Source organism: Gouania willdenowi, chromosome 1 (genome assembly GCF_900634775.1).
Source record: "Gouania willdenowi chromosome 1, fGouWil2.1, whole genome shotgun sequence".
Classification (NCBI taxonomy): domain Eukaryota; kingdom Metazoa; phylum Chordata; class Actinopteri; order Blenniiformes; family Gobiesocidae; genus Gouania; species Gouania willdenowi.
Window position 1 is genome coordinate 24,457,480 of NC_041044.1, and position 274,760 is coordinate 24,732,239.

The 274,760-nt window shown below is 38.2% G+C and overlaps 13 protein-coding genes across 20 annotated transcripts; 4 read left to right on the plus strand and 9 right to left on the minus strand.

Annotated features, from left to right (window-relative positions):
• Nucleotides 1-2,142: 2,142 nt before the first annotated feature.
• LOC114469434 (myosin-9-like) lies at nucleotides 2,143-24,186 on the minus strand. Its single transcript, XM_028456952.1, has 43 exons — nucleotides 24,024-24,186; nucleotides 20,034-20,221; nucleotides 19,715-19,855; nucleotides 19,450-19,606; nucleotides 19,094-19,121; nucleotides 18,725-18,818; nucleotides 18,412-18,432; nucleotides 17,621-17,713; nucleotides 16,743-16,806; nucleotides 16,398-16,496; nucleotides 16,016-16,159; nucleotides 15,625-15,720; nucleotides 15,460-15,536; nucleotides 15,146-15,340; nucleotides 14,258-14,431; nucleotides 13,883-14,056; nucleotides 13,202-13,316; nucleotides 12,913-13,103; nucleotides 12,491-12,612; nucleotides 12,194-12,263; nucleotides 11,956-12,116; nucleotides 11,740-11,848; nucleotides 11,329-11,460; nucleotides 9,924-10,130; nucleotides 9,702-9,839; nucleotides 9,473-9,596; nucleotides 9,234-9,405; nucleotides 8,757-8,969; nucleotides 8,433-8,577; nucleotides 8,145-8,351; nucleotides 7,974-8,078; nucleotides 7,526-7,678; nucleotides 7,139-7,387; nucleotides 6,672-6,884; nucleotides 6,377-6,589; nucleotides 6,139-6,300; nucleotides 5,374-5,502; nucleotides 4,805-4,893; nucleotides 4,589-4,712; nucleotides 4,225-4,433; nucleotides 3,921-4,029; nucleotides 3,662-3,834; nucleotides 2,143-2,974 (listed from the first exon to the last, which is right to left on the minus strand). Exons 2-43 carry the CDS (start codon nucleotides 20,214-20,216, stop codon nucleotides 2,863-2,865), a joined length of 5,886 nt encoding a protein of 1,961 aa, XP_028312753.1. The 5' UTR covers nucleotides 20,217-20,221; nucleotides 24,024-24,186; the 3' UTR covers nucleotides 2,143-2,862.
• Nucleotides 24,187-34,047: 9,861 nt separating this feature from the next.
• map2k7 (mitogen-activated protein kinase kinase 7) lies at nucleotides 34,048-56,317 on the minus strand. Of its 2 annotated transcripts, XM_028456106.1 has the most exons (13): nucleotides 56,083-56,317; nucleotides 50,649-50,696; nucleotides 47,514-47,658; nucleotides 46,997-47,063; nucleotides 44,794-44,907; nucleotides 44,116-44,235; nucleotides 43,906-44,013; nucleotides 43,644-43,823; nucleotides 41,774-41,854; nucleotides 40,843-40,985; nucleotides 40,549-40,594; nucleotides 40,050-40,185; nucleotides 34,048-36,987 (listed from the first exon to the last, which is right to left on the minus strand). In XM_028456106.1, the coding sequence occupies exons 1-13, from the start codon at nucleotides 56,225-56,227 to the stop codon at nucleotides 36,926-36,928; spliced, it is 1,395 nt and encodes a 464-aa protein (XP_028311907.1). In that variant the 5' UTR covers nucleotides 56,228-56,317; the 3' UTR covers nucleotides 34,048-36,925. The 2 variants fall into 2 exon arrangements, with proteins under 2 accessions (XP_028311907.1, XP_028311980.1); XM_028456179.1 differs by lacking the exon at nucleotides 50,649-50,696.
• A 1,527-nt stretch (nucleotides 56,318-57,844) lies between these two features.
• Nucleotides 57,845-100,896, minus strand: pkn1a (protein kinase N1a). Of its 3 annotated transcripts, none has more exons than XM_028455981.1 (23): nucleotides 100,121-100,896; nucleotides 80,271-80,465; nucleotides 78,205-78,310; nucleotides 77,938-78,086; nucleotides 75,201-75,321; nucleotides 70,205-70,350; nucleotides 68,727-68,940; nucleotides 66,996-67,190; nucleotides 66,463-66,572; nucleotides 66,220-66,363; nucleotides 65,488-65,563; nucleotides 65,132-65,267; nucleotides 64,767-64,893; nucleotides 64,323-64,402; nucleotides 63,093-63,168; nucleotides 62,443-62,534; nucleotides 62,133-62,309; nucleotides 61,898-61,960; nucleotides 61,646-61,722; nucleotides 61,329-61,471; nucleotides 60,320-60,427; nucleotides 60,091-60,171; nucleotides 57,845-59,186 (listed from the first exon to the last, which is right to left on the minus strand). In XM_028455981.1, exons 1-23 carry the CDS (start codon nucleotides 100,139-100,141, stop codon nucleotides 58,983-58,985), a joined length of 2,841 nt encoding a protein of 946 aa, XP_028311782.1. In that variant the 5' UTR covers nucleotides 100,142-100,896; the 3' UTR covers nucleotides 57,845-58,982. The 3 variants fall into 3 exon arrangements, with proteins under 3 accessions (XP_028311782.1, XP_028311704.1, XP_028311624.1); XM_028455903.1 differs by lacking the exon at nucleotides 100,121-100,896 and adding an exon at nucleotides 81,042-81,211 and having other exon boundaries at nucleotides 63,093-63,165; XM_028455823.1 differs by lacking the exon at nucleotides 100,121-100,896 and adding an exon at nucleotides 81,042-81,210.
• A 3,081-nt stretch (nucleotides 100,897-103,977) lies between these two features.
• On the plus strand, nucleotides 103,978-115,701 carry c1h19orf67 (chromosome 1 C19orf67 homolog). The gene is made up of 8 exons (XM_028456530.1): nucleotides 103,978-104,019; nucleotides 104,217-104,407; nucleotides 104,558-104,732; nucleotides 105,787-105,931; nucleotides 108,796-108,896; nucleotides 111,328-111,531; nucleotides 113,906-114,058; nucleotides 115,539-115,701. The coding sequence occupies exons 2-8, from the start codon at nucleotides 104,221-104,223 to the stop codon at nucleotides 115,699-115,701; spliced, it is 1,128 nt and encodes a 375-aa protein (XP_028312331.1). The 5' UTR covers nucleotides 103,978-104,019; nucleotides 104,217-104,220.
• Nucleotides 115,702-118,676: 2,975 nt separating this feature from the next.
• On the minus strand, nucleotides 118,677-150,045 carry prr36a (proline rich 36a). The gene is made up of 6 exons (XM_028455003.1): nucleotides 149,834-150,045; nucleotides 132,046-132,677; nucleotides 131,839-131,935; nucleotides 124,486-124,712; nucleotides 121,985-124,333; nucleotides 118,677-120,533 (listed from the first exon to the last, which is right to left on the minus strand). Exons 2-6 carry the CDS (start codon nucleotides 132,587-132,589, stop codon nucleotides 119,470-119,472), a joined length of 4,281 nt encoding a protein of 1,426 aa, XP_028310804.1. The 5' UTR covers nucleotides 132,590-132,677; nucleotides 149,834-150,045; the 3' UTR covers nucleotides 118,677-119,469.
• A 10,314-nt stretch (nucleotides 150,046-160,359) lies between these two features.
• On the minus strand, nucleotides 160,360-163,373 carry LOC114469555 (enkurin-like). Its single transcript, XM_028457161.1, has 5 exons — nucleotides 163,245-163,373; nucleotides 161,515-161,660; nucleotides 161,099-161,427; nucleotides 160,852-160,989; nucleotides 160,360-160,723 (listed from the first exon to the last, which is right to left on the minus strand). Exons 1-5 carry the CDS (start codon nucleotides 163,259-163,261, stop codon nucleotides 160,553-160,555), a joined length of 801 nt encoding a protein of 266 aa, XP_028312962.1. The 5' UTR covers nucleotides 163,262-163,373; the 3' UTR covers nucleotides 160,360-160,552.
• Nucleotides 163,374-165,407: 2,034 nt separating this feature from the next.
• Nucleotides 165,408-186,777, minus strand: mcoln1a (mucolipin TRP cation channel 1a). Its single transcript, XM_028457763.1, is given in 16 exon segments — nucleotides 165,408-166,908; nucleotides 167,707-167,837; nucleotides 167,988-168,194; nucleotides 172,264-172,386; nucleotides 172,497-172,598; nucleotides 172,683-172,832; nucleotides 173,623-173,729; nucleotides 173,945-174,044; nucleotides 174,259-174,355; nucleotides 174,908-174,989; nucleotides 176,811-176,903; nucleotides 176,906-176,954; nucleotides 176,956-176,967; nucleotides 177,613-177,780; nucleotides 179,418-179,695; nucleotides 186,595-186,777. Coding segments are annotated over 16 exon segments (1,767 nt in total). The 5' UTR covers nucleotides 186,626-186,777; the 3' UTR covers nucleotides 165,408-166,871.
• A 2,198-nt stretch (nucleotides 186,778-188,975) lies between these two features.
• On the minus strand, nucleotides 188,976-194,234 carry trappc5 (trafficking protein particle complex subunit 5). The gene is made up of 3 exons (XM_028451898.1): nucleotides 194,158-194,234; nucleotides 193,770-194,041; nucleotides 188,976-189,721 (listed from the first exon to the last, which is right to left on the minus strand). The coding sequence occupies exons 2-3, from the start codon at nucleotides 194,037-194,039 to the stop codon at nucleotides 189,425-189,427; spliced, it is 567 nt and encodes a 188-aa protein (XP_028307699.1). The 5' UTR covers nucleotides 194,040-194,041; nucleotides 194,158-194,234; the 3' UTR covers nucleotides 188,976-189,424.
• Nucleotides 194,235-196,774: 2,540 nt separating this feature from the next.
• piwil1 (piwi-like RNA-mediated gene silencing 1) lies at nucleotides 196,775-219,946 on the plus strand. The gene is made up of 21 exons (XM_028445904.1): nucleotides 196,775-196,884; nucleotides 197,181-197,264; nucleotides 198,927-199,008; nucleotides 204,029-204,154; nucleotides 204,251-204,465; nucleotides 204,681-204,802; nucleotides 204,949-205,029; nucleotides 205,128-205,325; nucleotides 205,407-205,515; nucleotides 208,103-208,229; nucleotides 209,692-209,809; nucleotides 212,403-212,517; nucleotides 212,600-212,787; nucleotides 213,145-213,217; nucleotides 214,971-215,168; nucleotides 216,219-216,322; nucleotides 216,440-216,510; nucleotides 217,214-217,367; nucleotides 217,624-217,749; nucleotides 217,842-217,989; nucleotides 219,374-219,946. Exons 2-21 carry the CDS (start codon nucleotides 197,196-197,198, stop codon nucleotides 219,488-219,490), a joined length of 2,541 nt encoding a protein of 846 aa, XP_028301705.1. The 5' UTR covers nucleotides 196,775-196,884; nucleotides 197,181-197,195; the 3' UTR covers nucleotides 219,491-219,946.
• A 1,527-nt stretch (nucleotides 219,947-221,473) lies between these two features.
• Nucleotides 221,474-224,700, plus strand: LOC114456197 (N-acetylmuramoyl-L-alanine amidase-like). Its single transcript, XM_028437855.1, has 4 exons — nucleotides 221,474-221,540; nucleotides 222,009-222,857; nucleotides 223,548-223,758; nucleotides 224,400-224,700. Exons 1-4 carry the CDS (start codon nucleotides 221,474-221,476, stop codon nucleotides 224,698-224,700), a joined length of 1,428 nt encoding a protein of 475 aa, XP_028293656.1.
• Nucleotides 224,701-227,041: 2,341 nt separating this feature from the next.
• LOC114469273 (lysozyme g-like) lies at nucleotides 227,042-230,535 on the plus strand. Its single transcript, XM_028456603.1, has 5 exons — nucleotides 227,042-227,201; nucleotides 227,424-227,501; nucleotides 228,459-228,655; nucleotides 229,959-230,109; nucleotides 230,176-230,535. Exons 1-5 carry the CDS (start codon nucleotides 227,198-227,200, stop codon nucleotides 230,310-230,312), a joined length of 567 nt encoding a protein of 188 aa, XP_028312404.1. The 5' UTR covers nucleotides 227,042-227,197; the 3' UTR covers nucleotides 230,313-230,535.
• Nucleotides 230,536-231,084: 549 nt separating this feature from the next.
• LOC114463407 (zinc finger protein Gfi-1-like) lies at nucleotides 231,085-238,938 on the minus strand. 2 transcript variants are annotated; one of them, XM_028446955.1, is made up of 6 exons: nucleotides 238,699-238,938; nucleotides 234,900-235,099; nucleotides 234,530-234,636; nucleotides 231,909-232,034; nucleotides 231,669-231,834; nucleotides 231,085-231,591 (listed from the first exon to the last, which is right to left on the minus strand). In XM_028446955.1, the coding sequence occupies exons 2-6, from the start codon at nucleotides 235,093-235,095 to the stop codon at nucleotides 231,437-231,439; spliced, it is 750 nt and encodes a 249-aa protein (XP_028302756.1). In that variant the 5' UTR covers nucleotides 235,096-235,099; nucleotides 238,699-238,938; the 3' UTR covers nucleotides 231,085-231,436. The 2 variants fall into 2 exon arrangements, with proteins under 2 accessions (XP_028302756.1, XP_028302765.1); XM_028446964.1 differs by lacking the exon at nucleotides 231,909-232,034.
• Nucleotides 238,939-241,103: 2,165 nt separating this feature from the next.
• On the minus strand, nucleotides 241,104-273,830 carry evi5l (ecotropic viral integration site 5 like). 4 transcript variants are annotated; one of them, XM_028446928.1, is made up of 20 exons: nucleotides 269,469-269,639; nucleotides 266,936-267,124; nucleotides 264,637-265,017; nucleotides 263,248-263,437; nucleotides 261,334-261,558; nucleotides 259,845-259,919; nucleotides 259,541-259,666; nucleotides 259,237-259,380; nucleotides 259,051-259,140; nucleotides 257,961-258,058; nucleotides 257,722-257,782; nucleotides 257,576-257,629; nucleotides 257,056-257,088; nucleotides 256,133-256,273; nucleotides 255,498-255,614; nucleotides 254,717-254,857; nucleotides 254,458-254,631; nucleotides 253,348-253,494; nucleotides 252,081-252,272; nucleotides 241,104-245,521 (listed from the first exon to the last, which is right to left on the minus strand). In XM_028446928.1, exons 3-20 carry the CDS (start codon nucleotides 264,870-264,872, stop codon nucleotides 245,204-245,206), a joined length of 2,562 nt encoding a protein of 853 aa, XP_028302729.1. In that variant the 5' UTR covers nucleotides 264,873-265,017; nucleotides 266,936-267,124; nucleotides 269,469-269,639; the 3' UTR covers nucleotides 241,104-245,203. The 4 variants fall into 4 exon arrangements, with proteins under 4 accessions (XP_028302729.1, XP_028302737.1, XP_028302721.1 ...); XM_028446936.1 differs by lacking the exons at nucleotides 266,936-267,124; nucleotides 269,469-269,639 and adding an exon at nucleotides 273,481-273,830 and having other exon boundaries at nucleotides 259,237-259,374; XM_028446920.1 differs by lacking the exons at nucleotides 266,936-267,124; nucleotides 269,469-269,639 and adding an exon at nucleotides 273,481-273,830.
• Nucleotides 273,831-274,760: the final 930 nt, after the last annotated feature.

The window sequence follows — 274,760 nt, forward strand, 5'->3', positions numbered from 1 at the left end:
TCCCGTGATGATTATATCTGTATATTTCTATCCTAACATGTTCAAATAAGGCAAATATCCAATTCTGGATTAATTTAAGGTGTACAGCTCTACTTCAGAGGAATCTAATCCTAAACCTACAGAATTATTTTAATCCTCTCGTCATTACACTCGACTTCAATCACGGAACTCTGCAAGTCTTAAAACGAATGCTCCTGGTGCCTCTAGGTATTCTTTTTATGTGCATAGACTGATTATAGAGGACGAGGGGAGTCAAATTATGAATACAATTCTAGAACCAATACTTGCTTTAAGGAGAAATCACTTGGGTTATCTTGAGTGTTTTTATTTTGTCTTTTTTTTAATGCCTTAACTATGTCACTCTTTTGAGGGTGTCCTGGATTTTGTTCCAGATCTGTAGTTTGAACATAATTATGGGTGGAACTGCCTCAACTAGATTTGCATTTCCTAAAGAGAATGAAAAAAGGAAATCACCTATAATAAGTGTTTTATTATATGTTTTATAATTCTTACTATTATTGTATTAGTAATAAACACTAAAAAATATGGTAAAATTACTATTGCTTGAATGATCTTTTGTTTTTGTCTCGTGTATTTGGATTGTGTGCTGGAGTTTTCGTGGGAAAGTAATAATTTATTAACCTTGCCAACTCAAGTTAAATGGAGGGCTACACATCAATCTAGCTCTTGCCAGGTTAATAATTTATCTGTAAAAATAAAATGTAAGCTTGCTTACGTTTATGTCACTTAACGCAGCAGCAGAAAGTGGTAGATGGGCTAATGAAACTCTGCAAACGCAATGAAAATATTCAAAATGTCATTAAAATGCATGGGGGAAAAAAAGGATAGCAAGAATTGAAAAGAAATACATGAGCAAATACAGAAGAATAAAGGGCACAGAAATGGATACATTATCTGAAAAAACAGGACAGCAGTGCATAGAAAGATAATGGTGAGTTAGATGGACCATGTAAAGCCAAATAGATGAGCAAAGCCAAAGAAAAGCATTATGATGAGTAAAGGAGTCATCAACTTGAGGCTGAGAAAGAAGACGTGCAAATAGATGGAAGAGAAGGACAAAGTCTATTAAAAGGTGAAAAGGAGTTTCCAATTGGACATCAAGAATCTGAGTGAGGAATTCAAGCGATACAAGTCAACAGCTGCCAACCAACAGCCTGCCCAGGAATTAGACAAACTGTATTAAGAACCTGGAGTCTAATTTTCAGAGGACTGTCATTTATGAGGAGGGACTGAAGTGCATAGTTAGGTTAAGGTGTGTTTGAGGAAGGAGCAGCACACAGATCTGGATTGTCTTGGGTTTTCTTTAGGAATGCTGGAATTTTCCTCAATCCAACTAAAACTAGACTATAACTGAAATAGTCCTGATGACTAAATTTTGACTAAAACTAAATTTAATTTTAGTCAAGACTATGACAAACTAAATCAAAATTAGTACCATCACTTTCAAATCAACATTGAAATTTTTGTCACCTCTTGCTTTGGTTAGTTTAACTTATTTAAATTCACACTGTTGGTGACAAAGGAAGGAACCACATTTTACAATACAGCAAAATAACATTAATGTGACTTAAGTTGGTAAATATAAATAAGCGTTGCAGGGTAGCTAAAGCTTTTGTAATATAAATGGATGCATGATAATGAGCGCATTTTCATTATATTGAAATTGATGCAATACTATTTGAATGCATTCATTTTCAGTGCCATGAGATCACGGTTGTATTCGGTGCTTTAGTAAAACATTCTTAAATTAGTTAATTTTAATATTAGTCATTTATCAAGATTTAAATTAAAACATTATATATGGTTCACACAAAGATTTCGGGTTGAAATATATGTACTTCTGATACCAACCTCATGAGGGCACTATAATCCAGTCGCAACCAGAGTTGAGCTGCCACTTAAAACGTTGTTGTTGGCAGTTAAATGAAGTTTTGTTTTAATGCTTTACTTGATTTAAAAAACTAAAAAAAAAAAAACTAGGTAAAGACAAATTACTTCAAAAGCCAGACAGGCAAGTTCCTTGACAAATCTCTACAACTGACATAAATATGGTAAAAATAGAAAAATGTAGACAACTGGAGAAGATTGACGAACTAAAGCAGTAGTGATTTATACAAAAAGTGCTTTTAACATGTCTTTATTGAGTAATGCTTTTTATAAAATACAGAAATCCTGGAGATGACACTGTTGACAATGACGAGTAGTTCTTTAATAGAGAAGAAATATTCTAAAAAAGGGTGGATTTATTGAGATTAATGTGATTAGCAGACCATTTATAATGTGCTGCACAGAAAAACACTGAGCAATTACCGTACATGACCCACCACCCACACAGTGTGAAATAAGTGATACTTAACCCTTAATGAATATACATTCATACCAATACTTTGACCCCATGGTGAAGTATGTCATCTAGAAAAAGAACAGGAAAATACAAAGTGCACATTTTGGATATGTTGGCATTGTGAATATTCAGCTGAGGTAATGAGAGTGAGCGAAAACATTTATACAACTTTACACCAACACCAGAAAAGGGTGAAAACTGTTTAACTGCAATAAAATGTTGAGATGAAAAAATGCTGCATGCAAAAATTGTGTGAAATTACGGTTTTGTTTCTGGCATAAGTGCACAGCGTCAAAACAAAGCATCTGATACAAGATGTAATCATGTAGAAAAATAGACCAAGACAACACTGCTCCTTGTATGTGTGATTTGGCCTGAATAGAGACATGCTGCAGGAAAGCAAAGATCAAAATACAAGTAATTGACCTTTCGCATGGCTAAAGCACTAAATGTTTACATGTTGATCATCTAAAATAATTGCCCCTCTGCTCTTCCTTTCACTCAGCTGCAGGCTCCGGCTCTGTGTCAACCGACACATCAGCGTCATCCTCACTCTCAAGGCCGCTGCGGTTTAGGCTGCGTTTGAAGGTATAAGGCATGTTTCCAGTCCTGAAACAAAAAGGTGTTTCAGCCGAAGAAAAGTTCAGAGGATTCCCACATTTGGTTCCTTTTATGCTGATTGTGTGCACAAAGAATATCCACAGGGTTGGGGTAAATTAAAATTTTCAGTTACAATTAGTTTTTCCAATTACAATTATTTATCTTCAGAAAGTTAATCACAATTAAGTTTTCAATTACTGAGCCTGAAATATGACAACATTCCTAAATCAGCTGTAAAATACACTAAAAACACATATCGTATTTATTTCCTAAATATTGTTTACCTTGTTAAGGCTTCCTAATCCATTAAAATATAGGTTTTATTATTTGTGGTATGGACATCTGAGCCTTCTTGTGTCAGTATACCCAAAGATTTATTTATTTATTTATTTTTATTTTTTAATGGTAAAATGTGGGAAATCTTGATTAAAACATTTGAATAATGTTAACTATACATGTGTAGAACTATACATAGAACTGTAACATGGTTCAACAGTTTTTAGAGAATTTTCATGGCAATTACAAAGTCAATGTTCTAAACTCAATTACGACAGCAACAGATTTTTAAAATGACAATTATAATTACGCCATAATTGCAACAAATTATGAATTACAATTATAATTGACCCCAACCCTGGTTATTCAACTGCCTCATACACCAACACATTACACTGGTGATTCAAATGAGTGTTCTACCTGAGCCTGCTCTTCAGTGTGCTGACTTCACGGTTCATGGCGTCTGCAGACTCGCTAGCATCATCCAGCTCCCTCTGCAGCTTCCTGCGGTAGGCATTGGCTCTAGTCAGCTCCTCCTCAGTCTCCTCCAGCTGACGCTTCAGCTGACGCATCCGGCTATTGGTTTTGTCCGCCTGCAGAGATGTTTAAACATGAGAACACATGGCCAAGCATCACTGTAGGGCTCAGTAATGAATGAAACCCAAGTGCAAAGGTGCACCTGATCCTTGTACTGCTCAGTGTTTCTTCTCTCATCTTCAACTTGAAGCATCACTTCTTTCAGCTTCTTCTCGGTACGTCTGGCCAGCCTGGAGGCCTGCTGACGTTCCCTGAAACCATGAACAATAGAAATAATGGAATCATAAATGTATCATTTTCTGAAAATGAAAAGAAATGATACATGTTTAGGCAAGGTTTGTAAAACTACTAGAAAAATCACAATGAGCCACACAAAATCTAAAAAGGCTTAGGATAACGTTTCACATGTCCATTCACATCTAATGAAAAGTATTCAATCAGCTCACTTGGACTCAATGTCAAGCTGCTCCTCCAGCTGAGCGATCTTAGCCTCCAGGGTGGTGATGGCGGACTTGCATTTTGACTTGATGGTTCCCTCAAGCTCCATCTGTTTTAACTTCAGCTCCTTGTTCTGGCGTTCTAGTTGTGAACGAGTTCCATCAAGTTGCTGTGAGTTGTTGCGCTCTATGGATAGCTCTGAGGCCAGCTGCTCAGTCTAATGCCACACAAAACAACTTAGTTCATGGCTGAATGAAATGAATCAGTTTGTTTTTTTTTCCTGATCAACTTGGTAAAGCTTGACTAAACTAGCTTCTTTTTTTAAAAGAGGAAACATCTCCAAGAAAACTAAATAGCTATTGTTTCCCTTACCTGTAGTGTGGTCCTCTTCAAACGATCATTAACCATCTCAGTGTTGAGCTGCTCCTCTTCCAGCTCCTCCTCCAGTTGGGTGATACGAGCCTCCAGCCTCCTCTTCTCATCTGTCAGCTGAGTGCTGCAAACAAGGCGACACGAGGGAGAACAGAGTACAGACACTTAGCAAAAATTATTGTAGCGAAGAAAATTCTGTGTGCTTTGGTTTTTTACTTCTTGACGTTGCTGCTGTTGAGCTCATCCTGCAATTCGTCCCTCTCGGTCTGAACTTGTCTCTTGAGTCTCTCTGCACTGGCCAAATCCTAAGGTGGGGGTGAAATGATTAGGCTTTTTCCAAAAAGGCTGATTAGTTTTAAAGATTAGGCCATGTACAATGCATTCTCCTCGTGCATTGTAGAACATTTCAGGGGATTTTAAAGTTACGTTACAGCTTCAAATTCTACAATTAAGACATTATTCAGAGCATACGTGTAATAAAAAATACTCAGCACATGACTTACCACAGACCTGTGATTGAGCAAATATAACTAATGTCAATATTTACCATTTATTTTAAGCTATTAGTTTCATGTTTATTCAATAGGCTACATTTGCTCACTTCCAATAGAAGAGTGTTCAAACAGAGGTTAAGACCATGCAGCTTGTTTTAAATGTTATTGAAGATATTCTCTAGACGATGGATTCCTTGAAAATAACTGCTGACCACGTTGGTTGGTTGGTGTTTTTACAGTTTTCCTTCACCTCCTAACTATTAGCCATGCTGGTGGACGTTTCTCTGTTACCTCCTGGTGGTGTAGGATATCAGCTTCCAAAGCTTTGAGCTTCCTCTCCGTCTCTTTGGCTCCATTAACTGCTTCATCTCTGGACAGACGGAGCTCATCCAGCTCTCTCATTTGCTCCTTCATCTGGGCCTACAGCACAAACATGCATACATCAGTGCTGGAGTTAGGACACCCAATTTCCTCCATGCTCGGTACTGATTTAGGGTATCAGTTTAATACTGCACCAATATACGCGTGCTCATTTAAGTTCACCGATACCCATTGCATCCAACGGCTTTGAATGGTGGCATTGGCCGTGAGGGGTCAGTTCTGTAGTCAAAAAATTATTATTTTTTTTTTAAATTTAATATATATAATAAAATCAGTCTTCAAATTTATTGCATGTTTCTCTATAGTTTTTTGTGTTTGTGGTGCAAGTATCAGTAGCCAGAATTGGCAAGTACACACCCAAGTAATGCTATTGTATCGGTTTGGAAAAAAGTACCATAACAAACTAAAGGATTAAAAACCATTTGTGGCACTAAAGAGTGTTGTGCATTCTGTAACATTATAGTTCCAACAGTTAAAGCATGTCACTTACTACCAATTCATTTTCACTGATAGAATGTTTACAAATTGTGTAAATGACGTCCCATTACAGCCTCTTCAGCTTCATTATTCTTCTTTCATATCCAATAATGTGCTCACAAGTATTAGTGCTAAAAATTTGTTATGACAAACTTTTCAGGTGAAGAATAGAATAGTGTAAAGAGTCATGCATTTCACCTGAAGTTTCTTCAGCTGTTTTAGAGCCTCATCCCGCCCCTTGTTAGCTGCATCGATTTGAGCTTCGAGCTCTCCCAGGTCCATCTCCAGTTTCTTCTTGGAGGAAAGGGCTCCACTGCGTTGTCTGCGTTCTTCCTCCAGCTCGACCTCCATCTCACGCACCTGATTGGAGTGAAATGTCACCCATTTAGCTTTGCGGAGAAAAAAATAATGCTTTTTTTAAGAAGTGATCCCATACCTGCTTGACAAGTTGTTTTCTCCTCTCCTCTCCCTGCTCGTCTCTGGCCTGTAGGTCTCGGTCAAACTGGGCCTTCATGGCCTGCATGTTGACTTCCAGACGCAGTTTGGCATCCTCGGTGGCCTGTAGCTCATCTTCCAGCTCTTCCAGCTGAACTCTCATCTCTTCTAGCTGTTGATCCATAGCACGTTTTGACCTCTCCAGCTCATGAACCTGCAGATCGGGATTTACAGAGTGAATCCTGTGCTGAGCGATCATCTGTGCCGATCAAGCCCTTTAAAAGTGGTTTTCTCACGCTTTTGCCAACATCGTCCTTTGAGGACACCAAGTCCTCCATTTCAGCTTTCAGCATTTTGTTGGTTCGGTCCAACTCGTCCTTCAGGTCTATCATGGTCTCCAGTTCACGAGCCAGTGTGAGAGCTCTAGTGTCCTTCTCCCTGGCATCAGCCTCAGCTTTGTCACGCTCCTCAGCGTACTGAGTGGAGATGCTTTTCTCCTCTGCAAGCATCTGATAAGAAAGGAATCTAGTTTTACATTTTTCATTAACAAAACAAGACATTAGAATAAAAGGTTTACAATCTAACCCTCCTAAAAATGTCAGTACAAGTTGAAATTCAATAAAAATAAAACAGTTTGAAATATGTATTTTTGCTTCAGCTGTAATCAGTTCCAATTTAATTTGCTTTGGAACAAATATATCACATGACAAATTAAACATTCTTCAGCCAAATAACTCAGAATGTATCCATACAGTCCACCAACCTGATCAAACTTCTTCTGTTTTCTCTCCAGGTTTGAGACGATCTGTCTCAGGTGGTCCTGATCTACCAACATATCATCCAGCTCCTGCTGCAGGCGAGTCTTTGTCTTGTCCAGTTTGTCGTAGGCTGACGCCTTCTCCTCCAACTGCTGAGTGAAGTTGTCCAATTCCCTCTGGAGTTTTTTGCGGCTTTCCTCTGTCTCTTCCCGTGATAAGCACTCCTGGTCCACCATCTTCTTCTGCTCTGCTAGCTGGAGAGTGGAAGGTGAAGTTGCGGGAACAACATGTTACACAAATTATAGGGGGGGGGGGGGTCATATGTAAAGTGCTTGAAGAGTTAAATTGCAATTTTCACAGCAAGTTATGTAAAGAAGTGGTAAGCAACTGACCTGCATCTGCAGGGTGGAAAACTGCTTCTCCACATTCCTCTTGCCCTCTTCCTCGTCCTCCAGCATCTCCCGCAGGTTGTTCTGCTCGTCCTCCAACTGCCTCAGACGGCTGGACAGTGCTAGCTTCTGACGTGTCTCCTCTTGGAGCAGCTCCTGTAATTACAAATACATTTCGTGTTCAGGAAAGATGCATTACTAAACACAACTTTCAAATGAGAGAATATCACCAAATATAATATTAAACCTGTATAGAAAATTTCCAGACAATTTAATGGCTTTTAACCCTTTGATCAAAGATTAAATAAACTTATCAGTGGTTTTAGAAATCAAAGGTATGCTTTATGATTTAAATCTATAATGCGTAAAAAAGAAAGAATAGAAAATCAAACACTTTTTATGAAAGGGTAATGGAGAAAAGTAGTTGGATGTGTTGATCAAGTATCGTTACCTGTATATCCTGAAGCTGAGACTCAGCAGAAGAAAGGTCTTTGCTGGATTTGATGTTTTTTCCTTCTGCTTCACTCAGGAGGCTGTTGGCATTTTCTAACTCTTTCTATAAACAAGAGAAAGACCAACATTAACAGATTATAAACAACGGTCTTTGTGTCTTACTTCATACCTGCATCTTTGTGGTTTTCCCATCAAGTTCCTGTCTCTGTCGCTCACTTTCTTCAAGTTTAATCAACAGCTCTTGAAGCTGGGATTCAGCCTTCTTACGCCGGTGCTCAGAGTCAGACTTGCCTTTGGTCAGAGTATCCAGCTCAATCTGCAGCTCACTCAGCTGGCTCTCCAGAGCCTGCTTGGTTTTCTCCACTGACGCTTTATTCTGCAGGAATGATACAAGACAAAACATTCATATATATTTTTATTGTTCCCTTTAATATTGAAGATTCCTTCATTTCTTTACCCTTTTAGCCAGTTCTAGTTGTTCATTCATCTCATCAAAGGCCTGCTTGTGTTTTTGCTTCATGTCATCCACCTGCTCCTCATGAAAAATTGCCTCATCTTCAAGTGCCTTCTTTAGGTGTGCCACCTCAGTCTCACGCTTGGACCTGTATGGAGAAATAGTCTTATATCCATTGCGATGTCAGAAATCTTTAAATTGTCCCTTGCCTCGTGCGTGAGACAGTAGAGTTCCCTTTGGTACACTAGGGCTAATGTAGTCCCTTAAGTAACTGCAAGCAGCTGCTGTGGTCATTGTTGAACCCCAGTCTCCACAGACTGCTGTTACCTGAGCTCCTGCTGTGCTGCAGTTGAATCCAAAGTATCTTCCAACTCAGTCTTTAGGGCCTCTAGCTCCTCACCCAGATCCCTGCGATGTTTTTCAGCCTTGGAGCGAGCTTGCCTTTCAAGCTCCAAGTCCTCCTGAAGTTCAGAGATCTGAGCTTCCAGCTCCCGAATCTTCTTCTGGGCTGTGTTCTTAGCTGAGGACTCTTCCTCAATCCTGAAGTCAATGACCAAAGATGAAACCACAAGTTACTGTGAGAAGTTTATGGAGCAGTCCAGCACTTAAAGTAAAGTAAAACCTTTAGTATCGTGTAATAGTGGTCTAACTTTGTTCATGGAGAACCACAATCCCACATCCTTAGCTACACATCACATTTAGGTGTGGGTGAAGCAGAGCTAGCGCCAAACAAGCATGACCGTAGATTTGGAATTTGAGTAGGAAATATGGGGGTAAGATATTGAGCGCCATCCTTCCTCTAACCTGGCCAATGCAGCGAGGAGTTCCTCCTCCTTCTTGGCCAACTGTGCTCTTAATTCAGCGATCTGAGCCTGCAGGTCTGCTATCTGGTCATTCAGATCAGTTGAGTCACCATCAAGTTTACGGCGGATCTTCTCCAACTCCTGACGCAGTTTCTCCTCTTTTCTCAGGCGCTCTGGACACAAAGCATCCTGATTAGTAACTTCATAATGGATCATACAGACTTAGCAGGAGACAATTACCCTCCAAATCAGTTATCATGGCTTCATGTTTGTTCTTGAGTTTCTGCAAGCTTTTAGACTTCTCTTCCTCCTCAGTCAGGTTGGTGGTGAACTCGGAGATCCTCTCCTCCAGTTGTTTTTTCTCCTGAAGAGTTGTAAAAATATGATTTGGTTCAGTTTTATTAACTTCTCTGGGATACAGAACGTTCTCTCCTCTCAATAACGCCTTGTAAATAAAATGTCTTGAAACCTTGTTAAGCTTGGTGTTATGGTCGTCAAGCACCATAACATCCTCCTCTAGTTTCTTCAGCTTTGAGTCTGTGGTGACCTTCTCCATCTGAAGCTTTTGTCTGGCTGCCTCTTCTTCATCTAGCTGCTGCTCAAGCTCCTGCATTAAAACAAACAATTTAGAATAGTAACAGTCAGCAGTCAAACTGTTGATACTACGTGCTGTAATGGAGACTCAACTGACATTGATGTTCAGCTGCATCTTTTTTCTTTCCGTTAGCATCTGAGTGACACGGTCCTCCTCTTCTTCTAGGCGAGACTCCATGTCATGCAGGATCTCCTCCAGCTCCTGCTTTCTGGCTGCAATACGGGATCGCATCTCTTCAGCCTCAGCACACAGCTCTGCCTCGGCCTGGAGCTGCTCCTGAAGGGCCAACTTCTCAGAGGCCAGCTATTAGAAAGAAGCAAGTACTTTCAGGTTGATTTACAAAACTCAACTTATAAATTAGCTTTGCAATCTAGCTTAAGAGAGTATCCATTTTAAATTATGGTAGCAAGACTGACTTTAATAATCTGTTTAGCTGTGACTGACAATACAATGTTAATAACTTCAAATGTCCATTTAGAGGCCAGGCAGCATAAGATGCCAGAGCCTATTGTCTTATTCCAAGGAAATCATACTTCCCATGCACAAAATATAGTCACATTTTGCAAAAATCACAATAAAACAGGTGCTAAAGGTTTGTAACTGTCACCAAAATACAGCCTCAACACTGATGAAACTTATTGCAAAATCTTAAGTCCATTACTCAGGTTTTATAAGTTTTGGGGAAAATTTTACTCATTTAACACCAAACATGCACATCTTCAGACGTCATACACAAACTATTCACAGATTTTTGATTTATTAACTTTAGCCTGCAGTGCAAAATGTTTTACTGTAGATAGTATTGTAAACATACTTGCTAAATCAATTTTAAACATTTTTTCTCAAAAACACAGTACGTACTGTATTCTTTTTTCCATCTTGTCACACACTATTACCTGAGCCAAGGGCGACCGTGGCTCAGTTGGTTAAGGGGTCGCCTTCTGATTGAGAGGTTGTAGGTTCCAATCCTAAGGCTATACCTGTGTGTTCGAAGTGTCCATGAGTCAAACACTGAACTCTTAATTAAGTTGTTCCAAATGGTTGACTATAGCACCTTGCATGGGAGCTCAGTCTCATTGATGTGAGAATGAGTTGGTATTGTAAAGTGGTTTGGAACTACTGTACATAGCATTATTGAAATCAAATCTATTTACTCAGAATTTTAGTTTTTGCTTAAAATTTCCTGGCCTCAACCACAGTAGCTTTAATTAACATATTTCCCATTATAAAACAGTGCCTAAAAGCAGTGTTATGTTTAGGTAAAAAAAAAAAAAGAAAAAAAAAAGGAATGCCACAGTCATACACAGCAGTTTTGCTGCTGCTTCAATTTCATTTTAATGGAGATGAATTCAGTGCTAAAAAAAAAACTAGCTGAGGAAGAACTTTTTTGAAACCAGAAAGATTTTCACAGTTCTGAGCTTAAAACTGTTGGCCATTTTACAACGTAAAAAACTGTGTGGCTCAAAGCCAAGGTGGGGGTCTAGCTCCTCCTGTGTCGTACCTGCTGCTGCTTGGACTCGTACTCCTTTAGCTGCTGCTCAGTGTGAAGCTGTCTCTCCTTCACCTTAACTAGTTCTTCTTCCTTTGCCAGCATTTCCTCCTCCTGACGGGACACCTGCAACAACGGCTTCACCTTTGGAAGGAAAAACAAAACAAAATAATCTCACAGTTGAACTAACAAGGTCTAAGTTTCTTAGGTAATCTCTTAAATTTGTTAAGTCATTGAGTTTAGGAAAGAAAATTAAAAAAAATCCACAAATGGCGAAGAAACTTGGAGACCTCTTCGAAAAGAGAAAACATTTGTGTCCAAGTTCAGAGAAATATTTTGTTGTAAATTTTCATTTTCCAGCTAGACGGTATTAGGTTGAGCCCAGTAAGTGAAGTGGCTCCATCACAAAATCTCAGGAGTTACCTTTGTGAAAAGCCTCCACCATTGCCAGTTCCTGAGTTTGAGGTAAGCTGCACAGTTTCTCTGGATGACTTTCATTGCGGTCAGCTGCTGTTGTCTCTTGGCAAATGCTCTGATGTAGGAAATCAAACATCCTTGATTTTACTGAAGGATGGTCTCTGAGAGAAAACCACTTACATCTGAGGTCAGACTCAATATTGTGTAACCAATTGTTCATACTTGCGAGCAACGTATCCTCTGCACCATGCCTGGAAGCTGATGATCACATCAGTGATCTTCATGTCCCGTTCCTCCTCCAGGTGTGCCAGGACTCCAGCTCGGAAAAACACTTTACTTTGACCAATGCGATACAGGTTTGGATCCAGCTCCAGGGCGTTGATCTGGCACAGAACATGGTTTTAGAAAAGACTCCAGAACTAGTTTAATGAGTCCAACACCTTAACCTGAGTGTTCTCACCATGAGCACACAGGCCTGTTTTCCATCCATGAATCCCTTGGGAATTGCATTTGGAGTGAGGATTTCATATCTGATAAAGAGAAACGGAAATAGATCACTGGGAAACTGTCGATAAAAACATGCAGTAGGAGTAAACTTATTCGATTTGCACATATTTTACTGTGTGTTTCATTTCAGTCACTCATTGATGGGTATGTAAAGTAACAAATCTTAGTTTAGTGATGCCAGAGGAGAGGGAGTGTGACCACATTTACTCTTCAGGTAAAAATATTAAGTTAGAAATATCAAATCGGTCACCTCTGTCTGAACTCCTGGAAGACGATACGGTTGGGAAAACCTTGTCTGCAGATGCGAATTCCCTCCAACACTCCATTACATCTGAGCTGGTCCAAAACCAGGTGAGACTCTAGTTTACCAGCCTGGGGGAGGGAAACTAATTTAAAATATATATAATTTACCAAACCTTTGGGCAAGTTAGATACTCCTTTTGAAGGCAAATAGACCTAAGACACATGCCATGTATTGAATATGGCCTCATTGCTTCCTTCCAGACTGCACTATACTCATTACTCACAATCAATTTGATACATTTAGCTAATAACAGATTTCTGCCGGTTACCAGAAAAAACAAGTGCATAACAATGTTTCTTCAACATTTGTAATATAAAAGCTCACCAGGTTCAAATTTATCTACAGTAGAGGAATTGTCTGTATTGTACCTTTTTCTCGTGGTTGGGAATGATGCAGCGCACAAAGTTAGGGTTTGTGTTCCTAAGCGTGGCCATGAGGTTTCCCAGCTGCTCCTTGTACAGCTGTCCAACAGTGCGGAACATTCCTTTACGGGTTTTGAATGCACCGTGCATCGAGTCAGACATTCCTGCAACTTTGTCCAGGCCAACAATACGGTCCACTGCAGAGACATAACATTAACATTTCTCTATATCCAAATCAATTATCAGTTCACTAGTAACTAAACGTAATGCCTGCAAGTGTGTTTTCAGCACTTACTGTCCCTCCAAAGGTCAGCAGTGAACTTGTCAGTGGACTGATTGAGCAGAGAAGCCACACACTCATTCAGAGGATCCATATTCTTCAACAACCATTCATCAGCCTTGTAGTCCACCTGCAGAAAACGGGAAACTTAAATTGGGTTGCAGTCCTTATAGGTCCATCGCTTTAGAACAATTCTACTCAGCGGCTTTAGTTTAACTATCCTAAAGGTCATCCTATCTTGAATAAAATGAAAATCTGGTGCATTTGTAAAGGCTCTTCACCCACAGAAGAAACCCAAATGACCATGTGTTGCTCCAGATTCATTTTGTGCTTAATTTTCCATGCTGTGAGCAAAGGATGAAGTACATTCATCATTCTTTTATTAAACATTTAGGTTAATTGGTTGTGTTCACATGACATTACTGGCCCATTTAGTTGGCAAAAGGCGCTTTCAAAATGTTTTATCCTATGACTTTTTTTTGTCTCTCTTAATGCCGGAACAACACGCGGCTGGTGTTCCGGGACCTGATGATTTACAAATTAAGCACTGGTATACACACAGGTATATAGAGTATGTATTTTATATATTGCACTATTATTTGTTGCTTTCTTCTGTGTGTTATTGTTTGTCTAAAATGTTGCAATACTAGACTTTCTCTCTTGGGGATCGAAGTACATCTTTCTATCAGCTCTGACCTTGCCAGCATAGTGCATGATGCAGAAGTCTGCTTCATCCTTGAAGCTCTTAGGTTTCTGGAACTTGGGATGAGTTCCCTGCTCCTGAACCACTTTCTCTACAAAGCTCTTGTCCGTAGCTTTGGGGAACCAGCACTCTTCATCCAACAGAGCCAGGACTCCCGGAGGCCCCGCCTGTAAGTAAGCAAACAAGCCGTCAGCATGTGTCAGTTTGAGGCAGTCACGAGTTTGAGGCTTTATCTACACCATTCAACTTGTTCTGCAGCTTCTTCATGTTAAGAAAACAAGCCGTAACTTTTGCAAAAACACAAACAAGACAAATCAAATGCAGGATCACTGAATGAGGCCTGAATGGCAGAAACAAGGACATCTTACAGGCTTTTCAATGAGGTCGATGCAGGGCTGCAGGTCAAGGCCAAAATCAATGAAGCTCCACTCGATGCCTTCCCTCTGGTACTCTTCCTGCTCCAGGATGAACATGGTGTGGTTGAAGAGCTGCTGCAGCTTTTCGTTGGTGTAGTTTATGCACAGCTGCTCAAATGAGTTCAGCTAAGGAAGAAAAATTACATTTTTGATTATTCCAAAAATGATGTCCACTGACAAATCCTACAAAAACCAACCTACTCAAGCCTTTTAAACTGTAAAAGTGGTGCCATCTGTTCCATTTGCAACTGAAAGAGGTCACAAAGCTCTTTAAAGGAATAAATGAAATGAATAAAAAAATATCTGAGCAGAAAGACCAAGTCTATACATGGTGGCTGACATGACAAATGTATAAAAAACTTGAGTTTGAGTAGATTGTAGCAGTTCTTTGCTTGGTTTTACCAGGTAAGACTAAAACTAGGTAACCTGGTTTTATCAAATAAGAGGGCTGTTTTTTTGTAAAACAAGTGGAAAATTTGCCATGTCAATTCATTTCATTTGATGTGTATTTAAATATTTCTCTGCCAACACTGCAAATGAAATATTTTTGCAGAATAGTTATTACAAAAAGCATGCAAGCAGGCTAAGCTGATACTACAGTCAAAAGGAAAACAGTAGCAAACTTGATAAGAGCCACAAGAGTTGCTTGGGCAAATCCCATGGCCTTTAGCTTTAAAAGCTTAATGTTGTTTGTTACCAGTCCAAAATTTATCTGTAGCATCTCCTAATAATGTTAACTTCAACACCATTTATTGGCAAGATTCTCTTACCTACAGAGGAACCATTAGTTCACTATACATTTCATTCTATATTTCATGGTTTTAAAGCTAAATGCCTCACCTCAAAGATTTCAAAACCAGCTATGTCCAAGATGCCAATGAAGGAGGCGCCTTGTCTCTTTGTCTTGTCCAAAGCTTTATTTATTCTCATGACAAGCCAGCGAAACATCCTTTCGTAAGATGCTTTGGCCAAAGCCTCAACAGCAAACTCGGCCTGCTCCTGCGTCTGTGCCTTCTGGACATAGTCTCTGCCGACCTGTAAAACACACCAAGCAACAATGAAAAACTGCTCGTTTCCACAAAGAATCAAAAAATAAGGTGCGTGGAGGACTTCATCATTAATCCCGAACAATGCTACATGCATGATATGCACACCTTGATTCTTGGAGAGAGGATGGCTCGTGTGAAGTCGGTCACATTGACACTCAGCAGGTGACAGACTTTCTGAGCAGCTAAAGGTCAATATGAAAAGGTTGATAAATGCCATGAAGGAGGCACAAACAGTATAAGATGAGAAACATGTGATGGTGCACTGCTTACCAGTGTTGTCAGGCATGGAAGCCTGGTCAGAGTGTCGCTCCTTCTTGAAAGTCATGTTTCCCAACTGCAGCACTGCAGACACTACTTTCAATAAACCTGGGAAAGAGACATATACCATTACTGTATAGCAAACATTTATTCACACCAACACTACTTTAGAAAAAGTTAAGAAAAAAAAAGTCACATTTATGTTTAGTTCCCCTTTAAAATGATTGCACATCTGTATTAAACACTAGAAAAGTACAATTCCTTAATGTGAATTAATACCTATGTACATTTAGTTTTAAGATGGATAGATTCAAAGTAAACACCACTGAGTTTATTAGAAAGTTATCCTTAAAAAATGACAAACAATAACTAAACATTAATAAACCACTGAAATGTTAATTACCAATCCTCTCCTCATCTGGGATGCTCATGATCTTGAAGGCCTCCACAGTTTCAGTAAACATGTCTTTATCCTGCTGCCCAGGGATCGTCACATTTCCATTAGAGAGGAAACGGTATTTGCTATAATCCTCCAGACACAACTCAGCTGCAAAGGAAGGAGAAATTACATCATTTTCCAAATGCTTATTCTGTAAATAGTTTAATCAACAAATATAAAAACATGGCAGTAATGTGAGAAGTTTGCAATAAGACTATAGGCCAAGATAAAGAGTTGATTAGTCTTCAAACTGAAAGTATTGTGATCAACAAGCACGCTATCACACACTGCTTTCATTTAGAAGCTATTAGTGTCGTCTTAGTGTCGAGTTGGTTTGAGTGCTCACTCCGCAGCTTGTCTCCTGCTCCAGTCAGCATGTAGTAGAAAATGTGGAAACTCCTCTCCTCTTTGGCTTGTCTGACAGCTCGAGATTTCTCCAACAGATCTGGTATATTCTCATTAAAGATTTATTTATTTTTATTTTTTTTTTTAAATTGTCTTGATTAATGCATTTTACTTAACTAATATGATCTTGTGCATTAGAATAGAAAGCATACTTGTCCAAGAGGCCCTCTAAGGTCAGAAAATGCAGAAAAGCATTTCTTTAGCTTGTGTTCACTCAGGGACTGGATAGGAGGAGAGAACAATTCTCCATCTTAAAGTGTAAAGCTTATCATTTTGAAAAGGATACAAGTTTCGATGTTTGCTCCAACAATGTACCCATTCACATCAAAGTTGATCCTTATGAATTTTCCCTGGTGGAAAAAAAAAAAAAGGAAATAAACAAGCTGCATATAATCATAAAGACATGGTTCCTATCCTCTTTTTCTAAAAAAAAAAAAAAATAAATAAAAAAAAATCAGGGATATGACCTGAACAGAGGTTGGCTGCACCCCTGCATGTCCCAAATACCTCCCTGCTTCAAAAAAAAATCAAGCTGAAACTAGCAGCTCGTAACTTTTTCTGCAGGGAGACATAATCACATGTTATTGTGTTGGGGGATATTTAAAACATGCAAGTCTACAGCACAGATAGTTATCAACCATAGATCTAAACAATATGTTACAGAGCAAGACCAAACTAGTACAAGAGCATAGATTCATACTTTGCAACAAATTAAGCATAATCAATGCATAAAAGATACACCGATTAGAACAAACGCCTACCATAACTATCAGGGATTAAGGTGTATTTTGTGGCTTTTTATAGTCAACTGAAAAGCTACAGAAGGGCCAGTAAAAGGAAAAAAAAAGCGTAAACAACAAGTAAACTGCAGTTTGTTTTTGTGAACCTCTGAAAATAAACTTTTCCCTCATTCAGCATCTGATTACAGAAAAAAGTTACTAAAAGTAACACACTAAACCTCATTTGTGCCATTCATGTTTATCCAGTACATGGCAGAACTCACAAAGAAGTCATTGTGCATAGGAAGTTAAAGTCCAAAGGATTGTGTGTGAAACACAGGGGCTGTGAATGAATATGGGGATATCAGTGTAAAAGCCATCTACTGCTGACCTGCAGCTTTTACAATAAAAATTAAAAGAAAAAAGCTGCACCAAGATTTCTTACAAATCTTGATGAATTGTCGTTCTTGACAGTTTTTGCATTGCCAAAGGCCTCGAGGATGGGGTTTGCTTGTAGCAGCTGTTTCTCCAGCTCCCCCTGATAGAGAGAGGGAAAAGTGTCAAACGAGCATTTTAATGTAACAATAAGACGTTTCAAACAGGTGAAGCGAGATATCATGCACTTCTTCCCAGCGGCATAATTATTTATCCCATAATGGTTAGATCAGGCTTTTGTCGTCCAAAGGACAACCTCAGGAACTGTTACCACAGACACACTGATCATCAATCTTGACACATTCCACTGTACATTCCCGCAGAATTGCAAGCCCGCTCAAGCACAGCGGCAAAGCCGTCCCAGTTCATGCAGGCACATACAAGAGCAGGAAACCACAAGCAGGTTAGCCAATGAGCCCCTAAGGGAAAGGAGCAGTGCAATGTAACACATCCACAGCACTATGTAGACTACAATCTACAAACAGCTGTTGTGTGGAGTGAGATACTGTCACCTGATGCAGCCAAAAACAGTCATTGACTACCGTAAGTAAAAACTATAATAGGTAGAAGCATGTCTAACATCTTAAAGTATATGGGTGAACATAAAGTGATAAATGCCTCTAAATGAATTGATGAAACCCTTCTAAATAAACTCATACAATAATGCATTGTCACCCACTAATGTACATCAGTTACTTTAAAATGCTTATGGATGGTTGTGTACAAGTTTCCTACAATGCTCCGATAGACCAACATTTTATGTTAGTTAGGTATGAATAATACAGTCAGAGACACACTCACATGTGACAACACGACACTGCCCTGTGAGGAGAGGTGAAGGAAACAAATCAGTAAACAAACAGTGAAAACCTGGTGTCACTGATTAAAGACAGGATTCATGTTGTAACTTGTACAATAGCTTACATTTAATAAACACACAAACCCACACTGAGCTAAAAATTTCAAGTAAAGACTGGAGTGAGACACGTCAAGGCTTGAGACAGAACGCTCAGTGGACGCTACACCATGTACAGTAACATTACAGAAGAGTTCCTTAAACTGTAATAAGACAGAGTTTAATAGTCTGTTGATACGTTTCTCACAGTTTACTAACCTGGTCTTTCTTGGACTTGAAGGATGAGGCGACATGTGCAAGGTACTGAATGACTTTCTTTGTATTTTCAGTTTTTCCTGCTCCAGACTCTCCACTGCACACAGACCAGGAGAAGATTCAGAAACACTTTAAATGTTCTTACACAGTATGAGCAGCAAGGCTGCAATCCTTCTTTGTAAATGCCAACATTTTACTTCTTGAAATTATAATTACAGACTTTGACTTTTAATGTGAAGTGCAACAGTAGTATTTTTGCATTCAGCAACTCCTACATCAAATGCTTTCCAACGCCTGAAACAAGTGCAAACAGTTTCCGGGCCTTTTAATAAGACCAATCAAAAGGGAAAAAACAAAAACATGGAGACGTACGTGCAAAGGATAGACTGGTCCTCACGATCTGAGAAATAAAAGAAACAAAGTTCAGTAACATGCAGACAATGATATGAAACGTGAACAAACAAATAGCCTTCTCTAATGTACATTATAAGCTTTTACAGGCCCTGAAAACTCATGTGCAAGTGTTTGTGTGCTCAGAAAAACTAAACAGTACAGTCCTAGTTTTTGGGGAACAATTTCCTTCATATTTGAGATCTGTGCTCAAACAGCTGAATATAATGAATGTTTATCCTGCTTTGAAGAAGACACGCCTTAGTCAGGTGAGTGTGGAGCAGGAGCATGCAGCACCACCATTGTTGAATTATCTACAATCTTTTTTTTTACCGTACCCTGCATCATGCTCCTGTATGCCGTGTCGGTGATGGCGTAGATATGAGGGGGCATCTCATGTCTCTTCTTGCCCTTGTACATGTTGACGATCTCCTCAGTGTAGATAGGCAGGTATTTGTACGGGTTGATCACCACACAGAAAAGGCCAGAGTACGTCTGTGTGAGACATGAGCACACAAACAATAAGTTATCTATGAAATGAAAGTGAATATGGTCACTTAGCATGAGGACAAAATTAACAACAACATGGTCAGATAGACTCACATAGATGAGCCCAGAGTAGTATCTCTCCTTGAGGTTGTGGAGCACTGAAGCCTCGTTCAGGCAGGTGAGCTCAGCCATGTCCTCCACCTTATTGAATTTGGGTGGATTCATCTTCTGAATGTCATCCTTATTCACCTTCACCTGAAGGTTACAGACAATGGGCATACCAAGGTGGTTTACACATGCTTTAAAATATTTGTTTATGAAGTCAACAATAAACCAATCCCTGCAACTTTAAAACTACACTTTAGTAGTAAACTAAGCATTTAAAAAGAAAAGAATAAATGATTGAAACAGTAAATGTCTGACTGACTCTTACCTTTTTTCCAGAGTCCGTCAGTTCCACCACACACTCCTCTCCCTGCTCCTCCTTGATGGAGCCGGCCTCAAAGCCCATCTTCTCACTGGGAATCCATACCAGCTTCTTGGTAGCCCAGTCAGCCTGAGCCAGAGGGTTGTTTGAGCTGCGGTCCCCATACAGGAACTTGTCTGCATCAGTCATGGTTGCTTTGGGACAAAAATGACAACGGTATTAGGAGAGTATTTAAATGTTGAGTTTTAAACTGGATTATCAAACCTCCATCCAACATGTGGCTGTATCATTACAATCAGGCTCCCAACACACCTGAACCTAATAAATCTAATATCAGCTGTGAAGAAGTCTGAGCTTCTAATGATCAGGTGTGTTGAAACAAAGGGACAAACACGTGGTTTGATTCAGCATAGAATTAAACCACACGAGACTGGGCCTAAGCATTATCATCCAGCATATTATTGCCTCGACATCACAATATTAACACTTTTCAAAAGCAAACTTCTTGATGCAGATGCTTGTGCAGTAAAGCTTTGGCGGCCAGAATTCTAGGCCCAGCCATCATTTATTCAAAAGGTACAAATACACGTTTTTCTGAATAGAGTCTGGTGACTTGCAAATACCGACAATGCAACCAGCATTTTTGATGGTTCAAGTCTACCCTCAAATGCTGCATCTACAATAATATTTATCTTCTGATAACCTAAAGAGATTAAAATGTCACATACTTTACATTGAGGTTCAATAAACTAATAAATATTGATTTGAATCTAAGGTGAGGCAAAAGTGCCAAGACCACCATTTTCATTTGAATACATTATAAAAAGGTCTAACGGTCCTTTCTGTATTTTCACCAACATAAGCTTTAAATACAACTAATCACCCAAACATACAGTAAGTTCGGAAAGTTAAACTGCCTTATAAATATTACCCTAAAGACCAAAGTGAATCACTAACTTTTCATCTGAGTTTGATCAAAAACTTCACCTCCTCATCTGCCCATTTAGCCTGGAATCCATCCTCTCCTCGTATTATTCAATGTTTAATACAAGTGATTACAGGACACATGACGTTCTTTCTGTACGGCTGTGTTTTTTTGAACCGGGGAAGTGAGCAGAAACGGTGACATTACTACTACTATACCCACTTTCTTACAAAAAGTAAGGAAGTGGGTGTGGCTTATCACCAGGCTACCCATCTAGGTTTGCTGGCCCACATTCCTTCAACACCAACTCATTAAACAGAATTCCACAAATCCTTCTCATTACATACAGAACTGTCCAATAGAATCCCCCGATTTCCTCCAGATGCAACGTTACAGGGGAGCCGTTACACGCTGCATTGTCCAATTCAGACTAGCTGAAGCCTTGGGTGTTTAAATCTGTCCTGATGTAGATCTGTAGCTACAGAGGTGAAGGAATGTGGGAGCAAGTCTGGGCAGAGGGGTAGAAATGTCATTATCTCATGACCACACCCCAGACTAAACCTAAAAAATAAATGCCTGAAGATAGAAAAAATAAATTTAATTAATCATTCTGTTCTTGACGGCTGCTTCACATACAACGTCTGGACATGCTGGAATTGTGTTGATTGATGAGTCATCACTAATGGCTGTATAAATAAAAACAGAATATAATCTGAATTCAAATTCATATTGATGCATCAAAAGGTTACGTGGGCAGCTAAGTTAGCAGGTTCCCTCCCAAACCATTGTCCATCTAATGATATGACTGATTTAGGAACAATGGTGGCAGTCATCTCTTCTGCCAGATAGGAAGTTGCTGACAGTGCGGACCAAGTCCCCTCTTCACTTCTAATGTCAGCTTAAACACAGAACAATGGAAGCGTTTTTATAGGTTACATCATTGGTAATGGAATCATATAGAATGGGAAATACTGCGTCTACGTTGTTACATGATCACCTGAAACACAAATCAGGGTATGATCCACGCACGAGGAAGCACTTTGTTTTGCAGAGGCTTACGTCATAAAACTAAATCCAATTTAAAAAAAAATAAAAAATTAAAAAAATTTAAAAAAAAAAAAAAAAACACAGAAACCAGCAGAACAGAATCCGTTTCTTAATGCAGTGTTGATTGGTTTATTGGCCGTCAGTCACACCAACAGCACAAACACTGTCTGACATGCAGGTACAGGGACCTGAAGGTGAGTCATGTCATTTGACTGACACCAGTTCACCTTAGAGGGAAGGAAAAGGCTGGCTACAAATATAGAATTCAATAAAAATTAAAGAACTAACTAAAGTATGAAGCACTTTCCCACATTCAAATCACAGCCTTAAGGGCGCAAAACAGGATCTAATAGTGAAAAGTAGATTATTGGGTTATCACAGTGTAGCATTTCCAGTTTAGTGTATAAGCATTAATGGTATCTACTTGTCCTTGGCTTTTAGCAGAGTTTGTTTTAAAACTCAAACAAACCACAAACCCAAATTGATACGTTTAAAAAAAACATGCAAACTCTGCAAAAACTATCCATGAAAATACACAATCCTTACACAACAAAGTCTTTTACAGAATTACGTACATTTTCTCTTTATTTAGCGTTTACTCTTTTCACTTTTAATATTTCTCAAGCGTCTGTGACATAAGTAATTTCACCCTGGGATTAAAAAAAAAAAAAAAAGAAACTTCTGATTTTGAATACAAAACAAATTATTGTCACCATAAAATGTGGTTGATTACAAATCTACAATTTCATTTAGCAGACGCTTTTATCCAAATTGACATACAATGCAAGCAGTTACTGTTAAAGGATTTGCTCGACATCCCACAGTGACGACTCAGGTCGATTAGAATCCACTTCCTTTATGTTCAAGATGATTTATTGTTTAAGAGCATGTCATGTCCAAGCGAGGGATAAAGGGATCAGTGCACAAGGTGTCTCATGTGTTCCTCTTAAGTTCATTATGAGCTCAAGACGATGGAGGACATTTCTCCAGGCAGCTCAGAGGGTTCACCATGAGTGTACAAAACAACTTCAACAGACAGAAATATTGAACCTAACTGGTGACCTTCATGTGCGTGTGTCTTTGCTGTGTGATCCACTGGCATAACTTCCTCAGGAAGTTGCACAAATTCTGCGGCAGCACATTTCAACATTCGATCAGCACCTCTTACGGTTGACACTAAATTCAAAAGCATCGCCAGCCTTAGAAAACTGTTCAAATCCCGTCAGATCAACTTTCAATGTCTGCACAGACATGTCCAATCTTTGTCTCCTGCCTCCTCCGACACATTCCAACGCTCGGCTGCTTCGATCTCAGACAGATGAGGGAGAGACATGAGGTTACGCCAACATGTTTGGATCCTCTGTAGGTTTTAGGGTGGGGCAGGTCCAGATCATAAAAGTGTTTTCAACTGAACAAATACATAAAATGTAAAACAAAAGTTAGAAGAAAACTAATAGCCTACGGGCTTAAAAAAAATCTGCTTGAGTGAGGAGACAACACGGGTCATGTTAATACTGCTTAACAGATAAGATCTGTACAAACCCAAGGCTTTCTGGGTGTACTCAGGTCTATTCTGTAGCCTGGGGCTGAATGTGGCAGCAGGGTGTGTGCGTGCAGCCAGTCCATCAAATCAGGTAAAAAAAAAAAAAAAAAAGAAACCACAATCTCACAAAGAGCACCAGTGAAGGGAGCTGGGTTACAGATCTCAGATAAAGACTTAAAGGTTTGAAGGACAAGCTCGTTTTTCCAGTTTTCTCTGTGTGTGTTACACAGCTGATCAGTTTACATGTTAAACCCTCACAAACTTTATTAACACTGACTTTACGTCAATGTAAAACCTTGATTTCTTTGAGCTCCTCTTTACCTTGATAGAGTCAAACTTTCTACATTATAAAGTTGCTGCTGTGACTCTGGAGGATGAGTTTTAACGCTGACTGACCAGGTGTTCCTAGTTTACAGCCCAACTCTTTAATTAAAGCCTGCACTTTAAAGCTCACCACCAAGTCTTTATATTCACAACACACCTGTTTATCAGCTGCAGGCAGTGTCGGTGAGCTCAGCCTGTCCGGGTTTGCACCAGCAGCTCCTGCCTGGAGACCTTTGAGCCACAAAGCAGAAGCAGTAGAAGAATGAAAGTCGCAGCTCTTCCTCCTGTGCGCTGTCTCCTCAGCTGCCGCTCGCGCGCAATGCACAGCGCGCACCTCAGACACGCCCACCTTTAATTTTCTCAGGTGAGTCTCGGGCCACGCCCCCAATAATGCTGACCCCGTCCCCATTTACTGCTGCATTCAAGTGCATCACGTAAATCCCAGACTTCGACATTGATTGAAGCCAATAGGTGATCCATATGGAAGTGCCAATCTCATTTAAAATCCCACAACAACATTATTTACCATTTATAAACAAAGTACAGCATTATTTTATTTCAATGTAAAATACATATTTAGAAGGCTGAGGAACAGGGGAGTCAAACTCATTTAAATTCATGATCCACCAACATTTTAGATAGATATCAATTAGGTTTGACCAGTAAAACCTTTTCATATTAACTAACAAATAATGACAATTTGACTGTTTTCCCTTTGTTTGTGTGCAAGATTTATTAAATGTATATGAATTTATCCATTTAATTCAATTTAATTTATGTAGAGTATGGAGGTAGATTTGTGTCTTTATTATTTAATAAAACAAATATTTTACTTCAATTAAAAAAATATTTTCAATCAAAGAAAAAAAAAAAGTGTTCAAATGCAAAAACTATTTGAGACCCAAATAATTGCATTTGAACACTTTTTTTTTAATTTTTTTGATTGAATTCGTCTTTTTTGTATTTGGGCCATATTGTGGATAGTACAAAAAAACTAATCAGTCTTAAAGAATCAAGCAGCGGTCCAGCCCACTAGCTTTGATTCTGCTGGAAAATTACACTATGAAATAAAAAGGCCATTGTGGAAAAGGACATTATGAAATAAAAATTGACTTTGTAAATGTTTTCTTATTTTATAAAATCTTGGAAAACAAATAAAAAGTCATTATTTTAAAAACCACGACATTGTTAAAATAATCATTATGACGTAATTATAATAAGATAATAATCATTATTATATATTAAATAATAATAAAACATATTCCATAATAATATTACCTTATTTTACAATTTAATGGCCATATTATATATTTGTCTATTATTGATCAAAATTGTATCTATTTCAAAATGTTGTTTTTATTTATTTAATTCTGACTCTTTTGGGCTTCCATAGTACATTTGTGTCTTCATTATTCAATCAAAAAATAAAACATTTCAATCAAAATAAAATTTCAATCAAAAAAAGTTTGATTTAATACAAAAAAACAAACAAAAACATTTTCAATCAAAGAAAAAAAAGTGTTAAAAATGCAATTATTTGGGTCTGAAAATATTTATTTTTGATTTTAGTAAACATTTTTTTTTTATTGAATGATAAAAACACAGATCTACCTCCATAGCCAAGTAGACTATAATTATTTTGGAAAATCATCTTACTTTTTTGTTTTTTGTTTTTTCCTTTCTGCGACGTGATTGATTGTGAAGTTTCTGAAGTAAAAACAAACAAACAATCTGCATCAACATCCATGGATCCCAGCGGCTCTAAAAAGAAGCACAATATTAAATTTGTGTCTGGTATATTAAATAATGTAGTTTTCACCTTAACGACTAAAGACAAGTTGTCAAGGCCTAGAAACTCATTTACTTTTGTAGACTACATCATTTAAAGGTGACTGAACACACCATACTGTACACACCAAAGATGGAGTTATAAAGGAACAATATGAGTTATCATTCTGATTTATTAATATAACACATTTAGAAATAAAAATACAAAAATAAATAAATAAATGCAGTGCTTTAGTGCAGGCCAGGCACACCAAAGAAAGAGGATTTTCTGTCATCTGCAGTTCAGCTCTAGGCTTTGATTTTGTTCTTACTTTAACTAAAACAATTTGACCCCTAATGTAGTATTTACTTTTATATATAATTAACCAGAATGTGTTTTCTATAATCTGTAAACCCCCAAACTAAACACACACAAAAAAACGTTCAAAATGACAAAATGATGACCAAAAAAATCCAAAAGTCACCTAAAATAATCACAAGATGACTACAAAAAGAAAAGAAAAATATACAAAAAGAAAAGAAAAATATACAAAAAGAAAAGAAAAATATACAAAAAGAAAAGAAAAATATTCAAAAAGAAAAGAAAAATATACAAAAAGAAAAGAAAAATACACAAAAAGAAAAGAAAAATATACAAAAAGAAAAGAAAAATATTCAAAAAGAAAAGAAAAATATACAAAAAGAAAAGAAAAATACACAAAAAGAAAAGAAAAATATACAAAAAGAAAAGAAAAATATACAAAAAACAAACATGAACACAAAATGAAAACAGAAACACACAAAATGATGATCAATCACCCAAAACATCAGAAATACACAATATGAGAAATAATAGCAAAAAAATATATATTTTTGTGGCCCCCACTGTGATAAAAGTTGCCCATTTCTGCTTTAGGCTTTTAATATAAACATGGGAATGATTTGTTGTTTAATAGATAAGATCAACTTTATTAATTAATTAGGGGGAAATTCACATCACAGCAGCGGTACAGGAAACAAACAGTAAAGATAACAGTAATAAATCAATATATAAAAAAATAAAAATACACTATTAACACAAAAAAATAGTATTAATAATACATTTTATTTATAAAGCACTTTACATTTGTAACAACAGTTCTCGCATGAGGTCAAAGGTCAAGAGGGATAAACTTGCCATAGCTGAAGGTGTAAACAGTGAGTCTGACTGAGATTTAGAATATTTTTTGGAACATTGATTCTTTGAAAAAAATATTGCAGAAACGTGGTATCGGTCTCCGAGGTAGAAATGCTGAGTTAGCTGCTAAAGCTAATGCTGCACACGAGCTAAAAATTCAGGTTTTTCCTTCCTTTTCAACAGTGATCAGTCAGTAAACCAGTGGTGTTTCACTTATCATCCTGTCCATCTTATGCAAATTTGTAAACTGAATAAAACTGATAACTGGTTAATAAAATGAATCATGGACCTGGTTAGTGAATGGTGGACCTCGTAAATGTACCTTTTCAAAGTGAGAACTCGTATATGTCCTTTTCACACTGGGAAATCTCACTTGTCCCATCAATAATAATAATAATACATTTGATTTATAAGCACTAAAAACTCAATAAAGGTAAATACATGATGTCCAACATTGTCTGTTAGGAGGTTTTGATTAGTTTCACTATGCAGATGAAACTATAAAACACATTTATTCGATTTTATTTTAAACTAAAATGAACCAAAAAAAGTACTTTTTTTGCATTGTTTTATAGTGACAGCCATCGCACTTCACGGATGCCCCATGGTGGTCCTTGAACCCCAGTTTGAGATGAATACTGTTGTGCTGAAGGAGCAGATTCTGGTCTGAACCTGCAGCAGGACCAGAGGTGTGGCACCTCTGATGGGTGTGAGGATGAACTATGATCCAACATGTATAGAACACATCAATGTAGTTTACAGTGGGATCATGGTTTTAGACTATTAAGCTGAGACACAGCACATGGGATGCACAGTGATATAAACTGTGTTGAAATGAGTTTATTTGTCAGTAAACAAGGTAAGGCCTATCTATGCCTTACCTCCCATCCACCAATGAGCTGTAGCCTGAACTTCCTGCCTTATATGGTCAGAGAGAGCAGAAATACTCAGAGGAAGAGGGGACGCAGAGGAGGCGGGGCTCTTTTGTTCTTGTGGCGTAGGGTTTCTTCTCCAGCCCAGACATTATCCTCAGCTCTGCCGTTGTTTCACATGTGTCACACATCAAAGATGAGCAGATAGACGTGCAAGCAAAAGTTCATGTCACGGCATGAATGAAACCCACACAGCCTGCACTGTGAGGCTTCCAATGACTGCGTTCCACTGCAGCTTGTCAAAGAAACATTCAGCTTTAATTGTTTTAACACACAGAAAATCTGACATTCATGCTCAAAGATAGACAGCAGCCGTTAAAAACATGTTGAACTAGCAAGATTGTGTTCATTTATAGAAAAATAAAAACAAATATGTTTGGTTTTGGGGGTTTAGTTTGAGTTAAATTAGCTCAGGAGTTTTTTATAAGATAGGATGACACAATGTGAGTCCCATAATGGGAAAATATAGGAAGAAAAGTTCACAAAAACTAGGATTAGAGTTTGTTTGTTTTTGTTCATATTTTTCATGAGCTGAACTCAAAGATCTAAAACATTTTCTATTTACACAAAATACCTATTTCTCTCAAATATTGTTCACAAATGTGTCTGAATCTGTGTTAGTGAGCACTTCTTTGTAGAGTTAATCCATCCCACCTCACAGCTGTGGCATATCAAGGTACTGATTAGACAGCATGATTATTGCACAGGTTTCCCTTAGGCTGGCCACAATAAAAGGCCACTCTTGTTCAGTTTAATCACACAGCACAATGTCACAGATGTTGCAACTTCTGAGGGAGCGTGCAGTTAGCATGCTGACAGCAGGAATGTCCACCACAGCTGTTGCCCTCGAATTGAACGTTCATTTCTCCACCATAAGTCGTCTCCAAAGGCGTTTCAGAGAATTTGGCAGTACATCCAACCGGCCTCACAACCGCAGACCACGTGTGTTCACACCAGCCCATGACCTCCACATCCAACCTGTTCACCTCCATGATCGTCTGAGACCAGCCACCCAGACAGCTGCTGCAACAATTTGTTGGCATAACCAAAGAATTTGCACACAAACAGTCAGAAACCGTCTAAGGGAAGCTCATCTGCAGGCTCGTCGTCGTCGTCTCGGGGTCTCGACCTGACTGCAGTTCATCGTTGTAACCGACTCGAGTGGCCAAATGCTCACATTTGATGGTGTTTTCTGACAGTTAACATTGGTATCGGCTTTTCCAGCGATAATGAAAAAACCAATGTGCTGTTGCTTAAGAAAAATAAATACAGCAATTATTCTATAGCTGAAGTTGAAAAATAATTCTTGTTTTTTTCTGCACAGATGTTTATTTATGGAATACATCCAGTGGGACAGCATATTAAAATTAGGCTTTTGTTTTAAATGAGATATATATTATCCATCCATTTTTCGACCCACTTGCGGGGGAGATATATTTAATGTGACCTAAAATCATGATGGTGGGGAAGGGGTCTGTGTATATATTGATTAATATCGTAGGTTGGATATTATATTAAAATTATTGGATCTGTGCCATATTTATTTATCTCACCAGCAGGTGTGTTTTTCATTTGTATATTGCTTGTTATGTTAATGTAAATAGTGTACTGAGTATTATATATTTATTTCTTTCTCCAATATTTTATTTAAGTATGTCATTCCTCATTCTTGCGAGAGCACCGTCATTTTGTTGTATGTGTTGTACAATGACAATAAAGCTTCTATCTATTGGCAAAAAGCTAATATCAAACGTCCCTAATGTTAGGTTACATATAATCAATAAATGGCTTGTGGGAGTGAATAAATGTATGATTGTGATAGTCTGTCTTTATGTGTTGTCTCCACTGTGACAGAACGAACAGGGTATTATTAGTTATTGATAAACACCGGCCACACCCCTTTTAACCTGAATAGAAAGACAGAGATTTAGAAGATCAAAGGACAAACCACATCAGATAATGTAGGAAAGAAACAGTGTGTGTAAGTCTCTTTACTCAGTCCTGTTGGTTCATTTTTACTGCCACAGGGCGGGCACACACACACACACACACACACGCACACACACACACACACACACACACACACACACACACACACACACACACACACACTCAAACAAATCAGCTTCCTGCACCTCACCATCGGAGGGAAATTTATGATAAAACTTGTTGAAAACAATCACACCCTGTTTTTCCCCCTGCACCACACACACAGCTGCTGTCTCTCTTTGGTTGTAGTTGCATAAGTGATGAGATGAAGCAGCAGAATCAAGTTGTGTCATGTCAGACACTGGATGTGTTGGGTTTTACTAAGAGGGAAAGTATGGAGAGAACATGCATGTACTGCACTAAAGCACAATTTCTCCATTAACAAAGGTTTAAACAGTCTTATAGCAGTAAAGGACCATATGATCCGTGGACACTGATCAGCAGAGGGATAGCACTGTATCTATCTATACATCTATACTGAGTATCATGTATCTATTGTAGTTTTGAAAGCCCTACTCTTTGGTAATAGTGATATTGTGAAAGTTGTGTTAGCTTTACAGGATTTTGATTTAAATCTTTCCTCATTTGAGGATTAAGAAATGTAATGTCACAACTCCAACCAATGTTTTGACATTACCTTCAATGACTGATCAGAATAAACCTAAGGTCAACTTCACTCTCACATTGTGTCAGAAAAGTGTTATTTTGAATTTATTTGGCATTATTCAGTTTGGGCAGCATCAGCATGGTGTTATAGTGCTGAACGCTTCTGATTGCTATGGTTTGATGCTCGAGGAGACATTTGAGTTTGCATGTTTCAGATTGATTACAAAGGTAACTGCCCTAATCCAGGAGTCTGTAACCTTCACTCTCAAAGGAACCATTTAACATCATCTCACCTGGATTAAAGTCCTCCTGGAGCCAAAAAAAATACCATCTCAATGAAAACAATACAGTGAATTAAATTCTATACAGTTAAAATGATATTGAATAATGTTTGATTTAATTAGATTTGTATTGATCATGTAAATGGCAACTTAAAAACAGTTTAAAATAAAATAAAATATATTGACATCAAGAAATAAAACAGTGTCTTGCAGTTTACATGAACACAATGTTATATAAAGAAGATTTTTTTAGTTAATGTATTTGAAAGGCTACAAAAAGTAACGTGAAGTTTGATAATGTATGATCAAACATGCTAATTGCTCATTTCTTGCCACACATAAATCATGCATATTTAACCTGCACATTGGTGGTTAAATGAATCTGTTCCCACAAAATTAAAATATCTATTTTCTTCCAAAATAGTGTTTTTGCTGGTTTAGTTATTTACCAGGGATTTAAAACTTAAGGTTAGTCACAGGTGTAAGGAAAGTTGATGGTCTGTAGATGTTGCAGGTGGTGAAGTAGGAAGGTGCTGAGTCATTGATTTATTTTAGTTAACAAATTGTTTTATCTTGATTTTATTTGTCATTAATCATTAATAGCTTCTGTCAAAAAATAACTATTTATTTCAATAGGTTTTTTTAAGCTATACGGAGCCGTTGCTAAAAAAGTCAAAGAGCCACATTAGGGTCCAGAGCCGCAGGTTGCAGACCCCTGCTCTAATCCATCTGAGAATCAAACATAAAAACCACAATGCTCTTTACCCAAATTATAATCTTAGGCAACTTTTTATCTATGTTTAGGACAAGTGCATTATGACAACATGTACGGTGTTAGTCACCGCTGACTAACACAAAAATACAGCGTTGGTCTAGATTAGGGATGTTAATCTCATTTTAGTTCAGGAGCCAAATATGTAGCAGTTTGAGTTTAAAAAGACCACAGATTTTAGGTGGGAAACAGAGTTAATTCAACATTAATGAGCTCTGGTTTGCACTTCTATGTATAGATGATATATAATTGGTAACGTATATCAGTCCCTGCATAATAACTCTTAAATTTCCCTGATTTTGGGAATTTGGAGAAATTTCATTGAATAGTTTCAGGGAAATTTGCCAGATTTTAAATTTCTTTTGAGTTCTTTCAACAATTTGAGTTTAAAAATGGCTGCCATCATGTGATATGAGAACTGGAAAACTGAGTTCTGAGAATGTTGTGGATTTTAATTGAATTTTTGTATTAGGAGGGGCTGAGATATCTACAACTGAATTAGTTGGTCATTTACAAAATGTTTTTTTATATATATAATCTTTACTTTCTAGAGCAGGCCGGATTTGGTCCCTGGGTCTCGAGTTTGACACGTACTCTAGATAATCTAGACCTAGTTTATGGGTGTCCACACGTGGGTCACTTTAAAACCAGTTTAAAATGTAAAGTTCAAAGTTGATTGTAAGCTTTGATCGGCTTCAGCATCCTGTGGACACAAAACAAACAAATTCTTATTTAAACCGCTTTCCATACCTTTCTACTCTTTACACTGTGAGAAGTCAAGCTGCAAGAACCGAGAATTTAAACGATGAAAAAATCCAACAAGACAACGTAACATTTTTTACGAGTTTTTATTTGTTTTTAGGTGTTTTGTTATTGTTTTCTCCAAAAGAATCCTGAGGTATTCACAAAATAATGGCATTTATTCTGTTTGAAATGAGACTGTGGAGGAGAAGACGGGGAGAAATATAGCCAGAAAACTAGGAAAGAAAACAAAATAAAGCTGTGTCGATTAATGCATACGGTTACTCTCACTGTGTCGTACATAAAGGAAGCTGATACATTAAAGTCAGTCCTCCCCGGACCTTCTGCCTGGGAATTGGAGTAGAAGTCTTGCACGCTGGTTCAATAACTATTTCCAAAAGACCGAATAAAAGGTGTATGAAAGCAGGCGAGGTCCTGCTCATTTCTAAATGAAAGACACAAAGTCTGCAATCATAACAGGTATCACTCAAACCTAACATCAACCAATGTCACTGGTGTCATTCAGCACTCAGCTAGAAAATTCAGGAAAGTCTCAAACAACAAAAAACATAATCTGATCCCCGAGCACCACATTTAACGTAGTTTGTGGCTTATCAGACAGTAAACACTAAATAAAAAAAAACAGAAGAACAAGGGGGGGAAAAACCAAATCAAGTCAAAGCAAGAAAACGGTGTTTTACTGTGGTGCTGGTTTCTGTTCAACCAATGAACTCATTAAAGATGATAACTATTAGTGTGACAATTAAATACATACAGACCAAAAGTTGAAACAGCTCCTCTAGCTTGAGTCCTGTTTGCCCTCTATAAAAAGGCAACACACACACACACAAAAATAAAAATACAATAAATAAATATCAGTGAGAACAATACACTGTTGAATTATTTTCCTGTTCTGTGTCACAGATTTACATGATTCATAACTGCTGTGACTTAAGAAATGAACAAAAACACCCGATATTCTCCCTGCTCTGCACAACAGCACTAAAAACAAACCCATCACAAGTGCAACACCAGCCGGAACAGTCTCAGCATAAAAAAATAAAAACAAAATAAAAGCTCTGGTGTTCGACCATCAGCTTAGCAATACAGCATCATAACACCAGAGAGAATAAAAGATATAAAACAGGAAATCAAGTCAAATAAAATCAAAAATAAAAATCTAACAGCCAAGAGAAAATAAAACAGCACACAAAATATGGCCCAAACTGGGGTAACAAAACTAGGTTGATCATATCTGATCAAAGAGATAAACAATACATCAAAAATAATAATAAATTTAAAAAATACTATTAGACTTTGAGCTCAGAGGTCATCTTTAAGTGGCGTTCTGAATGAGATGGAGAGACTGCTCCACCTCATCAGCTAAAGAAAACCTTCTAAAGACATAAACCACCAGTTTCTTTGTTCAATTTGGTGTCAACATTGCCCTGAATTATAATAATATTATTAACGGCAACAAAACCAATGACAGTAAGCATAACAACAACAACCATCATAAAAGAAACATAGTAAAATGACAAAAAAAAACAAAACAAAGGCTAATATTGATAATCGTCAATAGACTTTTGGTAAACAAACTTCACACACTCTCTGCACGCGCACACAGCTAACTAAATAAGATACACAGCACATGGGCGAGGTCTCAACAAACACTGTCAGCTAACAAAGGTACAGCTCCTCCTCTTCGTCAACAACTAGTGAAGTGTCTGAGATGAAAACATATTGCAAAGTCGACAAAGAAATAACGAAAAAGTTGGGGAAAAAAAACAACCTTTTCTTAAATTCATTTAAAAAAAAAAAACAGACTATAATGTGTAAAAATTATAAATAAGGATAAAGTTTTGTGCAGCCCCCCCCCCCCCCCCCCCCCCCAAAAAAAAAAAAAAAAAAAAAAAAATGACCAAAAAACCCAAACAAAAAACATTGTCTTTGAAGAGAAAACATAAAACAAAACAATGGCAGTTAACATGACGGTAACATGCGATTCATATACTTTACAGCATAAATCTCCCCCAAAAGACTACAAACCACAGTCTAAGCCCCTCCCTCCCCAAACCCAATACAATCCTTTAATATTTGTCAGCTCATTCTAAACATGTCTCATGCTTTGATGTTTCTCTGTGGACAGGGGACAAAGTCTCAACGTGTCATTTCCCTGTCCAAAGCACGTGGACATGGTTTGAATGACTGCATAGCGAAAATGATATTTGGTTCATTTACAGATGGAACTGCAAAACACACACACACGCGCATGTTTGCTCTGTGCAAAGGCGCAGGGGTGTGATGAGATTAGGGGTTTCAAATTGCTGATCTTGCAGCTGATGAACTCATATACACATAAAGCCACTGTTAGTTGGGGTCAGCTGCTGCTGTGTACCTTTGTTATTTTGATCTGTGTGTGTGTGTCGACGCTGTATGAAGATGGACAGTGTCGCTCGATCGTCCCCCATTGGCTAGTCTTTGATTATTTCTGTAACCTGCTACCTTTCCGACGTGTAATGTAAACAAAACATAAATAGAAATATCAACAGCAAAGGTTTAGGATTTACGCCGTGGGAACATAAGCACCAGTGACAGGTGGCGTGAACCTACAGAGAGTGAGTTAGGATAATAACCGTTTACTCACCCTATTCCTAGCCCCCTATCATTCCTTTGATCAGATACAGTGTGTGACTTGTCAGGCATCATGAAAATATGATGCATTTTTCAGGATTTCCTGAAGCGATTAGTCGGGAAAACTTTATCCTGGAAGCATCAGATTGGGTGAAAATTGTTGTGTAATCATTTTAAAAGAAGTGCTCATTGCTACGTCTACTAGCATGTCTTCACTATAAGTGGACCAAGTGTCACATCTATTTGGAAAATAAATCGGGAACAAAATATACAGCAAAAGAAAAAAAAAATCTATTTTCTAAGCAAAATAAGTTTTGATATCTGATCCTTAAACTTTTTTTTAACTCTAAAATATTAAGTCATGCATTTGCTCTAATACAGTGGTTCCCAATCTATTTTTGTCCCGTGTACCCCAAATCATGTAAACCCCTTCTTCATATCATAAGTAGGGTCTCCATAATTTCATATGCTTTTTCATGTGGAACAGGGGGCTCACATAAACCCATAAATGTGTCTCAAACATTGGTTTCCTAAGACTTAATCTACAAATTCAAAACAATGTGTTTAGGTTAAAGTGTAAATTATTTTTAAAAAAATATCATGCAACTCATATGTGATTACTTCAATAGTAAATAAATATGGTCTCCTTTGTGAAATGGAGCTACTTATTGTCTCCTATTGTCAGAAGTGTGATAAAATGGCCATGACAGCATAAAATAACCCTGTTTCAATAAATTACAAGAAAATGAAGGACGGTAATTTAATGACCAATAGTACTGTTAGTTTGTGGAGACCTCACTCCCCCCCCCCAAAAAAGCCTAAAAAGGAACTAGGAACATTTCACGATTAGTTTTGAATTATTTGTTAAATCTGTCAGAATGCCCCCTGCAATGTGCTCCTGTAGGGTACACGTACCCCAGTTTACCACTACTCTAATAAACTGTCACATGTATATAGTTTTTTATCACTTCTACAAATGGAGGCAGTGCTTGGTAGTTGTTTTAAGCTTCCCTTTACATCATGAGGGCACTGAGACGTGTTTCCATCTTCATACAAAGTCAGAGGACGATGTGACGAATGAGAAGAGGACGTAAACACCAGACTGACTGGTGTAGTGAGGCACCATCACTCACAGATGTTTTAATGGACACGCATGGATCAGCACATTATTTGGAGGCAGTGTGTGTGTGTGTGCTAGTGAAACACACACACGAGTAATAAAAGAGAACGTAGACAGTAGATAGTGGTTGATCGTCACTGAAACTGCTCCTGTAGTGACGTCAAGCACAACATCCAAGTGTGAGTGTTTTAGTTCTACAGTCTGCCATCAGTGGAGCACACTATGGGCTATGGGTAGCGAGTCATTCCCAGGTCACAAACAGAGCAGCTGAGCTTTAACAGAGCTAATCCAACCACACCACATCACATCTGCTCAGTGGCCTGCATGGTGGACATCAAACTCTGCAGTGGGAATCACTGTGAATGAAAAAAACTTGTCTAACAAACTTAAGTCAAACACAAAAACGATTTTTTTTTTTCCTAATGAAGGAGTTTCAACTGGTTCATAGACTTAACTGACATTTAGCTTATGTTCTAAACTGTTAGCATGACTAACTGAGCAGAAGGATGAGCGTGTTGGTTCAGTATATAACACACCCACACGCTCCAACTAACCCCATATATATATATATATATATATATATATATATATATATATATATATACTGTATATTACAGTAATCAGTTATAATGTTTTTAACAACAGTCGTCACAATAACAACAGTTTGTGTATTCGTTGAGTCGTGGTCACCTTTGGTGTGAACAGTAAAGGTTGTCAAGCTTGCAGGCGAACTGTGGACAGATGGAGGGATGGATAGACAGACAGATGTGACTGACAGCATCTGGACGGACGGACAGACAGCCCCTCTAACTGACAAAGCCGTGAATAGCTGTAGTGTTGCTAGATACAAACAGGAATCCACTCGCATTAGCCGTGGAGATGCATTTGAGCCATTAGTGATTTAAAGAGTTAGTATTTTAGTCAAGCCGAGCTCCTCACCCCTCTGACCTTCTCTCACTTACTTCTGCTCACTACAGACCCGGGCCACGCCCCAGTATTTGGTAACATGTGAAGACATTGCATTATTTCACTTATTTGGCTTAAAAGAAGAAGAAGAAGAAGAAAGTATTTGTCCTTTGGGGAAAAGAAGTGACAGCAGCGTCTAAAGCAAAAAACAAAACAAAAACAAAAGTAGCAGCAGCAATGTAAATAAATAACACAATTTAAACATGATCAACACAACACACTAACAGGTACAGATTGGTATAACACTGTAAAAGCTTTCTACAAGTACAAGCTAGCCTCAGAGCTCAGCTGATGAAGTCACATCTCATTTCCTCTCTTCTTCTTCTTCACACTCCTACTTCCTGTCAACACTCCTACTTCCTATTCCATCTGTCTCTCAGGTTTTTTTTTCACCTGTCAAACTTCCTTTAAACTCTCCAACTTCATGTTCACCTCACTTCCTGTTTCTCCCCCTCTCCTCCTTTTCCACTGGTTTGCTAAACCATCTCAAAAACATCCACGTATCCCGGTTCCTCTCTGATACTTCCTGATTTCTTCTCTCCATTATTTCTCCTCCTCTGTTCTCTGTGTCTAGCAGTGATTTGATTTGTACAACAGAGTGTGGGAGGGTACAGTCTGTAATCCTGGAAGAGGGGAGGCCAATGCTCTCATTAAGTTGAAATATCTTTATTTGTTAATAGTTGACATCCTCAAGTCCGTTTAGACTGAGTTTAGGATAGTGATCTTAACTCCAAAGGTCTCAGGGGCCGCTGATCACACCATCAGGGATCTTACAGGCATTAAAGCATGTTTAGCAGCTTGTGCAGGATTTTCAGGGCCGTAATCAGAAATTCTCAGCCTGTGATATCGCCTCTATCCTGTTATTTCATATCCTTACTTTGTATTTAACTTAAAATAATTTAAGCAGCTCATGTGCAACTATATCTTTATTCTATTAATTTGCAATGTGAAAAGATTTTATCAAATACGTGAAATAACCATTATTATAAACATTATACTGCGACTAATTCCTAAAACCTCAAACATTTTGAAATAAATACATTATGTTTTTCTGACCACTAAATCCAAAGGAATCGTTATACAAAAACTCCTTAAAACCAGTTTTAAAAAAATGGTTTAAAAGACTTGCAGTGTAGTATAAAGCAATATTCTCTGTTAAATGAGGAATACAGTGAGAATCGTTCAAACGTAATAAAACCACTAAAGTTTTTCAGGAGCCAAATTATCACTTTTCATGGTCTGAGGTCACGGTAAGGCATTTTGAACAGTTTACAATAAAAAAAAAAGGAAAGGACTCTATAAAAACACAAATTTATGATATAAGCTATGAGTTATATAACTGTTAAACTTAACGTCCTAATAATTAATTGCTGAAACAAACTAAACTAAAGAAAGTCAATTTGAAACAGCATCTTATTGAAGGACTCTGCAAATATCTACATGTGGAATTGATAGTAATCTCCATATGTCCTTATCAATGTTGTTTAATTACATTTAAATTACAAATTATTATGGATGGATTTGTAAACTCTTTATAGGGGATTAGGATAAAAAGTTAAACTTGGGTGAGTAAACAATTTTTTACATTATACTTTGTCTTCCAGAATATATGTATGAGTTTAATATTTTTATCTTTAAAAGAAACAACAGTTTATGTATTGGTGTTTAAATCGATGTCCCTCATAAATAGTGTTGCACTTCTTGGGGTGTCCCATTGAAAATATTACATTGAACGTTTTTCACCTGTGATGTAGAATTATTATTAAAAATTAAACTGATAGGGAGGCTTTAACTGATTTTATTGACTATATCATAAAAATATGACCAAGAACCTTCAAAGATTATTAATATATATATAGATTTTTTTTTTTAAATCTTACTTTTATTTGGAGTCATGCGACATGATCTTTTAAAAAAATCCTGTTTTTAAAGTGATGAGTGAATCTTGCGGACCCCAGGAATGACTTTTCAAATCTTGAGCGTTTGGCTGATTAAGCCTCCAGGTCAGTGTGTAAACACTGGTCCAAACCTCTCAAACTCCACAAACTAACAACAACCTAAACTGAGCCTTTGGTACACATGTGGAGCACTGCATCACACTAACGAGTGAAAGCAGCTAAAGAGGTGGAAAATGAGACAGAGGTAGGGAAACTGAAAGCAAAATAAAGAAAAATGCTCCACTTTTAACATCTACCTACAACATATTCTCTATCAACTCCTGCTTTCAGTGAGCATTTTTTAAACATGTGTGATTATCAGTGAGCACATAACTCCCCTCTTCTTTCTCTGCATTCACTAAGCTTTCCTACCTCACCTTTTCTCTTCCTTCCTGAACATTCTCCCTCATAAACAACTCCCTCGTTTCTTTGCTACAAAGCAACACTAATTTTTTTGGTGGTTATTTTGATTTTTTTTCTAATGTGTATCTGCTAAATAAAAAGATAGGTGTGCCTACACAATTAGCACATTTGTCAATATGTGTTAGAGCTATAGCGAATGTGAATAACGACTAAAAATTCAATGTTGCAAACACAATCCGCCTCTAAACATCTCCATAGAGAATACACGCCTATGGAAATTCTCACTCACACACATACCTACGCAGCCTGAGGATGTGTGATGATAGAAACACCTGAAGATGAAAACTGCACCACTGAGTCATATGTACTGTGTATGTGCAAAGTGATGTGTGGAGATACTTTGATCCAGTGTGCAAAGACTACTCTGTTAAACAAACCACAGTATGGAGCAAAGCTGAGCGCATTAAGGTCAACCATTACTAATAATGTAGATGCACACGCACACACACACATTAGCATGTGAGGCTGTTACACTCCCTGTGGTGTTACACATTAATGTATAAATGAATGACGTTAAACTACAGTGTGGTGTAATCCCTTCCCTGTGTCTGTCAGTCCAGAATCAACACACTAATATACACAAGTTCTGCTGTCAGCTTCACAACTGTGTGCCAGTCCATCTCTCCGCCCATCAAACCACCCGTCCAATCAAAGTTCTTCACTGAGTCTCCCTCGTCTGCAGGCTCTTCTCCGGTGGACAGGCAGAATGGATGTAGCACTGGGATTAGCAGCTAACCGCTAGACTAAAAGACTGAGTCTCAGCTTTTCAAGGCTAAAGATAGGCTAGTCTAGCGTATGGCTAAGCTAACGCCAGGCTAATCAAGGCTAGGCTACCTACTGAAGAGTGAATGAAGCTGGTGCTGATGGCTGTAACACTGGCTGCTGCGTGGTGACTCAGTGCGATCCATCACAGTCTGAAACCAACCAGCCACGTCCACATCCAGCACCTCGTAACGTCGGATGAAACTGTGCTCCTGTAGGTTCGAGCATAGATGGTGAAAACAGGTTAGCTTTGATTGGTTGTTCTACTTCTGTCGCTCCACACAAGAACAACATAGAAACCTCATCAATCCCAGTAAATACTGAACATTTTAAGTTGCTGTGAAATATGCAAAGAACGAGTGTGACTGAAGTGAAAAAAAAAAAACAGCTGATGACATCCAGATTGTTTGCAAAGATAAGTCTTAAATTTTAAAGCCTTTAAGATCATGTATAAACTATATTAGACTCTTTGTATTGTAAAATAAACTAATACTTATTTACAGTAATGTGGGGCAAAGGGTTTACTGAAGTTAATTCTGAAGCATCTTTATCAATCAATACAAAAAGTGACTTACGAGAAGCTGGTGGTATTTTGGCCTTTTTCTGTGATCCTTTGTGAGGCTGAAAGTAAAACAAACACAGTTAAGCAAAAACATTTTTTATTTGAAAAACTCAAGTTTAAATTAAGTAGCACTGGACTTTCTAAAATACACCAATGATCAAACAGGCTCTCAGAATAACACACTTTTTTCTACGAGAGCAAACAAGCCTCTGAGCATGGAACAAGGGAACTACTTCAGTATGGAACAAATCTTTAGGCGGCTCTGTGAGAACTGCAGCCTATGATTTACAGAGAGACACTAACTCACCAGTCTTTAACGAAGGACTGGAAGTCGAGAGAGAAACCCATGCTGAGGGGCAGGAGAGGAGGATCCTCTTGCAGCACTTTGGTCAAAACCTCAAAGTCTGTCTTACAGTTCTTGTAGGGAAACTGTCCTGTAGCCAGCTCCACCTGCAACGACAGCATCCCACTCAGCATATGACAACAACCATATCTAGGTATTTCTTAAAGAGTAACTAAACCCAAAACCTTTTTTTCTGCTGAATACATATTTATTTGGGTATTAATTAGTGCTGTTGTTTGATCCTAGTCCAACTTCTATCATTTTATTAAAAGTATTTTAATTTTGCCAGCTATTACAATTGAATTTTGCTATTGGCTGGGACAGATTATTGTGACATCGCGCATCATCAACTTTCACTGTTGGTCCCGTCCCTCCTATAAAAGCTGAGAGGAGGGAGGAGGGTTTCCTCCAATCACAGCTCAACAATGCTCTCTCAGCAGCTAAACAGCGAGATCCAATGCTCCATGCTCCGCTGTGGTGATGTCTGTGACTCTGTACTTCTATAAAAAGCAGATTCTGCGCTAATCAGAGGGTTCATCAAGCTATGCGCAAATGTGAAGACACATTGTGCTTGTAGTTCTTGTCGCATGTGCGTCTTCCTGTGTGTGTAAGCGCCGTTCCAGCTCCTGCTCAGCCATGAACTGAGGCTGGAACGCCTGTAATAATGTCTGTAGTGCTGTGTGTGCTGCTCCACATGGGGATTGTGTATGGGATTGAAATAGTTAATCACAAATGTCAGGGCAGCGTTGTGACTGGGCGTGTCTTACTGCTTCAGAAGTAACGCCCATAATCAAGGCAGTATTTGAATTTCCCCCTAGTGGTAGGTCAGGAGAAAGCAGGGGTTTAGTGACACATGAAAGTACACAAAAGCCTTCTGGTCATCTCTGCGTCTTACCAGAGATATGCCGAGACTCCACACGTCTGCTCGTATATCATAGTCAGGTTTGGTGGGATCAGGAGGGTCTATCCTTTCAGGCTGTAAAAACACAAACAACAGAGTCTATAGTGAAAATGATTGTTTCTCTCAGAGTCAGAAATAGTGATGGAACGTTCATGACATTAAAACGAGAGTTAGGAATTTAACTACGGTTCTATGCATCCTAAATGATCGCCAGAGGCGGTGCTTAAAGCACTAAATGTTCCCTTCGCGCATGCACAGTTTGAGTATGCATACCAACAATGTCACCTGTGACCCCTGGGTGACCCAAGAAAGGTTAGTTTCTTAAAGGATCTTCACATGGGCACATGAGGATTCGGAGTGACATAACACTCTGACGGTTCTATTTCATCCCTGCTGACCGCCAGAGGCGGTGGTTAAAGCACTGAACGACTTATACCAGCGTAGTCACAAGGATTCCAAGACACCAACCTTACTGAGAAGCCTCCGAAGAATAAAATTGAAGGACCATGCCCAGTGGATGAAGAGTAGCAACATCCACATTGCAGAATCTGGAGAATGTGCATGGCGCCATACATAAGGCAGCAGCACATATTTCCTCCAGGGGCACTCCCTTAAAAACAGCCCAAGATGTAGACACACTCCTGGTAGAATGACAACACACACCCGATTATATATATATAGGGCAGCTTGACACCTGATACGAATGATGAATAGTATCTATGATCAAGTGAGAAAAGCACTGCTTGGAGAGAGCAGAGCCTTTGTTGGGACCCAAATAAAAAACAAAAAGTTGTGCAGACGTATGAGTTGCTGCAGTGCTTTCAATATAAAATCTCAGAGCCCTGATACATATTGTGCAAGCCTCATAGGCTGATTAGAATGTGAATTGAACAGCACCTTGGGAATAAAAGCGAGTTTCGGCCATAACGTGACACCTGTACCATCTCGTTGCCACTTCAGACATGATGGGCTGACCGATAACGCATGCAACTCACCGACACATTTTGTCAAGATGGAGGTGAGAAAAAACGCAGTTTTACAAGACACCCACTGTGGCTCCACCCTTGCCAGGGGCTCAACGGGAGGCTGACACAAGCCATTCAGCACTAAATGCAGGACCCATGCAGGGGCTCGTGGAGCTCTCTGTGGGTGAAGTCCCCAAGCCCCCTTGAGAAACAACGCCACAAGGTTGTGGCTCCCCACTGTGCCATTGTCAATCCTAGCATGTTGGTCTGATATTGCAGCCACATAGACTTTTAAGGTGGAAGGAGCCCGACACTTATCCAGGAGAGACGGCAGGAACTTCAGAACTGTGGGGACCAAGCAAAGCACCGGGTCCTCCCCATTGCTTTCAAACCACTTTCTCTTTGGGTGAGGGAATGAAATATTACAAATGAATTTGTTTGCTTTAACTCTATTATCTTATCTTTGTCTCTTTAATTTCCTGCAGGGATATAAACTTTCTTTTAATCCACCAGGTAAGGCAGGCATAGATTGTAACTGTATACACAGCGGTATTCTTGGCACCGGAGAAGAAAAAGGAAACAAACCTCGGGTGACACCGGAACTTATTACCTTTCTTGGGTCACCCAGGGGTCACAGCTGACATTGTTGGTATTTATACTAGAACTGCGCATGCGCAAAGGGAAGATTCAGTGCTTTAAGCACCGCCTCTGGCGGTCAGCAGGGATGAAATAGAACTCAATTATGTTGAGGAAACTCCTGCTTAAAATATTTTAAAAGTTTAAAATTGGAGTTATGCATGTAAAAAAAAAATTGCATTGTACTTTATTGGACATTAATCTAATAGCATAAACAAAAACTGAGCAAGTTTGAAAGATAAAAGCTTTTTCGTTGTACTCACAGCCATGTAGGCGGCACAGCCAGCGCTGCGAGTCTTGGCCTTGGAGTCCACGAGGCGTCCACTGATGCCGAAGTCACACAGTTTAATCTGACCTTTGTCATCCAGGAGGATGTTGGAGGGCTTCACGTCCCGGTGGATGACGCCATGCTTCTCTTTCAGGTATAACAAAGCTTTCACTATCTACATCAGAAACACACACACAGTTAAAGTGCTTCAATAGTAGTTATAGTGACTGAAAGCTGCCAGTTGTTACAAGACTTACTGCCACCGTCATCTTCCCAAGAATTCGCTCTGGGATGGGACCCTGGATTCTCTTCTTCAGCTTCTCAGCACACGTTCCCATCAGCTCCATGGCAATGAATACATCCGTCTGTAAAGAAAAACACTTAACTTTTACCAAACAACTTACGGATGATTCATTTACACTTGATATTAACAAAAGAAAAGATAATTGTGTTTTTTTGTCACACACATTGGTCACTATGGCTCCGTAGCACTGGATTATATAGGGGCAGTCGTGACTCTTCAACACAACGTCCAGGTCCATCAGTATCCTCTTGTTTTCATCCTTGTTGCCTGTACGACGCATTTGCTGGTGACACACGTGGAAGAAAAAAGAAAAAACAGACAATGTTGTGAGCGTAAGAACAAAAACAAGTCGTTAAACCTCCCACCGTGAGGTAGCTGACTGAAATTGTTGAATGTTTAACTGGCTACAACAAAGCAATCTCTGAAATTGAAAGACTGCAATTTGTGCTTATTACAGAGAAACTGGTTGCGCACATTCTATAATAATAAAAGGTTAAAAAAAAGAAAACCCAGGATGATGCCGCTGAAGCTAAAGTGAGACTGACGGTGTCTGAAAAACTTCTTTACAAGCAGAAATTGAGCCATTAGCATTAACAGGCTGTGAACAGTGTCATTGTACACATATTCCTCAATTGTAAAAGCAGATTGTGAATGATTTGTTGTTAAGTGGCAAAGATGACAATTTTGGAGTTACATGTGTTCAAATTACTCAACATATTTAGAGTCCTGAGCCACAAGTTATGAACCTCTACTGTACAGGATAAGGGAAATAAGCACAGTGGAGGTCAAACTGCAGTACATATGACATGAACAGACTGTTGTGGGTGCAGTAGGGTCTTACTTTGACAGCGATGACGTGGCCTGTCTTCTTGAATCGTACTTTAAAGACTTGTCCACAAGTTCCACTACCGATCTCGCCTTCACTGATCAGGTCTGTGACCTCTGCTGGATACCGCTGCAGATGCATGATGGGACCCAAAAAGTTCAAAACTGTTTGGATGTGTCATTAACCTTCTCCAACAATAGCCATGTCTGAGACTCATAATCTCCCTGCTTTGTCATTTGTGAGTAAGAAGCAAAGAATCATTAAGCTCATTATGTGCCAACTCTCCGGACTAATGACGAGAGGAAGGTTAAACAAACCAAATTATCTGAAGAGCAGCAATGAGTCACAATTTTCTCAAGCTTCAATCGAGCAGTGCTGTGTAGTAACTGCTCAACGAGGCCAGTCTTTATCCTCTGGACAACACACAAACCAGCCAGTTAAAGTTATCAGTGAAATTAGTAAAGACAAATTGGCCTTTTGGGAGTTTTACTTGAAGCAAAATAAAGAGCCAATTCCACATGACAACTCAGCATTTCACCAAGATCTGAACATACATTTGAAGACAGTGGAGTCCTGATTTTATCCAAAACAAACAAAAAACGATTTCAGGGATTACAATGGGTGATTAAAATGTTTTTTTTTGTCTGGTTAGAATTGACATTTGTGCTGGAGATTGATTTCTGTTAATTGTTGGAAAATGGAGGCATGTCAGGCCAAGGACGCATCAGCAATTGTGAATGTTTCCCAAAAGCATAAATTTCCTAAACCAGCTTTACTATCTTCCTTTCCAACCATACTGACATGTTCACTGTATTTCTATTTTCTATACTATGGTAACCAATACAATTAATTACGGAAGAGGCAAATTAACGATGGCTTAATCTGTATTTCCCTTTCTGTCAATGTTGCTTTTATAAGGGCCAGAGGAAGATGACATATCTACTGTATTAGTGCTGGGAAAGTAAATGGATCAAAAAACAATGTGTCATGTTGTCTTACAGTACTTTGATACCTAGAGTATGAATCTTGGTTCCTTTCTCTAGGTGTGTTTTGACTTTGTTCTTGTACTCCAGTTTTAAGTATGTTAGGGTGCATTTAAACTGCCCTACTTTGTCTGCTTTAAATAAAACAAAATGTTGTTTACTCGATTAGTCTGCTTTACTTAGTAAGGTCTGAACGCATCCTCAAAATCAACAGTGGACTAAAGAGGTAGACATCAGTCCACCTGGAACTAGGGGGTCTTCAATTGAGCCACAGTTTGTGTTAAGTCTGACAAAAATCAAAAACTCAAAAGAACAATATTAGCAAGTGGTTTTCATTTTTGGTTTAGGCCAATCATTGAACAAGAATTCCTTCCTCTTCTTCTTCAGGCTGTTTTCCTTCATAACAAATCATTGATTAGAGCAACACCACCTAGTGGCCTGAATGAGCAGCTGTTGTACATGGCAGTGTGCTGCACTTTTAAAAGGGCAGTGTGAAAACCAACCAAAACCAGGTGTTTCTGCTTCCCTTACCCAGTCTAATCCTTTGACCTATCTAGCAGTGAAAACAAACTTGAGTTCAATGGAGTCTTAAAATGGACCCTGTAATAGATTGGTCAGTGGCCTGCTGTGGGTTTACCCAGCATTAAACCTTCATCTGATGTGCTGATCATTTTTAATGTCAAAACCGCAGAGCAATAGACATGTTAAAGGTAAAACCATAAATAAATGTAATGTGTAACAGACAGCTTTGCAACACAACACTGGTTTGTTTTTATTCATAAAGAATACACCAATCCACAATTATCAACTGCTTTTGTGAAAACTTGTCAAGGTTTCAACACTAATTGTTCACTGATGGCAACTGAATAATAAAAACAGACCAGATGTTTAGTGTCAAATTAAAAAGGCCTGGTTGATTTAGTCTCAGGGATTTCAAAATGGTCAGGACAAATGCAGTAAAACAAAAGCGTTTTAAACAAAGCAAAAGACTTACGTGCGTGTCCATATGTTTGTTTTGAAGAAATAAGATTTTATTTTTCCAATTACAATGGGTATGGTAAATGCACTGATGAAACTAGCTGGTTTCAGTTCCCCCAACAATGTCAATAATCACTACCTTAGTGTATCGCTCAAGCCAACACATACAATATGTGCACACTCAACTTTTCCATTTTTGCAGACATTAAGAGAAAAGCTACTTTCATTTACAATGAGATCTTGAGAGCACATCTTACCTGACCGTCGATTTTTAAATAACCAGTCTGTTTCATGATCTCCTGCAACTTCTGGTCAATCTCTGCACTGTAAGTGAGGAAAAACAACAACACACTGTGTTAAACCAACAGCCCAATATGGCAGAAACTACAGGAAATGGGTTTCAGTGTGAAAACACCAGATAAGCTTCTCCACTCTCCAGCCTGTGGGTCCATTATATTGCAGCATACACTCCATTTTCTGCACCACTAAGCTGTTGTATGAGTAAATAACGTGGCCAATTACTGAGACTTTTTCTCAGTCTGTATTTACACCTTCACACCTCCTCTGTACTCGTGAGTCTGTCCTCTTATGTAGGCTGGTGTAAAATCGGCTTTAAAATCAAACCCCAGTGCACAACTCATCACTGAAAAGCTGATCTCTGAGGATGTTTTCACTTTTGACAAAAAGTGTCTAGAAAAAATATTCTGTAGATAATGTAGTAAATGAGAAATGCCTGCGTGATTATGTCTCGGATGTGTGGTTGAGTCTACGTACTTTTCTAGACTCCGCTGTAGGCCGTATGGAGGCGTGGGCAGGGTGAGCATGTGCCGTGGACGGCTGGGGTAGGGATGGTGCTGAGGCGAGCTCTCTGAAGATGATGACCGGCTTCCTCCATCATTAGCCAGGGGCAGCTGGAGGGCTAGGATGGAGGGAGGGACACGACTCATTAGACACAGATTAAAGAGTCAGAGGTGTTTTTAAGACATGAGAATTGCTACTGAAATATTTATTGATAGTTTGTAGATTATTGTAGTGTTTAAGAACTTGAACTGGCTGAGATCACAAGCGTTCCTCCTTTAAAGCTGAATTTAACCATGACGTTTAAAGAAGAATTGGTATAGAAAAACAGTACAACAAGTATATTTCTGACTAACTCAAATTATTTTCGTCATACTTTATTTTCATGATGTCTTGCCATTTGTTCTTCTATTTGTTGTGCAAATGAGCATTAAAATAGGTCAAATCAGATATAGTAACGGTCTACATGAAGACAGAACATGCAATGATATGTTAATCATGACCCAGCAGCTCTGTAACAACAGAAGAAATGTTTGCAGAGAAATACAAGAAATTTTCAGGAGAACAACTTAAAACGTTGTTAGTATGTGTCATGCAAACCAGCGATGAGACAGAAAGTCAAAGGCTTTGATGACTTCCTGAAGCATGAACGTTGTCATTGAGGGCTTGACTACTGTTATGTTTTAAAGCATTTAAAAGACTATGCAGATGTTACTTGACTATCACTAAAGCTGATGTTATTTCTGTAGTGTGAAGGCAGCTCCTCTGGAAGTGCTGGTGGTTGTTTGGATCCATGAGTCACCTGGAAAGACCTGCAATGGGGGAATCAGTAAGATGGGGAAAGGTGGGGGTTAGTGAGAGAGGACGGAAGACTCGCGCAGCCATTGGCACAGATGGCCCATCTATAGTTGGACAGGTTACAGAAGGATGGATAAAGAGTTAGACAAAGCAAGGAGAAGAAAAAAAAACAAGAGGTATATACACAAATCCTGAGACCTGCAGGTCCTGCTTCACCACGTCCTGCATACACACACACAAACACTGTGCTGCTGCAAAACTGATAGAATTGTCCACGGACACTTAAAACATCAAAGAGCCTGAAGTGGGAGAGACCGACAGAATGTGAAAAATGTGGCTAAAACTGCAGCGCAGAGATGAAACTGGATGTCAGACATACAGTCAGACTCACACAGTAAGGCAGGTTTTCAGTCAGTGCACAAAGAATAAAAAGACAGCGGCCAGTAAGGTCAGAGCATCCTGCAGGATGACCAGTGGGGATGCTGGATTAGAGACCGTGTCAAGGAAACGCCAACCCCAAACATCATGCTGTGCAGAAAAGCCTCATGCACTGAGAATCTCTGACTCCAGTAAAACAAATGTTAATCAGCCGACGTATGTCAACACACACTGTGAACCTCGACACATACCAACACTGCCCTGCCACTGGCACACACACACAGACAGACAGACAGGGGAGACGGGATGGAAAGATAGAGGGACGGTGTGAATTTAGAGGGAGATGGTGTAAGGTGGGATAAAATATCAGCAGAAGACAAATAACCACTGATGCTCTCCTATTAGTGGAGAAAACTTGAGTTTGAAATGATAGGAGTTTAGGTATACTGTATTCGTTGTTTTATGGCGTTATTTTTCTTCTACTTCATGCTGTATAGCCTCCACTGTCCTCAGTATTCTAAGGCTTTATAACCAATGAAATCATTTAAACAGAAAACGTAAATATTATATAATAATCTAAATTAGTAAAAGTATTCAGACTACATATAATCCACAAGATTCATTTTGTTTCTTCACAAAAAAATGTACGAGTCGGTCGGTGGAGTCATGTTTATCTCACAGTGATTGGAGCATTGTGTTTTTGATTCACAGAATACCTTTACACGCTTCTTATTAATTTAACAATATCCAAACAGTCTGTGAATCAAAATTAAGAACAAAAAAACCCTAAAATAAACTGTTTAAAGAGTTTCACCCTTAATGTTAAGGAAACTTGATAGGTCTCGAGTCTGGTTGACCTTTAGCACATTTAATTTTTCATCGGTTGTGATTTTTGTCCAATTCCTTCTGTCAATTTAAAGTCTAACTATTACATAAGGTACTTGTTATGTCAAACAATGCTTAGTACATAATTTAAAGTATTTTTAGTAGCCTTAATGTGTCCCACATCCATTTGTTAAGTTGAATCCATTTGTCAATTTTAGTCCTTAACCAAGCCTGACACATTATCAGCTCTAACATACATTATAAGTAAGATGAAAATGAAGGTACATGTAAGAAACTAAGGGCTCTATTCTCCCATGCATGCAAGTCCAAAAAGCCACGCAGTGGCGCTGTTTTTGGCTGAGCGCTATCCTCTCCCTGTACTTAAGTCAGTCGCTGCGCGCCTTCATCCCAGTTACGCACTGTGGGTGGAGCTGCCTTAAAATGTAGGTGTTCCCATTCAAATCTGGCTTTACGCACATTCTCCGGTGTGCGTAAGTCCTTTTCCTCTTACGCGCTTCTAACCCTGGAATAAGTGCAGCGCCCTGATGAACTGGAACATTATATTACACTAGAAATATAGACATAGTTACATGTGAAGCCACACTGACTTGTGTGTCACGCAGCAGCAGCAGCAGCTGTGATCACTCAGCTGCTGCTGCGCGATTAATTAAAACTCTGACAAACACAGACTTCTGTCCACGTTGGTCTTTGTGATTCAACTATTTTCATACTATGTCCAACGTAAAGTCACAGTTTGATCCAGTACAGAGTGAAACAAGCTGTCATATGTGGATGAGGATGGACGAGAAACTGTTCCCACACATATTTTAATGAGGCTCAGCTCAGGTTGCTTTAAACTATTTATATTTAAAACTGCGTATTATGGAAGGAAATAGCTCTGTTTTACTGCAAACATCACTATGTATTAAAGCAGTTATTTCCTCATATCTCTAGCGCATCTAACTGCTGCTCAGGTTTTCCTCTGACAGAGTTAACCAATATATATCATAATCTTTTCATAATGGAAGATGAAGCATGTGGAGGGTGGGGTTGTTAGGTGGGAGAGAGGTTGGGGAGGGTTCAGTGGCAGAGTGATGGATTGAATGATACCTGCACGCTGGGAAGGAGCTGGAGCAGGACTGAGCTGGATCACGATGACTAGACGGAGGAAAGAATACAGACACACTCGCATTATTGCACCGCTTCACACTCGCACTACATTAAAGCAAAAAATGAACACAAAATTGATTTTACGCTTTCAGAAAACAATTCTTCTTCTTACACTTTGTGAAAAGGCACAAGACCGAGGTCTGCTGGGAAATTACAAAGCTGCCATTATATTTATTTCTTATTACATCCAATTAGAACTACATCAGCTGTGCAGCACACTGCATCTAGACACTAATAATCCTCGGTGCTCTTGCTCCACGCCCATTCAGCCCTAAAGAAATAAAAAGGTCAACTAATTTCTGACAACACTCAGCAGGGCGGATTTTAACAAGCGTTACAGGAGTAAACATTCCTCTGGGACAGAATTCAGCGGCAGATGGGCAAACATCTGGTGCTTTAATGAGAACGGTAAGAAAGAGTCTACACAGTGTAGCAGATACATCCACATGAGGTGCGATTAAAAGGATCATTCTTTGATTAAATTCCTTTTTATTAATAAATCAAATCTGAGACAATACCTGCAACAAAATAGATTAATAACATAATAACAGTATGTAAAAAAAAAACAAAAAGTACATCATAGAGCGAGACCCCGGCCCGGGGGGCCTGTGTTTGTTTAATGAGTCGAAACTTGATTTGGGTTGGCTCAAGAAATGGTCAATCATTTCAGAAAAAAAATTACTTAGTTAATTAATATTCAAGAGAACAGTTATTCTGGAAGACAAGAAAGAACACAGTTCATCATGAGGATAAAATACCTGAATGAAAGAGCTGCAGGGACCTAAAACCTGTGTGTGTGTGTGTGTGTGTGTGTGTGTGTGTATATATATGTATATATAAATAAATGAAGGATCTGTGGTAAAAGTGGAGTATCAGTTTTAGGAGTTCACCACAAGTAACGATTAGAGTTGCAGACTAAAAGTAACTCTTTAATTCAAATTAAATGTTACAAGTGGAACTCAACCAATGCAAAAACACAAAGCTGACAACACCCACTGGGCACCTTCCCTTTCCAGCACTAAAACACTCTGGTGCAGAACCCTGACTGAAGATTACAAGGACCAGTCATGTTGTTCTGAAGTAAGGACATCCTATATCCCCTCTCTGCCATCCTACTTACTTTATCGTTCACAACAACAATGCACATTATTATTGGACAACTTAGTGTAAAGCTTTAAACTTCTCTAAAATATTAAAGCAGTCTCAGAATTTCCATAAAACATGCTCAACCTTCAAACAGAAACAAGCCACAAGCCATGGTGGTTAACAGAAATGACTAGGGGCTTCATGTACAAAAGGTACGTAAGCCCAAAATTGTGTACACATCAAAATCCGGATTTATCAAAACTGGAGTGAGCGTGGAAATGTGCTGATGTCCCGAGGTGGCGTACACACGTTTCTACAGCTATTGATGCTTTAAATTCTAAGGATTTATGAGGCACACGACCCAAATCATATAATACATTCACACGTGAACCTTTTGAGCTGCTGTTAACCTGCATCATTTACACCTTTGTTGTGAGTTAATGTTTATTTTAGAATTGTTTTCTACAATTATTTGAGTCTTGATTAATTGACCCAATGAAAACCTTATTTTCACCCTGAAGTCTAGATTATTAATACCTACTCGTGGTGTGTATTGCTTGGTATCTGGCGATACGATTTGTATCCCGATACATAGGTCACAATACGATACGATATATCCCGATATTGAAGTATAAATCACCTTATACTTATATATCGTATCGTATTGTGACCTGTGTGTGTGTGTGTGTGTATATATATATATATATATATATATATATATATATAAATAAAGGTAAAAAAAGTCGATATGGATGCATTTCAAATCGTTCATCCTTTGCCTTTAACTATGTAAAGTGATTTCATGTCTTTTTTTTAATAGTTCTTAGTTTTAAATAATCAGAAACCTCCACGTAACAAGGAGCCAGATTACACCCTGAGATCTAATTGCGGGAAACTTTGCAATGTTCTGAAAAAATTGGATTTATATGGCACCTTTCATAGACACATTGCATTATTCTTTCACTCCACACACACAGTGATGGTAAGCTACTATTGTAGCCACAGCTGCTCTGGGGTAGACTGACTGAAGCAAGGCTGCCATACTACGCCATCGGCCCAACACTCACTCACACACTACATTCATACTATGCAATGTAGGTGAAATGTCTTTCTTAGCTTCTGAGATCTGACAAGATTAGGCAATGACAGGCTGGTTTGGCCACTTTAACAAGGGGCAAAACTCTCAGAAAGGCAAACTCAGCAAAATCTATCAAGTCACTTCTTAAAACTTTGTTTGACCATAAGTCACGACTGACTGCTTTTTATCTCTTCGTCAGATCGTTTTACACTAAACTTGTAAATCAATCCAAGTGTTTTATAACGATACTTAATAAAGACAACATTTTGTTGTCAGCATTCAGTATTTTAACATCATCCACTTTTTAAGTGTATGGCGTAACAGTTAAAGAAGTGGGCTTGTAATGGGAGGGTCACTGGTTTTAATCCAACCTGGGTCATCACTGTGGGATGTTGAGCAAGTCCCTTAACCCTAACTACTGCCCGTGTTGTACTTCACTTTAGATCAAAACATCTGCTAAAGAAAAAAAAAAACGCTGTATTTAGGGTAGGGCTGGGCGATATATCGAATATACTCGATATATCGCAGCTTGTAGTCTGTGCGGTGTTGAAAATGACCATACCGTTAAACTCGCGGACTTTTTTTTTTTTGAAATGTCATCTTAATGACAACATGCACAAAAGGGCACTATTTGTTTTAAAATATTGTAGTGGCATTATGTACAAAAAGTGCACTTTAATTTTGTGTTTTGAAATGCCATGTGAGTTGCATCCTGCACTAATGTCTTGTTTTGAAACGTCTCTGTGACAATTTTGCACAGAACGTGCACTTTCTGTTGACAATTTTATGTTTGAGCCACTCACTGTTTAATAAATACAGTTATGTCAACTTTGACTTAGTTGTGATATCCCCTTTTTTGCATGAAAGTTTAAAATTGGCATATATTAATGCAGTATGATCAAGAATGTTTTAATGTAGACATATAGAATCATCATACTGGTCTGATTTTGTGCATCAAAGTGTTAATTCAAGGGTAATGCAAAATATCGAGATATATATCGTGTATCGTGACATGGCCTAAAAATATCGCGGTATTTATAAAAGGCCATATCGCCCAGCCCTAATTTAGGGGTGTCCTGATCCGATATTGATATCAGATATCGGTCCGATATCAGCCAGAAAATGAATATCGGATTTTATCTGACTGCATCTAAAATCTTTGATATCATAACTGATATATATATATACAGTATATATATATATATTATTAATTTTATTAAATTGTAAAATACTGTAGATAATATGTTGAAGGTTAAAATGTATGTAACCAAAAGATTAATAATAAATGGGTCAGTTTTTCTCATACCTGCTGTTGCTGACTATTGTTCTCTGTTTGAGTAACATCACTTGATCAAGCCTTTTCGGTCATTCCACACTACAAAATAAGTAATAAAAGTATGTATGATTTGTGCTGTTATCGTATCGGCTTGATATCGGCCACTACACAAGGCTGCATTAATGGTATCGGATCGGAAGTGAAAAAAAGTTGTATCGGGACATCCCTAGGTCTCCTAGATCTCCTTACATACCAAATTAAACCAGTCTATGAATGTGGTGTTGAAGTCCAACTCAGACAGTCTTAAGGTAAAACCCTCACTTAAACATATCCATAGAAACCAACTCCAACATGTCTTTGGATCTTCTTTAGACCCAGGCACGAACAACAACATGTCCAGGACTAGCTCCAACATGCAGCTCACACTCCCGACACACTGCCCTGTTAGAGGCTCACAAATGACCGTAAACACCAACTTAAGGTCAAAATAAACACGTCAAAAAACACATGAACACGCACATAACCCACGGGATGAGTGGCAAATCTCAGGTGTTTAAAATACAAAGTGAAATGTTCACACTGACGCTGGGCCTGACACTAATTTGACTAGTCCGAGTCACTTAGCTGGTTAGCTTAGCATGTTTAACGGAATGGTGTCGCGCTTCAACTGGTGACCAATGAAAGTGGTGACCCACTAAAGAGAAGCCGCTGATGAAAACGAAAGAAAAATGCTCCAACAAACGACCGCAAAAAGCCACTGTAGTCAAAATAAAGTAGAATATTTATTACTTCCCCCCAAAATGAACACAATTTAGTCAAACGTCACGTTATCAAAAAACATCTAAGGCTAGAGTCATAAACAAACAACTGAGAATATATTATGAATTAACACTGCGTTGTGCTGTATTTTCCCACATTACTGAGGATTATTGCGAGACATAAACAAAGTTATGTTTTTCTTTATATTAAACTTGAACTTAATTATGTTAATCTTATTATAAACATGATTCCAGGGGGAAATTGCTTATGATGAAGCCACAGGGAAAAAATAAATAAATAAATAAATAAAATAAAAACGTTAACAAAGACGAAAGAACGTTGAATAAGTGTATAATTAAGTAAAAGACTGTTAAAACTAGGGATCAGATACACACACATTACAGTAGTAGAAAAAAAATAAAGTAGGATAGATAAAACTAATACTACCATACAATGTGTGTATAGTAGTAGATGGGATTGCATTTTTTTTTTTTTTTTTTTTACACTTCACAGGAACTTGGGAGTTTTTCAGATAGTAAAACATTTATGATAAACAACCTTGACAAATAAAAATTGAATTGAATGCTGGAGCAATGGAATTCAGTGTAAATATACATCATACATCAAATACACAAGAATACATGATACACCAAAGAGTGAAAGGTATAGTTAAATTTAGATGCTGTCAATAAATAATAGTATTAATTAAAGTAAAAAGATCTGATAAATCCAATGAACGTATTTTCTTGCTTAAATAAATGCAATATGCTTCTGTGGCGCATTATTTTCCTGTCTTTTCAACGTTCACTGAACAAATCTGCGTCAGAAATCACTACTTAGAGAGAAGACCAATCGAAGTGGAACACCGGTATCAAAACAGGTTTCGGGACCTGGTAGTTTGACATCCAGTAACAGCGTTTCAGGGGTTGAATTTAACCGACTTGTTGAGGCTTTAAGCGCTGTCCACATGATAACACTGTGACCACAAGTGTAAAATACAAAAACTAGCTTTAGTCAGTGTTTGTTTATGTAGCTAGTGTAGTAGCAAGCCGCTAGCCTGCTAGCAGAGCGCTAGCTACAGCGGTGATCCGTCTCTGCCTTCCCCGCCTCTCTGAGCTCACCCTGGGATGTTCTAACCGCTATCGACACCCTTGGCCTTCCCAGGAAACACTCACTTGGCCTCGGACGTGACCGCTGCGGACTCATGTCTATGTTGACGTCGATTCTCCGGCGGGCTTCTTCATTTTCCTGCTTTAGTTTCTCCTCAATTCGCGACAGCCTCTGTTCAAGCGACGACATCTTGAAAAAAATGAGCACCATGTAGCTCACAGCCGAAGCTTTCCACTCCCCTCAGCGCACAACACACGCAGCACGTAACGGGACCACATGTGCTTCACATCTGTCCAGAGGCTAACAAAACACTAAAACAAATGTGTGTGTTCTTCAGTGCAGGTTCAGGTCAGCACCCGCTAAGAGGAGCTTTACTAGCCTGAAGGTCATTGGTTTGTGTTCAGATATTCATACTGATCTACAGCAAAGTCTGATGGTGTTTTAGGACTTCTCTGTGGCTGCAGGTGGATGGAAGACAGTGATGCTGTTTCTGAGAAAAATTCATTTTCAAATTCTCTATGAGCATAGTTTGCATGTTCTCAAGCATGTATAACACCTGTGTCAAACTCAAGGTTTGCGGGCCAAATCTGGCCCCTTGGAACACTGAATACAGCCCACAGCAGAAAGTAAAAAATGACAGAGAAAACATGAATCTTTGGTGGTTCTCAAGCTTTTATTTGGCTCAAATGCCTCCTGAAGGAATTTATTTCTATAGTCTGTATTATTTACGGTCATCTCTCGCCTAGTGTGGGACCAAGACTGACTCGTGTATTTTCATATAATGTTCTGCTCAAGATCATTATCATGATTATCATTTAAACAAAAATAAAAATACATAAAAACCAATATTTCTAATGCTTTCGTTTGTTAATTTTCCACTTTTTCAAGTACCCCCCTGTAGTGCATTGCGTACCCCCACTTGAGAAACACTGGTACATTACCAACTTATTCAGTTGTAATTCATTGGAACTTGACAATATTTCTATATACTATATCCAATGATGGCAGTCATTTTTTTTTATCACTAATTGTTGAAAGGACTCCATTTTTCCAAAAATAATGCAAGCTTCCTCAAAATTTGCCTAAATTTAGAAAAATTTGTCACAAAACCAAGAACATTTTAACTAAATATCCTACAGTGACCAACATCTGTCACTAATTATTGGAATATGAATTATACATTAAAGTGCAAACTAGGGCAAATTAATGTCAACATTGTTTAATCCACCTACAATCTGTGGCCCTCATGAGATTAAACTGCTCTGTATTTGGCCTCTGATCTAAAGTGAGTTTGTCGTAACGCTGTGTGAGTTTCCACCAGACCTTAATGAGGACCAGTTGGTTCAGTTCATGGAGTTTCCAGGTGGTGTCTAGTGTCTCTGTTGTCTCCTGGTGTTTGAAGGTCACTTTATAACATGTTCCCGTGCCGGTCCAAGTTTTTCATCTCTTCAGGATCCGTCTATGGCTATACTTATGGTACGACTTTTCTATAACAACTCATTTTACACCGATCATCATCTTTCCTTTGGATGACCATTAACATCGTTATCATGAGATGATGGTGAACTCATTCTGTGCTCATCGTAGTAGTTAATTGTAGTTTTCCTGGACACTTAAATATTCCAACTTCCGTTAGTCATTTTCAATGGCTGTCATTTTGCATTCTTGTAATTAGTCATGTCTACTTTCATTTCCTATTGTTATTACTTTGATACATTTTGTCTCATTACAAACAGCTGGCGTTCAAAATGATTTATAGCTCCTCTGATTGATTTCTCTCATCCAGAAACCGTAAACCTCCAGCAACAATAATCACACACAAAAAAGTTCACGTCATGTTTTCTTTATAAAATAACTAATCTCATATTGTCACATGGTTTTGTATTGTCGTACACAGTGGGTAAAATCCACACTTTCATACATACAGTTCCTCTTGTACTCGGAGTGTGTTTCACTAACGTTTATTCCTCTGTTGCCCTGGAAAGATATCGTTCATGTAGAAATGTATTGCCAGCGGAAAACCGATTCAAGGCTATGCTCTGTTGTCTGGTATTCACGGTGAAGTGTCTCATGAGCTTTGTTTTACTTAGAGCACTATCCAGGTTTTTACACAAACAAATCCTTTAAAAACAGGCGCAGTGAGTGGATTTTAACCAGTTGGTGGTTTACAATCCTAAAACAGATAAAAGGACTCTCACAGTTTACGGAATATTGCAGACATTCTCTTTACAATAATGAGAGCTTCTAGTCACAGAGATGGTTTAGTCTAACAGTTATTGATATTCAAAATCCAAACAGCTTCATGGTGGACGCCCTGTACGCTTCACAAATCAAAAACTAAAAATAATTTAAAACCTAAAAATCCAACTTTAAAAAACAGAGCAGAGTGTTCAGTTAATTTAATGGGACTAGCTTGTAAAATATAAAAGATAAAGGTTTAAGCGGTTGTCAAGGTCCTCAGCAGTGAGGTCAGACAGTGGTTCTCTCCCCTATATTTAAATAAGTTTACTGAGCGTCATATCAAAGGACGCGAGGAACCATATGAACATGGCAGTATCAGTGTCATCATTCAGAGGGCCAACAACATAAATGAAAACATTATTCTGTGGTAAGGCATTGGTTTAAGAGGCCACACAGTGACTCCAACAGTCAACAGGTCGACGTGGACAGCAGGAAGGATCCTCCTCCCACTGATGCACAGGGTGATGGGAGAGGCGCTTTAAAGGGTAATGTCTGCAAACAGCTGTGTAATGTATTACCTCCAGGACAAGGCCTCTTCTGTATCCTTTGTGATTTAATCTGGACACGAACATGTGCAGATGTTCGTCTGGATAATCAAACAGCACAGACTGTCATTATTTGTTCACAGTGTAAATAACAGCAGGTAGTGTCAGTCCTCTTGGGCTAAAACCTGCCGCAAAGCCTTCAAAAATCCAACGTCCTTCCAGACTTTGGGCTTTACCCGCTAGCAGAGGTCAGAGACGTAGTCGAAGTCCCGGAAGCTTTCCTGGTCTTTGCGGGAAAGCACACGGGGCTCGCGTGGAGGAGTGAGCGTCGGAAGCTCTGTGGTGAACTCTTCGTCAAAGTTGCTGACGTCCTCCTTGCTACCGATGGAGGGGATGAAAGGTGGTGGAACCTTCCTCTGCAGCAGAGCCTCCCAGTCCATGTTCTGCAGAGTGAAGGAGAAAAAGGACTGAGAACCACACTAGTGTTATAGTTCTACTGAGGCCCTCTGCAAGGAATCAGTATCAAAAAGAGAGGTTGCTTTCACAGAACAGCTTCTCCCTGTAAAGCGGAGTACACACAAAAAGAATCAGGCTGTTTTTGCCCCGATTTTCCCCCTTCCCGACCAAGCACGGCAAACGCCAGATTATTTTATGTTTATTAGATTATTCTACACTCGGGTCCTTTCTGTGTGGCGTTTTCTTATTCTTTTGGTTGATTGGAGTCTCTGAGGCTACGTTCACACTGCAAGCCTTAATGCTCAATTCCGATTTTTTTCTCAGATTCGATTTTTTGTCTGTTGACATTACCATTTAAAATGTGACCTGTATGAGATTCCAGTGTGAACGGTGACGTGGAACGGAATGCCGCCTATCGAGAAGCGAGCTGACCGAGAAACACAAAATGCTGTGAAAAAATTGCAATAAAACAAAAAACCTGGTAACAAGTTTTAGAATAAATGGGATCCTGAATTAATTTAAGTCCCTCCCTTCAGACATAGAATGAGTGTATCCTTATTCCCAGGATTACCAAATATAGTAGCAGTTAGCGATGATAAACTACTGCAGCTCCTTTGATGGTCAACTAGAGCTAGCAATAGAAAGAGGTAAATAATTATCTTGCTCTTTAAGACTCTTTTTGGAGCTCTGTGAACTGTGGTATTGCTTAGAGTTGTACAAACAGTCAAAATTACTGTTAAATCCACCGCTTTATGAACAATGATCATATGCAGAGTCTGCTTTTCCTTTGGATGTGCTGATGGGATCCAGTTTTTCACATCATTCAATGTGAACACAGACATGCTCAGGGACTGTTTTAACCCTCCATGCATTGTATAAAGAAACACTTACTCTAAAAAATGGCTGCTTCTTCACTTCCTCTGCATCCTTCTCACCAGAACCCAGTCTTCTCTCAGGGTTCCTCCTCAGCAGCTAAAGACAAACACATCCATATCACAACATTAGGCTAACATTAGGCTAACATGTGATTTCTAAGTGAGTGTGTTAAAGTTCTCAGCACTGTGTGTGACTAAAGGTTTGAACCAGCATTGTGCCATACGCAGTGTGTACGTGTTCTTACTCTTCTCATGATGCCAATCGCCTCAGTGGAGAGGAAGCGTGGGTAGCGCACTTCATCATTGACAATGCTGTCAAACACCTCTTCTTCGTCGTCCCCTGGGAATGGAGACTGCACACGCACACACAAACACACACACACAGAAAGTGAGTAGAAGTGGGACCATTTCAAACGTCTGAAACTGGAAAATTACAATAAACATATTTCATCACATGAACATGACAGACATGAAATACAGCTGGAGATTCACTTAGTGGTTTATACATTCCACATTTCTTGCATTTTTTTTAAAAATTTAATATCAACTATGGTAAAAATAAATAAATAAAATAAAAGGATTTTGAAATGGACAAGTTACGATTTTGTTTCTTTTTTTTTCTTCTTTCTTTTGTGACAGCATAATATTTAAAGAAAACGTTCTTCACTCTTTCTTTGGTCAAATGTAAATTTGGCAAAAAACAACAAGATGTGTTGGTGATTGATCCTCCAGATACACACAGATCCACTTTCAACATGAAATATCAAATTCATTATTTTCTAGTACCTACTGATCCTCATACTTTTCTGATCTAATATCTAGTTTTTTAAAAAATTATTATTATTTTATTTTTTTAATGAAAGATATCTGAAGCTTACAGTTTTACTAGTAAAAGCTTTGAGTTTCTGTAAAAAGGTTTAGGAAAGCCTGGATTTGAATGATACTAAAATAAAATGTTTCAACCAGCTTTGAAGCAGAAGAATCATGAATTCTACCAACATTTACTGCTTTTAATGGAGGGATTTCTTCTTTCTGCTACAGAGCAGGCCCTACATTTCTTAAAAACACCAAAATAAAAATGATCTCAGCTGATAACTAATACAATAAATAGTTATTTTGGTCCAAATGTGTCCCTACTTTCAATAAAAGACAGAAAAAGCCTCTGATGAGTAGCATATCAACCTGTGTTCATACAAAGTCAGACAATTTCTGTGGGTCAATCTGACAGATTTGAGTGTGTAGTTCTGTTCTCACCTCTCCCACTAACATTTCATATATGAGGACCCCCAGGCCCCACCAGTCCACTGCCCGGGTGTAAGAAGTGTCTGTTAGAACCTCTGGGGCCAAAAACTCTGGAGTCCCACAGAAGGTGCTGGTTCGGTCCCCATAGCCCATTCCTGCAGAAGGACACAGAACCAAAAACATGCTCATGTGCAGGATGATACTTGACAGTTTCCTTAGTTTTAACAACATTTATAATCTCATTCAACAATTATCTTGGTTCACACGTCCAAAATCATATTCCAAAAATACATTTTTCTGTCATTAGTACGTAACATTGATGAAGTTACCTTCTTTGCAAAGCCCAAAGTCTGCAATCTTCACATAACCATCTATATCTAGCAGCAAGTTGTCAAGCTTAAGGTCTCTGAAGGAAAGAAAAGATGTGAGTGAGAAACAGTTTTCTGTCCAGGTGATGTTGATTCTAGTTTCCTAGAACATGATCGTTTGAATTAATCTAGTTGCCTCAACTAAGCTATTAAACTGTATTTCTGTATTTTACCCACAGCTCAAACGTGAAGGGAAACCTAAACATCACTCACCTGTACACAATCTTGTGGTCATGAAGAAACTGAAGGCCGAGAACCACACAGGCCGCATAAAACCTGAGGAATGAACAAGATGATAAATACAGCTGACTAAAAAACACAAAACCAAGTCAATATTACATGCATGATAAGGAATTATTAATGATTTATTTTGAAACTTCTAATAGGTTCACATTCATCACTGATGAACTAAATTTAATTGGTGCTGCTAATGTTTCTGGTTACTCACACAGCTCTTGGTTCTGTGAACACATCCGTGTGAATGTGCATCATCAGGTCGCCTCCTGCTGTATACTCCATCACAAAACACACATGTTCAGGTGTCTGGAAGCAGGCGAACAGATTCACCAAGAAGGGATGGTGCGACATGTTCACAGTCTCAAAGATCCGCTTCTCACACATCAGACTGCAGGATAGAGATTAAAGCAGAAGCTGCAGTTAACGCTTAAAGGGTTTGGGCCACAGCTGAGGCGTAAACACAGGAATACTGATCTACTGTCATTGAACTCATTGAATTAGACCCATCAATAAAAACAAACCTTTCCACTTCATCACGAGCAACAATGTCTCCTTTCTTTAGAGCTTTGATAGCGTACATCGTGTTAGTCTTCTTGTACTCCGACAACAACACCTGGAGACCAAAAAATTCATGTTTACTTTAAATCAATAAACTGTATTAGACACCATACTAACTAATCCATTCATAATGACAAAACAGTTAGAAAAAACCCAGTTTACAACTGAAATTACAGTTTTATTTCTTTATTCAGGAAGGACTTCATTTATTTAAAAAAAGGAAAGACAGCAGCACCTGTTTTGTACTTAAGGCTGCTATCTAGTGGACTATTTGATTTGTGGAAGCTGTTCATCAGTCTTTTGAATACATTTTTAAAATAATTATATTTTTATATCTTCTGGCGATTTTGAGAATTGTACCTGATGAATACCTTGAGTTACAATAAATTAAACTGAAATTAACTCTAAAACTAAGCATTTTCAAAATCTGCTCTAAAAACTGACTGAATTTAAAAATTCAAAATGAAATAAGAGCTAAAATTAATGGAAAAATCCAAAACTATTATAACCCTGTCTCCATTATCCCCCTGTGGTCAATGATATTCTTAATTTATTAGATTTTGTTGTCCTTAAAAAACAGTTGGAAAAATAAATCCCTTTTGTGAGTGTGTACCTTTCCAAAGTGGCCCCTACCCAACACAGCAATAAGCCTGAAGTCTTGAAGGGACAGAGGACCAGTTTTCTGTCTGCTGCAAACAAACACAGACCTGGGTATTAAAGAAAGCTGACACCAAAAATACCAAACCTGAATACAGTAGTTTGTTTATAACATGATTGAAGTTGAGCTTGGAAACTTCTTCCAGCTGAACAAGGAAAACACCTTAAAATGAGAAAATATATGCCACGATTGGAACGACCGGATACCTTTAAAGTCCGTGTAAAGCAGAAATAAATTTGTGTTATGAGTTTGTTACACCACAGAAGCATGTGTCATTGACCACTGAGACAAATTTGAAAAATAAAAAAAATTGCCAAGTATATAAAATTAGGTCTGAAAATCATGGTTTGTTTTCGGCTAGGGGCCGAATTGCGCCCGCTGGAGGCCGCAGAGGTTTGGTGCGCTTAAGCAGCAGGGTCGGGTTTATGCTACATGGCTATGATTTCTGAACCGCCCATTAAATCCTGAACACAGAAATTTGAAACACAGTTTGTGAAGCCTAGCTCCACAATTACATTATAAATGGTTGAATGGCTTTTTATATGTTTTAAGGAATACAATTATGACCTATTTAATGTGTTTAGAAGAAAATGGCTGAATTTGTTTTACATGGACTTTAAGCTCATAAAACCAGTTGGAGTCACCAGTAGATGAATGGAGCACTTTCTTGAGTAATCACTGAGTCACAGTTTGTCAGACATGTAGACCTACATAAGCCTATATTTAAAGAGGTTTTTAATCACATCTGCAGCTTCTAAATTCCCCTCTCCTTCCAACAAGGCACTTTTTAGTCACAATGCAACACAAATTATTTGAGTTTTCTACATGTAAGGGAACAAAGTGTTCAGGGAAAGACAAAAAGCACCTAGAAATGTGTTTGAGCTGCATTTGCTGGTGAAAATGACACCTGATGATCACAGGCCAAGTCAGGTTCTTAACGCCGTGGCTGCAGGATTATATCATACATCTCTACTGACTTTATTCTACATCCTGCTAATGTATGTTATACCTTATTACTGGTACTTCCTGATTACAGACCCAACTTCCTGTGATTAAATCACACAGTTGAACTGATTAATAAAGCCTCAATATATTCTATACAATTCTGATCAACTGATAACTTTAACAACAACATCTTGCACTAGATGAATGCAAACGAGCGGGCTTTCTGTGATTCGTGTGTACCTGCCAACAGACGGGGTTCGAACAGGGGTCTCGGGGGTGTTGTCACGGGGAGAGAAAGGCTCAATGACTGGCGGTCGGTCCTTTTGAAGCACATGTAAGGAAAACCACACAAAGGGAAAAAACAGATAAAGACAAGTGAGGCTAGGAGACATAACATGGAAGACAAGACAGATGGTATGAAAGCGATTGAGACCCTTGAGTCAATTGGTTTTAATTCAAGTAATTGTGATTATCTAAAAATGCTGCTTATTTGTGTTGATCATATTTATTTGGAAGAGAAACATATCTTCATAAGGTGTCCACATTTAACTAAATGTGTAGTGATACCAATGTGTGAATGTTCGGATATTGTCTAAATGATTGTGCATCATTGCCTGGTTCTTTTCTCTCTTAGATTGAAGGTGAAGTGTTTTTCTATGGCCATCTAGAATGATATACACACACCTCCCCTATTTCCAAGGATTCCTCTCCCTCTGTCTGCCTCACTGGTGTGTGTGTGTCCGTGTCTCTCTTGTAATCGCCTTTTATTGGAGAGTCGCTGTCCAGACTCAACTTCTCCACTGAGATCTCTCTGAAAAATGCACACAAACGGATACACTGACACAGCAACACGATGATGGTGAAGGACAAACAGGTATAGGAAAACACAGGATTCTTTGCCACAGGAAGCATCTCATGTTTTGATTACACAAAAGGAGAAAATGGTAAAAATGCAGCTATGATTGTCACAAATGCATCATTGGGTGTTGCTGATGTATCATTTGTCTGCGCTGGTTGAGCCTCTTCTTCCTGTGGTGTAAATATCTTACCCAGAGTTGTGAGTCAGGCTGTGTGCATTGGGACTGTAGGTTCCAGAGTTGTTGACAGTAGGGATGGCGTTCCGTAGCAGTCGGACCCACGTTCCAATATCTACATTCATCTGCCGAGCCCGAAGGAATGCCTTACCTGCAAAGACACACATCCAATGAAACTCAAATGTCACGATGAAAAGGGAAGCTATAGATTATTTTTTTAAAAGGCAAAAAAAAAAAAAAAAAAAAAAAACTCATACTGGGGGGAAAAAACCTTCACCACTAGAGGGTGCTGTAGTACTTCTCATCAGTGGGTGTCTTATCTGGCAAGTAAATACAAAGAGAAACAGAAGACCCTTCATTCTCTGCCTCACCTTGCTGTTTAGAAAACACTTTTTTCTGCCTTTGGAGTCGAGGAACTCTCTCAATGACAGGGTTGAAGAAAATCACCTGCAAGAAATAAACCAATCAAACAATAGTGATACTCGGGTTGCATTTGGACTGATGTGAGTGACTTGAAAGCCTGTGAGCAGTGTAATCCAGCACAGGTAAGTAAGGAAAAGTTTATTTATATAACACCTTTCAAGAACAGAACCATCACAAAGTGTTAATACAAGAACAGAGAAAATGCAAAATACAGACAGATTAGACAAAGGCAAGTCTGAGCAGATAGGTCTTCAGCTGCTTTTTAAAAATGTCCACTGAGGGCAGGGCTCTCTGATCTGGGGGAAGACTGTTCCAAGTTCTAGGGGCCACAACCTCAAAGGCACAGTCACCTTTGGTTTTTGACCTTGTGCGAGGGACAACCAGCAGACCCTGGTCAGAGGACCTTATGGACCTGGTGGTACTATAAGGCCTTAGCAGCTCAGTGACATAAGCTGGAGCCTGACCATGCAAGGCTCTAAACACAATAATAAAAACTTTGTACTGGACATGAAAACTGACGGGGAGCCAGAGTAAAGACTAAAGAATAGGTGCAACTGACAGCATGTGGGAGTGAATACCTTTGCATATTTGTAGCACATAAGTGTAATTTATACAGTCACATGTGTCTACTCTTATCCCTTATCTTTACTATTCAGCTAGGTGTGTGTGTGTGTGTGTACCTCTGCCAACAGTAGGCCCTGAGGCTCCAGCTCAAGCTGAACTCTGTGTTTCTGGTTGTCCAGGAACTCCTCCAGTTTAAGGTACTTGAGAGCACACAGGGAGCGGTAGTCCTTCCAATAAACCGCTATCTCCATCTCGCGAGACTACAACACAATTATTAAGATTCTCAGAGGCTTCATACAGAGGAAATACTCGCATTCCTTCTGGTTGGCTGATTTGGTGAGTTCCTAGATAATGCTCACCCTTTCTAGCTCCACGGTGAAGGTCTGGTCCCAGGCCTGCTCTCCAACAGTCTTCCATGGTGTCTGACCCACCACCGTGTTGTCCAGCTTCAGCACGGCGCTCACCTCATCTACACACAAGCACAAGAGGTTAATGCTTTTGCCTGGATGAGCACATGTAGAAACCAACTTCCTACACAATACAGATCAAAGCTAAGTGCTGATTCAGGAGCGCTTATATTCCCCAAAGACCTGGACATGCAAGATCATTACAATGCTGTCTAGGTTTTTCAAGGCAATCAAGCAATTCCGTAAAAATTGCTGATGCCATTTAACTAAAGTGGTATGTAACTCCAGAGGTGTTAAGGTGCAGCTACACTATACTAAGAGTGACACAAGAGAGAATTTGTGAAAGTATCAGAGTTGAATTGTCTGTCAAATTATCTATTGGTCTAAATGTGGTATACATGCAGAAAGACTGGCCTTTGAAGCTTTCAGTCAGAAAACAACAAACAGAAAACAACTAAACGTGGCGAAGTATCCGTAACTCTTACAGGAAAGTTCATCCGTCTTGCTTGGCGTCTTCCCGCTGACGGAGCCGGTGCGTCCATACAGTCCTTTGCTGCCTCTCATGAAGGACCTTGTGTCTCCGGGGCTGTAACAGGGCAGCATGACCGCAGTGCCTTTATTTCGACCTGGGACCACCTCCAGTAAACCAACACAGCCAAGCACCTGCACCTGCAATGTACCTGAGGACGGACACAGGAGGAAGATAAGCACAAACTGTCTGTAAGAGAACATGAGGGCAGACGGGTGTTCAGATCTGTAAATCACAGGAAGGCTGCAGGCCTGGATGGAGTACTTGGAAAAGTACTTAAAGCCTGTGGCTTTGAGCTTGCTCCTGTATTCACAAATACATTAAAGTTGTCTGAGCCTGTTCAGCTGCAGACAAATCATCACTACAGAAGACAGTAAGAACAGCAGAAAAAATCATTGGCTGCTCTTCCATCACTTCAAGATATTGCAAACAACCGATACCACGGGAGAGCAAAAAACAGTCACAGACACTTCTCAACTCGGTCATCACATGTTCACCCTTCTGCCCTCAGGGAGGCGATACAGGACAATCAGATCACACACCACCAGACTCAACAGTTTCTTCCCAAAAGCCATTCACTCACTAAACGAATAAACACACACCATAGACACCAGCATCACTACTTATATAATTAGAAATTAAATACTGTCTCTTTCTGAACTTGTGTGTGTATATTTTATACCATGCACTTTTATACTGATTAACTTTTTGTACCTCACACTTTTATATTGATGAACCTTTTATTCTGACAGACTTTTACCATGCCTCATGTTGTTTTTTATGAAAACTGTGTCTGCATCTTTAAGTGTACTTGAATGTTGTGTGGGGGCATTTGCAATTTCGTTGTACTTTATACAATGACAATAAAAAGAATTCTGATTCTGAAACTAAGAAATGCAAAGTATGTATAACAGTGGGCCTGAATGGCCACTGGGGAATTGTCCAAAGAGTGTACACTGCCTTGCGCCTCAAGCTAATCTCCAGCTCCCATTGACTCTGATTGGATGGATTTATAACCATAGTACACAAATACACAAATAAATCCTTCCCATTACCACAGCCCAGACATGGTCCATTAGCAGCAAGTTCATTTATCCTGTGATTCCAAGGAAAAGTGCAAACCACTAATACAGTGGTTCCAAACCTTTTTTGGATCGTGACCCCATTTCGATATCGCACTTTTCTGACGACCCAGACATTTTTTTTTTGAACTAGTTTTTGATCACGTTATAAATACAGAATTGGTGACAAATTGCGGCAGCTCAGATATTTCTATTCTGCATTTTATTTGAACTTAAAAATAATATAATAAGAATAATTTCATAATAAATAACAATTATTTTAATTGGTAACTTTTTTTTTGTTAACTACTGGGCATTTCAGGTGACCCCAATTTAATTCCAGACGACCCCAAATTGGGTCACAACCCCAAGGTTTAAAAACTTTGCATGAACAGTTCAAACCTCATTAACTACATTTCCACAAAAATGAAAGATCTCAGCTTTTATTTTATTTATAATTTTATCCAAAAAATATTCAACATTGATCTTGGGTCCTACATTAAATAGTCTTAAAAAGAAATCCCTGCAGGTTTTTTTTTTTTTTAGCTCACCTGTCGTCACTGACCCACGTTTCAATTTCCTAATGACTGTGACATACTTGGCCATGTTTGTTTTGTTTAACGCACCTGTAAGAGGCGAGGGCTTGCTGAGGGTGCTGTACTGGTTGTGCAGGTACGGGGCACCGTGACGGGAACTGAAAGCTGGTGAGGAAGCCAGGACCAGCTCCTCTTTGATGATGCTGGCTTTAGGGTGATCCTCGGGCAGCTCCGTCAGACGCTGGTCTAAAGAGTCTCTGAGCAGGTCCAACCTCTGAGACGCCTCGCTCAGACGAGACTGTGCCTGCGTAGCATGGACACAAAGGAAAATTATTTCTACATCAATAACTTACTCTTTAGTGTCAATGACATTTAAATGTATTACAGATGCATAAGATATGCTGATATCCAATGTATGACTGGAATGAAAGCTTACATTATTAAAACCTGAGAACCTGAATTCTTAGAAGTGTTTAAATGACCTGAAGCGATGGGACACAACCTTCTTTTTTCCAGGAAGTCTTATTTGTTGTTTCTGGCTTGTGTCTCTGTACATAGTGTCCTTTTAAAACACTAGTGCAGTGCTTGTAAGAAGTATGTCTTGCTATAGAAAAGTGGGAGGTTAAGTAGCTTTTTCATATTTGGTTTACATGGGAGCTTTAATTCCTCTTTAATTCAGAATAAAAGATAAATCCTCTTTAAACTGACCTTGTAAACACTCAATTCCTAATGCATGTTTCATTCAGAATCACACGCACGCACGCGCACATACGAAAAGTGTAACAAAAAAATGTTTTAAAGGAATGTTACAATAAATCAGATCAGGATTATTGTATTGAACAAGATATAAACTCTTCAGCCTTGTAAGGAGAGAAACATAAATGTGTTAAGTAGCATTCATTTGTATCATGGGTAAAAAAAAATATATATATTTATTTTTAAATTTAACTATTAGACATCGATAATGATTGTGAGATTAGCAATAGTGAAAAGTGACTATGTAACTGACTTGGTAAGTTTTTTTTTCTTCCATGTTTATTATAAAAATGCACTTTATAGCATTTGACTGATGGAAACATCCATTATGGGATCATAATCCCATATCAAATATAAGCCAGGTTTAAAGGCTTAAAATCCATCCTCAAAAAACCAGATAAGACGCGATAGTTTGGATTTGTAAGGGGACTGGGGCTTGTCATGTTGCAGCTGATGCCGTGTATACTCTCAAATGTCATAATAAACGTAGACTGTGCAGTAAAGAAGCTGCTCACTGAAATGTTTTACATCCCAGGAGAATGCTTTGGAAAAGGGCTTTTCATTTTCTGAGTCAATGAGCTGTGATGAAATGTAATCCCATCAAGGCACCTGAGGGTGTGAGGATGCTGTAAAGAAAAACCTTTTATCTCAGCAAGAAGGTTTTTCTTTCAGTTTTGTAACAGAGCTAACCACGCCAAAGACGACTTCAGGCTTAAAGGATTTCAACAGAATAAAAATGATGTTTATGTCAGTAAAGGAAAACAAAAACAAATGTAAACTGCTCTGCATTGAAAGCAAGTGTCTCTCCGAACCTCAGACAGAGCCTTCTTATCCTGAACCTTGCTGGCTCCCAGGAGCCTTAGGACATTTTTGGCCCCTTCAGCGACCGCATGCTCCACCCTGTAGTGATGTCTGAGCTCCTCAATGCGTAGCTCCACCCCGCACAGGTCCTGGTTACCTGCAAGCAGTGATGGAGACAAAGTATTTGGATGTCAGGTTGTTTGGGATGTAGAGCGCATGTTGAAACTCTCTTGTTATGGCAGTGCTGTGTTTCATTGAGCTCCTGAGGGCAGACACTTTGATGCCTTAATGCAGGTTAGGCATTACACAAGAGAGTGAGAGAGAGTCAATATTAGTTGAGCCTGGAGGGACGTGAGCAGCCTGAGTGTATCCCGCAAAGGCAACATCCGCTAAAACTGCAGTTTCTAAAATCTATGTTGTGTAAAAGCACCACGTTTAAAAAAAACATCCTTTAATGTAAGTTTGTAGAGGTAAAGACGACAAACGTAGCACTGGTTACACATAAACGCTAACATATCCATCCCTCACGGGAAAATAAACATAGGGCCTCAAGAGATAAGATGGGAGATGAGCTGATAACGACAAAATAAAATTGAAATTTAGCATTTTACAGTTAAAATCGGATGAGTGAAGAGAGAGAGAGAGCTCAGAGTGACATTTATGACCAATGAGCTGCTTGTGACACAGCTCGAGATGAAAAAAATAGAGAGAAAGAAAAAGAGGCATGAGTGGGAGAGAGGAGCAACATAGACGATTGTATCTCCTAATAAGGAGCTCTGCCTGCAGCTCGGACCCTGTGAGATGACCCAGCCACCGGGTGTGGTGCCTGAAGGCTGTCTGCCTGTATATATCACACACTATCAGAGTTGTGCAGTTAAATTTTTTTTTAAAAAAATACATCAACGGTTATTTTGAGGAAAGTGTGAATTATTAGTTTGAACGAGGCCCACAGGACCAACATTACATCACATTAGAACCGTCATCTCTGTGATGAACAACAGTAACCTCCACTAAATAAGACTGGGTTTTAAATACCAATAAATCAAACGCCCAGGACAATAACTTGTGACAGGATGCTGCCAATTATCAGTCATCTCACACAAACAGTAGGAGCTGCTGTAAAATACAATCTACTGGGAATGAAGACTAGAGCATTTAAATTGGGATTCATGCAAAATAAGCACAGCAAATGCTTGATTAAGTAAATGTGGACAAGGGACACATTACTTGTTTCTTAAAATAAAACCTATGGCAAACTTTAACGCTCAAGTACTGTCCTTTACTTTAAAGTGTGGTACAGCATTGCACCACAGCCTGCAATCTGTACATTTGTTTTTCTTAGGACTGACTTATTACTGCAGGTTTCACAGACAGCAGAGGGAAAAAAAGCTTTTGGACTTGACATTTTTTTCTACAATTACAATTTTTGAAAGGAGTTTGAAGATGAATTATTAGAGGATCAATGATAAGTTAAAAAAAAGTAAAACAAATGTTCTGTGTATACATTTTTTTCTTCAGTTTTTAATTGAGACTTTGTCTATTGAACCAATCAAAAAGGCAAAGAACAAGAGCACTTAGAGAGCAAACCTCTGTCCAAAGACCAAGCCTCCTCTTTGCCATATACTGTATTGGCAGTTATCTGGATCATCATTCACACTTTAAAGAATTGGAAGAATGTTCTATCCCATATTCCATTTATATTTTCATTTTTTTTAAAGTTGCGATGAAATGTGCAATCTGGATCCCATCCAGCTGAAACTCATTGGGGTAATTGATGTACCAACCCAACATTCATTCATTTTCGGACCCGCTTTGTCCTCTTTCAGGGTTGCGAGGGTCAGCCGGTGCCCATCTCCGGCTCACAATGGGAGCAAGGTGACCAACCCGACATAACTGAGTCAAATTTATAAAGACAGCTCAATTACAAATCAATATGAGATTTAAAGATGTTGCCAGAGGGAGAAGGATTTTACGATTATTTAAACTGATTCAGAGTCAGCATATTGATCATATTTTAACGGAATCTTCATGGCTTATGCTCTTTCTTTGGTTAAAAGATGGTTGGTTTTGTCAAAATTTGTTCAGTAGTTTTGGCACAATCCTGTTAAGAGACAAACAAAAAAAATAATTAACCACCACTGAAAACATAGTGGAGGTAATAAATGAAGAACACGATTGGACTGAAATATAATAAAAACCTTTACTCAACTGAGTTGGAAGCTTGTAAGATATAGAAGCTATTGCAAACATAGAATTCATCTTCTGTCAAACTGTCAGCACCTGATGGCCTGTGGGGTAATGAAGTTACCTAATTCTCTGTTGAGATTGAAGGTCCTCCCCAAAAATGGCAGCAGCTCTGCTTTATTCTAATAGACTGTATAAAGAAACCAAGGATAGACTTTCTCCATAGATTTGTGATCAATGTTTTCCTTGACAGCCCATGCATGTTGACCTACTGTATTGTTATTAAAGCTGGGGTATGCAAGTTTTTTTTTTGTTTTATTTGGTAAAAAAATCCATAATCATCTTTATTATATTGTATTGCATATTGTAATCCAAAGTGTTCTGAGTGGACAGTGAATCTCTGCTCCTTCTCCTGGCTCTGTAAATGAGCTTTAGAAATACAGGAGCCTGATGCTGTTTTAAGCATTGCTATTGGATGCTCGAGCTGCTCGTCAAAAGTTGATGCGCGTTCTCGCTCAGAGTAGTGAAAGTCCCATGGCATTATATTCCAGCTGAAGTCTCGAATGCGGTTTTTGGCTCAGCAATTACACGGCAAAGCAAGAGTAAAAAGGAAGACCAAAGTGGAGAAGCAACAGAATAAAGGCACAAACGTGTTCAGGAGGAACGCTGCCCGCGGAGTGTGTGTGTGCAGCGAATTGCAAGCGATTCGCTTTTAGTCAGCGCAGTCCACCACGAGTCAGAGAGAGAGAAAGAGAACAAACAAAATTAATAGCTTATTAAAAATTATCGCAGGAAGAAAGAACAGACCCGATTCATCTGCAGTGTGGACGGAGTGTGTCTGCTCTGATCCACTGGGATCGGCTACTAGTGTTTGAGCAGCAGCTGTGACTCTGAGACTCTTTCTGTTCTCACAGCAGCGAGTGATACGTGCTTCGAGTCTCTAAAACACCAGAATGCTCTCCAATAGCACAAGATAAAGTTCCTACATTTGTCACTGGTCTTTATGGAGAAATCCATCGCAAAAAGATCCACAGTGTGCGCGTGCACGCAAGTTTCGTTCAGGAGGGGTGGGGGGAGTGCCTCATGATTCTACATACCCCAGCTTTCAAGCCTTTAAAATGTAAATGTTCACGGTACCATGAACAGGATCACAGATCCAGATAACGGCCAATATATGGCAAAAAGGAGATTTGGCGCTTGACAGAGGTTTGCTCTTGTTCACACTGCTGTCGTGCAGGATCATGAAAAATCCTAAAGAATTTCCACATGCCAAGTACAGATAGCATGTCCATAAAAGGACGTTAAATAAACCTTCCACAGAGATGCATACTTTAACATCCATTAGGTCCTCTGGTCGAATATGAGCTGAAAGGACAGAAACTTCCATCATTATTTAAAAAAATATAAAAATTTAAATCCACTCAGGTTGACAGTTTGATCCACTAAGAGGCCTGTGGAAGAGCTAGCCACCTGCCTATCAATGATCAATGAAGTAATTACGATCAAACGCAAACTGCCTCTCAGTTATATTGAGGTGGTTTGATGTGAGTGTTTGAAACTGGTCATCTGCTCTAACAAACCAGGTGGAACATCTCACAGCCTTTGTAAAGCTCCCACACACACACACACGCAAAAAAGTGTGTTTAAAGACAACGGTCTGCTTCATGTTTCTGAATGAGATGCAGGGTATCCAGGGTCTGCATTGATCCATTAATGCTAATGTGTGTCTGCTGTCTAGAGCTGCTGCCTGACGTGCTGAGAGAAAGAAAGCGGTACTGCAAGCAACAAACGCTCGAGAGAGGCGACACAACCGTGACAGAGGCAGATGACCACCATTATAAACCAAACTAGTGCTTAAAATGAAATAGAACTAATGTTAATGAGTGACACAATCTTCCTTTATTAGGGCCCTATAAAATCCATTGGTTTTTTTTCCAAATTACGTTTTTTTTTATTTTTCAATTAAGTTTTTTTTAGAAAAATAATTAGTTTTTAACTCCTGTGAGGAAACAAAATAAATAGTAATAAAAATTAAATATAAAACTAAACAAAAATGTATGTCAAAAATAAAAATGTAATTTAAGATACGATTAAAAGGTAGATATAAGTTGTACTGACATGGATTATTCTGACTAATCTTTTTAATTATTTATGTTATATAAAGATGTATAGAGCAGCATTAAAGGTGCAGTCAGTAACTTGGAGGAAAGTGAGGGCATAGCATTAAATTTGAACAAGTACAACTTTCAGATCCCTCCCCCTTCCTCTCCGCTGCTCTCCTGCCCTGCCTCCAAAATCCCTCCCCCAAGAGGAGGCTGGCATGAATATTGCTAAATGGCCAGTAAATCACACAACAAAATTGATAAAGGTGCGTTCACACCGAACGTGACTGAAGCGACTAGATTACATTAAAAACAATGTAAATGATGCAACCTCAAGATATCCAGACTATAGAATCCCTGGCATTGGTGGTCTCGTCCACAACAACAGAACAACTTTATCCACAGATCCTATGTATCACTGATGAGATGTTGATCAAACGCTCTGCACAGGTGAAACTGATCATGTTTTCACGGAGCACCCCAGCGTTTGACGAGAAACGAGAGGAGTTTCACACACACATTCTTCTAGATTCAGTCATTTGATGGATAACATTTTTTTTTTGTGAGGATTCTGTCTGAATGTGAGCCTTACACATCTGACACAAGCTGTTCCTCGCCTCTAATTTGTACTTGTAGGTGAAAAGCAGTGATTGTGAACTGGGCGTTACTTCAAAACCAGTTATGTACTTTTGTGTCTATTAGAAAAAACAAGACTACTCACCTTGTGAGTCATCGTTGTGCTCCGTGGCTTGAACAGCTTTGCGGATTTGCATGCGAATGATGTCAATTTTGGTTTTACTGTCCTGCAGCATCTGCTGAGCTGTCTGCAGCATCTTCTTATCCTGAATGAACAAAGAGACAAACAATGACACCCAGGACGAGAACATTCAGATATACGGTAAAAATATTCATAAATGTAAAAGATTTTGAAACTATCTTATAGATTCAGGTGAGAAATGAGGATTACACAGCTTTCTTTTTTGTCTGCATTTCAGAGCAGAAGGTGGATGTGTGAGGCCAAGGTCAAAAAAGACAAACAGATGCATAAAATGTGGGGAGGGGTTTCAATGAATAAAAGAGGGGGGTATGGACTCAGAGGGCAGCATGTGCTTAGAAATAATGAATCTGTCAGCAAATTTCAAGGTTACAATAATGAATACACACTGTCAGTTATCAGCCTCCAGAGAGAGCAACATAAAGAGTGTGTGTGTCATGTCTCTAACAAAATGTGTTGTTGATGTTCTTTTGATGATTTTGACCAGATATATTTGAAGTTAGCTGGTGTATTTTGTTACAGCCTTTGATCTTTGCAAGTTAAAAACAAACAAACAAAAAAAAATCCAGAGCAAAAACATTTATTAGCTTTCGAAGATGGAAAAAAAGGTGATAAAAAAAGACTACTAGAAGGCACTCAGAGAGCAAAAACTAAAAAATATCTTCTTTGTCAGATATTGGCAGTTACCTGGATTATTGATCCTGATCATGGTACAACAATCATTTGACCTTTAAAAGCTTATGAGAAAGTTCTAACACATGCTGTTTGCTCAAAATAAAGAATGGAAAGTGCAAAAGGATGTAATGTGTAAAATCACCAGCAGGAGGTGTTGTAGAACCAGCTCAAAGAGCTGAAGAAAGGGATTTACGCATTTTTCAAACTGATCCAGAATCAGCTTAGTGATTTGGATCATTCTGAAAATCTAATCACTTATAACTCTTGTCCCATTTTTGATACTTCTGTTTACAAATAAACCAAACCAAAGCAAATAAATAAATAAACACTGGCAAAAACATAACCTCAGGAGGTAATGACTGAATTAAAAAAAAAAAACATGAACACAAAATATCCAAATGTATTACATTCATTAACTAATAAAAATGTTCACACAGGATGAAATCCGATCAGAATCAGATTTGTTTTGGAAGCTACAGACTAGTTGATACATTATCTCATCAAAAAAAAATTTTGATGCGTGGAAGGTGGGACAAGCCGTTAAGTAAGGCAATTAAGTGGTGAGGAATTACAATGGCTCATGTGGTCTGGCACCAATTATAAATAAGAAAATAGAAGTAAGTATGCATCTGTATGTCAATAATGTCAAACCCTGGACCAGAAAGAAAAACAGATGAGGCTAAGTTATTAATAGTTCACTCGTGTTGGTTTTTTCCACTAATGGTACTACTGCTTTCATATCGGTATTTTATTATTATTGATAATACATCATTTTAAATGAAATTGGTTCAGAAAGAGCATTCCCACTGTAATGGTAGTTTAATTGTCTGAACAACAACTTGTCATATTGTTTATATGTTGTTATATAAAAGAAAATATAAATAAAATAAACCAATGACATGATAACATGGATCAAATGTGTTTGGATGATAAACACTGAATTTAAAAAAAAGAATCATTAAAAACGCATGCTTTATATTTTAGTCAACTGTAACTGACTTAGTCCATTTTAATGTAATTTTGTTGGCTTTATTTATTTATTTATTTTTAGTAATTTTAGTCAAAAGACCAACAAAAACAAAATCAAAAGTATGGTCTGAATTAACACTGAACCAGAGTCACAGCTACTACAACCAACAGATAAAAAACAAACAAACAAAAAACATTACTTTTCCACTTCATCGCTTTTTATGAACAATAGTGTTTTGATGCATTTAAAAAAGAATCTTTCTCCATTAAATAAAATTAAACAAGTAACTTGGAGGTATCAGGTTGCATCCACATAAATACACAATGTAACCTTTAGGACAGGGGTCACCAACACGGTGCCCACTGACACCAGGTAGCCCACATGGACCATGTGAGGGGCCCTCAGGAGCTTCCTTCACCAATGAGCTCCATCTAAAATCTGATTTACTTTCCAGGATTCAAACTCACTAAGATAAATATATATATATATATATATATATATATATATATATATATATATATATATATATGAGAGATATAGTTACTAATTAATAGAGTTTTTTTGCAGCACGAGATCAAGTTTTAGTATTAAATTATCATTATTATTAGTTATGCGATTAATTAAAAGTTGTTTGGTAGTAGCTAGTAGAATAGGAAGATGATAATTTGCTATGAAATGTAATGAAAATCAAACAATTGCATAGATTAGGAGAAATAGTGTTTCATTTTGAAACTGTAAAATGTCCTACCTTTTAAGTTACTGCTGGCATTCCTTATTAACTTTCCCTCTAATTTAAGTGAAATCATGAAAATCTAGTATTGTAATCAGTGCTTTTCTAACTGGTGGCCCTTCAGACTACTCAGTACCTATGAAGTAGCTCAGTTTCAGAAAAGGTGGTGAACCCTGCTTTAAGGCGTGTCTGCGTGTTATTAATCTCAGCCTAATACACACGGACATTAACATATTGATCCTGGACCATTTGTTTAGTTTTGTATCACATTATCAAAGGTCACCATAGTGTGTGTGTGTGTGTTTTACTTTGGTGGATCCGTTGGCATATATGGGAATCATATTCTCGACTCCCTGTTTGACTTTGAGCTCAATGTTGAGTTGTCTCTCGAGGGCAGCGATGCGTTCTTTGTGAGCCGATGTGTGGCTTTCTGCTCCAGGAGACTGAGGACACTCATCTGTGCAGGGAAGGCAAAGTTTGGATAAGACGGCGCACACAACGCCCTCGGCCTGAGTAAGCAACATTAGACAGAATCAAGATGGAGCTTCCTGTTGTGGACTTCCTGAGTTCCTCACCTTTATTCTCCTCTCCACCCTTCACCACAATGTGAGCGTCCAGCTCCTGCAGCTGGGCGTGAAGGTTTTCTAGCTTGCGGTTTGAAGAACGCAGCTGATTATCAACCTGTGACAAGAAGAGAGTCTTTATTGTGCGTATAAAACATAAAAATAACGTCTGTAGTAGTTTAAACACAGGGTTTGTGTATCAATAAGCCAATAATGAGTCATGAGGCAGACGTTTGATGTTCCACTTATGTTCTCTGCTGACCTGTCCTAGTTATTCCTCATTTCTGGATGCACTACATTTAGTTTGATCTCTCTCCTCAGATTGCATCAGCATGATGTCACTATTACAGTAAGTGAGCTCTTGTGATTGGCTCTGCCTGCTGTCTATCTCAATTACAGATAAGGTTGATAAGTACTGTATTCATTATTCATCCGATTGTGAATAACCTTGACACAAAAGCTTTTTTCACGCAAACACAAAATGTCATAAGTATAATGGAGTGGAATTATATTTATATATTTACTAAACACACCCTATGAATATAAAAGTGTGTTGACACAAGTGTAACACAAAACCACCTTCTATAAACTGAAGTTTGGTCGACCTACAAAGCTGATTGTGTTTGAGATACCAGGATGCACGTACAGAAACACACAGTGCTTTAGGAAGGCACATTGAATAACATCATGTGTATTCCTGCACTTTAGCACTACACTGGGTTTCCTTCATTCTGTCTATGACTGTAAGTAAACTGCAGGGTGCCAAAGAAAAGAAAAATTAATGACAATTTGAAAAGAAAAGAAAAATTAATGACAATTTGAAAAGAAAAGAATGATTATGTAATTAACAACCAACCCAGAACAACTCCCAAAGAGTTTAATGACAGGTTCTACCGGTAGTTCTCAGTTGTCTAATATACTTTCATGTTGATGATCTTTTAACACATTTCATTTCCGCATGTGATTTTCATTCATCCATCTTCGATGAATGAGTTTCTATTAAAAACAGTCTTTGTTCGTCTCTACGTCAGTTTCAACTTGCGTCACATTACCAACAAATCTCAACTGTTTCCCTAAAAAGTTTTTAATTCTGAACATCAGGCCTTTAATGATGATGGGTGCATGGCTATATCAAAGTGCTATTAAAGAAGAGTTCAATTGCAATCAACCACAGGGATTTAATTACCAACACAAAATGTATTCTGTGTAAAAGGAAATTGTTGATGGATGATGATTTTCATTATTGATTAATCACTAATTTAAATGATGATTTAAAATGGCCAGTCCTGTGGGGAAAGAGACAGTATTAAACCAAAAGAAAATAAAGGGTATTTTCCCCGTCTCCTTCAGAGTTTTTTCCCCTTGATTTGGATTTGTGACAAAAGCATTTGACTTCATATTTTAGTAATTTTGCTCGTCTCTCTTTAGATCACATTATGATTTTTTTCAGTGTATTATCTACAGCATGTAGAGGATCGAGTATAGTAAAATGACTGATGTTCTTTAACTGGCATTTATTAATGAACTTGTTTTTTTGGCAGAGTTATGATTGGGACTCACTTTTTCACACTTAATTGCAGCTGCAGAACATTAAAACGAAAACATGTTGATTAAATTTAATCTTTTAGACCATCTTTTATTATTTGGTAAATATACAAACCAGTCTTTGCATTTACCCATAGGCTAGTTTTATTCAGTCAAACTTATGACAAAATGTTTTACTCAAGGAAAATAACACTACATTTTAAATTTAATTCAATGAGGCAGATCTTTCAGAAAGTCAAAACTTCGAGGAAAAGGCATACAGGATGAAAACTGGACAAACCCACATTATTCATCTTATCCTGTTCCAGCTTCATCATGTGTATTCACCACCAGCCTTCATTTAGCTTGTTTCCTGCTAGTACAGTGACTTTCAAATTAAAGTAACACCATTACTTTGTCCTCCAAAACAGAACAACATAATTGCTAATTGGCATAAACCTTATTAAAGCTTCATCTTTCCTTCAGATAATTGAGAAATGAAGCCACAATGAAACCCACATGACATGCAGGCTTTTAAAAGGTCCAGGTTCTACCTGCTGTGCGTTCCGCTTGTCGGTGGTCGCCCTGCGTAGGTTGTCTGCGCCCTCCTTTATCTTCAGCTCCTTGCGAATCTCTCTGCGAATCCTTTCTCGCTGCTCGTCCAAAAGCTGTTGTACACTAGAGTCCGAGAAATCTGAATTCTGGTCCAGACCAAGCTGCTCCAGAACTGACAGCCCATCAGGGTCACTCTGGATGGAAGAGGACAAAGAGCAGGATATGTCTCAAGTTTCATGATAAATGATATATGTGTATAATATAAAATACATCAAGCCCACACTTCTCCTCAGCCAGAGTTACGTGAGTCATAGGAATTGCAGAGGAAGAGATGGTGAGGATGATTAGAGTAATGAAAGGAAGAAGGGGGCAGATGATAGTCATAGATGGGGGGTAGAGGAAAAGTTTGAACAGCTTTTTTCCCCCATTTGTTTTCTTCAAAGTTGTTGAAAAAAATACAGTTTCAAGTTGTTTTAACATATTTCAAAACAGTATAATTTAGTACTGTTAAATTAGGTTAATCCGTGTCACTCAGTGTTTAATTCCTAACCCATGAACGTCCTGATTTACACACATTGACAGTTCAGCATGACAACTTTATGATTTCAGAAACTATAATCTGATGTCATTTCAAGTAAAGCCAAAACCAATGAAATGAGGGCCGTCAATGCGACGGCCACAATCACAATAATGAAAACGAATCGAGGGAGGCTGTTGGTCCGCAAGAATCAAACGAGCACATAAATTAGTCAAACAAGCAAACACTTCACCTCAGAGCTGTCTTCATCATCCTCGTCGCCATGCCAACACATTGTCTATCCAGACACTTTGACCCAAAACAAGAAATTATCTTTAAAAGAAACCGATTGTTTGCTCTCTGAGCTCAATTGAACACCTAGTGACTCACTGAGCAAAATGAGCTAAGGGGAGAAAAACAATAAAAGAAGATAAAGAGAGGAAGAGTTAACGGAGGGAGGAGGGGAACGCCCCCCAGAGAGGATATCCGTCCCAACACTGAGCTGCTCAGGCCTTTCCTGTTTCCTCTGTGATTTCACTGTTGTCAGTGGAGAGCAACGAAAGGATCAGAACACTCCTCAAGCTTTAGTAAGACACAGTTGTATCTGTAGCATCAAGACCATCGGGTGCTCCTCACCTTTTAAAGTCAGAAATGAAGATAAAGGCTGGAGATACTTGTTTTGTTGTTCTGACGTGGTCTGTGATATGATCTTTTGGGTAGAAACAAAGAATTTTCAAAGAATTGGATCAAAGGCAGAGAAGAATGAGTAAACATTGAACTTTGGGGATTCCCTCTCTTATGGACAGGATACGTGACAACATCTCAACGTATACAACATGAGATTTAATTAGCAGCCTAATGCTAACTTAAGGCAACCTTCTCTAAACTTAGAATGTGTTCCAGTGATAGGCTTAGAGCAAACTCATTTTAGTTCAGGGGCCAAATATGGATAATTTGATCTGAAATGGGCCACAGAGGGGGTAAACAAAAATTTTAACAGCAATTGTGCTCTAGTTTTTAATATCAGTCCATGCCAGATCTTCACTTTAGAAATAATTGATTTGTAACCAACTGATACGTAATTTAGAAGAATTTTATGAAATTGTAAGAAATTTAAAAATTTGTGTTAAGTGCAGAGTTTTTTCCACAATTTGCAATTAAAAATGACTGCATTCTTGGAATCTAAATGAAGGAAAACAAATATTGTAGTTTCATTAAATGAGTGAATTTGAGATATCTACAACTTATTTATTTGGTAATTTACACAATAAGCAATTTTTACTGTCTTCTGCAGACCACATTGGATGCTATAAAGGGCCAGATTTGGCTGTGGGGCCTTGAGTTTGACATTTGTGCCTTACATTATCTTTTTGGGGGAAATTATAGGAAACTCTAGGGGATTGGGTTAGAAGTCATAACCTGTATCTGGAAACAGTCACAAAACCAGTAATACTGATACTTTGCGAGGGAGTTGATTATCATCAAATGTTTTTTGGTCATGTCTGACACAAATTTCATTGTTTTTATATTAAAAATAAATCTCTATAGTAAAAAATAATCAGCCAAGACCAGATGTGTAGTTTCTTTCAAGCATTAATGTGTGTAAAGTGAGCAGTAACACGGAGAAGCTGAGTTTTCCCTGGTTAAACATTATCACTGTATGTAATGTATGTATATTTCTTGATTAAAATACCAAGATATATAAAGATATTTAAGAACTATGTGTCCTACTGTGGTGTGCAGGTCCCTGGTTGATGAGGTGTGTGTTGCAACATTGCAGATGGAAGCAGCTCTCGCTGTTTTCTGTGGCGATAAAGCCGGCCCCTTCCTGCCTGTGGGTGGCTCTCTTTCCTTTTGTTGATGTTTGGAACCTTTGCTAGCAAAGCACATCCCAACTGGAGTTTTAAAAGACAATATTTCTTTCATTTGTTTGAAGTTTTCACAAACAAGTAAGAAAGACTGAATAAAAAAAATGTCAAAGAAATAATCTTTTGTTTACTTGGTGGTAACAAGCTCTGATGCCACTCCCATCCATTGCAACATGTTTACCCAATATCGGCTGACATGCATATGTACATAACACTAAGGAAACACTGGATGAGTCATTGCAGTTGGAGGTAAAGTATGTCTGGAGATACACTCTTAAGGCTCTGCCGTCGCAAGCTAAAGCTAGTAACAAAAATCCCCTTTATAAATATACAAAGGCTCTATACCCCTAATTTGACATAGCTTGTTAGTGAACTGGCTGAAATAGGGAGATTAAGCTGACTTTGTCTTTAGGAAAGCAATGATGGGCTAGTTTAATAGAATACAGCACAGAGTAATCAGACTGTGTGAGCTGCATAGAGGAGCCCAGAGCTGAACATGGGCAAAGTGCTGTCTGTGTGAGTGGTTAACTGTGAAGTGCTGAGTTCCTAAGTAACACTGAACAATAGTACTGGTACTACTCACACACAGGTCTCAGGTCTATTCTGTTGTGCATGCACATGGACGCTTCTCCATTTCCACTGAAACCTGACAACAGGTCACTTAGAAAAACAGGCCATAAGGCGCAGCTTCTGATTTGTTAAGCAAACCTTGGAGTTTGCATATAGTTCTCCATGGTTTTAAGATAAGATGGCTTTGTACCTGCCGTGAGTTGCAGGTTTGGTGTTAACCTAAACAAAAAAAAAAAAACTTAACTTTGAAAACTCTTTACTGTATCTGTGAAAAACATTAGAAGCAGGTATACAAACAGGTTGCCTGTACCACCAGGGATTGGACGGCTCATTTGCAAACCAGTTGATAACCGACCAAACAATGCTGATGAACAGCTGAACATTACAAAGTCAGAAATCTGCTACTGTTGCCTTGATAGTCTATAAAATAGCCATTATAGGAACCCATTCAAAATGGTAAAAACTTTAAGGGTACCTGTATATTAGTCACACACATGAAATGTATTACCAATAAACAAAATATGTGCACTTTTATTTCAATAATACACACAATTTTACACTTAAAATGTATGAATGGTGATGCAGTGATGTAATAGATTTAAACTTCCAAATTTGTCAACTACATTTGACCACAAGAATAGGAAAATCAACTTTTGTTAAATGAATGTGCTCGTGAGTCATTGAAGCAGCCACAGAGATGCATCAGAGTAATTGCTGACATGTCGAGGATCTGCGCACATGAGCTTCATAAAAGGACAGCCCTGTAGAGCTACACACACTGTGTCAAAAACACTCCAAGTCTTTCTTGCGTGGGAGAGGGTCAATTCTAAGTGAGAAAAATTGAAAGGAAAGTGCACGGCTCACAAGCACTAAAAGACTAATCTAATGTCAGTTCAATTTAGTCAAAATAGATTAAAAAAAAAGCCCAGAGGACCAAATCAGTTTCAGTTATTTTCATATTAAGAGGTTTAATGGAAAGGCGACACACACAAACTCCAATCTGAAGTCAAAAACAGTGTTTACTTGACACTGTTTTATGAGCGTGCAAAAGGAAACGAGTCAAAGAAACTGTGTGTGAATGGATCAAAGAAAACATCTGAAAGAATTATTGAGACGCCTTAGTAATGACAACAGCCAACTAGAGATGGGCAATATGGACCAAAAAAATGATCCCGATAATTTCTGGTATTCATCACAATAACAATCACGATAAATTAAAAACTATAAAACAATTCCCAACTTAAAGTGTCAACAGGTTCTTTACAAACACAAATACATTTGAATACATCAACACATTAATAATCAGTGCATGCAGATCATTCTATTAGTGTTATTGTACAAAACTCATTCATTTACTCACTTAAAATGAAATTATTTTCTAAAAAAAAAGCACATGAAAAGCACAAATAACTCCATCAGTGTTTTTACTGCTGCTGAATCTTGTTTCATTCATCTCATGAGTTACATAAAGTTATGGTAAATAAATAACTCTCTGACTTCCTATAATTAAACCAGATCAAGCTGATGATTTACTCATTCAGTATATTTTGGTGTAATAATCTCAATAGTTACATTAGTCTAATGGGACCAGCTTTGTCTGTGAACACGTGAAATATAATAAAAAAATATTGCGTTTCACAAGTTTGGACGGATGAATAGTGATTAATATTATGCTAACATTTATTTCACATAACGTGTGACAAGTTTAGCTTTTATCCTTCCGTACAAGTGTTAAATCTGACCATAAACAAATCAATGGCTCTCTGTGGCTTTAGGACAGTAAGACGTGTTCTTTTTATTTGGCCTATTCCTTATATGGAGTGGTAAGCGTTAGCTCTTAGCCCAGTCTGTGTGTCGGTGGGTTAGCGTAGCATAGTTAGCTTTAGTTGAGTTTCCAGTTCATAATTGTTGCTACAGGTTCATCTCTGTCCCCGTGTTTGTGGAACTTTGGGTGGACATGATGAAGGAACTTGGATTGGTTCACTTTGTTGAATGGTTGTCTGGTCTTAACAAAGTTGCGGACCATGATGTATCGCAGCTCGAGGTAGCCGTGACGAGCACCGCCGTCTGAGGGTGTGAGAGCTGGGGGCGGGAGGCGTGAGGCGTGGTGCACACCGCGGCCGTAGAGGCTTCGCTACGGAGCTCCCGTAAACAGCGTTCCGCTCCAGAGATTAAGTTGACAACATAAAGGGGCAGTTTTGGCATGTGGAACAAGGATTTTATGGGCTTTCTTGGCTAAATTGAGGGACAAATGGCCCGTGGCCCTTGCTAATTTCCGACATGGGAATTTATCGTTTATATCGTAGGATGACATTCTTACCGTCGGTGAGAATATTTTTGACAATAAATCATAAACGATAAAATATCGCACATTCCTACAGTCAACCTACCAGGGTGAGAGAGTAGAAATAAAAGGCGAAAAGAGAATGGGTGAGGGAGTGAAGCCATGATGTTGCCAAGTTTCATCATGATACAATCCATTAAGACAATGCTGGAAACTGATGTCAAAGTAAAAAACATTGTTGGCATGTTAGTCACTGTTTTTGTCTTGATTATATTTATACTTCATTGAAATAACAGTAAAAAAAAAAAACTAAATATGTATAATATAATATTGTGCACAGGTAAAAATTAGTAAATTGCTTCTGCTCGTGACCAAATTATTAATGTGAATAATTTGTAGAGGAAAAAATCTGATGCATCAAAATCAAATACCATTGTTAAGCCATAAATAATGCTGAGTGTTTAGTGTTTGAGAGTGCTGCTGTAGATGCTGTGTATCTAATCTAGACTAAGAAAAATAATCACATCAAAACAATGTGGAAATGCAACACAAAAAAGAAACATAAAATAGACATCAATTTTGAATCAGTTACCTGTGCACTGCATATATAGGTTTTTGTTTAAACTGAATGTTAAAACTTTAACAAACATGACTAATAGTATCATCCAAGTATCTAAAACATGTTAATCTACATTTCTGCAAGTGTTAGCTATTGATACCATTGGATCATCCTATTTGGATCGCACATGTATCCCTGTTTGCAAGCGTTACACTTCAAGCAAAAAAAAAAAATGGGATGGAAAAATAAGCTGTGCATTAGTACGCTGGTTGGAGGTTGATGGATGGAAATTAGCATCAGGCTTTATTTAGGATAGGACGATAAGGACGGAGGAGCACCGAGTCACAATATGTATGCTCACTCTTACTGACCTACCTTGGTGCCGGTAAGAAAAACTGTTAGCATTGTCTCGGGTGTTGGCATAAATGAGAATATTTAGTAAGTTTATCACCTTTTTAGAAGCCTGTTCAGAAATATAAACAAAAGTCTTTTGTGTCTCGAAGGATTTTCAGTGCAGCCTACATTTACCCTTTCAAACATCTGACTACTTGTTTAAGATCTGTTAGCCGTAGGCTAGCTTTGACATTACAAGACATTCTGTATTTCCTCTGTAGACAGTCTACAGTGGAAAAATCTAATCCACAAGGAGACATTGTTCAAGTGTTCGACTTCATGCTCCCCCTGGCTTTTTTTTGCGTCTGAATAGATCTTTTCTTTGACCTTTTTAATAACCAACGTAGCTAAAAAAAAAAAAAGGATTTAAATATCCGATGAGAGATTTGAGTATTAGCTGTAACAAGTTTTTGTGCAAAATTGAACATTCCTGTTCCTAGAGTCTAAAATAAATGTTTTCCCACACAAAAAAAGAGTTTAGCTATGAAGAGCTGCTCGTTTTTCACATTTTGTTCTCAGAACAGATACAATCTGGACAGGCTAAACACACATTTATTCTTCTAATCTATTTGGAAGCATCAATAAAACTATCTGCTATGTTTTTGAATGTGGGAGAAAGTCACAGTGTATGGAGAGAAATTTCACTGGACATGATTGAACATTTAGACAACATTGAAAAGAGATTAAAAATATTTAACACATATGAACAATAGGATTGTAACGATTACTCGTAAGGCAGTTAAAAATCGATTCATAGGTATCACGGTTGACATCGATACTTTAAAAATTGAATCGCAGTACTTTTTTTAAACAGCAGAGGGCTATATATTGTCCAGCAGTGTACGCGGCGGGCAGAATCTGCTACTACTTTCTTTTTGGCCGCCTTATACTCTTAAACATGTTCATAAATGATTCCTTACCCCTTTAGCACCGAAAGAATATCTGTAATATTACCGGAATATCTGTAAAAGTCACGTTTTTCTATTAGCTCTGTCTGCTAGCATAGCATCTCTTCTTCACTGCAAGAATCTGCATGCCAACCGACCACTGGGTTACCAGTGCCCTCTGCGGGTCCAAACAAATATCTGACATAAATCAGTTCAAGGACTGTTTTTTTTTTTTTTTTAAGTCCAATTGTTAAGGGACAAAATACATTTTCAGTTGCACTTTTAAAAAGAAAAAGAACTATTATGCAGTTTTGCATCGTTTACTATAGAACCAGAATTTAAATTAATAGGCTTCTTCTTCATTTGTATTAATTATTCCTTTATTTTATTTCATTCAAGATTTATTTTTAATTAAATTGCATTGTTTCGAATAGTTTATCAAGGGATTTTTTTGATCATGAAAAATAAATATGTACAGTCCCATTTTGTAAAATAAATCGTGAGAGAATCGTATCGTGAACCCATGAACAACAATGCACCTATTAAAAATCATACTCTCAGTCATAAGCAGTAGAAAGAAGGAAAGCTTTGAACTTTATTTTTGTCTCATTGGATGTTTGTTCTACTTCTTTGCAGCATAACAACTAAAATCAGCGTCACCATGTCTACTGTAAACTCTGGGCTCCACTATCTGACCTGTGTCCATATTTCTGAGAGACCTGCTGGGTTCATACCTGACTAACATCTCACTGATGTATTCTGGACCAAACCCATTCACAGGTTTATACACCAGCAGCAGAACTTTAAAGTCTATTCTGAAGCTGACTGGGAGGAGCCAGTGTAAAGACTTTAAAACTGGAGTAATCATGTGATCTGACCTATATATTCTGGTTAAGACCCAAGCTCCAGCATTCTGAACCAGCTGCAGCTGTTTAATGCTCTTTTGGGGGATTCCTATAAACATTACAATAGTCCAGCCGTTTATGCTGAAGTTTAACCTTGACTGTATGTTTTCATTGAAAGGCTCGGCAGACAGCATTACTTTGCTTAGCTACTGCAATGGACAGACTATGTATACATCACAAAAACATACAGAAACCCAAAACACTATAAATAATAATTATATAAATATAAAACCACAATAAACTAGTAGCTCAGTTGACTGCACTTGCTGTGCTCTTCCCCTGGGAACATCTTTAAGGTCCTGTTGTTCTAACAATTTCGTCTAAAATATTTTATTTTGCTAGCATTCTTCGTTATCTTTCTCTAAAAACATAGGAACACTAAAGCTAAACAAAAATGGTAAAGTGCCAATGTTTCCCTCATGGGGTCAAGATAGCCTCTAAGCAGAAAGGCTTTAAAAAAATAACATTTTGACGTTCAAAAAGGAAAGAGTGAGTCGGGCGGGAAGGATAGGAATAGGATTAGATAAGAGATGAGGGAGGAGTGGAGATAGATCGTGTTAAAGCAGCAGGTGGAAAAAGAAGGCGAGTTGATGAACCTACACTGGACTGCAACAGATGAAGAAAGGATAAAAGAGTATGTGAGTGCATGCAGAGAGGCTGGACTCCCAAGTGCACAGACATCAAAGAAGTAGGGTGACAGCGAACCATGCCAGAAAATGTTTGAAAAGAGAACGTATCAGTAAATTCCCATTCAAACCAGAAGTCTCTGCTGGGAGATGTGCGATAGCCCTGTGGCACAGCATGAATGTTTATGACAGTTGGGATCAGGTGTGGCAGATGCAGCGACCAGAGTAGCAGGTCCTAGTATTCATGCTGACATGACATGCTGTGACTAGTTCAGCTCACTAGCCGTAATTGTACAGGTGGTTGCAACACTTTAGTGACTCAAAAACATTTGACTAATTTATGGATGCAATAGCCACAAAAGGCACCTACTGACTGACAGTTCTGGTGCTTTTAAAGTGTTGGGTAATAATCAGCCACAAGCAAAAATATGCACCGTGTCCTGCTTGTTTTAAACGCTCCAAAGCTACTTTATACAGGTAAGATGTAACATAGGGAACAGCAGCGAGACACATCAAAGTGTCTAATGCTTAAATAAACTTCATCTCACATTGCTGTAAAGTTAAATATATGGAAAAACATGAATAAATGGATGACTGAATAAATGGGGACTACATTAAGAGTCTTTGAGTTTTTTTTTTTTTTTTGAAAAGCGCTGTAAAAAAACATGTATTATTATTATTATACAATTGACTTTGACCATGACAGAGGCTGACTGCTTTTGTTGTTAAGATCTTTGATTTATTTATTTTTTTTCCTGTTTCAGCCTCTAAAGTTTCTCCCTCACTCGTTTTGTTGTGTGGCAGACTACAAGGGCCACCAGAAAATCTACCTCTATCCAGGCTGGAGCTGGTCTGCAGCAAAAAAGGGGACCTTATTGTCCATCCAATGGTCAAGCTTGGTAGCAAAGTACAAGACTTTTCACAAAGTTCAGCTAAAGCTCTCTAAAGACAATGAATGAAATGGTGATCAGCGGTCAGAACCTGATTGAATCTGGAACACTTCATCCAATCAGAAACAAAAATACATTCATTCATATCTGACTGTCTTGTTCGTGTTCAGAGTCGCGACCCCGGGTTCACCCCAGGGCTTGAACCCAGGACCGCTACCTTGCTGATGGGTTTAACTTAGTTTACATCATCAGCTGGTGTCGAGTAATGGTGGTTGGCAGAGTAATAAAGCAGAAGCTGTTTTCTAATGAAATGAACCCATTACATCAGTTTCATGTTGAAATAAAAATAACTCTTTGGGTCCACCCCTATTTAATACTATTAAAAGCATTCAGTTTTATTAAATCGGGACGAGGGGCCATCTGTAGAATCATGTGCCCTAGAGCAGCAGACTACTTGACATAATGAAACACTGACACACTTAGAAATGAATACCGACAGGTTCACTAAATTAAATTGGAAATAATAATTGAATGACTACGGCGTAATAGAGTGTGAAAACAGAAATCTTATTTGGTGAAAACATATAATGCTGAAGCCAACACTTAATTAATTGTCTGTTATGAATCCACTCTCCATAAAGCTACCAAAAGTGTTCAATGTAAACATTAGAATTGAAAAAACACATCAAAAGCTCTATTTGAGCATAAATATAAAGTACTTCTGGGATTAGAAATTGTGCTGCAGTGCTCCAAGTATATGGGACAGTGTCAATAAAATCAAACGTGAACAAAGACAACAATGACCTCATCCCACTCCTGTTACCATGACAGCGCAGCCTCCAGGTAACGGCAACGCCTCTCCCAGCCCCCATTCAGCAGTCAGCAGGTGTAGCACTGGATGAGCACAGCTGACATACAAACAAGAAACAGAACTAAAGCCAGATGTAGAAAGGCTAGGTTAAGTAATCTGTGGTTTGAGAATTCAGAGAAAAAAGGAGTCATCTGAATCATGCATCAACTTAATTCAGTGTAAGTAATCAGGTGTATGTTTAAATGCTGGTTGTAAGAAACCATGACAGCCTAAGGCCAAAGTGTAGTGTTTAGATTGGTTGGACAGAATTCCCAGTTTGCCTCAGAGCAGCTCATCTGGGATGACTTTAGGCTCTGCTTCAGAGATCTACTGCTGTAATCAAGACATAGGAGGGTTTAAATGCAATTTCACTTAAAGTTTTTTTTTTTTTTTGGCAACAAATAAAAACCAAGACAAAAACAAAATTGCTGCTTTTCTCAGCTCCTTTCAGGAAAACAGTGTAGCCCTAAATAAACGGGTTGTAGGACATTTTACACAACCTTCGGAATCATCAACGCAGCACTCAATCACTTTTGACCATCATTCCTTTGCACTATAGACCAGGTTGCCAATAATAGCACTCAGCAATGATAAAGGGAGATGCATTATAACTCTTAAATATTGTCTTGTCAGACTTTAACAGATTTATTTCAGTGTGATTTAGCTGCAATATCGAGCTGCCATCATCCATCACTTCTCTAGGACTGAGCTTTGTTGCTGAGCTGGGGAAACACAATTAAGGCCAAATGTTATCAGGGCAACTTGATCTCCAGCCCATTGTTAGGTTTCTAATTGTTTATAAGGTTGCTCTAATAACTGCCGTAGTCTATTAATATCTTAAAAGTCACAACCCCGGATTGTGACGCACTAAAAATGAAAAATATCACTTGATCAAAGTCTGTCTGTACTGTAGGAAGAAATACAACAACTTTTTACCAGGAGTGCTGGCCACAAAGCCACACAAGTATTTAGATCATTCCACTGAGGGAAAAACATAAAGGCTTTAATTAATAATACGAAAGAAAACAAACTGAACTGCAGCATTACTCCCATAACTATATTCAGTCAAGATGTTGTGTTTAGACTACGTTTAGGATGATGATGATCCCAGACTGTTGTTGTTCCCAATAGAAGATTGCTCTTGAGGGACTGAGGAGAGACAGAAGGTAAAAAGCAGCTGGTGCATAGAAGAGGGGAGATTACAGGACAGGGTAGAGAAAAAAAATAAAAGGAGAGATAACAGAGGGGCAACAAAGTGGATCGCTTTACATTCAGGACTGACAAAACACACAATCATAAGGAAGAAGACTGGAAATGCTCTAGAGCAGTGGTTCTCAAACTGTTTTGGCTCAAGTACCCTCTTTCTCTTACTTTTTAATAAATGTATCCCCTAATGTTTGACTACTACATTTTGATGAGAATTCTGTGAAACAACAACTACAGAGCATAATGATGGAATGAATGATTTTAAAGAATCCCATTTTGTAAATAAGTGGAATGAAATAGTATTTAGTGCTTCCTAAATAGATTTCTAAAATTAAATTTTCGTCATTTACGGTCATTTCCCACTGATGTGGGACCAAGACTAATGTTTTGTGTTTTTGGTGTAATTTTGTTGTTGTTTGTTCTTTTTATTATTTATTGTTATTGAAATAATTCTATCTCAGTATTTTTGTACGTTTCTTTGTTATTGTTGTGATATTGTGTATTTTTCTCTCATTTAGTGTGTCTTTGTTGTCATTTTGTGTGTTTCTAGTAATAGTAAGTATTTTCCTCTTTTAGTGTGTGTGTTTTTTGGTGCCATTTTGTGAGTTGCTGGTAATACTACTGGTGTGATTGTCATTCTTAACTAAAAATAAACATTATAAATCCACATATTTCTTTCATTTGTTATTTGCTTTTCTCTCTCTGTCTCTCTCTCTCTCTAAAGTAGTGCCATCACGTACCCCCATTTGAGAAACACTGATCTACAGCAAAGAACTCAAAGTGCTGCCTGTGAAGCAAAGAGCATGAAAACAATCAAGTTTTTAATAGAAAGTTGTCTGAAGAACCACTATTGATTTTAATGTCAGCAACAATTTATATCAAATACTAAACAACAATTCACCAACATCACATGAATCATTTAGCCTTTTAGTTAAAATTTGGAACAAAGGCCAGGCTCTGACTGTTGAATGTGGCTTTTAGATATTAGTACACCCTTGATGTTGGACAGTGAACAGTGCCAAGTTCTTGCCATTAAGTTGTCCAACATAGCTTTGTGGAAAAACTGTTTACCAGCGGCCTGCCTGCTGTGAGGGAAATCACCACCAATGAATCTTCATAATGTGGTCGGCAAGGATGAGAACACTAGAACTCCAAGTAGGACTTAGTCCCACCGCAGACATTAAAATAATAAAATGCAGCAAACAAAGACCGTCTAATTATAGAGGATGTGTTGCTTTATTAATTGCATTACTGTAAAAACAAGAGAATAGTGCTGTAGATAACAAATAATTTTGTAATTGGTATTCTGACGATTTTTTAATCGATTAATCGGATAAATTACACTTTTGTATTTGTAAACAACTATATCAATAGTGTTACGAAATATGAAAGACCTCTTAAAATGAGCAAGCAATTGTCAGTTATTCCTCAAAATTTTATTAAAAATTATTTTTTTAAACTTCAACTTAGTAAACAAATGCCAGGTCAAAAATTTGTGTTTTTTGTTGCCATATTAGTGTGATTCTGGAGTCATTTCATGTATTTTTGTATCTTTTTAGTGTAGTTTTGTGCATTTCTGTTGTCGTTTTGTGTACTTTTTGTATAAATATTGTTTAGATTTTGTTTTATTTTACTCATTTAGTATATTTTTATTATAAATACCTTGTGTGGCGGGGATGTGTTTTGAGGGGTGTGTGTGTGTACATGTGAGTGTGAGATCTTAGCGCATTTGCCCTCTTGTTACTTAGGTCTGATCACTAATAACTCATAATGCAGGCTAAAATGCATTACCTTGTAGAGGATCCGGCTCTGAGTCCACGTGCAGAAGTGGCATTCACATGAGGATGTTTTCCTTTCCAAGTGCTACAGCACCATTAAAAAGTCCTGTTACAGTAGGCTAGATCCATCTTACAGTATCTACACTGGACTACGTTGTCCGCCTTGCAAAGTGTAAAATGGTCCCACACTTTAGACATTTTCTGTCTTTTTTGCACTCCACCGGTGTCCACGTCTTCTGCTATTGCCAGAGAAAATGATGCGCGTCAATTATTCCATCCGGATGAAACATGACGATGCCAGAGACCATGTACAACAAAGCGGCCATGATAAGGAGTTTGGTGACATTAATTAAACAAAGCCTTGAGGCAGAGAATTAGCCTCAAAGCTTTTTTGTAATAAAATTATTCGAGGAATCATTTCAGCTTTACAAGAGAACAATTTATTATACTTTACATCCCCTTTCCTCATTCCTCCTGTATGTATCATACTACAATGCTAATATATACTATAATAATCCCTGTTAGTGTTTTGTAAACACTAACGGTACCACAACCCAAAAGTTGTCCATTTGAATAAATTCACTTAATAAAGTTGAGATTATAACCACTACAAACACTAACTTACGATTTGTCTTCATAAGTATTTACTCGTCAACCCAATTCTCTCCAATTATTGACACAATTGAAACTGTCAGCCCTAACACAGCTCAGACAGTTAAACCTAACAGAGTAGCTGTTTATTTTGCGCAGCCTCTCTGAGCAGCAATCGAGATGCGATCGATAGATGTGGCCTTGGGGCAGCCATAATACGGAGAGGTCAGAGGTCAAGTTATATCAGATGCAGGATTACGGGTGTTGGCAACTCATTCCAGGAACCCCATGAGAGCCCAATGTGAGGAATTACAGCTGTTGCAACATTTTCAAAGGCTATTAGATGGAACAGAAGTGTGGTTGTAGCACATTAGTTATGGAAAAAAAAGGACTAAACTGCACCTGTGATGAAAAACAAACGCCAGCCCTCAAGCATGTGTTTTGGCTGATTGACCGTCCATGCTCCATGAACCTCCAGTTCACTCCTGCTTTTTCCAGCCCTCCCACGGAAAGTGAGCATGGTTCTGTGACATGAGGCGATGGGTGATGTCATGCAGCATGTGAGCTCAGTGTTGTGGGCGTCTATCGTAAGCCGAAATGTAGGAGTACATGGTTATGAGGACATGAGAATTGTTGGATGTTTGCACAGAAAAACCAAGGGCGAGATGTGAAAGGGAGAAAGAGAAATGAAAACTGGGCAAACTCTACAGAGTGAAGCTCCAGTTCCTAACAGCTGCTGTGGGTCTTAGCAACTATGAAAACACCAACACAGTTTAAAGACACACATGGGACCAACCATCACCGAAGGAAACAACCCAAAACACCATCCACCACACCCACTACCCTGTCCCACAGTTTTTTGGGGGTTATTCGGTCACTTATGTGCTACAGGAGGGATGAGGAAAATGAACTCCCAATGAACTGAATGTGATCTAGGCTGCTGGTGGTGGTGGCAGACAATACATCCTATTGTATTACTCTGGCCATGGAGCCTCATCATCAGCATAAAGCCTGGTGGCCCTCCCATTACGAACAACCCATGTGCCCAAACACCAAACAAAGCCTTACCTCATCTGTATGGCTTTTAGAAAGCAGCAAGAAACCAACCAGAGCAAAAAGTCTATGTCTGTCTAACTATGTATCAGTGTAGTAAAAATAAGGACAGTTTCCCCCCTTTTCTGACAAAATTTCAGCAAATGTGTTGGAAAATGCCTCGAGTATTCAAGGAAGTTGGTACTACTACTTTAAAGAATCCACAAACAATTATTGGGCAGTACGCAAAGAGCAGTCTGACAAGTTTATTCTTAAATCTATAAATTAGGGAACGAAATGAAAATATGATTATTTAAATGGTTAACTACAGAAAAAATGCTTGGAATTTAACTTCATCACAGTCACCCTTTGATCTAAAAATAGTAAAGATTGCCTCACACAATAACAATGAGGACACCACAGTTAAAGCACATCGGTTTGCCTGGTTAAAGAAATAATAATAATTAAAGAGGATGTTAGATCTGACAAGCCTGTCTCCAGTTACCTCACAGCTCTGTCTTACAGTGGATTATGTTTCTACATGGCTACAGAGCAATGCTGTGAAAAAAGCAAACTTTCTGTGCATAACTGTCCCCTTGCATCATGGCAAGGCTTATGGGAAGTACTTCAATGAATTCCCTGGGGTGTCTGACTATATGCGGTGTGAGTCCTTCAAATATCTGTATATGTGAGAACATGAGCATGTGTACTCTACTTTTTGTGAAAACGTGGACATTTCTTGCAGTATGTGTCTGATATTTTGATCAAGCATCATATGTTAAACAATTAAACAAAACAACTACCAACATGTGCTCCATGTACTGTACCCAAACCTGAGATGCTGGCCTTCAGTCTATTCTTGTGTATTCTTTAATGTTCCATAGGAAAAGTAACACATTTGACTCAAGTTTCTTGTGGTGCTGGTTTTCCTGTGGAACAAGCTAGCTTCATGCAGTAGGAAGGGTGTTGGGCTTTAGTAACTGTCTCAAATCTAGAATAATGGAAACTTGGAGGGGAATTCCACTCATTTCAAAGCCTTTTTAAAGGTCATTTGCGACTCCAGAGAAAGCTGGATGAAATCTAATAAATATCCTGAAGAGAGGTCACTTGAAAAAGTTTGAAGTCTGGTCTACATTGGTGTGCAAACCTCACTAGACTCATCTCCCCTCTCAGTTAACTCCTAATCTCTGCTTGTGCAGGCAAAACAACAGCATTTTTGGAATCTCTTCAAACTGTCCAGAAAATCTGAGGCAGTTACATGAGATGTGTGTTTGGGGTGCTGTTCAAGTAGCGCGCTTCTCAGGGAGGAAAAAGAAAAACACAACCAGGCTCATTGAAACGCAAAATATGATCATCTCACGCAATATCTACAAGTTTCACAATGCCACGCACTCTATATGACATTTGTTTTCCTTCCTATGTCTGTTCCATGCCAGAGTTCAGCTGTGTCTTCACACCCAAAAAAACAACTCAGACTTTCTAGGGAATCAAACCCTGGCACAGTTAAAGAAAGCTAAAGAGGGCAGGTGTGAATGTGCCCTAAAATATAATGGCATTTTGGGACACACATCGGGACGATATTGATAGTTAACGGGACAAGAGGATATATGAAACTGTGCTCAGAACAACAATATAGGTCGACATTTTTGGAAAAGGAAAAAGAGCAAAAAAAAATTGCAGTCTGAAAAATAACCACCCTTTTATTTGACTAACTCTGGGCATACTTGCATATATGACCTTTTCAACTCGAGTAAAAATAAAACAAACATAAATAAGACCAATTATTCCTATTTAAAGAGACAGACAACTAAAATTAAAACCAAATGACGTCATCATGACATTTCGGGAAAAAAAAATTCTTATCAGAGCATGAACTTTGAATACATCAAACTAGAACAGTCTACACAGCCCAGATTAAAGACAAGGATATGTTCTTTTTTAACAATATTAGCACGTCTTCATTTTCTCACAGCAATTGAGTCATTCGGACTTTGTTTTGAACAGACATGCTCCCTTAGGCAAAGGATGGAAATGCTTACATCATCACTTCCAATCAGTGCTCTACCTGCCAGACTGGTTTATGAAACTTGGACACTACATTTAGACAAAAGTCTTCAGTTTCATTTTTCATATCTGGGCTTTTGGCAGAAAGTAACACAAGTCCTCAACATCAAAGCACACAACATCAAACACTGGAACGAAACTTGATTTAAGGGGCATACCCACCAAAAAACACAGCATTCTCAACTTGAGCCACATGATTAAAGTCTAGCTTCCGGCTGTTTAAATACTGACAGATGCAAGGGTAATGACGTGCTCATGCTAAAACAGATGACACACTTATCCAATATGGAAACATTGAAAGAACAGCACACAAATACCATCAGTTCTCCATTTTTAAACTGCTTGGGTATACAAAATTGTCTACACCCATCTACAACTTGGGGCATAATGGCAGCTAGCCACTGTCACGGTTATTCTCCTCCTGACTGCTACAAGAACTTTCAAAGATATAAACCAGACGACACCTGTAGTATTACAGTATATATGACGTTTTGACAGAGTTTGCAACTAAATTTCACTATAGTTACCCTTTGACACATTTTCAGTCTGTGATAGGAGGGAAGATAAATACGAGAAAGGCAAACCAATAACTGCACAAGCATACAGGAAGAAAAAGAAAAATAGTCTTCAACTAATAAACTGCAGAAGATGCACTTGTTTAATTTAGCATTTGATTATTTTGTGTGAATTTCATTTTGTAAAGTGAAAACCTAACCTTTGGAAAATAAATCAGATTAGAAAGTTAGTTCTTTTTCTTTTCAAGTTTGTTAAACTACTCTTTCCATTAGTTTTAGTAAAACTTCTATTTACTGATCACCTCTTTGTTTCACAACCAAACACCACTATTGTGCCTGTGTGTAAATGACTGTACACACAAACATAAAGCAACAGGTAGTCTGAAAAACATTGCAGCAGAATACAGTGGAAGTCAGCACATGGATGAAAGGTGCTGCTTGAGCCCTGGGTAAAGCCAGAAAGTAGATCATCATCCATTATTAACAAAAGACAAACTATCTGATTCCAATCCCACTGAGTGGTTGGCGACAGCAGACGTCAGCAGAAAGGAAATTGAAAACAAATGTTAAAAAATCACCATCTTACCCTATAGATGCCTGCACAAGCCTAGAATTAGGCAGTAGGGCTGGGAGAAATCATCAATTCATAATCGAATCATAATCAAATCAAATTGTGAAGTGCATAAATGTCCACCGGGCAGTACAGGCTGTATTTGTATTACTATTCCTTTTTTAAATTGTTTTAGTGCCTTGTTATGTTGTCAATAGCTTACACAAATCATGCTGAATGCCTTGTTGCTGAAATAAAAATTGCAATTCTGAATAATTATATACACAATCAATATTGCCTTTATTCTAAATACTATCCTGGTCAGCAATGCTTTTAAGATGTCTTGATGTGCTGCACTTGGAACGCTTTAAAATGCCGACTTCCATGTCTACCTTGTCTAGTCAACCATCCATTGTGTAGTAGCAGAAACCTTTCCTTGCTAGTACAGACCCACCACACCTTGTTTTTCTGAGCTGCTTCTGTAGACATTGATTAAATGCAACACTTCTTCATTTATGTCATTGTCACAATTAGGAATGTCCCAATACAACTTTTTCATTTCCGATAGGATACCGATATTGCAGCCTTGCGTATCGGCGGATACCGATATTGATCCGATATCAGTATGATTCATACATACTTTTTTCCCCTCTCTTTTTTTTAATAAAAAACAATCATTGCTTATTTTGTAGTGTGGAATGTTAGAAAAGGCTTGGTCAAGTGATGTTACTCAAACAAAGAACAATAGTCAACAACAGTAGGTATGAGAAAAACTGACCCATTTATTATTAACTAATTAGTTACATAATATCTACAGTATTCTACAACTGAATAAAATAAATAAAAAAGGAATTGGGAAAAAAAAAAAAACCTGAAATCAGGCTAATATTAGACCAATATCGATATCGGACACCCCTAATCATAATTACTGTAAACGTCTATGTACTAAGGACATGTGTTTACACATAGGGTTGTCCTGATCCAATATTGAAATAGGTCCAATATTAGCTACAACAACAAAGTATCAGATTATATCGGTCTTTATCTAAAATCTCGGATATGAGCATTCCATTCCAGAGCTGGCTACAGCACTAATAAATGGGTCAATGTTTCTCATACCTACTGTTGCTGACTATTGTTCTTAGAGTAAAATCCCTTGTTAAAGCCTTTCTAACATTCCACACTATACAATAAGTAATCAAAGTATATATAATATGTGCTGATACAGCATCAAAATATTATTGGTATTGGCCAATATGTACGGCAACTAAGGTTGCAATATCTGTATCGTATCGGAAGCGAATATGTCTTATTGGGGCACCCCTATTCGCACATTTATTTTACATGCATGCATACAGAGATTAAGCCTGTTAAGCATGCAGTGCTTTGGATTTAACACTTGAGCAATACTTCTATCCCTCCAACAAACCAAACACTTTGTGTGTGTGTGTGTGTGTGTGTGTGTGTGTGTGTGTGTGTGTGTTTGGGGGGGGGGGGTTAAGATTGAAAAAGATTGCCATAAACTAACAGAAGTAAAAGAGAAACTAAAATGTGACTTTGACCAATAGGAAGCAAAAAAGGAATGAATGGGGAAACAACAGAATACATGTATAGATGCATTTGCAATGGCAAGAGTTGACATATTTGACGCAAATCAAATATTTGAGCCATTTTGAATGACAAAACATTTGAAAAAATATGACTAAAAAGAGCAGAAGTTATGGGGACATGTATCTTCCAAAGCATGCAGCTGCAGTAACTTACTTGGACCGAGTCGTTGGCCATGGCTGCAGCCCCTGTTGCTCTGTCAGAAAACGTGCTTTCTACTGTCTCTCTCAGATCCAACACTACAAAGCCGGTGATCCGCAGAGGCCTGGTTGGCTCTCTCTCTCCTAACTTTTCAATGAGAGCAGTTAATTGTCACAAAGGCGACCAGTCAGGGGGTAAATCCGCAATGGTGGCCACGCCTGGGCCAACCTTCACCGTGTCTCCGTGTGGTCACAATTGATCAAATAATAAAGGCTAACGTTTTGACTGACTTTAAAAGGTAAAGTCAGTCAAAAAAGGCAGCGCCCGAACATCCACTGCTGAAGCACAGAGCTCCGTGGTCATTGTTCACCTCCTGTTCCACTGTCAGCCATTCATTAAAGGAAGAAACGTAAAAACCACCACCAGCAGCAGCAGGACTAGACCGTCATATCCAGAGGGAAGCAGCGGGGCTCAAATCCAGCGTCCAGCCGAGCAAAGCCGTCTCCTTCCCGGTGGTAACATCCGTGAAACACGAGCACGCCTCACCTCCGTCTATCACATGTCTCACAGAAACCGCCTGTCAGTCCTCCGCAAGCCGCTCAAACTCTGTCTCCACCCGGGGACAAAGACTGCCGTCCGCCTGCTGACCGTGCCCTGGACTGAGTCAGAGCCGCTCACACAAAAGGCGATTTTTCTTTGTTTTTGGACGACGGGATGGAGGACACTAACCAGCACACACACTAACCAGCACAGACACACACACACTCAGACACACACACACACGCGCGCGCTCCTGGTAGGCGGCTGATGATTGGTCCAGACTGGCTAGCGGGGGCGCGCGACGTCACGTGGTTTCCAACGGTTGGGAAGATGACACTTTTTTCAATCAACCAACTGTTCAACAAGACCAAATATTAGGGGTGGGACGATACACTGAGTTCATGAGATGATAAGATAGATTGATGTAGATGAATGTCACCTTTGTGAAGTCAATATTAGAGACAACAGAGCACGCGTTTTTTGAACGCACAACTGTTCGAACTATACAGGTTGGAATTTTCACGGAAAAAATTAAATAAATAAAAAGAAAAAACTCTGGTAAATAATATTATCGTTACAGCCAAATTCTATATAGATAAATTGTGCATGGCAATGTAAATAAACCATAATAATATCGTTTGTGTAATATTTTATCACACGACATCGTCCCACCTTTACCAAATACCACTAAAAGCTGAAACCAGTAGTTACCAAACTGGGGGGCATGTGGCATCATGACAGGGGGCTGTGAGAACAGTCTGGTTCTACATTGAGGAAAACAATTGAATAATATTTTTTCTTTGCACTCAATTAACTTTATTATTACTGTTATAAGGTATATGATTGCACATTTAATGTGCCTAAGCAAAAAAAAAAAGAGAAAATTTTGGGGGGTAAAACAAAAATCCAACTTTTGACGTAATCATGCTATAAAAAAACAAACGAAAACAAACGCCGGTGAAAATATTACCTTCTTGACAGAGGTAACAATATTGTGCATTAAAGTATCAGTTTTACAACATGTATTAATCCTTTAAGTGAACAAAGAATATGCATCAATGACATTTGTAACAGGGCTGTATGTTTAATGTAGTATACAATAATAAATGTTATTTTTTTCTCTGTGCAAGATCATGCTATGATGGGCCAGGTTTTCCCTGTGGACTCTGAGTTTGACATGTGTGCTACAGTATATACGGTGTGGCCACAGTGAAAACTGATGACGATTGTATGAATCCCTACTCTTCTTGGGTTTTAAATAGCCACAAGCCCATGCAATCTCTTGTTTGTGGTCCTTGTCATTTTGGTTTTGAGGAGAGTTTGAGGAGAGGCTAATTTAATATCAAAACCATCTGCTTCTACAACCCAATGGAACCACTCCAGAGTCAAAGTTAAGACCATCTGGGAGAGTCTGGCTCTCAGTATTAAGGATGATTAATGATGAATGATTGTAGATTACAAATATAGGCCTATACCTTCAAATAATCAATCATTTTCTTATAGTTAATTTAATATGGTCTGATTATAATCCAGTTGTACTTATTTTATTTCAATGGATATTCCTGATAAAATTACTGAATCCATCAAGTGGATTCTATCAGTAATCAAATAATAAAAACAGACTGTAAGTTATTGTTACATCCAGTGCGACCCCCAGTGGACATTTCATAAGTTACAGATACTATTTATAACATTGATGGAAAATGTTCATTGTTCGTCCAGTGGAACTTTAAACACTTTTTTTGAAATGATAATGCAGTTGTTTATTTATCGCTCATCACTGAGAAGTAAGTGGTGAAAAGCATGATGGCTTTTAAAACACATGGTGGAAAGGAGCTCATAATCTCCAGGATATTGATATCGGATATCGGTCCGATATTAGCCAGAAAACAAATATCGGATTTAATCGGACTGCATCTAAAATCACCGATATAAGCGCTCTGATAAAATACTTATTTTATAGTGTGGAATGTTAGAAAAGGCTTCATTATTAAAAAACAAACCCATTCATTGTAAACCAATGGATTACATATAATTAACCTTTGGGAATATGAATATTCTATGATTGAATCAAAATAGAAGATATTGAAAAAAATAAATCCAAAAAATCAATATATATATTATATCTGAGATTTTAGATGCAGTCCGATAAAATCCGATATTCGTATTCTGGCTGACATCGGACCGATATCCGATATCAATATCGGTTCGGGACACCCCTATTAAATATGAGTCAAGTTCCTGCTTGGTGCAGATTTCGAGGTCCAAGATTCGACAGGATTTCCTCAAATAATTTTAAACTAAGAACAATATGACGGCAAAAGTAGAAGACATTTGTTCATAATAGTTTTACAGTTTGGAACACGGTGCTCAGCAGAACACCACAGGAAATCATTCCTCATTCCTGCCATCAAACTTTACAACTCCTCACTTTACAACAGCTTCATTTGATTTTCTTTGTTGACATCTGATTATATTTGTATATTTTTGTGCATTTCTATTACATTTGTATGCATATTTGTTCTAGTATTTAATCCCTATTTAATAATGAATCCCTTTTCTAGAGTTAATAAAATCATTGCTTTGGTCTCTGTTTACTTTTAATTTTTCCACTTCACTTTTTAATCATGTATTTATCTTTTGTTAGAGTTTCTTTTAACGTTGTTATAATATCTACTTGGATCCACTGGAACAAAAGTGATTAAGGCATTATTAAAATATTTCTGACTCTGATGTTAATGTTTTGTTTTTATTTGCTTCAATGTGCGTTACATGGTCCTATAATTATATATTCACACTGTAGCCGAGTTTTTTTTTAACCACACTTTTAGTTCTGCTACTAAAAACAGCCTATAGATAACCCTCAGCATTCTCCTTTACTTCAGTTGTACTTGTTGATTCTGTAAATATATTTACACTATTTTATTTCTTATCTTTATTTTATTTTTTAATTACCAAATAAACAAAATCCTCTGTATGTAATGTACATGCTGTGTGGATTGACAGTAAAGCTGATTTGGACTTTGAGCTACAATAACGAAACACATACAATTAGGTTGAGAAAAATGAAGAAGTAAAAGTGAAATAATTAGTTGAGAAAATATTATGTATAAACTAAATCCAATCAAAATACAATGTTCATAACAGGAACCAAAAATTACATTTAGGTTGAGAAGAAAGAAAAAAAACAAACAAACAAAAAAACACTTTTAATGTTTTCTTTAAGGATATAAATGACTTTTTGGCATTTAATACACTACAAAACGTATTTGTATAGATTGTGTATTTGGTCAAACTAAACAGAGGTCGGCTTTAGGACCTGTGACCTTTGACAGCAGGCCGAGGAGGAAGCACCACGGGCGGTTACCACAGAGGTACTTAACATCTGATATTCACTCAGAAATGTTGCTCAAACACATTTTATCATCCCCTTGGAAGACATTTTTTATCAGATATTATATTGAGTATCAGTGTGGCGGTGTATTGGTGGATAAAGTTGGCCTTTTGTCATCCACAATAACTCGATGAATGTCTGTTAGTGTTGTGATGGCGGTCTGTTTGCGGCCCACAGCGCAATGAAGCACCGGCAGAGCTCAGGCTCAGGCCCAGGCCCAGCCCCAGGCTCAGGCTCAGGCTCAGGCCCAGGCCCAGGCCCAGCCCCAGGCCCAGAACCAGAACCAGCACCAGCACCTGCCCCTGTGGAGCCGTGGGTCAGAGAGCTGCAGACGGATGAAGCAGGAAGACTAGAGAGTTCGAGCAGAGGTCTCACCTGTTCTCCTTCATCATTTTCCCTCTCAAACTCTACTTTAAGCTCACTGTAGTGTAGCCATGCTCAGTGTTCATGGTGTGTGTGTGTGTGTGTGTAACGGAAGAAAACGACCAACTTCCCCCAGTTCTCCCTCTGTGTCTCAGCGGTGGAGGACAGCCTGTCCATGTCGCTAGACGTGTCCCATGTTTCCGCCTGTTCGGACCCGGACTGCGGCTGCCTTCAGATGCAGCAGCAGGAGTGGAGGGTCAACATCCTCCAGCAGCACCTGCAGCTCCTGCTCTCCAAGGCCGACGACCTCCACGAAAGACTGGGCAAAAGGTGACCTCCATCACTGCTGCTTACCCATCACCAGGGCTGGAGTCAATTTAATTACCCACGTTCAGTTACAGTTACACTTGCGAGCATTTTATTTTTTGTCCTCAGAAAGTCAATTACAATTAATTAAATTCAATTACAATTAATCACAACTACTGAGCCTGAAATAAATCACCTATTAAAAATACAAAGTGTCTATTGATACGGAAACGTAGATCCTTTTTTTCGCTAACGTGGGTTCGAATCCCATTTTTTTCATATATATTTTTTTCATTTCAACATATTTAACACGACAAATTCCACCTTTAAAAATACATATACGAATTTTTTTTTAGGGTATTTCGTGGGTTAGGCTAAAATAAAAGGGTTAGCTGGGTAGCTAAAAATAAACATGAGTTAAAATAAAACTGACGGAACTTGAAGTCACGTGGTGCACCTATCACGTCACCTAAACTGGCCAATGAGGGCGCATGCGTTTCCGTATGAATAGCCACAGCCTAAAAATTAACATTCCTCTTGTATTAGCTTTCTGTTAGCATCTCTTATGATAACGGGTCCTAAATCAGCTGTAAATGCACTAAACACAAATATCCATCATCTAATTTCTTTCCCATCTATTGGTTACCTTGTTAGGCTTCCTAATCAATAAAAATAAAAGTTTTAATAATTGTTTTTTAATGGTAATATGTGGGAAAGCTTGATAATAATTGTTCACTACATACTGTATGTGTAGAACTGTACATATAGAACTGTAACATGGTTCCTTAATTTTGTGTTAAATTACAATTGACAATTTTTATAGAATTTTTGACAATTACAATTACAATTACAAAATCAATTAAAATTTTATTATGATTACAACAACAGATTTTTTTGTTCTTACAATTATAATTATGCCATATTTGTAATCAATTACCTGATACAGGATTACAATTATAATTGACCCCAACCCTGGTCACCACCACCCTGTCCTGACTTTGTGTTTATTGTGAGTGTATTGTGTGTGTTTATTGTGAGTGTATTGTGTGTGTTTATTGTGTGTGTGTGTGTGTCACAGTGGAGGCTTCAGTCGGCTGGATGAAGAAGACATTGCTGCTGATTTGCTGAAGTTAATTCGAACCTCTCAGCCATTTTTTAACGTGTTGGAGAGCTCAGCAAGAAGCACAGAGTGCCAGTATATGCCTATACGTCTTTGCTTTAAGGTAACTCCACTCATTTCATTCACCTGCCCACAATCTATACCTGCTTATCCACATCAGGGCCACAAGTAAGGAAACCCGTTTTACGCCCCACACACACACACACACACACACACACAAAAAAAAAATCACATCACCACAGCAAGTCATAATTATGAGTTCGTATAGTCATAATTATGAGATACAAACTGAGTATTTGCAGCAGTGTACCAACACTATTACCATTTTTGGATTAGATTAGATTAGATAGACTTTATTAATCCCTTGGGAAGGCTCCGTCATTACAGGGAAATAAAAGAAAAGCAGCAAACAGGGTTGAAATAATGTATAAATACAGAATATAGAGGATATACATGAAGAAAAGCAGAATGTAGAGAAATAAATCATAAATAAACAAACAAGGTTGGTGCTACATATGAAAAATACTGCTTGTCCTCTGTTTGTTAATTACACTTTGAATAATAATTCATTCAAAACATATTTGGGCTGTTTATTCAGTCCATAGAATTCAACACATGGTACATAGTGTAGAAAATAATAGTCAATTTTGAATGTTTCTTTCCAAATTCACATTAGAGATAATTTTCTCATAATTATGACTTTCTTTCACGTAATTATGACTTTCTGTATCATAATTATGAATTTACTAACTCATAATTATGATTTTCTTTCTCATAATTGACTTGTCCTAGTGATGTATTTTCTCAGTGACGTAAACAGGCATCCATACACAAGCTTATCCTATGGTACAGTTTTATTATGTGGTACCAACATTGCTCTAATGCAGAGGTTCCCAACCTTTTTTGGGTCGTGACCCCATTTTGATATCACAAAAGTCTGGCGAACCCAGAGACATGTATTTATTTATTTTTTTATCTAGAATTAGTTTTTGATCATTTTTATTAAAGTGTGTTACAAACACAGAGTAGCCAGGGTTAGTGCACAAAGTGAGAAAGTTTAAGTTTACTATGCAGTGGTTGTCAAACTTTTTAGGCTCAAGTACCCCCTTTCTCTTGTTTCTGAATCCATGTACCCCCTTTGTCTGACTACCACATTTTGCTCAGAATGCTATTTTTGTAAATAAGTGGAATGAAACCGTATTTATTGTCTCCTGAATAGATTTATTTCTACAGTTTTTATCATTTCCGGTCATCTCCAACCTGGTGTGGGACCAAGACGGACCCTTGTATTTTAAGCTCCTGTTCTAATCAAGAACATTTCCATCATCATTATTATGATCATTTTTAACTAAAATGAGCATTATGAAACTCCATATTTGAAATGCTTACATTGGTTAATTTTCCACTCACTCTCTCTATCAAGTACCCCCTGTAGTATCATCGCGTACCCCACTTGAGAATCACTGAAGTACAGGACAGTTATGTGTATTTGTTTGTGATGTGTTTGAAAAATAATAATAATTACAAAAATTCAAAAACATAATAATAATAATAATACATTTTATTTGTATTGCACTTTACATAGAATAAGTCTCAAAGTGCTACAAAGAAAGCCTAAGACCTACAATAAATATGACTAGTAAAACAGTATAAAATCAAAAACAATGAGGCATTAAAAAAAGGCCTTTGTAAAAAGTCTTTAGGCTGCGTTTAAAAGATCATTTTAATCCATTTTTACCTAAGTTTTTTTTTTTCTTTCTTTCTTTTTTTTTTACCAATTACTAGACATTTCAGGTGACCCTATTTTAATTCCAGGCGACAAAGGGTCCCGACCCCAAGGTTGAAAAACACTGCCCTAATGCTTAAAACAAACAGGTTTGTTTCCATGAGACAATTTATGTTGTTCCATTGTTGATCCTTGTAAAGTTTTTTTTTTTTTCTATTATTATTATTATTTATCCGTTTTTATCTTGAACTGTTAGAAATAAAGCGGTAAAATAAAAATACTAAATGCATTAACAGGTATTGGGTATTATCAGACTGGTTCTAGGTATGTGGAAAAAAATCAGCAAATATTGTCTCGACAGTAGGACAGGTTTTCTATGTGATTGATGATGCATCAAAAGGCGAAGTCCAAAAACGAACATGGCCAAATACCAAAATGTGACACAGTTCGCTATAGTTTTATTCTCACTGACATGCAATAAAGAACATATCAAAATCTCAATCTGATAACTCAAATTAAAGCTGAAATTCAGCACGTATGTAAATGACACCTTGAATTTTGACTTAGGTTTAAATTAGGGATGTCCCGATACAACTTTTTCATTTACGATATTATACCGATATTGCAGCCTTGCATATCAGCCAATACCGATATTGATCCGATATCAGCATAAATCATACATACTTTTTTTTTCCCCCTTCGTTAATAAAGAATTAATAATTACTTTTTTAGTAGTGTGGAATGTTAGAAAAGGCTTGATCAGGTGATGTTAGTCAAACAGAGAACAATAGTCAGCAACAGTAGGTATGAGAAAAACTGACCAACTGGTTACATACTTTTTAACCTTCAACATAATATCTACAGTAATCTATAATTGAATAAAATCAATAAAAAATAAATTGAGGGAGAAAAAAAAAATCGGAATTTTGTCTGCGTGTGTGTGTGTGTGTGTGAGACAAGTCTGAATAGAGCCAGGATGTTTATGATGGTCTTTAGTGGTAATGCTGTCCAAAGCCATGTCTGCATAGTGTGGGGTTAAACTGGTCATAATTGCTAACTGTTACCATGACAAAACAAGGCGAGCTACGCAGCTAAAGTCACATTCATACAGAGTGCACTTGGCTGGAAATCCTGATTTATTGACGTTCTGAGAACTGAACTTTGTCAGATGTTGTATTTATACTATTTTTCTCTGTGTACCATAGAGAACCAACACCTTCTGTTGTGTGATTGTGTTGCAGATGTTGGACTTTTCTCAGCAGCTGTGTGGCAGGTTTGAGCAGCTCCTGTCGATCTGCGCTACGTACAACATTCTCTCCATGGACGAAAGTGATCTTTACAGGTATAAACAGCCACACCTTTGTGTTTGCAATTCATCTTTTAAGTTTGAGTTTTATTTCTGCAGTCATTTGTGTAATTCTTTAGCCGAAAGTGTGTAGGTTGAAGCAAAGCTCATACATACGACCTACCCCATCATAACGAAACAAAACAAGGTTCTCTAGATCAGGGGGTCTCACTCTGGGACCCACATTTTGACACGGTCATTAAATCTTGACCCACTTTTTTTTTTTTTTTAATTCAACCAGCCAAATTCAAAAATAGCTGTTGAAAACACACAAATATAATCTTTTTTAAAACATAAATCTATATATTTTCCTGTGCAACATGCCTGTCAAAAGAAAAGCTTCTTTCAAAATAAAAGACAAGTCCAAACATGAGAGAAATAAGTATTTATTTATTTTTGACCAGCTGTCTGCGACCCACACAGTACAGGTCCACGACCGACTTATGGGTCCCAACCCACCAGTTGAGAATCGTTGGTTTAGATAATATCACACACAAAACTGTGGTCAACTGTATCAAACTGCTTAAGATCTAAGAACACTCCAACTGTATATTCATTTTTATCAATACTATCGGTTATTTCTTCAATTAAATCTATTAGTGCTTGTGCTGTTGATCGATCATTCCTATCTGTTCATAATTATTTTTTTATACAAAACTATCACATCTATTTATAAATATTTTTTTCTAAAATTTTTAGAGAACTGTGGTAATATTGAGATTTGTTGTGGTTTGTGAATAGGAACGACTTTTGCAATTTTCATCAGATGAGGAAACACTCCAGTTTCAATAGAGTTAAATAGATATATGAATGGTGCAATCACACACTTTAAAGTTTTCATGTCTATATCGTCGACGTCTTTGCTTGTTTTGTTCTTAAAACCTTTGACTATGTCACAGATTTCTCTTTCTACTGGTTTCAGAAACATTGATTTGGGGTTTGAGTTGACGTAATCTGCTGCATCTATTGACATCTTTTCTACCTTTATTTCTCCTGCGAGTTTTGGTCCAATACAATAATCTATTTACTATCTCCTCCTTATCCTTAATCATAATGTTGTTTTCCATAAAGTATGGTGGGTAATTATCGGTTATCATTATTTTTATTTCTAATTACACCATTTAATATTGTCCATAATATGCCTCTTACGTTTAAAGTAAAACTCACATCATGTGACATTTAATAGACTGCTGATGAATGGGCAATATTATTTTTGATCTATTCTCGTATTACCTCCACCATTGTCTGCGTTTGTTTGTTTTTGTCTCTGAAAAGTCGAGCTAAAAAACAGGAAATATCCCAAACGGAATAAAGAGCAAGTGATTAGATTTTGGAGGGGATTCGAGTTAATAAAGTGATTCTTGGTCAAAATCAATGATTCTCTATGTTCAGATCTTTAAGCTGGTTCTACAGCACCTCCTGCTGGTGACTTTGAGCCTTTAAAGCAGACATAGGCAACTGGCGGCCCGAGGGCCACATGTGGTCCTTGGATTAATTATGTGGCCCTGCAAAAAGAAAATTGTAATTCGTGAAGTTGGAAGTTTTATGAAGCCCAACATAGCACAAAAATCCAGAAACATAGAAAACAACAGCAAAATGCAGAAAATGTCAACCAAAGTACACAGTATGGCAACAAAGACACACTAAACAACCACTTAAAACACAACATGTACAAAACGCCATTAAAACACACAAAATGCCAATGAAATTGCACAAAATGACAAAAAAAATACACAAAAAGACAACAATCACAAAAAATATCACAAAAACGCATAATGACTTGAAAAACACACAAAAAGGCAACACAAATTTGCCATATTGACAAGAAAATAGAAAAAAAATGAATTAAAAAACACACAAATTGTCTAAAAACACCAAGAAAACCCACACAAAAGGACTACAAAGACAAAAGCCTGTGTTCTTTCCTGTATTAATGCTCAGGTTGGTCATTATTCTGAATCAGAATTATTTTATTAATCCCAGGGGAAAATTGCTTTTGTTACAGCCACTTAAGAAAAAAAATAAAATCACAAATAAAAGAATAAAACATTTAACAAAGACATAACAAAGAAAATAAATGTTAATTACGTGTATAATTAAGTAAAATACTGTTAAAATAAGGATCAGATTTACACATATTACAGTGGTAAAAAATAAATCATGGTATCATGAATCATCCAGATAACTGTCAATATCTGGCAAAGAGGATATGTGTAGCTTGGTGGAGGTCTCTGCTCTGGTTTTTATTAGTTTTCAAATCTTTTACTTTATTGTTTCATCAATTCCTTTTCTTTGTGGCCTGCAGTCAGTTATAACGTGTGTTGACCTTTGGAAGGCATTGAGCAGCTTCTTGGGCATCCTTTGATACATGACACGGTGCTGTTGCTACCTTTAGTCTAACAGTATTTTGCACTCTTTGCTTTTGCAGTACACCATATTTCTGCATTGGCAGCTGTCAGCTGGGCCCCCAGACGGTCACTGCTTTCCGGTACTGTAAACTGGTCCCCTACATTGCTCATGCTGACACTGGGTTGTACAAGCGCATGCGCTGGAATGTGGACGACCGACGTAAGAAGCCTCAGAGGGAACAACTTGTGGAGGGAGAAGCAGAAACCTTCATTTTTACTGACTAGTGAGTCCAATGTGAAACCTGAGGCTGGTCTCAAACTTCCAACATTTCAGCACAGGCTTTCTCTAGCTGACCAGTAACCAGTCACTGTCATTCTTCATCACCATCAAAGCTTCAATGGTTTTAGTTTCGAAATCAAGACATGAATTCCACTGGTTCTGGGACTACTTGTGTGGTAATAGTTTGGATGTCAGAGTGTGGCTCTGTCCAGTTATGATTTTGGTTTGAAAATTGGCAAAAACAAACTGCAGCTGCTGGTGCTTGACGTGTGAACATGACCTGGTTAGAAGATTCTGGTATGGAAAGCTGTTTGAGCATTCATTTAATTTAAAATATAGACAAGCTCAGATGGCGACTCAGCAGCGTCATATATATCTGTGTTTATGTAGAGCATTAGTGCAGGTTGTGGCATTGTGTGATTATGGGTCATTGTTAATGTGGCTTAGTGGTTAGCACGTCCGCCTCACAGCAAGAAGGTCCTGGGTTCAAGCCCTGGGGTGGACACCTGGGTCCTTTCTGTGTGGAATTTGCATGTTCTGCGTGGGTTTCCTCCGGGTACTCCGGCTTCCTCCCACAATCCAAAAACATGACTGTAAGGTTGATTGGAGTCTCTAAATTGCCCATAGGAGTGAATGAGAGAGTGGTTGTCTGTCTATGTCGCCCTGCGATGGACTGGCGCCCTGTCCAGGGTGTACCCAGCGCCCAATGAGAGCCGGAAATTGGCACCGGCAGACCCCCGCGACCCTGATAAACGGGAATTAGCGGGTTTGAAGATGGGTGGACTTTTCTGCGTGGATTGTCAGTAGTGACGGGGCAGCGGCACATCGTTACGGCATTGGAGGTTGAAGTATTCTGTCCAATCAGTGACCGACCGTTTCACCTGTGTGAAAGTTAGTGAGCTTTTTTTTTAAATTTTTTTTTTTTTACTTGTCAACACTACAAGAAGTGCAATCATTATGAGACAGCAATGCATGTTTTGTTATTGCAATAAAATACATTGATTTATTTTGTGACCATCACCAGCCCTCCCCAAGGAAGGGTAAGAAACCTTTTTATTATAGGGAGGATATAAAAAGGGAGAGCAGTGTTACACCTAGGTGGAGGGGGAGGGGAAAGGGAGCAGGGAAGAGAGACTCAAGGTAGGAAATAGAAAGGGTGGGGAAGAATAGATTATTTTACTGTGAGGGTGAGATGTAAAAAAAAAAAAAAAAGAAGAAAGTTGGTGCGCTTGGCAAATAGAATGTGTGAAAGCGGACCGGACCAAATTAAAATTCAAAAATGTTGTAGATTCACCGCCTGAATCATCCACCAGACTATATGTGTGAAAGCACCCTTATATGCTAATAAAAATAAAAAGCATATTCAGGTTTGCCATTGTCTTTTGGAAATATTACAACCAATCAGGGAGCTGGATTAGGTTATAATTTGAATTAGGTCTACCAATATTACTAATTCATCTTTTGGGTTTAGTAGTAAACTACAGTCTACTAGTACTACTAGCAATATTTTTAATGTATTAGTAGTAGTCAGGGTTGGGGTCAGTTATAATTGCATAATTATAATGGTAATTGTAATTGAGTTCAGAAAATTGACTTTGTAGCTGTAATTGGCATGACAATTCTATAAAAACTGTCAATTACAATGTAATTAAACACAAACCTGGGGAACCATGTTACATATCTATGGCTTACACATACTGTACGTAGTTAACAATTATTAAAATATGTTTCATATCAAGTTTAACTGTCAGTTGTCTTTAGGATCATTTTAACATTTAAAATATATATTTTAAATCCAGGACGCCCACACCAAAAATATTAACAGCATTATTTTCATTGATTAGAAAGCCTAACAACGTAACCAAGAGATGAAAAACAAATTGCATGATAGATAATATTCTTTAGTGTATTTTACAGCTGATTTAACACATGGGTCAAAACTGACCCGTTATCATAAGAGAAGCTAACAGGAAGCTAACACAAGAGGAAGGCTACATTTTATGGGCTTATTTATTTCATCCTTGGTAATTGTAATTAATTGAATTTGACATTCAGAAGAAAATAATTATTGTAATTTTATTTATAATTGGGAAAAAAATGCCAGTCATTGTAATCATAATTGAGTTGTAATTGAACATGAATAATTGAAGACTTAATTGTAATTGAAAAAATGTGATTGACCGCAACCCTGGTAGTAGTACAAGCAATAAAAATGTAGTTTCACTAGTAGACAATTTTAGCATTACTAGTCGTTATTTTGCTTTTCCAATAACTGAAGGGTTGGCAGTTTGAATCCCGTTCTATACTAGTGATTGCTGTTGTGTCCTAGAGCAAGGCACTTTTCCCTCATCGTCTCGTATTTTTTGTGCTCCTCAAAGCTACTTCCTGTGCTACGAGGACTTGTCTATGGAGCTTCCAGAGGTGGAGGGGAACAGCCAAGCGGAGTATGACAGAAACTCTGCAGGACTGTGGTCCATCGGCCAGTGGGTGCAGCTGGACCCAAACCCCAGCCCAGAGAATTTATACGACTGGTAGGAAGTGAACTGCACATTCATCACAAACAGACCATAATTCAGCCCTGGCATTTTGTGTCCAGACCAGCCATTACATTATCAGACACCACGTAGAAGCTGTTATTAAGTCAGTGATTCTCAACATGTGGCTCTTTATGTCTTAACTTTAATAATTATTCCCCCAGAAAACCAGTTAATATTTCCTCTGGCCATTTTTTAATTTCCTTTGTCCCATTTTTGCCCCCTTTCAACATTTTCTGACACTTTAACTACCTTTTGCCAATAAATATTCTTTTTTTCCTATTTTTTGCAGGTTCATTTTGACATTTTTATCCAATTTTTGTCCTTTAATTTTTTTTGGTCACTTTTTATCCTAAGAAATACTAAATACTTTTCCCCAATAAATAATTATAATAACAATAATGCATTGGATTTATATCGCTAATGTTCCATTTAAGCCACCCTTTGCTAGAGCTGGGTATCACGACCAACTTCCTCAATCGATTAGATTTTGATTAAGGTTTTGAATCGATTAATCACGATTCGATTTAAATTCAGTATTGATCTTTCAAATTTTACTTATGTTCCAAACTTCTGACTTACATTGGGCTGGCTTTAGTGCTGTGCATTGCCATGAATCTGACCATACAATACATGATTTGCATGTCATGATACGATGTATCCCGGTACTAAACACAATACATCGCGATATCAATAATTACAAATTCCACCTTTAGAAGTATAAAATTGCATGAAATACTTTTTTTTTTTTTTAATTTGTGAGAACAAGTAAACGGTAACTAACTGTAATTAAAGTATAAATATCAAAAACAAGTGGTATGTTTATAAAAGTGTCAAAATACATTTTTCGAAATGCTTCTACATCAGATTCTGAATCAGTTTGTAACCACACATTTCATACAAGTGCCCAATGTGTTTTATGAAAATAAATTAATTGAGGAGTGAGGCAGTTTAACAAGGTCTGATGTAGTTCACCGACACCTAGTGACTGTGAGTTTACGTGTTATGCATGTTAGTGGAATTCAATGTGTTTTTCATTAAAAAACATGATTAAAAAAAAATCCATTTGGACAATTTTTGCATTAATACCACAATCGCGCAGTGAAATATTACGATACATTGCAGAATTGATTTTTTCTTTTCTTACATGCCTAGATGAGCTTCGTTTGTCATGTGTGCACTGAATTGAATGCATTCTGGCTTTGAGCAGATGCAGTAGTCGACTTTGCTAATGCCAGACTATAATGTGAGACGACTGGGGATAGAGCAACAAAAAAAATAAAAAATCGATTTTACTCAGCTCTACCCTTTGCCATTACATACCACCTAGTTCCTCGTTATTTGCCCATTTTTGGCCAACTGTTAACAGGTCTGTCTCCACTCACTCACTCGATGACCGATATGCCAGATGGCCAGTCCACCCCTAATCACAAACATCACTCCTAAGCTCTGACAGGACTGTATTCTGACTTTTCAGGATCCTGTGCGAGGTCCCACAGGCCACCTACCAGCGGATGCTGTCCCTGGGCAGTGAGGAGCCATCCTGCAGCAGTGCCACGGACCACCTGCATCAGCTGCTGCTGTCGCTGCAGTCAAAGCAGATGAAAGGAGGAACAGGGAATGTGTGTGAACCATCGTGAGGGACACATGGAGCGCTTTCACATTGTAACGTAGTTTGCGTACAGCTAATGAAAGATACTTGAGTAGGACTGGTTAATTGTGCCTACTTTAACGTTGGCTCTTTTTAACCAGACGACTCTTTTAAGCTCGAGCGTTTCCATTGTTGCCAGTTTAAGAGTATTAAGCATTTGTCATTGTTTAAAGAGCACTGTTATTTGTGTTCAAGAGTTATTTGTTCTGTAAATATATTTACCTTAATGTATCATTAATGTTCAATGAATCAAACTTGATAATAAAAAAACATTTTATTTGCAAGGAAATAATTACAACTGTTGACATGTCAAAAATCAATTGTTAGCTGCCATCATTTGGGCTACAAGTTCCCCTTGTTCAGATGCATTTCAGACCAAGCTTTCTTCTAAATAAATAAACATCCAGAGAGTCAACATTAGGTCAAACCACCATGTAGAACAAAAAATGATCCAAAGTACTCAGTTCAATCATTCAGCTCAAAAAGGCAGTGTACTAAAACCAACATATCTAATTCTCTACATACATCTATACAAGAGTCTTAAAACTGTTACTATACTTTTACATCTCAAGTACAAAAGTAAAGATTTTTCCTTCATTGCAGTAAAATACAAGACATTTAAGACAAACACTGAAATCGTAGCACAGAAAGTACTGGTCTCAGCGCAATGCTATTTGAAGCTACGAAAAAAAAGAAGTCTGAATAAAGATGAAGTTTATGGGACACAATTGGAATTTTAAAAATTACAAGAATGATTTAAAAAATAAAGTACACAAAATTACATATGTGAGGTAAACATAAAATCCGTCCTGCTTGTTTTGGGGGTTCCTCCTGCTCCAACTTTAGCTATGTTAGCAGTGGCTTGTTATCAGGCCTTCAGCATAGCTAGATGAAGCATATTCATGAGTTCAAAACATGAAGAGATTTCTAACTTTCAGAACATCTCAAATACAGCAAATGGAAAGAAATGTACATAGAACTTGGGGTTAAGTTTAGAGTATGTAAATGTGCTTTCAATACAGTGATAAAGATTTTATGCATTTCACATTTCAACCTTCATTTTGAGCTCCCATGACTTATTAAAAACCGTATTTTGCACTTCCGGTAGTGTTGACCTTTGACAGCATGTGCAGACAAGTGGAAAAAAAACGTATTGTTAATCTTATGTTAACCAACTTTTACTTTTTCTTCATTCAGTATCGACAGCGTTACCAGAGTGTTGTTACTTCTACTCAGATTAAGGAGTGTTTGATACATAAAAGGTCAAGAAAAGAGAGCTGACAAACACACAGGGACACTGACAACACTCCTACACTACAGGATCAACAGTTACACAATCAATAACCTGATATTAGTACAGCATTTGTTTCCTTTAATCTGCTGACCTTTAACCTTCACAGTAGTATCCGATTAAACTCAGAGTCTGTCATCATGTAGTTCTAATGTTTGTGTGCAGGATACAGTGCAAAACTTTTCTCCACTTCTTTATAGGGTGCTGAGTGTGTGTAGAGTTTTGAGGGGGAAAAAATTCAATGTTGCATAACAAAATGTGGAAAAAGTGAAGCACTGAATGCTTTCCAGATGCGCTGAGTAATGGTCATGGAACCTAAAAAACACTTAAAGATAAGACACCTGCTTTACGCATTAACGTTAGACAACAAATGGATTCAACTCCAAAAGAGTTAGACTTCATTAGCATTTACCTTCAACCCAAGTCAACTCAGAATCTGCTGCATCCTCAGTAGTGTCAACCTCCAGCTTTATAAGTTATTAATTACATACAACCATTACCAATAGGTGGAATTTCAAGGCCTAATGATCGGTTTTATGATGATCAAGACCACGAGTATTGCTGTGCTTTAGTAGCAGGATCACGTCCTCTTCCGATAAGTAAACGTATGGCTCCAGGAGAAAGGGTCCATACAAAGAAGCTCAGTGTAATATGATCAATTGTGGCCCTTTGGCACAGTCGGTGAGTTCAGCCACACAAAGGCTCAGCTCAAATTTACAACCCCGTCAGTCAGTAGCAGTAGAACATTGTGGGGTCACATAACGTCAGGTGTCAAGTTTCAAGGAGTGAAGTGGAAAGCAGTTGTGTGAAGTTTACTCAGTTATTTTGATGCAGTAATCTGAAGCAACAGGTGCAGCAAATGAGATCCTGTTTCTTAACAGTGTCAGAATATTTACCCCTGACTGAGACTCTGAGGTACAACACTGAGCATATACAGTGCAGAACTCAAAACATTGAGATGACATTAAAAACAATACTACAATAGCTCATTACTAACATTTACCTCAAGATTAATTTTTAATAGGATGCTGAGGTTTTGCTTATTCAGACAAGGATTTTTTTAACCCCGACATGTTTGGACTGTCAACTGCCAGTCAGAGTTCTGCTGATCGCCTTTGAAGTTTCAGTTGACTTCCATGTAATAGTTCCAGCGAGATTTATTTTCCTGAAACCTCAACTTAACATACTATTGAAAAAGACAAAATTAATCTCGCTGGAACTATTACATGGAAGTGAAATTTTAAAGGAAACATCAACGGCGATCAGACCAACTCTGACGAAGACTGGCAGTTAACAATCCAAACATGTCAGGGGATTTAAAAAAAAAAAAAAAAAAAAAAAACCTTGTCTGAATAAACAAAACCACAACTTAACTTCCCACATTAGCTGGATTCAGGTCTAATTCTCACTGACCCTCAACCAAAGCAGGGTTTGTATGGCATTAATATTACAGAGAATGTTAGTTAAACCACTTAAAAGTGTAATTACAGATCCATGAAACCATTTTAGACTTCTAGGCTCTTAATGGGTGAGCTTGTAAGAACAGACTTTTTGCATAATCTACAATAAATTTGAACTCCTTGTCACACTTTGAGCATTTTTTTTTTTTTTTCAAGAAACTCCCTGAAACACATTTTTTCATTACATTTTCATTAAAAAAAAAACAAAAAAACAACTGTTTTCACATTTACACATCTGACATCATAAATAATGTAAATGAAAAGATATACTCCACTCCAGTGATTATCATTCATGTCCAGACAGAAAGAAAAACATAATTTGATCCTTTAAAATCAAGCATAATCCCACCTGCACTTCAGCCTTTTACAGTTTGAACTACCAAAGAGTCTCAGTCAACACAGAAATTAACAGTACAAGAGCATACGCAGACAAACAAGCAGTAGCACCATCAAACACTACTAACTGTAGTAGCAGCTTTTTACAGTAGTCAAATCCATTGGCCTTTAAATTATAGACTTAAAATTAAAACTTAGCTGTGAAACAGTGAGTAGTCCCTGACTTTTGGTACTTTTATGTTGAGTGAACAGTATTCATCTGCAGCATAAATTATTAGCTACAAAATGTGCATTAAGGTATACAAAAGTTGAAAACAATTCATAACCTTTCATTAACAGTGAGAGTATACAGCAGTTCTTTAGGAAAGGTCACTGTAAGTAAAATATTACATTACCTCCTTTTAAAGATAAAACATATGCAGTCATTACCTCTTAGTAACTACATTGGTGTCACTGACTTTACATTAAGAATTGCATTACATACCATGTAGTGCAACTCAGTTAATGCTAAGCCAATACCTTGATGCACATGAAGGTATTTTGAGGTTACAACCACATTCGGTGACTTTTCATTGAATTAAAAGTGAGTGCATATAGAAATTGTTCAAAACCACCTCGTCACTGCATTAGTGTTGATGTTGCATCAAGAGTAGCATTACACACTGGTTCTTCAGTGGTGCGTCTCCAGCTCCACAACCGTCCACTCCCCCTGTGGAGAGCTGCCGGTGGCTTCAGGGGAGAAACTACTGACGGAGGTGACAGTGGCAGAGGGAGGAGTCAATGGAGGTAGCAGACTGGGCCACAGGCTGCTCTCCAAAGGGCTCAAGGTTCCTCCTGCACCGCCTGGCAGCAGCAGTAGGGAAGAACAGTTGTCCCCATTCAGCATCAAGGTTTGACTAATCAGCTGCTGGACTATGTCCACCTTTTGCCCCCAATCCAGTTCTAAGGGTGTCAGTGGCTCTGGAGACTCAGAAGGACAAGGGGACACTACATGTTCCTCATGAGAGGGATTGGCTGATGATTGGACAAATGCTGCAGGAGGACTGTGAGGGAGTGAGGAGTCTTGATGTTCTGCTACACCTGATGTTTCTCGCAGATGTTTGTTAATCTCTGTGAGGGAGATGTGCTTTGGCTTCTTTTTCTCTGCTTTTGAAGACTTTAGTTCATTAATTCCTCCCTCATTCTCAAGCTCTTCTTCATCACTGTTCTCCAGAGCTTCATATATTGTGCAGAGGCCTGAGGAGGGTGAAAGCATTGTTATCTGACTGTTATTGGACTGCTGTAGCTCATGCTGCCACTGTGTGATTTGCTGTCTTTGCTTCATCTCCTCTTGTTGCTGCTGCAGCTGCAGTTCAAGCTCTTTCCTCTGCTGTAATTCCTCTTCCCTCCTTAATCTCACCTCTTCCTCTTTGTTCCGTTTTATTTCTTCTTCAGCCTCCTCTTTCTTCCGCCTCTGTTCTTCTTCTAGTCTCCTCTTCCTCTCCAGCTCCACCTCCTCCAGTGGTCTGCTTTGTTGCGCTCTGCGTTGCTGTAGCTCCAGCAGGTGTCTCTGATGCTGCTCCAGCCTGCGGAGTTGGGGGCTTAGGGCCTGCTGTCCAGGACTCCTGGGTGGGAGGTCAGCACAGGTCAGCTTGGGAGGGGTGACAGGGGTGCTGAGAGGTTTGACGATGTCGTAGTAGGTTCGAGGGTAAGCTGCGTGATCGCGACGGTGAGGGAGAGGTAATGCAGTGAAGCCTGTGTGTGAAAGGAGGAAGATTACAGCAGCGTGACATTACACAACAGAAAGCAAAGGCAGCAGGACAATGATAGCAGTGCAGTGAGTACAAGCTGAAGGGTGAGGGAAAGAAGGAGCTTCAGAAGCATTAAGCCAGGCAGAGATTCACCAGTAGCCTGCATTGACAAAATAAATTAGGCTTTGTACATTACAGAACTGACAGTATCACTGCTGTTTGAGAAGCCAGAGAGGTGACGTTTCTGTAGTTGTGCAAATTCAGCAAACATGAGAAGTGACCAGTGACCGGGGGTGGTGACCTTACCAAAGGATTTGTGCAGAGAGCAAAAGAGCATACTGAATTTATTTTTTACAAATGACACCCAAATAAGAAAAGTGTATGTGCAAAAAAAAAAGCAGCCAAACCTCCTGTATATGCAATCAGTAATAACCAGGATGAGACAACCAAAAGAAAGCTGTTCAAGTTAAACAGAGGTCCATGCAAAAGCTCCCCATGCATTTACACATAATCAGCATCACCAAACAACCCATACAATAGCTTGACTTTAGAGTTTTAACCAGCAGTAGTTCACACCAAAATCTCTAAAGCCAAGTTATTCAACTTTCTGAACACACCTATCAATCCAATGCAATGAGATGAACCCAACTCATTGTGAATCGATGGCATGCATCAGATTTTTTGGTAAAATACAATGCAGCAAGCGCGCCAATAAAAAGTAATAATAACGGCCACAGTTGAAAGGGAGCCAAAGTAGAGCGACCAGACCAACCAGACTGCTTTGCTTTGGTGGAGACGGCTCTCTTATTGAAGGCTTCATGTTTTTATGAGTGAAGTCTTTGAGGCTGAAAGACATTTTCACCTTTCACCGTCTCAGGTTCAAAGATTGGACAACTAAGTCCTGTGCAACATCTGTGCAGGCTGTGTAGACTTGAATAAAGAATGAATGGCAGTATCAGGATACACAGAGATGCCAACGTTTAAGACTTCAATTAAACTAAGTGATGTGCTGATTTTAATGAATACATAATTCTTCACATCTATCAGAACAAAGAATACACTGTAGTTAAAAAAAAATCTCATCTTTATTTATTATTTAATGTTCATTACACATTTCTGAAAACAAAAATCATTCGGGTACATTTTACACCATGATTCTGTGTGTACAAAAAGAAATCCAATCCCAGACACTCATACATTGGAAGTAAATAGACACAGCTATTGCACATACAGGAGTTAAAGCCATATGCTCATATTGGAATTTTTTTTTTATCAAAAGGGAAATGTCATTACTGTCCTTGTGACTTCCCTTCTTATGCTCTCTGGTTTTCTTTTAACTTTAAGTCCACCCCCAAACATGTCAGGACACACATTGATATAACTGAGATCTCTGCTGTAGGAGGGCTGGGACAAAGCCATAGGGACACTACATGAGCTGCTAGGGCTATACATTACCTGGAGCTGCGTCCTCAGTTTTATCACCTATAGCTGAGTAGTATGGAGGCTGGATGTCATCCACATTCTCCTCTTGGTGAAGAGCATCACTCAGAGGTTGTGAAGAATCTGCAGCTTCTCCTAACTCTAATGCCTCCTCTCTGACAAGCTCAGCAGATCCCACCTCCTGCTTCCCACATTCAATGTACTGCTGCTCTGCAATACATGGTTGGGTGTGAGGCTGTGGGGTAAAACTAGGCTCTTTGGCTTCTTCAGGCAGTTCCTCCAATGAAAAGATGCCGGGACTCTTAATACAGCCCTCCCCTGTGGACTGGGCATTAGATGTTGAAGCTGTGGTGTCAAAGCCATATGAAGCCAAGGATGTAGCAGAAGGTGGAGTGGTATCTTCTGCTCCTACAACAGCTACTTCCTCAGGCTCGACCTCCTCACCTTCTTCTACGGTGGCTAGGCAGTGCTGGTGCAGGGGCTGAATGTCAAAGGTCACATTGACGACTGTCGTACTCTCTATGGAGTCATCCAGCAGAGCTTCTCCTTCAGTATCACTCGCTTCATCTTCTGTCACAGAGGACGATGATGGGTTGGAAGCAGGAGCGTCTAATTCTGCCTCTTTTGTAACCCCTTTAATCTCCGTGTCTAAGAGAGGGCTTGGGTCTCCTAATTCCTCAGGCGTGCTGGTCTCACTGCTCAGGTTACTGGACACTGACAGGCCAGGGGTTGAAGTCAGAGTTTGCAACGGAGCTTGACTTTTGACAGCACCAAGTGTTGGAAGTTCTTGGTTTCCAGGAACTAAAGAGGCAGAACTAAGTTCAAGCCAGGCCTCAGCTGGGGCCTGAGTTGGCGTCTTAGCATCTGCTTGCCATGGATCCCCCGAAAAGCTAGCTGCTGCTGAATCTTGAGCTTGTTCAGGCTCCAGAGGCTCTGCCCAGGGATCAGTAAATGGATTTGGTTGGTCCCACTGAGCGGCGGGGGCAGAAGGAAGCAGTGGTGGAGGAGGGGGCTGCTCTGCCACCCTGTTTAAATTGTCTATCCTTTCATCCTCTGCAAAATCATCTTCATCTGCATTCCCGTAGCTCTCTAAGCCACTTTCTGTCACTCCCTCACTAGCCATCTCAACATCATCATCCTCGTCTTCATCCATGTCATTGTCATGCCTGGCTCTCTGTGGTTCATCAGCCCGCTCTGAGCCCACATCCATGTCACACACCCGATCACTGTCATCTTCCTCCTCTTCCTCATAATCATTAACTGGAATGTCTGGGACCTTCTCGAAGTCTGGAGAACCAGCTGAGGCCCCTTCCATGTCAATGGCTCCTTTCAGACTGCCTTCTCCGAGGTCATCCATGCTTTCTGTACCCTCTAGTACACCAGGGGCACTCAGCTCAGATGCACCCTGATGGCTACCACTAACCTCTTCAGAGTCCAACTCAGAGAGCAAAGCCCCTCCCACTCTCCATGCTGACCCCCCAATAGGTCCACCTGATTCAGGCCGGGATTCCTCAGTTAACTGTGTTGTTCCACTCATTTCAGACACCGAGACCAGCTGGCTTCCTTCTCTCTCCTCTTCATCTTCCTCTTCATTCAGATTGCTGGGTGGGACTGTCTGCGAGGGAGAGATCGTAGCTGCTTGAAGGGGTGCAGATGTTGAAGGAGTTTGGTCTGTTAAAGGATCAGCTGGCCTTGATAAGCTAGTATACAGGATGTGATCCTGTGCTAATAGTGGAGGGCTTTCAAACTGTTCTCTCGGTGGATTAGACTCTAACAAAGCTACACTGACGAGATCTTCTGGAGGAGAAGGAGCCACACTGTTTTCAGGGACATTTTGATGAGTTATCTCTGGTGTGGGTTCCTGGACTATGACTGGGGAAGCCTCTTCTAATGCAGGAGTAACAAGAATTAAATCCTGCACTAAGGCCTCTGTAGCCTGTGCGTCAGATATTGTGACTGCTCCAGAAGCCCCCCTTTGAGTCAATGCAGAAGCATTCGAAACCTTCTTTGTAGTACTGAAAGGTGGGACTGACTGAATGGGTTTGATTCCAATTTTTGTGCTGGCAATACTTTTTGCAGGTCTATTGGCTGGAGAAGAAGGCTGACTTCGACTTAAAGGTGGTTTATTATTTGCTGGGAACCGAGCCTCAGCAACAGGTTTCTTAGTGGGTACAACTTTTGCGGGATGTGGAGCTTTTGGCTGTGACACTTTGGGATCTGTTGCTTTGGTTGCAGAGAGTTTTGAAGCAGGACACAGCTTCACGGTGGTCATTGCTTTAGAAGGTTCAGGTTTTCTGTTGGCAGCGGAGGCTAAGGCTGTTGTAGGTTTCTTGGGCACAGCACTCGAGGTGGATCGACAGACATCTGCAGGAGAAGCAAAACATTAAGTAAGCTATTTAAACATTATGAACAGCCCTTAAAATGTATTTGATAACATTGATAGAAGCCAATTCAAAATAAATAAATCATTTTGAAATTCTGGAGCAAATGGCGCCAGGTTTAAAAGCTTTGTCTACCTTTCTTTGCAGTGGTAATAGCAGCAGGTTTTTGAGGTTGTCCTGCCAACGTCCTTGCATTAGATGGCGCTGCTGCAACTCTAGAAGCTGCTGATTTAGCAGGCATGGTGGAAAGCTTGGTTGCAGATGCCACAGGCTTTGCTGTTCCAGTGTTGGGTCTGGATGAGGCTGTGGGGGGTCTGGACATGGTGGAAGCTGGTCGAGGGGCTGAAGCAGAAGTAGCCGGCCTGAAATTTAGTTTTGAAAGAAGAGAATAGTCATTTGTCTTTTTTGGGCTTAAGTAAAAATCTGGGAAAGACACTATGGCTTTTAAACGTGATTCCCTATCAATACACTGGAGAAAGTAATGCATGTCTTAACGACAAACTGATCTTGAGTGGCATGTAATGAGCTTAACACTCAGACACCTGTGGAATAATTTGCAAACTTGTGTAGCCATCTCCTTTGAAGGAGGACAAGAGGGCCTGGAAAAGACTCAAGCCTCAACTGTGCTTAACTCCCCAGAAAAAGTTAAAAATGACGAATATGTTAACCAATTTGACGCCAATAATATACATAGTTTCTGATCCCCACAAGACTGCAAGTGTAGCTCCTTTAACACTTGGCATACTACAACATTGCAAAAAAAAAAAAAAAAAAAACTGATTCATTTACCCATTTCTATAAATTTAGGTTTATCTAAGACATGTTTCAAATCAAAATACAAGATAGTTGGAGCAAAGGAAAACAAAACACTATAATATACATACATGTTATATTTCTAAGAATGTTGCACACCATAGCCAGGATGTGTGTTTGAGTTTTCCCCCCAAAAAACTTGCTTGTGGCAAATGCTGTGGTTAAATGTTATTTTACGCCTGGTATATGTAAGATAATCGATCGCAAATAGATACTCAAAAAAGGACTGAAGCAATACCAACCCATCACATGAAAGCACCTTAGATTACAAGTCTAAAGGTAAATAATAAAACTTTATTACCAACTTCTGTAAGAAAGGTCTTTGGGAGTCATTTTAATCATCTTTTACCCTTCAAGGACACGTAATATCCCTTTATATGTGAGAATCACTATTTTAGAGACTTCAGCCAATCAGCAGTTGAATATCATGTCAGTACTACTCTTCGTATTTCCGCTCCCATAGGAAATCCACGAAGAAATAGCATTTCAATTTCAGTGCTCAGTTATGCATCGTTCACTTTCCAGATCATTATGATGTTATTAGGCTTTACATGATCAGGATTTTTGGGCCGATCACCGAGTTAAAAAAAAAAAAAAAAAGATCACCGATCCAATCATATGAATTCAGGTTGTTTTTTTTTTTTTTTATAAGTACCGACCAAATTCCTTCGATACTACCTGATACAGATTGACGGAAAAATCAAACAGTACCATTATTGGGGACCTAAACGCAGCCTTGTGACTGTGAGGGAATGGAAGAGTTGGCTATTTCCATGCAGGACCTGAACATAACATTTGTTGTCAGAGTGTGTGTGTGTGTGTGTGTGTGTGTGTGTGTGTGTGTGTGTGTGTGTGCGTGGCCCTTTAACTGCACGAACAATGTGCGGAGTGAGGGAGCATGTATGACCGGAGCAGATCGATTATAAGCTGTATGCAATTTTTGAGTGATTGGCAAAATAAACGTTGCAGCTGTTGAATTAAACCGAAGTCCCATGTCATACTCAATGACTGTTGTGAAGCAACACATATTTCTTAACTATGGCATCGCAAAACCCACTGTTGCTTATAGTCCGTATTCACAGGGCACAGTGGAGGTGGGGCGCACACACACGCACACTTCCGTGACCACCAACGCCCTGAAACAGACATAAGTCTCCGGTATGAAAGCAAAAGTAAATCTGCTCTTAACATGTTCAGGCTGAATAAACAAAACAAGCGCGCACACAAAAATCACACATATACCAACAGCAGACACCGCTTTCAGAGCCAGTAGACTGGGGAAGAAGTCCGGCACTTAACCGCTCCGCTCCAACTGAGAGACATTTTTGCAGTTTGCTCATAGGTTTTCACCTTTGTGCACAAATGCGAGTGAAATAAAGGTGTGTCACGTAAAGCAAACAACTCTTCAGTGTAAATGAAATGGATAAAACAATGCAATAGGAGCATCTACAGAACGTTTAATCACGACAACAAAGTCATTGATCAGATCGGCGAATTAAGACATTACAGCTGATCACATTAATTGCATAAAATGCAAAATATCGGCTGATCCGATATAGCCAATCAGATCGATGTAAAGCCTAGATGTTATTCATGAGACCAGGATCATTTTGATGGATGGATTTTGACATTGGCAATTACCAGGAAATGAGAAATCAGACTTCGAAAAAGAAGGTTGGAACAGCATTTGATGTGACTATTAGCCATCTTACTACTAGGCTTTACATCGATCCAACCGGTTATATCGAATCGGCCAATATTTTGCATTTTATGCAATTATTGTGATTGGCTGTAATGTCTTATTTCGTCGATCCGTTCAATGACGTCATTGTTGTGATTAAAATTTTTGTCGATGCTCATATTACATTGTTTTATCCGTCTCATTTACACAGACATGTTTCTTCTATGTTACACGGCTTTATAGTATTTCACTCGCATCTGTCGTTCGGAGCGGAGCTTGGCCTGGGCTGCTTCCTGGTTCTACTGGCTATGAAACCAGAATCAACATTTGCTACAATCATAAACCTTTACCTTCATAAAACCAGTTGTAGTCATCACCTCTCATTCCTACTTGTACAGTATAAACATAATACTCAGTTGAGCAATCTTGAATACTTCACATCACATTTGCAAGAATTTGGCATAGCATCTTTTATACATACCTAAATTGGCTAATACTAATTCAATTCAGCAGTACACATTTTGGAGCCAATCACAGATGTTACCCAACCCATTGTCCCTACAGAAACAATGCAAAATATCTAGCAATGGAACCAACACCATCAGATAGAAGGAAGGATGACCTGAAAAAGGCACAATGCCTTTGATGAGGTTCAGTGGAGTAGCATGCTTGCACACAAGATGCCTCTCCCACACTCGCAACATTACAATGACCATTTGTTTTCCCAAGAGCAGAGGACCGCAATGTGGACACAAAGTCATAGCTTTGGGATGTTGGAATTGGCTAGAGTTAGAGTTTGAATATGAATTGAGCAGAACAGCCTGGAATGTGAGTCACTGCAGGGACATGTGCTATAAACAGGGACTAGATGGTTTTGGGGAAACCGGAGGTGGAGAGATTGTAGCGCAGTTCCTTCATAACTTATGAGAAGCAAATGTATCAACTAAAGTTGATATTAGATTAAACTTTATTTAATGTATACATGCAAATGACTAGCTGACAACAGTATCAGTAATCAATGAGTTGAGTCATCAATTTTAATTATATTTACCAACCTCCATGAATATTAAAATATTAGTTTAATGCTTCTAAGAGAAGAACTGGGTCATGTTATTTTAACTTCCAATCAGCAAAGATTAAACTACCAGCAACAATACAATTTTAAGATTTTACAGACATGCAAGAATAGACACCCCTTCATTTTGGCAGCACTAAAACCTTCTCTGGTTAAAAATTAAGCACAGCATTTTCCTTTCATCACCTTTATAACCTATTCTAAGACAACAAAAAACTAAAACGGCTCTAAACACTTCCTTGTTTGGTTTGAAAGCTGTCTGTCCATAAGCAGCAGGTTTATTCATTCCTGAAGGGAGGACACATACCAGCAACTAAAGAGAACTTTCCATGACAATAAAAAAAGCCAGGTCAAATTTCACTCCAAGGAATGACAACCTCAAATATTAAGACACTTTAACTAGTTTCACACTGAATACTTTTAAACCCTTTGGTCTTGCAATGCAAAGCCCCTGCAGAACCGTGAGTTCCTGACACAGACAGGTTTACACAAAGTATTGCCTATGCAGGCTGTTGACCTTTTCAATACAGTCAGAGGGTGGATGACCGTTTATAGACCTTTGATGCAGACAGTCCAACATTTGTATTGTACCTTTGATGCATGCTTTCACAGACGCTGAACATTAATTTTAAATTAAAAAAAAGTTGTCAAGGAAAAAAAAGTGACATTCATGGCCAAGAGGAAGGAAAAGTAGTTGCAGCAAGCCACTTTAAGTAGTTAAAGTCTAAATTTTTTATTTTATATTAAATCTGCTTTTTTTAAAAAAACAAAAAGGGGACAAAAATTTTCCAGCTCATAAAAGCAGCCGACTCATGAATGAGTGCAACCAATGAAAAAAGAGTAAAGCTTGGAGAAATCCTGGCCACATGCCCAGAACTATACTTGTCCAAAAGTCAGACAGAAAGGAGTGATGGGAAACTGGAAGGGGTGGGTGGTTGGGGCAGTGCTTACTTAGCTGTGGCATGGGTGCTATGACCTTGCAATCAAAAGGGAACCAGGCAAACCAGGTGCAGCTATATCTTTAGACTTCCTATAAATTATAATTCTCAACTTCTACTGGGGCAAGACAATCGTCCATTTCATGATCTGCATAACCAATTATGGGTTACATAGTATACATACTGTTACTGAGAAATTTCTTCTGGGAAAATGCTGACATTTTGATCCACAAATGCATGGCAGAAAATTTTGAAATTTATAACACTGACGGCCAAAAATTTTGGGATGTAAAGCTAAAGTTTTATTGTGTATTACATTTTACTTTAAAGCCAAAAGTTATTTGTTGAATTGGTGAAGGGGTCATGATGAATAAAGTTAAAGAGTTACTCATGCTTGGTATAGATCCTCCACTAATAAGAACTCAGACACTTTATAGACAAGAAATAACATTTTATTCAAAAAACTAATTTGAAGACCACTTTGAAATAGGAATGGGGTATTATGTGGAATCGTTATGGACAGAAAAGCCCCCTACCCTGGTTAAAACACTTCGTAGGGGGCACCTAGCTCAAGAGCGCTGGCGAGAACCCTGCAAGGATAAATGTAATCCTTTCATCTGCTGATGACATCCTTTAGGAAAGGTATAGATTTACATCTGATGGACTGATCTACTGTCAGCTGATGAAGCCTGTGTCAGACGCCCTCTATATCACAGACGGATTCATACGCTACGGTGAAGTGGTCAGCCTTAGCAGGAACATACTACAGTGAACAATGTGCTTTCATCCCAGGATGTGTGTGATAAATTGAGGACTACTTGAATAGAAACACGTCTGTGCTTTAATAAAGTGAAATTGATCAGAGCCCCATCTGTTTATCATGTTATTGCTGCAGCAAGAGAGTTGTTTTTGGTCTAAATTACGGATTTTAATTCTTCATATTTTGAAATAATTATTCTCAATTGTGACGCAAGTTGCTCTACACAGTTTCTCCACGTTTTTGAGTGGTCTGACCTGCAATCGCCATCCCAGTTTTAAGTGTACGTGTTGATAGCTTGCTTCTTAGTACAAATGCTTTGTGACGGAGAATGTTTGGTTAGGTGAAGCCCGCTAATGGAGAGATATCCCAAATATCTTATCCAGCTTTGTAGTACAGGCCCATGAAGAAAAGTACTGTTGCTAGACAACTGCTCATGCATTAACAATAACATCATTAGCAGCTAGAGCAGTGCTCCTCAATTATTTTCTGTTACTACAATAATAAAGATGATGGGGATATAATATGAATAATCACAGTAATAATAGTAATGTTATAATACAATAATAAAAACAATAACAATAAGCAATCTTAATAATAAGGTAATAAAAGAATATAATATAGCAATAATGCAATGAAAATACCAGTAACCATAATATAAAATATTAATACGATAATATGAGAATAATATTATAAGAATAGCAATAACAATAATACAGTAGTAGTACAATTAAACAATAATAATAATAATTGTCATAGCCTTAGGCAATGTTGTCGGTAAAAACCTGTGCACATCTGAATGTTTTCTGGGTTCCTTTTGTTCTATTTATCTGTATGTATCTATCTATCTATCTATCTATCAATCATGTGTGACATTTATTATAAACAAACCCCATGAAACTTGCTTGAGAATTGAACGATTTATGACAACTTTAATTGTGTAAGCACATTATTCCTCTATAGATATAATGCACTGTAGGAGCGATTGCCACCGTTCAAAGATGGCCACCCTGTAGACGCACCACTCTAGTGGGCGGCAGCAGTCGATGAGGTGTCAATGTATATAATATATATGGTCGATGCGGCGTCTACATATATAATGTCTATGGTCTCTAATACAGCGCACAAGAGCGCCACTGCCCCCTACTGTAGTGGATGTGCAATTACTTTAGTACAACAAAAAAAGCATGTTACCCTGGGTCACACGCGACCACCCCCCACTCACGGTGTTTCATCCCCATTCTGTCAATTTCCGCGTTCAGTGAATTCCATTTTCATTGGTCGATTCAGTCCGCAATTCCGTTAACGTGGATTTTATAAGGCCCGAGAAAAGGTCAAATCAAACTATATCAACTGTTTAACGACGGTCTAATCATAATTTAATGAATGTATCTGCACAAAGTCTTGAGTGTCGAGGTCAGTCAAGTAATTGCCACAATGGCCATTACTAAAGATGTGAGCATATTTCTGTTAAATACTGAGTCTGTTGTTGAAGAAGCTTGTCATTGGAACCACACTGCTGTCCTACTTAGGTTGTAAAAACTTTTCAATTTTGCTCATCGTTTCTTTCCACACACAAAAAAGAAAATACTTTTTAAAGCAATGTATAGATTATCCCATTGTAGCCTTTAATGCCACCTGTCCTCACACTGGGTGCTGCAGTGTGAGGACAGGTGGCATTAAAGGCTACATTAACTTTGTGAGGACTATGAGAAAGTCCTTGGCCACAACAATGTTTGAGAAAACCGACAGTAAAGCCATTGCTACACATTCATGTCTGCTAAATTATCTATCCCAAAGTGAGAGGAATCATGACCCCAGTCAACAGCATTCTGCCCTCGTGAGACGGGTCTGGTTTCTGCCAAAAGCTCTCTTTGGAACAAGGATGCAATTGTTCAGAACTTAGGCGCCATTAGGACCCTCTGTCTCAGGTTATTTCTGCCAAAATGACTCACTTGACGCAAATTCTAATTTGATATTAGCTGTCAGGGAACAAAAGACGCTTTTCTTTAATGATCTTTAATGCTCCTTTTGAGAGCAACAAGATAAACAGTCGGTCACTTACTAGTTTGTGAAGTAGTTTACTGAACTGTAATCTAAATATGCAGCAAAAATTGGAAAAACATTGAAGGATAGATTACTCAGTCTTTTTTACACCTAACTACAGGGACATTAGACCACGCCTTCAAATGTTTCACCATCACTGACCATTCAAGCATTGTACCTTGTGGTTTTTGAGGCTGCAGCAGCACCAGCAGGTTTAGTTGTAGTTGAACAGGTGGGTTTGTGAACACCAGAAGCCATTGTTCGGCTGGCAGGAGCTAAAATAGACAAAAAGACTACATGACAAATGTCCTAGACAGCAATCAGTGAAGAAAAAAAATAAAATAAAAAAAAAAACATACAGCAACATTATGTCATTTAGGCTCACCTGTTTTCAGTTTTGCTCCATTAGTCATCTCATTGGGTGGTCTCTTGTTAATAGGACCATTGACTGTTGGTTTGGTATTATTTGTTAACGTGCTGCCTGATGTAGCAGCAGAGCTTTTATCAGGCACTCGAGGTTGGCTCTTGAATACAGTAGAAGTTGCTGGTCTTTTAGGAACAGCCCCCGCCGTTGATGGTTTCCCTGTTGTAGTTTTCTTGCCTACCGCGGAGGAAGTGTTCTTATGGGTTTTGGCTTCATTAGTTGCACGTTGCGACACAGAACCTACTCGAGGACTGGACACTGAGGAAGCTGTAGATTTGGCTATGGGCTGCGTTTTAGCTCCTATAGCTTTTGGTTTTGCTTTAGGCTCTCCTGCTACGGGTTTTCCACTGACTTGTAGAGCAGCTCCAGCTGTTGCCCCATTTGCTGATACTTGTGGTTGCACACCAACTTGCTCTGCTGCACTATCCTGAGGTACTGTTGGTTCTGCTCCAGAAGCAGCTTCATTGGTCTCTGTGGTCTCCATGTTGACCCCATCCGGTTTCATCCCCTCCTTGAAATGGTGTGAGTGCCAAATTGCAGGCTTTAATTCAATCTAGGAATTTTCGTTTTCCTTGAATGGCCACTTCATTAATCTGGAAAAATCAGAAAACAATAAAAAAGTCAGGATCAGCCAAAACGTTTACAAATGTTCGATAAAATCTGGAGATGCATTACTAAAACAAGAAGCCAATTAGCGCCAAGATGCCAACAAATTGCCAAGTACTTTGTCAGTACTAATCAGCAATCCGATGATACGACACTGATGCAGTCTCTGCAAAAATAGTTAAAGACAATGGACATTTTTGACTTCAGGCATTGTTCCAAAATTATTTGAGCATTTTTAAAATCTAACTCGGCTTAACAACAAAAACATTAGAAGGCAGAAAACAAACATCTAATTTTTAGGCCTAGTCATCCTCTTTTGCACATGATGGCTTTTTTGCAATGTGACCAAGCAGACTAATAAGTTTTATCACTTGGAGATCAAGAGGGTGAAGTTGAAAATTTGCCATTTTAGCACATCACCCCTTTGTGTTAGTTCCTCGTCAGCTGGAGAATGATGCCTGGAATTCCCATTAATGATGAATCAATTTTCAACCTCCAATTACAATATATATGCTAGCTTTTAAGAAGAAATTCCTTTTCATAAAAGGCTGGCAGCAATACTCTCCTCTATCGCATGTCAATGAGCTGCTTTTAGGCTTCCTCAAAACCCTCCCCCTTTTTATCCAATTTGTGTATTTGAACTCCTCCGTCACATCCTGCCTTCCTCCAACAGATCAGCTTCAGGTAAATCCATTTACAGGTAAACGTTTTCACTGCATGGTCTAAAATATGAGCTTGAGAAAAACATGAACAATGAGACCATTATTATAAAAACATCGCTGCCCTGCCTCATTCAGAACTCAAATTATGTACCATGTAATATGTAATTTTTATCAATTTAGTAAATAAATAAATTATAACTCAGAAAAACCTCAAATTTGTGAAAAGCTAGATGCATTTGTAATAAGTTTTTAAACTTCACTAGTAGTTAAGGCCCCCTCGTCCCCATCCCACAAGTCATAACCAGCTGAAGGGTCACCTAATACTGTGTTTAACGCAAGCAAAGAGGAATTTAGCCATTCTGAGGGAATGCCAGAGGTTTGGGTTGCATTGCGTAGACTGCTGAATATCTGCTTATACCACACAGGAGCGCCATATCTGCTAATTTAATCCAGACGACTATCCCAAAGCGGTAAGCGTTAGAAAGATAAACACATTAGGAGCGTGTAGCTTTGCGGAGGTTAAATACAAACAACCTGAAGCATATTAGGAACATATTTCTGGGTTAACTTTTATCACAGATCATTCCTCTTTCTTGTAAACACTTAACTTGGTAAATTCCGCTTTAAGTTAATTCGGGTCGTTTTGCACTTGCGCGACTTGCGGCAATTACGCGCTGGCGACAACATAATCCAGAATGGCGGCGGCCCGGACTCCAGCCGACACTATTCAATAAGAGCCTAAAAGACATGGATATAACGAAGAGTGGATGAACGAAGGCATAAACATGCAGACTTTCACATGGACCACGGTAGGACCCGGAGTATCACCAGTTTACCATTTTACCTGTTTTTAGAGCTACTATCTTTACTAGGGAGCAACTATTTACTCCTGGTGATTGTTTTCAGGAGTTTTACTGTGCTTTTTACCGGTGATTAGTTATCTCTTTTCCGCTCCGCGATCCAAACTGAAAGTGTGTTATTGTCGAGCTGCTGCTTCAAAACTACAATTAAAATAAAAGTGAAAACAGTTCTTGTATGGTCTTATGTGTTATAGCCGACAATAAAAGGTTTGTTGTGTGATTCTCCCGATCAATGTGATATGACACGTTCTCCCCTGTCCAATCAGAGCCTTCCCAACCCTCAGGCCTAAAGCGGAATTATCTAAAGCCGAATAAACCGGTTTTCCATGTAAACCTCAGTTCGGGAATTATTATTTCCATGTAAACACAAAGCAAAACACATTAATTCTAAATGATTTAATTCAGAATTACCAATTCTGAATTAAAAAACATCATGTAACTGTGGCCATTGTCAACTGTTGGCTATAATTCATCATGGAAACAAAACCATTACCATTCAAACTAACAAATATATTTGATCTCCAAATACAAAATGGAGCAGCAAGAAATGTGTCAATTAGTCATTGTAGAATCGCATTAAGATGTGATTATACATCATTTTAGATATGGTTAGCACATGTCTGCGATTATTTTTGTAATCACCAAAAGCTTCACTTAAATCAAATGTATTGCCTGAAAGGTTGTTCAAAATTCATTGGACAGTTTTTTTAATTAGCCAACCAATCATCCTGCTGCTTTTTTAAGCTATATGTTATTCCTTGTTCCTAATCATTTGTTTAATTGTTTGCATCAACTCATCAAAACAAATTTGTGGTGTGTAAACTTTACTTGGCAATAAAACTGATTGATTAATCCTGTAACAAAGACGGCTACATATAGTCAAGTCAAAGTGTTTATTGTCATCTGTACAGTTAGAAACACGTTTCCCTGTACAATGAAATTCTTGCTTTGCCGACCGCCAGTGAATGCCTACGTAATAAAGGAATAAATAATAAAGGACTAAATCGAGATAAAAGAACTATAATAAATAACAGTGGCATGCAACACTGTTATTCAACAAAAAAAAAAAAAAAAAAAAAAAAAAAAAAAAAAAAAACCTGAACATTAAATACAAAACACCTGTACAATTAAAAATACAAATATATTAGCTATACAGAGGAGAGGTGATATATACAATGGTATGTGCAAAAAAGCTGTTTCATAATAGAGAGACATGGTGTTAGCTGTGCATGGGCGCATCTAAAGTACGAATGCAGGTGGTGTGCAAAGTACAGTGGAGAAGGGGGGGGGGGGGGGGGGTGAATGAATAGTTCATTAGACTCCAATCACTTATTTAGGAGTCTAATGGCCGAGGGGAAGAAGGAGTTTTTGAGTCTGCTGGTCCTGCATTTCACACTTCTGTACCTCCGGCCTGAGGGTAGAAGTGTGAACAGTCCGTGTTGGGGGTGAGTGGAGTCCTTGATGATGGCGGCAGCTCTCCTGTGGACTCTGCGCTTGTAGATGCTCTGCAGAGAGGGCAGAGGAGACCTGGTGATCTTCGTAGCAGTCTTCACTACTCTCTGCAAGCGTTTGCGGTCCATGACAGTGGTGTTGCCGTACCACACGGTGATGCAGCTGGTCGGGATGGGCTCAACAATGCAGCTGTAGAAGTTGCTGAGGATCTTTGAGGACATCCCAAATTTCCTCAGCCTCCTCAGGAAGTACAGCCGCTGTTGAGCTTTCTTCACCAGCTGTGTGGTGTTGAGGGTCCAGGTGAGGTCGTCTCTGATGTGGACCCCAAGATATTTGAAACTGCTCACCCTTTCCACTTCCAGCTCCTGGATAGACAGTGGCTGATGAGGACGCCTCTCCTTCCTCATGTCCACTATCAGCTCCTTCGTCTTTTCCGTGTTGAGGGTGAGGTTGTTGTCTTCACACCATGTCACCAGACTGGACACCTCCCCCCTGTAGGCCGCTTCGTCTCCGCCAGTGATACGTCCTATCACTGCGGTGTCGTCCGCAAACTTCAGGATGGTGAACCCTATACATTTTTTTTGTCATTCAATTAGACCTTTTGATTTTATCTTAACTTTCTTTTTTTGAAACATCAAAAAACATTAATTTAAAGCATACATTGTCGGTGGGGAGGCATTCTGTTATCACAGAATATGGATCTTACAACCATACAATTAGATTTGCTCTTTGGGCTCTTAGATTATAAAGAAATACACTGTAAATGTATGTCTGTAACATCACACTTAAAACTAATTATGGAAATTATGGAATCCAGTTAATGAAATGGAAATATTTCATTCATTAATTTATTATTTGTATTTATTTTACACAGGTGCAAATGGCAAAATGACAGACTATACCCTCACCTACATCTTTTGGGACAATATCATATTTTGCCCTTTAAGTGGTTGAGTCCTTCAAGAGGAGACATAAGTATCACATTTGGCATGATTGGGGGAAGTTTAATAGCTAGTAATGACATCTAGGGGAAACACAATGAAACGGAAGTTGGTAAACTGAAACAGAAGTGAAAGAAGTCAACACTGCCCACGCTGAAATATGTTTGCTTATATCTGAGAACAACTTATGCTGTCCTGTAGTGCAGCTTGTCTGCATGTTGGAGGTGAGATTGTCTTTTATGTTGCCTCTGTTCTGATATCAGACTGAGAACTACATGTCATACATAATAAACTAATATGGGAGAGTTCTGAAAACAATAGTTAAACAAGATTACGTTTTCAAAGAAGTCCCTTTTTTTCTTTAAAACGCAAGACATACTCTGCTCTAAGACTGAGCCATTACTCAGGCAGGACAAGTATAATGCATGCAACTGTGACAAAAATGCTGGTGAACGGAAAGAACCGCTTATTCACAAGACCCTAAGTTCTCTGAAAGGAAAAACGCCCTAAGAGAAAGTATGAAACTTGCAAAAACCAAACCTGGAAAAACAACAAAACCCATAAAACACATTCATGTACAAAGTGCCTTTGTAAATTGTCTCCAAAAGAGGCTGTGTGTAAACATTGGCTTCTCCTGACCATACAAGGCAACACTGAAGCTTCTTCTGTATCACCGAGAGTGTTCTTACACAAATGCAGAATGACAAGAGGTTCAGGGAAGAAATTTAAGCCGTTGTGGAACGACGAAAAAATGCATCCCAACGCCTGTTGAGGGTAAAAACAGGACACAGAAATAGTTCCAACAGTAGGTAATTCTATGGTGAAATACATATTAGTCCAGAGAATGATATACCAATGAAACAAAAACCGTTTGGATCCCCTCATTCAAGGTTTGTTGAAATCTCAGACTAATCACAAATCTGCCACGCTTCTAAATACAGTATGTTGCATCAGAAACTACATTTGAAAGCAGTTCCATTACTTTATCGGGGAACATGTCTGTGGCAAAGTGAAACAATGACAAAACTTCACATAAATGCTGGTATTTGACTTTTCATATTATTTACAAGCAGAAATCTTTTTGCAGACAGAACACTATGCCAAAAAGAACTACCATTAGTTACCACCAGCAGTCAACCTTACTATATTTACTAGCAACATACCAACTATTACCAGTACTTTCACCATGGGCGGTTTCTTCATAAAGGCGATCAGGGCGACGCCCCACCAAAGGAGAAAAAGGAGTGATTTTTTTTTTTATCATATTCTTCCACAGTGAAACAGGGCTGTGACAGTTCTAGATAGTTTGAGCTACTCTCTCTGTCATTGTCCAATCAGCGCAGGGCCATGCTCCATGAAGTACCACCCTTTTTAGGCAACCTCAGTCAAATTGAATATCATCCAGACTGCTCTCATGTAACGATTCACTCAAGTCCCAATACGATTCGATTTATGATACGATTCTCTCACGATTTATTTTACAAAATAGGACTGTAGACAAATGACTGAAAAATATTCCTTTTTTTTGGGGAAAAAAATAAAAAAAAACTGTATTGTTTTCCTTTCATTTTTCATTGTCAAAAGAATCCCTTAATAAACTATTCAAAACAATGAAATTAAAGACCACTGTCAATAGTTAAAAAAATTAATCCATAAATTCTACAGAATATTTTGGGTGTTTATAAACAAACTCTAGAATTTTCAGTAAGAAAGAAATAAAGCAGAAATGTCTGTGTACTGAAACATTGATTTAAAGATGGCAGCAACTCCACCACCTTTCCGCCTATTACAACAGTTATTGGAATAATGGTGCACTTTCATTGAGAATAGTATTACTGATAAGACGTTTCATTAAGAAGTAAAAAAAATAAAATAAAATATCCAAGTAATGTCTCAGAATTAAATCATGGTGGATTTGTTAATAGATCTAATGTTGAAAAAAGACTTAAAAGAGTTTGAAGACTTTGGCCATGATTACATGATGTTTTTTTAATTCGGAATTATTTATTCCGAATGAAACCATTCGGAATTAAAGGTAATTCCCGAATTAGGTTTACACTTAAAACTGGTTTATTCGGCTTTAGATAATTCTGCTTTAGGGAGCGGAAGGGAGATAGTAACTAATCACCAGTAAAAAGCCCAGTAAATCTCTGGAAAAGAATCACCAGAAATAAATAGTTGCTCCCTGGTAAAGATAGTAGCTCTAACAACAGGTAAAATGATAAACTGGTGATATTACAGCCTGTGAATGCAGTACAGGGACGCATTTACTCTGCCACCGGGTCCTAGTGCCAGCCCTCTGGTGAAGCCTGTTGCATTTACCGAGGTCCGTGTGTGTTTAATAAGTCCATGTGAAAGTCTGCATGTTTATGCCTCCGTTCATCCACCCTTTTCATTCTATCAATGTCTTTTAAGGCTCTTATTACATAGTCTAGCCTGGAGTCAGATCACAGAAGGCAGTGGTAGGCGAGAGGCTGGATGAACTTGATTTGACTACAACAATCTTCTAAATGTCTCAAATTCAAATTGGTATCAGTTGTAACGTTTAAAAAAAAAAAAAAAAAAAAGAAAAAAAAAAAAAAAAAAAAAGAAAAACTACCAAAACATTTGATGCCTATAAGATGCTTAAAATGGAAAACCTGAGCCATTCTAATAAGGATAAGTATACTGCTTTGCATTGTACACATTTCAAGTTGATTTGCCCAACTTCACATTATGAAATGTGGTAAAACAAAAGGTTTGATTAGAAAAAAAAAAAAAATTGCAGAGCTTTACACAAATAAGGACAAAAAGACAACATTCTAGTTAAGTCACACAAACCACTAGGAGTGTGACGATATCTCGATACTGCGATATTTTTCCATACGATCGATTATCGATATGCTCACGCTATCATTTAAAAAAAGAAATTTAAATCTTTTTTTTTTTCAAAACCTTTTCTGCTTTTTTATTAAAATGTGCAGGTAGGTCTTCACAGAAATTTTGTCACCGTTTGTCACTACAACTTACGGTATATCTAACTTTTAATTGTCCTTTACTTTATTTTTGACATACATTTTTGTTTGTTAATTTTGTTTCCTCACAGGATTTAAAAACTAAAATTTTCTTTAAAAAATGATAAATATTTCTTAAAAAAGGAATTAAAAAATTAAAGTGGAAAAAACGGAATTTGGGAAAAAATAAAACGGAATTTGGAAAAAAATAAAACGAATTTTATAGGGCCCTAATGGTGTCACCGGTAAGAAAGACCCTACTTTTTGTTTACAGAAAGCCCTATTGGAGATACTTATTTGTTTACATTGGTAAGTTGACACTTATTTGCAGAAATGTTGCACTAATATAGTGTCACAGTGTACACAGGACACTTTTTCAATTTATTGTCTTTCAGAGATATAAAATTAAAAATTCATTTTTTCCACTTAATCTTTTTTTTTTCTTATGTCAAATTATCATAGATTGATTTCTGACCAATATATTGATAATTGCAGTATCATCATATCGTGAGCTTTATATTGTGTATCGTATCGTGAGGTACCCAGAGGTTCCCACCCCTACTCCTCTCGTAAGGGAACACTTTCATTATGGGGGATGGGCTAGTTGTTAAGTACAAAGCTCAGTCTAATCAATTCCATACAGGACGCTAACACGTGCTAAGTGACTGTAAACTTCTCAATAAGGCCATTTAGAGGAGGTGGTAAACAAGGCTTCGAGTTAAGTGGACTAAGCCAGTTGGTCTTCCAGGGAGTGGTTGTCAAAACAGAATGGGCTTCAGGCTACTGGCAACACAGTATTATGAGAGGCTGCAAAGAATATGGGTTACTATCTGTTCTAGACCAAGAAGGACTGATTCAGCAGAGTGGAAAATAAAACATCTAGTAAGATTTTGCATTTGCAGTAAGATCTAGTAACTACCACCATGAACTGAACATCTAAATAGTTTGTGAGCATAACATTAGGTTTTCAATGGAGGGGTAGGATGGGCAGACAGGTTCTATTGTCTGCACTGCACGGGCTATACCCCCTAGGGTCTGGTGCTAAGAGGAGTGGGGGTAGTGTTCAATGGATTAAGGGGTAGAACCGGACAGAGGAGCAGCTGGCATGGTTAACTTTACCCAGAAGACCCTTTGGACATTTAGTGGGCTGCAAGGATGAGGTGCACTAGTGACAGCATTTACGCAAAACACACGTATAACATTAAACATGTCCACAGACCTTCACCATTACACACAAGCCTTTATGGTAGGGGGGGGGATTATATTCTTCTCTCGCAAAAAAGATTTCTTGCAAGATAACTGTATGCAGCATTAAATCACTTATAGGAAATCACTTATTTCACACTATACCAATCTCTATTGTAAAAGACTCAAAGCTTCTTTTTAATAACTTTAAATATCTGTTCTCATCTTGGAATAAGGCAATTTTATACTTCTAGGATGAGTGCATAAACAAAACACAACTAGTATGTATATGTTGCAGTTTAAGAAAACAATATTCCTGAAATGAAATTCAATGTAAAAATCCATCTACATTAATCAGGGTAAAGCTTGCATGTATTTTGCAATATCATAGCCAGCCTACAGTGGATGTCCTGTACATCAGACTGGTTAGGCAAGCAGGCCGACAGAAAGTCAATAAAATGCCAGAGCCTGAAGGCAGGATCAGTTTCAATGGCTTTTGACTTGGGGTGAGCTGAGGCCAGATGGACACCGATCCCTCACCTCAGTTTCCAGCATCTCAGCAACCATCCAAAACCACACCCAAGCACATACAATCTTAACTACCAGACTCAAGACTAGCTTTGTATTGGAGAAAACATTTAAAATAGTGGGATGCCATAAAAAAAAAAAAAAAAAAAAAAAAAAAAAAAACTATTGATTTGAGATCAAATTGGTTGGAGATTACAACAGCTGCTTTGCTGACTGGAAAACAAGAATGACAGTCCAAGATAAAGATACCAAAAAGAATGACCTGTTATGGCAATTTTTATATACCAAACAGACTTTTAAAGTCTGAAGGATTCCTTCAATAACTACAGAGCATTGAACCCAGCTTCACAGCCCCAGACAGACTGAGGTCCTAAAATGCAGCGCCACAAATGTATCCTGACCGTCAGGAAAGTGCCACCCTTCAAACCTCGAGCTGAGAAGAGGGCTGCAAAATTTCTCCATTTCAGAGCACAAAAGAAAATTGAAGACACAAAACAACCTATGCTTGCATGATACAGCAAAGCAAAGCCAGTGTCTAGCTTGAATTTCCATGGGTGTGGTACTGAGGCTGACAGGCAGCTGGCAGGAAAACTGCCAACACTGAGGCAGATGCAAATTCTCAGCTCTGTGCTCGCATTGGGATTTCCATGCAGGCGCCTTCATTCATGTTGGTTCTAAAACAAAATAGATTTGCCTCTGAATATTCAGTACTTATCTGTATAACTAATTTTTGCAGTTACTGTATCTCAAGGTAATTTTTTTTCAGCAGCGAAGACTGCCTGGACACAACATCTTTTGATCCAATTTACTTTGTGTTACAAGTAGAACAATGGTCTAAATAACTCAGTTTATATTCTAATTCCTTTAAAACACTAGTCAAATGATACCAATCAAGAAACTATGTTGAATTTACCAGTATACTGTTGATTTTATACTATCCCAACCAACTAAATTCATATTACCATATATTGATTGCAGTTGAGTAAAACCAATGTTGTTTTGTCCACTACAACATCTGACACACACACACATGAAATAAACAACTACACCCTGTAAGGCACAACAACTGCATCTGAATCATAAAAAGGTCTGAAGTTCACAGGGGAAATGTAGGAGGTGTTTTAGGAGACACTCAAATAGAACACAACAACACATACACTTAGAGATTCGGCTTAACTTTGGACTGTCAAAATAATGACTTCAAAGCAGGGTTGTAAACAATACCACACATTCTGAGAAATTAAATCAGTCCAGTAAAAGTGAAATATTAGCTAAGCATTGTTAATGCTGTAAAAGAGCTACAAAAAAAGTTGTCAGTGGGGTCAAAGAATATTGCAATTCAAAATGCTTTGAGTGTCTATGAAAACTATAATTATTAATAATATTACACAATGCCTTAAAAAGCTGAAATGTTTAAAACTTTAGAGTGGACCCAAGTCTGTCAACAGCATGAATGGCAGCCTAAGTACCCACAACCCTTCTGAACACAAAGTCATTTATACAAGGACGTCCTTGCAGGCTGAGTATTGATTAATGATTATCCCACTGGTTTTGCTGTGTTAAACAATAATTGACATGTAAGCCTAATTAATCAGTTTTAGTCAAAGAACCTGTAACACAAAGAAACTAAATTACAACAAATTCTAAAAGCTTTGTGTGCCAAACTGATCCAATTTGAGCATAGTGTCAGTGCTTACACTGACTAGACTAAGACGTAATTTCTTTGGGGTCATGTTAATGAACAGCTGTAGTAAAGAATAGTAGTAACTAAAATGAAATGACGTAATGCCTTTTTATATTGAAGAAAAAAAAGGCCAACAGAGTTGTTTTTTTGGTTTGTTTAATCTTTCTCAACTAGAGATGTAAGAGGTATCACGGTTCACATCGATGCTCTGAAAATTGAATCGCAGTACCTTTATTTATCCCTTCTCTTGTCCAGCAGTGTAGGAGGCAGGCGGAAACTGCTACTACTTTCTTTCTAGCCGCCTTCTACTCTTAAACATGTTCATAAATGATTCCATACCCCTTTAGTACCGAAAGAATCGTGGAGAAGAAAAAAATCATGGTCAAAATGCCAAGCCATTGATTACAATATACTGAGGGGCAGATTCACTAAAGGTTTAGGGGTATTAAAACATGTGCAAACGTCACTCCACGGACTAATGAGGAGTACAAACTCCAGGGAATCAGGACTGCACCTCAGAATGCGTGTCACAATCCTCCCCCAATCCACTTAGCGTGTTTCCCTCTGATGATGTAAAGTAGGTGGATCTCATATTGGGCACAAAAAAAATGAGGACATACAAATAAATTAATGCAGTGGGCGCAATGCAATTCATGAAATATGGAACTGTTTGCGGTGATTGTTTTAGCACCGAAAAATTTGTACGACTGACAAGCAGGTGCAAACACACGCAGAAATCAGCTGCAGTAAATGTTAACACAAAACACAGCGGAGATAGAAAAAAAGGCTCCAGTTAACTTCTAGTATAAAAAAATAATTCAAATAAAACAATAGTCAATATTAACAGCCACTGAATGAGAAAATAAAGTGTGAGTAAAGTGTGTGTGAAGGCAAGAAAAAGCTACACACCCGCTCCAGTGATGTTTTGACCGTCAAACTTGTCGCATTGATGGAAGGAGCCTCATCCCAGAATCAGCGGATCAGATGAGTAATTTACGCAGTGATGGCACAATGTTTGTTTACATTGTTCACAGTGTGGTGACACAGCACGACTGTGTTGCTGCATTAACTCAGATCAATAGGACAAATTCTGTCCACATTATTACATGTTTGTGCAGCAGACAGAAGTCCATCTGCCTCCAATTTAACTTCCTCAAATGTCATTGTGTGCACTCACGTCTCCACATTGAACAAGCAAAACGCTCATTTAAATAGGGCGCTCTCAGCCACTTCTGCACATGCGCTAATCATTGCTGCAATCTTAGTGAATTCCTTGCAGCAGGTGAGGAAACTTCATCACCAAAGGATTTAGGGACACAACTGGTTTACCACCCTTTATTTCAGATCTTAGTGAATCCACCCCAAAATGCTTTAATCAAATGAAACCTCCTGCTTTGCAGTTGTAAAGTAGTACACGAAAAATGTATTTTGAAAGCCAAACCATTGACTTTCCTGCTAGGACAAAAGAGCCCTTCTTTCAACATCAAAATGGTGGGATTCACGTGCACTATCCTACAGGAATCTCAATGTGAACTAACCTTTCGAGTTAATACTCCATACTTGAAATGAGGTTTTGGGCTTTAAAACAGGACAAGTGAGACCGACATGAGACCCTGGAGCCATTAAACTTTCAGCATTAGTTGTCAGTACGTCAAGTATTTTTCAGTTTGTGAGTGAAAATTTTAATCTGGTCGCATCCGTGCGAGTGCGTATGGATGACCTTATTTTGGAGCTTTAAAAAAAAAAAAACTATTGAAATAAACAGTTTTTTTTTTTTTTTTTTTTTAAACAGAGGCTATCAATGATTAATGACAAATAAAATCAAGATATAATAATTTGTTAACCTCAAATAAATCACGTTGTGCAATGACTCAGCACCTTCCTACTTCACCTCCAGCAACATCTACAGACCATCCCACAGAGACACCCTTCTCCATCAAAGAGAGAGATGTAAATAGACTTTTCAGGAGACAAAACCCCCGTAAGGCTTGTGGACCGGACTCTGTCTCTCCTTCCACCTTAAAGCACTGTGCTGATCAGCTGTCTCCAGTGTTCACAGACATTTTTAACACCTCACTCGAGACATGCACCGTACCAGCCTGTTTTAAGGCCTCCACCATCGTTCCTGTCCCTAAAAAGCTGAGGATCACAGGACTTAATGACTACAGACCCATCGCTCTGACATCTGTGGTCATGAAGTCCTTTGAACGTCTCATGCTCTCCCACATCAAGGACATCACCGACCCCCACCTGGACCCCCTGCAGTTTGCCTATTGATCCAACAGGTCTGTAGACGATGCTGTAAACCTGGCTCTCCACTTCATCCTCCAGCACCTGGACTTCCCAGGTTCCTACGCCAGGATCCTGTTTGTGGACTTCAGCTCTGCTTTCAACACTATAATCCCAGCTCTCCTTCAGGACAAGCTTTCCCAGCTGAACGTGCCAGACTCCACCTGCAAGTGGATCACAGACTTCCTGTCTGACAGGAAGCAGCACGTGAAGCTGGGAAAAACCATCTCTGCTCCCCGGACCATCAGCACTGGATCTCCTCAGGGCTGTGTTCTTTCTCCTCTGCTCTTCTCCCTGTACACCAACAGCTGCACCTCCTCTCACCAGTCGGTCAAACTCCTGAAGTTTGCAGATGACACGACCATCATCGGTCTCATCTCTGATGGAGACGAGTCTGACTACAGGTGGGAGACAGACCGGCTGGTGTCCTGGTGCAGCCAGAACAACCTGGAGCTCAATGCTTTAAAGACAGTGGAGATGATAGCAGACTTCAGGAAGAACCCAGCCCCACTCACCCGCCTCACCCTGGGAGACTCTACAGTGAGCTCTGTGGAGTACTTCTGCTTCCTGGGGACCATCATCACTCAGGACCTCAAGCGGGAGCTGAACATCAGCTCCCTTATCAAAAAAGCTCAGCAGAGGATGTACTTCCTGTGGCAGCTGAAGAAGTTCAGTCTGCCAACAAAGATGATGGTGAACTTCTACAGCTCCATCATCCAGTCCATCCTCTGCTCCCCCATCACCATCTGGTACACTGCAGCTACGGCCAAGGACAAAGCCAGACTGCAGCGTATCATCCACTCTGCAGAGAAGGTCATCGGCTGCAATCTGCCCTCCCTCCAGGACCTGTACGCCTCCAGGATTTTGAGCCGTGCAGGAAAGATTGTGGCCGACCCCTCCCACCCCGGTCATAAACTGTTTCAATCTCTCCCTTCTGGAAGGAGGTTTCAGTCCATCAGGACCAGAACCTCAAGACACAAAAACAGCTTCTTTCCCTCTGCCACCGTCCACATAAACACACCCCAAGTCACCCACTGAACCCCCCCCCCACCCGATCACCACCTCCATGATGTCCTTAAAACTGTACATGGCCATTAAAAACATTTCTGATTCTGATCAACTTTCCTTACACCTGTGACTAACCTTAAGTTTTAAATCCCTGGTAAGATAACTAAACCAACAAAAACACTATTCTGAAAGAAAATAGATATTTTAATTGTGTGGGGATTCATTTAACCGCCAATGTGCCGGTTAAATTTGTTTATGTGTGGCAAGAAAATAGAAATTAGCAATTAGCATGTGTTGAACACATGATATTGCATTATCAAATTCAAGTTACTTTTTGTAGCCTTTCAAATACATTAACTAAAAAAAAAATATTCTTTATATAATATTGTGTTCATGTAAACTGAGATGCATAAGAATTTGAAGATGCAAGATACTGTTTTATTTCTTGATGTCAATTTATTTAATTTTATTTCAAACTGTTTTTAAGTTTCCATTTACATGATCAGTATAAATCAAATCAAACATATATATATAATGTTAACTGTATAGAATTTATTACACTGTATTGTCTTCATTGAGAAGGTATTTTTGACTCCAGGAGGACTATAATGCAGGTGAGATGAAGCAAAATGGTTCCTTGTAGAGTAAAGGTTGTAGACCCCTGACCAGGGAAAGAGGGTTAGGAGACCCCACTATAAGAGCTGGACCCTATGAATTTAATTCCATGGGATGAAGCAATTGAGATGAGTTGGTTATACTACTGTTAAGTTAAGTCAAGTACAGCATTTCTGCAAAATAAAAAATACAGAATACATGTAACCTGTTGTTATGCTTTGCTGTTATTAAAAAAAAATGTGTTACATCTTTTAATATTGCAGAAAAACACTAAAACCTGAAAACATTTTGCAAATATATCTCGAGTCATTGTCAATCTTTACTTCATACAAAACTACAGTACGCCAGTTAAGTCATGCATGGCTATTCTGTACACTCTCCCCAAACCCCCCCTTTAAAAAAAAAAAAAAAAGGGTGCGACCAAATTCTGTGCTGGTGCGACCAACTGAAAAAGTTGGTCGCACCACTGGAAAAGTTAGTGTAGAGCCCTGGTTGTGAAGTTTGCCAACCACACCTCAAAACAGTTACAACAATGTCCAACATCTGACAGATAAACAACGTCTACCCATTAATTAGATCTGTACATACAGTAGTTGGGTCTAATTGCTTGGTGTTCAACAATTACTAAATGACATCACCCCATGTGCAAAGTCTGCAAATACAACATGTATGACAAAGACAGTTTAAATTTCTGGCTGGAAGTGGAACACTCAATATTTGAGAGTGATGACTGTATTATGTTAGGCTTTATGCTCCCATTAGAACCAGTTATAGTTCCTGCTAATGTACCAATAACATTGGTTTGAGCCTCCGCTTTGTACAAGCCTCCATTACATCCCTACAGAAAACCCACCCAGCAGTCCCTGGACCACAATTAAAAGCATTACATTTTCTTTTTCTTAATGGGTTTGGATCAAATTGCTTCAGTCAGATGTACAAGATGTGTCTTAGGGAGTGGTGATGTTTCCAGGGGAGCCCCACCTTGCACACTCATGATCCTGATTATCTTTAAATACAATATACATTTAAAAAGTCTACTAAGAGGAAATGCTTTAGCTTCAGTAGTGAGACAATGACTTGCCATTTACAGACAACAGCTTTATTTTGAGCAAGTTAAGGAAGCCTTTTTAGTAGTTATAACCCGGGGTTTCCACTGGATACGTCTCCGCTGCGCCACGGCACCGATCCGGTATTTCACCGCTGTCTGGTAATTCACACCGGTTGCGTTTTGAGTGCGCCGCGGTTGAACGACTGTGATGTCACGAGACAGAGCAGTTCTCACGATATTTATATAATCGTGCAAGAACGCGGTTAAATGTATGTGTTCTAAACGCAACAATAAACAGATAAACAGGTCCGTGCTCCTAACGAAGGAGTACAAGAAGGTTGGACTCTCTGGATTTGTCATAGACACATTTTTTAGCAACAGCCAACAGAGAAGAGATAAAACTGCATCAGTTAAACATGAACTAAATCAAAGTTGCTGCAGTTTACAGTACAGTTACAGTATGAGAGTTATCAATACAGTGGATGTGAATTTGCTTTTACACATTATGACGTTTGGTTGATGTATTTACTTGAAATATAATCTGAAGTGTTTTATTTTGAAAGGTAACCCGATATTTTATTACGGAGTACATGCTTAATTTCCTGTTTAGCTTCATTTGCTCTGTGCTGATTGATGCGTCGTGCTCCGGTATCCGCCAGAAATAGAAGCCCTGCGTATATCTGGCGGAGGGCACCGGACTACCGCATCTGGGAAGGAGCAGACACACCGCAGCGGACCCGGTAAAAATTAACAGACTAAAGTGGAAACGTAACGCAGCGTAGCCGCATCCAGTGGAAATTGGGGGTAAGAGGCTTAAACAAGCCAATTTCAGCAATCATCAATTAAGCAACATTGGCCGGGCTATGATTTACAACTGAAATTATGTATTATTTTGCTGAGTGGAAATCCTGTGGCTCGGTTCTGTGCTTTCTTTTTCTAGTGTTTAGCGTTTTCTACATGAATCATATTTTGGTACTATATATCAGCTGATAAATATACAATATATAACCAATCGATATGCAAGGTTATCAGGAGATCCATTGGATATCGGCTTTTTAAAAACACCAATATCAGTATCGCCCCTAAAAATCCCATATCGGTCAGCTCTAGTAGAAGCCTTTATCTAGTAGATGTAAAAGGAGCCAGATGGCAAAACACCTGTTTTGAAACTTGATATTGTTACAATTATTCAAAAATGGAATACAAATTAAAATCAAACCATTCGATTTTCCCAAACAAATACTAAATCAAATGCTACTTTTGACACTGTAACACATAAGCTTGTATTTACCTCATACAAACATTAAAACCTGTACATGTGTCCATGCTCGTTGTGTACAGTATGAGAGAATGATGTCCATGTGTGCAGTCCACTGCTACACGCTCTGTCTCCAGAATGGCTGTTTATGTCACTCTCCAGTGGAGCTTAAATAACGCCATTTGTCTCAGGAAACAAAACGTGGCTGAAAGCCTGAACCTTCCACGGTTCTAGTACAAGGCCCGGGGCTCAGCTTCACACTGGCCTATAACCGCTCATTTAACCCGTCGATAAATGCAAAGCAACACCACTGAGGACCGAGACACTTGAATCGTGCAACCAAACATTAGTTTACATTAAGCCGGGACCACCACCCAAACCGTTCCGTTCCGTTCCTAGCTAGCGCTACTGATGAGAGTAGAATAGAGTGGTCACTCTCTATTCACGGAGGGCGTCTCAGTTGAAAACATTGAGCTTTTTTTTCTTCTTCCGTATAATTTAGCAGCCGTTTGTTGGCGGGCCGGTGAACGAGGACAATGACACGAGGCGGGGATGTAACGCAATTTAAATAGTCCAGCTCGAGCAGAAGACTTTAACACGTGAAATGTATGTTACGTTACCGTTGAAACGACGACGGCGGCGACAGCGACGACTCCCGGTGGGCTCCGAGGAGACAAAAGCAGCCCTTCCCTCTCCGTCCACTGAGCGGGTAAAACTACGGAGCTGTATCTGTCCTTCGGCTCCCAGTCAGACTGAGTCCAGGCGGAGGAGTGTCACAGGGATCCAGCTGCTCTGTGATGAGGCTGCTGCTTCATAAACAGATTAATGCCTCTCTGTGATCCAATCAAAAGCCACGCTCAGAGGTTATGCAAAGCAGGGCTGACGTCAAGACTCTGCCCTGCGTGAGGTGGATCCACTGATCTCAGAGTGTCACAGAATGTCACGAGAACCTTAGAGTGGGACCATATACACACTGTTGTTTTTCGTTGTTGTGTTTTTACTTGTCTGCCAATGCTGTCGAAGGTCAACACTATATGTATATATTGCGACAGCAATGCATGTTTTATTATTGCAATTAAATAATTACATGTATTCCATTGCATAATTGTGACCATCACCAGCCCTCCCTAAGGAAGGGTAAGAAAAACTTTATTAAAGAGAGAATATAAAAAGAGAGGGCAGTGTTACACCTAGGTAAAGGGGAAGGGAACAGGGAAGAGGAAGTCAGGGTGGGACGATGGAAGGGGTGGACTATTTTAAGGTGGGAGTGCAATGTGATGTTATAGTTGTGCGTATTGTGCATATTGTGTTGTGTAATGAGTTATACCAGTCTGGTGACAAGTATGGAGAAAGTGAAGTGGGTGACACAGCCACGATATACACAGTTGACGAGACAATATGACAGAGCACTTGTGTCAAATTTAAGGCCGAGAAAGCATGAATCATTGTGTAAATTATGATTTTATTCAGATATCACAGTTTCTCCAAATACACAAATTCAATGAAACCCTTTTTTTTTTTTTTTTTTTTTTTTTTTTAAATATGGGGGTCGATTTTAAAGTCGGGTATGCTAAAATAAACTGCACCTTTTTGCAACATTTAGCAACAAACCGCATTTTAAAGAAAGTTATGTGAATGTTTTTATGTTATTTTTGACCAGATTTACAGCACTACTTGTGACATTTGTGTTTTTTTCTCTTAAAAATACAATGTCAATATTAAATGTAAATGTTGAATCTAAATGTCAATTATGAAATATAAATATTAACGTTGAATTTAAATCTAAATTTTAAATCTAAATATTAAATCTGAATTTTAAATCTAAATATTAAATCTAAATCTAAATGTCATGGGTGAAACTAAATATTTAGCTAATATGAAAATTCACCAGAAGTACCAAAATAAAAGCTCATTCCGGTGAATTTGCATATTCACATTTAACAATTAGATTTAACATTTAGATTGAGATTTAACATTGAAATTCTGTGTTTATGAGAAAAGAAAAATATTATTGCTGTAAATCTGGTCTAAAGTAACATAAAAAAAATTACAAATGTTTTTTAAATGTGGTTTGTTGCTAAATGTTTCAAAAAGTTGCTGTTTATTTTAGCATGCGCAGCTTTACAATTGGTGCCCCATATTCAAAATCTTTCAATTTTACTGAAATTATTTCGAAAAAAATTCCCAAAATTACATTAAAAAAATAGTCACAAAATCAAGGAAATGCATCTTTTTATCGGTATCGGTCACTTATTGATTGGACATGTCAGTGCCTTACACTTTATTTATTATTTATATCGATGTACAACATAAGGCCCAATAATGTTGAAATAGCTTATTTTCCCTTCCTATAATCTGTGGCCCTTATAACCCCACACTGGGTTGTTTTCGGCCCCTGAACTAAAATGAGTTTGATACCAATGTGATAGACAATACATGATGAAAAAAGAAAACTAACCATGCTTTTTCATTTTTCAAATGTATATCCATCCATTCATCCTTCCAATTTCTGACCTGCTTGCTCCTTTTCAAGTAAATATAAATGATAAAATAAACAATAGCATGAATAAGATTTTTTTTCCTATTTAAAATGCAGAACATGCCACTTTGCAATTCAAACACATTGACTAAAAGTCGAAAAGACTTGTGGACAGATATAGAAGAGACACACACACAAAATATCACAATACCACTTGTATCATCAACAATATTTCTTGTGACGTTTTAATATTGCAGTATCTTGACACACGATATATCATCGGACCATTACTAAAACAACACAAAAAATTTACAACGCGACACTACGGAATAGAGCTGCCACAGGGAAAAATATATTATTGATCTTTATATTGTGTAAACAATAAAATCCTATTGTACAAACGTGATATTATATTTTCACCAGGAAGTCGCATGAGATTTAAACTCTTTTGCAGGAAGACTGGACCAAGAGGCTAAACTTTTGCAACAAGAATGTAAAGCATTTTGTTTTATCCATAAATTGAGCATCGTGTTAGTTCAAGCAGGCACGAACGTCAAGCTAGTCAAGCTAGTCAAGCCCCTTCATCTATTAGTAGCTGTAAACAACTGACAGCATCCATCCACTAATTCAGTTAATCATCCTACTGATCATCTTCCATGCTTCCCATTGATTAGAGTTGCATTTAAACCACAGCAACATGCCAACTTCTGCACGCTTCCCACACACACCCACCCCAGCTCCTCCCCTTCCTCGCCTTCTGTTTAATTAAAGTGTCTCCTGTTGGCATGTAACGTCTGTGCTTCTGTTCTAGGGGGTCCTGCTGACCGCTCTCTCTGCTTATGCCTCTCCATGTAGCTCATGGTAGAGCAAGGGAGAGCCTTATCACCAAATCTAAACTGCATGCTAAAAATTTGACCAAAGTGATCCTGGCTGAAATGCTGCAATATAACTTACATTTATAGCTAAGAGTAGCAGATGCACATTGCTGGTCATTTGTGATTTAAAAGAGACTTGAATTTATACAAGGAAACAGGTCTTGAAAGTAGAAGTGAATGCTAGGTGTGGTTCTTTGTCCATGCCAAGTTCTGTTTGTAATCTGAGGATTTTATACAGTATCCACACTGTGGTCCATAAGCTGTACACCCCGTTAGCTTCACAGATATGAAGACAGTTTGTACAGGATGGCTTGGTAAATAAAAATGATTCAGGGGTGTTGTCTCCTGAATCTCAGGGAGGCCCAGGAGTGCAGAAAGTAGAGAACACAGTGATGGGTCCTGAAAGCGTGAGTGGGTAATAAAGTAGGGCACTGATCTGTTGAGAGGATTGGATGGACTGCTTCTCTGATAAACATTTGACCAAGCAACAGCCACATTTTATTGGGAGGAGAGAGGGAATAGACATAATTGCACTTTTTTTTTTGTACATCCTGGAAATATTCACAACATTGTCAAAAAAAAAAAAGTGATGAATCGGACACCCCTCTTAATCCATATGAATAATAATAATAGCACCCTAATACAGAGCAAGACATTACCTAAAATACCTCAGAGCTCCTGAGCTTAGATAATACTTAATTATTCCCACAATGAGAAAATTCAGTGCAGGTTCCAGTTCCTATAAATGTCTAGAAATGAAAGGAATGGGAAAAAAGTACTTTATACTTGGAACAATGCAGTCAACCAAGATTCCGTTGTCTTGCTAACCATCAAAGCCAGACTCATCCCAGTTCTTAAAGTGACTAATGGGAGTCCTCCATTTATACAGTGGAGTTGATTATCCCATGGTGGTGCTCAGTGAAAATCTTGGAGAGGGAGAGACTGTTGCTAAATTGGTTTAGTTGAGCCTTAAAAACAACTGCACATTGTTGAAAATGAGTTGAACAAAACTAAACCCAATAGAAAAACTGAACAACAAGAGAGGAGAAGCAGAGACACTGTTTCTTTACATTTGAAATGATGGGGAAAAAAATCACATAAAGTTCCACTGTAAAAAAGGCCTCTATCCAGTGTTTACTGCCCCATGGTACAATAACACATGAGCTGTTGGAAGATTGTGTTTTTGAATGCTGTTTGTTTGAGCTGCAGCTGCAGGCTTTACAAAAGATAATTAAAAAAAAGACCAGAAACTGGGCAATGCAAGACTGAATGGGTTAAAACGAGTGACAGTTGTTTTCTTTCATAAAGCCCAGAGATGAGAAGAAAGAATGTAGATGTTTAAAAGGAACCCCTTGAGGAGAGAGCAGTCTGAGGAAATAAAGTAAAGAAAGCACACTGGTATGTAAGCTTTCTTCATCTCCTCAGTGCATCATCAAGCATGTGTGTGTGTGTGTGTGTGTGTGTGTGTAAGAGCGATTTCAAATCCCAGCTCTGCATATACTCTGTCAGATTCTTACAGACGTTTCTTGAGCAACTCGTCGACCTTTTCAATCAGCAAAGAGGCACCATTCCAAGAAGAAAATCCCAAATAAGACAAACTCCTCAACCTCGAAACGCAAACAACGAGCAGTCACAACATACAAATGAAACCGTGTTAGAAACCAAGAATATTCATGAGGTCATAAACCACATATTTTCCAGATCAACTAGAGAAAGTCTGTAATTGATTTTAGGCCTACTTTTTTTTTTGTTTGGATTAATTGGACAAATCCATGGAAGCAGAAAAATCTGCTAAATCCCTACACACACACACACACACACACACACACACACACACACACACACACACACACACGCACACACGCACACACGCACACACGCACACACGCACACACGCACACACACACACACACACACACACACACACACACACACACACACCTCCCTATCCAGTTGAAACTGCTTCCTAATACTTAAAGGGTGTGGCTAAACTCTGCTGGATAGAATCAGGATAGATTGATAATCCAAAAGGCTTTTACGTGCACAGTAACCTTTTTTCAGTCTGTTTTCTTCTGTGTGCTTTGGCCAACATTTCTACTACATCAGCTCACAGTTAGGACAGCTGTACACACTGCCTGTGGCTCACTGACAAGTCCACACAAACACACAAGTGAAGATACCAACAGTTTTTCAAGCAATTCAGTGCTGTGACAGGAATAGAAATGATCTGTTGCTGCAGAGTGGATTTTCATCTGAAATCATTTGTTTTAACACAATAATATGATCCTATTAAGTTCCTAAAAGGTGTCCAAAAAAAAAAAAATTTGGCAAGAACAACACATTTCTTTCCGTACTGAGAGTAAAACTAACACCGAATAGGAACCAGAGCTGGCACTAGCACACTAGAAAAACCTCTCAACTGACTGTCAGTGGTTTCAGAAGTTTTTCCCTTTGGTCATCATCACTGTGCATCAGAGCACTTTGAGAGAGGCACGCCTGCATGAACACACGCTGGCTGAAAACCAGTGGATACAAAAGAAGTGAACCACAGCCCATAGATGCATTGCATTACGAGCCCTTCCTTGTGTCTCACAGTACATAATGCATGATGATATTAGTTTAAGTGGGCGGAAGGCAAAAGATGTGCTGCATCAGCTGCCAAGAAGCTCACAGAACAGGAAATGAGCTCATTGAATCAGACTGTTCACTAACAGAAACTCCACATGCACATTTGACGTTCTTCAACAGATCTGTGCTGAAGAACAGTTTTACACGCAAATGAAATAAATAATACAAATGAAGTCTGGATGAAGTGTTGCAATAAAGTTAGCATTAAAAAAGACCCTATCCAGAGGTAGGACAAAGAACAACTGTGTACGGCAATCAAGATAAATGTTGTAAAACAGGGATGAGAAGATTGTTTTTATTCTTAGAAATAAAGATAACAGAGAAAACACATTTAAAAGAACAAACAAATGAACTCTTTCCATATTGTGCAAAAAGAGAGAAGGTTCACAAGCGGCCCTACAGTGAAAACCTAAAATACCCAAGGGAAACAAGCACAAGACCTTCCTCAAAAAGCTAAATAACTGCATAATCAGCACCAAATGAATTTTTTTTTAGTGTTTCTAAAAGAACCAATATCTCTGAAGGACTCTAAAACTATGTAACTCCAAGAAGGCTGTATGGCTTTATAATAATCTAATAGCTACTGTGTGTCTCTTGACCCCATTGCACCTTAATGTTGTTGGCTTATACAATTGTTACAAATTGTAATGTTCTTTTTTTTTCTGCTCATTTCCTTTTTTTCTGTAATGTAAGCCTGTAAGCTTCATTTGTTAATAATAATAAAAAACTGTGTTGCTTATTGGTTCATTGTGTTCAGCAAAGAAGAAGAAGAAATAAAACCCAAAAACGACAAAAACTAAAAAAAAAAAAAAAAAAAAAAAAAAGACAAGAATAAGCAATTTGAACCAAACTATCCCTACATGGCCAGTGAGGAAACCCCAATAATGGCTATTAATAAAATGGGACAGTGATGTAAAAACTACAATGTGGACGTAGGTCAAAATAATTGTGCACACCTGAACCTGGAAGATGCTTTTTGTTATAGATTTGCACTATGAATGGTTAAAAAGTAGAAGGCTCTCTGGTGGCACAATTAGGATTGAGATGTTAAATAACAAATGTTAACCTGAGTGGTGAAATGCAAACACACAAGAGGTGGAAGTCCCTTAATCATTAACCTCTCTGTTGTATAAACGGCACACAGCACACAGCACACAAAAACCCTGCTGTCAGATTAAATGTGGTCATATTCAAATCAAACCAGGACAAAATGAAACATCCTGTTTAGGTTCATAATTCCTTTACACCACAAGTGACTGCTTTGCAAATGACTTATACTTCAGATAAATGTGGACCTTGCTTTTAAACAGGGGACCTTCAGGACTTTTAGTTTGCATTTACTTTTCTGGCATGTGCTGACTGTATATACTGTATAATACTGTAATAATTTAGAAAAAGGATTAGTTTATCAAAGCGGCTTTGATTTTATCCTTAAGGTTGTATGAATCAGGGTTTATCTGCTGTAAAGACATTACGGCAGCAACAAAACGTCAAACCCATTTCACAGCAGTCTAAACTAGTGATGCACAATATTATCGGCACGTTATCGGTACCGGCTGATATTGGCTTTAAAATCAAGTATTGGATATGTGACCCCACAAATACAGATCTTCATTACATATTGTTGCACAGTGCTGTGCATATGACATCAACCTTGAATTTGTAAATGATCTTAAACAAATGTTTGTGTTGTGTTGAGGCGTTAAAAGCGTTAAGGCATATTTATTATACAACACACATCATCTCATGATAAAAGAGAAGGGAAGAAGTTAAAGAAAAGAAACACTGCGCCTCATGGTGGTGAACACAATGTGCTGCATCTTAAACAAACAGCAGTAATATCACAATATAAAACAAACTGAGTACACAAACAATATATGAGTGCCTCTTAACAACCTCTGGTATAAAGATATGAATAGTATAATCAGTGTTCTTGGTGAAATTATGTCAACTGTCCACAACCCTATTTACGTAGCAGAGGGGAAAAAATCAAAAAAGGAAATAATGAGATTTTTAATAACGACTTAAAGATTGTGATTTTAAAAAACATCATCTGAAGTGTTAATGATTTATTAAAGGAGTTTATTTTGCAGATATTTCCATTTGATCACCTCTTAGTGCCAAAAGTGTTTACACACGCACTCTTTCAGTGCACGGTTTTCATGTTTTCTTTAAACATTCATGGATTTACTCCATGCTTGTTCCATAGTCCAAACACATACTGAATGAATGATGAATTCATGTTGGGTGTGGGATACATATGTATGTGTATATACGTATATATGCATATGTGTGTATCCATAAAATGAAGAGTCCGTCCCTAAGACTGAGATACCATTGGTTATGATTTGGCGCTATATAAAAAAAAGATTGATCGATTGATACTGTAGGTTTGGTTCAATTGATGGTAGGAGTTAATATATGTATGTCTATGATATTCTGTTATTCTATGTTGGCTTTAGAGTAGATGGTGAAAGGTCCAGGGTGTGCAGAGCTATAATGACTGTTAAAGCAGGGATAACTTCCAATATGATGGTACAGAGGATGATTACTCACCTAGCATGGTTTCAGGGAGCATTTCTTAACAATTCTCCAAAGTAATTGTTTACAACATAGCTAAATAAAGGAGACACGGGTTCCTTTCTTACAGGATGTAAGTTGTGCTTCTAATGGGTCTTACTTTAATCTTATTTATGGAAAACAGCAATAGTTGTAAACTAAAATAATAAAGCTTGGTGATCAACAAATTACTATAAAGACAAAAGAGACCCTCATCACATGGTGAATTTATAGATTTTCATTCATGCATTTAAAGGAAGGAAGTTTGTGCATTTTTCATGGATAAACATGGCCGTCCAGAGAGTGCTCTGAAAAATCTCTCTCTCTACATGTTTCCCCCCAAGCTTCTGCTTTCTCTCAGCTTGCGTGAGTATCTTTTTAAAGCAAAACAAGTATTGGTTGTATATTAACCTGATTTGAAGCACTTTCTGTGGTAGCAAACAGCCAGACGATTAAGCATTAGGGAAAATTTTGAGTATTTTGTGAAGTTGGCTACGATTTATGAAATACCTCTTAGTGTTAGGGTTTGTAATGCAAGAAGCCTGTAAAACATCACACTCTCATTATCAGCCAATAGCAAAATTCAATTGTAATAGCCAGGTTTCAACCCCTAGAGGAATTCACTCTTACATTTTTACAACAAAATGCGCCAAATTAAAATATTTTGACTAAAATGTCAAGAGGCCCATAAAGGCCCTACAGAGGCCTTTATCAGTCAGTTTCCAACAGAAAAGAAAGATTAGGAGCCACAAACTCTTATGACAGTTAAAATGAAGATAAAACTGCATGTAACATTTTATCTATATGCTGTATATAGAAACTAATTATAGTGTGTTGCATTTATGAAGTCAGTTAACTGTTACATAGATTACATTTCAGCATGTAACAAAAAAAAAAATTTATCTCCGAAAGAAAAAGGCGCTGGGTTAAAGGTTATCTATGAATGTAAATTTAGTCATTCTTGTATTCCAGAAGAAAAAGCCAAACTTCAGTTTGGTGGTTCGGTCTTTGACAGTTTTCGTGAAATCTTAATGAATGATTATTTTACATCAGTGAACGGCTTCCCTTGCTTTATTATTTCTTGAGTGGCCACAAAACTAGCAGATGTAGCTGAGTTTAAAGACTTCATCAACATCTTGACATGATTTTTACTCAGATCAACCATGCGTTTATTCTGTTGTTCGCTAATTTCTCATTACATATTAAGCATAGCGGTAAACCAGTGTCTTCAGCAGTGAAATCAAATGAATCACGTAGCATTAAACGTTCTGTTGCCTTCAGACACTTTTCTTTTCTTAGATTGATCCATAGCTGACCTATCTGGGGTCGGAAAGTTAGAGAAATTGTGATTTGAATTTTGATTTTATTTGACACTCCTCAAATTTAACATTACATTTTAAAACAGTCTACTAAACAAGCAACGTTTAGTAGACAAAGCCCACACGCAGGTGGACGGAGGAAGAGGTTGCTGCTCCTGCTCTCATTCCCTGGTGTTTTTATCTTCTCAAGATTTCTTTATGACTGCTCTTGTTGTACTTTGATGTGCGTTGACTCTCTTCTCCAGAGACCATTGAGCAACAGGGGGACGTGGCCAGCCTGGGAGATCTCTCAGGTTGGCCATGCCCAGAAATAACTCATAGGGACACATGAAAGCCATCAGAAAATGCTTTGATGTTTTCCTAACGAGAGAACTCATAGGGGATACTTGCTGGAATAATCACAATTAAATGAGACTTATGAGTGTTTTGATAAATAGCTTGTTGAACTCAGCACTAAATATTATATTCAAATAAACGGAGGGAGCCAGTGCTGTGTGGATCTATTCACTGCGGCATTTGAGTTGAACTATTTTAGATTAAAAAAAAAAAAAAACATTAACTTTTTTAGGTTTATTCAAATTAAAATGTATATACATGGCGCTACCAGTGGTACGATATATATATAAGATAAAATTAAAATAAACCCATGTTGGTATGATACCAGCGTAGTACAACAAATGGCTGTTCCCTTTGGGGGTCGCCACAGAAAATTCCATCAATCTTGGTCACTCTCAAAGAGAACCTCAACATCTCACTTATCAACTCAAATCTACTTTTGCATTTTAAAGAAAAAACCCAACATTTCCACATGAGTTATATCACTTTTAGGTTGGTGGACTGTCATCTCCAACATCTCCAGAGAGAGAAACTGCACGAGCATCAACATTTATACATTTAAGTATAAAGAACAGCTCGGTGAACCAGAAAAGATTCAGCAGCAGCTAATGTAGAAAAACCCAGGAGTCATTACTAACAATTAGAATAAACTCAATGTGTTCTGTCTGATAAGTGGGACGATATAAACTAAGCTAGTGATGTCCCTTTAATGCCCATAACTCCTTCTCGTATTCAGAATTACAACTTTTTAAAAGTTTGGATTGTGGGAGGAAGCCAAAGAAACTCGGAGAGAACCCACACTAAACACCTTTGTGATGTGATCCAGAGGGACTCACTTCTAGACAAACCAGCATTCGTTGAGATGCTCACTGAGTGTTACAAAGATCCTTAGCGCTTACTGCTGCACGTTGTAGCTTTTTATTTGGCATCATTTAGTCAAAACTCCATAACCATCTTTGATCATCTATTCTCCTTCTCCTGGCTCTGTAGAATTCATTTCTTTTTCAAACCCACTTGTTTCTGTTCAGGGTCGTGGCGGTGTGCCGGTGCCAATCTCCAGCTTTCATTGGGCGCTGGGCGGGGGTACACCCATTGCCTACAACGTTGTGTTGCTTTTTGTTGTTGCGCGTGCATAGAACATATCTAACTACTGTAATAGTTAGCTATAAATCTCTTGACACGCTCGATGTCCTTTTCCACTTGGTCCATCGCCTTTTCAATCTTTTCCTTGCGTATTTGATTATGACGCAAATCAAGGACCACTGGGAGGCGATGATGCTCAACAAACAGGGTTTCCAACTTCTGCTCCAGGTCCTGGAAAGAGAGAACATATAAGATCACAATGAATAAGTCTTACTATTCAAGTTGTTCCAGATTTCTGAGACAATTGGTCTGATATTCATCTGGAGAAAATTAACAATTAGAAATGTGTTTGGCTATACCTCCAGCACGTTATTTGCATCAGCATATTCCTGGGCCCTTTTAGCCTCGTGTTCTTGAATCCTTCTTTCCTGTTCTTTAGCCTTTTGTATTACTTTTTGTTTGTGTTGATGTACAAACCTCGGTGCCTCACCATAACCCTACGAGAATGAAAAGGAAACCATCAAAAATCATGCACATTCACATATAAATTGGTTGTATGTTGTAAACCTGTGTATTGTCTGAGGTAATTTAATGACTGCAAAATACCTTTTTTAGAGCGTGTTGAGGGACAAGTCCAGAGTTTTTCAGAAGATATTTGTGTCCCTTGCAGGTGTCCACACATGTAGGCACTGGTTTTCGTGGCACAGGAGTGATAATCTCTGGGAATACAGTTACCTTCTGTGGCCCTTCACTGTCTACATTCAGCCTTGTAAGAGTCATCTTTGGCAATGGAATGGCTATTTTTGGTAACCCCGGGCTCGTCTCTTGATTTCTTACAAAGTGGAGATTCTCCTGAGCTAGTTTTTCTCGCCGAGGAGGTAATGCCAACAGTCGTTGATTCACAGAGCTGTATTTAGGAGGATTGATGGTGATAGCTGAAAGAAAACAATAATTATGAACACCTAGATGAAGTTAAATCACTTCAATCACCTTACACTTTGAATGAAGACATATAAACTTACTCTCAGGCAATTTCTGCTCCCTTGAATGCTTTCTTAGATAGTTTTTAGGATTGGGTAATTCCTCTTGAGCTGGTCCCCATGTTTTCCTTTGATTCTTTCCCATCCCTGACTCCTTCATAATCCTAGGCCGGTGTACGGAAACATATCTGTAAAACAGAAGCACAATCATATATGAAATAACACAATAAAAATACAGTTTAAAAAAAAAAAAAAAAAATATTATTAGTTAAATGGAGGGGGAAGGGGGGACCCACAAAGATCATTATAAAAAGAAAAAACTTGGCTTAAATTTTTAAGCACAAGAACATTATTATTAATAAATTGAAGAATTAACTTATTTACCTATGTTATATTCCCTTTAGTGACTTTTACTTTCACCTATAGTTTTTAAGCAATATATTTTAGGGTACTCACAGATTAAACTTTATATTTAAAACCAGCCTGCTATAATAAAGTCAATAGACTCCGGGACTATGGGTACGTTTTCTGGGCCTTTTATACATAAGCGTAACATGCCTGTCTTTTTACTGTATCAGGATGGTCGAGTGGTTTAAGACACTTAACTCAAGAATTCTTCCTTCCGCTGCCGTGGGTTTGAATCCCGCTTTTGTCATACATATTTTTTCATTTTAACATATTTAACACGGCAAATTCCACCTTTAAAAACACTGTTGTGTTGGTAGTGTAATGTGAAGGGCAGCTCGTCCACCTGCCATGACCGCGCGCTCAATCTCCGCCGCGCGGAGAGAAGCAGCCGTACATATCACCCAGCCATGCAACGGTGAAGAGGTGGGTGGGAGCGGTTTTGTGTGTCTCTGATTGTGTATTGGTTGAGGTTACAAGGGGTGGGGTCAATTAGCATATGTGCAAAACATTTATGTTCAACATTTAGATTTAGATTTAACATTTAGATTTAACATTTGACATTTAGATATAAGATTAAGCATTTAGATATGATATATACCATTTAGATTCTGAATGTCAAATGAATTTCTGTGAATGCAACCATGTCGGAAATGAACTGAATAAATAAATAAATAAATAAATAGATTTAGATTTAAATATTTAGATTTCACATTTAGATATAAGATTAAGCATTTAGATATATATAACATTTAGATTTAGATTTAACATTGAGATTTAAATTTAACATTTAGATTTAACATTTATATATAAGATTTAGCATTTAGATATAACATAACATTTAGATATAACAACATTTAGATATAAGATTAAGCATTTAGATATGATATATAACATTTAGATTTAGATTTAACATTGAGATTTAAATTTAACATTTAACATTTATATATAAGATTAAACATATAGATACAACATAACATTTAGATTTAAAATTTAGATAGATTTGACATTTAGATATAACATATAGTATTTAGAGTTAGATTTCAATATTTAGATTTAATGCTCTTTTTTTTTTAACCTCTATATATGTGGTTAAATGTTGTGTTAAATGTAGGAAAACGTCCTAAATATGAGAAAAGTGAGATAAATAATAAAAATATGTTAGCTACAACTTTTATACAAAATTTTTACACTTGGCACCCGATATAAAATCAACGTTTTATGCATGATTATAGGTGCAACAGTAGAAATACGCTAAAAACGATAGCGAATGATATTAAATTATATTAATGAAGAGAAAAACGCTCTTGGTGGTGAGAATTGGTCACATATACTAGAGTAGTGTGTACATTAACACAAACACTTACCTTGGTTTGGTCGCCATGTTATGTGATTATTCGCAGATTCCTCAGTAAAAATCTCTGTCGTTCTTTGTTCTCACAAGATTAAATTCTCCTGCCGTCTTTCCTGTCGAACTAATAAGTGAGTCTAAATGCTTTGATCTTCGTTACAAATTTCGAGCGTGTAACGTCAGGCGGTGCTGTGACGTCACACGTGCGAATTTACATACATACATACAGATTATTATTATTTTGCAATGGCCTTGTTTTATCTATTGTCACATATACAGGTTGACAATTTGTTTTACAGTGGTAGCAGAGAAATAATTAAGTACGAAAATCACCTGAAGTATTGTTATTTTGTATTGATTCATTCAGCCCGTTTAAAATCAGTTATCAGTTTATTGCACGTACACTTTTTTCATGATGCAAAATCATTTAGCATTATTTGAGTTTAAATAGCCTACTTTATAAATAACAAATAAAACATCTACGTATAAGTGATCCCACACATATAGATATTAGTTACGTATTGTTACATTGCATATGACATTGACCTGGAATTTGTAAATTATTTTAAACAAATATTTGTGTTTGTCGTATAAAAAGTTGTTTGTTGGAAATTGTTTCTACAATCATCAAGTATGATTTACTTTACACACCTCTAGTATAAAGATATGAATAGTATAATCAGTGAGATTATGTCAACTGCCCACAACCCACTTTAGTAGCAAAGAAAAAATAAAACAGGGAATAATGACATTTTTATTAAAGCAAAACTGCACATTTCAGAGTGGCCTTTTATTGTGGCTGTCTGATCAGCATCTTGATGTGCCACGCCCATTAGTGGGATGGATTATCTCGGAAAGGAGAAGTGCTCACTAACGCAGATTTAGACACATTTGTGAACATTTTTTGAGAGAAATACATCTTTTGTGTATAGAAAATGTTTTAGACCTTTGAGTTCAGCCCATGAAAAATGGGAGCAAAAACAAAAGTGTTGCATTTATATTTTTGTTCAGTGTATATACTGTATATATAGGCGCCTCATTGCCTGTGGAGAGGTGTGACTGTGCGCTGACATCGTGTGTGTGGGGAGCAGACTGCAGGAGAGATTATGAATCAATTATTCACTGAATTTACCCATTTCCAAGCTGGTTGATTCTATTTATCTTATGTAGCTTTGACAGAATGCTTTGACATTCTTAAAATTAGGTTTTTGTACTGAACCGTTTATATTTTGCTTTCCCCTTGGGGCAATAAGTTAAAAATCTTGGGCCCCTATTTTGCATTTTGATCACAGCGCCTGATTTGTCAGACTAGCACTTTTCTCCCCACGCTGTAGGCGCGTCCTTAAAATCAGGCGTGGTGTAGAGATTTTGCTGCACAGTTACATGGGAGAAAAGCACTGTGCACCATGCATGAGCTACGATAAGGGATTTAAAAAAAACAAAAAAACAAAACAAAACTTTGCTCCATTTAAACCCAGATCAACATCCTGTTTGTGGGTGGAAAAAAAAAAAGACAAGGCTTTGTGAATTTTGCTTGACAATGATGGGAAGAGAGCTCTAAACCTGTGGGGTCACATTTCACTCTTAGTGGACCACAATCACTTCCCTCTTAATTCGAGATGTCATAAATTACACAAGTGACCCAATAAGACTGACAAAATAGCAAATTTAGGTCAAATATATATCTTCCATTACAGTTACTAAAGACATAAAAGCAATGAACAACAAAATAATAATAATAAATCATTTTTATATAGCGCTTTTTTGGACACTCAAAGATGCTTTACAGAATTAAGGGATTATTCTTTCACTCCACACTATTGTAGCCACAGCTAACCTGGGGCAGACTGACAGAGACGAGGCTGCCAAAGTGCACCATCGGCCCCTCCGACCACCACCAACACTCACTCACACACGCCATTCATACGAGGCAGTGTGGGTGAAGTGCCTTCAGTGAAGTGACAATGACAGATACCACTGAGGTGACAGCCACCCCACTGGAATTCTCAGTGGTCTCCCATCCAACAACTACTAACCAGGCCCAGACCTGCTTAGCTTCTGAGATCTAGCGGGATCAGGCAATGACAGGCTGGTATGGCCACAAAAAATGCTTGCACCCGTTAGTTTGAGAACCACTGCCTACAATGCAAAGGCATTGGAGTTATTTAATTTAAAGTAATTGTAGTATTGCAGGTATTTTTTATTGAACCTTTTATCCAAAAATGAAGTATTCCAATGTGATGACAGATTTGCACACACCTGCTATGTACCAGTAATCCAGACTGAAGGCTCAGTCAGACGAGTCTCTAAGCAAACAATATTACAAATTAAGTTTTAAAACAAATGCAAACTAGACAAAGACAAGTACGTATGATTCAGTTTCAGATAAAACTCCTTTAAAAAAACAATAACATTACATCTTCAAACTGCAGCAAAAGTGAAGATCATGTACATACACAAGTTTTACATTTAAAATTATGAGGATGACTTTGTGGCATATTTGTCTGCTGAAAAGCCTGTTAATAACTTCAAAATAAATAAGATTACTGTAGTTTATAAATATAAACAGGTTGTTTTTTTTCATTCCCTGATGAAGAGGGCTTTTTGAGAAGGACGTGGAGGTCAAAGCAATGACCTTCATGATTGTGCATTAATTGAGATTCACAAAGACAACGTGTTGTTCAAGCTCCTCAGAGTCACTGAGCCATGGTTAAACAGCAATAAAAGGCTGTTTGGATTAGTAGTTTGAAAAGCCATCAGTGAGGGTTGAAAACAGAGAGCGAGGAGGATAACAAGTTGAACTTCTCTACAAAGAAAGAAGTTGATGTTCAAAAATAGTTTGCCGTCATCATTAAAGAAACATGTGGAGGTCTGGAGAAGTGCTACGCTTGGTCATAACCACAAGCAATGCTTAGTGCGTCATTAGTGAGCATCACTAGTGCTCATTATGGCGATAACGACAACATGGCACGTCACACGTTTCACTGCAGCAAGAAAGTGCAGCAATAAAACCCAAACAAGGACAAACATGTGTGACACTGTTTGTGCAGACTGACTGCAGCTGCAGGCACGGATGAACATATTCAACGAGTAAAGGTTACATCTGAAACAAACTGATTCTTTGTGGTCCTGTGAGCAGTGCAATACTATTCACTGTGTTTGGAAATTGTTGAGTGTTTCGCAGGTGTGCTGATAAAGGCCATTTTGTTTTCATGTCATGATACTGTTTTATCAATGAATGGTATTGTTTTGCTTAAGTATAAATAATCCTTAAAAACAAACTTTTTCAAGAAATACCATAAAAGACATTTTACTGCTTGTTGTGTGGTCTGTGTCTTAAAAAACACATTGATAAAATACTGTATTTTGATTTTTAAAAAGAGCTATAGAAACTTCTTTGCAGTCATCATCCATGATGCTGCTGAGTCTTGTTCATTGAGATAAAGTCTAGAGATTCTCTTTGAGAGACTCCTCGCATAAAAAAATTAAGATTGAATCAAGCGGCGCTGGTCCAGGTGGCTTCATCGGTCCCCATCACAGCCGAGCTTTGACCCAGATACAGTACTCAGACCCAGACCCTGAACTTCATCAAAGTGCACATGAACAGCTGCTGAGGCTCCTTCTGATGTCACTGAGTTCCCCTTCAGTTCACCAGCAGCACATCTTCATACGTAGTTGTTCTGAGGAAGATAAAAACTTTTAAAAATGTTCTTAAAGGAAATGATGTATGTACTAATATAGCAATTTTATTCCAACTTACAATAACATTTTCAAAAGTTTAAATCATGTGTTGACAAACAAGCTTGCCAAAAAATGATGACCACCTAACTAATATTATGCAGGGCATCCTTATGCTGCCTCATACTGTGATGCACACTAAAATTACACAATTAATGTGTGTAATTGTGCCTGTGATGGTCTGGCTTTGTAATTCAGTTCTTTTGTGAACTTGGTCCACCACGTTTTGCACAATATTCGGTTGTAGGTTGACTCTCATGACCCTGAACAGGATAAGTGGTAAAAAGGATGGTTGGATTTTAAAAAAAAAAACTGAAAAATGAGGTTGGTCAAAGAAAATGCTCAGTTATGCTGATATTTGAAACTTCAATAAAACAATTAATTTTTTTGCTTCCTGGAAATAACATAGCCTGGAACAATTCCAGACTCAGTCCCTGTACCAGCGACTGAGATTACAGATAGATTTCCATCTGGATTTCCAGGCTTCTTTTCCCATCCAGTTCACTTTGATGACTCAGTGATCCCTCTAGTGGCCAGATTTGGCAGTTCTTTTAAAATCTCAGGATGAAAGTTTACCATTTCTTAATTTATTGTACTCGCTGGCAAGTTATTCCTGTGACATTTTTACCTTACTAGTTTTGGAGTTATTCTTTTATTTGAATAAAGAGTTATAGTTTCAAATGAAGTGATCCATTAACTTGTTGCTAACCATTTCTGTGTGTGTAGCGATGCATAATCACCTGTCACAGCAGCAGAAAAAGGAGCACGGCGACGTCTCCAGACCCCTGAACTTCCCTGAGTTTGGTGCATCAGTGCACTCGGCTATAAAAGCATGAAGGTCGGTGATGTGAATGGGCTCCTGGGTTTGGTGCTGTACACATTCATGGAAACACACAACAGTGAAAAAAGGTTAAAATCTGCTTGATACAAAAAAAAAAAAAAAACGCACACATCTCTATATAATTTTCCTCATTTAACAATGCTTTTTTTTATTTTAAACAAAAAAGATTAAGTGTCCTACCTTGATTGTCTCATAAGCTCCTGTGATGAGAGCGATAAATAGAGACAGCACCATGTAGATGAAGAGGGAGATAAATGTGTACAGGTAAATTTGACTGAAGAGCCACACCATCGTACTGCTCTCCTGCAATTCTGAGAACGTCACAAACATGTCGTCGCCATTAATGAGGGAGAACAGGCACTCGGACACCATGGACAGAGAGCGGAACTGTGAAGGTAAAAATAAACAAGGTTTTAGTTATAACTCAAGAAGCGGAGAGCCTACAAATATTAATTGAGACTTTAATAATACATACGAGAAATTCAATTTCAGCTGGATTTAGATCTTACAGCATAAACCCCAAAATAAACATCTACCATTTATTTTGCACAACTTTCAGTTTGGGAAAACACCAAAAATTAGTTGAGAAGTCACTTTGGCAGAGTTCTTGCAGGCAAATGCAAAAAATCACAGTAGTAAAAACACTGCTGTGCATCCATCTACGGGACTCCACATCTCACAATGCAATGCGTGAAACTTTTCTGACAATGTTAATACACAAAGAGGCGGATCCACTAAACGCAAAATTACATTAAGAAGTTCAATTGGAGGATGTTGGACTTATCTGTCTGCTGCACAAACATTTAATTATGTAAAAAACAAAATAAACAAATAAAAAAGTTTTTCTTTTTTTTTTTTTTTTTTAAAACAACTTTAAAACCTAACGATATATTTCCCCCTAATTTAATGTGGCTGTTCTGTCAGGTCCTGTAACTTTGCTCTGATGATCAGTCCATAAAAACCCATCCTAATGATTCCATTGATCTGAGTTAAAGCAGCAACAGAGTCTGTCAATCACTCGATCAGCACCATTTGAAAATGACCTATTGAGCATCATCCAGCAGAGGGGTATTCCATAAAGCGGGTTATGTTCAAACTCTGAGTATGTCTGGGCTCAAATGAGGGAAACTCTGAGTATCCCATTCCTAAACGCGAGGTATGTTCTTCTCTGAGTATGTTACCATGGCAACATTGTCCGTGAACTAAACCTAGTCACTGGCAGGTTTTATCGAAGAAACCCTAAATTTCTGCCTGGCTCCGCCCACCTGAACACCGTTTCTGAACACTTTATTGCACCTTGACACTCTTCTCTGAAACACAATAACATCACACACCACAGACGTGCTCACATCATTACTAATGTTGTGTTGCTTTAAGTTTTTTTTTTTGTGTGCAAAAGGTAGTTTTCTTTATAACGTTGTGGATGCAGAGCATTTAGGGAAAGTCACTGAGAGGTTGATCTGCATTAAAACATCTACTGACGTCAATAGTAAAGTTCCCTAAATACAAACCTGTGGAGAATTTAAAGGAGGAGATGACAAATGAATCACCAAGCTTTGAAGTTATGGTGGCACAGTGAATTGTGACACCGCTCTTGGAAGCGATGGGATGTGTGTTCGCGTCCTCCTTCAGTCTTTTTTTTTTCATGACATATTTTTTGGATGTTGAGATGACTCTGGCGACAATATTACATTAAAAATCAATATGAATTATGTGATATCAAGTGGCAGTCACTGTCTTTATAGCCAGTGTAACGGGAGGGCTCCCTATGCTGCTGCCAAGTCTCCACAGACACATTTTATTCATATTATTCCCCGCACGTCACATCACTGAAGCAATAAAATGATGAAAGGACCAAAAAGCGCAACTAATCACGGGTGATTTAAACCACTGTAGTCACTGAAGTGGCGTTCAGTGGGAACACACATTTAGAACAGGCTCATATTCTTCAAACGCTGGCTTATTTCACCCATCAAGGTGAATAAATCACTGTTGTCCGGGTGGTTACCATGGTAGCGCGTCTAACCTTCGATCCATTGATGATGGTTTTTAATCGCGTGCGTACACATACTGTAAGTAACCCAAGGTTTACATACTCAGGGTTGATTGACCCACTTCATACCAGCTGTAATGGAATCCGATACTCAGTTTCCCATTGCGGGATATGTTGACCCAGAGTTTATGAATAGATTCAGAGTTTGTTAACACTCCTTTATGGAATACCCCTCAGGTCTGAGCCCCAAAGCAGTGCTCAGGTGATTCTGGCCCGACGCTCCTCACATCAACGCAACACGAGAATTTTATGGTGAAAACATAGAAAGAAAGACACAGGAGCTCATTGGAGCTTTGCGTTCAAAGCAACATCCATAGATCTCTGCGCACAGTGAACCTCTACACCGTAGCCACACCAGACTCCACATACGCCGCCTCAGGTGTCCAGCTATTTCTCTCCCTTACACACACTTATCTTTACTCTGCATTTTCCTATTCAGTGGCTGTCAATATTGACTATGGGCTATATGCACAGTGACATGTGAGTTATTTCCTGTTGAAAATAAGACCACTGACGTCTTTTCTGTTAGTGCTTTCGGACAGTCAAAACAGTAGAGAAGTGAGCCGTCACACTTTTGAAACATGTTTTTCACAGTCTCGTTTTATTGTGCCTGTTTGTGTGGTTGTGTTTCTACACAATGACATCCAAAATGACAAAGTTTACCTTCCAAACAAGAGAAGATAGCGCATCCAGATACCACTGTTGCGTCCCTAAGTATACAGCTTCAGCTAGATGTAGTTCTGCTTTAAGTTTTTTTACAATCCCAGAAGAGGATGAGCTACGAAAAAAAGTGGGTCATCAACATCCGGAGAGATAAACCCTAACCCCTAACCCAGACAAAAAGGACCGAACAAATGCACTAGGGCGTCCATGGAGCTGTCCCCGTTCTTTTTGAATGAAATAATTACTCCCTTTCTGCCCCTCGTCCTGGTGTTTAGGAGCAAAGAAAGCGACCAGACTTTCTCTCTGAGGACCCAGAGGAGGAAATGGATGTACCATGTCCTGACCATGACTACTGCTTGTCTGCTAAGACGGGTGTAGAGATGGATCAGGAACAAATTTGGCTTGGGACAGTTTGCTGCTTCAGATGAGGACATTAGGTTTTATACAAGGTAAGAAATGCTATCAAAACATATCTGTCGCTATTAAAGAAGCATTATGCCAAGCTCAGGGATCTGCAACCTGCAGCTCTAGAGCCTCATGTGGCTCTTTGACTCTTTTGCGATGGCTCCCTATGACTTTAAAACTAATATTGAAATAAGGAGTTATTGTCTTACAGAGGCTATTAATGATTAATGACAAATAAGATCATGATATAACAATTTGTTAACAATTAACGATTGTTAACAATTTTGTTAATGTTCATTTATTTTGTGTTATTTGAAACAGTTTTTAAGTTGCCATTTACATGATCAAGATAAATCAAATCAAATTAAAATAAACATCATTCTACATCATTTTAACTGCATAGAATTCAATAAAATGTATTATCTTGATTGAGAAGGTATTTTTTTCAGCTCCCGAAGGACTTTAATCAAGGTGAAATGAGGCAAAATGGCTCCTTTGAAAGTAAAGGTTGCAAACCCGTGGCCTTGCAAAGCGTAAAACAAGAGGAGCAACTCTGAATAAAAGTATCTTCATTGTGTTTTTAAGCCAATTTTGTGTTTTTACTGTGCAGAATGTGTTGCTGTTGTGGCCGTGCCAATAAACAATAAACAATAAAGTCTATCTATCTATCAATGGAAAAAAAACAGTCAGTGAAAGGCCAGTAGCTTATGCAAATGTAGAAGATGTCCTTTGCTATTTACTGCTATTGTTGAGTTGTGTGAGATTAATATGAAAACTATCGTCATTTGTTATAATACAGAACCGGAAGTTCTTTCATGGTCTTCACTCAAACGCGGAAGTGCCCATTGTTTTATTTAAATTGTTTTCTTTTACTAGAAAGGTTAACTGGAGTACTTCTTCCCACCTCTGCTGTGTTTTGTGTTAACATTTACTGCAGCTGATCTTTATTTGCATTTCCTCTGCTAGTTATGAGATCCACTACTTTACATATTCATCAGAGAAAAACGGGCTAAATGGATAGTGGGTGCATTGTGACATGCAGAGATGCGCAGTCCTGATTCCCTGGGGTTTGTACCCCTTATTAGCGCGTGGAGTGACATTTGCACACATTTTAATACCCCTAAACCTTTAGCGAATCTGTCTTAAAGTGTTTACAGTGAAGATCAAAACAAAACTTTTAGCAGCAATGTCAATCTTTAGCATGTTTTTTTTGGAGCAAATCATCTTTGATTTATTGATCTGTGAGGCCTACACTATGAATGTATCAAATAAAATGTTTTTGTCACCTGCAGCTTTAAGATACAAGTTAATACATGTTTTTGCTGGTTCATTTACCTTGACATGGTACGGTCCAAGGACAATCCAGCCACAGAAGCAGTAGCCAAGATAAATGACGGCCACACAGCAGCAGAAGCGAATGACATTGGGAAATGCTGCCCGAAGAGTGATAATCAGGATCTGGAGTTAGAGGACAAGCTCAGATTATAGTCCGTAAAAACAATGTTTTCCAACTTCCATTTTCGCATCAACAAAAAAAGCAGATTCTTATCAGAGAACCAGTGTCTTACATTGTACTTCTGAAAGAACGTGAGATAACGAATGACTCCAACCCACACCAGGAGGGTGGAGGTTCCTAAGAGAATCCCACAGAGATCATAGGTGGAAAGATTCTGTGGAAAGGGAAACAAAATCAGGAGAATTAAAAACTTGAAACAATGTGTGACTCGGTGCAAATCCTTGAAACGATGTCTGACCTTGAACTCAATGCCGATTTTAATGATGCTGCCTATAATGGTGAGGATGTCACTGAGAATGAGGAGGATATACCAGCCGTTTATAAACTCCAGCCGGTCAGACCAGCAAACCTGCCGATCCAGATTCTCCTTAAAGAAATGCACAAACTCCTGCAGTAAAAACACAAACAAACACACTGGTGAGATGTGAAGGGAGCGAGGTCATAATGTACAACAAGGAACACATAATCCCTCATTCTCAGTCACTCATCCCACACAAACCAGGACAACAAAGAACAGAAATTTGGAACTCATTATATTTAGACTGTTCTCAAAGTCAAAATCAAACTAAACTGAATCTAAATCAAAACTGCTTAAGAATAATACAAAAAACTATGTGAATACCAAAACAATACAACTGCCGGGGGTGCCTGGATGGTCGATGTTTGAAATCTCATGGCACATCAGTAGGTACTTGGAGTGATTTGTCATTTTGCAGTGAAATTTTATTTCATCTTTACATATAGTACAAATAGCGAGCAACTACTTTAGAACATCTCCATCTCTGCAAAGCCAAATTGTTTCCACAATGGACCCCAATGATGGCTTGATCATTTCTCGCTCAGCAACTTCTCCGCCATGCTCCCGGTATGTTTTTTTTTTTGTCGGCAATGACGTCACAAACGTCACAAACAGGCAGACTGAGTCGAGTGACGTCTTTATCAACATCCATATAAAGTCTGCTTTGTTTAAATCCAACGTCTTACTTCCTTGTATTGATACAATCGATTGATTACTTTTTAAAACAATGTCAGATCATGTGTGTCATCCACAAGGCCAACGTGCCGAGCACAGATCAATATAGTTTGTTCATAGGAACAAAAAAACGATGCATCAATATAATGGATGAATTGTTACACCCTTCTGTTTTTTCATATCTGACTGGGAGAAAAAAAATTACCTGCTGCAACATAAAGCCCCGAAGTATGGAGCGAGAGCACAGCAGTAGTGACAGCAAACACACCAGAGCCACAATGACATCGAACGCCACACGTGTGTAGTTCTCAGCTGGAGGAGAGAATACAGACATGAAAGCTGATCATCTACTTAAAACATGTGAAAAATGTAATACTGAGCAAAGTTACACTGTACCAATATCATTATGCAATGACATTTGCTTTTGTAAAGTTAAGTTAAAAACTTAAAAATTCAACTTCACCACTTACACGTACATTATACCCTAGTTTTTGTTTGGTTGATCAAACCTTCATCTAATGTCTCACCATGTCCTGAGACGCTGGGGTCCTTACACTCCTTGATGGAAGCTTGGTTATCTAAGCGAATGTTCACCTTTCCACTGTGAGCCTTATTGTCCAGAAGTATCTGAAGGGGAAGGAAGAACAGCCACGAATTCATGGTTGAAATATTACTGAAATTCACTAATTCGAAATAGGGAAGTGTTAATTATTTAACATGCAAAAATGTATACAATTTTGTCATTTATCTAAAAAGTTGTTTATTAGACAAGAATATTACATAAACTTGACTAAGCTATATTGGTAATCCCTTTGTTTCCCTTTTTAAGTGTCAAACTCACTGTTATAGAAAAGGTGTAGCAGTCAGGTATCTCATTGTTGATGATAGTCTGTACGTTAATCGCTTTCAGCTGGAACTCTATGGTGACATTGATAAACCTTGAAAAGCATAAAATCACACAAATTCGTCTGTTAAAAAATTGTGCTCTTTTTATAGAAGAGAAGAGAAAGAAACAGAGAAAGAAAGAAAGTTGAGGAAATGTACAAACCCAGTGAGAAAAATGAGGCAGGTTAAAACCGTGTGTGCATCTTTACCTGCTTTTCTTTTTTTCCTCTTTTATATATTTTCTGTTCCGTTATCTTGGCCAATATCTACTATTTTTTATTATCAATTTTTCCCTTCTGTATTTGTATATAGCTTTCTTTGTCTTTGTGTCTATGGCTGCTGTAACATGTTAATTTCCCCACTGTGGGATAAAATAAAGTATAATTTATCTATCAATCTATTAAATGCAAGATTAAAATAAACATACCTGTACATGAGTGTGCATATGTTTTAGCATATGGTGTTTCTCTCCTTTCTGTAGAATCTCTGTCTGCATTCAGATAAGCTCAATATCATCTTTGGTTGTTGCAGAGAGATAATCATGAATGGTGTGAAAGGAGGTGAAATGAGGAGAAGCAGCAGTCAACTGAAAATCAAAGCCTTACTTGTGGAACTTGAGTGTAAAGTTCTTGTAGCTGCTGGTAAACGGAGCGATCGGGACAGATAGAGGGTCCACACCAACACATTCTGATAAGAAAGATGAGGAAATTAATACAGGCCTTTGACACATCTTATCAGAGCCCTTTTACAAACCACTATTGCATTTTTAAAAGTGGTTTTGGTGGTGATTTGAGGAAGTGAGAAAAACGTTAAAGCCTGTTGAACTGAAATCATTAACTGTTGACACAAAGCACATTGGCCCTCATTCATCAACCGTTTGTATGTTCAGATCTGTGCGTACGACATGCCTTTGGTCATATTGACGCAAGCTTTGGCATTAATCAATTCTGACGTGATCGTACGCTACAATCTGATCTCACGTCTGGTCTCGTGTACGCAAACCTGGTATGTGGATTGTGGTGCAGCGCAGCAAAATCTGACTGAGACTGAAAATAAAGTATTAAACAAGCCTCAGCTGTCATTTAAGCATAAGCAGACATATTCAGAACAGATCTAAACAGATTATTAAAGCAAATTAAACTAAATAAAACACATTTTAAAAAAAAGCCCATGTTATAACTGATACTTTTTTGGTTTTCCTTTCACAGAATAGCTAATAACCCAGTGCACACACACGCACATGGGAAGCGCTGCTATGCTCTGTCTTGGAGATGAGGTCTTATTTCCTCTGTATAACACATCACTGCTTTTAAATGTAAATAGTTCCTTAAACGTTCACAAATGCCCTGCAGTAATCAGTAATGTGATGAATTATTGGTGAAATTGGCTGAAGGCATAATAAACACAGACAACAGACCACATTTAGTAATTTTTAAGGCTTTTTTTTTTTTTAAGCGTTTTGATTGCTACTTTCTTAAGAGAGTGACTGAGGCCAATATAAACGTCATATCCGTGTGTATCTACAGGATCGATGCTGTGAAGTTGCTCGCAGCGCACACAGGGGGGCAGACATCACCTGCTCAATAGCTGATCCACTTTCACGCAGCATTCAAATGCGCTTCTTTAATTCCAGTTTTCACACTTTCGAAAAGCACATCTTTGTTTTGCTCCGCCTCAGATGTGAGGATACCGAGTTTCATCTTGGAAAAGCTTCTTTTCTTGTTTGACCTCAGTGGGCGGGGCCTCCGTAACAGGAGGACATAAGTTAATGACAATCAAACTCAGCTGCCGGATTCATCAACAACCGATCATTTGTACGCTGATGTTGGTCCTGTTGCACAAAAATTTGCACCCGTTTTCATGCAAGGTTGATAAATGAGGGCCAATGACACTAAAAAGTCAAACTATTTCAAAATGATTGCTCTGGTTGTCGGCCTGCTTTTATAACAACTCGAGCAGTTGGAAAACCCTTAACTTCATCCCCATATTTAAGACTTCACTGACTGATCTCTATTGATGGATTAATGCTACCAACTTGGAACAGCTCAGAGTTCAGTCTTACACAAAGACACTTTGATATAAAAACAAGTCCAGCTTTGCAATCAAACTGACAACTGATCTTATTTTCATTTCATCATCAAAACCTTAATTGTTGAGCAATCATGAGCACATTACAGAGATTAAATAAACTGGCATTATCCAGTAGTTGGTAGGAAAACTGTATTGATTGACATGCATGTTAAAATACATAAGAGTCGGAGTCAAATTATGTAATGGAAAGAAAGAGTCTGAGGATTTTAATTAATTTTAGTCCAACATATTAATTGAAGTTTGTCGTCTTAATAAAACCTCCACTTATTAAGCTCTAATGTGAAAAAAAGTGCAAGAAAAACAACGTCCGTCTTCAAATAATGATGGTACATATTTACCTTGCTTACAGCTGCTCACTTACAGTGTGTGAAGCACAGTTCATTCAGTGTAGTTAATGTTAAATTCTGACGTATTTACCTGTTATGATGTTAGGATCTATGCTGAAGGTGTCGTTGGCTGGGTCGATACTTCCTCTCCTGTAGTACTGCTGACAGAGTGACAGTGCACTGCATTTACTCCAACACCAAAGACGTACGCATAACGTCCCACTGTTGTCTCGGGGTAGGGCCAGATACTGAACCAGAAGAAAGTGATCAGAGCAGTAAAGAAGATGAGCTAATGTTTTCTCAACCGTTATGAGCACCGACTAAATACTGCAATTGTGAGTGTCCATTAGCCTGTCCATAGGACTAATATGTATGTACTACACAAATATGATGTTCTAAACCTGCTACTCCAAACAACAGTAAAAACTATTTTCAGAGGAGGAAAGTGTTGTTTTCCAGGTGTTTATCAGGTAAAATCTGTGGCTGATTGAAACACAAAAAGTACACAATAAAAAAAGATGTGATAAAATAAAAATGAGTTTTTCAATGTGATTAAATCATTCAAAATAACTTAAATCATTATGTCACATTCATTTTACATAATTATGTGTACACAAAGAAAAGGTGCACAGCAGGGAAATTATTAAAATGTGAAAACAATAACTAAATGAGCACATTGCGGTTAGTGAATGACTACTTTTTTAATGCTAATTCACGCCCTTTGGCAGAAATGCACTAAATTGTTGTTAGAAGTTTGAAAAAAGCTTCACTGAGGTGGTCTGTCCTATTGAGACATAACTAAGCTTAAGCTAAATTGATTTGAACTAAATACCAAAGCATTCTTACATAATATTGACTGTGCTGGTTCTCCAGTGAAGAGTAAATCAGTTTACCTGCTCTACAGCGTAGAAGATGTGGTCATAGACTTCCTGCTGAGTATAAACAGCAAAGGAGTCATCTGAGGATTCATCGTAGTCTTTGAGGAAGAGGTGCTTGAACGTCATTGTGTTTTCCTCCTTAAAGGTCACAACCACCTGATTACTCAGACCAAACACCACTAGCTGTAGAGAACAAGACGTTGTTATCAAAAAAACAACTCACAAGTGAAAGGAAATGAGAGAGTGAAGCTAGTGATAACAAGCTAAAGAAGAGAAAGAGATGTTAAGATTATTAAAGACCCTGAGGCAGACCTCTTTGATAGCCAGCATTGTATATGAGAAACATGCTGCACATTATGCTTTATCACTTCATCAGTCAGTGAGTTTGGAACAAAAATGTAATAAAAAAAACGTCAAATCGTCATCTCAGAATGGCTCATTCTTCATACAGTTGGGTCAAAAGTACAGCTCTCAAACTCTGCTTCACTATGAACCTTTAACAGTATGCCTACCGTCAATAAGTAATGCACTGTGCAGATATACATTTATGTATCAGTATTCATGTCAGAGCTTAGTTTAAAAATAGTTAATTTCGTTACCCGTTTTAAAAAGTAAAACTTTCAAAAAAAGTTAAATAAAAACAATTATATCATCAATTATTGTCTGTAGAATTTACTAGGGGAGAAAACACGTCAGTATTGTAAGTAAAGATTGAAACCATATTCTAATATATGATAAAACAACAACAATAAATCAGTATTATTTGTGCCATTTATTTGGGCCCTATCAAATCATTGTTTTTTTTTTCCAAATTCCGTTTTCCACATTATTTTATTCAAATTCCGTTTTATTTTTTTCAGAAAAAACAAAGTTTTAACCCTTTTGAAAAAACAAAATAAACAGAAAAAAAGAAAAGAAAACAATAATTACACAAAAAAGTATGTAATAAATTATAATGTATCTTAAATAATGAGTAAGACACAATTTAAAGGTAGATACAAGTTGTACTGATATGGATTATTCTGACCGCTCCTTTTTAATTATTTATATGTCAAATAAAGATGTATGAAAGCAGCATTAATGTCACCCAATTCCCCCTCAGAGATCAATGGTTTACTAAATCTGAGTAGGTTTATTGATTACGTTTTGATCAACTTAATTTAAATTATCCTGATAACATAATTTCAGACCGTAATGATTAAACAAAAACAAATGGACGCAAAGATGCATCAGTTATTTCACCACTAGGGGCCAGAATATTTTACAGTATTCGATGTTATCATTAGCCTACAATGTTTCAGACTCTACAATCCCTGGCATCAGTGGTCTAGTCCACAACAACAAAACAACTTTATCCACAGATCTTCTGAAGCACTGATGAGATGTTGTTCAAACACTCATGTTTTCATGGAATGCTACAGCGCTTGATGAAAAACAGGCAGAGCTTCACAGACAGTAAAGTTAAGTAGTTTATACGGTGTTTCAGGTGATTGAGACAGTGTTTGGAGCAGCCAGGACAGGAGGGGGGAGTGCGGTGCACCTAATAAGCGGTCCCTGGAAACATTTCCCCATAAAAAACATTCTGTGCCTCACGGTGACGGCGTTTTACCCAGATTCTGTCAATTTCCGCATTCAACAGTGGATTCCGTTTTCAATGGTCGATTTTGTTAACGTACTTTTATAGGGCCCTACATTTTGTAAAAGTGCAGATTTGCTAAACAGTTTCACGGGAAGCCACAAACTTTGAGGTGTTGGACAAATTTATTTATATAGTTTTTTTGTTATATAAAGATAACTAAATAACAATAAACAAAACAAACCTGAGCAGTGACGAAAAAGATCTTGAGCAGCTGCAGGATTAGTTTAAAAGGCTTGCGACCCTTTGCGTAGTACTTATCACAGGGGCTCATGAAGAAGTATTTCAACTTCCTGCGAATGGCTTCCTCTTCCTGACTGGCCGGGACCCAGTGCCCACTTGTTACTGAGGGACACTGATGGTTGTTGTGGTTGCTGTCATGGCTGTTGTGGTGTTGGTGTTCACTACTGCTGTTGTCCATCGAGCCGTAGCCAGCCACTGAAGTGGAAAGTCCGTCTCGCTCTGATGAAAAAAAAAAAAAAAAATGAACAGAAACGAAATGTTAATTTCAAATAAATACATCCAAGTCTTTATGTCAGTGCAGGAGTTTGCACACTTTAAATGAGTGTGAGGTAATAGATTAGTCTGAATGGTAAATGTGGTTATAGGAGTTTAACCGAGTTTTTTTTTCTGTGTGTGTGTGTGTTGGTCAGGTGATGAACAAAGTGACTATACAACCCAGTATAAAAAGCCACTCTGTGAAACAGAGACATACAATAGAAGACATTTATTGGTTATTTACAAAATCCTTATCTGATCATCCTCAACTAATCTCATTTTACAGTAAATTCTTGAGGCCAAAAAAGTGTTATTCACATGATTTTACCTTTTTTTCCGACTTCGCAGCAAAATTTCCTCAGCCTCTTTAGCTGACTTACTGGAATATCCTGACACGTGGTTTCAGATCTTATTTGTTTGAAATGAAGAAATCCACTTAAGTTAACACGCACAACAAAAACCACCAGTGAAACTCTAAAGCCAGCAGCTCACGAAGCTGAGCTGTCCAGACGAAAGAAGAAGTGAAACAGATCACGGACTTCAGCATTACTCTGCAATAAAAACAATAAAGTGAGGAGTGAAGCTGGGGCTGATTTGTCTTGCATATCCTGTGTTAGAATTACATATACAATTTTTTTTTTTTTTAAATGAATCAACGAATGAATTACGTACATGTTGTATATTAATATGTAGCTCATGCTGGAATTAATCTGTTAATATACTTTCAAAAACTAAATAATAAAACTTTGCAAGTTAATGTCACAGGTCAGGAGAGAAACACACTTGCTTGGAAAATCTAAGCTACACAACAAACCCCTTCTCTGGTGCTTCATTTGTTCCTGTTACAAATGAATAAAACTGCATGTTTTGTTAAGAAAGTCTTGGTTGGTTGAATCTACTATAAGTTATGTAAAAGTACCATGACCTTATATTAGTTTGTAATTGATTAGAAGCTTAGGTTTGATTGAACACAAGTTAAATCAACTCATCTCAGAGGTTTCTCTACTTTTTTAAGCTGTTTTGAGTTGTTGGGTGCTGGAAATTATCAGTGCTTGCTCAGGACAAACACTGCAGTCATCAGTTCATCACAGGGATAATAATACACACAGACACACAAACACATTCACACCATTTTGCAGCAGTCATCAACCCTTAGATACAGTATCATAGATAGCATTGGTATACTTTGAGGATAAATGGTGGCTACAGATATTAAAGCTGCTAGAGACGAAAACATTTTAGCAGATAAGTCCATGTCTAGGCCTCGTAGATTAAAAAACATCAAAGAAAACTGGGTTGAAATTGCCACTCCAAAGTTCATCTTGATTTCCACCATAAACACTTAATAAAACAATGTGCAAAAAAAACAAAACAACTTTAGCATATTGCATTGTGGGATGTGGAGTCTCGTAGACTGAATGTTTGCCCCTAAAACACTGCCAACGTGACTTCCCAACACTTTTCTGGTGTTTCCACCAACTGGCAGAACAATGATGGATGGTAATTTGAGGATTTACACGGATAACAGGAACAAACTAGAACACAAAATGGTGTCAAGACAGGGAATCAATGTTCTCCTTGTCTGGAAAAGAAAGACAATAAATCCTAGTAAGAAAGAATTAAAGACCCTTCTATACATCCGTCTACGGGATGCCACATCCCATAATGCAATACGCAAAACCTTTCCAAAAATGTCAATAAGAGTGTTTATGGTGGAGATGAAAACAAACTTTCGAGTGCCAATTTGAACCTTTTACATCTTTTTTTTCGAGCAAATGATTGTTGATTTATTGATCTGAGGTCTACACTATAGATCTATCTAATAAAAATGTTTTAACAACTTCAAATGAGGTGTGTATAGTTCTAGTAGATGTTCACTGACCAGGGTTTGCATTAGGCAGAGAGAGGAATGAGTTGCAGACGGAATCCAAAATCTTAACATTGCTTGCATACAGCTGGAGGCCTTGCTCATATCTTTCCATGTGTGTCAATCATAACGGCAAATAGCAATCAGACAGACAAATGTACAAGCAAGACATTGAACACATCACTGGGGGTGACCCTTGAGAGATAGATTGTTCAAGTCGAATAAATGCAGAAAAATATCTGGCTTGTCTGGTTTGCTGTCGCCTGTGAAGCAATGGCGGCTGTTAAGATGCAGCAACGTGTCCATCAATCAAAAACACCTTTTTGAGAGGAGATCTGACAACAATGGCTAAGTCTGTGCATCTACAGTAAAAGGCTACACACAGGGTGAAAATCCCAAACTATCACTTATACGAAAGATAAAAGAAGACATGGCTCAAACAAAAGTCACCTGTTGGTAATGCAGGAGTTATCACTAGGGCCGTAGGCCTAGAATACGTAGCTGGAACAATATATCAATCAATAAATACAGCAAAAAAATGCAGCTCGAAGTGTTTTACAGTGTTAAAAATGGCCACCCCTGCAAACCCCATCCATCTCTCTGTTAGCAGTACTACGAAGCTGGCTATCAACATGTTAACTTAAGCCAGGGTTTTCCAACCTGGGTTCGTGCACGCTCACATAAAATGGGTGTTTGCAGCGTGTGACCAATCACAAACACGGACAATTATTCTTAAAAATTTGAATTGAATTTGAATTTTATTTCGGCGGTCTTCACAAACAAAAAAAGTACAGAACAAACACTCAATTGTCCAATTCTTCAGCCGAAAGGGTGTAGGTTGAAGCAAAGCTAATATATACAGCACCTACCTCATCACAACAAAACAAGGTTCTCTACATAAGAAATATTTAACTTATATTACTATTTTCACAATATACATTCAATATATATTCTGCACAAGTTTTATATATACAATTTATACATTCATATCAAAGATATATACACATACGTACACACATATACATACATACACATTAATGCATATGACATGTACATAATGTGAATAATATACTATTTAATTTTCACGACACAAATTTAATCAATTACATTTAGAGTGGAAATATATACATTAATAAAACCCTTTTTATTATGTTTAAGTATATATAATTTTTATATCATTATATACATATTATATATATTATATATATCTATTATTGCTGTCTAGGTAAAATTGTTGCTCTTCTTTCTTATACTTACTAACGATATGATTTAAAAAGCTTTTTAAACTGGTTTATGTTGTTGTTTTGTTTTATTTAATCCTTTAGGCAGTTCCATAATTTAATCCCTGCTATTGTTATACTCATCTTTTTCAATGTTGTTCTACCATATTGGATCTTGAAATGTAGTTTCCCTCTTAAATTAAATTCCCCTTCTCCCTCTAAGAACTTATCTTCAAACCTTTTGGAAGCGAACCTTTACTTGCTTTATAAATCAGAATTATTAAGAATTAAAATCCATAAACCAGGCCTAAAGCAGTACTGTTGACACAGAAAAAGCAGGATGGAAGGAATGCTGCCGACACTGTTAATGCGTAAAATCGTGAGATTATAAATTATTAATTAATCAGGTAATTAAAAGACAGCGGCAGTGCTTTGATCAGTCACTTTCACTTTCGTACAGAACAGACCTGTTTTTCATCATGTACTCTGCCTCAATTTCCCATAAACGGACGGGGATGTGGGTGTATAAGCCGATGAATGGGATCGGCTGCATTTATACAGCTTAACAGGTTTGCATCATAAGGTAGACATTATAGGTATTTATTACAGCTTATATCATGTAACAGGGCCCTCTCCCTTTGTGTGCAGAAAAGCAGCGTGCGTTCTCGCTGAGGCTGTCAGTGTCGCCAACAGCGCATATGAATACATTAATGAATGAATTAATCAGGTCCACGTTACAGAGAGCGCCCGACGCACACAGCGTCCGTCAGCTGACGCATGTCGGTCAGTCCATCAGACAGATGAAAGGATTGCATCTATCCATAAATATTATTTCAATCCTAATCACAGCTGTCAGATCTGCACAACAACCAGGATCTTCTAAGAATGTTCAAATCTTAGTGCAACTATATATGAATAGTGATTAAAAACCATAAAGATCAATACTGATTGAAATCACCGATAAGGAAATTGTGATATGATTATAAATCATAAAAGTACAAGATTAAACTAATTAATTGTACCTAGGGCTGGGCAAAAAAAAAAATTGATTTAATCGTTCAATAGAATTTGTAGATAAAGACAATTTTTATTTTGCAAATTAGAGTTTAAAAAATAATAATAATAATTTTGTTTTTCTGACTTTTTTGCATTATGTGTGTGCCACAGGCATGTTATATTTTTTATTCACACTATGCTGAGATGCCAAGGGAGAGTTTATAATTTTTTTTAATTGTAATGTCATATGTTATAGAATAAAACCTGAGATTTTTTTTTTAGCCAAAATCACCCAGTACTAATTGTACCTACTGCTCTGCATGTATAGTGTCAGAGTCATCTAATAAAATAGATATAGAAACTTTAAGAGCAGATAGATGACAAAGAGCCCAATTCAACACAGACACATGATTGTCTGTCTCTGTGTGACTGACTTCACCTGTCCAGGGTGTAGTTGGTTTTGCCTTTAACAAAAACTAATAAACAGAAGCCTTAAGGAAGGCAGATGCTACATGCCTCAGATTCTCAACAATGAATCTGTTGAGAATATTTATTCTAACTGATATGATGCTCCCTTGGTGATTTGGGCTCATCTGTTAAAACCAGCCTCAGAAACCTTGGGGTTGTTTTTGATCAGTCCATGTCTTTGGAGGGACATTGTCGTCAATTGACTGAAAACTAAATATCTCTAAAGTGAGGCATCTATTACCAAAATCAGATCTGGAACTGGTCATACACGCATTTATATCATCTCGTATTGACTACTGTAATTCTGTTTTTACTTGTTTTAATAAGTCGACCCTAAACAGACTCCAGATCGTTCAGAACGCTGCTGCCAGACTTTTAACTGGTGCTTCTAGAACATCCCACATCACCCCCATTCTTGCTACTCTGCACTGGCTTCCAGTTAAGTTTCGCATCGAACATAAAATTTTAGTTCTCACGTTCCGAGCATTACATGGTCAGGCCCCTAAATATATCTCGGACTTGTTGTGCCCCTACCCATCAGGGCGATGCCTTCGGTCTTCAGGTCAGGGCCTCCTAAAGACCCCAAAAACTAAATTTAAGACCAGAGGAGACCTGGCTGTAGCTCCCAGACTCTGGAATATCCTGCACCAGTCTCTCAGGGAGCTCAACTGTGTGGACACTTTTGAAAAACTGCTGAAGACTACACTTTACAGAAAAGCTTTTAGTTAACTGGATTTTAATTTTATTTGTCCTTTAATGTTGCTGTTCTTATGATATTTATGCACTCTTGTTTTATTATTCTATTGTGTTGCACTTGTACTTTTACCACAACTCTGTACAGCACTTTGTGATTTTATCTGCAAAAAGCGCTTTATAAATAAACTACTTACTTACTTACTTGTGTTCATCTCAGCTCTATAATGATATTAAAATACGTACTACATTAAGGTGGAAAGAAGCAAACATCTGGAACACATACACTCTGTATCAAAATATTGACTGTGATTGGATTTAAAATGTTTCACTACAACTCCGTAGTCTCAGAATATGTATATAGAAAGTGTTTATTGTATGGTTGCCGTACGGACAACCCCCGGTGCTATTGGTACGGTTACTGAAGTACAAGTAGTACTAACCCTAACCACCATAGTGGTGGTTAGGGTTAGGTTATAACCCAATATGGCAAAACATTTTAGGGTTAGGTTTAGGGTAAGGTTTAGTCTTAGTCACGCAGCCTAAACTGACCAATGACTGATCTATCACGTGACCTAAACTGGCCAATGACTGATCTATCACGTGTCCTAAACTGGCCAATGAGGGGTGCTGCGTACGGATAGAATGTCGATATATTGATATGGCAACCGTACGGAGAGCCACTGCCACGTATATATGTATAACACAGTATCACAGTATGAGTAGTCTCTAGACAATACACAAACACACAAAGCTAGACAAAGCAGATGACAAATATTGTACCTGAGGTCAAACTCTACATTTTTGGTGTCTGTATTAAAGTCCTGTAGAGCTGCACATCCTGGAGATATTTTTAAGTTAAAGAGCCTTTCAAATATCATTATCCAAACACACACACGTATAACAGTTGAATATGAGAGATTACTTACTTTGCATGAAAGCTTTTAGCAGTGTGAGGCTCAATATCACTCATTTAAATACTCAAGATTAAGATTTAGGTTAAGGCAAAACTTTTTACTCAAACACACAAATGTTGGTCAATTCTTTTAGTTTCTTTTTATTTTTATTTTTTATTAATCTGTGAACTTCTTTTGAGATTAAACAACTTGATTGACAAATATGAGTAACACCTGTAGCACATTCTTTAGATCTAATACATAGATGTGTAAAGCAATGTCACATTTTATCCCATTTTTAATATAATTATACTATATTATACATTTATTGTATTTGCCCAACTTGTTTGAGAGACATTAGTCCAATGATTATATGTCCAAGACTAAACTTTAAGGAGTAAAGCTAAGTAAACTTCCTTCCTGGAAGCAGTAATTATTAAGTGTTGACAGCTGGGTGCTCTGTGCTAATATAGCACAACAACTGATGTCTGTCACAGAGGAACAGACACTGAGCAAGATTACAGAATCATATTATACCGCATTAAAGATTATAGTGTACACATTAAAGTGAGGAGTATTTAGTTTAATGTCTACACAAGTATATGTTACATAAAATACGCGAATCTCTGTTTGAAAGAGCAAAAACGAAAGGACTGGGACGAGCTTCGACTAAAGAAGCATCTTTGCTAGGAACTGAAAAACAACACTTAAAGTTTACATTACCTGATGATTCTCGGCGTCCTGTCGCAGCCATGAGAGTAAAGGTTATAAAAACCCTTTAAAGGGTCAACGAAGGTGAGTAAGAAGGCGAGGAAAGGGACAGAAAGCCGTTGTTTACGCCGTGGCTATGTTTGTTGAGACAGACAAACACCGGTCGGAGCTGCCACCCGTCTGCGCAGACTCAGTCCGGTCCGCCCCAGTGAGTCACGTGGTTGAGAGCACATGACTTTGGGGAGAGATTTGTCTGAAAAATATTCCCAAACATATATCTTTGTATTCCCAGCTCGTTTGGGAGCCCTGGTGCACCTTATTTGTTGATTTGCAATATTTTGTCTTTTATTTAACTTTATTGTACCCCCTTTTGCTTTGCTTTGATTTTTTTTTTCTTAGCTTTTAAATATGATAAGTTTGTATTTTTGAAAATGTTCAATAAAAAAAAAAATAAAAAATAAAAAAAACACGACTACTTGAGCAGACACGACTCCCATCGTGCTGTACTCAAGTCCTTCATTGTACATACTAAAAAAGAAAAGCAACTTTTTACAACATTTAGCAACAAACCACATTTAAAAAAAAATGTGAATTTTTTAACATCGCTTTGTTTTTTGTGATTTACTTTTCACGTAAAAATATGTCAATGTTAAATCTAATTGTGAAATATCAAATCTAAGTCTAAATGTTAAATCTAAATTCTAAATGTTTAATCTAAACATTAAATGTTAATGCTAAATGTTTAATCTAAACATTAAATGTTAAATCTAAATTTGGAGCACAATCACTACAACTATCACTTGCTCATCAATGAGATTTTATTTTGGTACTTCTGGTGAATTTGCATATTAGCAAAAATTTCACCCCTGAAACTTAGATTTAACCTTTCACATTTAGATTTAGATCTAAATTATAGATTTAACATTTAAATTTAGTTTTAACATATGACATCTAAGATTTACAGTCAACATTAAGTATTTAGATTTAACATTTAGTATTTAGATTTAACATTTAGAATTATCATTTAATATTTACATTTAAAATTTTGATTCAAAATTTAACATTTAGAATTAACATTGACATATTTTTACAAGAAAAGTAAATATCCAACATTGGAGATCATCCAATATTGCCCATAAAAATCCCATACCGGTCAGGCTCCTTTTGAACAATTTGTAAACAAGATTAAATTTATTATATATTTTTTCTCTTAACAGACAGGATTAAAGCTCTTCTGCTGAAAATACGGATACAGTTTATGCCTTGTATTTTTTTAAATTCTATTATATTCTTCCTTTATTTAATTATTGTTTGATGCTGTTATATTTCATGTTTCCCTGTTTTTTTGGAGCTGCTACAACATCTAAATTTCCCCCATTGGGGGTTCAATAAAGTTTTATTTTAGCTTTAATCCAGTCCTCTTATTGTGAAAGGCATAGGATAGAAAAGTATTGGTAATGTGTCACTTTAGGAAGAGAGTTAGCTGTTCTATGTATCAAACCAAATACATCTTTGAGTTATCCCATATACAGTAATTCTTAAGGTGCTACTCTAGCTATTATAGTTCACACAACTTGTATCAGTTTTACAGTTTTTTATTTAAATTATATAAACAGCTATTTTCAGCCCCTTCCGAGTTGTGCCAATCACTCGAAATGGACTTTGATTGATTTTGTGTGCCTGGCAACACGATTTCTGCATATTTTACGTGATGCGCAGCATGGAATAATTACGAGTCACGTAGCAAGCAATGTTCTTTCTGGTGGTGCCTGAAAGCAATGCATTTCAATGTGAGCTATCACCTTAACCATAACTCAAACCTTGAATGAAGTGTAATGAGACACAATTGAAACACATTGAGTTTGAAAGTCCTGTCTGCAGCACAAAAACAATGCAGAAATAATTAAAAATTGTGAGATCATGTTGCTATTTCATGTTTTATGGAAACAGTGTCAAACTCATTGTAAATTGGGGGGCACATTCACTACAGTTTGATTTTATATTGCTTGGACCAAAAATCCTCAAGCTATTTTGGGAAATAAATATCCGCAATATTAACTTATACCGTAGTTTATCATTTATCAATATGAACTAATGCCTTTTGTTTACGGATTCTAGCAAATCCACTAAACATCAAAGAATCCAGTCAAACACCTGGAACTGAGTTATGCGGTGGTTTTTTGTAATAACAAATGTAATTTTCACTCAGTGCAGAAACATAACCAGAGTCCGATTAGGTGCTTTGACAGGCTGAGTTTGGCCCAAGAACCTTGAGTTTGACACTTGTTAAACGTGTGATCAAAGCCATGCATGCAAACCAAGAAAATCACAAATATCAACAGATTGAACGCATGAAGAAAAGAAAAGCTTGGACAATCATTCTTCAACTGGGGTTTGCCTTTTTTGATCACAACATCTTTATTATTCGGCAACAAAATGTTGAGTCAGAATACACTTAAAAACAAATCAAAAAACAAAAAGGCAAACTAGAAATCGTAAAATTTCTGTACAAGTGAATTGAGTAAAATACTTTGTAGATCTATTTGATCATTTTAGCTACAACACAAGCAGTATACACCAATGGCTCTGTGCAGAATAAAGCAGGTACAGAAGATGAATTAATGATGTTTGTCTCATTAGTTGGTCAGTCTAGGTTGAGCTCTTAATATTAAGAGATGTTTACCAATGTACAGCTGTGATGTTTACACACAGATTCACACAGAAAACATAAATGTGGCCTGTCTCATTGGTTCCATTTTTACAATGAATAAGTGTATTAAGCGTTAGAAGTGCTTTGGTGGACCCACAGACTGCTCCAGCAGTACCAACACAGTTGTGCCTTCTATCTGCCCTCCAGAGCCTTTTCTCTAGCAATCACCGCTTCATCAAACTTAATCATGAGCGTGGTGCCTTTGTGCCAGTGGACAGTGACCTTAGCGGGGAAGCCGCTGTGCGTGAGGATGGCCTCCACGATCCCTCCAGTGAAGGCTGCACAGTTCAGGGTGCTGTTCTCTTTGGGAACAGAGATGTAGGTGTTGACAAGGGACTCCTTCTCGATGATGTAATATGTTTTGTCATCATCGTTGGCCTGCTCCAGTTTATCTGCCTCTTTTCCAAATAAAGCTCTCCACACGGAAACCTGGGCAACAGGGCAGGGACCAGAGTTGGGGTCAATTACATTTTTCAGTTACAATTACGTCTTCAATTATCCATGTTCAATTACAATTCAATTACGATTACAGTGACAAACGTTTTTTGTAATTACAATAGTTTTTTATCCTCAGAAAGTCTACCATAATTACGTAATCAAGGATTAAAGTTACTGAGTGTGAAATGAATAACATAATAAAAGTTAACCTTCCTCTTGTGTTAGCTTTCTGTTAGCATCTCTTATGATAACGGGTCCTAAATCGGCTGTAAAATACACTAATAACAAATATCTATCATCTAAATTCTTTACTATCTATTGGTTACCATGTTAGGCTTCCTAATCAATGAAAATATAAGTTTTAATATTTATGGTGTGGGTGTTTGAGCCTTTTTTTTATTATTTTTCAAATGGTCAAATGTGAGAAAGCTTGATATGAAATATATTTTGATAACTGTTAACTACATTTGTGTAGAACTGCACATAGAACTGTAACATGGTTCCCCAGTTTTGCGTTAAATTATAATTGACAGTTTTTATGGAATTTTCATGTCAATTACAATTACAATCAATTATCTGAACTCAATTACAATTTAATTACGATTACGACAGCAACAGATTTTCAAAATTACAATTATGCAATAATTTATTAGCAATATGTCCAGTTAGAATTAGTCTCATGCACTGAACAGCAACTGCTTGAAGTACAAAATCCTCACTGGTGTGGTGTTGTAACATCAGCTAACATAGTGCATAATAAAGCTCTTTATACTGGCAGAAATGCTTGTAAATATGGAGAAAAACAATAATCAAAAAAGTCATTGTTCCTGGAGTTTTACTTTGTTACAAAAAATTAATAATCAATGAGTAGAGTTGGAATTCCTCACGGAAACTTTGCGGGTGTCAACCAGTTAATGTGCTAAGCCCGAAAACAATATCAAGCTCGGTTTCAGCTTATAAAACTATGAGTAATAAAAAAAAGGAAGAAAGATAAAGGAAGTTGAAAAATGTACATCCTCAAATCAGCTGAAGTGAACCTCATGTTGTTTACTTACTGTGTCAAACTAAAAGTCTGTGGGCCAAAAGTGAATCATCATATTCATTGTATTATGAGCTGCACAAGCGCTAATACTTAGAGACATATATTGACAGTAAAAAAAATGTAAATTAAAGAAATACTTTCCACAACGCATGGCAAATTTACAACCAACTAAATTAAACATCACTTTTAGATTTTTAAATCACAAAAGAACAACACTCAAACCTGACTTTTACTGCTGGAAACTCAAACTAACGATCAGAGAAAAATGAAAATGGACTGAAAATAAATGTGTCCATCTTAACACACACCTTTTTAGTAAATTAACTATATATATAATATATATAAACACATTTTATGTTTATTTGGACATCATGTGTTTGCACTGTGAAGAACTTTGTGAACATTATTTTGCCACTGTTCCCAAATATCTAATGTTACCCCAGGTGTCCACAGCTACAGGCTAAATGTTACAGCATATAGTTGTGGTTTAGTGCATTGTAAGTAAACAAATTGGGGGGGCAAAAAGCAGAATTGACAATATCAGATGAGGAATGTCAATGTATATGCACCACACTGTGAACATGCATGAATTCATGGAGTGAATTTAGTTGGAAAACAATAAACAGATGTGCTTTTTCACCCCTGCTATGAAAGCACACTTTGGTTCTGGAAACTGTTGGAGAGACTGTGTGACAAACAACTACCATAATTGTGGAGATGCTCCAGAGTTCAAAACTACAGGAGGGATATACAGTTAGGTCCATAAATATTTGGATAGAAACAAAATGTTTCTCATTTTGGTTGACAGTACCAAAATTAATTTAAAATAAACAATTCAGATGCAGTTGAAGTGCAGACTTTCAGCTTTAATTCAGTAGGTTGAACAACAAGATTGCATAAAAATCTGAGGAACTAATGCATTTTTTTAAACACATACTAAATAACTGAAGATAAAATGTTCTTTTCTAATACTTTGTTGAAAACCCTTTGTTGTCAATGACTGCCTAAAGTCTTGAACTCATGGACTTCACCAGACGCTGGATTTCCTCCTTTTTAATGCTCTGCCAGGCCTTTACTGCAGCAGCTTTCAGTTGCTGTTTGTTTGTGGGCCTTTCTTTCTGAAGTTTAGTCTTTAACAGGTGAAATACATGACTGACTTGGCCATTCAACAATATTCCACTTTTTTGCTTTTAAAAAGTCCTGGGTTGCTTTGGCTGTATATTTTGGGTCATTGTCCATCTGCATTATGAAACGCCGCCAAATCAATTCGGCTGGATTTGAGCAGACAGTATGTCCCTGAACACCTCGGAATTCATTCAACTGGTTCTGTCCTGTGTCACATCATCAATAAACACCAGTGACCCAGTGCCACTAGCAGCCATGCAGGCCCAACCACCACTGTCTCCCCACGTTTTACACATTATATAGTATGCGTTGGATCATGAGCTGTACCACGCCTTCTTCATACTTTTTCTTGCCATCATTCTAGTAGACCAGTGTAGGGCTGGGCGATATATCGAATATAACTCGATATATCGCAGCTTGTAGTCTGTGCGGTGTTGAAATGACCATACCGTTAAACTCGCGGACTTTTTTTTTTTTTTTTTTTTTTTTAATATCTTAGTGGCATTATGCACAAAAGGTGCACTTAAATTAGTGTTGTTTTGAAATGTCATCTTAATGACAACTGCACAAAAGGCACTATTTGTTTTAAAATATTGTAGTGGCATTATGTACAAAAAGTGCACTTTAATTTTGTGTTTTGAAATGCCATGTGAGTTGCATCCTGCACTAATGTCTTGTTTTGAAATGTCTCTGTGACAATTTTGCACAGAACGTGCACTTTCTGTTGACAATTTTAGTTTGAGCCACTCACTGTTTAATAAATACAGTTATGTCAACTTTGACTTAGTTGTGTATCCCCTTTTTTGCATGAAAGTTTAAATTGGCATATATTAATGCAGTATGACCAAGAATGTTTTAATGTAGACATATAGAATCATCATCTGGTGTGATTTTGTGCATCAAAGTGTTATTCAAGGTAATGCAAATATCGAGATATATATCGTGTATCGTGACATGGTCTAAAAATATCGCGGTATTATAAAAGGCCATATCGCCCAGCCCTAGACCAGTGTTTTCCCAACCTTTTCTGTCTCATGTACCCCCCCGAGGCCTCTCTTCAGATTAGCAGAACCCCTTGTCACTCCAATTTATTAACCTTTCTTGTTTTATTTACATGTTGTTAACATGTTGGCCTCTGAAATCTCCTACAGCTTGAAAATGTCAACCTGTACATTTAACGCACACTAAATATCAATTTTGTGCATTACAATTATTGTATGCAAGGGAATATATTTAGCTCCATTTTTAGTAATGTGCATAACATGTAAGTAACAATTTAGTAGGACATTAAAGCCACAATATTGTTTATTCTTCTTGAACTAGGGTGGCACATGTAAAGGACCTGAAACTCCTAAACCCTTCAACCAATTTGATTTTGGATATCCTCATATGAAAGCTGAGTGTTCACACTTAATGTCCATTATATAACTATAATTGGAATATGTTTCATTATACAGAAAACAACACTTGTCAGTGTCCAAATATGGATCTAATATATATATATATATATATATATATATATAAATTACAGGAAGGATATACAGAACATGGATAATTACAAACTATCCTGAGTGTGAAATTAGCATGCACATTTACAACTTTGTACTGAGGGGCAAATTTCATCAGAAAGAAAATATTATGCTTAGTAAAATCCTTACATATACAAAACCATTAATGCAATAGGACTTATAATTTGCATAATAATAGTTTCGGTTTTGGACAATAATTTTCATTTTGGTGCACCTCTAATATTCCCCCCTAACTTTATTTTAATGTAGATCTAGCAGGGTTAGGGTTAGGGTTCAGTGGGTCTACTGGATCAGAGGATTATACACACACAGTGCTAACTCGCTCCAGTGCAGTGAGCTGTACCTTGATGAAGAGCAGGATGTTGAGCACCTTGGTCTCCCTCTTCCCGTTCTTCTCCCTCAGAACCAGCACGTCCAGCAGACTGCCTCCCACTCGGTGTCCCAGATCCGCCAGTCGAGCTTGCAGCTCGGTCACGGAGTAGACCCGGCTCTGGCAGTACTGAACCACCTCCGAGAACAGCAGGCCGTAGGCGCTCACGCTTACCTCCGTCTTAGGACGACTAAGAGGCCGCTCCAGGAGAGCAGACTTCCCTCTGGTGAAGCGAGCCTCCATCTCTGCACAACAAGGAGCAATGAGAGGCGATGATGCCGAAAAACAACACAAAAACACAGACAACAGGCCGAAAATAACAGCGCATAATTAGCGTTTTAAGGCCAACATCTTTACTCACCGAATCACTCAATGAACCTGGTTTGTTTACGTCTGCTTACTTCCTGGTTGTGACGTTTCTTGGTCACATGACTAGTGCTGACCACCAAATTATGTTTTTACAGAGATGTCGCTCCTATTTATTTATTTGTTTTAACATTTTATCATTTTTAAATTTTAGCATTTTGAACACGTTTAGCATTTTAACATTTGAATACCACAAATCAGGGCTTAGTATTGTTTTCACTGTATGGGGCACTGTTTGCATCATTTAGCAACAAACCACGTTTAAAAAACGTATGGGATTTTTTTTTTAATGTTTCCTTTTACTAAATATAAAATTTAAACATAAATGGTAAATGTTAAAAATCAATGGTAAATGTAAATGTAAAATTTAAATGTTAAATGTTAAATTTAAAGGTCACGGGTGAAACTAAATATAGCTAATATGCAAATTCACTGGAAGTACCAAAATAAAAGCTCAAAATTTAACATCTATATTTAACATTTAGATTTAGATTCAACATTTATATTTAATATTTAACATTTAGATTTAACATTGACATTATATTTTTACAAGGAATAAAATAAAAAAAAATATTGCCGTGAATCTGGTTAAAAGTAGCAACAACAAAAAAATAATACAATTTTTAAACGTGGTTTGTTGCTAAATGTTGCAAAAAAAATTGCTCTTTTTGCATGCGCAACTTCACAATCGGTGCCCCATATAACTGTGCCGAGTCAAAACACAATGTTTATGCACCTATATAAAGCTTTCACTATCCACACATGCAACCACGATGATTTCAAAATACACAGCTTATACCTTCGTGCTTCACTCAAAAATGAACGGATATAAATTCAATATATAAATACTTATTTTCTAATAAACTTGAAGTAACACATCCCAAAATATTAAAGAAACTCCACACGCCTGATCAGAGTAACTAATAGAGATCTGTTTATACTGTAAAAATAGTCTATGAGATTGTAATAAAATGTCTGTTTGCTTTTTCGTTGTTGCAAGAGCATATTTCCTAAGAACAAAAAAATGAGGTTAGCCTTTGATGAGATCAGTGGTGTAATTTGTAGAAGTAAATAAAGTAGAAATCCACCAGAGAGGAAGATATCCATTTTGCTTATAAGGAATAGTATCTTCAGTATTCAAATAAACAACCCCCATATGGATGATAGAAAATTTGTAATGCCTAAGGATAATTTCAGAGAACTATACAATGTAACAACTTAGAATCTTAAACACATAAAACATCATTGCCTTTGACACCCATCATAGAATGCATATTTGACTTGAAAATATTTGCATTCTATATCTTCATTTGTCTTACAATCAGAAGGTCACTGGTCCTCAAATATCCTTCATACCTTAGCCCTGAAAGGTATTAAAAACAGTGCTATTTGTTAACCAAAAGAGCTAGAGCACAAAAAGGTAATAATAATTGATCTTTCAAAACTGAAACAAAAGCAAGAATAACAATAAAGCATTGATTTAGGATGGAAAATATCTAATCTTATCACAAATAATCAAAAAAGTATGCGTTGATACTAAATTCGTTTAAAACGTTTAAAAAAAAAAAAAAAAATCTTGAATTTTTGAAAAAAATCAGAATTGAGATGATTAAGCCATCATGTGATACGCACATGAGCCCTGTGAATAGGAAGTTTCATTAAATTTGTGTATTTGGAGTTGTTGAGTTGAGCGATATCTATATCAGATATTTTATGTTCTCCCGTGGGCCGAATTGGATGCTCTAAATGGCCGGCTTTGGCCCCCGGGCCTTGAGTTTGACACTAGTGTTCTACATGAACACACAAAAATGTGCATTAATTTGGAACAATTTAAACGCAGGTACAATCCTGGACAGCTGTAAAAAAAATTGGACGGCTGCATTTGTGCTTTTCACTTAATTTGGAGATAATTTTGTTGAGTTTGTACGTCTTAAAAACAGTCCCTTATCATATATCATAGTTAAAGGTTTATTTTTTTTAACATAATAAGCTTGCCAGCTTGGTTTCCTTTAGTCCAGTGTTTTTCGACCTTGGTGTCATGGCCCCATGTTGGTTTTTGCTGAAACGTCTAGTAATTGATTAAATTAATTACTGAACTGAATAAAAATGTTTTTAAATTACTCTCTTTCAAATTAAAATTATTTTTTTATGAAAAAAAAAAAAAAAAAAAAAAAAAAACAAGGAACGACTCGTAGTAATCTATACTTTCACTTTCTCAAATATTAAACTAGTTTAAATAAAATGCAGTATAAAAAAAAATAAAAATTTGAAAATTAAAAAAAATATATTGTGCTTTGTGTGACGAAGAGTTTCAAGGAGTTTATCTGATGTCTGCTGCCACCACTGGCCAATTGTGTGCACACAAAAAAGATAAAGAAAAAAGAGAGAGCTCACACAGCAGCAGCACGTCTACTGCGCTTCAGAACATAGTTCTTCTAATTTAGAACGATATCTTGGTCGATAGGCTCCAGTCAACATGAAAATCAGTAAAAAATTTTTTACCAAAAAACAACTTAAAGTTGTATTTATTTGTTAATAACCTACTTAAATCCCTCATTCAATAGTAAAATTACTTTTTAAAAATGCGCGCATTGATACTAATTAGTAAAAAGGCCGCGGGAGTGGCTTTGCAGCTGGACCAGGCGAACCGCGGATCAGTTGAGTTGGTCAGTCCCGGCATTGAGGTCTTTGCTAAAATCAACGGTGAAATCTCATACACAAGGTCAGTACACCAATTTACGAATCTGTTAACAATTTAGAAACAACTGTCAGTTAATTGATGTTCACTTTGGAAGCCAACAATAGAATACATCCAGTTACTTATTACTAATTAGCTAGGTATGCTAGCTCAACGAGACCTGAAGAGGTTAGCATGTATACTCTTTATGCCATTACACCGTAACTTGTTACTTAAACTTCATATTCTAACGCAAACTCTTCAAAATAGCCCTAATTAAATGAGTATTTTTTTTTTTTGGTTTTCTATTAATTGGGGGTGATTTTTTTTTTTTCCTTCAGGTTCCGCCGTCCAACATGACTGGGCGTGCACGTGCAAGGAGCCGCGGCAGAGCACGCGGTCAGGAGACTGGTGCACCTGGCGCAGTAAGTGTCACGTGTTTCTCATCCGGGTACCTGTGCAGGGTTACTAATAAATTCGACACAATTAAAAGGTTTAGGTTAACCGGTCACTCACTTAAAGGGGACATATCATGCTAAATCCACTTTTTTAGCCCTTAAATGCATTTTGTTGTATATTTAGAGTGCTTAGAAGTACAGAAAAAATCAAATTAGTCTCTTCAGGGGCTCCGTAGATATCTTTATATTCTGTTTTGCTCATATTTTTCAATCTGTTTCGATTTTTCTATTCTCTATTAGGTTTTTTGAATTATTACATCACAGTATTTGCAGCGGAACTGCCAAATTAGTACATCAACTCCAGGTCCAACACTTCGAGCAATCCGCCATTTTTATTTTTTGCTTATATTTTTTAGTCCAAGCTCAAGGATGCCGAAGTTACGAGAGGATAAGTCAAAATGTTATGTTGTTGGATGTTGTAACCCACACGCTTCATTACACCGTCTCCCAGCATCAGAACCTTTTCGAAGTGCCTGGTTGAGTTTTATTTTTCACGGAAATGTACCCACATCTGTGGGTAAGGTCATTTTTGTGTGCGCGAAGCACTTCAAGGATGACTTTCTGCCACCTCCACCAGTTTAAAGAAGGATTGCCGAAAGTCTTTGTCTGATTGAGGGGTGAATTCCTTCTATCTTTGGAGACGACGAACAGAGCACTTCGGTAAGCTGTAAATAACGCTAAAAAGTGTGATAAGACGTCCCTGTCATTGTTTTGTTAGCATTAGCAGTTGCACCGTCTTCATATGTTAGCGCTGTGTGATCGTTTTAGATCCTTGATGATATGGCCTACGTGATTTAATTTAAGTCTAAAGTTTTCATTAGTCATTTCATTTTGCCGTTTTTGTCTTTGAAAAGACTGTATTAAAATGCATTTCGTGACGTTAGCTTGGCGCTAGCGTTAGCTCGGTGCTTGTGTTAGCTCACTTGTTAAGGTTCTGCAGGTTCATCATCTTCATTTTCATCTCGCTCCGCCGGGTCCGACTCTGGCTCGAACATGTAAGGCTGGATGGACAAGTCTTCTGTTGTTGACATTTTGTAAATAACCTCTGAATAAAAAGTTTATGCGTCGCTACATAGCTGTATCTCTTCTATCAAACTACAAAAATGGCCGAGCAGGGTGGAGTTGAACCGAGTGTCACCTGAAGAGGGGGCGGGGTATGGAGTGTCTCATTTGCATTTAAAGAGACCGCACCAAAACGAGTTGCTCTCAGACGCACATTGGAAAAGGGGCCTGTGGAGCTATAATAATGAGGAATTCAGAACCAAGCATTGCTGTTCCACTTTATATAGACCACAACTGTATGATTTATATGTCAAAAGAAAGGATTTAAAACCATGAAATGTCCCCTTTACATTAGTCATTCGAGCGTTACATTTGGACAAAAATAATTTGGACTTAGTTTGTGGAATTCTTTATAAAGCAATAAGACAAAAAACGTCTTTCTTTATTTTAGCTCCTACTGTAACTACTGTTGTAGTGTGTTGTCAGAGGTTATAACCTAATTTAATGTTTTCACAGAATGTTTTATCTTGAAGTTTTCTTGTTGATTTAAATAATTATTCACTTTAAGTGAAGAGATCATCACAAATGTGTTGATCCACACATTTGTGATGATCTCTTCACTTAAAGTGCCAGACTCGCCCTCCTGCAGAAGGAGACCTGACTGGACGAGGGAGACAGAGTGGTGTCCCAGGTGCCACAGTTGATGAAGGTAGTTCTCTTCCCTCTTTGTCACAAATTATTCATTCTTTTTTTTTTTTTTTGCTAAATAATCTTAGTACATTTTAGGGTTGCTTAAACTAGCAATGATTATCTGAACTCACCACCATAAATAAGTTAAATTTGGAGGTAGCAGGGCTCTATACTAACTTTTCCAGTGGTGGCACTGGTGGTCGTGCCTTTTTTTCTTTTCTTTTGAGCAGGGTTGGGTAGAGTGTACAGCATAGCCATGCTTGCTGATGAATAGGTGACTTAACTGGCGTACCGTAGTTTTGTATGAAGTAAAGATTGACAATGACTCCAGATTTATTTCCTAAATGTGTTAGTTCCACAGGTGCAGGAAAGTTGATGGTCTGTAGATGTTGCAGGAGGTGAAGTAGGAAGGTCGCCGAGTCATTGTACACTGTAATTTATTTTAGGTTAACAAATTATCTTTGTCATTAATAGTTTTTGTATAAAAATAACTCAATATTTTTTTTTTTTTTTTTTTTTAAAGCTATAGGGAGCCATTGCATAAGAGTCAAAGAGCTATATGAGGCTCCAGAGCTGCAGGTTGCAGACCCCTGCTCTGGGAGAATCACAGCTGAAAGTCTGGCCTGGCATCATAGTCCGTCAGTTCTGGCCCCTCGATGCTGATTCTGATGAGCATGTACGCTCTATCGCTGCACTCAGCACATTCTTCCTTTTTGCTGCTGACCTCAATGTGAGCGCGCACTCAGTGAAGACTCGTTATACCCTGGCTCCGTTCGCGGACCGCACGCACTCCAAAGGAGCACATTGGTGTTATACTCGGTGCATTCATCGTGCATTACCCGCAGCCAAGTTGCGTGAGTGCGCACCGTCTCCTCACCTGCAGCGCGGAGGGAGAGAGAGAAGTGCACTCTGTGGGACGTCACAAAGCGCTCAGCCGCTGTACATCAAAATAAGGTCATACATACGCACAGATGCGACCAGATAAAATTTTCACTTGCACAAACTGAAAATATTGTTGTATATGCGACCAATTTGGTTGCAGTCTCGAGCCCTGGGTAGGCCTGGCAATATATCAAGATTCAAGATATATTGAGATTGCTATTTTGGCAATATAGAAAATTACATTATCGCCTACAATATGTATTTTTTTATAGCTTATTTTAGATAAAATACTTTTTGTAGGAATCACTTTTTTTTACTACTTTATCTGAAAAGCAGTTTGATGGTGTCCTAACCCAGACCTTCCCTTAAACAAGCTACACTATTAAAACTCGCTCAACAGGATATTTTTTTCACAAGTTGGGGGCTCATGTGCCGTGGTTGGCATTGTGGCGTAAATCTCTGTAAAATAAGTTTTGAACAAGCTCTGAGTCTTGATATGTTTGTATGAACTGAAAAAATCTTTAAATAAAGTGTTCCAAAAAAAAAACACTCACACGTGTGCTGTCCCTTACAGAGAAAAAGCCAAGTGGCACATAATGTGCTGCTTTTGGTTGGTTAATTTGCGTGTGTGGCCATTTTGCATCAGTAAATTAATCCAGAATTGTCATTCTGGTAACTGTCGATTTAAAAAGTCAAGATTTATACCGCACATAGCCATTTTGAGAAAATATGCGTTTTGGTCCATATCGCCAGCTCTATTAGGAAGGACGAGGCATACACCTTAAATAAAGTAATTGATATTCCGATTGTGCATAGCGACAACGGTGAATAGAATGAATTAAATCCTAGCTAATCTAACAACAGTAAACATTTACCTTAAGTTGTGTTATAGTTGCCTTACATTGAGTTGCTTTTGTGAAATTATGCAATTAATCCTACTGAAGCATTAAAAGTTTTTCCCACAAGATACATTTCTACAAGCAACTTACTCAATATTAATAATAATCTCATCCTTGATTTGATCACCTTATTGAAAGACCAAATAAAATTTGCAGATTATTAGCACCACTGTATTTATGGCTGAGGGTGGAAAACCTGACTGAAAATCAAGGTATTATAGTTGCATTAATTTCATATTAATGCTTTAAAGAATTAATCAATTAAATCAAAATTATGTTTAAACTTGACCCCATTCATGTTTACATTAAATAAAAATTTGGGATTCACCAAATAACCGGCAACCTTCAGTTTAGTGAGTTAAAGCAAGGCCGAATAGTAGCGTATGACCCAATCAAACAGCGTGCAGTGATTGTGAGTCGGAAAAGTGTGCGCGCGTTGCTGCAGAACCAGAGCAGCATCAGCTCCTCCTTTCTGCACACTAACAGCCAGACTCTCTCTATTGCGCTTACCGCTCTGTCACTGCGTAACAGTTGGATGGCTGGATGGCTGGTTCCACAGCTGAGTTCGATATTGGTGCTGTGAGCCACAAATCTGTAAACGTCCCCATCGTTTCCTCCTCAGTTCACAAGCAATGTCAGGTTTCGCTGCATAGGCTGGTGGAGCATTAGCACGGAGTGCCAACAGCTGCTGTGTGTAAACAATGGCCATGGCTCCAAGCAGTGACTCCCAACATGATAGGCAGCAGAAAAAGCAGTGCAGTTCGCATTTACATATATGGCAATAATGTATATAATATATTCTGTATTAAACCACAGTGTTCGTTTTAGCTGTGAGATAGTTGGAGAGAGAGGAACTTTTCCAACTTTGGCCCTCTGAATAAGGCTTAAAGAATGTACGTCACTGTAGCAAAACCATTATAAAGTGAATTTTTTTTTTTTTTTTTTTCCCCCCATCATACCTCCCCTTTAATGCACTTCAGTTTTTTTTTGGAATGCATGTTTTGTTTTATTTGAAGGGCTAATATAAATGAAAAAGTTTTTAAGTTAAATGGCTTTAAAAAATGTCTAAAAATGTATTCTAGGCTATTTATGCACTAGTAAGGGTGTAACAATACACAAAAATAATGGTTTGATACATACCTCGGTTTTGAGGTCATTTTCGCTACAGTATGAAACAAAATGCAAAACATAAATTTGCTTGTTCATTCAAAACTTTAGTAAACAATGTATTTAAACCTTATACTGTATGAGTATAAAGGAAAAAAAAACAATACATACTTGTAAAGTGCTGCCTGGTAATAATATTTTCAAACAAAAAATACATTAAATATTATAGAAATAAGCTCACAGCTTGTCATTAAAAGTACAGCACAGTTCCAGCATGTAGCCTTTGGTTTAGACCTTCATATTTTTGGTCAGAAAAATGTACTTGTCTGCAGTAAATGCAGATCTGCTGGCAAGTTACAAATGCAAAACATAAATTGCTTGTTCATTCAAAACTTTAGTAAACCAACAATGTATTTAACATTATACAGAATATGAAAATAAAGTTTTAAAAAAAAATACTATACTGTTGTGAAGTGCTGACTGGTAATAATAATATCAAACAAAAAATACATAAAATATTATTTAAATAAATAGTTCCTCACAGCTTAACTTTAATCTGCTGGTAAAAAGACTCTGATGGCAGTTGTTATAGTTTTGTCCAGATCTGAATTGCTAGGCAGAAGCTGATTGAATACAAAATTCAGCTGCATTTGCACTGAGGACGTTTTCTTTCTTGTAACAGTGATAGTCGCACTCGGGTGGTGCCGTTTCAAGGTAGTTATCATGTTCATTTTGTTCCTGGAAACATACCCGTTCTCAGCTGAACAATGTCGGCACATTGCACTCGTTTTATCCACTGGTTTTTCTCCGTTGTAGTATTTCACCCGGAAGCCGAAGTGTTCCCAAGCAGGAGGGGAGCACATGCAACTTCGTTTCAGGAACTCACCCGGGCACAACCCTGTACCCGAACCGAATGTCCTGTACCGAAACGGTTCAATACAAATACATTTGTTACACCTTTATGCACAATTAAAAAAAATAATAAAATAAATAATGTGAAAAACTTAACAATCGCGTTTGGTATTCAGGTATTTCGGTGCATCCCTAATAAAATAAACAGGCTTATAATTGACTGGGCTGTTGTAGGGCTGCTTATTCAGCCCAATTCAATACGTGTTATTAAGGTCTCGATTATATTACAATCGAGTTTTGATTAACGATTATCAAATCGATTTTTAATTATTGATCTTTCATTTACCATCAGTCAGCTGTGAATTATTTGGCTTTTAAGTAACACATCACCTTCAATACTCGAGTGTGTATTGAATATATTTTTCTTTTTTAAGTTTTTCACTGTTAAAAACACGTCATCTCTTTTAAGTAAATGCCCAAATTGTATTTATTCATATATTTTATTCTCCATATAAGAAAGATGTAGATGCTTGAGAACTTTCTGCTGTCTTAGGACAGCTGTGTAATACCATGAACTTTTAAAGCATCTTAAATGGAAATAAACTCAACTTTCTGTACCTTATATTTAGTGATAGTGAGTTGAAGCCTCATGGGGCATCATACCACTTGAGCCAATTGATTCGAGAATGGGTTCTCGAATCACTCGTACACACAACCACCTACTGGCGGGTGTGTATAATCAGACAGCTGTTATCTTCACCACAATAATGATACATCGAATTTTTGTCTGTTGGAAGTATTGCGGCTCTTGGGAATGACTATGAATTGTAGAAATGTATGAAAATATTTCTTTACATAAAACATTGTATGCAATAAAAATATTTTCAATGCATTCTGTGTGTAAAACTTCCCAAAAGTGCTTCCAAATGGATTTAAACCAAGACCCTTCGTTCATAATTTTTTTTCAGCCTGTTCTCTGACAGCTAGGTTCTTTCACTCACCTTTGGATGAACTAGGAAGAAGTCATTGACTATGCATGTGTAACTTGACAATGATGCACAGAATGAGATTTCATTCAGAAATAACAGTGCTGACATAAAAGAGAAATCGCAATGCTGAATGTGAACATACAATAATCTCTCGTTTCATGCATACATCTATACTCGTGCTCTCTCATCACTCTCCTTAAATGTCAAGGCCAGCATTGCAGTATCAAGAGTGCCCACCATACTTTGTCAAAGATGTGTCAAGTTTTGAAATTGTATTGTTTGTGGATTAATGTTGGTATTTTTTTAATAGTTTCACAGATTTCAGCTGGATTTCAGCAGGTGAAACTGGGTGAAAGAGGTGGCCGGCGTCGTGATTTTAATGATGCAGGAATCTATACCAGACAGGCAATGGTGCATGTGAAGGATTCAAAGTCTGGTTTGTGTTTTTGTTAAATTCCTACAACATAGTTGTCAAAGCAAATTGGGTAACTTAAAAGTTATTGTTGACTGTGTTCTGTGGTTGCTTTCTTAGGAACAAGTGGGAAACCCATTTCATTGTCGTCAAATTTCTTTCGACTCCTGTCATGCCCTCAATGGGTTCTTTATCAGTACCACATAAAATTTGAGCCACCAATGGAGTCAAGGCGACTGAGAAGTGCCCTCATTTATCAGCATGAACAGACACTGGGCAAAGCTAAGATTTTTGATGGTGGTATGCTCTTTCTACCCATTAGACTAGCCCAAAAGGTAAGATATAATCCAGAGACCTGAATTAAGATGAAATTACATTAATTATGAAATTTAAGTTTTCATGCAATATCAACTTCATATAAAGACTTGTTTGTTCAGATAACTGTTTTGTTTTACTGTTAACATTATTGCTACTTGGTGTTTTATGTGTTGTTGGTTTTTTACATAATTTCTTTGAGTTTTTATTTTGTTACTTAAAACAATTTGCTCAGGAGACAATACTGCACAGCGAGACTAGGAATAAAGAGGCAGTTAAGATAACGGTCACTCTGACCAATGAGCTGCCACCCTCATCGCCCGTCTGCATCCAGTTCTACAATCTCATTCTCAGAAAGTGCGTTGTACTTACTTGGAAAATACTCAACATAATGTAATAATGTAGTCAGAAAAAATACAAAGTCACATCAATAAGATTACTAGTTGTACAGCTTGATAGTATCAATACAATTGGCATGAGTGATCTTTGTTTTATTTCTGCAGAATTTTGAAATTGCTCCACTTGCAACAAATCGGACGAAACTACTACAACCCTCACGATCCACTCAACATCCCGCAGCACAAGTATATTTATCATTTCAATTTCTTATAGTACTATGTTTTTCTGTGAAAAAATAAATATGGGGTTTTTTCTAGACTGTGATGTCCTGTTTCTATTCTAGGCTAAAAATCTGGCCAGGCTATGTCACCACCATCCTTCACTATGAGTCATCTATCATGATGTGCATTGATATTAGCCACAAGGTGTTGCGCAGTAATACTGTCCTCGATTTCATGACCAACCTAAGAGCTCAGTATGGAGACCACCGCTTCGCTGACATGTGTACCAAGGAACTTGTTGGGTGCATTGTCCTCACAAAGTAAATGTTTCCTCAAGGCTGTTAACTTCACTCCAAAAAATTGTACTTGAAAGTAATCCCGCCCCCCACTTCCAACTACAGGTACAACAACAAGACTTATAGAGTTGATGATATTGCATGGGATCACACCCCTAACAACACATTCGTCAAGGGAGACACTACCATTTCCTTCAAGAAATACTTCAAGGATGTAAGTATTCCATGCTTGACACAAGTCCTTTATTGAACAGTATCTTATTCTTGCCCCTATGTTCAACACATTCCTTGTCAAACTGCTGTTGCATTGGGTACATTTATGTCAAATGTTGTAAATTGTTTATTAAATTAAAATTGAATAATGTAAGAATCAGTTTAATTCACCAAGTACGGTCACACATACAAGGAATTTGTCTCCGGTTGCTGGTGTCTCTAGTTGAAAGAAAAGAAAAACTTGAAAAGAACTATATATAATACACATGCAGAACTACATTACAGTACATACAGTATACATAATCACAATTTACATAAAATGTCAGTCAACTCTCAAGGGGGAAGTTATGTGTTTAAGTTTGTAGGATTTATGGCAACGAAAAAGCTGGTCTTGTGTCTGGCGGTTCTGGTTGGCAGTATCCTGAAACGCCTTCCAAAGGGGAGGAGTGAGGAGTGGTCATTACTAGGACTAGTACAGTGCCTGTCGGAAGTAGGCATTCATGTGGGCGCATAAGTACATTTGTCAATTATGTCCAAATGAGTATGTGTTTGAAGGTTGGATGTACAAAGAGGTGTACATACACTGTACTCTGTAGTGTTATAAAGGGGTTTATTTGTGGGTGCATAGTAAAATAGCGTGTGCGATTGCCCTGGTATAATTTTATGGGACATGTGCATGATAATGTGGTGTTTTTTTTTTATACAAATTTTTAGATGTTTTTTTTTGTTTGTATTTTTCTGTAATGTATGTTTTTGGATTCATTGTGTATTTTTGTATCTTTTTATTGTCTTTATTAATTATTTGTTGTTTTTTGTTGCCATTGTAGTGTCATTCTGGAATCATTTTGTGTATTTTTGTATCTTTTTTAGTGTAGTTTTGTGCATTGTCATTTTGTGTATTTTTTGTATAAATGGTTAGTTTTGTGTATTTTGAGTCATTTTCATATTTTTGTTTGGTGTATTTGGAGTAATTGTGTCTTTGGAGCCTTTTTGTATATTTTTATGCATTTCTGTTGTAATTTTGTGTACTTTTTGTATAAATATTGTTTAGTTTTTAGTTTTATTTTACTCATTTAGTATATTTTTGTTATAAATACTGTGTGCCAGCCATTTCCTCCGTGCGTTATCTATGGCACGCGTCTTGCACACAATCCGTCGCAGGTTAAGAGACACGGTAACTACGGTACGCCAGTTAAGTCAACTATTCATCATCATGTATGGCTATGCTGTACAACCCCTAGACTAACAAAGTTTGTCACACCAGTGCCACCACTTAATAAGTTTGTGTAGAGCCCTGATAATAAATATGTTAACAGGGATATAATGTTAATAGTGAAAGTAGTAAAAGTAATGTAATGATATTAATGGTAATAATTGCGATAACAAATTAATGTAGTAATGCACTAAACAGTATTAATAATAAATAATAAACAATATTAAATAATTATAAGGTAATATAATGATGATATAGCAATGCTAGTAATACAATGAGAACACAGTAACTAATAGAAAACATTAATAATAAAAAAAGAATATAATAATTATAAGAATAGTAATAACTTTATTACAATAGTAGTAAAGTTACACAATAACAAAATAATATAATGAGAATCCAGTAACTATAATACAATAACAACATCAAATAAGGTAATAGCAATAAGAATAATACAATGAGAATACCAGTAACTATAAGATAAAAGAATAATACAATAAAGAATATTATAAGAGTAGCAATAACAATAATACGGTAGTAGTACGATTAGATGGAGATAATATAATACTGTGTGCCTCCATCTCCGTGCGTTCTCTTACACACTCGTTATACACAATGTGTCTACCATCTCTCACACGTGTGTGCGCATCATGCACATAATCCCTCAGGTTGTGGAGAAATTAAAAAAAAATACCCGAAAGTACCACGAGAGAAAAAAGTCGCAACTCTCACCGGCTCTGTATGCGTTCACCATGTACATCTCGATGCAGTGAACGCGCATCAGCAGTGTTTTGTTTACATTGTAACTGCTAGCATCTTTCCAAGCACATAGAAGAATATTAGAAACACTCACCGTTGTGTAGAAAAAACAATAATCATAGTGGACCTATCCGCTCACAAAACGTTACATTTCTCTGAAGAATCAGAATGTTTGCGATAAGGTCAGCTAACGACCGTCAGCACATACACCGCCCACAGTCATGGAGACGAAGGAGGAACGGAAGTAGCACGCTCTTACCGAGGGAGCCGTAATTATGAAATTTGTTTTGACCGTTTTGCTTCACCAAATTACTCAAAAATAACAGATGCACACCCCTTGGGGTATTTGGAACCCGTTGACCAAGTTTGAGGTCGAACTCATACCGCGTCGGGGAGATGTTTGCTCCACACACGCACACAGACGTTTCCGTCATTATAGTATAGATGAGAGGAGTCCCTGATGATGATGCCTGTTGTTTGTTGTCAGTGAGATGTAAAGGTTCTAGAGAGAGAAGGGGGGGGGGGGGGGGGGGGGGGGGGGATCTAATGGTCCTCAGCTGACCCGATGACTCAATGTTGATATGTTTTGAAGTACTTGTTTTGCTTTTGTCTTTAGTACCATGACAGTGACATCTATGATGACAACCAAGTGTTGCTGGTCAGCCATGTGAAGAAGATGGGTCCCGCTGGAGGTCCACCTCCAGGGCCAGCTATGCTTGTTCCAGAACTCTGCCATCTCACAGGTTCCCACTTTTATTTTATTTTTTTCCCCACTCCCAGAAATGTTAAAGGGGACATATCATGCTAAATCCACTTTTTTAGCCCTTAAATGCATTTTGTTGTATATTTAGAGTGCTTAGAAGTACAGAAAAAAATCAAATTAGTCTCTTCAGGTGCTCCGTAGATATCTTTATATTCTGTTTTGCTCATATTTTTCAATCTGTTTCGATTTTTCTATTCTCTATTACGTTTTTTGAACTATTACATCACAGTATTTGCAGCGGAACTGCCAAATTAGTACATCAACTCCAGGTCCAACACTTTTTCCAACCATTTTTATTTCTCGCTTTTATTTTGTAGTCCAAGCTCAAGGATGCCGAAGTTACGAGAGGATAAGTCAAAATGTTCGGTTGTTGGATGTAGTAACCCACACACTTCATTACACCGTCTCCCAGCATCAGAACCTTTTCGAAGTGCCTGGTTGAGTTTTATTTTTCACGGAAATGTACCCACATCTGTGGGTAAGGTAATTTTTGTGCGCGCGAAGCACTTCAAGGATGACTGCTTCTGCAACCTCCGCCAGTATAAAGAAGGATTTGCCGAAAGACTTTGTCTGATTGAGGGGTCAATTCCTTCTATCTTTGGAGACGACGAACAGAGCACTTCGGTAAGCTGTAAATAATGCTAAAAAGTGTGATAAGACGTCCCTGTCATTGTTTTGTTAGCATTAGCAGTTGCACCGTCTTCAGACTTCATATGTTAGCGCTGTGCTCGTTTTAGATCCTTGATGATATGGCCTACGTGATTTAATTTAAGTCTAAATTTTTCATTAGTCATTTCATTTTGCCGTTTTTGTCTTTGAAAAGACTATTAAAATGCATTTCGTGACGTTAGCTTGGCGCTAGTGTTAGCTCGGGGCTTGTTTGCTCAATTGTTAGGGTTCTGCAGGTTCATCATCTTCATTTTCATCTCGCTCCGCCGGGTCCGACTCTGGCTCGAACATGTAAGGCTGGATGGACAAGTCTTCTGTTGTTGACATTTTGTAAATAACCTCTGAATAAAAAGTTTATGCGCCGCTACATAGCCGTATCTCTTTTATCAAACTACAAAAATGGCCGAGCAGGGTGGAGTTGAACCGAGTGTCACCTGCAGAGGGGGCGGGGTATGGAGTGTCTCATTTGCATTTAAAGAGACCGCACCAAAACGAGTTGCTCTCAGAAGCACATCAGAAAAGGGGCCTGTGGAGCTATAATAATGAGGAATTCAGACCCAAGCATTTCGGTTCCGCTTTATATTGACCACAACTGTATGATTTATATGTAAAAAGGAAGGATTTAAAACCATGATATGTCCCCTTTAATTTAAAATTGTCTCTTCCCCTCGAGTGTATCTATTTTAATCAATCTGAATACAGGAACAGTTATTTGTAAATTGATTCTAGGACTTTATATTTCTGTTTTTAGTTAAACGTGTCTTTTTTGACAGGCTTGACTGACAAGATGCGAGCAGACTACAACATTATGAGAGACATGCTCAAACATACCAAGCTGGAACCTGATGCGAGGGAGAGAAGGCTTACAAGATTTGTCAATTCCATTCGCGAGTATGTATTAATCTGTAAAACATTCATTTAACTACCGTTTTGTGAATGCAATGAAAACTAACAAATATTAAAGCTGCTACCCCTGATAATTTTTTATTGATATGGCGTATGCCTCACGGATCAATGAATCGAACATCATTTACCCCAAAGGAAAAGAGTAAAAAAATTGCCACTTGAAATTTAGTTCTTATCTTCACTGTAAACGCTCAGTTTTTTGTGCATTGTAGGATATGGAGTTGCAGAGACTTGCATGTATGATAATAGAATTAAGTACACCAGTTGCTTTTCGGCGAAATTCGCCATTTTGAACTCAAAATAGGTCATTTATGTGAATCGTATAGATCTGATAAGGTTTTTTTTTTTTGGAGGGAGTGCATAGACCTCAGTGCTCGGAACAGGTCACAGGAGGGACTAAACCGGTTTAACTTGACCGTGAGAACATACAGACGCTTATCAGGTATGTAGGGCCCTATATCTTCTTCCACGTTAAGGAATCATTTAATCGGCCATTAAAAATTTAATCCACTGAAAGTGACATAAAGTGAATGAAACACTTGTCAGGAAGGGGTCGTAAATTAATCCGTCCACACCCCTATCGATTCAGAGCTAAAGATGTCGAATCTGCCTCCTGCAACACTGAGTAAGCTGCCAAAAACGAATAATACCATGCAACTCATCACGCACTCCTAAATACAGAGCTGACCAGTTCACGAGTAACTTAAGTGTCTGTGAAGCTGCACCTGTTTATGATGAAGCTACAAACAGGGAGGGGGGGCTGAGCGGCCTCTGTCAGTTTCACCTGCTCAGAATGTTTAATATGAACAACATCTTATCAAAGCTACACCAGATCTGTGGTAACAAGTTGTGTTGTGGATGAGACTGATTCCAGAGATTGTAGTCTGAAACACTGTGCATTCATAACTTGATAGCTTCTAATATTCTGGCCCCTAGTGGTGACATAACTGATGCATTTTGTCTGTTTATTTTTATGTAATCATCTGGAATAATATCAGGATATTTTAAATGAAGTTGATCAAAACTTAGTAAATCCGCTCAGATTCAGTAAACCATTTATTATGGTGATATTAATGCTGTTATTATACATACATCTTTATGACATGATTATAAATAATGAAAAAGGAGCAGTAATAATAACTCATGTCAGGACAATCTATTGTTTTTTTTTTTTTGTTTTTTTTGCCTTAGTGTACTCTCCAGTGTGTTTAAGATTGCTTAATTTGTGTTAAATCAAAAAAAAATTCCTGGGAGAGGATCCTGTACGATGCATTTTATTGGTCACCTTTTTCATGCCTTTAATGTTTGCATGTTTGTGATTAATCACAGGGAATTCCGGTAAACTAAGACAAAAATAGTGTCAAGAGAATCACTGTTCTCCTTGTCTAGCACAAACCACCAAGAAATCACAATAACAATCAAGGGTTCTTGCCAGCACCGTTGAGTAATGTCACCCCCTACGTTCAGTTTCCAGCAACGTAGGGGTGATTGTGTTTTTGATCGGTACCGTCGTAATCATTGTTGTACACTTAAACACAAAAGTGACTTCCCGGTGTACACGGGTTGTTTGAAACGCATGCATCAGCCGCACTGTCTATATAATACAGGCGATTTGCTCAGATGCATCCGTCTTTACCCGAGGACCCCTGCCACCACTTGGCTGCCTGTGTAATTTTCCACTTGGTAAAAGTAATTACAGTTGAATATAAACAGTGTAGCATCAACCGGATGTAGTGACACATGAAGTTTTCATCATGTTTATAACCTGCAACAGATCATACATACATTGGCGCGCGCACAGATATGAATATGGGTTGAAATGTGTAAGAGCTTAAAGAGACATTGGCTTCATTCGAGTCAGACGGGTACAGGCCATGTTCTCTCGGGCCAGATCTTCATATTTTGGCCCAGTTAAAGCTGTACTGTGTGCATCCTTTGCATGTACTTGTGCGCATTATTTATGTGTGCGCGAGTCTTCAGTGTTTGTGTTCCAATATTACAGCAGGTCCCACATAATACCTCATTTAAAGTTGAAATGCGTGTCCTGGAATCAGTCTTTTGATTAAAATGTTATTTCTTGTCTATACAGTTTGTATTTATTAGTGGAGGACACATACCAAGCATGAGTAACCACATTCATCATCAGCTTCACCAATTCAACAAATGTTTTTTGGCTTTGAAGTAAACTGGAACCAAGATTAAAAAAAAAAAAGAAATGCAACTTTAGCTTCACTAAATTTTGCCCTCTGAGAGTTACAAATTTAAAAAATTTCCACACCAATGGCGTTTACTCGTGCGTCATGCAATTCCCCCATGCTGTGAAAAAGTCCTGGTGAGAACCCTGAGAATGAAGTGAAAACACTTTATTCATCCGTTCATGGCACTCCACACCCCACAATGCAATTTACACAAATGTGAAACGATGTATTTTTTATTTATTTTTTTTTTCGCTTTTGTTTTTGGAGTAGATGATGCTAGATTTATTGATAAATGAGGCTTACGGTTACGGTAGTGCTGAGCCTGTCTTCTGCCATACATTTCTCATCTCTTTTTTTGAATATCTTTTGATATAATTTAGGAAACCTGATGCTCAGGCTGAGCTGGATCAGTGGGGACTCTGTTTTGATAAGCAACTTGCAAAACTTTCAGGCAGGGTCCTCGCAGTGGAAAGGATTTACCAAGGCTCAAAATCGGTACAACATGAATTTCAGTAAAGTTAATGTGCTAAATGTTTTTTGAACGTTTAAAGAAAGTATAACAATTGATGTCCCCAAGTTTGATTACGACCTCTGGAAAGCTGATTGGTCCAGAGAGATGCGTGGGAACCCTGTGATCAGCTCTCCTGAAATAAAAAAATGGTTCTTGTTCCACACCCGCCAAAATGGCAACGATGCACATTCCCTGCTGGAGTCGCTGCAGAGAGTCTCATCCCCATTGGGTATCCACCTACATAAACCTGTCCTGTAAGTTAAGAATGTAAGATCACTGTTTGTGCTTTAATTGTGGAACAATTTTTGTTTAGGTACCATCTTCATCACATTGACTTAAAAAGTCTATCAGGAGAAATATGTGAATAAATTGCCTTTAAGTAAGCTGGGTAATGGGAAAAGAAATTCAAGATGGTTTAAATATTTTCAAGAATGCAATTATAAACACTTCCTGATAAGTAATAATCAAAGTTTATGAAAAACTGGTGGGAGAACTGCACAAGTAACTGTACTAAGGTAAAACAGTTGAAATTTAAGGGAAAAAAAATCTCAAGATTTTATATTCACTATATTTTTCACTGCTGTTAAATCAATCCTTTTTCTCCAAATCAGGGTCTCATATGACGATTTTCCCGAATCCCTGTTAAAAGCACTGAAGCAAAACGTTGGACCCGATACGCAAATGGTTTGTACCCAGCTCTCTTCTTTATAGAAACATCAAGAAGTTTTATTTTAAATCTATTTTATTTTTCTACAAATGAACAAAAAATGAAGCTGCACTATTTGTGAATTTAGGAATGGAGTTTGATGTGAGCATATTTAATACTTCATAAGGAAGTCAGAGGTACCTGACCGGTACTATATGTTGGCGTTTTGTCAGACAGCAATGAGTTGTGCTGTCAGTGTGATATTCCGTGTGACAGTGTGGTGTCACCTGTGGGGTCCCCCAGGGCTCCGTACTCAGTCCAAACCTCTTCACCATCTAGATGCTCCCCCTGGGTCGTGTCGTCAGCAGGCATGGAATTAATTTCCATTGCTATGCTGACGACACACAACTATATCTTAAAGTCGCTGCCCACCTCAGCTTCTGCCTGGAGGAGATAGGGGCGTGGATGAGTCAAAACTTCCTGCAGCTAAATGGCTCAAAAACAGAAGCCATTCAAACTGGAACCCCTCATCAACTCTGCTCCTCCTCAATCACCTCTGTTTTATTTTCTGGGCACATCATTCCCCTCCCCCACCTTTCCTTTGACAATCATGTCACCTCCACTTGCAAAACTTCATTTTTTCACCTCCGTAATATTTCTAAACTGCACCCCTCCCTCTCCCTCCCTGCTGCAGAGAAGCTAATTAAGGTATTTCGAGCTGGATTTGTGTTGTGTAAGTTCCCCTCTGAAAGACCATGTTTTGATAAACATCACATTTTACAAAAATGTCGAATTGGTCTATTGGAAAGTAGGGATGTCATGATTACAGATTTTTTTTAGTACGATTGTCAGAATTAATTGCAATATTGTGTGAATCTTGATTACTTTGGATTATTTAATTTTACACTACCATGATTAAGTAAAATCACATGAACACTCTTTATGGGTCTTTAAAGTTAAATAATTGGATTTGTACACAGCAGATGTTTTCATCTTTATTTCCAATCAATAAATCTTACATAACTACATGTACTTCTCTCATAGAAACTGTATATAAAGGATCGTCTTGTCAAATATTTAGAGCTACATACATGAAATTTGTTCTCATTAACATCAGGGATGGGTTAAATGCAATCACAATTATATAAAAGCAAAATGAGGTGATATATGTTCACTGAGGGCCTTTAGATTACATGACTGTTTAGTGACACTGAAAATGACAACTTGGAAGGAAACAAATGACCATCTTTGCATACAAACAGTGAAACTACTACTGCCCTACAGACGTGGCCGGCTTTACGTAACATTGCATGAACCATTATATGATGACCATAACACTCCTTTAAAAAAAATACAAAACGAATGCTCTGTTAACATCCTTGCCGTTTGGGAAAAGTGCTTGATGAATATAGTTCAGTCAAATGTCAAAGTTGTTCTCAATTTGGAAAGTGAATAATAAGCTAATAAAATGGTCCACTGGTGCTTATACATTGTGAATTCCAAGTTCCTTCTTGTCTTCAGTTTCCATGTTGTGTATTGTTGGTGGCAGAGATTATAAATAAAAAAGCTGGGCATCTTTTCACTTTGCTGCCATCTAGTGGTTGAACTGTTGAATTTTGTTATTGAGGATGTAATTAAGTTCAATTCCATATTTTAGAGCTTTAAAAGTTCATTATTTGCTAAGAATGAGTGCTAACCCTTCTGATAGAAAACTGAAACATTCTACAGATAATGACATCTTGTTTATTATGGTATTCCTTCTCAAATCAGTTAATTATTTGTCTTTACCAGGTTGCTGTAATTCTTCCCAGCAACAGAAAGGACAGGTATGAATGTGTGAAGAAGTACCTTTGTGTGGACTTTCCCGTTCCCAGCCAGTGTGTTGTGTCACGTACCCTCAAACCGAAGAGTCTTATGACTGTGGCCACCAAGCTTGCACTGCAGATGGCTTGCAAGGTGGGAGGAGAACTCTGGAGTGTGGAAATCCCAGTAAGTAGTGACCAAATAATGGTGTTGCATGATAAACTTAATGGTTTAAACCTATAGATTATTTTTATTTTTTTTGGGGTGGGGGGGGGGGACAAAAAATCTTATATGGGTCAGTTGATTTGAATAGTGTCAATTTAGATTAAAGGCCATTAGGCTGCCTTTTCACTCAATTTGTTTATTTTTACTAATAACTTTTTGAGGTCATTATCTTTATATATATATATATATAGATGAGAGATTTCTCATGTTTTTAAGTGTCACCATTTTATTTGATTTTATTATGGATCGTACAAATTGAGTTGCGAGATCAGTTACATTTAAACCACTGCCATGGTTACATTTGAAAAGGCCCCAGCCCCTTAGTACAAAAAAACCACTGCTCTGGGAAATAAAAAATGGCTATTTACTCAAAAAAGGATTCTTATAATGTGCAATCCTCAACTCCAGTACAGATGGCAGCATTGAGGAGACAGAACCCCCGTAACGCTTGTGGACCTGACTCACTACCTACCTTAAACTCAGTGCTTTAAAGACAGTGGAGATAATGGCAGACTCACCCCTCACCCCCTCACTCTGGGAGACTCTGCAGTGAACTCTGGAGTCCTTCTTCCTGGGGACCTTCATCTCCCAGGACCTCAAGTGAAAGCTGATGATGAAGCTCAGTTGAGGATGTACTTCCTGCAGCAGCTGTAGAAGTTAACCATCTTTGTTGGAAGACTGAACATCATTCAGTTCATCCTCTGCTCTTCCATCACCTGACTGCAGTGTATCATTCACTCAGCAGAGAACGTCATCGGCTGCAAACTGATACAATTCAGACACAAAAACAGTTTATTTTCTGCCACCAGTCCCCCCCACCCCAAATCACCACCTCCATAAAGACGTTACCTGCAGCACTTGTATACATTTATCCCTGATCCTTATATTTATTTTTTTTTTTTTTTTTGCACCAACTGCCAGGTTAAATTCCTTGTCTTGTTTTTTAAACTGTACTTTGTGAATTAAAAACCTAGGGAAATATTGATTGAATGGTGGCACTTTGTATTGCAGCTTAAACAGCTGATGGTGGTTGGCATTGACTGCTACCATGACACCTCTGCTGGTAAAAGATCCATCGGAGCTCTGGTGGCCAGCCTCAACCAGACCATGACAAGGTTGGTAATCACTGTAGGAAGAAGTCATTAAGAAGTTGTTTCTAATTGAGTCATAATACATTCAGCCTGCAGTAGTAAGCATCTTAAAGCATTGTGTGGATTTTAACATCTTTTAAGGTGGTTCTCAAAGTGCGTGTTGCAGCACAAAGGTCAGGAGATCATGGATGGACTGAAGATGGCTTTGGCTGGTGAGTGTATTATTTAGTCGTGTACGTGTGTGTGATAAACTTGGCCTGTGAGCCATAAGTTTAACATGTTTGTAATAAGCAATCCAAAATATGTTGACCCTATAACCAGTAAGAGGTAATTTATAATTTCAAAACAGCAGTGCACATTGCTCCTGCGCTACATGTAAGGATTCAGAGATTTAAAAAATTCTTGACTATAGTATTGTTTTTGGTTCTTTTCTTTAGACGCCTACCATTTGAAAGTGAGGGTGCAAAGATGTGACTTGAGCCAATTTTCAGGGTAAATTAAAAAAAAAAATTGCAATATATAATAAATCAAATTTAAGTTATAGAGCACTTTTCATATAAGCAATATAATTAAAAGTGCTTTACATCATTAAAACCTTGCATACAAAAATACCCCACAATAAAATGTAGCTTGAAGTGCTCTCACAAAAACATCCACCCCGTACAAACTCCGTTCACCACACACAGACAGAGGGTAAGATGAGGACAATGTCACATGGCTGGGTACGGAGGATTTAGGTAAAGGCAGGCATACACTGCAATTTTTGGCCTAGTTTGAGCCGATTTTTGACTTATATCGAAAACATTATATATTAAAACAGTAGTGGAAGTTCAATTGTCTGATCAGATTAAATAAGCATTGCTGCATCGCTGTCGGTGTATTTTTCAACAAACTGCCTAAACCGTTTTCTGATAGGTGCGTTGAAGGACTATCACAAGTTTAACAACTGCCTGCCATCACGCATCATTGTGTATCGAGATGGAGTAGGGGATGGTCAACTTCACAGTGTGGTCAATTTTGAAGTTGCTCAGATCCTGGAAAGCATTAAGACCTTTGGAGAGGGCTACGAGTAAGTGTTATTTAAACCGAATCATTTAGAAGTATTTTTTCCTTTTAAATTTTTGCCTTCACCTGATTTACTTTGAAATGTTTTTTATAACCAATATGTAGATTTTTTTGTACAGCAATCATACCATTGACAATATTTATTGTCTAACTTTCGGCTTCTTGTTAATTATTTGTCAGGATCTATTGGTCAGTGATTTAAAAATGTATGCTTTTTTATATTTAACCCATTTTTGCTTGTATCTTTCTGCCCACTGTAGACCAAAGCTGAGCGTTGTGGTCGTCACAAAGCGCATCAGTTGCAGGTTTTTTGCTCACATCAATGGCAGTGTGTCCAACCCACCTCCAGGCACTGTTGTAGACACAGAGGTTACCCGCCCAGAGTGGTATGTTTGCTTCTATACAGGCTTTTATAGGCCAATTGAATTGATTCAGCTGCAGTGCTGAATATATTCACAATGATGCATTTGTTTGTCAGGTATGACTTCTACATTGTTAGCCAGGCTGTCCACAATGGAAGTGTCTCTCCAACCCACTACAATGTGGTGTACGACACCAGTGGACTGAAGCCTGACCACATGCAGAGGCTCACCTACAAGCTCTGCCACATGTACTTCAACTGGCAGGTAGGCATGAGCATGAAAGCAATGACAATGTTGCAGCACCACACACCCACCACATAAACACGCATGTACACGCACCTTTGGAAACAGGTATGTTAAGTATACTGTTTGATAACACTCCTAAGACTGTTTGTGAAAGTTAAGCATGAACGGTGTTATAAATCACCGCCGTGGCCAAGCGTTTGTTTTGTTCGGCCTCAAATTTTCATTTCGATGCATCCCTATAAAATATAAACGCTTGGCCGAATATCAAATGCGGTTGTTAACTTTTTCACTTTTTTTGAATAGTGTATAATTAGCCTAGAATACATTTTTAGACATGTTTTTTTTTTTAAAGAAAGTAAATGTTTTTTGAATTTTGACATTTTTTAAATACTCCAGTAGTCTTTGCTTTTCATAAAAAAACAGTTTTTTCATTTATATTAGGCCTTAAAATAAAACAAAACATGCATTCTTAAAAAAAAGTTTAAGTGCATTAAAGGGGAAGTATGATAAAAAAAAAACTTCATAATGGTTTTGATAGTGATATACATCCCTTTAGCCTCATTCAGAGGGACAAAGTTCTGTTTCCTCCCTCCCTTGTTGTTCCACATTTTATAAAAAGTCAGCTCCAAACGGGACAGTTGGATTTTGCCCACGTTGATAGATGTCACCTAACACGCCTCCTAGAATGTGAGCTCCTCCCTCTCCAACTATTCAACAGTAAAAACAACACTGTGGTTTATTATAGAATATATATTATACTTTATTGCAATATAGGTAAATGCAAACTGCACTCATTTTTCTGCTGCTGATCGTGTTGGGAGTCACTGCTTGGAGCCAAGGACCCATTGTTTACACACGTCAGCTGTTAGCACTCCGTGCTAATGCTACACCAGTCTATGCAGCAAGACCCAGTGTAGTGTAAGGATGAAACGATGAGGATTTGTGGCTCACAGCGCTAACAACGGACTCAGTTGTCGAAATGGACGGTTTCCAACTTTAACGCGGTGACAAACACAGCCAGACTCTCCTAACCGCTCTCTGTCGTCTGTGTGTGGAAAGGAGGAGCTGCTGTGCTCCTGCAGCAACGCTCACACTTCCGACTCAAAATCACTGCACGTTGTTTGACTGCGTCACACGCTACTATTCGGCCTTGCCTTTAACTCAAAAAACCGAACGCTGAATGTGTCTTTTTTTGCAATATTTGGCCAAATATATTTGGTGGCCAAATATGTTCGGTGCATCCGTAATATTTTATTCAGCTTCGGCCACAAATTTCGGTGCATCCTTACAATTATATCCTAAACATGGCACTGTATTGTTCAAGCAGTTTGTTTGTTGGAGCTGCTGAAATTGACCTCAGGGAATGCAGATGTTTAACTTTCTTCTTTGATTTGTGCCACAGGGAATTATTCGGGTTCCTGCCCCCTGCATGTATGCCCACAAACTGGCTTTCCTTGTGGGTCAGAGCATTCATAAGGAACCCAACACAAAGCTGGATGACTACCTATTCTACCTTTAAGGAGATGTCTCCTGGAGTTGATGACTCTTATTCTGTTGTAGCACTGTAGTTTAATACAAAATATGTAGCAGTGGCAAAATTGTTCTGTTAGAGCTTTGCAGTGTGTTCCTAAGCTGCTTTGTTGTGTATATTACCATGTGTTGAATTTGAGATGGAAACATTTAAGTTTCAGAAAAGGGAACCAAATTTTCAAGTGTTTGTGTATTTTTATGAAAACTCATTTTGTTTGACATCCAGATTCTTAAAATCTGTGACATCTCTTCTTAATTTAAGCAAAAACATTTCCTTTGAGAATGTTGAAATTGTATTTGAATCTCACGTTTATTAATGTATCGAGGTGATTTCAACTTTATGTTTTGCATATATTTCCTATTTGGCCCTTTTAATTTTAATACTAGTAACAACAAAAAAGTGATGGAAACAGAAAGAGGTACAGTTTTATTTCATGCACAAAATCTAATGTTTGCAGATGTTTTGGGCAGCATTCATTAAACTTGGCTTCACTCTCTGAATGTGATTATTTGTTCATACGCAGTACTTCATACTGTCATTCCTCAACATCAGCTAGAGCACTGAGCAGCCATTGTAGTAATCTAAAGGTTAGAGGAGGTAGTCTTGTCAATTACTTTGTCAAACTTACTCTGTTTGGTGTTGCATGGCATGAATCAAAACTATGAAAACTAGTATGTCAATATATTTTAGACCTATGTTTATATTATGTAGATTCTTTATACAGAGTGAAGTATTTCAAGCTTTTTTTGTTATTTTGATAATCATTTCAATGCGCTCTATTTGTTGGGTCTCAGTTTTCATGAATTACTGAATCAGTGCAGCATAGCATAAAGATGAGCTCATTTTGCTTTGATAGAGGCCTTCAGGTCACTGTTGATGGTGTCTCATTCCTCTTGGCAATAGCCCTTAAATTTTCTACGGAGTTCTGGTCAGGCGAGATTGCATCATTTAACCAAGCTTTGGCAATGTGGGCAGATGCAAAGACCTGTTAGAAAATAAAATTAGCATCTCCATGAAGCTTGTCAGCAGAAAGAAACATGAAGTGCTCTAAAATGTCCTGGTAGATGGCTATGTTGACTCGATTTAAAAAAAAAAAATGTCAAATCGTCAAAGACTGGGACCTTGATTTTCAAATCACATGCAGTCTGAAGGTAGGAGGCACAGAATCCACATTACTTTAAGTCCAATGTGAAGTTCTCTGAGGTTTTGTGGTGAGATAAACACTAAATTCACTGTTTATTTCCTCATATGCAAACATCTGTATAAATGAGTAACACTGAGCTCTGACTGTTAGTGTTTCACCTTCAAACAATAGGCGGAAAACAAATACCTTGTAGGCTACTGTAAATGCAGTATATATTTACTAGTCTGGTATTTCTTAGGCTATACGGCAATAGATGTCTTTTTATAAATATGTACGTTGCTCCATAATTATGAAATTGTCTAAAAATATCAGTGTTGAAATGTTTCAAGGCTTTATTTGTATACTTTGAGATAGCAGGGCAGGGGTTAGTGTGGCTTGTTTGCGTGGGCATTGCTGTCATCCTGAAGGTCTGACTGAAATCTATTAAATCTGATGTTTTGAGCAAGGACTTGTTTACCTGATTGTCTTAGGAAAGCAGATGTATTAAGGCTTTATTTAATGATTGTATTTGCAACCATTAAACTAAGTGCCAATCTGCTCAAAGAAGTCAATGTTTTGTTTTGGGTTTTTTTTACGGTGCCACAGTTTGAATCAATATTTAAAGTCCAAGGTACAAAAAGTATTCTCCAAAACTGGAACGCAAGTCAAAAGTAATGCGCACTCACCCTCAATAAATACACAAATCATTGCAGTGGTTGGGAACATAGCTGTGAGTGCACATTGAGAGTTTTGGTCATCTTGTATTGTACTTTTTAGTTTTGCTAATTTAATTAAAGTGGAGAGTTTTGTTTGTTGATTTCTTTAACATAGAGGGACCAAGATACACCATGATCTGGCTAGGACAGATGTTTCTTGGATTCTTCCTGTTTTTCACTCTAACTACTAGGCCAATAGGTAAGCATACAGCTAGAATAGGCCAACATTCTTGTTTTTTTACTAAATATTTTTTACAGCTGTTTTTCTGCTGGAGGACTTGTAAAGAGCCTCAAGTCCATTATATGTAGAGCTCCATGGTATAGTTACCAAATCCAGATGTGCTAGAGCAGGGAGTCGACAGAAGCTCTCCTGGTCTTATTGGAGATTCTGTTAGCTCAACACTGACATGGCTTCTGCTTTATTAAAAGTGTTTAAAATATTTTCGCTAAACCAACAAAATATTGGAGTGAATTCTTTGTTGGGGCAACAGAAGCATTTTACTACTGTTACTAATAAAGGTCTACTTCTGGTTTTTATACCTTTCCAATGCCTGTGAAGGTTTTTAATCCTTCTATGCTCTGTAAGTAGTTTGTGCTTTGAGATGACTTGTAATTAGTGCTATATAAATAAAGTTTAATTTAATTAAATGTTTGTGTGTGTTGTCAGGGGTCCATTCATGTAAAATGGACAGCTTCATCCAAGCAGTGAAGCAGATTGAAGACTCTGAACCGAACCTGTCCCCGCTGGCTTTGGTCAGGTCTCTGCGTAGGAGTGCTGGTCTTGATGATGAGATGACCATTTATTTCCTGGGTGCTTCATATAACCTCAGTGATGCTGTGGTCCTTATCAATGCATCCTCTATCAGCTTTTTTCACAAGGCTATCCACCACATGGTGACGGATGCTGGTGAGGAACGAGGGGTCGTCCTCACTCCAGATGGCACCACTGTCGCTCTTGCACCTTTGCTGCTGGGAATCGAATCAGGCCTAAAAGCCCGAGCTGAAGGAACACCAGCTGTTGGACTCTTCCCTCTCACCCTAGGTCGGATTTTGGGCCTTTCCTTTTTCAGGCTCCAGAACGTCCAACCATGTCATCGTTTGGGCCCTAATGGGTGCTGGGACAACATGGAGCACCCAAAGGTGTTCAGACTGGCCCGGGCAGCAACTCTGGCAACTGATGCCCTCATCAATGGAGGCATGGATGGAGTCATTCTTGGCTCACGCCTCAGTAACCTGTCTGCCTCTGAGCAGCCTCCAGCTCTCAGTGAGATTCTTAAAGGATACTATGTTTTTAGCCAGCATGAGGGGCGGAGCCTAAATGTTTTGAGACACCCCGTTAGCCCAAAGAGAAGGGAGCTGTCCAGAGCCAGTCTGCAGCCATTGGAGCTTCACAAAGAAGTGATGGAGACTCTGGCTTTGGTTTGGAAACTGGAGAAGATAAAATGGATTGCTGAAGTCACTGGAATAGGGAGGGTGGTGAAGGAGGGGCTAAACGTGTTTGTGCACAAGTACTGGGGTAAGTTTTAAAATGAACAAAGTCATGTTGCAAAGAAAGATGAACCAAAAAAATCACTTGAGGAAATAGATACAGGTGTTTTCTTATTTATTACTCTTCATAATCCATTTTCCCTACATTTTGTCACTCGAGACAAAACTTGCTCCAGTAATAAGTGAGCTGGAATAGCAAAATGTTTTAACTAAAGATGTTCCATATTAGCTTTGTGTTGATATGCAAATATATCCAACACTTAATTTATGATATGAACTGATACGATACACATTGACCCCCTTAACTATTTATTTTTTGGTTAGGAGCTTATGCGATATGTCGATCTTAGATCGTGAAAGATTAGAATGTGACGACTATCTGCCAAAGCACAGAGATCGTAGAACCGGCTGTAGTGCACGTTCTATCCCTTGCAGTGCTGTGTCTGTCTGTGTGTCCATGCGCAGACGCAGCCAAAGTGTGAATAATACATGGAAAACACAGGTTAACGTTCTTTAAACAGTAAAGTAAAAGTAGACTTTTATGAACATTCTACAACAAGTTTGTGCTTTTCATTATCAGCTTTAATACCATATTAAATTATTTTTTTCTTTTAGCAGTTTCAACTGAGATCATGCTTATCTTTAACTCCTTTTGTGACTGTGTGTCTGTGTGCCAATACAAATCTAACGTTTATTTTTTTTTCTTGCCTTTGCACAGATTGCCCTCAAGTCATCTCTCGCTGTCAGTGGGGGGCACAACCTTTTCGGGGTACCCCAATCCCACTGTCCCTTCCACTACCCTTCCTCTACATACACCACACTGAAAATCCATCAGAGCCCTGCCTCACCTTTGAAAAGTGCGCTAGTGATATGAGAGCTATTCAGCGTTATCATCAGGATGAACGTGGTTGGAGTGACATAGGATACAGGTGAACAATCCATTCATCCAGTTATCCAAAGATTACCAAAGAGTCATTGTAGTTGGAGCTTTGTTTGCTTAAAGTCGATATTTAAATTTTTTCTGGAGAACTCCGGGAGGGAAATGTTTACATGTACAAACATACCTATTATAAATGTATAATCATTTGGAAGGAAGTCATCTTGAAAAACCTCAAAAAAACATTTTTGCGCATTGCATTGTGGGATGCTGAGTCTGTAAACCCCAACTTTCAGTGTGTGAAAACACCAGAAATGTGTCGGGATGTCACTTTGAGTTTTTCAGGGGCAAACACAACAAATCATGGTAAGAATAAGTAAAAACACTTCCATGAATCCTTCTAGGGGACTCCACATCCCACAATGCAACGTGCAAAACTTTTCTAACATGGAGATCAAAACAAACTTTCAAGCTGAAATTTCAACCTTTCACATCTTCTTTCAAAGAAATAATCTATGAGGTCTAGCTATGTCTTTATCTGATTAAAAAAAATAACGTCTCCAGCTGCTTTAAAAGCTTCACTGGAAAAAGAAACCAAGGAAGTATTTTTTTTTTTTTGCTTTGCACGAGCTGTCAATTGATCTGAAGGTAGGTTGAGTATTCTTACACCACTCTCTTTGTCTGTGCTCTTAGCTTTGTGATTGGCTCTGAAGGACACATCTTTGAAGGCCGGGGCTGGGAAATACAAGGCCGTCACACAAAGGGGCACAATAGCATTGGGTATGGTGTGTCAGTCATCGGTAACTACAACTCCACTCTACCGTCTGTTGAAGCCATGGACCTGATACGACATCGATTCTACCAGTGTGCTGTAGATGGAGGAGGACTGATGGCCAACTTCACCCTCCATGGCCACAGACAGGTGGTGGCCACCGACTGTCCCGGAGATGCCTTCTTTGAAGAAATAAAAACCTGGGAACATTTTCGGGACTAACAAGAAAAGTTACACAGCAAAATACATTTAAGGCCTGACACACCAACATGTCTTGACACAGTCTAAAACCTTCTCTTCTTTTACTCTCAAAAGAAGTGTAATTATGAGAGCTTGAACAAGTGATAAGTCTGAGAGATTGTTTATATATATACAATAAAAATACTTTGCTTATGTTGAGACCTGACCATTCTGTTTTTCATTAAGTTATCTGATAAAACTTTATTTCCCTCTATCCTCGGGCAACAGGGTTGGGGTCATTTATAATTGGAGTTGCGTAACTGATAATGAATTACAATTATGTTGTAATTATAATTGTAATTTAAATAAATCTGTTTCTGTCATAATTATAATGAAATTGTAATTGAGTTTAGATAATTGACTTTGCGACTGTAATTGCCATGAAAATTCGATAAATCTGTTCTACACATCTGTAGTTAACAATTGTTAAAATATGTTAATAAAGCTGATTTATTACCCATTATTATGAGAGATGTGTAACAAATAAATAACACACTAGGGCTCAGGAACTGACTGCGAAAAAGGTCAACAGAAATAGGTTCGGCTGTAGAGCCAAGGTGTGTGAATAATTGGACACAGACACAAGGATTTCGTTTTAGTATATGTATATTAAAGATATTATATATAGTAAAGATATTTGGAGTCAATTTATATTGATATATATTATTTAGTTGTTATTAATAATCAGGTATAGGCAATAAACAAACAACCAAAATACAATTACAAAACAAAGACAATATTTTCTTCTTTCAAAACTTGTAGTCAAAGTTCAGTTCAAGGTTCATTTCCTTTGGTGAGTTCAGTTCAGTTTGTTTGATTTCGCCAAGTTGGAAAGCGAAGGGTTTCGCAAAGTTCTTTCGCATTGGGGGAAAAAATACAAAACAGAAAAGGTCCCCAGGGTATATTCCAAGTATTAGGTCCGAGTGTCCGAGGAAACAAAAAGATCAAATATTCCTACCGCGATGCAGCGGTGGTTGGATGGTGGCTCGCCATCTAGTGGTCGAGAGTGGTAGGTGATCCAGGACTAACATAAAAACCTGACCTATAAAACAAGGCCAACAACAATCAGTCAAAAAGGAATTAACTTCAGTATATTTTAAAACAGAAAATACATTCACCTTAGCACATTTAAACAATTTGTCATTGTTAAATAAATAAACAGTTATAAATAAATGCTATAAATCATAGCAGAAAAATCCATATCAAGGTAAATCAAATTGAAGCTTCATTCTATATATTCAGAGATCAAAAGGAATAAAGTGCACTTTTAAATCAACATCATTAGCTGTAAAGCTGTCATATATAAATTAAACATGCATGTTTTAAATAGATTCTTCAAATAAATCATTGTTGTAGCACAACAGATCATTTCATTTAGTAGGTCAAAGCCTATTCAAGACCACATAGCCGAATGGGCATTTCTTTCAAAAAGTAACAGAAATGGTCAAAATCAATCAAAACTACAAAAAGCGAAGTATTATTTTACTATAATACTATTCATTTAACAATTCGGCTTTGATTATAAATGAGAAAATAAAAGGATTACTTAATTAAAAGTGCAAATGGTCAGACTGACCCTGTGTGTTCCGCAGCTAATGGTGGCTTAATTTTGCAGGAATTTCAATGGAGTCTGGTACACCACAAATCCACTCACCGGTGAGTGGAGAGAAGTCTAGTTTATAGGAGAAGATGTTCATCCAGGTATTTCTTATGAAGGTTTTGTTTCAGTGGTGATTTTCAATCAGTAAGCCGACCATGCAGACGCCACAGTGAGAGCAGCCATCACAGCATTCAGTGGAGCAAACAAGAGTGAAGGGGGAGGAGCCAGGGACTTTAAAGGTGTAGCGCGGGCTCGTCACAATAAAACCATGGCAGGAAGTTGGCCTCTAGTGCACATGGGTTACAGATGCTAGCAGAAAGCGAACAAGTGGAAGGTAAACTTTTACTAGGTTATTTAGTAAGTTACATTCCTAAATGAAGAGTGTAAAGCCTTAAAGTGAGGCACCCTCACAGAGAGAAATGGACCATCAGGCAGAGACGACGCTCCCCTCAGTCTCTGACGCAGTGATTAAGTACATCATGATGATACCACCACCGTGCTGCAGAGCTGCTGTGACTGTGAGCTTGGTGCACACTTCATGTAAACACCTTAAGCCACCTTCTCTCTGTACTGTTTTTCAGATTGTTAAAATCTTTAAACTATTCTGGGATTGTCCCATTTTCCTCCTTTTTTAGATGAAGAAGGTGTTCAAAGTTGCATTTGTCTGCATGGTTTCCCACAACCCAGACCTGCTATTCCATTAATAATACCGCCCTCTGTTGGGAGGAGAAAAACAAGGAAGTTATTGTGAAACCATAAACAGCAGCAGCTTAAATAAACCTGCCCTTCCCATTTCCTGGAAGAAGCGAGCAACAGTTACTTGAGGTGCCATAAAAGAGCTCCGATTTCAGTCTTGAAGCTTCAACGAGGAACCCAAAGATGAGTAAGTACTAACTACCCGAAGGGGACAAAGCATATGACTGTTTAATGTAACCTCAGATTTATTTGGTTTTACAGTATGTCATATTAATCACATCCCAGTTTTCATGAACAACTTTATTCATTAAAGTGTTAATGTATCATATTTAATATTATGTCTAGTTTAGAGATACTGTATGTACCAACACTCATTTATGTCAACTTTCCAATGCATGCCTATTTGTAGGTTATGCAGACATTGATGCGGTGGAAACAACCGGAGCGTCAGAGAAAACCTCCAAGCAGGACAAGCTGTCCTTCTCAGGTACAAGTATATAATTGCTCATTCTCAAACATGATCGCCATCATCCCAATGGTCCAAACACTGGAAAATTTGAGCTCTTAATGGTGCTGTTACAGAGTAAAAACCTGTGCTGGAGCTGTAGGCAGTGCCAAATGTCTCCTGTGCATTTAAACATAGTTACACAGTTTTGGAAATAAAGGAAAGAAAAACAGGTTATACAGAACTTTCAGTTTCCTTATGACTCAATCCCAGTCTGGGTCACACCCTGGCTGCCCATTACACCAGTGGAGATCTTTTTCACATCATGTTAATGGAGGAATACAATAGCTCAGTTAGTAATTTAATCACATAAAATAAAAGGACAGGGATCTGCAGCAGGAAATAAATCACAAAACTATAACAAAAAAACCTATAACATTTAAAGTGTAAAAACAAAAGAGAAACACACGATAGAAGAAGCAGAAGGGCCCAGTGTGAGCTGAAATAAGCACCTACAGACCTCTGGGACCCTACACAGACACAGGATAAAATGCTCTTATAGATGATTAATGAATTTTTTAGATTTGAAAAGATTTCTTTTAAAAGTTTATTCAAATTATGAAAACTTTACTGTAAATTATATTGTGTAAACTGTCTGAGAAAGCCCTTATATAAGACAACAGACTGAGTCATTTGGTCCTGCCCAAGAAAGTTTTCCAGTAAATCCAATAATTGCTGGATTAAAAGTTTCCCTCCCTTTCAGTGTCAAACAATGGTTGGATTCATTATTAGCCAAGAGGAGAGTGTTTATTTCATGTGAGAACACGATTCTTGTTCATGTGGAAATTTTGGGTTTTTTTTCTTATTCAATTTTATATTTTGTAATGAGCGCTACAAGATGACCTATTGTTGTAATTAGTCCCATATAATGACAATTGAATTGAACAAAACATTTGTTGTCCGAAAGTCTTAAATGTAACCAGAGATTTTTCCGAGTAGGTGTTCCTGCGTCTCACAACATGGCCAAAACTGATGAGGGCAGAGTGAAGAAGTACAAGTCAAAAATAGAGAGTGTGGCAGAAAAGACTGGGATCGATGCGGCTCTCATAGCTGCCATCATGTCCCGGGAGACCAGGGCTGGGAATGTGCTGAAGGATGGCTGGGGGGACCATGGCAACGGCTGGGGACTGATGCAGGTTTGAACCAGTGCTTTGTGACTCACATCAGTCTCGCTTACACAGAGCTCAATGTTCTGACTATAGACACCTCAGAATGACTGAGCTCAAATGTCTGTTTCATCTGTTCTGCACCTTCTTACAATTTCCAATTTATTTATAAATTGAAATTCATCAGCAAGTTTGTCTTCCACTTGGTGAAACTAAAAAAAAAAAAGTTTCATTGTGCTCACATTTTTCTCAAATTACTTATTTTCTTCTAGATCATTTAATCAGTTAGGTGTGATAATAAAGACAGGTATCAGGGTCTTGTGTAACCAATTCTTTCATGCTCAGTAGATAATAACACTAGACTGAGGTGCTGATCCATCTTATATGTGTATATATTTAGAACTAACAATGGCAGAGGCAAAGTCTCCCTTAGACTAGATGCAGAAAATGAGCTTTTACAAGTTGAGATGTTTTTACCGCCATTTATTAATTTTAGTTTGTCTGTTAGCAGGATTACGTTAAAAGTTAAGATTTTGAAAATATATCAACTAAAGATATACCTAGTCCCATTGAAAATTCCATGAAATTTTGGAGGGAATCTGGACCAATATACTGATTCTGGATCAGTTTCCAAAATTCTCATCATTGGCGAAATTTCAAAAATTCATATCTGTTTGTAACTGACTGATTTTTTTTTTGATTTTTTTTTTTTTTATATCAAACTTTACTCAGTTATATTGGTTTGGTTATTTTTGTACCCCACCAAGTTTAATCAGATCAGATCAGAATAGCATGATTTTTCTAAATAATTGGGATGTTCATTCATTTGGACCTACTGTATCGTTATTAATGGGGATAGAACATGGAACCATGATCAGGATCACTGATCCAGATAACTGACAATGTCTAAAGAGGATATTTGGTGCTTGGCAGAGGTTCTCTGACTGCTCTTGTTATTCAATAAACCACTGAACCAGACAATAATGTTCCTTTTCATTTTCCCTTTGCTTCATCATCTGTCCTCTGAGCCTCATCTTGCTGCAGGGTTCCTTTGTTTTGTTCATGTTTCTTGCCATCATTCATCCTTTCTCAGCTTGTTGCAGAAACCTTAACTGTGTTAAGTGATTACATTGTAGTTAGGCATTTATTGAGTAAAATAAACCAACTGATACTTTAAAGATTGTGATAAACCACCTTTCCTTTGAAGTAACTGTTGTTTATCTTTGTAATGAGTAGAATAGAGTCCAAGAGTGAAAAAACCCATTCCTATCCCTACAGATGCTTTCTTATTGGAGCACACTGAACACAGTGAATGATTCTTGCAATTCTGCAGGTTGATGTTAATCCAAACGGTGGAGGCCATACACCGCGAGGTGCATGGGACAGTGAGGAGCACATCACCCAAGCTACTGAGATCCTCGTTTATTTCATTGACCGGATCAGCAAAAAATTCCCCACTTGGACCAAAGAAATGCAGCTGAAAGGTTTGTTGATGTGAATCAGCAGAACGTGATGAAATACAGTGATGACATGAGTATTTGAATCTACAGGAGGGGTTGCAGCCTACAACGCGGGTGATGGGAGGGTCCGCTCAGAGGACGTGGACGTCCTGACAACAGGGAAGGACTACTCCAATGATGTCATTGCCAGGGCTCAGTGGTACAGGAAAAATGGCTTTCCAAAGTAAAAGAAAAGCCGGACCATTTGTCATTTATTTTTGCTTGTTGGTGTAATCGAGGGACATCTTTTATTATTCTGCCGCTTTATCACAGCTTATCACATGCAGTTCAAACTCCACGATCACATAATGAAGGTGAAAACAAGCCCACAAATTGTAACTTTATGTCCATCATTGTGAACAACACAAATGCATTTATCTCAAGAAATTAAAAGATGATTCTGAATCTTCATATTTTCTTTGTGTGTTTACATTTGAGGTTTATGGGCATTAAATTAATCAACAATAGTCTTATTAATCTGCAGCATGAAAGACGTTTTTAATCCACATTTCATTGATGTGAACCCCAAAGCACAGAAGAAACTTAGAAAAAAGAACACAGAATATGTATCAACCAATAAAATATATGAAAATACTGTGAAGCCAAATCTCACCCACAGATCCCAGGTCATGACAGTCAGAAAAGACACAAACTAAACCGATAAATCAAAACCCTGTACCCTGACAAGTACTGCACAGTGGTTCTCAAATATTTTTGTCTCAAGTACTTCCTTTCTCTTATTTCTAAATCCAAGTACCTCATTTGTCTTTTTACTTAGAAAACTATTTAAAAACAACTACAGAGCATAATGATGGAATGAATGAGTGATGACACGCATTTTAAAGAATCTCATTTTGGAAATAATTGGAAAGAAAGTATTTAGTGCAGTGATTACCAACCTTTTGATATTACTACATTTTAGTTCAATTAGATTTATATTTTAAAAAAGAAATAAATAATAATCATTAAAAATTTCAATCATGTCATGCCTTAGGTGGGACACTTTTAATTTTGACACACTAATTTTCCTCTATTTCTCTCTCAAGTACCCCCTGTAGTGCCATGGCGTACTCTTAGGGGTACACATACCCGCATTTGTGGAACACTGGTTTAAAAAATTATTCAAACACACATATATAAATATAAATATATTTTTATCAAAATGGGACTGAAACTGATCAGAGAAGCTGTTCTCAATCTTATGGCAGTTGATGAACCATGACAGACAGACAAGAAGCTCCAATAATAATAAACAAGTACATTAACTGATTAATTCACTAAAAAACTAAAATATAAAGATAGTTATTCTTCTTTATTTCATGATTTGGCGCTCCTGGTGCTGCAGCACATCCACCTTATGCTGGAAGCTGTGGAAAGGCCTCTGCTCATGTTTACGGCTGTGGGTGAGGAGGTTGGAGCTCTGGCTGAAAGCTTTGCCACAGACCTGACACACATGAGGTTTTTCTCCTATGACACGGATGCAAAACAAAAGATTATTATAGTGAAAGTGTGAAGGTGGAGCTGCTTGTGTGTGGAGATGCTACCAGTGTGTGTGAAGGTATGCTTCTTCATGTCAGACTTCTGGTGAAACCTTTTGGTGCAGTACAGGCAGGGGTAGGGCCGGGTGTCCGAGTGTATGAGCAGATGGGTGGAGAGGGTGGAGGAGCGCCTGAAGACTTTCCCACACTCGGTGCAGCCAAACGTTCGCTCCTTAAACAACAGCAGCAGAAGTCGACTTTATGCTCCTCACAAAGGAGGTGATGTGATGGAAATTTGATGCGGACCTTTTCTCTGTGGGATGACTGCTCATTCACAGCCCTGCTAGACTCCAAATGTGTGGATGGTGGATGTGCTCTGCCTCCATGACTCTTATATATATGAGCCTTCAAACTAGACAAACACAAAAGTCCCTGGAAACACAAAGGTGGAGTAATCATCAGCCTTCTCTGCAAAAAAAAAAAAATGAGAGATGGTGCTCCACTATGAGAAGCTGTTTGAGCATTAAATTAATATCAGTTATATGAACCTAAGTGCAGCTCTAGTAGTGTTTACATTTGAACTACATGTACTTCATCTTGGTTTATTAGTGAAGTAAGAAGTGTTACTAGTAAATCGTCTATGCTGATAGAGATAGGGAAAGCACATTCAGGCTTTTGAAAATATTACAACCAATTAGGGTGTTGGATTTTGTTAATTTACTTTAGGTGTATTAGTTCTACAACTAGTGAATCTTTTGGCTTTACTAGTACTACTAGCAGCCTCAAAACAGTTTACTAGTACAACTAGTGAGATTCTGAGTGTACTAGTAGTACTCAGTTTGTGCAGCTCACCACAGGGCTCTGTCCTGGGGCCCCTCCTTTTCATCCCCTATCTCCTCCCCCTTGGCCGTATACTCTGTAAATTCCACATCTCTTTCCACCGTTGCGTGGATGACACCCAGCTCTACCTCTCCTGCAAAACCACTTCCTCTATCTCACCTCCCTCCCTCACTTCCTGCCTCTTTGAAATAAAATCATGGTTCATGACAAACTTTCTTTAACTAAACATTAACAAAGCCGAACATCTTCTCATCGGCACCAAATTCACTCTCTCCAAAGTCAACAACTTGAACTCACTTTGCATTGATGGTACCTCAGTTTCCCAGTCTGGGTGTCATCCTCAACACATACACTATTGAATTGATTATACTTTATTAATCCCAGAGGGGAAATTCAGTTTCAGTTACATCCCGACCAAGAAACATGAAAGACAATAACATATCACATGGGAGACATTCCAGTTCCATATCAATAACATCACCTGGTCTGCTTATTTGCAGCGGCGCTCCAACAACCTTCTCCGCCCCTCCTTCACCCCCCAAAATACCACCATCCTCGTCCACAGCCATGTCATCCCTAAGTCCCTTCATAGACTCCAGCTGGTTCAGAACTCATCACCAAAACCCCCTCCTTCCACCACATCACTCCCATCCTACAACAACTTCACTGGTCAACCAAAGAATAATTTACAAAATGCTTCTCCACACTTACAAGGCCATCCACAACCTCACTCCTCCATACATCACTGACTTTCTCCATCACACTCACTCCCATTCTCCTCCTCCATCAACCTCCCCACCTTCTAATCCAAACTCAAAACCCGTCTGTTTCGACTTACTGGCTATAACTCCATCATTTTGTCTCTCACCCTCTGTATTTTATGCTGTATTTAATTCTTACAACTTGTATTTTTATCCATTTTTATCTTGTTCTGTACAGTGTTCTTGGGTGGCCTGAAAGGCACTTTTTTAATTGAATGTATTATTATTTGTAAACAAATATTTACTTTTGGCGCACTACAGTGTGCGAGTAGACCTTACTAGTAAAGCAAAATTCTCTACTTATAGACAATTTTGTGTTACTAGTAGTACTATTAGATTTAGAATATGTTAGTAAAAACTCAAAGCTTTACTATTAATACTATCCATGGTGGGCTGGCCATCTGGCATACCAGGCATCTTCCGGTGAGCTGTCGACCTGAAGTGGGCTGGTCCGGTCTGCAACGTTTATTTTTTGACAAGCGAGTGGAGGCAGACATGGTAATAGGTGGCCAAAAATGGTCCAAAAGCGGCAAAAACGTGGCTAGAAAAGAGCGAAAAGTGACTGAAATAAGCCAAAAACAGTCAAGGGTGGCCAAGAAATGAGCAAATAAAGAGGAACCAGGTCGTATGTAATGGCAAAAGGTAGCTTTGATGGGCAAAATGTGGCAAGCAATAGTGAAAAAGGGCAAAAATTTGAAACTAAAAGAGGCAAAATGTAGGAAAAAAGGAAACAAGTGGTATTTATTAAGCAAAGATTAGCTGATTTGGATGAAAAGTGGCCAAAAAGAACTATAAAAAAGTAGCTTAAGTCTGAAAAAACTGTCAAAAGATGCAAAAATGGGACAAAGGAAGTTGCAAAATGGCCAAAGAAAATAGATAAAAAGGGATTAAAAAGTTTTTGCCTTTCAAGTTTTCTCGGGGAATAATAATCAAAATTTAGATCAAAATTATAAAGAGCATCACAGACTAAATAACGGACTCTACATGGTGTCATCTGATAATGTAGTGGGCTGGTCTGGACAGAATATGCCAGGGCTGACTTTCTCTCCCATTCCACCCCTGTATCCATCCATCCATCCATTCTCAAACGTGCTTTGTCCTATTTCAGGGTTGCGGGGGTCTGCTGGTGCCTATACTAGTACAACAAAATTGCCTATAGTTCAAACTGCTATTCACTTTCAGTGGTTATGAATTCATTTTGATGTATTGAAAAATGCTAAACTGAGTGACACTGTTATGAATGCAAATAGGTTTAAATATTCCTCTTTTGATCCAAGCCCACAGAGTGGACAAGTTTGTCTTGGAGATGAAAATGTGTGTTCTCACGTGAGGATCAGTCCACGCTGACTGTGTTGGGGGTGCAAAGGCCATGTTCTCCTCTGGGACTGAAGCATTTGAGCTGATCGTACTGCAGGAGACATGAGGATCCCCTCCTGAGAAACACAAACCCATCCTCAGAAAGAAATATGACATTTTAAATAGATTCATGAAAAATACGTTTGCTGCTTTTTATTGCACTTGTTGATTATTTGTGTACCCAGAGGGATTTCATGCACAATACATTTTGCATTTGTCGTTAAACCATTGCTGCACGTTCAAGTTTTATCAGTTTTAGCAAGTATTTTGAGTTGAAACAGTTACTGTACATATCACGTCCATTAAAGGCTAAACTAACACACACTTTGATGTGACCCACCAAACAGCTGGAGCTTCTCCCTCTCATACTTGCAGTTGACAGCAGAAACCTTATGCTCAAACAGGGGCCCTGCCCAGGATCCTGTCTTTAGTTCTAGTGGATCTAATGTCCTGGAGGTGCATCCATGGATGTAAGTGGTGGTTGTGGCTCGAAGGTGGCTGAGCCCACATCGTTTCACCAAGAATGAACGAGGCATCGCTCTGAATGGAGGAGGAAAAAAATATATACATTAAAACTATTTCCTTAAAATGTAAAACCTCAGTGATTTCTAATAATAATAAATGGGTCATTTGTAATTTCTATATTTCAGAACAATATGTAAAATTCTAATTGTTCAAGAAGAATTTGGTACCTCGTGTGACTATAATCAAACTATCAATTAGTGTTTATCAATTATAGCGTTATCCCAAAAGAGGGCAGCAGAGGATTGTTTCTGCTGATGTTTTCTTTCCTTGGATACTGTACTGTTTTACAGGTGTGGGGTGCCAAGTGTAAAGATTTAGTATAAAAGTTGTAGCTAACACATTTTCATTATTTATCTCACTTTTCTCATATTTAGCACATTTTCCTACATTTAACACAACATTTAACCACATATATAGAGGTAAAAAAAAAAAAAAGCATTAAATCTAAATATTTAAATCTAAATCTAAATGGTATATGTTATATCTCAATGTTAAATCTATATCTAAATATTTAATCTAAATCTAAATGTTTTATGTTATATCTAAATGTTAGATCTAAGTCTAAATATTTAATCAAAATCTAAATGTTAAATCTAAGTCTAATTGTTTAATGTATTCAGCTACCGTAACCACATGTAAACCAGGAGATCTCAGCATGTCGCATCAAATTAAAAAACATTGACAAACTACAGCATAAATAAATAAATAGATATTATATATATTACTAGATTATATATAATATATAATATATATATATATATAGATTATTATATAATACTAGATATTATATATAATAAATAGCATAAATAGATAAATAATGAAAATGTGTTAGCTACAATTTTTATACAAAATTTTTACACTTGGCACCCCATATACAGTTAGGGTACACAATGCACATAGGGTTGACACACTGTGGGGGAACCAATCACTACAAATACTCAAGGAGAACATACAAGAACTCTTTACAGCTATGCACGAGTAGTATACAACTATGAAGGTAGATATGTTGCGAAATGTGAGAACTTGTCAAATGTGATGTGAGAGCTTGTAGAATGTGATGTGAGCTTGTGTATAAAAAATCCACACAAAAATAAATTTAATGTCACAAATGTTGGGAAAAAATGTATAGACTGATATTTAAACATAAAGTTACAGCTGCAAACTTGTAATCCAATATTTATTCGCATGTTTTGTAATTACTTGCGTAAATGATCTTTTACAACCACAACCCACCGGTTACAACTTCTCCAATCTGCCGCTACAGATGCACAAACTACTTTTCTCGTGTGAATCTGAGCTGCTTAAGTTTTGCAACACAATTTGCGAGACGTCTGTAGCAAAACTGATTCATGCTCGTAGAAATGGAAATGAAAATAATGATTAGATGGGAGAAAGTTCCACAAAGTCAACTATCACTGCAGCCCTCCACCAGTCGGGGCTTTATGGCAGAGTGGCGCGACGAAAGCCTCTCCTTAGACATACGGTATGAAAGCCTGCATAGAATTTGCCAAAAAACACATGAAGGAATCCCAGACTATGAGAAAAAGGATTCTCTGGTCTGATGAGATCAAGATTTAACTTTTTGGCGTTAATTCTAAGCGGTATGTGTGGAGAAAACCAGTCACTGCTCATCACCTGCCCAATACAATCCCAACAGTGAAACATGGTGGTGGCAGCATCATGCTATGGGGGTGTTTTTCAGCTGCAGGGACAGGATGACTGGTTGCAATTGAAGGAAAGATGAATGCGGCCAAGTACAGAGATATCCTGGAAGAAAACCTCTTCCAGAGTGCTCAGGACCTCAGACTGGGCTGAAGGTTCACCTTCCAACAAGACAATGACCCTAAGCACAAGCTAAAATAACAAAGGAGTAGCTTTGGAACAACTCTGTGACCATTTTTGACAGGCCCAGCCAGAGCCCTGACCTAAACCCAATTGAGCATCTCTGCAGAGCGCTAAAAATGGCTGTCCACCAACGTTCACCATCCAACCTGACAGAACTGGAGATGATCTGCAAGGAAGAATGGCAGAGGATCCCCAAATCCAGGTGTGAAAAACTTGTTGCATCATTCCCAAGAAGACTCATGGTTGTACTAGCTCAAAAGGGTGCTTCTACTAAATACTGAGCAAAGGGTCTGAATACTTGTGACCATGTGATGTTTCAGTTTTTTCTTTTTTAATAAATTTGCAAAAATTTCTAAATTTCAATTTTTCCTGTCAATATAGGGTGCTGAGTGTACATTAATGAGAAATAAAATTAACTTTTGTGAATTTAGCAAATGGCTGCAATGAAACAAAGAGTGAAAAAATTAAAGGGGTCTGAATACTTTCTGTACCCACTGTAAATCAGTAAAAGTATATAAATTAACCCCCCCAATTTGTATTTACTATTTTTTTTTTTACAACTAACCATAATAAATTTGTCTAATACTCAATAGGGTTTGAGGACATTCTTTTTACCCAGATGCCTGAATGTAGGAGGATGTGAATCATTAAACCAGATTCAGTCACAAATGAGCAAAGTCAAATTTTACTTCAATTTCAAAGTCCTCTTTTATACTATTACTAACTCCCTCTGCACTGGACACGTACTCTGACCGTATTTAGTACGTTACTTATACATAGACGGTGGAGACTGTGGGACAGAGAGGTACACGACTCCCAAAACATTAGAGTGGAGAAAATATCATTCAATATCGCCTCATAGTTTTATCTCTTGAATTATCAGAATGCTGGCCAAAGTATAAGTTAATCAAAAATCTGACATTATCTTTTATCTTGTTTGCTATAGAGTACACATGGGCAACTGGCGGCCCCGAAACTAAACACACAAAATTACTTAAAAAAAATACAAAACTAAAACAAAAATACACAAAACTACTATGAAAAATAAAAATAAACAAAATGACAACAAAAAGACACAAAATGACAACAAAAAGACACAAAATGAAAGAAAAATGTACAAACCAACAACAAAAACACATAAAAACCAACATAAAAAAATTGTAGAAAAAAACACAAAATGACAGCAAACATACACAAAAGACTCAAAAACACACACATTTTTTTTGGAAAATATGCAAAAAGAAAAGAAAAACCCTTTTGTTCCTTTCCTGTGTTAATGCTTAGATTGGTCATTATTCTTAATGCTGATGTGAATATTAATAATGTGGCCCTTAGACAATCACATATTTGTGGTTCGCTCTGGGATAAAAGTTGCACACAGGTATGTTTCCCTAGTTATATTAACCCCCGCACACTCACAACCTCTTTCCTGCATTAATGTACTATTATGTTAATGTTTATTTATTTATTAAAAAAAAAAAAAAAAAAAAAAATACTTGAATGTACAAAAACTCTGGATGGGAAATTTAGAATGAGTATCCACATCCTCCAATGTGCAGTGATGAGAGAGCTGGGAGTAGAAGCAGTGGCATTGAATCACTGTAAGAAACCAATGTAACATATTGACTTTGAACAAATATAATGATGCTAAATAATGGTCTAAATGTATTTAAATCATAACAATTTCAGACAACCTTTAGATATGATACATTATTATCATACATGTTGCTCAGTGTCCCAGAGGAATAATTCAAAGACAAATCACTCACCTGGTTTGTCCTGAGTTTTTATGAATCAGAGACACAGATACAGGATGAGAGTACCACTGATCTGAGCTGTGCACGTAGAGTCAGACGAGACACAAATGAGGTCAGAGTTCTCAGATTTTGGGAGGTACATGACGTGAAGGAAGTGAGCCCACGACCACGTTTGAATCACACACAAGCATAACTATGAACACTCACGTCTGTACAGTCGTGTACAAAAAACACCCACACTGAGGAAAAAACTACTCAGTCAGACCTTCACGAGGGGCTTTGAGTGGGGAAGTGTGTGGGGAGGTGTGTGAACAACTTAATGAAAAGTGTTGACATACTACTCTGTTGACAGCGTTCTGTTACGAAAGACGAGAACAAAGTCAATTTTGAAAGGAATCTCATCTCTTCCTTCCAGTAGTGAATAAAATGACCCCAAACTCTTAATTACTCTCTTTTACGCCCTCATATTCCCATATTTGCTTGATTCAGTGCAGACTGTGTCTCTAGTCATATTTAGTGTCGTTTCCTGCTACAGCCTGAGTGCATTATTTACGCAGAGGATGCTGTAGCTATCAAACGCCAAGTTCTGCCTGATATATGGTTCTGTGTAAAATCGATGCCGTAGATGCACTTAGCGCTTTACGTAGACTTAGACCCTCTCCCCGTAACCTGACGTGTGTCTACCAAAAAACCTGACTGCGCGTCGAGGCGACGTGAAACATAAGGGCGGTGATTGGTCGGCTCCAAACCTCAGGCCCGGTCACTGCCTTTTCCAGTCACCCCTCCATGCTTCAACTTTTTACCTAGCGATACGAGAGTTGTTTCTACAGTGGATTGAGTCAAAGAGGGAACCGAGATGGGCAGAAAGTGCCAGAGTTTTATTATTTCCTTTCATGGCTGCAGCACGTAAAGCACCGCCAAACGGACTCATATACAGACAAAAGTTGTGTGTTTACTGTTATTCTCTGTACTACTGCCTTGTCTCTGTATCTACAGTGTGTGTGTGTGTGTTTCATTAACAGTAAACAATGACCCACGTGCTGTAGAGGATGTCAGAGGAGCAGACATGACGTTAGGTTTAAAGCTAGTTTTACAGCGCTGCACCGCTCCAACTCCCTGCTTCCCGCGGCCATGGACCCGGTTACCTCGCTGCTCCTTCTCTGCTCTACGGCGGGTCCGGAGCCCCCTCGCCCCCGGTGTGACTGTCGACTGGAGCGGTCAACAGTGCACTCAATAAACTTTTATACTTTGTTTACGTGTTGCATATGTTTATATTGAAAAATGAAGTGAATGTTTTGAAACCGTTGTTTTAATGGTCGTGTCCAACAAAACACACATGGTGAGGTACAGTAATAAATCCAAAAATACATTTTAAGATGGTCTGTGACCGGAAGATAATAAAACAGGGCTTTTTAATTCTCATTTGAAACCACACACACACACAACCCAGAGGCCAATCGCATAGTGATGCGTTCCCTCGACGGAGAACTACAGTTGGCCAACCTCTGCGTCACGTTGATGGCGTAGGTTCTGGTGAAGAACCATATACCAGGCTTTAGTCTCAGTGTTGAATTTAAACCACGGCAACACGCCTACTTCTGCACGCTTCATCCGCAAACGCTTCGCAACCCACCCCCACCCCAACGCCTCCTCTTCTATTTAGTTAAACAGTGTCTTCTGTTGGCATCTAACGTCTGTGCTTCTGTTCCAGGAGGTCCTGCTGACCGCTCTCTCTGCTTATGCTTCTCCATGTAGCTCATGTATGAGTGAGTGTGAGCTCGATTTGCTTTGGACTTTCCACTCAGCTGCTGGAAGAGCAGAGAGGTCCCAGAACAGAGCCTTACTGCCAAATCTAAACTACATGCTAAATAAAACAATTTGACTAAAGTGATCCGGACTAAAGTCAGCTTTTGTTTATACTGCATGTTTGTTCGCAGAAACAATCAAAACATGGTCCCAAAGGTGATGGTAATGACACTCCTGATGCTGCTCTATTTTTTGTGAAGAAAGGTGTTTATTTTCTATTGTTTTGTATTGTAGCAAATAAAACAAACTTAACTCCCACAAGGCGGATGCTGCTTGATTTAGCGTTGATCATTTTAGGAGAATATGTGGCTAGGGAAACGCTTAGTGTCAAAGTGGCACTACTGCCTCTCAGCAAAAGCTTATGCATTGCGGAGGTTGCATGTTCTCAGTGAGCATCCTTGAGTTTTTCCTTCTCAGTCTAAAAAGATTTGTGTTGGATTCATAAATTAACTCAAGAACTGAACGTGTGTTGGCTCAGGGAGACCTGGACGTCTCCTGAATCCCTGGCGGTTTGTTTAGGATAGATTAAGCTTCATACAGGAAGATTTTAGCGACAATGTACAACAAAGTATCCCACATGCACAAAAAACAACAAAGCCAGACTTTAAAAAAAAGGTGCAATGTCAAAGTTTATTTTGTATTGTTCATAAGATATAGAAGACTGAAATGTATTTTCTTCATCAGACTGCATCTATAGGTTTTTTAAATGTCATTTGATATATCAGACAGCATTAGTTAAAATGTAAGAGACAGGAATAGAGAGAGAGGATGGATGAGGCTCCAGGGTTTCACGCTGGAAATCCTACAAATTCCCTTGGGTTTCATTTCGCATGTTGACTGTGGACACGTTGATCGGTGGGTGTTGAAGTTTTACCATGACACATATAGAGGAATACAGGGTTATTAAAAGGTCACCACCATTATAAGTTAGAGTCCTACTCCAATATAAAACCTTATGAAAACATGAAAAATGTGAGTGAGTTTGGGCGGGGTGTAATGATTATCAACTCTTGGCACATGAGGATGTTCATTTCTCTCTCGTCAAGTTTCATCGGACATAATCTACGCAGACAGCTGTGTACAGATGTGACGATTGACACCGAGCATTGATAAATGTTCGCTGTATTTAAGCTTTCTATACATCAGGCGTGTGTTCTCCTGAAGCTTGTGAATCTGTATTAATTTAAATGGTAAAGTCCAGTTTGATAAAAAAATAAAGTAAAAGCAGCTGTGACGCTAGTGAAGGTGTAAATGAAACCAACAACAGGCTGAGGAGATTCGTGTTTGGTTGTTTAGTGGTAAACTGCAGCCAAGTCAACATCTCCCATTCCTGCTTTATAATAACTCTATTAGCGAACCTCCTCACAAACACACACGGTCTCTGCAGGCCACCTCCAGACTTTTATTTAACCCGTGCACGTATACATATGAGCTAAAATTCTGCCCTTAAAATATTTAGTAGAATATCCAACAGATTAATTTACCGTCAAGCAAAATAATGTAAATATAACATTATGCATGAAATAGTTTTAATCATCATTTAATTGATTTTAAGATATTGAGTTGTTTATTTTAATAATAACTTTTCACTTACTATATTATTTGAAACTGGCCACCATGTACCAGAAGTTATTAAATGTTTGTAAATTGTTCTTAAACTTAAGTTTGGATTTTCCTGTAAGAAATTTTGACCTTGGACTTTTTCTTTAAGGTTGTATCGGTGCAAAAGTAAGAGAGCAGTGCTGCCAGCTGCCCTCAGTGTTTCTCATTGATCCGATTTCAGATTAAAACTCAACCAAAAAGTTGAAAAACGAAGCCCATTTGTCTTCTTTCTTGAAATGTCACAAGCCGACGTTTGTGCAAACTGTGGAAAGTATGAGCATCTTTTGTTAATTTGAAAAAATATTATATTCTTAACATTGAATTTCTTTGTACAAGCAGCTTTACATTTTCCACAAATGAGCACATTTCACAGCCCACCCGAAACTGTAAACGACCATATGTAATGCTCTGATTTTCAAAGTAGTCCACAGAGAAGACGTGTCACCGTTTGGTCGGAGTCCAAACACTGATTTCAGTTGCTTCATTTGTAACCGCTAACGAACTGTTGTTTGCAACACATCAGTGTGCAAACCTACATCCTCTTTAGCTTTTTGTTTACTGGAAGATGGAATTTCCTTTTTTTTCTGAGATGTTGGACTTTTTGAGTTCACGCTAATGGCACGACGATTGTATTTTTGTGAAGCACAGAAAGGTTTCTTGCAACATTAGTGTCAATGAAAGGGAATAAACAAAGACTTTGGATCCACTTATCCTCTCCATCTCTCCCCATTACAAGTCACGAGTGGAGAATTGGTTTTTCTCTGTAGTGCAAAACGCAAAGATCAACGGTTGATGCAACACCCTGTTAGGTAAAATAAACCCTGCCTGTGATTCACCTTTAATCATCAAATACAATGTATGTAGAATTCTCACCTGTATATGTAATACCACTGTACATTTTAAAAGCCTTTCCTCTCAAAAAAAGCGTACTATTAGTGTAGGGCTGGGCGATATGCAGCAATACTCACATCTCAATATTTTTTTCTCAAAATGGCGATATACGATATAAATCTTGATAATTTAAATTCAAATGAAGTCTGACCAGAAAGACAATTCTGGGTTAAATTTGCTGATGCAAAATGCCACACAGGCTCATTTATTAACAAACAGTTGCACCATTTGTGCCACGTTTAGCCTTTTCTCCTATAAAGGACAGCATGCGTGAGTGAGCTCTTTAGTGTGGCTTGTTAAGGGGAAGGTAGTGAAAGCAGCGACTTCTAAAACAAGTATTTTAAAACAAATGTAGCTATAAAAAATATATATCAATATAAGCAATATTATGATTTTCTATATCGCCAAAATAGAAAACTCAACATATCTTGAATCTCGACATATCGCCCAGCCCTATATTAGTGTTTAATATGTAAAATATTCTCAATCCGTCACACTGTATGTTAAAATATTGATATGAGCACATTTGCAGATGACTCAGAATAAGCACCGAGACTAGAAGTCTTTCTATTTATTGATGTCTTGTCTGGTGGAAACACTGATCGACGTCTGCCTTTTATTTCAGTGACAGAAATACAGTAGATATATAATATTCTTACTTGTGGCATCTGTATCTTATGCTAGAACCAATCATTTGCAGCAGCTGGTGTTTCCTGTACGGGGCTTAACAGGAGACGTTTAGGTGTCAAACACGGTTCAATTTGGGCTCGAAATCCTCAGACTACAGCACCAAGTTACAGTAAACAACAGATTAATTAAGGGCAACGTCACTTCATGAAGCTACAAATAGCTTCAATGGTAAAGGAAAACGAAGAAAACCCGGCTAATGACAATATTTGATAAAATCTTTTCTCCTAAAAACAGTGAATGAAAGGTTCGCTTTCCTTATTTAAAATTGTAAAAAATAAATCAATTCTTAAAGATCTCTACAAGCCTGTTTCCTCCTCTCTTCTAATAAATAAGTGGCCAAATTTTGGACCTAATGATAAACACCAAGTGTGCTACATGGACTAATTGAGCTACTTTGTGCTGCTAGCTCTGATTTTTTTTGAAGTTGCGTTATCGTGTTTGAAAAGGCTTCGGTTTCAGGCCAGGACGAGCTGAACCGCCCCTGCAAAGACAACCATCTCCTGGCAGCAGCTTCACAGAAACATCAATTAAACCAATCTCCCCACAATGTTCAACACTACGTTGAAACACATCTGGAGTTAAACCTTAAAGAAAGACGAAACGTGTTCCCCCTAGTACTGAACGCTCAGCAGCAGAAAAGCTCGGGGCTTGGATTTAATTGCATTGCTTAGTCACATTTCATTATAACGACCTATGGCAGTTTGTCAGCACAGATGTTCACCTTTAAAGATGACAAAACAAATAAATAAACAAAAAGGAGGAAAATAAATGTCAAACTCATAGCAGCAAATCTCTGTCTCTGGAACACTTGCAGTGTTTCACTGGTTGGCACATAGGACACCGAGTTTGGCCACATTGATCTGTCTACACTCCCCATCATAATATATATAAAAAAATAATAAACAATATGAAAATAAGTTATACACACAAATAATCAACAAACAAAAGAAAAGATTTGGCAACATTTTGTTTCTTCTCCGTCTTGCTTATGTGTACCGTGAGTGGGTTTGGTGATAGACGGTGGAGACGTGCGGAGAGTTTGATCCTGATCGCCATTTTGTTATGACATCACGGTCCCACCATGCTGTACCTCTGCTTCTGATGCTCAGCAGCTTTCCAACACAAAGAAGTCTTTAACAGAGGTCAGAACCAGTCAGGAAGGAGTGTTAAAGGGGACGAGGAGTTGTTTTGTGCCCGTCGTGTTTTGCTCCTTGCCACGGTCACAGATTCAGGCCCAACGGTAGATCTCAGGCAGCGAGGAGCAGCAGTCTTGGATGTGAGAGCTGACTGTTAGGATGGAGGCTGGAGATAAACCCCAGGATTAGATGGTGTCTGGGGGACACAGTGATGGAGACAGTAACAGGAAGTGACGATCAGATGGGGTTCAACCAATGCCACAATGTTTGCATCAAGTCTAGGTAAATGCTGACAAAGCTGAAGAGGTGGACCTGTTGGGAGGACTCCACCAGTCCTGCAGTGCTCCACACAGCCTTTAGATCAAATGTGATCACAGAGCTCTCCTCTGCTCCTAGTTGTCCAACGTCTCCGCACGCACCATGCTGCCATAAAGCTGCTGCGTGTCTGCGTGCGTCTGCAGCTGCTCCTCGGGATCGCTGTCTGTGCTGCCCTCGCTGTCCAGGCGGGCCGATGAGTGACACGGGCCTGACAGAGTGGGGAAGAGGGCGGAGCCAGGCAGTGGGCTGGGCAGCAGGTCCTCATCAGAGCTCAGGTAATCACCATCAGCAGAGGTGGGGCTAGCGAGACACACACTCTGGTAGTTAGTGGTTCCTCCTCCATCACCGACTCTGCCACTCGGAGTCAACTTCTGTCCTCTCAACTGCCTGATCTAAAGTAAGAGGAAATAAGATTAGACCAGAATATAGTTTTTTTTTTAAACTCGGACATAACACTGTTATATTTTACATAAAAACAGGATAAAAGAAATGCAATGTGACTAATATTGCAGTAAAGCAGGTTCTGGTGTTTTGGTTCATGTTGTATCCATTTTTACTAATTACTAACTTCTCTTTGTTGTACTTATAGTACAACAATGAGAACTTAGCAATGCCCTTTTTCAATATCTGTTTTTACCCCACATGCAGTGCAATCTTTTTTGTGACAAGAATGCATCTTTCATTTTTGCAAATAATAAAATATGGTAACACTTTAGTTGAGGTTTTATACATAAGGCTGACATTACACTGTCATTAGCATGAATAAGGTGTCATGAAGGCTGTCATTAAGTGTCGTTCGGAATTGTTACCTAACCCCACTAGATATCTCCATCTAACCCAAAAAATGCCAACATAGCTCCAAATGTGTCATAATTTAGTGAACAACCCTTAATGACAGCCTTAACTCTTTCAGTGCCATTGACGTAAAATGACGTCAATTATGTTTTTTCACGGAGATAGCGGATACAAAATACAGTGAGCAAAACATTCAACTGTGAGCCAGATAGCAAAATAATACGTGACATGTAGGTGAAAAAAAAAATAGCTTAAAAAATAGCTTCAAAGTTACTAATAGGTTTTTTCAGAAAAAGATGTTTTTCCCAGCTTTTTGTCACAAACTGGCGATTTGTGTGTAACTTGCCTCTATTCAACTGCGGATTACAGAAGAATGAAACAAGCTAGAAACAAAACTATTATTTTCTGATGAAATTAGAGATTTTAATCTTTCGGAATCTGGTGTCAGAATTCAGATAGTCATAGTAAAAAATATTCTGTTGGTCTAAAAATCAGTCAAAATGCTCAAAAACGGCTGGTACTGAGGGGGGAAGAAATTCTGAAAATGGTTGGCACTGAATGAGTGACACCTTATTCATGCAAATGACAGATAATGACAGAGCAATGTCAGCCTGATGTAGAAAACTTCAATTAAGTGTTACCTAAAATATATTTATTATATTTCCTAACCCTCACTAAGAATGGTAAGCTAGACTAAAAAGAGAGGGCAGTGCTACCCCCCTGAGTGAGGGAGGACATATGAAGGTAAAAGTGTTAGGGAGGAGTATTATATGATGCTAGTATTGTGCAGAGGAGTGAAATCTGCTGTGCCAGTGTAGGGACATACAGAGACAATATTATAAGGAAAAACACTCCATTGCTTAGACACTTGAAGACAAAAGTGAACAGAGGGAGTGAGTGTGTGTATACAATTGTAACAGAGCTAGCTATTAGTTGGAAACAAACGTTTCTAAGATATGTCACAATCTAAGCTATCCTGAACCCTCCGACATGCCTGTGAGTACACAACAGATGTGGGTGGAGCCAAGTAGCTACACTAGAGGCTGCACGGCCCCCCACTCCCCAAATGACGGCACCGTAAGCACCAAACCTCCCCCAGAGAGTACGAGGGCTCGCTAAAGCCTCCACAAGAGAAGAAACACCAACAACGCAAACACTGATGCAAAACACTGACCCTAACATGGCAACGTGGGGAAATCAATCTGCAGTCAACTAAACAGCCAGCCCTACCCAAAAAAGAGAAACACTACGAAATACCGCAGAAACCAGCAGTGCACTTGATGTCAGTCACAAGTTAAAATTGAGTTGGATTTTAATTCAACCCACTGAGCCTGATAATAACATTACAATCATATTTACATCCCATTCTGTTTGTATGGCGGATGTTTTAAACTTCTTTCAATGAGATTGTAAAGCAACTAGTCAAATTTTTTGCACCCCCAAAGCAAATCCCCCAAAATTGTAAGTCAAAAAGTTGAAAGGAATATGAAGCGCAACATAATACACAAAATAACTCCCAAAACATAAAAATAACATAAAAATAACAAAGTGAGACACAAGAACCACTTAAACAACCAAAAACAACACACAAAACAACATGTTAGAGAATTGCTCCAAAGACACACAAACTAACAGGAAAATATAGAAAACAACAAAAATACAGAAAGTTACCCTAAAAATGCAGAAAATGACAAAAAAAAAAAATACAATTAAAACAAGATCACAAAAAAATAACAAAAACACACAATGACAAGAAACTGAGAAAGCATCAAAACCACTGACAAAGACAACCCCCCCCCCCGTGTTAATGCTTTGATTGGTCATTATTCTAAATGCTGACATAAATGTTGGTCATGTGGCCCTCGCATCAGATACAATCACATTTTTGTGATTGAGTTGCCCATCCCTGTTGTAAAGGATAACATTGGTTGTTTCAATTCTTAACTTTTATAATTAACACTGTCCTTTAAATGATGGCTGAGAAAAAATCTAAGCCTCTACTCTGATAAGATGTTTTGGTTTGTGTTTTTCTGCTGCATGTCAGCTGCTGGGAAAGTTTGCAAAGGGCCGTGTGGTAAAAAAAAAAATAGAGAAACCAGTAAAACCTACTCGTGCATGCTTTTTAGAAAGATGTGCAGTGGTTGTGTTTAAAGTCAGATCAGGGAACCCACATGTCTCCTGCGTGAGGAGGGGACTCTGATTCAATCGAGTGTCTGTGTTTCTGTTTTACTGCTGCAGTCCGGTTTTTGTCTCGGTTTGTCCACCACATACCCACCACAGACCCACCACTGGGCCCTCACATGCATGCTGTTTGCATGTCGGGTCCACATACTGGCTCACAACAAATCTCAGAGGTTTTCCTTTTCCTCTATCAGACACACAGACTTCAGGGTGGGGGCTGAGGGGGAAACCAGATGTCAAATGTTTTGACACCGCTGTAAGTTGCAGGTAGGCTTTTAAGTTAGTTCTCTATTTTTCATTATTAGAAGACTTGTCCTGATTTGAATTTCCTTTCACCACCCCCTTTCACACTTGTGCACGAGGTGTGAATGTGTGAAAAGCTGCTGCCAGACAAGAGCGGTCGGAATGAGTCGCTGATGAACAGTTGGCACGCCACCCTGAAATATTTGTGGTTCTTCGCCTCCTCACCTAAAGGCTGGCAGACACCACAGGCTTTTCTAAATCTTCACGGGTTTAAAGAATCAACACTTGATGATAACAAAAGACAGATTGCACAGGTTCTCCCTCTTCTAACTCTATACATAGTGGTAAAACGTGACTTTGGTGTAAACAAACATGGTGGACGACCAAGAAGAGGCTATGACGGTCGTTTTTTGCCCTTTGCCTTTCTGAAAAAAACACCCCAAAAAGAAAACCGATTGTGAAAGAAGTCGTGGAGACGGCGAAAATGTGTGCTGTATGTATTACAGGTACAGGCTACTGGTATTACAGATGGCTTGGAGAGCAGAGCTGTGCGCTAGATGCTAGCACCAGTGCTAGAAATTAAAAAATATTAGTTAGCAATGCTATTACAATTACGGATGACCCAATCCATTCCGTTGAGAGATACAGGACAGATCGGGTTTTAGCGGCTTGCTGCGAATAAATGTAGAGGAAATTCGAGTTCACTCACGCAAGTTTCATTTAAAAGCTTGAGGTGAACAAAAGAAAAGAGATGAGAGGACTGAAGAACCCCCTACTTTTATAAAATTCTGAGTCCACAGCTGGAGTGAAGTGATAAGCTATAATTTATCTAAAAACTGATATTTACTGTACCTTTAACCATGCGGTTACAGAGTGATTTGCCCCTGTAGAGATTTCTAGATAAATGTGGGTTCAAATATGACTGTCACTTCCTGATTTCCACTCAGATTTAAAGTTCATTTTAAGCCACTTTATGAGAATAAAATAGGTGGGAGTGGTCTGTCTTTTTTTTTTTTTTTCTTTCTTTCTTTTTAAATCAGAGACACTTTGAACTAAGGGTTTGTTTTGTGTCATCATGCAAAAAATTGTGCAGTCAACACATACAGTGAGGGAATCGCATGCTGCTGGCGGGAAACAGCCTTTGGACATTCCATTCTATTATGAAATGATACAGAAAATGTTCTGTAAACCCTTTTGTTTGCTACAGTGTGAATTATCAATCAATCAACCTTGATTTATATACAGTGGATATACAAAGTCTACACACCCCTGTTCAAATGCCAGGTTTTTGTGATGTAAAAAAATGACACCAAGATAAATAAATAATCCACTTTTAATGTGACCTATAACTTGTATAATGCAATTGAAAAACAAACTGAAACCTGAAGTAAAAATAAAAAACTGAGAGAATGAGGTTGCACAAGTGTGCACACCCTCTTATAAGTGGGGACGGGGCTGTGTTTGGATTTTACCAATTACATTCAAACTCATGTTAAATTGAAGTCAGCACACACCTGTCACCATTTAAAGTGTCTCTGATTAACCCAAATAAAGTTCAGCTGTTCAAGTAGGCTTTTCCTGACATTTTGTAGCCACATCTTCCAGCACAAGCAATGGTCCACAGAGAGCTTTCAAAGCATCAGAGGGATCTCATTGTTCAAAGATATCAGTCAGATGAAGGGTACAAAATAATTCCCAAGGAATTGAATATAACATGGAACACAGTGAAGACAGTCATCATCAAGTGGAGAAAATACGGCACAACAGTGAGTTTATCAAGAACAGGGCGTCCGTCCAAAATGGATGACAAGACGAGAAGATAACTGGTCAGTGAGGCTGCCAAGAGGCTGACAGCAACACTGAAGAAGCTGCAGAAATTTCTGGCAAGTACAGTTGTGTAGTACATGTGACAACAATCTACCGTCTTCTTCATATGTCTAGACTATGGGGTAGGGTGGCAAGATGGACGCCTTATCTTATGAAGAAAAACATCCAAGTCTCCCAAACGCATGCGGGAAAATGTGTTATGGTCTGATGAAACCAAGGTTGAACTTTATGGCCATAATTCCAAAAGGTATATTTGGTGCAAAAACAATACTGCTCATCACCAAAAGAACACCATACCTAGCGTGAAGCATGGTGGTGGCAGCATCATGCTTTGGGGCTGTTTTTCTTCGGCTGGGACTGGGGCCTTAGTCAGGGTGGAGGGAATTATGAACAGTTCCAAATACCCGGCAGTGTTGGCACAAAACCTTCAGGCTTCTGTTAGAAAGCTGAAGATGAACTTTATCTTTCAATACGACAATGACCCTAAGCACACAGCCAAATCAACAAAAGAATGGCTTCACCAGAATAAGATTGAGGTTTTGGAATGGCCCAGCCAGAGTCAAGACCTGAATCTGATTGAAGCGGTTTGGAACACTTTTGTAAAGAAGAGTGGGCAAATATGACCTCATCAAGATGTGCCACACTGATAGACTCTTACCCAAAAAGACTGAGTGCTGTAATAAAAGCCAAAGGTGCTACAACAACATAGTATTTAAGGGTGTGCATGTTTATGCAACCAGGTTATCTTGCATTTTTTATTTAAAGGTTTCAGTTTGTTTTTCAATTGCATTGTACAGGTCACATTAAAGGCGGAAAATGTTGTAAAATTATTTATCTTGGTGTCATTTTTTTACATCACAAAAACCTGGCATTTGAACTGGGGTGTGTAGACTTTTTATAACCACTGTAGCACCTTTCTTACAAATTCAATTGTAGATCAAAGTGCTACACAGAAATTTGCTAACGTGCTTGACAAAAGTCAAATAAAAATGATTAAAAAAAAAGTTTAGAGACTAATGCACACAGAAGTAATTTAATAAGTTAATTAAATTAAAATAAATATATATGTTGTATGTGTGTATGTATGTTTGTGCGTGTGTATATATCTAAACATTAAAAAAAAAAAAAAAAAGAAAATAAATAAGTTAATTAAAAGATGACAAAAAAAGAAAGCGTCAGAGAAAAAAAAAAAAATAAAATAAAATTAAGAAACAAAGCAGAGAAAAGAACAATTTTTAAAATATAAAACACTAAAATTTGCATAAAACATTAAAAACATAAGAACCCTATATTGATAAAAATCATAAAGCACTACATAAAATCCAGACTGAATAAATAAGTTTTTAGAACCCAAACCCTCTCAGATCCCCCAGCAGGCTGTTCCATAAAAACTGAAGAAGTCGTCTCCATACTTTTTAGTTTTGCTCTTGGAACAATTAAAAGAGTAGTAGCAGAGGATCTGAGGGTCGGGCTGGGTTCATAAACTAAAACCATCTTTGATAGGTAATCTGGGGCGAGGCCTAATAAAATTATTTTAAAATCAATGTGAAAACTAACAAGCAACCAGTGCAAATATTTTAAAATAGGAGTAATGTGTGCTCTCCTTCTGACCTTGGTCAGTGCATTAGGTTGCATTATGTTGCTATAATCTTAATTCTGTCTATAGAAATTAGTCAGAGGCTACATATTAGTTAACTAAACATTTAAAGGATCATTATTCAACCTAATCTGTTGAGGATAATGTAACTGAAATATCTAATAAACTGCTGTTGACTTTAAGGGAGTTGGTCATAGTTTTTGTCATCATGCATGTGTTTGTAGAACAACCATAACAGTTACTGTCTGTTGTGAAAGTATGACTGTGTCTGTGTGTGTGTGTGTGTGTGTGTTGTGCGACTATCCTGCCTCGTTCTTCAGCTCAACAATCTGGTCCCGCAGCTCGTTGATGTACTGCCTGGAGTCGGAGTGGTTCAGCTGACCCTGGATCAGGCCTTCTTCTTTCTGGATCTCAAGATCTGCAATCCTCTGCCTGAGTTCAGCCATAGCAGCCATGCTGTCGGCTTCCCTCAGCCGCACCGCCATCACCTCCTCTTTGCTCTGAGGAGATTCAATGCAGAGAGACCAATATGGGACATATATCTTGTAAACATACGCTCTGGTTAGTAGCTCATCATCATTATCAACGAAATTCAATACAGTTCTGAAAGTATTAGCTGTTTCTGATATGTAATCATCTGGCTGTCTCATAATTTCTGCTTTTTCAAGGAAAATCATCTGCCATGTTTCATTTTCTTTTCAGGAATATTTTCCGGACATTAACTCATTGACTGCCATTGGCGTCTAAAGACGTCATTTGGTTAGTAACGTTGACTGCCAAAGACGCCTAAAGACGTCAATTGTGTTTTTCGGCTGGGGTTGCTAGGAGACAGTGTGACGAGGCTCTCCCGTGAATATTGAGCTTGTACCATGATGTAGTGACCAACTGGTGCCATGTAGGTGGCAGCAGCACAACTTTGAATGAGAAATCACCTGTGATGGGCAGAGCTCAGAGGAAGAGGAAAAGAGAGTTGATGCTAAAGCTCACAGCAGCGCACACTTGACCAGAGCATGTGTAGAACGAAGTGGACTATTGAATGTTGCAATAATGAGAAAAAACAATCAAAAAAATGGGGCAAGTGGTGACACTCGGCATGTCCGGGAGAAGGAGGAAGTTGCGTGTGTGGCGAATGACGAGGGGAGAGACTTGGAGGACGGCCAAAATACAGTAAGCAAACCATTCAATTCTGACCCAAATAACAAAATAATAATAATGTTGCCATTAAAAGCCCTGTCTCAGTGTTGTTTTTGTAATTTTATAGAAGGAAACCAATATTGAGGTGTCACTAAAGCAAAAAAAAAAAAAAAGCTTTAAAGTCACTGACTGTTTTCTTCAGAAATAGACGTTTTACTCAGCTTTTTGTCACAAACTGGCGATTTCTGTGAAACTTGCAGGATGAAAGAGTGTCTAATCTTTCAGAATCTGGTTTCAGATTTCAGATTGTCATAGTACAAAATATTCTGTGGGTCTTGAAAGATCAGTGAAAATGATCTAAAACGTCTGGCAATGTGGGGTTGGCTGCTCTGAAAATGGCTAGCAGTGAATGAGTTAACAGATCTTTTTAAAGGTTTGAACCTTGCAGTCTGACTCGGCCTGCTTCCTCTTCATCTCGTTGAGCTGTGCCTGCAGAGCTTTGTTCTGATTTGCCAGCATTTGGAGCCGGTCCTGCAGGGCGGAGCGTTCCTGCTCGTTGCGACCAATCAGTTTACTGTGGATCTGGTTCTAAAGAGACAGAACACGAATGACAGATGTCCATAAAACTGCAACAACAAAAACACTGTTTGTAGTGGCACTCGGCTCGTTCATCTCTTGTACCATCATGTAAACCCAATCTTTAACAACACGCTTCGCACGCGAGCAACGAGACATGACCACCTCGTTCTGCCTTTAATTAAACAATGTGAAGCATGGTCAAAAGACTGTGTTGCTTCCATCACATATTTGGCTTAAACAAACATGATTGACAGAAGTTACGTTGACGTCATAACACAATCAGCAAATATAAAACATTTTTAACACATAAGCACATCCTTAAATTGTGCATTTTAAACTAATATAAAATATAAGAATTATGATAAAGTTAAACTTGAAAATTCTTAATTTTTTTTAAACACAAATATTACTATTATTAAAATAGTATCTTTATGGCCCATACACTGTTATTATAACATTTGGGTTAAATAGTTGTTTGATAGATGGTCAATTAACTACTTGGATTAAAACTGGTGTCAAAATAACAATGCTTTTTGTCCTAGAGCAGTGTATCCCAAATGTTATTGCCCCATGTACCCCTTAGCCTTTATTTCTTATAGCATGTACCCTTTAGCTCATGTTATACATTATTTATTTGTGTCTGCAGGCTAGTCTAAACTCTTTTCTGTGCCTCGTCGAACATTAACCTTGAATTTTGTCCCTTTTATTCATTTATTTATGATGTTTTGCTCATTTTAGAATTTTAAATTCCCCTTTTAGTAAAGAGTTGTGCTACTAATTATTATTCATTGGATGAAGAAAAAGTATGTGTGCATTGTGCATGTAAAAAAAAAAAAAAATCTGTAATGTTAAAAAATAAACTGACAAATGTTTCTGTGTGCCTCCTGAGAGGTGTTCAAGTACCCGTAGGTGTACACAGAAATGTGAACAGTCAAGAGCAATTCTTCTAAAACTGATGATGGAATGTCTGACCTGGCTCTCCAGCTGCAAAGCTTTGAGTTTGACCTCTCTGAGTTCAGCCTGTGCTTGGGCCTCTCTCAGTCGAACCGTCATTAGTTTGTCCTGCAGCTCATTCATGGCGTTCTTCTTCGGGGATTCCTTCCAATGGCCCCCGCTGCCAGTGCTGGTGCCCCGTGACATATGGTGCTGGTACAAAGAGTGACACCCCCGTATGAACACAGGTGAGTCATGAAGGGGGTTTACAGAAAAGGCAGCAGCTTGTGGCCTTTACCTGCCAACGCTGGTTAAGGTCAGTGACGGTGTCCTGCATTTCTCTGAATGAGTGCAGCGTCTCCAACTCCCTCAGCTTCATCTGCTTCACCTCCTCCTGGAGAGCGGCCACGTTGTTCTCATCTGGCAAAGAGCTGCTTCTCTGGATACAAGAATGCATTGAAATAATTGATATACAGATTAAGTCTACACATGGTATAAAGTGTTTTTTTTGTATAATCTTTGAGCTTTTCTCATTTGCTTTCCGGATTTTGTAAAAACAAAATGATAAAAAGTGACGCATTTTACTTTTTTTGATCGTGACCCCGTTTTCATAACAAGAATTTCAGACCACCACAAAGACATTTTTTTCCTAGAATCTGTTTGTTATGCTGTATTACAAATATAGAATAGTCAGGATTAGTGACAATTTATGCCAGCTCAGATATATTTTTAACTGCATTCTAGTTGAACTAGATTTATATTTGACAAAGTGAAAGTATAGAATACATTTGTTTAAGATTCTGCGTTTTAATTAAAACATTTCAAAAATCTGTTTTCATTTTTCAGAAATGTCAGGCGACACCATTAAAACTCCAGGTGACTCCACATGGGGTCCTGACCCCAATGTTGAAAAACAGTGTCCAAATGTAAAAATCGATTAAATTACAAAACTCACTGAGAGGAGCACATCTGAACCAAAGAGCAGGAAGCAGACGTTTCACTCACTGCTTTTCTTACACTTTAGGAGATAAGCTGTTTTTACAAAATAAGGAAAAGCGTGTGTGCGTGTGTGTTTTTACCTTTTCCAGGTCAAGCACCTTGTCTTGCATTTCCTTCAGTGCACCAAGTAGCTCAGACTCATGGAGCTTGGATTGCTCCAGCTGTGTCTGCAGATTGCTCACAAACTGCTCAGTGTACTGTAACAAACAAGATCAATGCCACTTATGACCTTTTCATGAAACCTTTGGAGCAAAGGGGCAGATGGATGAAATCACAGCAAAATGATAGTTCCATTTTATTTCTTCTTCTTCACAGGGTCTTGTAAAAAAAACCCCAAACTATTAAACTCTATAATCACAAAAGCCACAATTAAGCTTGTCGTTATCTTTTTTCAGTTTTTTAAATGTCAAAAGCTAAACATTTGTATCAGAAAATAAGACATGTAGAAGTTAGTTCAACAGCTTATGTTTATGACTCAAACGCTCAGTTTTTGTTGTCAAAGAAGATATAAGATGGTCAGCATTACTCAGAAGTTCAAAAGTCAGAAAGTAGCAAAGCATTACATTTTAGTTGAATTTTATTTTTCTCAGAGCAAACTGTAATGGTATTACTACGCCTGTCAGATAAAACTTTGAAAACGTTCTCACCGTAACACTTTCTGAATGCACATCAACAATATTTTCTAAATTGTTCACTTGACTTGACACGACTTTACCTTGTGCTGCTGCAGCTCTCTGATGGTCTCCTGTGCTTTCTCCAGGTTCTCACTGGCCGTGTTGCACTGCTGCCTCACCACTGCCAGCTCCCGCTTCACCACATAGTTCTCCTCAGCTTCCTGTGCTCTGGTCACCTGACCCTGGGACAGAAAACCAGAGCAGGATGAGGGTCCAAATCCTCTGGAGAGTTAAAGCAGGCGTGGGGGACACTGGAATACCAGGGATCCATGAAGTACAACACCCTGGGATTCAAGAGCGCTTTCATCCACGGTTTGAAATAAATATAATTATATATTTGTATCTCTGAAGTGAAGCTAAAGGCAGTTTGCTGTATGTGACACAACAAATCTGACAAACAAAACTGTCCTGACCTAATCATGTGTTTTAACACAATCACAGGAGGACGTTTTGTATCTAGTGAAGATGTTTTTGAGAAGACAAACAAAACAGAACCAATTGTTTTAATATAAAGCCTTTAATGAAGGTGTTAACAACCTTTTTTGCCGTAATTCCTAATGCGTGGCTAAACAAATGGCTTTATATTTACCTGAGTCTTATGTAATGTTGAAAATTCAAATAACGATAATTCTTTAAATTGTCAAGCTATTTCAAATATATCATTAAATACTGAACCTTGAGAAGGTTTCTGTGCAGTGTGAAAACAAACAATAAACATGCCACATGCAGGGACTGTCCCATACAAGTCTGCTGCCATTACAGCTCAACATCACATGCATTCGCTGGTTACACGATCGTCTTGGGGAGGTTACAAACATGAAAAACAAACAGCTGATTTGCACATGCACCATTAGCTGGTTAAATGGAGGGAGAGAAGCATTGCAGGAGAGAAGCGGGAGGAGGAAATGTTCGTTGGGGCAGAGGATAGTATAGTGTGAGAGGAAAATGGTTGACAGTACTCTACCTGTATCAGTCTGTCTGCCAGAGCAGCGCTCTCCTATAGTGTGACGGAGGAGAGGAACAAGAAAGTGGAATCGAATAATGAAAAGAGTGAGAAAAAGAAGAGTGGGATGAAAGGAAAGGAGACCGAGGAGGAAATCCAGAGGAAAAAAGAAACAGGATCAAAGATTGAGGAATAAACCTTTGCAAAAACCCATTGAGAGACACTTTGAGAAGTTTATGATTAGAGAAACAGTAGTGGTGAGATCAGAGAAAAGATTATTAAAGACTAGAGTCACTCTCTGAAATAAGCAAAAAAAACCATGACTAAACAGAATCCCCAGCTAGACACACACACACACACACACACACACGAGAACAGAGTCCTCCAGAGCAAAAAACCAAACAGAGAACAAACCAAAGAGTTTCATAATAGAGTTTAGCAACTTGTAAGCCTTTAGTGTTCTGTCTCTGTCTCTCTCCTCACACTGCTCCGTCTCTGGACTCTGAAAAAAATATAATTACAGAGAAAGTTCATATCTTACCTTCTCCAAGGTCTCAATCCTCTGCTTCAGCAGCCTATTTTCTGTCCGTAACCTCTGATTAAGAAGGAAGAGGAAATGTAAAACCCTTTTAATGCTTCTCTCACTCACACTTTAACTGGACAGACAAAAAGCAAAAGAAGCCCTACCTTAATCTCTATTTGCTCCTCCATTTCTTTGTTTTTGATTGTGGTGTATTCCTTTTCGAGCCTGAAGTATAATAACACGCACACAAAAAAAAGGTTGTGATGCACTTCCTGAATCCGCCAAGATAAAAGCCACCCTTTCAAACAAGGTTTTGCTTGTTTGAAGTCAACAGAATGTCATTGTTTAGGCTCAGAGCCATTACAACATGAAGTCTGTCCAGCTGAGTAAGATGTGCTCTTACTTCTTCATCCTCTTGGGGTTGTATTTGACCTGATAGGCCCTGAGGATCAGTTTGTCCGTGCAGCTGTCAAACTGATGTGGGATCACCTTCTGGAAATGCTGGTAGACCCCGAGACAAAACACAGAGGCTTATTAGCATAAGAGACAAAATAGCAAATAAATTGTGATCAATGGTTAAATGTGGATCAGGTCCTGAAACATTAGCAAGTCATTCTGCATCTGTACCAAAACACAATAAATAAATTAGTAATTTGCATAAGTGTAAGGTTTGGAATTTCAATTACTGCCACACTTTTTATAGAAATAAATAAACCTGAAATGCATCAAACTTCATCATCACCCTTAAAATTTGGTACGTCACAATGTTGATCGTATTTAGTTTTTAATCACAGACCTGCAGGAACAAAACTGACATAAAAGGTGCAAACCTTGCATTGGAAGATCCATAGCGTTATTAGAGTGGCTAAAAAAACAGAAGCGTGTCCATTTTTTGTTTTTGATTTTTAAAAAGATTCTCTAGGGTCCCACATGGTCCCTAAAATCTGGCCATTGTTTGGGAAATATGATAATATATGCATGTGGACGATGTTATTTTATTTCAGTTAAAGGAACTTTTCCATCATACAAAATGTAAGAAATAGGGGAAATTCAAGCATGTGGGACATGTTTTACAACGTTTCATCAGTTTTATTGCTATCATTGTATTCTGTAATAGTTGCAGTTTTTACATGAAAATTATTAATAACTTTGATCAAGGACAGTAATAGCAGATGATTACAAATACCAACCGCTTCATTACAAGACAGGACAAAAACATCTGACAGCGCTGCCACCTAGTGTGCAGTCTGTGTTAGAAATATTTTCTTACACGTTTTCCTCACATCACACACATTCAGGGAGAATGGATGTAAACTCATCTCCTATGTGAAGCTGCACAGAGCGCAAACCCGTACCCAGACCTACCCGTTTCAGCTGATCTGTTTTCAGTCTGCAGTTTGAACGTGTGGCATGGAGTTGTTGACTCACAGTCTAATTTGGACCCGAGAGTCACGTGATCACTAGTCACACACCTGCTGAGCGTGTCTGCTCACCTGTGACATGCCCTCCATGTCCAGCTGAATGAGGTCCGTCTGGTTGTACTGTAGGATGGCAAGGCCCACACGAAAGATAATCTCTAGGCCCTGCAGAGGGGTTGTGCATTTATTCATCTATGTGGGCTTTGTTTTGTAGTAATTAAACATGGAGATTAAAAATAACTGCAGATAATACACATTTACCTCATACATAAAAATATCAAAGATGCGCGTGGCGACAGGCAGAGGAAGGAAGGTGAGAAAAAGGGTGAGAAACCAGGATGATGCGTACATGGACGTGTGAAAACTCTGAGACCGGAAATGGACATTAAGCTCTGGAAGCTGCTCCTGGTGGAAGAAAACAAAACAAATTTAGCCACGAACAAGTGTAACAGATGACAGAAACACAATAATGACTGAAGGGAAGTGGTAAAGTAAGTACTTTGCTGCCCCTTTGTGGACACATTTCCACATTGCAAGCATGAAATTTGTGCATTTCTTTTATTACCTGTAACAGATATTCAAACTGGTAAATGCAAAGGCCGAGCTCTGCCATGGTCGGTTTGAACAGTTCCCTCAGACGATACTCCTGCATCAGACGCACAAACACACAGAAAGCCTCCTCCTCAGGCATCTGCAAGTAGGGGAGAGCAGGGAGTTCCCTCATGATGTCCAAAATATGAATTGCTTACACTGGATTGTAATAAGAACCCAAAGACTATGTTTCACTGATATTCCAACAGCCTAACTATTATTTTTTTAAAACATCGACATGACAAATCGTTGTCTAGAACATAATATGTGCTGATTACCTGCATTAGAAGCAAACCAACGATGAATGCGCTGCCCTGGCAGTAGCCCACCTCACGGTCCACCAGAGAGTAAGCCTGGAAAACACAAAGATTACACTGTAAGGGCTGTGCTCACAAATGTTGCAGACAACAAGCAACATAAGCAACATTAAGGAATATTCAGACTTTAAAGCAGTACGCGACCATCACATGAATACACTTTAGGTCTGAAGCTGAATATAACAACTAGTGACTAATTCCTGTCAGAAATACCTTTGCAGTGATTTATATGAACTTTTAGCCCAAACACATGTAATATCCATCAATATGAGGGCATCGCCATTTTGGAAACTTTAACCAATTAGCATCTACATGTCACTAGTGCAGTGCCCGTAGGAAATATGTATTGCTATAGAAAAGCAGGAGGTTAAGTAACTTTTTCATGGATGGCCAAATGAGGTTGTGTTTGAAGGTGGCACGTCAGGGCCTATTGTGTTTTCATATATCTAAATGAATAAATTGGGAAAAAGCAAAGCACCAGCATGAAGTCATGCCTGGAAAAACACTTTGAGACACTCACGTTTACATGGGAGCTTTAATTCCTCTTTAATTCAGAATAAAAGTTAAATCGTCTTTAAACACTTAAATTGAATTCTGAATTACACACACACACATATGCACGCGGTTCAACCAAAATGAGCAAAGTGAAGACACAAGAGGCTGCCGCACACGCGCGCGCACAGCTTTGAACCAAGCTGCAGGCGTGTTGAAAGTCTGAGCTCTGTCTGTCCCTGAACAGCAGAGATATTTGAGCCACAGACACACACAAACACACACACAGACAGATTTCTTGCTTTAATAGATAGATGTTCTCGTCACGTCGATACCACTTCTATGCATTTCAGGTCCAATGTTAGCATTTCAATCCAGTGTTCCAGTGCTTAGGTACATGTCATCCATCTTCCTTGGATGTGATCACTTTATTTCAGAATCATTACATTGGACAAATATGGAAATGTTTGGATGCCACAAGCAGTCTTTTTCCTACTGATCCCTGCATGGCTTTTAGTTGAACAAGGAAGACACCTCAAGACATATTTTTCTACACTACCAGGATGAGAACCATCAAAGACCTTTAAGAGACCTCATCAAACCAGAAAGTGCTCCATTCACATTATTCCTTCACAGTTTATTAAACATGTCGACCTCCACAAGCGTGCTTTAAAGTGCTTCTTATTGCATATGTTGCTTCTGAATCCCCTCTCATACCTACTGGTAAAGTTTACATTGTCTTTCAGTTGAGATGTTTTTGTAATTTAGGTTCAGTATTAGCTGATTTGGGGCAACTGGACTTAAAGTGCGTTAAAGATTCCTGAGTGAGAGCAGAAAGTTCTAACAATATAGACAGGAAACATCAACACTGGGAATCACTGTAGTGTTTCCCTAACAGTAAGATATTCCTCTCTCTCATTTTCCTTAATGTTTCAGACAGACATTTAAATGCACTTACTTTCATAACGTTGAAGAGGACCTCCTGCCCCAGGCTGTCCTGACCTTTAAAGAATTCATGCTCAGGATAGGTACGAGCAATGTCTCTGCGGATGAGCTTTTCACAGGGGGAGGACATCTTTAGCAGCTCTGAGTACTGATTCTTCACCGGCATGTCAGTGGCATTACCAAGGAGCTGCCAGACGATGGCTCGGAAATGATGAGGGATGCCCTTTCTGATCAACTCCTGAAGGACAGAGAGGGAGAACGTGAGCTTTTAAAGAACATCTAGGTGAACACCTTCGCTTATTTAACCACTCAATCTGTGCTGGACACACACAGGTACCTTGAAGCAGTTTGAGTTTAAATGCAAAGTTAAATAAATGAAAAAGAAGCGTAAATTACATATTCAACTCACAAATGCTACTTTCAAGTAGGGGATCCATTAAAGGGGGGCTTTAAAGACTTCAAATTGTTAAGATTTAATGCCAAAAACACTTTGTGTGAGTTATTTCTTTGCTGTAACAAACACAAACTTTCTGACTTTTTGTCTGTCCGTGCAGATATGGCAGCCAGTGTTTTTTTTGTTTTTTTTTTACTTGTCTTGGAAAATCTCTTTTGTCATCCATCTTGTACCCCCTCCTATCATGGGTTCACTGATGGGTGATACAGAGAGAGGAAGAAAGGGTGAGAATGGATGAGAGGAACAGTGGTGCAGTGAAATGACAGATTCTTCATAATATACTGTACCTACTGCTACTGGCTAAAGTAAATGTATTGCTGTTAAAACTGTTTGTTGTTACAAGTCTGTGTTGCTCCATGCAGGAATCAGCAATAGTACCCAAAATCTTACCAGCGCTTCGTGCAACGTGACAAACGTTTTTCAAATCCATATAAAATATAATATAAATACTGTACATACACTTTGAAATATGTGCTAATTCAGTGTTTCCCAACCTTTTCTGTCTCATGTACCCCCCAACGCCTCTCTTCAGATTAGCAGAACCTCTTCATCACTCCAATTTATTAACCTTTCTTGTTTTATTTACATGTTGTTAACATGTTGGCCTCTGAAATCTCCTACAGGTTGAAAATGTCAACCTGTACATTGAACGCACACTAAATTAATTTTGTGCATTACAATTATTGTATAACGGAGAATATATTTACCTCCAAGTAACAATTTAGTAGGACATTAAGGCCACAATATTGTTTATTCCATTAATGCCGTTTATTGTCAACGGGTGGAAAAGATGTTAGATGAACATGTACGGTGTCTGAAAGAGGCTTAAAAATGACTCAGCATGTTGGAAATAGATTCATCAATGTATCCAAGTACCCCTGGTTGGGAACCACTATGCTAATTGATAAAATAATAATTTCATTTTTTTTTCTTAATAATAATTTTTTTTTACAGATTTTTTTTAATTTGTCATCTCTTGTCTACTCTGTACACATAGCTATTACAACTGTTGAATCTGAGGTGCTGTTTTGTGCTTTGGTTAATCTTCAGAAACGGTTCTTTGGGTCGCGGTCCCACACAGCGCTGGTAAGATTTTGGGTGCATATAGAAATGTGAGGTAGAAGTACAAGAAACCAAAAATGACTACTCAGCCTATCCCTATTCAAGCAGTCACTGCAGTTAGTCTGCTCAGACTTTGCTTGTATTTCATGTTGGATGGCCTTCCAACCCCCAGTAAGGTGCAATGCTAACTTTAATGTAAAGGCGCTAAATGCTCATTTAAAAAGCGAGACCAAGTGTCTTCATCCTTAGGGGAAAAGAACAAGAATGGGAAAGAAACATCATCCAGGAAAAGCAAGTGAAGTGTGAGAATAAAACTGGAAAAACAGATGGTCTGAGTGTAATTTACAGTTTGAACAATGAGTAGGAATTCTTTCTGTTCCCAGCTCTAGTGTATGACCCACTGCCACTTACCTTGAGCAGTTTGTCCTTCTTGCGCCTCCACACCTCCCACTCGTTCACAATGCGGCCCCATAGAATCCACGTGTCTTCCTCCAGGTGGGACAGGTTGGATGAGGCTGAGGAGCTGGACACCAGCGAGGAGCCGCTGTTGCGGCGAGAGCCACTCATGGACCGCATGGACTTAGAGTCGGCCTCCAGCAGCCTGCATGTGTTGATAAAGATGTAGGACGGGTGTCAAACTCATTTTTAATGCACAACAATTCCTCCTTTTTTCTATTGCAAAAAAAGGTGATACGATAACAGTCCGAATGTGGAGATTTAATGTCACGTCTAATACCCACTTCATGTTGTATAAGGTCAAACAAGGTAGGATGCACTGCAAAAGAAAAAGGTCCATAGGAGATGATCCCAGAGCCTATTTTTCCCTGGGTTATGTAAAGAGAAATGTGTAACAGATCTGTAATTACAGATTACCATGTTGAATCTGGTGCTCTTAGTTGTGTGGGATTAAACCTTATCTAACACTGGGATTAAAACCTCACTGTTGAATAGAAAAGTCATTCAAGTGAAAATACCAAAGCAGGAGCAATTCACTTTTTTTTTTTTAAACCACCAAAAAGTGAACATAAGACACATTTTAAAAAAGTTGTTGTTTTTAAGTCAGAAGTTTAACTTTGCTTCATTAGTTCACTGTAAATTGTCTGAACGTTCTCAGTCTGCAGTTCATGTTTATTATTGTGACCTTTGAGGGTGACTGGACTTGCTTTAAGATTTCACCTGCAACATTACTTCCAAACTGTGGCTCACTCTATTCTTTAATTTCTTATATAAGTATTAACATGAAAAGATACTTCTGAGCATTTCCACCGATTCCACATGCAACCCTCGGTGTAATTTTGTGCAGCAGCCATAAATTACATAAAACAAATTTACAATACACAAAATGACTCCAAAAACATACAAAAAGTAACAAAAAGACCTCTAACCCTCCCCTAAAATACACAAAATGAATCCCAAAATGCACAACATGCAAAACAACAACAAAGATAATAAATAAATAAATAAATAAAACACTGGTGCATAGAATGTTTTTTTTTGTATATTTAAGGAGGGGAAAAAAAGCCAGCACAAGTATCTTTGGAAAAGCATCTTTGGAATAGATAAGTGCATAAACTTGTTTAATAATTCTACACTCAAAATCTGATTTTGTTAAATCTATGTGAATGCTCAGGATTGCGTTGTCGAGTGTAAAATCAATAATGACAACTTGGGTGACTGAACCTCTTTGTGCCATTGCTGATATTTTACATTAAGGCAAAGTGCTGGAAAGTCATGTTTAAATAGAAATAAACATATACAGAGCAGTGCTTTGCTGAATGAAATCCCTGCATCACATCGTACCTGTTCTGCTCCTCCAGTTTGGCCAGAAGCTCCAGCTCATCAGGACTCAGGTTTTCAGAGTCTGCTGGGGAAGCTGCAGTTGTGGACAGCACTGCATCATGGGAGGAGGAGTCTGGGCTTAGTACTGGGCTGCCAGTTGATGGGTCTGGATCCATTTCTGGAGGAGAAGATGGGCACTCAAGCTGAGTGGGAGCACCAAAGGCGACTCTTTCTGGGCTGCTGCTGGGAATGGACATGACGATGAGGATGGAGCAGGAGGATCAGGATGAAGAGGTCTGTGTTTGTTATCACACTGTTGGTGTTCCCTCTCACTGAGCCAGAGAGTCAACTGATTGGTCAGCTGAAGGGCCTTGGAGCCAATAAGATCAAAGGTCCTCAAACCTGGTACACAAAACACAATAAAATACAGTTAAAAAAAGGTGAATGATCAACTTTAGTTTACTGACACTGATGTACATTACTTTGACACATAACGTAAGTGTACACCATTTAATGCCTCATAATTGTGAGCTTTTTTTAACCACTGGGTTGTAACACATGCTTAGGTGTGCAATATCCATATCCATCTTAAAGCTGCTACACCCGATTTTTTTTTATTAGAAAAAATCATATTGTATGCCTCAAAGATCAATAAATCTAATATTATTTACCCCAAAATGAAAGGAAAAAGGTCAACATTGCTACTTAAAAGTTTGTTCATCTCCATTTGTTGACATTTTGACAATGTGCATTGCATTGTGGGATGTGGAATCTTATAAACTGATGCATACAAAGTTTTCTTTTCTCTCATTCTTACCATAATTTCTTATATTTTTGTCAGACAAAGAATAGTAATTCACTTGGTACCATTTTATTATCATTTGTTCCCAATATTCCCCGTGATATCAATATGAAAAACACTTCTATGCACCCGTCTCTACGAATCTACATACCAGAATCACTTAACGCGGGACATGATGTTAAACCGTCCTTTGTGCCAAAAGATGGCAGTCACATGGGGTTTACCATTGGAGAGTGGGGTGTGAGCTGTGTCTCAGATTTGGGAAGGATGTAAATTTTGGATGCATCATCATTAGTAGTGTTCCTTTGACACAGGGTGTTTCGACCTTTTAAACACTAAACACCCTCATCAAAGGTGGCCAGCTACAGGGTGATCAAGCCTGAGCTTGTGTCCCATAATGGTTTCCAACTCTCTCCTATCCTTGTTGGATTCTTAGCCCCTTAAGTGATGTTATTATTCCCAGTCACTGGTGCACGCCTGTAACATGCTCAATCATGAGAAGCCTGGTTGTTTCATTGGTTTACGATTGAGAACAAACTTAAAGGTGCAGTCTGCAACTCTTATAAAAGTGACTTTTTGTCATATTTGCTAAAACTGTCACTATGTAAGGACAGCTTTACATAAAACTAGTAGTTTGTGTGAAAAAAAACCCAGACTCATTGAGCCCCTCCCGCTGCTCCTGCAGCCTTTGGCAGACTGCCAGAATGCACCGCAACCGAGCAAAAAGAACCAATCGGAGCCAGGATTGTGTTTGATGGACTGTCTGACAGCTGTTGCTCACAGTCCCCGCCCTTTTCCCGGGGCTGGAGCACTGTCTTTTTTTAGTGTATGGTCTGGAGGAGTAGAAGATGGAATTGGTGACTTTTCTGTTTGAAAGATAATTACTGCTGCTTGATTTACATTATGTTTGATGTGTAATTGTTACACTAGAACTCTGTAGTGCATGTGTTGTTCATGTGCGTGCAGCAGACTCCGTGTGGGCTGCTGTAAGTGACACTGTGTTGTTGCTGCTGTTGCTGAGGTGTGTGCACATTGAGAGAGAAGCGCTGCAGTAATATGCTTTTAACAGAGCATTGATATATTACTGTGATGTTGCTGTCCGGCTAATGTTAGCTTGCTAGCTCCTCTGAGGGAGGGACTTTGGAAATTTTGGAGGCAGGGCAAGAGAACAGCGGAGAGGGAGGGGGAGAGGGATCTGAAAGTTGCGGACCGCATCTTTAAGTGGCAATTATAACCTTTTTTCTTTTTTCGGAGTAAATGATGTTCGATTTATTAATCTATGAGGCATCTAATAAAAAAAATATCTGGGGTAGCAGCTTTACCTCAGTTGTCATTTCAATTATTAGTGCAACTGAAAAGTGGCCACACCTTTCACATCCATTTGAAGGCAAAGTATTTAAATAATTCCCTTGCTTTGTCAATAGAAAACACAGAGTTAGAAACCATGCAATAGTCCATCTACAAAGCAAAACAAGACTGGTTTGAGGAACACAGCCTTTACATTCGGTGGCTACTTACTTCTCTAATCCCATCAAAGCCAGTAACTATCGAGGCCACACACTTTGAGGCTTTTAAAGATCATCTGCTGTGAACATCTTAGTGTCAGCTCGTGCAGCACACCAACAGATTTGTAGTGTAGTTTACACCTTGATGGGTCAGGGCTGAGTTGTCAGGCAGGTAGTTATGTAATGGTTGAGTGCATTTGTTCTGCAATGTGATGATACACATTATTTTTTACACAAGCTTTAAGCGTGAGTAACATTAGACCAGAAATGAAACTTGTGTAACAGGATTACACATCTCTGCCAATCAGGAGTCAGGACTCGCATACAAAACAATAAATAAATCCAAGAACATTTTAAAAGAATTAAATGAGTAAAACTAGAAAAAAATGGGTAAAATCAATAAAGTTGACTACAAACAAGGTACAGAGTCTTTAAATCTTTTCATTTTAATAAAGAGGGAGAAACCGATCTGTTATTGAAGTGAAAAAGGTTCATCTAAGGTTCAGACAGTATGTGCTGCATTGATGTCATCTTAATCAATTAATTTAAAAGATTACTTATCTGATTATTAACAATCAGACAGGTAAAAGCTGAGTCATGTCTATGTTTTACAATTCTATCCAAATCAACTCGTACTTAATGATTCATCACATACACATAATTTGACCACACTAGGTATAACATTTCAATGCATTTCTTTCTTTTCTGCAGAATACAAAGCGTAATAAAGGAACTAGCTCTGAATAAAGCACTAATACTGTCCCACACCCAGGCTCAAGTACTAACCACAGGGGAGCGGCTCTTAGTCACTGTAATGTCATCACTTTGACCGAGAGCAGCAGGACCCACGGTTCGCTGCAGTCAAACTCTGCAAAAGAGCCGTTGTTTTTTTTTCCCCACACAACAAATAAAAACTACACCAACAGGGTCCATAAACCTGACTCACTGCAGCAACATTTCTACGCGGTGTCATCTCATTAAGCCCTGACAAATACTGTGTGCAGAATGGTTGAAGCAGGTTGAGCCAACAAGCAAAAACCAAAACAATAGGAAAAGTTAGAAGCCCCATGACAAGCAACAAAATGAACTTCACCTACAATTGAAATAATAAAAAAAAAACGAATACAGTGACAATGAGCTTTGTTTTTATATAAAATAAAATGGCAAAAATATGAAATGTCAAGGATTTGTGATGCTATAAGGCTTTACCTCAGTGATGGGTTTCAGCCACTGTCATGCAGGAATAATAAGATTTCCTTCTTTGTGGCTCAGCAACTGTTACAGTGTTGGAATGACATGGAAAGTCTTGTTCAAAGCAGAACAAGCTCGATTTTCTAAACTTGTTTTCTGTTCTATTTTTGACAGGTGGCTTCCTGTATTGTTCTTATGAGTCTGATAAAAACTGCAAATGAATAAAGAGAGAGAGGGACAATTATACTTGAGAAGTAGTTTGTGTACTGTAGGGTGGTCCTTGATATAATAGGGAAAAAAATTAAGTTTATTTTAACCCAGCTTCACAAGTTTAGAAATGTCATGAAAGAATGGAACAGATTGACACATGTTTAGCGGTCACTCAAAGCGTCCAAAAAACATTGCTACTGTAAAATAACAAATACATTATTACTACTGCTTGAACCCAGGACCTTCTTGCTGTGAGGCGGACGTGCTAACCACTAACCCACCGTGCGCCCCTTGGTCAGGTGACTGTTTGCAGGGAATTGCTAATTGTTCAAGACTAAAATGGTCAAAAGTGGAAAGAAGTTTGGTAAAGGAACTGACCAGGTGTCTAAGCCTGCTGAGCTACACTGGTCTAGTGTTTGATATGATAACACTGCTAGCAACACAGGGTTGAAGAATGGTGCCGTCATGTTTTAAGATTGTCCGTGATTTAATGTCGAATGCGTTGCATCATAGAAACTAGCCACACCTATCTTCCCACTAATAGCGTGTTGCCTAGAACACAAACTCACTCAGTGTGTGAAGAAAGGCTCACTTAGGACTGATAAAAGCCTATTGACAGGTGAATTACATTACACATACAGTGGGAAAGAGCCGTTGTGTTAAGCAGATCCAAATCAATACGTGCATGTTAAAAGCTGACTTTTAAATGACCCGCAACACTTTGTTTCCCATTATTAGCAGATACTAATCCACCATAAACAAACGTAGCACACAGCAGGATGCATTTACAATGACAAAAGAATTAAAGAGAGTACTGTACTCCTGACCTGTAGTGAAAGACAAAGATGGAAAATAAAGGCCATCTTTCTAGAAGACCTGAACTCCTACCGTGTTGGGTTAAACGGAGAGTTTTCCTTGTTTACAATTGATTAAAATCACAAAAGCTTTTTAAGACCTGATATCAATTAACCAAAAGTTACCACAATGATGTGTGTGAAAGCAGCATGAAAAAAAAAACAGCAAGTAGTCAGTTTGTGTAAATGTAACAGAATAAGTCTCATATACGTATACAAGTACAATGATGTATAAATGGCTAAACACAGAGATGGCTGCAATAAAAGACATTATGGACATGTTTCACATACCTTGGTCTCTTGTTTGGCAACATGCTTATGTTGTCAATGATCCTCCCATGGATTCCAGCTCCTCCAATCATTCTCTATAGTTCATTTTAAAACGATCCAACACTAGTCAACTAATGAGCACTTTGACCTTCTGTGCAGAAAATCCTCATGTTTTCCTATGTTTCAGCGACCCTGGTCAGAGAGGTGAACAAGAAGCCAATGGTGGAGCTTCAGCGTTGCACGCTGAAATAGATGAACCATCACTAGTGCTCTCCACCAATCAGGGCTTTGCGGTAGAATGCCAGGCTGAAGCCACATTTCAATAAAAGTCACTAGTACAGTGTACATTTTAGAACACCCTCAGGTCTCAGAGTATCAGGAAAACCTGTAATTTATCAGACTAAACTCCGCCAGATGAAACCGCCTCATTTGTCAATCCAAAAGGACTCATGTCTCAGCAAAACCTCCTTCAAATCTTACGAGCTCACTTATTAAAACAAGCCTCATCAAATTACACGGCCTCAGGCTTCAAAATAAAAGTCAGACTCAATGGCCTCAGGCCATAAAATACGACATGACATTAGGGATGTCCCGATACAACTTTCTCATTTCCGATATGATACCGATATTGCAGCCTTGCGTATCGGCCAATACCGATATTGATCCGATACGATATCAGCACAAATCATACATACTTTTATTACTTATTTTGTAGTGTGGAATGTTAGAAAAGGCTTGATCGTGTGATGTTACTCAAACAGAGAACAATAGTCAGCAACAGTAGGTATGAGAAAAAACTGACCCATTTATTATGAACCAATAATGGTTAACATAATATCTACAGTATTCTACAATTGAATAAAATAAAAAAATCTGACATTCGTTTTCTGGCTGATATCGGATCGTGACACCTCTACATGACATATTTTGAAGAAACCGAAAATACAGATACCAGAGTAAGTTGAAAGCTAGTTTATTTATTTATTTTTAAAGGTTAAGATATTTCACTGTTTAATTTAAATATGTATTTATTAGTCAAACAATAAGTTGATATATCTTAGCTTTTAAAAAGTAAAAGGAAAAGATGCCATTTCAACATACTTCGTCATGTGTACTTAAGGTTCCTTCAAAAAAAAAAAAAAAAAAGGTAATGTCATATTTTAAGGCCTGAGGCCGTCGAGTCTGATGACTTTTATTTTGAAGCCTGAGGCTGTGCTATTTGAAAAAAGCCAGGATTCTCAGGCCCTACAGCCCTGGAAAACCCTAGAAATGTCTTTCCAGTGTCTTAAATCGAGGGTGACATCAAAATCACGGTCTCATTCAAAACCCATGAAACTGTAATAGTATTGTGAAAAGAAATGTTTGGAAATAGAGTTTTGGTTTACACAGCACAGCAGCAGAACCATAGACAGCAGCACAGCAAATAAAACAGTGACCCCCCCCAAACATCCACACACATGGAAACATGTATTAAACATTTATAACTACACAATTAAAACTGTCCGACAACACTGTGGAAGAACTTTTGATGTGTCACAAAAAAAAAAAAAAAAAAAAATGACCGAGGAAGAAGTGTCTGCCAACAGTTAGCTGGAAACGGCTTGGAGAACACAAAAGCAGCATTCATTCTTTTGTTTGTGTGTGTGATATTAAGGCAGATAAAGAAGTATCTATTCCTTGGTAAATACATACAAACAAGGTCAGTGGGTGTAAAAATAGGATAGCTGTTCATGTGATATTTCACAGATGATTCTGAATATATGGAATATAAGAAGAAATGACAAACCCATTACTTAGTGAAATCCTTTGGTCAAAGAACATTTAAAAGTGAGTTAAAAATCACTTAATCATTATTAAGTGAAATAATCAATGTTATGCTCTCCATTAAAAAGGCAAGCACTGAACAAATGCTCTTTCTGTCAGAAACTGAAAGGATTCTTTTATCTAAAAAATAAAAATAAAAATAAAAATAAATAGAGGATGACCGATATCAAAAGTTTATGATAATAATGATACAATATTTGTGGAAAGGGCAAAAAAAAAAGAAGTATAATTAAAAAATATTTTACTTTACCAATGGGCATACTTATTTACTATGGGTATGACCTTTTTGACTGAATTGAATATAAAATATACAATAAAAAGTAACATAAAGACATTTTTTAAAAATTACATCTAAAGAGCAAAAAGTGCCACTCTGCAAAAAGAATGCAGGAAACAAAGACTGACATGGCAGTCTAGAATATAAAACCAGATCATGTCATCATTATGACATTCTTTAAAAAATAAATGTCTTATCTGTGCATGAACTTGACACAACATCAAACTAGAACAGTATACACAGCCCAGATTTAAGATAAGGACATGTTCGTTTCTTTTTTCAATTATATTAGCATAGCCTACTTTTTCTGGCAGTAATTGAGACCTTTGGGCATGTCTGATGTGTCTCACAATACTTTGTCACAAACTATACAGAGTGTGCAGTGGACATTATATTTCACTTTCATTCATTAGATCCAATATTCACTGATGAAACAGAGGATGACCTCCTTTGCTGCCCTGTTCTTGCAGCTTGACTCAGGAGGAGTGTGTGTGTGTGTGTGTGTGTGTGTGTGTGTGTGTGTGTGTGTGTGTGTGTGTGTGTGTGTGTGTGTGATCCTATTGACCGGACATGACAGCTCATTATGATCCCACAGCCTACCCGTACAGCTACTGCTGAAGATCCCTGAACAACAGGCCTTCCATGCTCAGCATCACATACACATCATAGCTCGGATGAAGCATCATCTGTGCTCCAATCAAACCAGAGCAGAGCAGCACCACATGATCTCTACATATTATGACCTTAAACGACAAAAATACAACAGTGTAAATATAAGCGATGAGGATGTGCTTCACACACACACGTCGCTAAGGCATGTTGTGCCTTAGCGACACATATATAATGCATGGTGTGCGGGCTAATAATGAATGGGGCCGTGTCTCCGCTAACACGCAGGTGTTATGGATCTGCTGGCCACCTAGCTAATGAGTGATCGACTTCCGAATATATTATGTGCTGCTGGTTTTTAGGGATGACACCACAGCAGGGATTAAGATGATCAAAGGTCCTGAAGCATTTAAATGTGTTCTGTCATTAAAACTAGGATTGTTGGGTTTTTAAACCACCATTACAAGCAAAAAAACACAGTAGCGACATGAATGAGAAGGTTTATTTACTTACGAGTTGCAACTTGAAACTTGAAAATCCCACCTTTTTTCTTCTTAGTTTCCTTTCATTCTTATTTATTGTGTGTTATGTTAATTCTCTGATCTGTTATCTGTATAGATGTGGATTTTTGTATCAATAATTTCACACACTATATGGTGCACCTTATTGTTATTGCTAATTTGTGTTCAATAAAAAAACAACAAATGTATCTAAATGTTATACTTGAGGTAGACAAGAATTTTTTTTAATAAAAAACAAATAATTCTTTACTTAATAGTACACATCTGTTATCTACCCTTTGTTTTGATGTGAATTACTAGAAACAAACCAGTCTTCTTTTAAATAGTGAAACTATCTGACTTGTGTTTGTATTTTTGTAATGTGATCAGATATTACTGTAAAAACTAATTATACATTTTTTCCCCCAGTTAATTACATCTTAAATTTTACCTCTGACTACTTTAAGTTGTTTTTTTTTCTCAGATAGACAAAAAATAAAATTAAAATAAAAATGATCATAACAGAAATGGTCTAGCCTATATTTTGAGGAAGCCAGTAACCGGAAGAAGGTCTCCGGTTAACATGAAGACCAGTAGAATCAGAACACTGGCCGTGTTATTTCCTCGGCGATAAACGGACTACACAGATGAAGCTGTTGATAAGTATTTAATATTCATGGGTCTGATCTGTGTGATTTTACCTATAATTATACGACTACGCAAAAAAAAAAAAAAAAAACATTCCCATTGACAGCGTAAATCACGTGTTCAAATATATATAAATATATAAAACAAATATTAATTTACAGATACAATCGCTTACCCGCACTCTGTTTCCATGACTGGAGCGCTCGTTTTATCCGCCCTCCTTCGCTGCTTCGTGGTAAATGTCAGACGTCAAACACTAATTAACATCCTAACCGAGCACCGAGGACAGACAGGGATAGACCGTCCAACACTGAGCCATCGTCCAGCCGCTGACCCTTCGCTGGCCCGAGCCTCGGCCTCCGCACGGTCTACATGTGAGAGCCTGCACGGAAAGAGCTCATATCTACAGAAGTATCCCGTGTAAGGACCATGACAGCCGGGCTACTGGCTCTCTGCTTCACCGGGAGGTGACGCTTACAGAAGCATCAATCATTAGGAGTGAATTACCCAGAATGGCTGTCGTTCTGTGTATTACGGTGGCTAGGAGGAGGAGGAGGAGCCCACCAATCAGAGTGCAGCTTAACACATGATTGACATGTCAATAACCAATAGCATGGTCCGGCTGCGGGTTTATAGAGGAACGACAACAAATCCAACCAATTGCAGTAGATATTTATTCTGTGGAAAGGCGGGCTTTGCAGGTGTTGCACAGCGGTGGTAATTATTCCTTTTATTTTAGTTCAATTATTGATTCAAACCGATTGTGCATGTTTGTATACATAAACATCTTAATGTTGATACAAGTACGTGCGTTTTTATTCGGTGGCATCAAATGCTTTAACCTTCCTAAAGCAGACAATGGATGAAGGAGGCTGTCACTGGCTGAGGGCATCACATGGTAGTCTACACTGAGGGTTGATAGCATGGGCATCAGAAGACTAAAACACACAGCCTCCAGCCAGGTTTGAACTGTGGGAGAAAATATGTAATCTCTGATCACAACTGCAAAGTCCAGGGTACAAAACATTAATTATTTTCCTTCTCTTTTGGTTGTTTCATGTACATCTCAAGATACATAAGTCTGGAGGTAGATTTGTTTCTTTATTATTCAATAATAATAATAATAATAATAATAATAATAATAATAATAATAATGACTTGTTAATAAAAAATGTTTACTTCTATCCAAAAGATAAAAAATAAAAAAAAAATGTTCAAATGCTATATATATATATATATTGCATTTGAACACGTTTTTTCTTTGATTGAAAATGTTTTTCTTTCTTTTTTTAAAGTTTTTTTTTATTATTTAAGTAATCTTTTTTTGTATTTGGGCCATATTGCGGGTCGTACATTTGTGTCTTTATTATTTTTTTAAAAACTAAAGAAATTCAGTTAAAGAAAAAAAAAAAAAATCAATCAAAAAATATTTTCAATTGTTGAACAAAAAAAATT

Bases quoted from the DNA above. Each gene is read 5' to 3' on its own strand.
- trappc5 (XM_028451898.1), bottom strand. From the start codon at position 194,039: ATGGAGGCTCGCTTCACCAGAGGGAAGTCTGCTCTCCTGGAGCGGCCT. The intron at 189,722-193,769 runs GTACAGCTCACT...CCTGTTGCCCAG, and splicing joins ACATCCTGCTCTTCATCAAG to GTTTCCGTGTGGAGAGCTTT.
- LOC114469434 (XM_028456952.1), bottom strand. From the start codon at position 20,216: ATGACTGATGCAGACAAGTTCCTGTATGGGGACCGCAGCTCAAACAAC. The intron at 11,461-11,739 runs GTAACTCCTGAG...TTCCTTCCAAAG, and splicing joins GGTGGAGGCTTTTCACAAAG to GTGAAGCCGTTGTTGCAGGT. The intron at 6,885-7,138 runs GTTGGTGGACTG...CTTTCTTATCAG, and splicing joins AACAGAAGAAGTTTGATCAG to ATGCTTGCAGAGGAGAAAAG.
- LOC114463407 (XM_028446955.1), bottom strand. From the start codon at position 235,095: ATGCCTCGTTCATTCTTGGTGAAACGATGTGGGCTCAGCCACCTTCGA. The intron at 232,035-234,529 runs GTGAGAACACAC...TTGTGTTTCCAG, and splicing joins CAGCGTGGACTGATCCTCAC to GGACTTTTGTGTTTGTCTAG. The intron at 231,592-231,668 runs GTAGCATCTCCA...TCCGTGTCATAG, and splicing joins GCATACCTTCACACACACTG to GAGAAAAACCTCATGTGTGT.
- evi5l (XM_028446920.1), bottom strand. From the start codon at position 264,872: ATGTCCATTCCCAGCAGCAGCCCAGAAAGAGTCGCCTTTGGTGCTCCC. The intron at 263,438-264,636 runs GTACGATGTGAT...CAACACATGCAG, and splicing joins AAACTGGAGGAGCAGAACAG to GCTGCTGGAGGCCGACTCTA. The intron at 245,522-252,080 runs GCAGGATAGTCG...CTCTTACTTTAG, and splicing joins TTGTTGAGCTGAAGAACGAG to ATCAGGCAGTTGAGAGGACA.
- LOC114456197 (XM_028437855.1), top strand. From the start codon at position 221,474: ATGATCTGGCTAGGACAGATGTTTCTTGGATTCTTCCTGTTTTTCACT. The intron at 222,858-223,547 runs GTAAGTTTTAAA...GCCTTTGCACAG, and splicing joins GTTTGTGCACAAGTACTGGG to ATTGCCCTCAAGTCATCTCT. The intron at 223,759-224,399 runs GTGAACAATCCA...CTGTGCTCTTAG, and splicing joins TGGAGTGACATAGGATACAG to CTTTGTGATTGGCTCTGAAG.
- pkn1a (XM_028455823.1), bottom strand. From the start codon at position 81,083: ATGTGTTGGCATGGCGACGAGGATGATGAAGACAGCTCTGAG. The intron at 64,403-64,766 runs GTGTGTGTATAT...GTGCTTCAAAAG, and splicing joins AATCCTTGGAAATAGGGGAG to GACCGACCGCCAGTCATTGA. The intron at 61,961-62,132 runs GTGAGTAACCAG...TTCATTCCTCAG, and splicing joins TTCACAGAACCAAGAGCTGT to GTTTTATGCGGCCTGTGTGG.
- LOC114469273 (XM_028456603.1), top strand. The intron at 227,502-228,458 runs GTACAAGTATAT...TTTTCCGAGTAG, and splicing joins GGACAAGCTGTCCTTCTCAG to GTGTTCCTGCGTCTCACAAC. The intron at 230,110-230,175 runs GTTTGTTGATGT...TTGAATCTACAG, and splicing joins CAAAGAAATGCAGCTGAAAG to GAGGGGTTGCAGCCTACAAC.
- piwil1 (XM_028445904.1), top strand. From the start codon at position 197,196: ATGACTGGGCGTGCACGTGCAAGGAGCCGCGGCAGAGCACGCGGTCAG. The intron at 212,788-213,144 runs GTAAGTTAAGAA...TCTCCAAATCAG, and splicing joins CACCTACATAAACCTGTCCT to GGTCTCATATGACGATTTTC. The intron at 217,750-217,841 runs GTATGTTTGCTT...TTTGTTTGTCAG, and splicing joins GAGGTTACCCGCCCAGAGTG to GTATGACTTCTACATTGTTA.
- c1h19orf67 (XM_028456530.1), top strand. From the start codon at position 104,221: ATGAAGCACCGGCAGAGCTCAGGCTCAGGCCCAGGCCCAGCCCCAGGC. The intron at 104,408-104,557 runs GTCTCACCTGTT...TCTGTGTCTCAG, and splicing joins ACTAGAGAGTTCGAGCAGAG to CGGTGGAGGACAGCCTGTCC. The intron at 114,059-115,538 runs GTAGGAAGTGAA...CTGACTTTTCAG, and splicing joins CCAGAGAATTTATACGACTG to GATCCTGTGCGAGGTCCCAC.
- map2k7 (XM_028456106.1), bottom strand. From the start codon at position 56,227: ATGGTGCTCATTTTTTTCAAGATGTCGTCGCTTGAACAGAGGCTGTCG. The intron at 44,014-44,115 runs GTGTGTGACAAA...TTTTCTTTACAG, and splicing joins ACGGAGCCATAGTGACCAAT to ACGGATGTATTCATTGCCAT. The intron at 40,595-40,842 runs GTGAGTTAGTGT...TTTTACTTTCAG, and splicing joins CAGTCCTTCGTTAAAGACTG to CCTCACAAAGGATCACAGAA.
- prr36a (XM_028455003.1), bottom strand. From the start codon at position 132,589: ATGAAACCGGATGGGGTCAACATGGAGACCACAGAGACCAATGAAGCT. The intron at 124,334-124,485 runs GTAGACAAAGCT...CTTCTCCTGCAG, and splicing joins TATTACCACTGCAAAGAAAG to ATGTCTGTCGATCCACCTCG. The intron at 120,534-121,984 runs GTAATGTATAGC...TTTCACACACAG, and splicing joins AACTGAGGACGCAGCTCCAG to GCTTCACTGCATTACCTCTC.
- LOC114469555 (XM_028457161.1), bottom strand. The intron at 160,990-161,098 runs GTATTTTGCAGT...TCATTCTCGTAG, and splicing joins CTCAACACGCTCTAAAAAAG to GGTTATGGTGAGGCACCGAG. The intron at 160,724-160,851 runs GTATAGCCAAAC...CTCTCTTTCCAG, and splicing joins ATGCAAATAACGTGCTGGAG to GACCTGGAGCAGAAGTTGGA.